The sequence below is a fragment of the Ornithorhynchus anatinus genome, chromosome 1 (assembly GCF_004115215.2).
Source record: "Ornithorhynchus anatinus isolate Pmale09 chromosome 1, mOrnAna1.pri.v4, whole genome shotgun sequence".
Lineage (NCBI taxonomy): Eukaryota > Metazoa > Chordata > Mammalia > Monotremata > Ornithorhynchidae > Ornithorhynchus > Ornithorhynchus anatinus.
The window spans coordinates 69011088-69299445 of record NC_041728.1 but is presented as its reverse complement, the minus strand read 5'-3'; the positions used below and the strand labels follow the sequence as shown (position 1 = coordinate 69299445).

The following is a 288358-nucleotide window of genomic DNA, read 5'->3' as shown; positions in this document are numbered from 1 at the left end:
GCAGCTGTCTTTGGAAGGACTAAGGATTCTTTGAAGTTAATGGATTTTCATTCTCCTCATCAAGCTAAGGAGGACTCAACCTCTCCCCTTGACCTTCCTCAGATTCTCCAGGGGCCAGATCAGATTTCTAAAAATCAGGTGAAGGACCTTGGACTTCTGGATGGATCCCATCCAGTTGGAAGACACCTCGAGGGAATGACTGTAACTCAGGACTTGTCCGACTCTGCTTTTTTCTATCTCTTTTCTTTCCCTGGATTTCAACCTGGTTACCCTCCCAAATGTGAGTGGAGTGGTGTAAATGCAGAAGCACCTTTGGAACATATTTATGAGTGTGTGTATACAAGTGTGTGTGTGTGTGTGTGTCTCCTATCTTAAAAAAACCCGCCTCTGACCCTACAGCTCCCTCCAGTTATCACCCCATCTCCCTCCTTCCATTCTTCTCCAAATTCCTTGAGCCACTTGTCTACAACCACTGTCTCATTCTTCTCCTTCAATTTTCTCCTTGATCCCCTCTAATCTGGTTTCGGTTCCCTTCACTCCACTGAAACCACCCTCTCAAAGGTCACCAGTGATCTCCTTCTTGACAAATCCAATGTCCTCTACTCCATTCTAATCCTCCTCGACCTCTCAGCTGCCTTCAACACTGTGGACCACCCTCTTCTCCTGGGTACGTTATCCAACCTTGGTTTCACTGCCTCTGTCCTCTCCTAGTTCTCCTCTTATCTCTCTGGCCGCTCATTCTCAGTCTCCTTTGTGGGCTCCTCCTCAGTCTCCCACCCCCTAACTGTGGGGGTCCCTCAAAGTTTGGTTCTGGGTCCCCTTCTATTGTCCATCTATACCCACTCTCTTGGAGAGCTCATTTACTCCCATGGCTTCAACCATCACCTCTATGCCCAAATCTACATCTCTAGCCCTGATCTCTCTCCCTCTCTCCAATATTGCATCTCCTCCTACCTTTAAGACATCTCTACTTGGTTGTCCTCTAGTCTCCTCAAACTTAACATGTCCAAAACAGAGTTCCTTATCTTCCCACTCCAATCTTGTCCTCCCTCTGACTTTCCCATCGCTGTAGACGGCACCACCATCCTTCCTGACTCACAAGCCTATAACCTTGGCATTATACTTGACTCCTGCCTATAACCTTGGCATTATCCTTGACTCCTCTATTTCTCATTCAACCCACATACTCAATCCATCACTACATCCTGTCGGTTCCACCTTCACAACATTGCTGCAATCCACCCTTTCCTCTCCATCCAAAATGCTATCACATTAATGCAATTACTCATCCTATCCCGCCTGGATTACTGCATCAACTTCCTTTGCTGACCTCCCAGCCTCCTGTCTCTCCCCACTCCAGTTCATACTTCACTCTGCTGCCTGGGTCATCTTTCTACAGAAACGTTCAGGACATGTCACCCCACTCCTCAAAAAACTCCAGTGGTTTCCCATCCACCTCTGCATCCAACAAAAGCTCCTTACCATTGGCTTTAAAGCCTTCCACCACCTTACCCCCTCCTACCGCACCTCAAATTATCTCCTTCTACAACCCACCCTGCACATTTTGCTCCTCCAGTGCTAATCTTCTCACTGTGCCTCTATCTTGCCTGTCTTGCCACCAACCCCTCACCACGTCCTGCCTCTGGTCTGGAATGCCCTCCCTCCTCAAATTCAACAGACAATTACTCTTCCCCCTTTCAAAGTGTTATTGAAAGCACAACTCCTCCAAGAGGTTTACCAGATTTCTTTCTTCATCTCCCACTCAGTTCTGCATCAAACCCAAGCTTTTTCCTTTGCTCTTTCCCCTCTCCCAGTCCCACAGCACCTAAGTACATAGAGAAGAAGCGTGGCTTAGTGGAAAGAACCTGGATTTAGGAGTCAGAGGTTGTGGGTTCTAATCCCAGCTCTGCCATTCATCAGTTGTGTCATTTTGGGCAAGTCACTTAACTTCTCTGTACTTCAGTTACTTCATCTATAAAATGGGAATTAAGACTGTGAGCCCCATGTGGGATAACCTGCTTACCTTGTATCTACCCCAGCATTCAGAACAGTGCTTGACACATGGTAAATACTTAGCAAAAGAAATTATTATTATTATTATCATTATTACTTCTGTAATTGTATTTATTTTATTGATCTCTCTCCTCCTCCCTAGACTGTAAGCTCATTGTAGGCAGGGAATGTGTCTGTTTATTGTTGCATTATGGTCTCCCAAGTGCTTAGTACAGTGTTCTACACACAGTAAGTGCTCAATAAATACGATTGAATGAATGAATGAATCATCATTAGTATTTCTGGAGCTCCTACTGTGTGGAAATCACAGCGCTGACTCCATCTTGTATGTAAGAACACTAGGTTGAGCTGGACATCTACTGTGTGCAGAGCATTGTAGTAAGGCAGCTACTATATACACAGGATGGAAGTAGGGACCTACTGGGTGCAAAATGCTATACTGAGTGCCTTATTTGGCAGAGCCTTAATAATAATAATAATGTTAAGCATTTATATGTCAAGCACTGCTCTAAGCCCTGGGATAGCTACAAGCTAAGCAGGTTGGAAATTGGCCCTGTTTCACATGGGGCTCACAGTCTTAATCCCCATTCGACAGATGAGGTAACTGAGGCACAGAGAAGTGAAGTGATTTGCCCGAAGTCACACAGTGGGCAGGTGGCAGTGTTGGGATTATAACCCAGATCCTTCTGACTCCTAGGCCCATGCTTTATCCTCTAAGCCATGCTGCTTCTCTTGCCTTGGGCAACTGCTGTGTGCAGAATACTGTTTGCTGGGCACTGTACTAGGCACTGATCCCCACAAAACCATGAAGAGAACTCTCTGATTTTTTTAACAGAGAGTTCTCACCTCCATTGGAAGGGGGAGTGTGAGGACAGAAGTAAAATTGGATTCTGTAACCATATTCAAGGGGAAAAAAAGCTTGAGAGATCTAATTCTTGGGTTAACCAAGATAAGAAGTAAGAACTAGGGTCTGTGGGTGAGAACAAACATTTCAGGGTAGCAAGATTCCATTATCCTTGACTTCTCCCTTGCCCTGGCTGAACAAATTATCCTTTTCTCCCTCCTCTCTCCCTGCTCATCTAAATATCAATCTCTAGCTTCCCACTCATTTTTATTTCAAAGATCAGAAGCAGTGTTCTAGAGAGGGGCAGAGTTACAGGATCGGGCCTGTGGTTATAATTGTGGAATTTGTTAAGCTCGTACTACATGCCATGCCCTGAATTAATTAATGGGGTAGATATAAAATAAATTAGATTGATCACAAGTCCCTTGTCCCACTTGGGGCTCACATTCTAAGGGGAAAGGGAAACAGGTATTTAATCCCCATTTTGCAGATGAAGAAACTGAGGCCCAGAAAAGTCACTTGCCCAAAGTCACACAGTTGACAAGTGGAGGATCCGTGATTAGAACCCATGACCTCTGACTCCCAAGCCTGGGCTCTTTCCGCTAGTCTGTGAGGCATCCTAGTGGTAAAAACTGTATGGGCTGCACTGTTGGGGTGTTGACACTGTCGGGGGATTATAATTCAACACAACAAACCGAGCACTTTGTTAGTGAACGTCTTTAAATTTATGACTCAGAATTGAAGACTTTTTTCAAGTGTTTTGTTCATAAATTGCTGGATTATATGGGACTTTTTCCCCTTTGATTGTTTATAGTTAACATCTTCTAAAACACAGTGGTCAAGTACTTCTTTCTAGTGTTTTTAAAAGCCAGCTGGGAAATACACTGTCCCTTCTAGGGCATCAGAGGCTGGGGAGAGGTGAACTTGTCTCTTATTTTAATGGTCAGATTCTCTCAGGGAGGCCAGAAATATACCTATATCATCATCTGGCAAAATAAAGCAGGCAGGAAATATGTTTATAGTTGTATTATATTCTCTCAAGTGCTCAGTACAGTGCTCTGTACATAGAAAGCACTCGATAAATACAGTTGACTGACTTACTGACTGATAATAGTATATTTTTGACCAAAAGGGCGTTTTCTACTCAAAACACCATGGATTATTTCCCAAAAAGTGAAAAGTGAAATTTTTGTGAAAAGGACATTCACTCTGACAGTGTAGGAACAATTTGGGGAGAATAGTTTCCTCATCTTGGATCAATGAAGATTGGTTAATAAAAGACTGTGGTTGCAATACATATAAAATGAAGTAATAGCAGTAGCGGGCATATTCAGTTGGTCAGTCATTTATTGAGCACTTACTGTGTGCAGAACACTTTACTAAGCACTTGGGAGAGTATAACAATAAACATTCCCTGCCCACAGTGAACTTACAGTCTAGAGGGGGAGACAGATATTAATATAAATAAATAAATTACAGATATGTGCATAAGTGCTGTGGGGCTGGGAGGGGGTGAATAAAGGGAGCGAGTCAGGACGATGCAGAAGGGAGTGGGAGAAGAGGAAAGGAGGGCTTAGTCAGGGTTTAGTCCAAGAGGCCTTCAGTAAAGCTCTAAAGATGAGGAGTGAGAGTAGTTGTCTGTTGGCTATTCATTCATTCATTCAATAGTATTTATCGAGCACTTACTATGTGCAGAGCACTGAACTAAGCGCTTGGAATGGACAATTCAGCAACAGATAGAGACAATCCCTGCCCAGTGACGGACTCACGGTCTAAACATGAGGAGGGAGGGTGTTCCAGGCCAGAGGCAGGATGTGGGCGACAGGTCAGAGGTGAGACAGACAAGATCGAGGTACGGTGAGAAGGTTAGCATTAGAGAAACAGTAGTAGAAGTATTTATTGAGTCCTCAATTGGGGTGCTCCTCTATATTAGGAGTAGCTCGGGAAATACAGAATTACAAAGTGACACCTTCCCAGCCCTCAAGGAGCTTATACTCTAATGGGGAAGAAAAACATAAAAAATATTTACAAAAGTGCCAAAATAATTAAAGCGGCTAAATATACATGAGTGTTAAGAATGGAATCAATAAGTTCATGCTAGAATAGGCTGAAAGGCTGATTAAGGTTTGGGGTACTGGGAATTGGAGAAAGCTTGTTGGAGGAAGTGACATTTTAGGAGGGGTTGGAACATAGGGAGAGCAGCGGTCTGTCTGATTTGGGGAGGGAAGGACTTCCAAGTCGGGGAACAGTGTGAATGAGAGGATTGAGGCAGGATTATCCAGAGTGAGGTGTGCTAGAAAGTTGATTTGGGTGGAGCGAAGACAGCGGGTTGGGGAATTGTGGGTGAAGAGAGCAGCTGGGAAAGGTCGGGCCAGATGGGGGAGCCTGGAAGCCAGTTGTGAGGAGAGACTTAGCAAAGCCTCAGAAAGAGGATCGGTGCAGTAGCAATGTGTAGGTGTGGGGAGGTTGGAGCCTGGGAGAGCAACGAGGAGGCTAATGACATATCTAGCCAAGGCAAGACAAGATCTTGTTCCAGGGTGGGGACAGCTTGGCGGAGAGGAAAGGGCAGATCTGGGAGATGATATAGATGGAAAACCCTTAACTGTATTTCTAGAAATGCTAAGCATCCACTTTCCACTAAAGAGGAAAGAAACACTTTTGTTCTACACATGTTTCAAGTATGATGTTATCTCATATGATTGTAGGAATTTCATGATAGTCTTATTCTTTACCTCACTTTGTTTCTTTTATATTAAAATCACTTCCATCTGGGGAGCCAAAGTGGGGCAGCCTCTAGTAGGAGAGAGGACAGGAGCAGCTTTTTGAGGACAGAGTGAAGCTCCTTCTGAAGGATGCTTAGATAAAGCTGGGCACTGCTGGAAGACAGCAGCAACAGGCAGATAAGGCTGACCCTAGACTCCAAGATGGACGGAACCTTTGGGAAGATGGTTATAGGAAGAGTCAGAAATCCAAAAACAGGACCGGGTGATTCAAAGGCTGAATAGGACTGGACCACAAACAAAAAAGATCTTCGGATGGGCACCGTTTGAAAGGAGTGGCTAGTGTTGGTATCTCTCTTTTCAGTTACACCAGCAAGGAAGGGTGAAATCTGCCAAGGACGGTTCTTTGTTTTCTTCTTGTCTCTTCTTCTTTCTTTGTATGGTATGTGCCAAACACTATGCTAAGTGCTGGGGTGATACACGGTAGTCAGGTTGGACACAGTCCATGTCCCACTTGGGGTTCACCATCTAAATCCCATTTTACAGATGAGTTAGCTGAGGCACAGAGAAGTGACGTGATATGCCCAAGGTCACACAACAGACAAGTGGCAGAGCTGGGATTAAAATCGAAGTCCTTCTGACTTTCAGGCCCATGCTGTATCCATTAGGCTATGCTGCTTCTGATAGCAGAGATCCTGTGACCCTTGTTAAGTTTCTATGTGGAATACTTTCTGTGGCTTTTTCAAGAAGCAGACAGAAGTACAGAGGGCAGGCAAGCTGTGCTTTAATGTGACTGCTGGGGATTGTTTATGAAGGTTCAGATCTTTCAGGGAAAGGTTGGTGATTGACCTAAGATCATGAGGACTGTCTTCATTCAAATACCTGAAAAGTGAGCTGAGATTTCTGATGCCAAGAAATTAATCAACGGGATGAAGAGAGGGCTTACTGTGGTCAGAGCACTGTATGAAACACTTAGAAGAGTAAAAGTGCAGAGCACTGTACTAAGCATTTAGAAGAGTTCGATCCAAATGAGTTGATAGGCATTATCCCTGCCGTCAAGGAGGTTAGAGTGCTCCTCTGACTTTCTGAGTGCAGGGGCCTCTTGTTTTGCCTTGGGTCCATTGTGCCATGGAGTCATCCACTCCCACTGCCATCGGTGCTCCCTGCAGGAGTTAAGTGATGGCTCCCAGTCAGGAGACGGAGTGGAGAAGAGCTTCCTCTGTCTGCCTGCCATCTCATTCCCGGGAGGGGTGAGCTCCGCTGTCTCCAATGATTCCCAGAGAAAAAGCTTAGGGATAGGGCTAATATGCTAGTGTCGACTCATCTCTCTTATTCAACCCTCATATTCAATCTCTGTCAGTCAATCAATCGTATTTATTGAGTACTTACTGTGCGCAGAGCACTCCACTAAGCATTTGGCCACCAAATCCTGTCAGTTCAACTTTTACAGCATCGCTAAAATCTGCCCTTTCCTCTCCATCAAAATGGCTACATTAATCCCAGTACTTATCCCAACCCTCCTTGACTCCTGAATCCACATCTTCGCTGACCTTCCTGGCCCCTGTCTCTCCCCACTCCAGTCCATACTTCACTCTACTGCCCAGATTGTTTTTCTTAAAAAAAATTCAGTCCAGGTTTCCCCACTCCTCAAAAACCTGCAGTGGTTGGCCACCCATCTCTACATTAAACAGAAACTCTTCACCATTGTCTTTAAAGCACTCATTCACCTTGCCCCTCCTATTTTACCTTGCTGACTTCCTATTACAACCCATCCTGCACATTTCACTTCTCTATCACCAACATAGTCAGTGTACTTCCATCTCACTTATCTTGCTGCTCACCTCTAGCCCACATCCTGCCCCTGGCCTGGAACTCACTCCCCCTTCATATCCAACAGACCATCATTCTGCCCATTTTCAAAATCTTATTAGAATCACATCGTCTCCAAGGGGCCTTCCCTGACTAAGCCTTCATTTCCCCTACTCCTTCTCCCTTCTAAATCACCTTGAACTCGCATCTGTACCCTCTATTCACACCACCCTAAGATCCACAGCACTGATATACATATCCATAATTTATATTAACATCTGTCTCCCCCTTTAGACTGCAAATTCACTGTGGGCAGGGAACTTGTCTACTAACTCTGTTATACTGTACTCTCCTAAGTGCTTAATACAGCGGAAGCACTCAATAATACGACTGATTGATATCCCTTGAACATTCGCTCAAATGTCCAGAAGGAACACCAGTAGAGGAAGGGAGTGTTGAGGTTGACATGGGCTGCCACTGATTAGGATCAACTTTCTTCAAAAGGAGAAAGGAACAGTGCTGCTGGTGGTTTGGGTGTTGTTTACCATTGTCAGTGGTTACGAGAAAACAGTTTTGCTTTTAAAAAGCAAACAGATCACATATAAAAAAATCCTGCATTAGACTAGCTCCGAAGGAGAAATTTCAGAGTACTTCAAGAAAGTCATTCTGGTTTTCACAGACCGGAGACAGTGAGATAGCAGAGTTCTTCCTTGACCGGTAGTAGCCTTCTCACCCAGAAATGCCCTGGGTTCTAATCCTGGTTTCTCCATTTGTCTGCTGTTTGTCTTTGAAGACTTTGAAGTGACTTTGAAGCAAGTGCCTTCATTCTCTGGGACTCAGTTACCTCATCTATAAAATGGGGGATTAAGACTGTGAGCTCCACAGGGGACATGGACTGTGCCCTACCTGGCTAGCTTCTATCTCAGCATTTCATACAGTGCCGGGCACATAGTAAGTACTTAACAAGTACCATAAAAAAAATAAATGCCCATGCAGACCTTGTGTTTGTCCCGCTAACTTCTCCCCTTCCAAATCTCTGGCGTCACTTCATCTCCTTTGTTTCATTCCTTCATCAGAGCATGTGCTGGACTCATGGGAGGCCAGATTGACTGAAGACATCCCTCCCAATCTTGTGTTCTTCTGATCTGGCTTTCTTTTGCTTTGACTCTTCATACAGTGGCTCTCGCTAGGCCAACTCACGGCTCTCAGGAAAGAGGACTTGAAAAAGAAAATCTCCAAATTATCAATGGCGCCTTGGAGGAAGAATGGATTCCCGTGCCAGGATGAACTCAGTAATTGATCCCAGTGCCAGGTACACAGTGAAAACAAATAAGAATGAACAAACCACAAAATCAAATGCACATGTCTTGCATTGTGCTTCAGAGGCCACTAAACACCAACTTGGGTATTCTACCCAGAGGAGCCAATTCCAGAATCAGGGACCCTCCGCAGAGAAAAGGCTGCCTGTCGGAGATCCTGGAAAGTTCACTCGACAATGCCACCACTCAATGGAAAAAAAAAGACTAGATCATAAGCTCCTTGTGGGCAGAGAACTTGGCTATCAACTCTTTTATACTATACTGTCCGAAGTGCTTAGTACTATGCTCTGCAAACCATAAGTGCTCAATAAGTACCTTTTTATTGTATTTGTTAAGCATATACTATGTGTCAAACACTGTTCTAAGCACTGATATAGATACAAGGTCTGGCTCCCAGGACCATGTTCTTTCCACTAGGTTAGGCTGCTTCCCACAGTTGATTGAAAAGAGAATTTCAGTTCATTTTAATGTTGGCTTCCATGCCTGGTTTGATGAAAAGAAGGAACTCCATTGCTGATCCTCCTTGATCTTTGCCTCTCTGTGGAGACTGGCTCTATTCCTTAACAAGTATCCCTGGTGGGTAGGTGAGCACTCTGCATACTGGGAGTTAGAAGTAAATTATTGTTGATGAACTGAGGAAATTTGTGGCCAAAACAGGGCCGCATGCTAAAGATTGGGTTGGAAATGAGTCAATCCATCAGTTGTATTTATTGAGGGCTTACTGTGTGTAGAGCAATGTACTAAGCCCTTAACTGGTACATGAGCCACCTCTGCCATGAAACCAACCCATCTCCCTTCCAGCCAAAAGACCTCACCTCCACGGCGAGATCAACTCCGAAGCACCTCAGCTATGGAGCTGGATCCCGCACTCCAAGCTGGCAAGTCCTGAGGAAAATCAAAAAGGAAAAGGAGGCCGGGGAACGGCAGACTCTAGGACCCGAGGGTGGATTTTCTGTCCAAGTACCAGTGATGGGCGGCGGAGATTTTACGCTGGTGTTAACTTGGGGGAGAGGAGTTCTGTGGATTGACTGCCTCAGATAGGAAGGGAGTATGTGGAAGAGTAAGTAGATTAAAGTTCAGAGCTCCAGGCAACTCATGGAGTACATCATTAAGGGAATAAGAGTGATAGGGAGGCTTGGGAACATGGGCCATTGATTCAGCACAATTTCTTTAACGTTCCACCTCCCTGGGAGTGGTAACAATGGACACCCTCTCCCTTTCACCCCAAGAGGGCTTCCTCTCCTTGGGCTTCTGAAGGACTGCAACGAATAGAAGGAGAGGAATGGGGCTATAGGGCATGGTGGGAGAGGGACTGTGTCCAATCTGATTACCTGATATCTCCTCTAGGGTTTAGCCCAGAGTTTGGCACACAGTAGGCACTTCATAAATGCCTTCATTATTATTCGATAATAATTCAATAGAGAAGCAGTGTGGACTGGTGGACAGAGCATGGGCCTGGGAGTTAGAAAGACCTGGGTTCTAATCCCAGCTCCACCATTTGCCTGCTGGGTGACTTTGGGCAAGTCATTTCACTTTTCTATGCCTTAGCTACCTCAACTGTAAAAGGGGGATTAAAACTGTGAGCCCTATGGGGTCATGGACTGTGTCCAAATTGATTACCTTCTATCTATCCCCATGCTTGGTACAGTGTCTGACACATAGTAAGTGCTTAATAAATACCCCCAAAAATCAAAAGCATTTGTAGAGCACCTAATAAATGTTGATCACTCTATTAAGCACTCGGGAGAGTACAGCAATAGCAAGTCACGCATTCCCTAGCTCCAAAGAGCGGGCTATCCAAAGGAGGAGGCAGACAAAAATTGATTTACAGAAAGTGCAAGCTGGAGGAAGAACAAGTATGAACCAAGAAGCAGCACAGACACACCAGGATGAAAGAGCTGAACAAAAACTGAGGGTGTAGATAAACAGCTACATTAAACAGACATAAATGAGACTATCTGTATATACAATTACCTAAGAACACGAGGATCCTGGATGTGCTTTTGCCAACCCAGAAGTAACAGGTGTATGTTACATCATATGTGTTACACAGTTTACCCACAGCAATGATGTCGTGTGAAACCTTTTATAGAAAAATGCAGTCTTCCTGCCCACTCCAGAGGAATTGGATTCCCCCTCCCAATTCCCTCTGAATATGAGTACTGCCCTGAGTGCTGCCTTGAGATGCAGGATTCGATGGTAAAGGCTAAAGTGGCAGGAGGCCACTGGATATAAAGGCATTCAATGCTGCAGCGGTATTGAACAGGGGGTAGACTATCTGAAAACCATACTGTCCAGTAGCATGGCTCAGTGGAAAGAGCCCAGGCTTGGGAGTCAGAGGTCATGGGTTCAAATCCCAACTCAGCCACTTGTCAGCTGTGTGACTTTGGGCAAGTCACTTAACTTCTCTGGGCCTCAATTACCCCATCTGTAAAATGGGGATTAAGATGTGAGCCTCACATGGGACAACCTGATCACCTTGTATCCTCCCCAGCGCTTAGAACAGTGCTTTGCACATAGTAAGCGCTTAACAAATGCCATCATCATCAGCAACAAATGGATTAAATGGTCATCTGACATGACACCAGTCTGGGCAATGCTCCTTCCTACTCTTCCCAGAAGTAATGGTGGCTCTGGGCTCTCTCTTTGGCCTCAGGACTCAGGTAGACAGCTGTGGGGATATTCTGGGTCCTATTTCACTCCTCACCTTGGTTACAGAGCTCTCAGATGTGGGGGTCTCAGTCCTGGGTAAGGTGGGGGGCGGTGCAGGGAACAAGTTTTCCAGGTGCCCCCTCTTCAGGTTGCCTCCAATCAGGGGACTTAGCTTTTTGGGCAATGTGGAAAGAGGTCTCAAGCAGAGCCAAGATAACAATGTCATTTTTGTCCCCTACCAGGGCTTCCTGAATTCCGCCCCCCCCCTCCAGTTCCTGTGAGGTTTCTTTTACAGCCACTGGCCTCCAGGTATGGGTTGTAGAATCCTCTCCCTGAGGAGATCCAGAGAACAAGACAGGGGCCCTGGGGCAGAGGGAGAGAGCTGGCCTCAGAGACTGCCACGTGGCTCTGGAGAACCTGAGAGGCCAGCTTGCAAAAGCTCTAGCCCACCCTCCCACCCTCTGACACCATCCAAACAGCAGCAGAAACACTGAGATGGCCTGCCCTGGGCCAGGCTCTGCTAGTGGATGACTCGTGGTGGTCGTGGTAGAGACAGGGACGACAGTGATCGTGATGGCAGTGACCAGTGGTGGTTGTAGTGGTGGTGTGATGGGAGAACTTGCACCTTTTCTGCTCTCTTTGCCCTTCTCTTTCCCCCTTTTTCCATTTATTCCCTTCTTCCTTGCTTCTCTTTTTTCTCCTCACCCCTTTTTTCCTGTAAGAGCCTGCCCACCTTACATGACTGAGAATCCCCAAAGTGCTAATTAATCCAGTCCTGGGTGGCCTCCACTGGGTGTCACAAGACCCTGATGTTGACTTCAAGATTCTACATTCCCCCCTCATCCCCCTGGCACCACCTCTTCAGCCCAGCCCCCTCCTCACTGTCACTCCAGTTGGGTCCTGCGATGTCACATTTGGAAACAATTTCAGTTTGTACCCTAGGCAGTTCCCTGCCTTTCCACTTTGTTGGTTCTCACTGTGGCTCGGCCTCCTGGCTTTAAGGAAGCTTTGCTCTTTTAATGCCACTGTAAGATGGTGTCTATTATTCAGAAAGAAAATTAATTCAAAATTGAAATGGAAGGGGAGAAATGCATTTCTTCCCACAAAATAAATGTGTTTTGAATCTAGGAAGCTATGTGGTCAAATGTTCCTCAGAAGCACATACTAGTGGTTTTCTAAAAACTTCCTTATGCAACAGGGTAGCAAAAGTTAGGTGGATTGGGAAAAGGGCCTTTTTAAGGTAGTCCCCAATGAAAAGGTACTTGGTGGAATAGAGCAAGCGAATTGCTGTCCTTTGGAGAGTTGAAGAGAGGAAGATGGTGAGCAAAGAAGGTAGAAGAAGCAACATGTCCTAGTAGATAGAGTACGGACCTGGAGTCAGAAGCACCTGGATTCTAATCCCGGCTCTGTCACTTGTCCTCTCTGTGATCTTGGGCAACTCACTTCACTGTTTTTTTGCCTCAGTTACCTCATCTGTAAAATGGGAATTAAGATTGTGAGCCCCATTTGGGACAAGGACTGTGTCCAACCTGATTAACTTGTATCTACCCCAGCACTTAATACAGTGCCTGGTGCATAGTGAGTGCTTAACAGATACCTAAAAAAACTCCAGAACAGTATAAAGGTTCAGTGAAATCCATCAGGGTGGGAGACCAGTTGGTAGCAATCAGTAACCAAAAAGGTATGGCTCTTTCTGAACTGCAGCTACACCAGAAAAATCATGATAGCAAGTGGTGGCATAGAAAACAATGCTTGGTCTTGCCACTAGTGAAGGCAACAGCCCAGCAAAGGATGCTGTCTGTGTGAAGAGGGGAGGGACCTGTTCAGCCAGTACTCATCAGTCCTTTTTTTAAAAAAATGGTATTCGTTAAATGCTTACTTTGTGCCGTGCACTTTACTACACACTGGGGTAGATGTAAGATAATAGGGTTGGACATAGTAACTGTCCCACATGGGGCTCCCAGTCTTAATCCCCATTTTACAGATGAGGTACAGAGAAGTAAAGCAACTTGCTCAAGGTCACACAACAAGTAAGTGGTGGAACGGGGATCAGCACCCAGGTCCTCCTGACTCTTAGGCCCATATTCTTTCCACTAGGCCATACCTCTTCTCTGGGGTGGGCCTTCTAACCCCGCCCGCACTCGCAGATGCTGCAATTTTATTGTTAGGATGCTTTGGTTACAACTGAACTCTTGATGACCTAGATGGCTCCTGGTTCCCTTTACCGCTGGACTTGATGGACTCCATTATTTGTCATTTAGGCCATTTTTATATTTATATTATTTCATCTTTCCTTTGTGTCTCTCGCCAAATCCTTCCCCACCTCATTCTTACATTGTGAGCCATTGGAGGGCCAAGGACCAAATCTAATTCACACCTGGTTTTTTTTTTGTCCTGGTGCTCTGCAAACAATAGGTGCTTAATAAATACTATTATTACTACTACTGTCAGTCAATCGATCAATCATATTTATTGAGTCTTTACTGTATGCTGAGCACTGTATTAAGCACTTGGGAGAGTACAGTATAACAGAATTGGTAGATGTTCTCTGCCCACAAGGAGCTTACAGTCTAAAGGGGGAGACAGACATTAATATGAATAAATAAATGGTGGATATGAACAGAAGTGCTGTGGGGCTGAGGGAGGGACGAATAAAGGGTGAAAATCTAAGTGCAAGGATGACGCAGAAGGGAGTAGAAGGAAAGAGGGCTTAGTAGGGAGTAGAGTCATCTTCGATGAGAAAACAAGAAAACTAGTAGCCATTTCCTGTATGGATAAGCAGTCTCCAAATTTTTTTTTGCCACAAAAAAGCCAAATCTCAGTAGTAGCATGGCCTTCCCCACTCATTGGAGCTACACTGCCAATCACTCATTGCAGCTACACTGATCTACAGTAGCCAATTATCTGGGAAATTCAGGCTTTCATGGGCACATAGATGTTCCTTCCATTCTCTTCCTCCGGCTTGAAATTCTCTCTCTCATCAGTTTGACACGCAATGGCTGTCTCTACATTCAAACCCTCCTAAAATACCACCTCCTCCAACATGCCTTCCCTGACTGACTCCCAACACCCCAAGTCATATTGTTTCACCTGCCACCTCTAGCATTTATGTACTTATTTATTGCTATCCTCAGCACCTGTGTATATAGGTTTATTCAGTTGAACATTCAATTGTTTTTGCTGGTTTCTCTATTTGCAAACATTCCCTCCACCCTCCAGTTAGGTGTAAGCTTCTTATGGGTAGGGAATGGGCTTGTTGGGTACTCTCCCAAGCCTTAGTACAGTGCCTTACACTCAATAGGTGCTCCGTATCTATGAGTACCACTACTGTGAGTACTTCTAGTAGGGAGTCCAGAATAGTGTACTCCACATTTCCTGGGGGATTCATTTCTCCATTCATCCATAGGACACATCTACCTGCCTGAACTGAGGACCCTCTACTTTTTTTTGTGGATGTTATTTGTTAAGTGCTTACTAAGTGCCAGACAGTATTCTAAGCCTGAGGTAGATGGAAGCTAATCAATGTGGACACAGTCCATATCCCACATGGGGCTCCCAGTCTTATTCTTCAGTTTATAGAGGAGGTAGCTGAGGGACAGAGAAGCTAAGTGCTCAGAAAATAGGATGGATTGGATGAATGACTTACACATATGTCAAGTGGCAGAGCAGGGATCAGAACCCAGGGCCTTCTGACTCCCAGGTCCATGGTCTACCCACTAGGCCACCTACTCCTCTCCTTCTTCTCCGGGCTGAGGACAGAGTCAGGGTCCAGTCTGGGACGAGTATAAGTGAGCGTGTCTCAGCTCAAACAACCTCCTGCTGGCATCCAAGCTTCTTTTTTTGCCTCGTGCAGTTTCTGCTTTTGCTATGGAAGAGCATGGGATTGGTAGTCAGGAGTCCTGGGAAAAGAGTAGCTGTTTTTTCAGTTTCTTTTCCTATGGAAAGAGCTACTAGATTCCATCAAAGCTCTTCCATCATGGCACAAAAATTCTCTCACCTCCTGCATCACTGGCACAGGGACTCAACAGGTAGATTTTCCCACCAATCAGGTCCTGCCTGAGGGAACCAATTAGAGGAGGGCAAGATTTTAACTGGCTGCAACTGAAGAACAAATGTTACCTGGAAGCTATCACCTCTTGCAGGAGTCATATATTAACAGGTTACTTCCCTTTCCTGTTCTTGCCGCTTTCCTAGTTGTCTTCTTCAAGACATAATCAGGTTTCCTTACCTGGGCCAGCTTAGACAACAGCAACAACAATCTGGTGGGAACAAGAGAAAAAGTTTCAATTACTAGTTCCAGAAAATGGCCCTTCAGGTGTGCCAATCCAAGGGATTGTGTGTTAAGGTAATCTGATATAAAGGAATAGAATGACTAATTTTTGTTAGTGGTATTGGGGCTTCGTGTGGGGTCATATGAGGTAGAGTGCCATCCCACACATTTTCAAGAAGACTGAAATGATCCAATGGTTTCCCAAGAGTTAACTTGAGGCCTCTGGAGAAACCATCACTTCGATCTTCTCCAGCCACAAACCCATTCTGCTTCTTGTTTTCTATCATTTCAAGTACTAGGTTAAAGACTTCATGGATTTTTCCTTCTTATTCCCTTCTGAGGTCTTTTTTCAACATGGTAGATGTTGAACTTCAAAGTGGCAGGAAAATTTACTTTCCTGAAAATTAATCTATCATCCCACAAGTACCTGCAACCCCACAAACTGGACTGCTTTCTCCTGTGCAAACAGTATTGGGGCCATCTGTGTAGCAAAAGTAAAATGGGTGAATTCTTTCCCCTTGTCCATTAATCTAACTATCAATGGTATTTATACAGCACTTACTGTGTGCAGAGCACTACACTAAGCACTTGGGAGAGAAGCAGCGTGGCTCAGTGGAAAGAGCCCGGGCTTGGGAGTCAGAGGTCATGGGTTCAACTCCCGGCTCTGCCACTTGTCAGATGGGTGACTGTGGACGTCACTTCACTTCTCTGGGCCTCAGTTACCTCATCTGTAAAATGGGGATTAAGACTGTGCACCTCACGTGGGACAACCTGATGACCCTCTATCTACCCCAGCACTTAGAACAGTGCTCTGCACATAGTAAGCGCTTAACAAATACCAACATTATTACAATGCAACAGAATTGGTAGAAATGATCCCTGCCCACAGGGGGTTTACAGTTTAGAAGGGGAGACAATCATTGGACAAGATGATGGATATGTTCAAAACTGCTGTGGGGCTGAGGATGGGGTGAGAAGCAGCATGGAGTAGTGGATAGTTTTGGTTTTTTTAAATGATATTTATTAAGCGCTGACTATGTGCCAGGCACTGTACTAAGCACTGGGATAAATACGAGTTTATCAGGTTGGACATACTTCATGTCCCAAACAGATCTCAGTGTCTTAATAATAGTAATAATAGTAATAATAATAATAATACTGGTACTTGTTAAGTGCTTACTCTGCGCAAAGCACTGTTCTAAGCACTGGGGGGATACAAGGTGATCAGGTTGTCCCACATGGAGCTCACAGTCTTAATCCCCATTTTCCAGATGAGATAACTGAGGCACAGAGAAGTTAAGTCTCTTACCCAAGATCACACAGCAGACAAGTGGTGACGCCAGGATTAGAACCCATGACCTCTGATTCCCAAGCCCGTGGTCTTTCCACTAAGCCATGCGGCATCCCCATTTTACAGATGAGGTAACTGAGGCACAGAGAATTGATGTGACTTGCCTAAGGTCACACTACAGATGAGTGGCAGAGTGGCAGAAGACCTTTTGACTCCCAGTTCCACCCTCTATTGACTAAGCTATGCTATAGATGTATAGATGTTTGGATATACATATATGTACTGTGTCCAACCTGATTAACTTGTATCTACTCCAGTGCTTAAAACAGTGCTTGGGACATAGTAAGCGCTTAGCAAGTACCATAAGTAAATTAAATCACATACAGGTACAGTATGTCTCTCTCTTTCTCTCTTTCTCTCTCTATATATATCATGCACACCTGGGAGTCAGAAAGTTGTGTGTTCTTATCCCGGCTCTGCCACTTGTCTGCTGTGTGACCTTGGGCAAGTCACTTCACTTCTCTGGGCCTCAGTTACCTCATCTATAAAATGGGGATTGAGACTGTGAGCCCCATTTGGGACAAGGACTATGTCTATCCCGATGTGCTTGTATACACCCTGATGTTTAGTACAGTGCCTGGTACATAGTAAGTGCTTAACAAATACAATTATTATTATAAGTGCTTGAAGAGGAATAGATCCAAGTGTTCAGGTGACTGGTTGATTTGAGTTAGAATGGGGTTGGAGCTGAGACCCCTCTTTATTTTCTGATAGATTCTTTGAACAAAAGGCCAGGCACATAAAAGCCTAATAACCTTTTAACTCTAAGCGAACATGCCTTGTTGACATACTGTTTTTCGGCTCTTTCCCATGACAGGTCGCTCCTCTCTGAGACCCTGCCAAGCCACCATGCAAGTTGAGTCAATACATTTTGGATATGAGCTCATCGCAGACGGAAAGAAAGAAATTTAAACAAAAGCTCACTATGGAAATGGACAGTGGGGTCTTCCAGATGAAGTCTCAGCTCATATTTCTTGGAGCTTGGAGAAGCGCCGGTGGGTTTCAGCATTCAGCTGCATTCCCCGTTGGATTGAAATGATGCAGTCAGCATCTTCTTGTAGACTAAACAAAACCAAATTCAGATTCATTTAGAGGAGTCAAAGAGAGAGAGATTATTTACTACTTTTAGGCACTGTAGATTGCATTTTGTGAGAATGTGTGTATATATATGCATATATATATATATTTACATAGAGAGTATGTCTATAGATGTTTGGACATATGTACATGTATGTATAACTAAACATCTATAGACATATTCTATATGTATGTGATTTACTTTAATTATGGTACTGTTTAGACGTTTACTATGTCCCAAGCACTGTTCTAAAAGCTGGAGTAGATACAGGTTAATTAGGTTGGGCACAGTATATATATGTATATCAAGCATGTATATATCTATAGGACGGCTGAGTCGATAGAGGATGGAGCTGGGAATCAGAAGAACCTGGGTTCTAGTCCTGGCTCTGCCACTCATCTGTTATGTGACCTTGGGTGAATCGCATCAATTCTCTATGCCTCAGTTACCTCATCTGTAAAATGGGGATTAAGACTATGAGCTCTGTGTGGAACATGAAGTAGGTCCAATCTGATTCGCTTGTATTTATCCCAGTGCTTAGTACAGTGTCTGGCACATAGTCAGTGCTTAATAAATACCACTAAAACTCCCCCAAAAAATAATTATGTAGGATGTGGTGATAAATAATGTCACAGCCTTAAGGAACTATTTGGAATGGGGCTGAGTTGGTCTGAAAATACCAGACTAAAGCAGGGCTTCCTGCTTGTTCTGCCTGCCCCTACGGGAAGAGGATGAGAAAAAAGGGTGAGGTCATCTCAGCTGAGGCATTCTATTTTTGGCCTTGTGAGGCCTCCAAGCAGTGAAACCCCTGCACCTATTCATCAGGCAAAATAGGTCTATGGAGTGTCAGATTAGGGCACAGAGAGACTGGAGAGGGTAAACTTCCCCGCCCCCTCCCCACTACCAATCCTTCTTTCCCCAAACTGAGGTTTAGTGAAGAAGATCATTCATGGCATATTCAGGCTCACAACTGTCTAGACTGACTCAGCTAAAGGAAGGAGACTAATGAGACAATGTGGTGAAGCGGACTGGGCAGGGAACCAAGAGACCCGGATTCCATTTCCAGCTCTGCACTGGCCTGATGGCTGATCTTGGGCAACTACTTAATCTCTCTGTGCCTCAGTTTCTCATTTATAAATGGGGATAATAATTCTGGCTTCTCCCTTCCTGACAGGTTGCTGTAAAGGTAAAAGGAGAAAATTCATGCTAAAGTGTTTTGGAAAAATAAAATGCTGTACAGGATATTTTCCAAGTGCTTAGTACAATGCGTTACAACCAGTGAATATTCAATAAATGGTACTTTTATTACTACTAACTACTATGACTGCTACTTACTCTTATTCATGCCTAACAGTCTACCAGGCCCAAGGAAGCAAGAGAGCAGTCTCTGAAAGAGAAACACTTTAAAGAAAGAGGTTTATGAAACTTGGAGCCCCCCCCATATATGGGATGCCATGGTGAAGGACATATTTAAGACTTTAAAACCCACTCAGACAGAAAGCATTCATTCAGCAGGGAGGGAAGAAAAGCTGGTATTATGTAGGCATTGAACAGGTTTTTGTCTTCTAAGAAAAAGATCCCAGAGCTGTAAATTTTCAGAACCAAGCTTACCCGTGCAAGTGGGGTATGATGGGAAAGACTCCGCCAGGGCTCCCCGCCAGAGCTGAGAGATGGTGAACAGCTGTTTGGTGGTAGCTGGGGGCAGACCAGCTGTTTCAAAATGCTCCTCCCTCCATTTAAGTTTATTCATTTGCTCTCCTACTGTCAGCTGTAGTCACCTCAGTTTTTTATCTTTTTTTAATAGCAATTATCAAGTGCTCATTGTGCCAGGCACTGCATCAAACACTGGGGTAGATACAATCTAATCATGTTGGACACTGTCCATGTCCCACATGGGGAATCACCATATTAATCCCCATTTTGCAGATGAGGTAACCAAGGCACAGAGAAGTGAAGTGACTTGTCCAAGGTCGCACAGCAGACAAGAGGCAGAGGTAAGATTAGAATCCAGGTCCTTCTGACTCCCAGGCCAGTGCTTCCACTAGGCCGTGCTGCTTCTCGCTTCTCAACAATTATTTCAGTGGTTTCCTAAAGGTAAATGAAGTAGCTAAGATTTATTTTCAGCACTTAGTATAGTGTGTTCTGTGCAGGGTAGGTGTTTAATAAATACAATCACTACTGCTGTGGAAAGTCAGAATGACCCAAGCCCTGGGTCCTGTAGTTTTAACTGAGGAAATAGCACCCTTACCCACAGCTTGTGACTAGGAAAATGGGGCTTTTAAGACTCTAAGAAAGTCCCTTTTGGAATATTTTGAGTTAAATGAGGCTGCTGGAGGTCAACATTGGGTTTCTTCAAACATAAGGACAACCTAATACATCTACATTTTGGATTTGGGAGATGCTGTCCCTGGCAGTGAGAGTTTGCAAATGCAGTTGAAGAGATTGCTATGTGATTCACAGTTCCCCTCATAACAGAAACATGTGAAAATGGTCCCTTTTGGGTTGCTTCATTTGCTTCTTGCAGTTCCAGGAACCAGTCTGAATTCTGCACAATCTTCTTGAAAGCCTCCGTTTTAAGTCACCACATTTCTAATTCCTACAGGTGTGGCTGATCTCTCTATTTCAGTTCATTCTTCTGTAGCGTGTATTTTCACTTTGAGCTTAGGGTAGAACTCTACTGGGGAACGCCCAAGAGCGCAGCTCCGTCTTGATGGACCTTGATGTAAAGTTGGGAAGAAATGGTTAGGCAGCAAGCACACCGAATTGATCGAGGAATGATACTTCAGTGAGTTTTCCTTACTGCTAGTTTTGTCAAGAACGTAACTTCTGCAGTACTGGAGAACTGATTGTAATTCTGTTGCCCAATTATCCCCAGATGTGCCATATATTGAAGATTTTCTTTAATTGTCTTTATTAATTTATTTTTATGAATATTAGCAATAATAATAATAATGTTGGTATTTGTTAAGCGCTTACTATGTGCAGAGCACTGTTCTAAGCGCTGAGGGAGATACAACGTGATCACGTTGTCCCCCATGAGGCTCACAGTCTTCATCCCCATTTTACGGACGAGATAACTGAGGCACAGAGAAGTGAAGTGACTTGCCCACAGTCACACAGCTGACGAGTGGCAGAGCCAGGATTCGAACCCATGACCTCTGACTCCCAAGCCCGGGCTCTTTCCACTGAGCCAGTAAGCTCTTACTATGTGCCAAGCACTGTGCTAAACCCTGGGGCAGGTACAAGAGAGTCCGAGGCAGGTACAGTCCCTGTCCCATATGGGGCTTGCAGTCTGAGGTAGGGAGAGTAAGCATTTTAATTCCCCTTTACAGATGAGAAAACGGAGGTACAGAGAGGTTAAGGGACTAGCCAAAGATGACATAGCAGGTCCATTGACAGAAATGGGATTAGTCCCCCCTTTTTCTTTGGGCTATTATTACTTTACTATTTTCCCTAGTCCTAATCTTTTTTAAGTCTGTCTCCCCCTTTAGACTTCAAGCTCCTTGTGGGCAGCGAACATGCTCACCAACTCGGTTGTTTCGTTCTTTTCTAAGTGCTTAGTCCAGTGTTTTGCACGCAGTAAGTAAATACTGATCGACTGAGTGATTAATGATCAGATTTGGCCTGAAACTGCTATGGGTGCCTGTGGGATGAATCAGGTGAAGTGAAGCAGTCAGGTGAAGTGAAGCAGCTTGGCCTAATGGAAAGAGCACAAGTCTGGGAATCAGAGGACCTGGCTCCTAATCTCGGTTCTGCCACTTGTCTGCTGTGTGGCCTTGTGCAAGTCACTTAACTTCTCTGAGCCTCAGTTACCTCCTTTGTAAAATGGGGTTAAATCTTCTCCCTTCAAGTCAGACTGTGAGCCCTATGCGGGACAGGGACTGTGTCCATCTGATTATCTTGTATCTACATCAGGACTTAGTGCTTGGCACATAGTAACGAATGCCATAAAAATGTGATGGTCACCTCATCTCAAGATCTGCCCTCTTCACTAATATGACTAATATGACTAATCCTGGATCATTTGAAGAGGGGGAAGAAAATTCAATGCTCAACTATTGAATCTATGGACCCTAGGCTGAGATTTTTCCTCCTATAAATGGCATTTGGTCCATAATGTAATTCATTAAAATCAACCCTACATATGGAAGTTACCAAGAGGCCACGCACTGAATTTTATTTCCAATTTAGTTTCAACCCTGCCCCACTAAATAAAATGGATTTCCAACCTAATGATCAGTCTCATGCCATACTGGCCAGTAATGATGAATAAGAAAGGACTCGCTTTCATTCTTATATTTAAGGGTTTGCTTGTAATCAACTAAAATGACTAACTCCCACAATAAACAATCTATGTATATTTCTATAAAGCATTTATTTTATCCTCATTGTTTTAAGTCCCTCCAGCTCAAGAAACATCTCACCAGACCACAGCTGTTCGGGTAGCTTGCCGCTGTCTATTTTCTTTACGGGCCTTGTCTGCCAAAGGTGTGATGTGACAAGAATTGCTTTGATGCTAGTTGATCGGATATGTTCTAGGATCTCATTGTTTGTGATCCTGTTTTATAGCATGATCTAAGTACTGCACATGAATACACTGGTGGAACCACTTTAGACATCACAGGCGGTGTCTGTGGCACCCAAGTGAAGCTGATGAAACTACTTGAGAATTCAGATTTGGTGCCTGTGGTATGAAGAGACCTCACAGCCCTATGGAAGGGTGGACATTTTAATTGCTCAATGCACTTTCTATTTGGCCTGAAACTTGCAGTGCCATTAAAACCGTACTTTGTCTTTCAATCTCCAAAAAGGCCATGAGGGTTTTTTTATTTGATTTTTAACTTACGTATTTATCTTGCCTCTGCGGCAGAATTTATTGTCAGTGTTCGGTGTCTCCAAAAGGGAATTTTGTTTTTTTCTGGTTTTTCTTTGTTTCTCCTTCTTAATGGAGCTTTTGATGACAAAGAGCCACTCCTTTCTGTCTACCTCTCTAAATCGTAATATCATTATGGGCAGGGAACATATCTGCTAATTCTGCTGTATTGTAATCTCCCAAGCGCTTAGTATAGCACTCTGCACATAGTAAGCACTCAAATCAGACAGGGGCCTGGTCCGGTAGGGGACAACTGACACAACGTTGGGTCGGATCTAAAATCCCTCTTGGTTCCTACACAGGATTCTAGGGTCCCCTACTTACCTATGGGATAGCCTGGTAGATTTTTTCAATATAGAAACAATGCAGCCAGGCATCTTGTGATATTTTGATAAAATGCCATAATTGATGCACTAGGATTCTATGGTCATCCTGATTCCCCTGTGTCTACCCCAGCGGTTAGAACAGTGCTTGGCACATAGTAAGCGCTTAACAAATACCAACATTATTATTATGGTCCTTGGCTTGGAATGAAGTCCTCAAACAGTTCTGCCTTGAAGGATGTTTTGCAGAGAGTCCTAGAATTCCAGAGTCTAAAGTGATCTCAAGAGATCATCTGATCTAGCCCCCTGCCACAGGCAGGTGAACACCTAAACCACCCAGGAAAAGTGGGCATCTCTTTACTTAAAGCTTGCCAAGGATCTTCCTTGGTAACCAACTCCAGTATTTGGCTACCTTGACAGGAAATTCTTCCCTTTTTTCAACCAAATTTTTCTTGCTTTAAGTTTATTCATTCAATCATATTTATTGAGCGCTTACTGTGTGTAGAGCACTGTACTAAGCACTTGGAAAGTAAATTAAGCAACAAATAGAGACAACTCCCACTCAACAACAGGCTCTTTAAATCCATTTCATTGTTAAGGCCTTTATAGAAATGGAGACCACCTGTTCCTTCTCCCTTCCTATCTTATAATAATAATAATGTTGGTATTTATTAAGCGCTATGTGCAGAGCACTGTTCTAAGCGCTGGGGGAGATACAGGGTAATCAGGTTATCCCACATGAGGCTCACAGTTAATCCCCATTTTACAGATGAGGTAACTGAGGCACAGAGAAGTTAAGTGACTTGCCCACAGTCACACAGCTGACAAGTGGCAGAGCTGGGAGTCAAACCCATGACCTCTGACTCCGAAGCCCAGGCTCTTTCCACTGAGCCATGCTCCTACTATCACCCAGCAAGCACTCTTCACTCCTCTAACACCAACCTCCTCAATGAACCACAATCTCATCAATCTTGCCAACAACCCCTTGGCCACATCCTACCTCTGGTCTAGAACTTGCAATTTAAAAAGACTTGCTGTAGTCCTGAACTTGGTTTAGTAATGAATTTTACAAGGAGGGTGGTAAACAGTGTGAATTTATAAATCATCCAACCTGCCCAATATTTACTTTGAAAGGCTGTTGTTTGAGGAGGTTAGGTGAACAAGCCGGTGAAACAAATACAACTTTGGGCTAGTAAATTTTGGGAAACACTGGACTGTATTCTCCCAAGCCCTACTCCAGTGCTCAGTGCAAATGGGTGCTGATAATGATGCTGATGATGAGACTATATTTATATCTATATATATATATATATACACATATATATATATTTATGGTATTCAAAAAGTGATTTCTATATGCCAGGCACTACATTAAGTGCTGAGGTAGATATAAGTTAATCAGATTGGACACGGTCCATGTCCCATATGGGGCTCACAGTCTTGATCCCCATTTTACAGATGAGGTAACTGAGGCCCAGAGAAGTGAAATGACTTGTCCAAAGTTACGCAGTAGACAAGTGATGGAGCTAGGAATAGAACCCAGGTCCTTTTGACTTCCAGGCTCACGCTAAATCTACTGGGTCACACTGTTTTTCATTATTTATATTTTATTAAGAGAAATGATCCCGCGTCACAACACCCACTTTTTACAGACCAGGACAGACTGGCTAGAGATAGAGAGGGAGGGCTTTGCCAGCAGAATGCCATTCTGCTGTAACGCGTGGATGAAATCAAGAAAGGAATTTTCCTTGGGGTGTGGGGATGGGACAGCATACCTGCTCCCAGTTAGTCAAAGATAAAAATAATAAAAATTGTGGCATTTGTTAAGCCCTTAGTTTGTGCCAGGCACTGTTCTAAGCACTGAGATAGAAACCAGCAAATCGGGTTGGACACAGTCCCTGTCCAACAAGGAACTCACAGTCTCAATCCCTATTTTCTGGATGAGGTAACTGAGGCCCAGAGAAGTGAAATGACTTACCTAAGGTGGTCCTTGCAGCATGACATAGTGGATAGAGCATGGGATTGGGATTCAGAAGGTCATTGGCTCTAATCCCGGCTCTGCGCCTTCTCTGCTGTGTGACCTTGGGCAAGTTACTGCACTTCTCTGGGCCTCAGTTACCTCATCTGTAATATGGGGATTGAGCCCCACGTGGTACAGGGACTGTATCCATCCTGATTTGTTTGTATCCACCCCAGCACTTAGTACAGCACCTGGCACATAGTAAGCGCTTAACAAATACTATAATTATTAATACTGTTATGCTACTTTCTCCTGAGTTTTTGGGAGGAAAGCAAACCAGGAACAGACTCTTCTCCCACTGGAGACATTTGGCACACAGCCCTCTCTCTCAAATGGTCAGTTAAAGACCACAGTTGGACCATTTATCCACTGTTCCATCCCAGGGGTTCCAGCTAGGATAGAATGCTTGAGGGCTACACCTTTCCTCGCTCTGGTGGTCTCCGGGGAAACTCAGGGTCAGCACCCAAACCCCAGAGCGCACACTGGCCCCTACACAAACCATCATCTGTTTTTGCTGTGGACGAAGCCTCCAGGAAATCATTAACCTTTGACCGATTTTACCAATTTCTCTTGAAAACAGATTCATTACGCCCCAGTGTTTTTCCCTAAGCTGTCCAATGTAAACACAAATCCAATCTGTCCAAGATACTACAGTTCCAACCACCAAGAGGTTCTCTGGCTTCCTGAAGATTACATCCAGTCTATGAGGAGAAAAAAAAAAGCATTTGATGTAAACATGCTACCACTGAGGCCTGCAGTTCTGCTAGGTGATGAAGAGCTGGAGTGATTCCTTGGGCACTACCATGCCTCTTTCTACAGAACAAATTTGTCTCTTCTTCTACACTGTGGGCTGCCTCGACCCAGGAAAAAATAATATTATTAATAATGATGGTATTTGTTAAGCACTTACTATGTGCGAAGCCCTGTTCTAAGCGCTGGGGGGATACAAAGTAATCAGGTTGTCCCACGTGGAGCTCACAGTTTTAATACCCATTTTCCAGATAAGGTAACTGAGGCACAGAGAAGTTAAGTGACTTGCCCGAAGTCACACAGATGGCAAGCAGCGGAGCCGGGATTAGAACCCATGACCTCTGACTCCCAAGCCCGGGCTCTTTTCACTGAGCCATGCTGCTTCTCACATGGCCCCTCACATCTCCTCTGGTGAGAACTGAGGATCAGAGATGAGAGAGGGCAAACGCTGTGACCTCAAGAACACTGCACAATTGTGTGAACAAGCAAGGAGCCTGCCTGGGCTCACGGAAACCTTCCTCCTGCTCCCATGGAGGGAATCTTTCAACACTCTGTTTGTGAAGCTCCTCACCCACGTGCTAGGATCCAGAAAGCCCTGTGCCTGACCCAGTAACTGAGGTTTATCTAAATGGAATGCTTATTTTTAATAATTTGGTCTCACTGTTTAAACAGGATAAGTGGAGAAAGTTCAGCCAAATATTTCTTGCAGAAGAAATGGTACTTTACCACGGAAGGTTATGCTGGAAGAATGAATTTATTCAGGATCGTACGAAACCAGCCAGCACTTTCCCATTAAGTCCAGTCAGGCAGCCGAGGCAAAGGGCCAGTTGTGAGTTCATCCTACTATCTTAATTTCTCTGAATTGCTCATTAGCATTGATCTCTGTCAGAAACGGAAGGCTAGGGGACATCTTGGATACTCTGATTGGTCCTTCTCTCTCACCTCTCCATTTAACTGCGCTCAGTACACAGCTGGTTTGGGCTATGACCTCCCCCACCCCCACCACCCCAATCTTTCTCATCAAAAACGCCACCACGCCAATCACTGAATTGACCCATCTGGTACCCCAGGCTCCAACTCTGAGATCAGAGGGGTTTCCTCTCTCTCTTTCCCATGTTCGTTCCTCAGCCTCTCGTTGACCTCGCACTACAGAAGAATTTCCAAAAGAGTAGTCGTATTTATGAAACCGTCAGCTTAAAAATCATGAAGCTTAGTGATGGTTTATGATATTTCCTCAGAAGATATCAACAATTCGCAGCAACAGCTGGGTTTTATCCACGCAGTCTTTTCACGCCACTGGGGCTGGCACAAAACACCGATAGAATTGACTGTTATTGGGCAGGGATTGTCTCTATCTGTTGCCAAATTGTACATTCCAAGAGCTTAGTACAGTGCTCTAAATATAGTAAGCGCTCAATAAATGTGATTGAATGATTGAATGAATAGAGTAAGGCTGTTAGAGCTGGGGAGACCTGCCGGCTAGAGTCCGGTGAAAACTCCAAATTCTCGTTTGAAACTTGTGGGAATAAATTTGGCTGAAGCAGTGATCAAGCAACTACAATTGTATGTGCTTAATAAGTATCTAGACTGTAAGGTCCTGGTAAGCAGAGACTGTGTCTACGGACTCTGTTGTATTGCACTCTCCCAGGTGCTTAGTATAATCTTCTGGCTTGGTAAATTTTCGATAAATGCCATTTATTGATTGATGTGCCATAACTAACGAATCAAATGGGCTAAGTCTTAGTGTGCCCTGTTCTGTTTTCAACGCAGTGCATGGAGAATTTCTTTGGTTAAGCACAGATCCAGTCTCACAAATTATCCAGGTAATTAAAGCCTGAAAATATCAGTCCATCAATTGTGCTTATTGAGCATTTACTGTATGTAACAGAGTCAGTAGACTCATTCCTTGCCCACAGAAAAAATTCACCTTGGACTGAATTATCCAAATATTTCCATTAGCGACCTTTCATCTGCCAGAAATACCTGGATGATTGAGGTCTGGTGGAATATTTTTCAGGATGTAAAATTCAGGTAATTTTCCACTGAAAGCCCAGCTTATGTGAAGGGAGGGAGCTAAAAGTCTTGATCCAGCTGGAAAAGTCCAGTGGAATAAGGAAGGCTTGGAGAATGAGCTTGTTTTCTGGATGCTGTTGCCCTGTTTCTTCAGAACTACTGAGACTGAGGGATACTCAGTCCCACAGAGATTCTGTGGAAAAAAGGCTCCCAAATTTAAGGGACAGCAGGTAGTGAAAAAGGCAGAGAGGGACTAGCTCTGAAGTCTAAATATAAGCAGTTGGTTATTCCCTTTATTTAGGACGTGGGGTTAGAAGCAGTGTTTCTGTGAAAGGAGAGAATCCTCCAGCTGGAAACGCAATTCAAGTGTAGGTCGATCGGAGAACAGTAAGGATGGACAAAACGCCAGCGTTCAGTGTGGATCCAGCCCTTGATTCCACCACTCCATAAGCCAAACTATAACCAGCTCCACTCTCTGTTGGTGAGCACAACTTCCAGGGAAGTCAGTCATTGGGTTAGAAGGGCAGGAAAACCATCCAGGAGTAGTGGTAGTAATAATACTTATTAAGTTCTTACTATGTGCAGAGCACTGTCCTAAGTGCTAGGAAAGACTACACAGGTGCTTATGAGAAGTGTGGCCTACTGGATAGAGCATGGAACTGGAAGTCAGAAGGACCTGGGATCTAATTCCAGCTCTGCCACTTGTTTGCTGTGTGACCTTGGGCAAGTCATTTCACTTCCCTGTGCCTCACTTACCTCATCTGTAAAATAGGGATTAAGAGTGTGAGCCCCATGTGGGTCAGGGACTACATCCAACCTGATTATCTTGTATCTACCATAGCCTTTAGTACAGTTTTTGTACATAATAAGTGCTTAACGAATAACATTAAAAAAAAGAATAAGACATGGTCCCTGAGTCTCTCAGGGCTCACCATCTAAAAGTGTCCCAAAGGTGGCTGCTTCTCCTTCTTCTCTTCCTCTTCTTCCTCCTACTTCTCCTCCTCCTCCTCCATTCCATATCAAGCACTTTGGAAAAAATACACACAGGTTAATCACATGGGACAGGGACTGTATCCAATCCGGCTAGCTTGTATCTACCCCGGTGCTTAGCACAGTACCTGGTACATAGTAAGCACTTAACAAATACCATTAAAAACCAAAAAAGGAATTAGATATGATTCCTACATCTCCAGGGGCTCACCATCTAAAAGTCTGCCAACTCCTAATTCTTTGTCCGATCCACTTTAGGCAAGTTTTTCAATCTTTGAGCAGGTAAAGGTCAAAGTAAGCTCACTGTGGGCAGGGAATGTGTCTTTTATATTGTTATATTACACTCTCCCAAGTGCCTAGTACAGTGCTGGGCACAAAGTAAGAGCTCAATGAATACGATTGATGAAAGGTGGAAAGAAGAATGAAGGACTTGAGCTCAGGTTGATGTGATCTAGGAAGACGGGAATGCCTCAAGGAGTATGTGTTTCTCCCTGGCATGGGAAGAGGATTTCAGAGTGCCCTATGGAGCCTGGAAAGGAACTGGCTTAAGGGGATAAGGACAGTATATTCTATTAATAGTAATTGTGGTGTTACTTAAACTCTTATTACGTGCCAAGCACTGTACTAAGCACTGAAGTAGATATGAGATAATTAAGTCACAGTTTCTGTCCCATGTGGAGCTCTCAGTCTCAATCACTATTTTCCAGATGAGGTAACTGAGGCTCAGAGAAGTGAAGTAACTCGCTCAGGATCACACAGCAGACAAGTGATGGAGCAGGATTAGAACCCAAGAACTTCTGACTCCCAATCCCTGGCTCTTTCCACTGTATGGGGAGACCAAGGGGAGGGGCGGGGGTAGAAGCTGCTGGCTTGGAGCAAGCCAGATGAGATTGACAGACTGGCAGAATTCAGCTGGAGGTTGTACTTATCTCACCCTCCGGCACCCACTTTCATTCATTCAGTTGTATTTATTGAGTGCTTACTATGTGTAGAGCACTGTACTAAGCGCTTGGGAGAGTATGATATAAAAATTAAACGGACATATTGGCTGCTGTCCACTTACAAATGCAAATTAGATATCTTTTTTACGTGCACTGTAGGGTGTCCAGTACAGCACGGTCCCATGTAGGTACTTACTAAGCACTTTTTGTTGTTGCTGCTGCTCCTGAAAAACATAAAGCTTGCTACTCTTCTCACTCATCTGCTCAGAAAAAAAGGAAGTTTTTCCTCCTATGAACCACCTATGTCCTCAAGTTGCCCTGACCATAAAACTACTATGATAATTCTATTGCTAGGAAGTCAACATTTAACTGTCTTTTGAAAATGGAACAGGGCACAAAAGATATTTATGCTTCTCGAGGGAGGAGGAAGTGGGGAGGAGGAAGAGGGCAGAAGAAGGGAGGAGAAGAGAAGAGAAGGGTAGAGGAAGAGGAGGAGGAGGAAATAAAATACAAAGACAGGGTCTCTCAGATTGGCTGTATGAGCCTCACTAGGGATTACATCAGTTCTTGCATAGGAAGTTGCTATTGATTCTTGCTTCATTTCTCTTCTAGGAGAACATTCAGAGTTGGTCATTTATTTGCTGAGTATTCCCAAGGATTCCCCTCCCAATTACTCAATCAAATGATCAGTGGTATTTACTGAGCCTTTTCATCTGTGGAGCCTGTTACTCAGTGGTTGGGAGAGTACAACAGAGTTGGTAGATATGATCCCTGCCCTTAAGGAGCTTATAGTAGAGGGGAAGAGATACATGTTAAAATACACTGTAGGCAGGGGAAACAACTAGGTATGTCTATCAGTCAGTGGCATATAATAATAATAATAATAATGATGGCATTTGTTAAGCACTTACTCTGTGCCAAGCACTTCTAACCGCTGTAATGATGCTATTTGTTTAGCACTTACTATGTGCCAAGCACTTTTCTAAGTGCTAGGGTAGGTACAAAGTAATCAGGTTGTCCCACATGGGACTCACAGTCTTAATCCCCGTTTTACAGATGAGGCAACTGAAGCACAGAGAAGTGAAGTGACATGACCAAAGTCACAGAGCTGACAAGTGGCAGAGGCAGGATTAAAACCCATGACCTCTGACTCCCAAACTCGTGCTCTTTCCACTAAGCTAGGCTGCTTTACTTTATGGTCTGGAGTGCCAGCTGGGCATGAGACTTCCTGAGAGAGAATGGAAGGAACTGGAAGTGTAGCCTAGGATCTGTGTCTGCCCGTATCCTTCATTAGACTGGAAGCTCCTTGAGGGCAGGACTGTACCTTCTCATTTGGGATTCTTCCACCACACAGCAGGCATCCAGCGGCTGTTCAGGCTAATGAGAAGCATTGTGGCCTAGTGGAATGAGAATGATCCTGGGGGTCAGAGGACCTGGGTTCTAATCCCAGCTCTGCCACTTGCCGTGGGAAAGTCTCTTAACTTTCCTGTGTGTCTCAGTTTCCTCATCTGTAAAATGGGGATTCATTACTCGTTTTCCCTCTTACTAAAATTCTGAGCCCCATGTGGATCCTGGAACTGTGTCTGATATAAGAAACTTGCATCTACTCCAGTGCTTAGAACAGTGCTTAACAAATACCAAACATTTTTTTTTAAATTTAAAATGCTGCTGCTCATGATGATGAGGAGAAGGAGGGTGAAATGGGTCACTTTTTAAGTAAAAACTGTTTTGGGGGCCCCGTCAGCCAATCGTCAGTCAGTTAATCATCAATCAGTCCATTATATTTATTGAGCGCTTACTGTGTGCAGAGCACTGTACTAAGTGCTTGGGAGAGTACAATATAATAATAATGATAATAATAATAATGGTTCTTGTTAAGCACCAACTATGTGCCAAGCACTATTCTAAGCACTGGGGTTGATAGAAGTTAAATAGGTTGGACACAGTCTCACATGAGGCTCACACTCTTAATCCCCATTTTACAGATGGGGAGTATATATTATATTGTACATTGTTGTACCATACAATACTGAATTATATTGTATATTATATACAACAATATTAATATAACAATCATATAAATTGTTTATATAACAATATACAGACACATTCCCTGCCTACAATGAGCTTATAGTCTAGAAAGGGACACAGGCATTAATATAAATAAGTAAATTATAGATATGCACATCACATGTCCGTGCATTGGACACGCTAATCAACCCTCGTTTGGGGTATCTGAACACCCCTGGAATGGCTATGGATCGCAGATCTCTTGGTACCGAGGACTGGGTTAGAAGGGGAGGGAGGGGACTTACTAAAGAATTACTAATAATGCAGGTGAAAACGTGAACAGCAAACACTCTCCTCCCATTCTGTCTTGAAAGCCTGTGTCAGCCTCTGTATTGGGTCTGTTTCTATTGAAAAACTGGAAAGGGGGATAATCCTAATTGGGTGTGAACTTTATTTTCTGTTTTAGACACAGCTGCCAGAGTTGAACAGTCCAAAAGATGAAAATCAAAGTAAGGGGGAGAAGGCTCTGAGGAACCATAAATGCGTGAATTTTACAAATGGAAAGTTTGAGCTGTGATTATTTCATAAACAAATTTTTGGGCTGTTAGTTCTTTTAATACAGCATCCCATTCCTAGCCCTCACAATCTCCTTTCTTAAAAGAAGAAATCAAAATGAAAGTAAGGTGGTTGTTTAACCCTCTAGATAAAAGATTAAGTACAAGGTCATTTGCTGTAATAAATGAAAAAGTGAAATTATACAGTTGTGTTTACACTTTCCTGAAGAACAAAAAATCAGGGTTGTCGTTTGAGGTATCCTCCTCCTCCTCCTCATCATCTCATCAGTGGTATTTATTGAGCACTCACTGTATGCAGAGCACTGTACTAAGTGCTTGGCGTACAATGTAACATTTAACAGACACATTCCCTGCCCACAAAACGCTTACAGACTAGAGGGGGAGACAGATATTAATATAAATAAATAATTTATAATGTATAATTTATAGATATATATAGAAGTGCTGTGGGGCTGAGGGTGGGAAGAATACTCGATGCCCAAAGGTCACAGATACAAGTGCAGAGATGATGCGGAAAGGAGAGGGAGCCAGGGGAAAGAAGGCTTAATAGGGGAAGGCCTCTTGGAGGAGATGTGACCTTAGGTATATAATGTATGCATGTTGCCCAAATCTTGTGTGAGTGTCTGTGTGCGTGTGTATCTTGTGTGAGTGTCTGTGTGGGTGTGTATACATGCCTGTTTTGCAGTCTTGGGGACAGGATTGTGAGAAGCAGTGTGGTCTAGTGGATAGAGCCGGGACCTGGATTTTAATCCTGGCTCCGCCACTTGACTGCTGTGTGCCCTTGGGCAAACCGCTTCACTTCTCTGTGCCTTAGTTACCTCACCTGGAAAATGGGGATTAAGGCTGAGTCCAGTGTGGGACAGGAACTGTGTCCAATCTGATTACCTTGTATCCAACCCCACAATTAGTACAGTGCCTGGCACATTAGTAAGCACTTAACAAATACTCTGATGATGATGATGATTATTATTATTATCATGGTATTATTATTATTCCCCTCCATCACCCCCAGAATGGAAGTGTAAATAATTTTATTATTTCTTATTTCAGAATGATTTGTTATAGAAATGGACAGGTGAAAAGAAAATCAGTTTTTAAGCATTCGTATAATGTGGGGTCCTTAACACGCTGAATAAATGTTGTTGACCCAGAGTGTGAATGCAATCCTCCCAACCCGCCCAACTTCATTTCCACTTACCCGCCCCCATTTCCCAATTCGTTTCTTTCCCGGAGGTGTTAGAATCTTGAGAACTTTCTGTCACGAACTTGATCAGAGATGAAATAACATTTCCGGAGCATGCCCCAGGGCCAAATTCCTTGTTGGAGGCTGTCTTCTTTTGACACTGCTCATCAAGCGTCACACTACATAAAACATACGTAGGGGTGGGGCGAAGGGTGGGGGAGAGGAGGAACTTTAAAAATCCCAGGTCTTGCTGGTCTTGAAGTCGTGGGGCTTAGTGAATTATAAAGCATGCCCACAGAACACTTTGTAAACCTCGAAGCACATACGTCAACCCTTGAGCCCAGAAGTCTGGCTACATATTTCACAGTGGGGGCTTTTCCACAACCTTTTGGGAGACATCATCTTCCCTTCTTGCTTCACCTCTACTGAAAACTGCCACCTTTTCCCTAAATAAAATGGAGTGCCATTCTCCTGAGCTGGCAGTGTGGTGACTTCTTGGCTTTGTCTTCCCTGTACCTCTCTCCCTCATTTCAGTAGCAGCAATAAATCAATCAATGAAATTTATAGAGCATTTACCGTGTGCAGAATACGGCACTAAATGCTTGAGAGTCCAATGTAACAGTTGGTTGGCACGTTCCCTGGCCACATTGAGCTCACTGTCTAGAGGGGCAGCATGAATAAAAGCCCACAGAGGTCCATGGAGGTCACTGGTTGTTAATGGTGTTGCAGGAAATAGGGGAAGGTGAGACAAGGACTGTCTGATCTACTGTATTGTATCTACTGTAATGCTCAGTACAGGGCCTGGCTTATAGAAAGCATTTAACAAATATCACAATTATTATTACCAATAATAATAATAATGGTAATAATAATGTGACATCATCTTCCTGCCGGGGCTGGATTAGGACAGGAGGTTCATGGGACAAGATAAGGAAAAAGTGAGTTATTCAAGAAACAAATTCTCTCTGATTTTCCTGGCTCAGCACCCTTGCAAGGGAACCAGTGTCTAGGCTCAACATAAGCTAGCATTATTTTTTTAATGGTTTTTCTTAAGCGTTTACTCTGTGCCAGTCACTGTTCTAAGTTCTGGGGTAGATCCAAGTTAATCAGGTTGGACACAGCCCATGTCCCACATGGGTCCCAGTCTTAACCCCCATTTTACAGATGAGGTAACTGAGGGCCAGAGAAGTGAAGTGACTTGCCCAAGGTCACACAACAGATATATGGCAGAGCCGGAATTAGAACCCAGCTTCTAGGCCCATGCACTGTCCACTATGTTATGCCGCTTCTTATATTTTCTCTCATTATTCTTGACATTTTGCTGTTGTCAGTTGCACTGTAACTTCATTTTCATGTTCATCTCCCCTTGTGAGATGATGTATCCTCTTCCTTATTTTGAAAGTACCACCTTCAAGTTTAAATGTGTGATCCCTTGCCATGGAACTGTGGGCTATCAGATCATGGAAAATGCAATCCTAGGTCAGACCAATGGCCCTTCCAGTCCAGAATTCTGTGTCTGAGACAATCAATGTAATCTCAGTGTTCTCTGACTATGGATTTCTGTGACACGTTTTCTTTCTGGATGGCATGTTTTAGTCTTGGACCCTCTGGCCCCATTTCCTCATCCGCATATACTTGCAAAGCAACTTCCACCCTGCACTGGAAATGGAGAGACAGAGAGAGATGGTGCAGGGGAAGTGAAGATGAAGAGACAAAGACACAGCCAGGAAGCCCAGAAGTGGAGAAAACCTCAGGCCACAGAGATAAGGGATTAGAAATAATGGAGGAAGAGGAGGAGAGCAATCTAGCTGCCCAGACCCAGATCACCATTGCCCCCCTGAAGGTCCAGTGGAGCCCACACAGTCTTTCTCTGCCTTCTCCTGAAATAGTTGGTGGAAGCAAAGCCAGGTGGTGGGGAAAAAGAGGCCCTCAGCTCCAGCATCAGAAAGGCTTGCCCGGTAAACTTTGGACATCTTCTGGCCCAGAATCCAGTCTCAAAGCCTGCCTTGGTGAGCGATAATGGTGGGAGGAAAAGGGGAGTCACCTCTCCCTTTGAGCTGGGAAATGGAAGGAATCCAGGAGGGGAGCCATGGCATCTGTCTACCACTGCAGCCATACCTCCTGGGAGTTCACCTTGCAGCAGTTTGCTTGGGTTCCACTTTTCCCAAATACTTGCCTTTCTTTGTCCCTCATCTCTGAGTTCCAGTGGATTTCCTTCTGGGAACAGACACATATTCAAGAGCTTTTGGCATAGCGGATAGAGCACGGGCCTCAGAGTCAAACGGTCATGGGATCTAATTTCAGCTCTGCCTCTTGTCTGCTGTGTGGCCTTGGGCAGAGAAGTCGTTTCACTTCTCTGGGCCTCAGTTACCTCATCTGTAAAATGGGGATTAAGATTGTGAGCTCCCTGTGAGCCGCATACAAGACAGGGACTGAGTCCAACCCAATTTGCGTATATCCACCTCCGCACTTAGTACAGTGCCCTGCACATAGTAAACACTTTACAAATACATTTTAACAAATAGAGTTATTATTATTATTATCTGCATCTGCACTGACTCACCTTTTGTCTGGAGTACCATCATACCTGCCAGAGGCTTTGATCCTGTAGACCTCCTGCGGTCTTGCTTGGCCCGTGGATGACCCTGGTGGAGATGAGGCTGCTTTCTCCAAGCACTGTGGACTGAACTAGGAACATGAGGAAAGATGTTCAGAAGTTCATCTTGGAAGCCATAATAGGTCCTGCCCTCCATCCAAGCGCCAGTCTCAGTCAGATCATTTAGGAAAGAACAGATGGGCTGAATCAAGTAAAGGTCGGGGGGGATCTTGGAGCCATGCTTGTGATTGGATTGAATGTAAGATCCGTGAAGGCAGGGATAGCATCCTTTGCCTATTCGGCAGTCTTCCAATCATTTGGTACGGTATTTAGTAAAATCTGGTATGGTATTTAGTACACATATAGGCTCAATCAATACTGTGTTCTAACACTCTAAGTCACCTCAGCCTCTGATTTCTCACTGGAGAGCACTTCCAGTTCCTCCCTGTCCTTTTTTTCTTTGAGGTGAATGGCCAAATCTTCCCCGCACAAATAATTTAAACCCCCAATAATTCTTGGGGCTAATCTCAGAAAAGTCCCACGCGAGCCCTGGCAAGATGATAGAGTTGGGCCTAGCTGAGTCACAGCAAAGGGAACTGGCATGCCCTTTAGGTAGATACAGGGTTGGGCCACCCCTTAGGGTATTTGAACATGCCTTTCTGCGGAGGAATGTCAAATGTATCTCAAACAATCAAACAATCAATCAGTGGCATTTATTGAGCACTTACTATGTGCAGAGCACCATATTAAGTGCTAGGGAGAGTATGATACAATAGAAGTAGCAGATCCGATCCCTGCTCATGAGCTTACAGACCAGAGGAGATAGTCTCCTTGTCCAGTATGAAGGAAGACAGTCTGTGGCCATCCATGATTGGTAGAACCGGGCTGGGCTCAGAAAGTGATGGCTTTATTTCAGGAGGGCCCTGCAGGTTAAATGCCCTCCACCACCCCTCTCTGTAAAGCACAGTGAATTTCAGCCCCACATTCAGTGTAGTTCTGTATGGTATTTGTTAAGCGCTTTCTATGTGCCAGGCACTGTACAGAGAGCTTGGCACTTAGTACTAACACTCTAAGTCACCTCAGCCTCTGAGTTCTCATCGGAGAGCATTTCTAGTTCCTTCCCCGCCCTCTTTCTCTTTGAGGTGAACTGCTAAGTCTTCCCTGCACAAATAATTTAAACCCCCAACAATTCTCGGGGCTAATCCTCTTCATCAACCACCAAACCTCAGATGGGTTCAGGCAGGCCAGCTCTGGGCCACAAACATTTTTCAAGCACAACTTAGTGTGCTTATGACTTCCAGAATTAAATCACAGCAATCTTACAGTTCTCAGACCATCAAGTGCCCTAAGGGATGATTTTCCATAACCAGGATCTCTTTCCAACTCCACAGGAGTTTCCCAATATCCAGGGCTGGTGCTTATCATTTGGATGCTCTGTGTGAGGTGGGGGTGGGCAGGGGGGTGTTTTATTGAGAGGGTCTGCCTGCTGTAGATCCCACTCCTTAAACTGCCCCCTTCCTAAGGACTCCTCCCTCCCCAAAGTTTGGGCTAGGACAGGGAGGCTTATGGAGCAGAAATACCGAAACAGGAAACCGGACTCTTGGTACTCTCCTTTCCACTGTCCCCTCAGCCCGGGACCTGCCAAAGACCTGTGCCACTGGGATGTAAGGGAGAGGGAAAGGGGGGACTCCCTCAGAGTCTCTGGACTTAGGGGTTCTACCAATCATGGATGGCCACAGACTGTCTTCCTTCATACTGGACAAGGAGACTATCTCCTCTGGTCTGTAAGCTCATGAGCAGGGATCGGATCTGCTACTTCTATTGTATCATACTCTCCCTAGCACTTAATATGGTGCTCTGCACATAGTAAGTGCTCAATAAATGCCACTGATTGATTGTTTGATTGTTTGAGATACATTTGACATAAACCACTTGAAGCAGGGTGGCCTGTTGGAAAGACCCCGGGCCAGGGAGTCAGAGGATGTGGGTTCTAATCCTGGCTCTGCCACTTGTCTGCTATGTGACCTTGGGCAAGTGTCTTAACTTCTGAGTGTTTCAGTGACTTCATCTGTAAAATGGGGATAAAGACTATGAGCCGCATATGGCACTTGGACTGTGTCCAATCCGACAAGCTTGTGTCTAACCCAGCACTTGGTACAGTGCCTGGCACAAAGCCAGTGCTTAACAAATGCCATTAAAAACCAAACCAAACTCATTTTATCAGAATCACCTGTTGGTGATGTTGAATTATGTCAGCCTGTTCAAGGTTAGTAAGAGGATTACAGTGAAGTAAAGGACAAACTACATTTCCCATTAGACAAAGGGGTTGACTCATTCATTTGTTCAATAGTATTTATTGAATGCTTACTATTTGCAGAGCACTGTACTAAGCGCTTGGAATGTACAATTCAGCAACAGATAGAGACAATCTCTGCCCACTAACGGGCTCACATTTTGCACCACATTAGGCGACCGTCTTGGGTGGAGCCAAGTCCTGAGTTCTCCGGAGAGTGGGAAGAAATGTCTGGATTTTTTTTTTCTCTTTGAACCCTTTCTTTTAATTGAGGATTCTCTTTCTCTACCTCTGCAGGGTTGTCTTTATACACATAAAACCCAGGTCTCCTAACTAAGCTGATAGCAAGGTAGGCCAGCTAAGTGGCCTCCCTTTTGGAGGCTTCTTGATGTAAATCTTAATTGTGATCCAAATGAAATCCATGTTATTTATCTTGCCTGTTTATGGGGACAGCTCAGTCATGTAAGATCACTGTTGGCAGGGAGTTTATCTACTTTGCCAAGCATTTAATACAGTGCTCTGTACTCAGTAAGCACTTAGTAAATACCATTGATGATGATGATGACCAACCACCGAGACCTATAGAGCTTCATCCATGGGATCCTGGGTGGAATTTCTAGGTCCATACATTCCTTCAATCTTTAAAAAAACAGGATAGCTGGAATTAGTCTTAATAGCTCCCCTCTAGAGCATAACCTCCTTGTGGGCCAGGAAGTGTCTACCAACTCTTTTGTATTGTACTCTCCCAAGCAATTAATGCAGTGCTCTGCTCACAGTAAATGCTCAATAAATATCACTAATTGATTGAGGTGTGGAGAAGCAGGATGGCGTAGTGGATAGAGCCTGGGCCTGGCAGTCAGAAGGTCATGGGTTCTAATCCTGGCTCTGCCATTTGTCTGCTGTGTGATCTTGGGCAGGTCACTTCACTTCTCTAGGCCTCAGTAACCTCATCTATAAAATGGGGATTGAGACTCTGAGCCCTATGTGAGGCAGGGATTGTTTCCAACCTGCTTGTTTGTATGCACCCCGGTGCTTAATACAGTGCTTGGCACATAGGAAGTATTTAACAAATATCATAATTATTATTCCAGTGCTTAGAACAGTGCTTGGCACATATTAAGCTCTTAACAAATACCATCATTATTATATAACAATGTGGTCCTGAATTCCAGGAAGGTGAATGTGAAGTTCTCTTTCAGATCCTAACCCTGACATTTTGCTAAATTAACTACTCTGACTTCTTGAAATCCTAGACTGTTTCACTGGGATGACCCCTGAACCTCCCACTTGCTCCAGAGGCTTGGCAGTCCTCGGTCAGGTCAGTGTGAAGTCTGGCATGACATCTGAGCCGTGGGATTTGGTGGCAAGAACCATGGCAGAGGGAAGCGTGGTGCCAAAATTTTTAAATGACATAAAAGTATCTAGTACCATACCAGAACCAGAAGGGGTCAGTCCAGCTGAAAATCAGACCATTCTGTACAAAACCAGATGTCTGCTCACCCTAATTACTCATGTGGGATGGGGCCTGGAATCAACCAATTAATAATAATGATAATAATAGTATTTATTAAGCACTTTGTTAAGCCAATCAGGTTGGACACAGTCCCTATTCTGTATGGGGCTCATAGTCTCAATCCCCATTTCACAGATGAGGGAACTGAGGCATAAAGAAATAAAGTCCAACGTCATACAGCAGACAAGTAGCAGAGCCGGGATTAGAACCCATGACCTTCTGACTCCCAGGCCCATGCTCTATATTATTGAACACCTACTTGTAAGGAACACTGTACAATGCAGGACATTGATCTCCCAAAAACAGGAGAAAATAATAATAACAACAAAAATAAGAGATTTGGTTCCTTCCCTCAGGGTGCTTACAGTCTAGCTGGGGAGACAGATCCAAATTGCTGAAAAATGGTGGCAAAAAGAGAAACACCCATATATTGGTTGTTAGCGAGGCTTTCCCCTTCTAGACTGTAAGCTTCTGGTGGGCAGGGATCGAATTTACCAACTCTATTGTATTGCACTCTCCCAAGTCCTTAGTATGGTGCTCTGCACACAGTAAGTACTAAATAAATACTTTTGATTGATTGACTATGGCAGCAGAGATACATAATATATTATAAATCAACGTGTATTGAAATACAATAACAGTAGCGTTATTTGTTAAGAGCTGTTCTAAGCACTGGGGTAGATGCAAGGTAATCAGGTTAGACACAGTCCATGTCCCACAGCGGGACTCTCAGTCTTAATCCCCACTTTACATATGAGGTAATTGAGGCTCGGAGAAGTGAAGTGACTTGCCCAAGCTTACACAGCAGACATCTGGCAGAGACAGGATTAGAAATCAGCGCTTAACAAATAACACCATTAACTCATGTCCTCTGACTCCCAGGCCTCTGCTCTTTCCACGGCTCCATGTTGCTTCTCTAGACATCAGGGCTAAGGGAGGATGAAGAAATGTACATCAGTCAGTCAATCATTGTATTTATTGAGCACTAACTAAGTGCAGAGCAAAGTATTAAGTGCTTGGAAGAGTATGATACAACAGAATTAACAGATACATTCCCTGCCCATAACAAGTTTACAGCCTAGAGGGATGCTAAAGCAAGTTAGGCTGACGGCATCTGAGAAGGAATTAATCAGGGAATGAGGACTGCAGGACATGTATTTTCAGGAAGATTTTGAAGGTGGGGAGAACCGTAGTCTGGTGGTTTCGAGGTTGGAGGTTGGGGGAGGGGGCAGTTCCAGGCAGGAGACCCCACCCCTACCCCATAAATCCCCTAAGACCCTGAGTCCCCCTCGGCCCCGTCACTGACTGGGGGCTCTTCTGGATGAGAGCTGCTCTTGCTGCCCTTGCTAGTGGGTAGAGCCTGGGCCTGGGAGTCAGAGGACCTGGTTCTAATCCTGGCTCCACAACTTGTCTGCTGCATGATCTCGGCCAAGTCCCTTAATTTCTCTGTGCCTCATTTTCCTCATCTATAAAATGGGGATTAAGACTGTGAGCCCCACATGGGACAGGGACTGTATCCAACCATATTAACTGGCCTAGTGCTTACTTAGTATAGTGCCTGGCACATTGTTTTGTCTTATGCTGTCGAGTCGTTTCAGACCTAAAGTGAGTGCATGGACACATCTCTCCCAGAATGTCCCGCTCTCCATCTGCAATCATACCAGTAGTATAACCATAGAGTTTTTTTGGTAAAAAATATGGAAGTGGTTGACTATTGCCTCCTTCCGCACAGGAAACTTGAGTCTCCGCCCTTGCTCTCTCCCATGCCACTGCTGCCCAGCATAGGGGAGTTTTAACTTGTAGCAGATTGCCTTCCATTGGCTAGCTACTGGCCAAGATAGGGATGGATTGGGTATGCCTCTGCTTGACTCTCTCTTTCGTAGTTGAGACTGGTAAAGTACTGAAACCTCTCCAGGTGCCATCCTGAGAGGGTAGCCCGGCACATAGTAGGTGCTTAATAAATACCATTAAAAGAAAAGGAAAGTGCCAGGAAACTAACATGACCTAGTAGAAAGATTATAGGGTGGGGATTAGGAGATCTGAACATCTGAAGCCTAATCTCAGCTCTGCCACTGACCTGTTATGTGACCTTGGTCAAGTCACTCAACCTCTTTCTCCCTCAGTTTCCTGAACTGTAAAATAGGGATAAAATATTTACTCTTCCTAGTTCTTAAACTGAGGACAGAGACAGCCCAATTTGATTATTTTGTGTCTTTCCCAGATTTTAACACAGTGTTTGACAAGTAAGTGACCAATAAACGCCCAAATAATAAGAATAAGGGTGTGTGCAAGAGGTCAGAGAGGCAATGGAGATCAAATTGACAAGATTTATGACTGACAATATGTGGGTTGAAGAAGAGAGCTGAGTCAAGGATAACACCAAGGATGAGGGCTTGTGAGACAGGGAGAATGATGGTTTTATCAGTAGTGATGGGAAAGGGGTGTGGAGAAGGGCTCTCAACTAATGAAATGTGATCAATCAATCAATATTGATTTGTTGAGAGTTTACTGTGTGCCGAGTACTGTTCTAAACACTTGGGAGAGTACAATACAACGGAATTGGTAGATACGGTCCCCACCCATTAATGTACAGTCTAGAGGGATCAGCTAATGGCAAGGACTGTGTCTTCCACTCTAATTGTATGTTTTCAAGTCCCCAGTACAGTGTTCTACACTCAGTAGGTGCCCTAGAATTACTTGCTATATTGTACTCTCCCAAGTGCTTAGTACATGCTTTGCACACAGTGTTTAATAAATACCATTGACTGACTGACTGATTGACCAAGGAAGCATCTAGTACAAGGTTCTACACATAGGAGGTTTTCAGAAAAGTAATCTGCACACCATAGGTGTCCAGTATAGTGCCTTGTAGTCAGTAGAGAGCTAGTATTCTACTGTGCACAGAGAAGTACTGTCAGTGATGATGATGATGCTGGTCACTATTACAAAAAACAATCCTGTTTCTATATATATATATTTTTTGCATGTCACCCTTTCAAAGCAAACTTCTCCAAAAAACAACACAACCTGTCATGACATGAAATGAGTCAGTGGTTTCCCATAACACTAATCTTCTCCTATCCCCACTCCCCAACCCTACTCTCAAACTTCATGGTCTGTTACCATGGAGGGTTTTCTCATTTCCCCATCTTGGATGGATATCTGATTTGGTTTCCAGCAGATGCATCCAGCCTGCACTTCACAAAATATTATTCTGAAACCTAAATAATCAGACCCATTCTGTAGTGCAATGCCTTTGTTTGTATTTTAAATTGGATTAGCGCTCAGTAATTAGCCCCTCCTGGATAATTCTGAAGCATTTCCTCTTTTTAGGATTCTGGTTTTAGGTCCTCCTTTTTTTGTGTCAAACAATTCTGCCCCTCAAATAAACCTTTAAACCCATCCCAAAAAATAATCCCAAGATTTAGGGGAAGATTTATGAGCGAAAACATGATTCCCATGGCTAATAAAGTCTACAAATCTAACTGTACAGACCAGAGGAATTAGTTAGATTCTAAGCTCATTGTGGGCAGGGAATATGTCTGTTATTTTGTTATATTGTACTCTCCCATGTGCTTAGTTCAGTGATCTGCCCATGGAAAGCGGTAAATCAGTGCGATGGACTATGTTGCCAGAGTATGTCCTTGTTATGCTGAAACTGGAAACATTTCTGAGCTGTGGGAGACTCGAGACTCAAAAGAAACAGAAAAGCTTTCTAGCACCTTTCATCTGCCATGCTTTAAGTACTTTACAAACAGTGATCTCACTAACCCGCCAAGCTCCCCAGCAAGGTAGGTGGGAAATATTAGCTCCATGTGACCGAGGGTCCAAGACTATTCCATGTCTTGTGTGAAGGCAGCCTACAAAGCAATATTGAAACCTAAAACCAGAACACGATACCCAAGTCTTTTCAGCTGAGGAAAGATTCCCTAGCTGCCTCTTTTACAAATAATTATCAATTATGAAAACAGCGTTGGCTCATATAATTCAAGTTCACTATGAATTGCTGTTTCTTAAGAGAAAACTAAGCTTTTGAGCCTTCTCTGGCTAATTAGAAGGTAACTCTACCCAACTTTCCATTGCTCTCTGACCAGAATGTGCCACAGGAATAAAGACATTGAAAAGAATAAAAGTCTTTATGTTCATTCTTGAATTGTGTTTGCAAACCTCAGTGAAGAAGCATGAAATCAACTTTGCACTCATTACAGAATGGGAAATGTCGTAGACAAAAATCTTGAGCCTCTTTCAGTCTTAAGTAGCGTCTCATAAATCAGGTTTCTCTAGCAGCAATTTCACTTCTGAATGGAGAAGCAGCATGGCCTAGGGAAAAGAACACGGGCCTGGGAGTGAGAAGACCTGGGTTCAAATCCTGGCTCTGCCACTTACCAGCTGTATGACTACTTAATTTCTCTGTGCCTCATTTACTTCATCTGTAAAAGTGGTGGAGCTGGGATGAGAACTCCTGACCTTCTGACTCCCAAGCCTGTGTTCTCTCCACTACACCATGCTGCTTTACATACAATAGGCAGAAAACACCATTCCAGGTCCTTGGAATCATGCCTACAGGTGCTCCCATACAGAACTCCGATGACCCCGCTCGGGAAATAGAAGAGCGGTCTTTCGGTCCATGGATGTGGCTGAGGGCGAGACTGCATCCAAGAATGTGTCTTTTGGAGGAGAATCTCTCGCACACTTACCCTCTTTGTCTATGAAAAGAGCATCTTCTCTGGATTCTTGCCACTCCAGAGAGCAATGCCCAGACCTCCAGAGGTTAAGAGGGGAAAGGTCCGTCCTGCTGGGCCATTGTCCGGCAGTGCAAGGGTAGACAAAGAGATAGACCATGTAATCCAAAGGATTACAGCAGGGTGTTTAGGAGACAGACAGAGCAGGGTGCTCACATGGCATCAAGATTTAGCCCACCACCGGGCAATCATGTAAGCCCATCAAACGGCAGGGACCGTCTCTATCTGTTGCCGACTTGTTCATTCCAAGCGCTTAGTACAGTGCTCTGCACATAGTAAGCGCTCAATAAATATTACTGAATGAAAGGTCTCACACTTTCTCTCTGGCTAGGAGATCTACCCTTCCCACAGATAAGCGTCTACTTACTCTATGGTTGCCCCTCTCAGGGTCACACCTAGAGAGTTTCCAGTACTCTACCAGTCTCAACTATGGAAGGGAGAATCAAGCAGAGGCCTAGCCATTCATTCCTAGCTTGGTCGGGGCTAGCGAGTGGAAGGCAATCTGCTACAAGTCAAAACTCCCCACTGCTGGGCAGCAGCAGCATGGGAGAGAATCTGGGCAGAGGCTCAAGTTTACTGCGCGGAAGGAGGTGACGGTAAACCACTTCTGTATTTTTACGAAGATAACTCCTGGATATACTACCGGAACAATTGCAGATTGGGGTGGGGCGTTCTGGGAGAGAGTTGTCCATGCATCTCTATGAGTTGGAGGCGACTCACAGCATAAGATAGGTCTCTGTGATTCTCTCCCATGTGCTTAATACAGTACTCTGCACACAGTAGTGCTCAATGAAACAGTGCCTGGCACATAGTAAGAGCTTAACAAATGTCATTGTTATAATAATTATTGTTAATAATAAATACCCTTGATCGATTGGTACCGCAGCCATCTTCTAGGCAGTTCCTCCCCTGCCATCTATGTGTCCTATTGACTGTCATGTTTCTCCATGTCTAGGGCTAAATGTACCCCTTCCACTGATGAGTGTCTCCTTACTCTATTGTGCTCTCCCACAGGTAGTGCTCAATAAATACCACTGATTGATTGATACCACAGCCAACTTTTAAAACAGCTCCAGCCCACTGTTGTGTATGTGCCCTATTGCCCTTCGAATAGACGATGGGGCTACAGTGAGGCTCTGGAACAGAGATAGACCACCAACACTGATGCAGTGCTCACTGACTGCATCACACCTCTGACTGAAGGTTGGCAGAAAAATGGTCCAGCTCTGGATCAGGTCAATTAATTCATTCAGTTGAAGTTACTGAGAGTTTACTGTGTGCAGAACACTGTACTAAGTGCCCAGGAGAATGCAGCATAACAATAAACAGACACTTCTGTTCACAACGAGCTTACAGTCTAGAGGAGAAGCCAGCCCACCTCAGGTCATCACTAGCTCGTCGTGGGTAAGGAATGTGTCTGGTTATTGTTGTATGGTATTCTCCCAAGCGCTTAGTACAGTGCTCAGCACACAGTGAATGCTCAATACATACAATTGACTGAGTGGCCTTCAGAAGATCAGGTTGTTACCCAGACAGGCTCAGATTTTCAGGTCTGGACTACACTGGCACTTGGATCTGTGACAATTGGACATTGATATTTGCCTCACGCCCAACCCCACAGCACTTATGCTCATTTTTAAAAATTATATGTTATTTATTTATATTAACATCTGCTTCCCCCTCTAGACAGTAAGCTCATTATGAGCAGAAAATGTCTCTGCTAATTCTGTTGTATTGTACTCTCCCAAGCACTTTGTACAGTTCACTGCTCATAGTAAACAATAAATACCTTTGATTGTTTGATCGATTGACTGGCCTGGGACAACTGGGAGTGGCTCGGGCCCTGGTCCCTGAACCCACCCTGGAGCGAGTCCCTTCTTGGGTCCTCCGAGGCAGCTGGGGACTCCAGGCTGGGCTGAGACCTCAGGACTGCTTCAGCCTGGACCAGGGCTCGAAGTCCCCCACCCTGTCCCAGAGTTAGTCTGAAACTGAACTAGTATCAAACCATTTCCCTCCACCTCCACCATCACCTGCCCGTCTAATAACCTGGCCACTTATTTTATTGGGAAAATTGAAACCATCAGGGGTGCTCTCCCTAAAATCTCCCCTGTTCCTTCCCAGTTTCTCCTTCCTCCTATACCCCTACTTCTACTCTCTCATCTTTCCCAGCAGTATCTCAAGAAATTTCTCTCCTCTCAAAATCCACTCCCTCCACTGGTGCCTCCAACCCCATCTCTTCTTACCTTTTCAAAACACTTGCCCAATCCCTTCTTCCCTCCCTGACTGCCATCTTTAACTATTCACTCTCCAATGGCTTCTTCCCCAGAGTTTTAAAAATTCTCATGTCTCCCCATCCTAAAAGAAAACACCTCCCTTGATCCCACGATTCCCTCCGATTATCATCCCGTCTTCCTCCCAACATTCCTTTTCAAACTCATGGCCTCCACTGCCTCTCCTCCAATTTTCTGCTTGATGCCTTCCAATCTGACTTCCGTCCCCTTTACCAAAACTGCCCTTTCAAAGGACACCAGTGATCTCCTCATGCCAGATACAATGGTCTCTACTTCATCCTTATCCTCCTCGACCTCTAAGCTGCCTTCGATACTGTGGACTATCCCCTTCTCCTGGAAACATTGTTTAACCTTGGCTTCACTGGCACTGTCCTCTCCTGGTTGTTCTCTCTCTCTGGCTACTCATTTTCAGTCTCTGTCACAAGCAGCGGGGAAGCAGCTTGGCTCAGTGGAAAGAGCCCGGGCTTGGGAGTCAGAGGTCATGGGTTTGAATCCCGGATCTGCCACTTGTCAGCTGGGTGACTGTAGGCAAGTCACTTAACTTCTCTGTGCCTCAGTACCTTCATCTGTAAAATGGGGATTAAGACTGTGAGCCTCATGTGGGACAATCTGATTATCCTGTATCTACCCCAGCACTTAGAACAGTGCTCTGCACATAGTAAGCGCTTAACAAATACCAACATTATTATTATTATTATTACAAGCTCCTCCTCTGCCTCCCAAACCCAAGAGGGTGAGTTCCTCAAGGTTCAGTTCTGGGTCCCCTTCTATTCTCCATCTACACCCACTACCTTGGAGAACTCATCCACTCCCATGGATCATCTCTGTGATCCATCCATCTCTATGAACCATTTCTATGCAGATGACTCCCAAATCTACATCTCTAGCCCTGATTTTTCTCCTTCCCTGAAGTTTTGTGTTTCCTCCTGCCTTGAGGACATCACTACTTTAATGGCCCACTGTCCCATCGACACCTCAATCTTAACATGTCCAAAACAGACTCCTCATCTTTCCACCTAAACCCTGTCATCCCCCAGACTATCCCATCACTGCAGACAGCACTACCATCCATCCTGTCTCGCAAGTCCATTATCTTGGCATTACCCTCTACATATGTCTCTCATTCAACCCACACAAACAACCTGTCACCAAATTTTGTCGGTTCTACCTTCAGAACATTGCCAAAATTCACTCTTTCCTCTCCATCCAAGCACATTAGTCCAACCATTCATCCAAGCACAGAGAAGCAGCATGGTGTAGTGGATAGAGCATGGGTTTGGGAGTCAGAAGACTATGGTTTCTAATCCCAGCTCCGCCACTTGTTTGCTGTGTGACCTCAGGCAAGTCGCTTCACTTCTCTGGGCCTCAGTGACAATCTGTAAAATGGGGATTGAGACTTGAGCTCCACGTGGGACAGGAAACTGTGTCCAAACCGATTTGCTTGTATCCACCCCAGTGCTTAATACAGTCCCTGACACAAATAAGCACTTAACAAATATAATTATATTATCCTATCCCACCTTTACTACCGCATCAGCCTCCTTGCTAATCTCCCTGACTCCTGTCTCTCCTCACTCCAGTCCATACTTCACTTTGCAGGTCATTTTTCAAAAAAAAGACATTCAGTCCATGTTTCCCCACTCCTCCAAGAACCTTCAGTGGTTGCCCATCCACCTCCACATCAAACAGAAACTCCTTACCTTACTTTAAAGCACTCAGGCACCTTGCCCCTGCCTATCTAACCTTGCTGATTTCCTTGTACAATCCAGCATGTTCACTTCACTCACCTACAGCCAGATTGTTCACTGTGCCCCGATCTTGTCCATCTCCCCACACCTCTTTCCCACATCCTCCCTCTAGCCTGAACTCCTTCCCCTTCCATGTCAGACAGGCCATAATTCTCCACCTTCAAAGCCTTATTAAAATCACATCTTCAAGAGGCCTTCCTCAACTCGGCCCTCATTTCCCCAACTCCCTCTCCCTTCTATATCACCCCTGAACTTGGATTTGTCCCTTTCTTTCACCCCACCCTCAGCCCCACACCACTTATGGACATATCTTTAATTTATCTTCATGTTCGTCTCCCCCTTTAGATTGTAAGCTCTTTGTGAGCAGGGAAAAGGTCTGCCAACTCTCTTATAAAGTACTCTCCCAAGCGCTCTGCACACACTGTAATCTCCACATTGTAAGCGCTCAATAAATACGATGGATTGAACGGGACTGTGAGGGCAGGAAGAATGGAATGGGGCCACCAGACAGCTGTTCATCTCGGTGAATTTTACTCCTTGTCCGGCTACCAAGCCAAACAATAGCTTCCTTCGGTGATTTCCATCACCCTAAGAACTTGGCAGCGTTGTGCCTTTCATATCCACCTCCCGCGTCCTTAAGGGAGATCACCTCTCTCGACACAACTGGAACTGCGGTATCTCTCTCGCTCACGGTATTCTCCAGTGACGATCCGGTTACCAAAACATGGGATGTTTTCTCAGCCGGGGTCATGGCAGACTCTTCCAGCTCCTTCTTAGAAATGACTCTTCTTCCTAGCATCTCCATGACTTGTTCCAGGGCCAAAGAAATGGGTTGTGAATGGCTTTTGGCAGTTGCTTCCTGTCATCTCGACTTGATGGACTTTTTCCATTTTCGTTCTTCCCTGAGTCTTTATTTCCAGCTTTCTCTTCGCAAATGATCCTTGAGCCTTGGAGCCTGCCTCACTCAGGGAGGAGTGACAGAAATAAAGTGAGTGACATTAACACCCCAATCCTGTAAATCCCCTTCCCATGTTCCCAAAACATTCCTCCTGCGTGCAGTGAGATGACCCCCACGCCTCCCCCGATCTCAGCTATCATCATCCTTTTAGAAAAACCCCCAAATATTACAATAGAGGCTTCGGCGTCAGCCCCTCTGGCTCTGTCCCAGAGGCACCAGAAGTCGAAAAGACCATTACACCAGAGGGCGAGCTTGAATTTTTCAGGTCTCCATTTGGTCACTTTTGATGAGAAATGTTGACAGGACACGGATGCTGAGAGAAGAACACCAGGGGATGGCTGGGAAGACAGGCCAGCCATTTGAATCTCGGCAATCATTTCCTGGAAGATCAGAAGAGGCTTCTTTGGTCTCTAGTCTGGCCCCCCTATGAGTCTGGTGGGGGTTTGGGGGATTTCCTGTGGTGAAAAAAAACTGCCTTTCTGAGAACTCGGGGAACCCCCACTCAAAGGATCAGTGCATCGCCTTTGGCGTTGGAATTGCTGAAGGAAGCCTGGTGTGATTCATTTTCACGTCTCTTTCTCCTGTTATATTGTAAGCTCCTTGTGGGCAGGGATTGTGTCTACCTTTTCTACTGTAGTGTCCTCTCTGAAGCACTTAGTAGAGTGCTCTGGGCAAAGCAAGACTCAAAAAAATTCCCTGACTCACTGAAACACCTTTTCTAAGTTTGGTGCTCTTGAATTTATTCCCTTCTTGTGCCATTTTGTCTTTTTTCCCTTAATCTGATTTTCTTTGTCTTCACTCCCCGAACCAGTGCATTCCCCAATGATTTTATGTCCCTCTCGGAGAACTGGGCTTGGATCACTTGGCCTATTGCATTTGGGTGAAGCCCACGCTGTCGTGAACAAGATGTAGCTTTGGCTCAAACTGGACAAGAGTCCTGGGCACTGGCCCAGGTGGCCAGCTGTCTCTGTGTGTCATCCACCCTAATAATAATAATAATGCTGGCATTTGTTAAGTGCTTACTATGTGCAGAGCACTGTTCTAAGCGCTGGGGTAGATACAGGGTAATCAGGTTGTCCCATGTGAGGCTCATGGTCTTAATCCCCATTTTACAGATGACGTAACTGAGGTACTGAGAAGTTAAGCGACTTGTTCCCTGTCACCCAGCTAAGTGGCAGATCCAGGATTCGAACCCATGACCTCTGACTCCAAGCCCGTGTTCTTTCCACTGAGCCACGCTGCTTCACCCTACTTTCCATGGCTATCAGAAGCTCACCTTAACATGCGGAAGGTGCAGGGAGGTTACATGAGCTGCCCAGAGTTCTAATCCCTCCCCCATCTCTTGCCTGCTGTATGACCTTGGGCAAGTAGCTAATCTTTTTTTTTTAATGGTATTTATTAAGCGCTTTCCATGTGCCAGGAACTGCTCTAAGCTCTGGGATAGATATGAGCTAATCAGGTTGAACACTGTCCATGTCCCATAAGGGGGTCATAATCTTAATCCCCATTTCACCTTTGAGGAAACTGAGGAACAGAGACATGAAGTGACTTGCCCAAGGTCATGCAGGAGACAAGAGGCAGAGCCGAGATTAGAATCCAGTTCCTTCTGACTCCCAGGACTGTGCTCTTTCTACGAGGCCATGCTGCTTCACGTCTATATGTACCCACCCTCCTCATGATGTCAATGTAGAAGAATGTGGTTAACTGATGACTTCCAAGAACCCAGTGTCCTGTACCCTTTCCTACAGTAGATACAACAGCTTAAGACATGAGAATTCCCTTTGCATAGGCACACAGAAGGGAGGGGAAAATAGGATGGGGAGATGAGAGGTTGGTTAGGGAAGATTTCTTGAGAGAGGTGTGATTTTAGTAGGTGGGGAGAGTGGGGATCTGTTGGATATGAAGGGGGAAGGAGATCTAGGTAGGAGGGAGGATTCAAGTAAAGGGCTGATGGGTGAGAGAGACACGATCGAGGTACAGTGATGAAGTTGCCATTATCAGAGAAGAGGGTTCTCACCCTCTACTGGACTGGACTGGACTGGAGTGAGGTTATAGAGGGGTTCCCATGCAATTCTGCTGGTTGGTGGAGGGAGAGGCTGAGGAGGTTGCTGAATTGGCTTCCAGCACCTAGGTTGGAGGGGAAGACAGCTTGAAGTTGGTGAGCAGAGCTCAGGGATAAAGATGATGCTTTGGACAGAGAGAGAAGAGCAGGCACAGTGTACTAAACACAGACGTAGATACTAGAGAATTAGGTTGGACACTGTTCATGTTCCATATAGGGCACACAATCTTAATCCCCATTTAAAGTTGAGGTCACTGAGGCACAGAGAGGTAACTGAAACTCATTTTGCTAACTCTTCTCCCTCTGTGGGAATGGGGCTGCAGCCTTAGACAATACACCCTTAGTCAATCCCAACCCCTGATTTCAGACTGTTATCACATTCCCCAGAGACAGTAATCCATACTGAAGCTAGACTCATCTGAATTCCATCTCTGCTCTCGGGCCATCTTCCTCCCACTCATGACCTCTTGCAGAGAGGAGAAGGCGAATGCTCGATTGATTGATAGACAGTGTAGAGAAGTGGCCAGCTACAGCAGAAGAGAAGGAGGAGGCAGAGGAGGAAAAGGGAATGAAGGGTGAAAAGAATGAGGAAAAGCAGTAGCATATCCTGCCCACAAAGATGGTATTGGAGACATAAATTAACGTATTTGCAATGAGAGTGGTCAAAATACATGAGTACACATAGGTATGCTAAGGAGAAGCTAAACAGGTCACAAATGTTAGAGTTAGCTGGAGGGATGAAATGCCCAGGGGTGCCTGAGAAATTAATCACAGAAAGCTTGTTATGGAAGGTGGGACTTTAGAAGGGCTTTGAATGTAGAGAGAACTGGGATCTGTCTTATGTGAGGAGAGAAAGGGTTCCAATCTGGGGGAACCAGGTGAGAGAGTGGACAGAGCTGGGAGAGTCGAAAATGAGGTATAGCGAGAAGGTCGGCTTGGGACTAACCAAGGTTGTGGGTTGGGGAATGGTGGGTGAAGAGAGGTGGAGATAATGCTGGAAAGCCTTGCAGCCAACTGTGAGGAGAGGAGGAAGTCAGGGAGGAGGAGGAGGAGCCTGGCCAAGAGCCCTCCTCATTTCTTAGCCCCCACGGGATGGAGACATGGCAGCTGATGGTCACTCTCTTCCCCTGCAGCCTCTCTGAACAAAACAGGCAGTTCTATTCCACTGGTAAAATTAGCTGTGACATTTACATGTTTGTGGGTATTTTGTGGGGGACCTTATCTGAATGGCAGCTGTGAAGCACTTTCTTGGCCAAGGTACATTCTCCTCCAGCACCTTTGAGAAATAGTGTTTCGCTCTCCCAAGACCAGCTCTAGCCAAGATCAGCTTTATGCCCTCCTTCCAGAGTCCTGGGAGAAAGCAAAGGCAGAAGTTCAGAGAGCCCAGATGGCACAAAGGAGATCAGGTGTGAACAGTATAAGTAAAAGCATTGCCCTTCTGATCTTTTCCCAGAAGGCAATATGTCTTTTTTATATGGTACTTCTTAAGTGCTTACTATGTGCCGGGCACTATACTAAGCGCTGGGGCAGTTACAGGTTAATTAGGCTGGACACAGTCCCTGTCCCACATAGAGCTCACAATCTTAATCCCTATTTTACAGATGAGGGAACTGAGGTCCAGAGAAATGAAATGATTGCCCGTCACAAAGCAGAAAGTGGTGGAGCCAGGATTAGAACCCAGGTCCTTCTGACTCCTAGGCCCATGCTCTATCCACTAGGCCACTCTGCTTCTCAACACCACTTTCTTCTGAGGCACTCTCTGTGACTTTTTTCCCTTGGGCATTCCCAAGAATGGGGAAATCCCCAATGCTTATCCCTGATCCCAGAGCCACTTTCAGATCTGCCTTGTGATGCCCTGCACTCCAGATTTGTAAGGAACTGGGGCCTGTCCCAGGTTTGGACAGCAATCCAACTATTTGCCTCTCAATAAGCACAACTGCAGCTGAGTCGGCTCTTCTAAGCTCTCTGAACCACTGTCAAGTGGACTGGGGGGAAATGGCCAAGTTTTAGCAACCTGGTTCTGCTGATGTCCCGTAAACCCTCTAGAAGCGGAAATGGCAACGGTATCCCAGAATCATGTGGGGCATGGTGACACTCGCTTGCTCCCTCTTACCTGGGCCAATCCACTGTGCAAATTTCCTAGGTGGAAAAGCCCCAGTTTCCTTTTGGCCTGGTCAGAGGGAGCAAGGCTGAGGTGAGCAAACAGACCACGGATCCATCGATGGTATTTACTGAACCTCTGTCTTCTGCACGCAAAGCATTCGATACCGTGCTCTTGGGGGAGTACAACCAAAGCAGTACACGTATTCCATTCCCTCAAAGATTCTACAACCTAATCCCACAGAGAAAGAAACTTCCAAGTCTGTTGTGAGTTGAGAGACCGGATAAGAAGTGGCTTGTACACCAGCACAGGTGTCTCTCTACTCTACTTTTTCTCTCCGATGGGGTGCAGCCGGTGATGAACCCCCCCAGGCCATTCAGAGATGGAAGTTTCTGGAAGCCTCTAACTCAAGGGAGCCTCTACTTTCCCCAATATCCCTCCCAAGGGAAAGCTGTTAACATTACCTTTCAGGCATTTTACTCTCCCAAGCGCTTAGTACAGTGCTTTGCACACAATAAGCATTCAGTAAATATGACTGAATGAACAAATGAATGAGCTGGCGCATAGTCAATTCCAAGAGAAGAATAGGGGAAAAGGAGGTGGGAGCCATAAAAATTATAAAAAGATAGCGATTCTTAAACTGTGGGCCCCCGAGGGACAGGGACCAAGTTTAATTCCCATCTGTGAACTCTTTCCCATTGCTTAGCACTCAATAAATCCTAATCACTATTACTATTATGAAAACCCCCTGAGATGTGGAATAAAGGGCTTTTCAATAGAGCAAACTTCTTGGGATGTTCAGTTTGTAAGTAGGGCCAACTTCTGATCTGCTGCTGGAACAAAAAGAAGCTAACCCCTTAGCCAACTGAAGTCAAGGAGAGACCTGTGAAGGGGGTCACAGGGGATTCTGCTAAAATCCAATCCCAGCTTGATCACCTGACTGCTGTGAGACCTTGGGCAAGTCACTTAACTTCTCTCTGCCTCACTTACCTCATCTATAAAATGGGGATTAAGACCCTGAGCCCTATGTGAGATATGGACTGCATCCAACCTGAGTAGCTTGTATCTACCCCAACACTCAGTACAGTTTCTGGCACATAGTACGCCCTTAACAAATATCATAAAAAAGAAAAGATAAGAACAGCATATAGGGGGTGGAGAATCTTGGGTCAAAGTAAGGATGAGTGCAAGACTTGGGAAATGCGGTATTTATTCCGGAATTTAGTCGAAGAGTCTGCTGTATCAAGTTACTGTTACTGTTTGAAACCTCTATACCGAGTAAATACATTCAGTTCTGCTCGATGTGAGTTTTCACTAGAACTGTGTTTTGGCTAGAACTGTGTCTGGGATTTAGGGAAAGTTGGTCCCCAACACAAATCTGTCTGGTTACTGCATGCGGTTGTGTTGGAAGACACAGCTGGCACATATGTGTGTGGCATCGGAACTGGTGAATCCTGTGGCCGGGAGTGCAAGTAAAAAAGTTTTCTTACTGAAGCCAGGGATTTAAAACAGCTTCAGCTGTGGCAGTGAGGGGCCGGTGCCCAGGGGTCGATGCCCAGGGACAGTGCCTAGGGGCCACGGGGGCAGCTTGCTGGAGAATGGCTCAGATGAGCTACCACATCCTCCGGGGCCGTGCTGACCTTGCTGCTGGAGGCCAACTGGTTGTCGGGGCCCCGTGCTGCAGCGTAGGGCAGTGGCCAATTTGCGGCCAATCTGCTCCTTTGCAGGCACAATCACTCACAAGACCCCCAAGCCAGCAAGGGGTCTCCCAGCCCTGCCATGGCGTTTTTGGTCCAGAGTCCCCTCCAACAAATCCTGGACACAACAAGCCAGCCCCACTCCTGCACCATAGCACAGGAGGCAAGAATTCAGAGAGGAACATTCGCCCTGGAACTTACTGTTTTACTGATCCCGGTGGTTCCAGACTGTTCTTGGTTATTTCCACTACTGTCTTCACTGTGAAATTTCCTTTCTGCAGAATTTTGCAAGAATGCAATGTTTAGGTTACAGGAGAACCAAGGGCCCTGTATATCAGTTCATACCCTGAAAGAAAATCTGTATTTGGTAGATGGTGAACCCCATGAAAGTTTGGAGAGACATGTCATCTTGTGCAAGTCCCTCCCAACTATAGCTCCAGGTCCTGCCATGGGCAGGGCCAGTGAGATGAACCCCAAATGCTTCTCGCGACTTTTAGCAGGACTTAATTTAAACAGCAGATGATGCGGGCAGCTGTCTACTGGGGCATTCTGAGGAAACAATAGCTGGAAACCTCATAAATGACCAGACAGTGGCTGTTAAAACACTGTTTTGATTAAGATGCTGGTGTTAAACAGGGGAACTGGAACTCAAAGAGTAACCATAATGTCCAGTGGATCCATGTGGGTGATCAGGGACATCCTGAAATGATTTACCAGTCCCAGTGGACTCAACACTGAAAATTCTGGAGGAGAGACCACTGAGGTCTACACAACTGGCCTGAAGGATCTGTCTGTTGGCTCTGGACAACCGTGCATATTGGTCTGTAGAATGCCGGGAAAATGGCTTTCTCCAGAGTCACTGTGGTCAGTCCCCGACTTCATCTGGTAAGGGCAGAACGTCAGACATTTGAGTCATCCTTGAAGTGGGAGAAACATTTCAGGAACTGGTTGCATTCTTTTGAGCCCTTCTGCAGAATTTTTTAGCAGTCGATTTCTCCCTCTCAAGTCAGGGAGAGTTGTTTCTGAGGGGCAAAAGAGAGTGAAACTCCTCTTCTCTATTCCTTGATTCTCTCCTTCATCTTCTTAATCTGCCAAGTTCCTTTACCCGATCAAGATGATGACAGTAGTATAGTGTTTAGTACAGTGCCTGGCACTTAGCGAATGCTTAACGAATTCCATAAATAAAAGGAAAAAAGTGTGGGCAGGGTCCAGAACAGCCTGGGAAAAACAGGTGGGGTCTGCACAGCCTAGAAAGAAGTGGGGGTTTGGCATTTATCGAGTTAAAATGACCCTTGAAAACAGCTATAGAAAGATCCAGAACAGATGATATAGGTTAAACACACCCATTCTGGGGTTTTAAAAAATATTTGTCAAGCACTTATTATGTACCAGGTACTATACTAAGTGGTGTGGTAGATACACTCTAATCAGGTTGGACACAGTCCCCGTCCCACATGGGGCTCACAACTTTAGTCCCCGTTTTACAGATAAGGTAACTATGGCACAGAGAAGTGAAGTGACCTGTCCAAGATTACACAGAAGACAAGTGATGGAGATGGGATTAGAAACTTCAGACTCCTAGGCTTTTGCTCTATCCACTAGGCCACACTGATTGTTTTGGTTCAACTAAATTCACTGGCTGCTTTCTAACTCTCCTGTTTCGGTACTTTCCAAGTGCTTAGTACAGTTCTTTGCACACAGTAAGTGCTCAAGAAATACGATTGAATGAATGAATGAATGGTATAGGGCAGACCCAGACAGGATGCTCTATAGCCAGACAGAAAGTGGTATAGATCCAGTCAGGATGCAATAGGCCAAGCCAGCACACTGGTCTATCCAAGGCCCCACTGGGGAAGCAGAGAGGCTAGTCAGGAAGTTTGGCCCAGCCACACGCAAAGGGCTTAGGAATGGCCTCAGACTGGGCTTTCTGCACCATGGAGTGAGACTGGAAATGTTATTAGAAAGGACTCTCTCATAGTCTTCCTCTAATGCTGTCTGGGCCCAGTGGAATCAAGAAGATTTGGAAGCAAGTCTGAGGACTTAAGCAGTCCCATCACAGCATGAGCCCGGGGGAGCTGGGGAGTTAGGGAAGATGCTAGATTTGGCACGAGGGAGAGGGGAGGGCAGGATGGAGGCCCCCCTGCCAGGAACCAGTTGTTCCAGATATTTAACTCCCTCCTCAAGCCCCCTGCACCCACACCTCCCCCACCTCTTACCCCTAATGATCTGATCACCTACTTTATTGAGAAAATAGAAACCATTAAGCATGACCTCCCTAAAACCTCCCATGCTCCTCCCCAGTCCCTTCTTCCTCCTGCCCCTCCTTCAACTCTCCCAACTTTCCCAGCAGTATCACAACAAGAGATCTCCTGCTTTCTCTCAAAATCTACCCCCTCTACCTGCACATGTGACCCCATCCCTTCACACATCATCAAAACACTTACCCCACCTTTCTTCTTCCCTCCCCGACCACCATCTTCAGCTGTTAGCTCTCTAGTGGCTTCTTCTCCACTGCTTTCAAACATGTCTATGTCTCCCCATCCTAAAAAAACCCTCCCTTGACCCCACACCTCCTTCCAGGTATTGCCTCATCTCACTCCTACCATTCCTCACCCAACTCCTTGAGCAAGTTGTCTACATCCACTGTCTTCAAGTTTCTCTCCTCAATTCTCTCTTTGATCCCCTCCAATCTGGCTTCCATATCCCCTTTACTCCACAGAAACTGCCCTTTCAAAGGTCACAGATTATCTCCTTCTTGCCAAATCCCACAGCCTCTACTCCATCCCAATACTCTTTGACTTCTCAGCTACCTTCAACATTGTCAACCATTCCCTTCTCCTGGAAACGTTATCCAACCTTGGCTTTACTGACACTGTCCTCTCCTGGTTCTCTTCCTATCTCTCTGGATGCTTATTCTCAGTCTCTTTCCCGGGCTCCTCTGCTAGCCATGGGAGTCCCTCAAAGTTTAGTACTGGGGCCCTTTCTAGTCTCCATCTATACCAACTCCCTTGGAGAATCCATTCACTCTCATGGCTTCAACTACCACCTCTTTGCTGATGATTCTCAAAGATCTATTTCCAGCGCTGATCTCTCTCCCTCTCTCTTGCATTTCCTCCTGCCTTCAAAACATCTCTACTTGGATGTCCTGCCATCACTTTAAACTTAAAATATCAAATCCAGAACTTCCAATCTTCCCATCCAAAACCTGTCTTTTCCCTTGACTTTCCCATCACTGTAGACAGCACCACCATCCTTTCTGTTTCTCAAACCCACAACCTTGGCATTATCCTTGACTCCTCTCTTTCATTGTTTGTTTTTTTTAATGGTATTTGTTACATGCTTCCCATGTGCCAGGCACTGTACTAAGCACTGGAGTAGATACAAGATTATCAGGATGGACACAGTTCATGTCCCACATGGGGCTCACAATCTTAATCCCCATTTTGTAGATGAGGTAACTCAGGCAAAGAGAAGTGAAGTAACTTGCCCAAGGTCACACAGCAGACAAGTGGCAGAATGAGGATTAGAACCTAGGTCCTTCTGACTCCCCAAATCCCTCCCAATCTACTCAGCCAAACTGCCACTATGGCTGTTTAGGCACCCAACTGCATCAATCTCCTCACAGATCACCCTCCCTCCAGTCTCCCCTTTCTCCAGTTCACACTTCACTTTGCTACCTCGATCCATATCCTAAAACACAACTCCCCACTCCTCCAAAATCTCCAATGGCTACCTATTCTTCTTCACATCAAGCAGAAACTCTTGATCTTTGGCTTTAAGGCACTTAATCAACTCTCTACCCCTTACTTACTCTCATTTCTCTCCCACTATGACATATATTGCATCCTTTGCTCCTCTCAATGCCAATCTACTCAATGTACCTCAATCTTGTCTTTCACCATCAACTGCTTGCCGGCACCTTCTCACCTTCCTGGAACAAACTCTCCCTTCATATTCGGCAGAACACTGTTGTTCCTATCTTCAAGGTCTTTCTGAAATTACATCTCCTCCAGAAGCCCTTCCCTGAATAGCTCTCATCTCCCCACCTATTTTCCCTTCCTACTGCCACATCAGCACTTCTACATTACATAATCAGTCAACCAATCGGTGGAATTTATTGGGCATTTACTGTGTGCAGAACACTGTATTAAGCACTTGGGAAAATACAACAGAGTTTGTAGACACTTTCTCTCCCTACAAGGATCTTATAGTCTACAGGGAGAGAGAGAGACAATTCATTCTATCACTAAATCCTGTCAGTTCAACCTCCACAACTGAGCTAAAATCAGCCCTTTCCTCTCCATCCAAACTGTTGCCAGGTTAATCCAAGCATTTATCTTATCCTGCTTTGATTACTGTATCAGCCTCCTTGCTGACCTCCCTGCATCCTGTCTCTCCCCACTCCAGTCCATACTTCACTTTGCTGTCCAGATCATTTTTCAACAAAATCACATTCCCTGTTTCCCCACTTCTCAAAACCCTACAGTGGTTGCCCTCCACCTCTGCATCAAACAGTAACTCTTTACCATTGGCTTTAAAGCATTAAATCACCTGGCCCTCTCGTATCTTACCTCACTACTCTTCTTCTACAACCCAGCCCATACACTTCGTTCATCTAATGCTAACCTTCTTACTGTACCTTGATCTCTCCTATCTCACCACTGACCTCTTGCCCATGTCCTGTTTCTGGCTTGGAACGCCCTCTCTTCTCATATTTCGAGAAGGAGGATATGCTGAGAAGCAGCACGGCTTAGTGGAAAGAGCACGGGTTTGGGAGTCAGAGGAGGTAGGTTCTAATCCCGGCTCTTTCACTTGTCTTCTCTGTGACCTTGGGCAAGGCACTTCACTTCTCTGTGCCTCAGTTACCTCATCTGTAAAATAGGGATTAAGACTGTGAGCCCCATGTGGGACAACTTAATTACTTTGTATCTACCCCAGCACTTTGAACAGTATTTGGTACATACTAAGTGTTTAACAAATACCATTAGTATTATCCTAGAGAAAATTACTCTCCCCTACTTCACAGCTTTATTGAAGGCACATCTCCTTCAAGAGGCCTTCCCTGACCTGAAAAAAAATCCCTTTTTTTCTTCCACACCCTCTGCTCTTCTGCATCTCCGTGACTTGCTCCCTTTATCCATGCCTTATCCCAGCCCCACAGCACTTATTTACATATCTGTAATTCATGTATTTATGTTGATGTCAGTCTCCCCTTCTCCACTGTAAGCTGATTGTGGGCAGGGAATGGGCCTGTTATATTGTACTCTTCCAAGTGCTTAATACAGTCCTCTGCACCCAGTAAGTGCTCAATAAACAAGGTTGATTGATTAATTGATGGGGATAGGGCAGGGGCATGGGCAGATGGAATGACTCTGGCTCAAAGCAAACACAGGTGAAAAAAGTCAAATCTCAGCCTTTTCCTCCCTAATGGGGCTCTTCTTGTTGTTTAGGTTGGCCTGTGGTATAATGTAAAGCTCACAGCTCACCCTTTCCAGCCCCTGGCAGGAAGGGCCTGCAAGCATAGTCCATGGTGACTAGTTCTCTTATGAGACTCACGTGGGGTCCTCAGGAGGTGGAATTAAGATGAGGAGTGGGAGGGAAGAGGCGCAAAGATGGGGAAAGAGAAAAATGGGTAAAGGGAGAGTGGCTCACCATCTTTATCTATGCTGCTACAGCTTCCACCATTTTCCCCTCCACCATACTTAACCCCAGGATGGGGCAGAAGAGCTGGGCAGCAGTGAAGAGGGCAGCTGCTAATAAAAATAAAAATAATGATGATAATAATACTAATAATTGTGGTATTTGCTAGGCATTTATTAGGTGCCAAACACTGTACCAAGCACTGGGTCGATATACAATAATCAGGTCCCATGTGGGGCTCACAATCCAAGTCGGAGGGAGAAGTCCCCATTTTGCGGATGAGGGAAATGAGGCCCAAAGAAGTGAAGTGACTTGCCCAAGGTCACACAGAAGACAAATGGCAGAATCAGGATTAGAACCCAGTTCCTCTGACTCCCAGGCCCTTGTTCTTTTCACTAGGCCACACTGCTGAGACCAAAAAGGAAGCTGGGCAGCTTCCTCTTTCTCCTGCTATTCTTCTTCTCTCTCATTCTGATCTTTCTTCTTTTATTCCTCCTCTTTTTCCTTCCTTCTTCCTCCCTGCAGCCATGTCACCATCACTGCTGCCGCCGCTTGAAAGCTTGTGGTATCTCCTCCCACCACCATGACTAAAGGCAGGACAGAACTCTGAAATTTGTGATTGACCCACCCGAAGCAGGACACCTGGTCACAATAAAAAAGTCACAAGTCCCAATTTAGGAGGGTTGGGTCAGGTTTGTGTCTGCAGAACACTTGCAAATGGGGAGAGAAATGAGAAACAGCATGGTCTAAAAGATACAGCACGGGCCTGACAGTCAGAAGGACCTGGGTTCTAGTCCTGGCTCTGCCACTTGCCTGCTATATTACCTTAGGCAAGTCACTTCACTTCTCTGTGCCTCAGTTACCTCATCTGTAAAACGGGGATTAAGATTCTGAGACCCATGTGAGACAGGGATTATGTCCAACATGATTAGCTTCTACCTCAGTGCATACTGAGTGTTTAATAAATACCATAAAAAATGCCAAAGAAGAGAGGGGAACCCTCAGAGTCTCCATGACATGTTAGGGAAAGACTCCAATGGCTTTTTCTCCACTGCTTTCAAACATTCCCATGACACCCCTACCCTAAAAAAACCACCTCCCTTGACCCATGGCTCCCTCCTGTTATCGCCCCATCTCCCTCCTACCATTCCTCTTCAAACTCCTAGAGAGACTTGTCTACTCCCGCTGCCTCACATTCCTCTTTTCTGGCCTGGAATGCCCTTCCCTCTCCTCAACTCTGACAGAAAATTACTCTCCCACCCTTCAAAGCCTTATTCGAAAGGTACATCTCTTCCAAGAAGACTTCCCAGACTAAGCCCTACTTTTCCTCACCTCCCACTCCCTTCTGTATCACCCTTACTTGCTCTCTTTGCTCTTCCCCTTTCCCAGCCCCACAGCATTTATGCACATATCTGTAACTTTATTTATTTGTATTGATGCCTTTCTCTCCCTCTCTAGAGTGTAAGCTCATTGTGGGTAGGGAATGTGACTGTTTATTGTTGTGTTGTATTCTCCCAAGCGCTTAGTACAGTGCTCTGCATGCAGTAAGTGCTCAATAAATATGACTGAATGAATAAATGAATGAATGAACGGTGCATGTGAACAGCATTGATCTTTTCGGGCACAGTGGCTGTGGAGGCATAGTTCTTTGGTCCCGAGCCTCCGGAGAAAGTTCCCAGGAGGCTCTTTGGGGATGCCACGAGGCAGTGGAGATGTATTTTCAGCATAAGCAGGATTATGCTTTCTCTGGAGGTTAGCCCTAGAGCCAGAGCAGGCTGGAGCAAAGTGAATGTGAGCATCATGCTGGATTAGAGCCGTAGGTGGGGTTCCCTGGAAAGTTTCCCCAAAGAATCGGGCAGTGGTGAGGCACCACTGGAATACCAAGGCATTCTGTAGCGTGACCTGCTCACTATCTCACGGTCCAGAACAACAGGGCCCAGGACATGGGTGTGCCCTTGCTGACCCACTGGACCATTCGCTAACCTCCCCAGGAAACTTTCCTCTGGCAAGGAATAATTCTTCCTTTTAAGAAGTGAATCATGACCCTCTCCAGCCCCGTTTGTTCAGGATTAGGTGATTTTCTCTTTATAAGTGAAATGCATTTTAATATCCTTAGGCACTAACAGAATCTCTGTGGAAAAACAAAACGGTGAAAAAAAAAGTCATGATTTCCTCATTAGAACTTAACTTATGAACAATTAGTGACGCAACCCCCTGTGGGAGGGGGAAAAGAGTTCCAGAGCAAGGATGGGTCTTGTAAGATTACCAAAATCCCAGGAGCCAATATTTGCAGACTAACAAATAACTAGCAAACAAAGACTTTCAGTCTTGTCCTAGTTTCCCAAGGAATAATTAAATCAATGCTGTCTGAAAACTCACAAGGCTTTAAGGACATTGAGTGCTGCAGCATTTCACTTAATAACCAGTAGGAAGCCCAGGTCAAATCCACATCTGCTATTTCACCTCCTCTCTACTTTACTGCTCTCCCGCAAGGATGGGAGAGAATCCTGCTTCCAAAGGATAGAATGACAGGACACAATGTCGGGCTTCCACCCTCTTTTCAACTCCCACTCCCGTCTTCCCTCTTGAGACAGATAAAGTCAGTTGGGGAAACTGAGACTGACACATATTGTGATTTTAAAGGGAAACAGTCTAGTCTGTCACCATGATGAAAAAATCATCCATCTGACTGACCATCCAGAAAGTCTGCATCACCCCATACACATCTTTCTTCCAGGGTAAGGCCAGATGATGTCTCCAAAATCAGGATTAAAGCCCACAGAACCCATTGCAGAGGGCAAATACAGAAACGTTGTTCATCACATCCCCACCTCTGGAGTAAAGGAGGTATCTGACGAAGCTTGAGGGTGGCGACTTCAAAATAAACCAAAGGAAACACATCTTCATTCAGCAGAAGGTACGTGTATGGAATTCATTTCCACCAGGAAGTTGTATATACCAAAAAGGACAGTAAATTTTTTAAAAATGTGTGGATAAATTCATGGATGGGTAATCAACCCATAATGGATCACTAGAAGGAAAGATAGGGACGTAGAGGGGAAAGGTGGATACGTAGGATGGTAAAATCTAACCATGAGGATGGGGGTTTAGGATGGCAACTGTCCCATGATTCCTGGACTGGATGGGTGTGGATCTTCTCCAGGAACCACAGCGGACAAAGGCCGATGTCCCACTTGATCTGCCTCCTGATTTGGGGAACAGTTTGGGGAGCACCTTGAAGAAGTTCTGGCAGAGTTCTTGTTCTACCAGCTCCATCTTTCTCTTTTATCTTTTTGTTTTTCAGGAAAGATAACCTCTGTTCCCCTCCTGCCCCGACTAGATTATGGGAAAACCTAGCCCATGGGGTTGGGGAGATAAGAATGTCTAAAAACTAAAGCTACACAAAAAAACTGTTGCAGGCACAGAGTGATGACAGAAGTTTAGAGGCTGTTCCTTTCCCTTGGCATCAGTGAGGTGACCAGAATACCAAGCCTAGGAGAGTAGTCATATGAAGCTCCCCTGGGTCAGCCCAGGATCACATAGCTAATAATATCAATAAGAACTGTGGTATTTATTAAATGTTTACTTTGTGGTAAACACTGTACTGAGCACTGGTGTGAATTCAAGATAGTCAGGTCAGATACAGTCTAAGATACAGGGGCTCAGTCTAAGTAGGAGGGATAACAGAGATTGAATCCCCATTTTACAGAAAAAGAAATGGAGGCCCAGAGAAGCAGTGTGGTTTAGTGGAAAGAGTCCGGGCTTGGGAATCAGAGGATGTGGGTTCTAATCCCCGCTCTGCCACTTGTCTGTTGTGTGACTTTGGGCAAGTCACTTAACTTCTCTGTGCCTCACTTACCTCATCTGTAAAATAGGGATTAAGACTGTGAGCCCCAGATGGGACAACCTGCTATCTTGTATCTACCCCAGTGCTTAGAACAGTGCTTGGCACATAGTAAGCACTTAACGAATACCATTATTATTATCAAGTGACTTGTTGGTGGCCGCACAGCAGGACATTGGAAGAGCCAGGGTTGGAGTCCAGATCCTCAGATTTCCAGGTCTCTGCTCTTTCCACTAAGCCACACTGCTTCAGGTGCATATTTTGGCTGCAGATCCTTCCCAGCGTAGCCACAGGCCCCATACCTCTGTCCATCAACCCTTCACTTGTTGGAACGGCTAAGATGATGACTGGATTTGGAAAACGACAAAGAGAGTGCCCGTGTAGTTTTAGACTTCTGTGGGCTAGGCAGCGTGTTCCCAGAAAGCCTAGTGTTTTCACCCACCCTGTACCATGGCTCCTGGTCATCCCCACCTCTTGTCTGCTCTGCCATCTTGCAAGACCTGGGGGAGCATGGGTAGACCTGTGGAACAGCCATGAAAAGAGACATCACAGGGACCAGGGGCCAGAGAAGGAGACGTGTCACCTGAGAGCAGGCGGGGGACAGTGCTGGTGAAACCCCAGACCAGCCACACCCTCACTCTTCTCTTAGCGCTCTGGCCCCGGTTTTCTTCGAAAATGCTTTCCAAATCAGGGCCTGTTTCCTGGACGCCGACCAGAAGGCCGAGTCATCGGTATTGAACCCAAGGAGTCGCTTGAGGATAAGTACCTACATTCAGCCAGAAAAAAGAAGTCACTGCTGGGTTTTAGGCTACTTTCCCACATGGTCCACTGGTTCCAACATGGTCCAGTGGGTGACTCTGGGCACCCACTCCCACAGCAGCAGCAGCTGCAACCTTTCTGCTCCCCCTCAAGACTCCGCCACCCCCAGAAGAAACCCTCAGAGCTGATCTCCTCATATTCCTGAGGACGGGGAGAACTTGGAAGAAGAGAGTGTGAGGACAAAAGAATTGAGCCTGGGACCTCAAAATCAATCCACATCTGGAATGCCACAAGCAAACTACAGTGCTCGACACACAGTCGGTGCTCAATAAACACGATCGAATGATCTCCGCAAAGAAGGACAATCTATTGATCAATCACTGGTGTTTATTGAGCACTTAGTGTCTGCAGAGCACTGTACTAAGTGCTTGGGTGAGTACGATATAACAGAGTTGGTAGACACATTCTTGCATTCACTCAATCGTATTACTGAACGCTTACTTTGCACAGAGCACCGTGCAACTGTGAACACACTGGGAAGTGGGCTGGGATTATTTTACACGTGCATCACAACGAAGACTTCATCAGATAAGTTCTAGGCAAATTCCCAAATCTGGGGCCAAATTGCAATATCGGTAACAGAATTGTCCTCTATTTTTACTTCAAGAGCCAGAGTTATACGATACCTACCTTTTGTTGTTTTAACAACCAATCAACAAGCAAGATGATCAAGGAGAGGGAGAAGCCTAGACTGCGAGGGTTAGGACTCTTCAGTCTGGAAAGATGAAAGCGAATGTGATTTAAGCTTAAACATCATGAAGGGTTGTAGTGGGGGCAGGGGGAGTTGAATTGTTGTTCACCAAATCTCGTTTCATTCACTCAGTAGTTTGAAGGTAGAAGATTTAAAGCAAATCTAAGGAAATGGCACCCACAGGCAAAGATATGAGTAGGTTCAAGAGAGGTTTGGTGTGATATGGTCGGGAGATCCCTCACTGTTTATCAGGAGAGAAAAGTTGGGAACTTAGGGGGAAAATTTAGGGATACTCGAAGGTCTGAGCAGGGTTACATACCTCAGTGGTTTCCAGGGCAAGATGGATTCTTAGAAGGAAAAGTAAGGGATGGGAGTTGGGTCTATCTAAAACCATGAAGATGAACATTCAAGAGGGCAGCTATCGCTCAGTTCATTCCAAGTGTCCCTCAAAGCCACTCTCTGTGATGAAATCCCCGACTATAAGGATCACTAACTGTTTCAGGGTGAGCTCTTTGTGGACAGGGATTGTCACTTGATTGTCATATTGCACTTTCCCAAGCGCTTAGTACAGTGCTCTGCACACAGTAAGTGCTTAATAAATACGACTGAATGAATGAATGAATTCCCTCCGACCTTCTGGACTTTCTGGTTCACTTCCCTGAGGAAACAAAAATAAAGACTGTGTGAGGAGACAGAGGTGAGGGATGGAAAGGCCAGAGGCCGAACCAAGCCACTCCCTCATGTCACTGAGAGATCTTCAACCAACTCTCTGCCTCCCTTCCCCCACCCATTTGGATTGTTCAGAAAACATCTCCTTTGGCCAAGAATTGCATCGCTGTTGGTCTCCACTTGAAGGGGGAGAAGTTCTAGAAAGTTTGAGCAACATAGTATCTGGCTGCTATTGTTATTTTTTTTTAAGAAAAAAGTTGTTGTATGAGAAAGCCCGCTGGAAAGCAAATGGCTGACCTTTATGCTAGATTTATACAAAACAAGGAAATTAAATGCAAATGCTCCACTTCTACAATGCAAAGTGTGCAATTTTTGAAATTAAAATGTAACAGTGGACCAGCTGGAACACCCATTAATTCTGTTAAGGAAGGGTGGGGCTATATTAAATATTAATATACAATCATCTTTGCTCATTATTGAAGTTGCTTTGCTCTCTTGGTTAAAGCAGAAAAAGGTATGTATTATATAATTGTGGCTCTTGAAATGGCAGACAACTCTACTACCGATAAGGCAGTTTGACACCAGGTTTCGGAATTTACCTAGAACTGGCCTGCTGAAGTCTTCGCTGGGAGGCATACATGAGATATTTCCAGTCCACTTCTCAGTGTGTACACACTTACACAGCAGAAGCACAGGAGAATGAGGCAATAAAATTGGAGGGTACCAGAGCAAACTTCAGTGACCCAGAATAAATTTCAACCCAACCACAGCTTGAAAATGGCTTAATTCTTACTTGCTACATGATTTAAATTAGGCCTATAAAACTGTTGTCAATTCCCACCATTTACTTTGGCACTAAGCCTAGCCATCTCTTTCTATCCCAGCTATGCTTATCTCCTTCTCCTGCTCCCCCACATCTTAAATTGAGCAAAATTTATAGTTTGCAATACGATATATTCCTGCAAAATCCAAACAAAAGAGGACTGGTGAGACGGATTGTTTTAAACTCACGGCTGATTTCCTTTAGGCCTGTGCTGTTTTCTTTATGGACCTGGGCAGACTGGCCTGAGGAGAGAGGCCTTCTTCTTAAGTCAGGTATTATCAATTGGCATCTCAAGGAAAGTCTTAACCCTCAGGTTTCCTGGCCGAATTAAAGCCAAAACCTAGTTAAGTGGTTACTGTTGCCCCGCCCTAATAGTTTGGCCGGTAAACTCAGAGCTCTTCAACTTTATAATCCATCTCCGTAGGAAGTAAAAAAACTGAATTGTTGAGTGGGCTTTATCTTCTGAGTTTCCAAGAAATGCTATAGTTTTGCAGTGAAACCGTTGCTTATTATTTCTAGGGCTCATTTTACCATTTCACTTGTACAGTGCTCTTCTATTTTCACTTCCGTGTTTTCCTTCCCTTATCTTGAAAAAACAGACTGGACATCAAGGTTGGAAAGGTTACAGTAGTTATCACAACATTGTGAGTGCTGCCAGAGACAGAATCTTGGGCTGGATGGACCACCGGGCCTGACCCAGTAATAAAATTGTAGATGACAAATATAGTTCTCAAAATGAGAGTTTGGGTCATTTCATTTATTCTCTATTATTTCCCTAGACTGAAAGTTCGCTGTGGTGAGGGAACGTGTCTACCCGTGGCCTAGTGGATAGAGCCCGGGCCTGGGGATCAGAAGGACCTGGGTTTTCATCCCAGCTCCGCCACTTGTCTGCTGTGTGACTTTGGGCAAGTCACTTCGCTTCTCTGGGTCTCAATTCTCTCATATGTAAAATGGGGATTAAGACCATGAGCACCATGTGGGACAGGGAGTGTATCCAATCCAATTTCTTCTATCCACCCCAGCATTTAGTAAGCATTTAACAAATACCACAATTATTATTACTCTCCCAAGCCTTAGTACAGTGCTCGGCACATAGTAAGCACTCAATAAAATACCACTGATTGATTGACTGATGTTCTACACACCCAAACCCACTTCCCAGGTAAGTGATGAGGAGAAAAATGAATGACTTCCTCCTCTTTGCTTCAAACTGGAACAGTATTTTGAGAAGATGGCAATCTGACATTTCAGGAAGGAGTAGCACTTGAATGACTAAACTCTGGTGGGAAATGCTATTTATGTAAGAGTTATTTGATCGCTTTTAGGAACTAAAAAGAAGCAGCCATTGGTTGAAATGGCGCTCATTCAGTTAACGCTGCCATTAAACTAGTTTCAGATAATTTTTTCCAGTATAGCTGTAATCGTATTTACTGGGTTAGTGATATAGAACTTATGTTAAACAGGCCCGTATCTTCAAATACAGGCAGTATAAATGTCAGAGTATCAGCAAATTTCCATCTGCAACACTTCAAGCACTAACACGGAATCCCAAACCTTATTAAGCTCTAGTATTTTTGCTATTACTTGAGTTTCATATGTACATGGTGTTATCAGTCCAGTATAATTCAAATCAAACTCAAGCTGTCACGGGTGTTTGCCAAGAAATGACATCATTGTGCTTTGCCATCAGGATCCTTGCTGTTCATGGTTGATGAGACAGTGTTTATTTCACAAACTTTCCAGCAATTAGGATTCTTGTTTAAGCATCTCGCGTGAGTGCTGATATCCCAGCGTGCATGCAGGCAGTTAGGCGAAGACCCACGGGGTCAAACTGTTCCGTGGGTCCAAGAGGTTGGCTGGCTTTCGAAAGTATGATTATGATTATTGATTCCATATTGGCCTTGATGGCATAGTGGAGAGAGCGCAGGCCTGGGAATCAGAAGGTCAGGGGTTCTAATCCCGGCTTCACCACTTGTCTGCTGTGTCACCTTGGGTAAGTCACTTCAGTTCTCTGGGCCTCAGATACTTCATCTGTAAAATGGGGATTAAGACTGAGAGCTCCATTTGGGACTAATTATTAATACTATGACCCTGGAGTTAATGGTTGGTAATTTCTGAAGCCCTGGCTAGCCATCTCACAACATGTGTTCCTGGCCCGATTGGAACCGGGCCAAAGAGTGTATACGGCTCATTTCAATCCACCACCAGTACCAGATAAACAACTCAAGGGTAGGGCCTGCGGAGAGTGGGCAGTCTAAGCAAATTATTTTATGAGGAGGTGTACCGTGGCACTGGCTGATGGACTGCTGAAGAGGCAGCACTCTCACTCCAAGCTTCCAACCCTCCTGAACGCAGAGGATGCCCCCAGATATTTCCTGCCTCATCAAAACTAGGCTCGCCAAGAGTCTGAGAATTTCCATCATTCCTTTTTCTTCTCCCTGGGATTCATTTCCCCCTACTAACATTTTTGAGCCACCTTAGCTCTGTTTAACTTGCAATCTAGACTTTTGTACCTATTTACTGCCATACTCTTACCATACTCTTCTTTCTCCTGTGAATAAATTATGTCTGCCCCCCCGATGAAGCCCCTCATTTCCCCGGCTCCCTCTCCCTTCTGCAGCATCTATGCACTTGGCTCTGTGACCTCTGGGGATTTGATATCTGCCCCACCCTCAACCCCACAGAATTTATGTACCTATCTTTAAATTATATATGATAAATTATTTATTTACATTAAAGTCCTTCCCTCTAGACTATAAGCTAATTGTAGGCAGAGAACATGTCCGCCAACTCTGTTGTCTTGTACTCTCCCAAGAGCTTAGAACAGTGCTCTGTACATAGTAAGCATTCAATAAATACCATTGATTGACTGATTGACTGCATCCCCCATTATATTTTAAGACCCTTAGGAGCATAGATTATGATTCCTTTACCCACTGTTCTCTCTCCAAGTGCTTAGTGAAGGACCTTGCAGAAGTAGGTGCTCAATAAATACTATTAATTGATTGATTCATTGAGGGATTTTAACCTTATGGCACAAAACAAACAAAAAAAACAGATTTATGTGAACACACTATAGTAGTAATATTATAAATTGCATTTATGGAATACCCACTGCCTGAAATACACTGCACTACGTGCTGGCAAAATGCTGACATATTTTCTGTCACCTGGAGATTACTAATGGGGTAGAGTAACATACAAGTATTTATAGACAGAGTAATCAAATGAATAATGGAATGCCCAGATTACTAAGAGTATTTGGTATACTGGTATAAGTAAGTACATAAATGTTGGAGATGGCTAATGGGTTTGCACTACTTGGGATGTTGGAATTAATCAGGGAAGGCCTGTAGCAGAAGGTGGACTTTCAGGAGGCCTCTAAATCTGGAGAAGGTTGTGGTCTGACAGATTTGTGTGCAAGTGGGAGTTCCAAACCAGGGAAAAGTCACAAGCAGGGGGAAAGAGGAAAGAGAAATGAGACTGAGGTACAGTTAGTAAGTGGATTTAAGAGGTATGAGGACCGCAGATTGAGGAGTAGTGGTCAAGGACAGCAGATCTGTAAGATGGGGTGAGTTAGTGGAGAGGAGAACTAGGTTATCACCATGTCAGCAAAATAAAAGCCCCGATAGTGTTTTGAGGCAGAGTGTATGGTTCACAGTGTCACAGGCAGCCAAGAGGTCACGGAAAATTAGAGCCCAATAGATTTGGTTATAAGGAAATCGTACCTCAGAGAGTATATGTAGTTTTAGTGAAGTGAACAGGTTGAAAGCCTGATTGTAGAGGAGTCCAGGAGAGAACTGGTAGAGAGGAAGTGAAGGAGATGTGGGTAAACAACCTCTTTCAGGAGTTTGGCTAAAAATGGGAGCAGGGAGACAGGGAGGCGGAGGGGGCAGTGGGATAAAGCAGCATGGTGTAGCAGTTAGAGTATGGGTCTGGGAGTCAGAAGGTCGAGGGTTCTAATTCTGGGTCTACCACTTGTCTGCTATGTGACCTTGAGCAAGTCACTTCATTTCTCTGTGGCTCAGTTACCTCATCTGGAAAGTGGGGATTGAGATTGGGGGCACCATGTGGGACAGGGACTGTGTCTAACCTGAATTGTTTGTATCTACACCAGTGCTTAGTACAGTGCCTGGTACATAGTAGGTGTTTAACAAATACCACAATTATTAAATATTATTTTGAAGAGGAGGCTTTCTAAGTATTGGGGGGTTGGACATGTTTGGAGGCAGAAGGGAAGGAGCCAACAGAAAGTGATAGGTTGAAGATAGCAGTGAGGGACAGGAGAAGGACTGGGACAAGTGCCCACGAGATGGAAGAGATTGTTCAACACAAATTGGTTTTATCAAACACACTGGCACTGACTGACAAACTCATATCATCAATTAGTGTTTTCTTCAAAACGCAAAGAACAACTATAGTTAGATACTTCTTCGCCCTGTGGCTAATAAGGGCACGGAATTCATTACCACCACAAAATATGTAGCTTAAAAGCACCAGTAGGTTTAAGAGGGAATTGATTAAATTCATAGACAGCTGGAATATCTCTCCCTAATCATCTAAATGGATGTCCTAGAAGGCATCCGTCTCATAGTTCTCCTGAGCATCCTGGTGCCATAGTTGGAGATAGAACTCTGACTTGGATTGGCCATAACCTAGTCTAGTGATGGCTTTGCTTTGCTTTGCTTTTATTTGCAGAGATGTGGGAAATTTGGTTTGGGGGAAGCAGGTAATCTGGATCACATTAGCCCGTTACCCAAATGTTTCTCCACAGTTACGTGGGAGAAGCCAGGACAAGCAAATTTCTAGGCAATAACTTTTGGCATTTTTAATCTGATTTCAACAGTGGAGCATACTTACTTTGTTCCTATGAGAAACTGTATGGCATAATAGTAGGGTAGAGAGCTGATTATCTGAGCTAATTACCCTGAGATTAGTTTAGGTCATTGAGAATTTTGCTGGCCAAGTACAGTTGGTATCCTGAACAGTAATGAGTCAAACTGTATTTCATTTTCTGGACATTTTTAGGATTATCTGAATTAACTTTGGTTCTTTGATTTTCCCTAGGGACAGACCAAATTTACTTCTGTTTAGCTACCCAATCCCATTGTTTGGATAATCAGCTTTCCACTTAAACTCAAGCATGTTTTGTGAAGAAGGTGAAACAGTGACAACAAAATGTCACCACTATCATTATCATAGCTTCAGGCTTTTCAGCCTCTACAGACTCTCCTGTTCTCCCAATTTGCTTTCCCATCACACTTCCCCAGCAAATTGCCCTTCAGGAAGCAGAAAAGATGTTTGTTTTCTAGGTTTCTGCCAACACAGGACACTGTGAGGTTGTCAGATGGGAAAGTTCAACCACACAAGGCAGGAGGGCCGGGTCGGCATGATCGTCCACCATTTCTTTCTTTCCACGGAGGGGTGACCGGAGCAATTATCCTAAGAAGACATCATGAAACAGCCTAAAACACCTCACCTTCTGCTTCCACCCACATTTGCAGTAGCCCCAGAAAAACAGCATGCTGATAATAATCATGATGATGATAGGGATATTAGTTAAGTGATTACTATGCCAGGCACTATACTAAATGCTGGAATAGATAGAACATAATCAGGTTGGACACAGTCCCTGTCCCACATAGAGCTCCCATCTTAATTCCCTTTTTGCAGATGAGGAAACTGTAGCACAGAGAACTGAAGTGACTTACCCAAGGCCACACAGCAGACAAGTGGCAGAGCTGGAATTAGAACCCTGGTCCTTCTGAATCCCAGACCAGTGGTCTGTCCACTAGACCATGATATTTCTCTGCTGCTCAGCAGAGAACAGTGCAGGTCATTCATTCATTCAATAGTATTTATTGAGCGCTTACTATGTGCAGAGCACTGTACTAAGTGCTTGGAATGTACAATTCAGCAACAGATAGAGACAATCCTTGCCCAGTGATGGACTCACAGTCTAAACGGGGGAGATAGACAGCAAAGCAAAACAGAACAAAACAAAACAAGACAACATCATCAAGATAAATAGAATTAAGGAGATACACACCTCATTAACAAAATAAATAGGATAATAAATAATATATACAAATGAGCACAGTGCTGAGGGGAGGGGAAGAAGGAAGAGGAAAGGGCAGAAGAGAGGGGAGAGGAAGGGGGAGTAGAAAGAAAAGGGGGGCTCAGTCTGGGAAGGCCTCCTGGAGGAGGTGAGCTCTCAGTAGGGCTTTGAAGAGGGAAGAGAGTTAGTTTGGCAGATGTGAGGAGGGAGGGCATTCCAGGACAGCAGTAGGACATGGGCCAGGGGTCGACGGCAGGATAGGCGTGAACGGGGGACAGTGAGGAGGCGAGCCGCAGAGGAGCGGAGTGTATGGGGTGGGCAGGAGAAAGAGAGAAGGGAGGTGAGGTAGGAGGGGGCAAGGGGATAGAGAGCCTTGAAGCCCAGAGTGAGGAGTTTTGTTTCATGTGAAGGTTGATGGGCAACCACTGGAGGTTTTTGAGGAGGAGAGTGACATGCCCTGAACTATTCTGTAGGAAGATGATCGTGTCAGCGGAATGAAGAATAGACTGGAGTAGGGAGAGACAGGAGGAAGGGAGATCAGAGAGGAGGCTGATGCAGTAATCCAGTAGGGATATGATGAGAGATTTTACCAGCAAGGAAGCAGTTTGGGTGGAGAGGAAAGGGCAGATATTGGTGATATTGTGAAGGTGACAGTGAATGGCCATATTCAGCTATCCCTCTCCTAGCTGCTGGAGTCATCCTGAGAGCCATGAGGCCTTTCCTCATTTCTAGCTCCTCAGTCAATCAATCACTGCTATTTATTGATTGGAGAGGGAGAGGGGGGGAGAGGAGGAGAGATGTACCAGTAAATGCCCCCAGGTTACATCAGGGAGGGACAGGCCAGGCCTCTCTTCCTGCCCCTCGTTGTACCAGCGGTCCTCCTGGCTCCTGTTTCCATTCATTCATTCTTTCATTCATTCACTCAATCGTATTTTTTGAGTGCTTACTGTGTGCAGAGCACGGTGCTAAGCACTTGGGAGAGTACAATACAACAACGAATAGCACATTCCCTGCCCACAACAAGCTTACAGTATAGAGCCAGGGAGACAGACAATAATAAAAATAAATAAATGACATCTATGTATATTAAGTGCTGTGGGGTTGGAAGGGGAAATGAAGAAAGGGAGCAAGTCAGGGTGACACAAAAGGGAAAGGGAGACGAGGAAAGGGGGGCTTAGTCAGGGAAGGCCTTTTGGAGGAGATGGGCCCTAAGTAAAGCTTTGAAGGAAGGGGGAGTAGTGGTCTGTCAGAGGGCAGTGAGAAGGGCCTGAGAAGAGGAGATAGCACAGGCATGGGTCAAGAACAGAGTCTGCATTTTCCCTCAGCATCTCCCCAGCAACAACCCTACCAGACCCTTTCCAACAACAGCCCCCCGGATTCTCTCCAAGTCCCCTCAGACACTCCCCGACAACAGCCCCCTCAGACTCTCCCTCACAGTAGCCCCCTCAGACCGTCCCCAATAACAGCTCAGATCCTCCCCTCACAACAGCCTCTTCAGACCCTCCTCAACAACAACCCACTCAGTCAGCCCTAGAAAGAGGGAATCTGAAACCCTCCAATCTCCTGAGAAACAAAACTGAAACATAAATTAAAGGATCACCGAGTTCTACCTTCTTGCGTGCCTTGTTGACTGCTGCTAAAGACGGATTGTTCTTTAAGCTGTGCTCTTGAGAGGTGAGCTGAGGAAATGACATTTAACCCCAGGAGTGCGTTGACTTGGCTCACCCAGCTTCTAATGCTATACCTTGCACCCACAGGGTCAAACTTCCCCATAAACTTTAGTCTACCCGCCCACTTGTTAAGGCTTTGACACCTTCAAACCTGTTAGTTTATCTAGAACAGAAGCTTGATCGGGGCCAACTTTCAGTACAGGGAACGAGAAGAAAAAGAAGGCCTCTTTACGTATTTGCAGAGCGATCCGTGGAATCCCAACCCCGAAGCCCAGGCAGTCCAAGCCCGAGTCATCGACTTTCCGAGAACGCCAGTGGACCGGTGCGTTGCAGACCGAGCGTGGAGTGTTTGGGATCTGGGAGCTGCCTCCTTGCTCTTTGTCAGCATCTGAGACAGGGGACCATGAAAGGAGGACTGTGCAGCCATAATCTGCGCATTCTGCCTGCTCCGTGCTTGGGGCAGCGGTCGTCGATACTAGGAAACAGAGAGGCCCAAGGGGCCGGCTGGGGGAGCTGTCATTTTCAGAGAGATCACGACCGATATCGATCGTTAGTTCTTCGGAGAGCATAGTTATTCCGGCTGGCACTCTGGGCAAACAGCCCTGCCAGCTTCAAGAGCTGGAAAAACGCCCGGCTTATATTTCAACTTCTCTCGCTATAACTCCTGAAGCAGTGAAGAGAGCCAACAGGAACTCTGACAGGACACAGAACTGCATCTTCAGAATAGGGGCTGGGTTTTGAAGATCTCAACTGGGCAGGAGAGGCTGATGGGAACGGTGAATTCAGCCGAGGAATACGACTTGCCTACTCGTGTTTGGGGATGGGAGCGTCCACGCTTTGTCTCGAGAAAGAGACTCTTGAAAGCTTCGAGCCTGGGGGTGGCGAGGTGTCCTAGGAAAGGGAAGAGCTTTGTGCCTTCAAAGGTTTGTCGCTCCAGTGCAGCCCCTCTGTTAGTCCTTGACTCTGGAACCAGCGGTGAACTGGGCATTATGATCAGATTTTGCCAACCCCATTTTGTAATCCAATTACGGGGAATGGGCTGTGCGTGATTCAGTTCAAAAACAAAGACTGTGGCATAAATGAATCCTGGCACGTAGGCTGGCTTTAGGTGAACCTATAATTAAGTTGGGAAATGAAGCATCAGCAGACATCCATTTCGGCCGGGGAGACGGTTTCACCGTGGAAATGAAAATTTAAAGCAATAGGTATTAAAGAGATAAAACTCCACTGACACGATGCTGAGAATATGAATACACAGATAGGAATTTAGAGACAAAGATTCATTCTTTCATTCATTCATCAATCATATTTAGAGAGCACTTACAGTGTGCAGAACACCGTTTTAAGCAGTTGGAAGAGTACACTGAAACAAGGATTGTGATCCCTGATTGGGTAATGGGAAGGGGGAAATCGAGGAGAGCTTTCTGGAGGAGGTGGATATGAATGGCCATTTTTCTGCTAACATGAGAAAAAAGCAGCTTGCCTGAGCTCTGGGATGACCTAGTTGGAAGATTGTGACAGAAGAAGTACTGCCATTAAAATGGAAGCAGATCCATTTGCTTGTTCAGACCAAACACCCTGCCATGAATGTTTACGCTGCATTTGTCCAAAATTGCATCTGCTGAGCAGTTCTTTAATTTTGATTTCTGCAACATTTTAGGAAGTGAGAGGGCTAAACTTGGGAACCTTCCAGCTGTGAAAAGCCCCAAAGATTTTTGATTTTTTCACTGGATTCCCCAACCCCTCTACTGTCCCATTATTCATTCATTCAATAGTATTTATTGAGCGCTTACTATGTGCAGAGCACTGTACTAAGCGCTTGGAATGAACAAGTCGGCAACAGAGTCAGTCCCTGCCGTTTGACGGGCTTACGGTCTAATTGGGGGACAGTCTCAGACAGGGTTGTGGAAGGCAAAACAATCTATCAATCAATCAATCATTGGTATTAATTGACCCCTTACTGGGTGCAGAGCATTGTGTTAAGTGCTTGGGGGACAGTACAATATAAAGGCAGCGGTACTAGATGAGAATGCAATTTGGGCTGTGTTTTCACGATGCCTTTGTTCCAGGTCGTCCTGTTGACCTTTTACGACCTTCCAAATGGAAGAATTGAACTGTCAGGTTGCTTTTAAAATGCAAAGGTTTGAATTTGATGATAGTGACGTTTTTGGCTTTCCAGCCACCTCCTGATAGGTTCTCCACAAAAAGAACTCATTTGTGACAATGTCAAGATGGAGAAACGTTAAGCATTAAATATGAGGCACAGTGTCATTTAGTGGACACTGCCTGAGAGTCAAAAGGACCTGGGTCCTAATCCTGGCTCTGCCACACATCTGCTGTGAGATTTTGGGCAAGTCACTTTGCTTCTCTGTGTCTCAGTTAGCCCCATTTGTAAAATGAGGATTAAGAGTGTGAGCCCTACTTGGGACAGGGACTATGACCAAGCTAATTACCTTTTATCTTGTTGTTGTTGTTGTCTTATGCTGTCGAGTCGTGTCCGACTCATAGCGACGCCATAGACACATCTTTCCCAGAATGCCCCACTTCCATCTGCAATCATTCTGGTAGCATATCCATAGAGTTTTCTTGGTAAAAAAGTCTAGAGAATAGAAGAGAGACTTTAAAAATAAGTGAAGAAAAGCTTCAAACACTGTGGTTTAGCAATGGGCCCTTGGGAGACACCTGCAGAACACAGATCAGACTGGCGGGAACAATCAGAATTGCTGTTTTTGTCCTTTTTTCTTGGACAAGAGTTGGGGGAAGATTGTTTCACCAGGGAGAGTTTGGGGTAGGGGAGAAAGAAAACAACATCAAACACTGTGGGTAACAAATGTAGCCACACAACAAAGGGCAAGCTTTGCATGAAGTGCTCTGGTCTAGCGGAAAGAGCAGGGGCCTGGGAGTCAGAAGGGCTCTAATCTGGGCTCCACCCCTTGTCTGCTGTGTGACCTTGGCAAGTCACTTCACTTTTCTGTGTCTCAGTTAGCTCATCTGTAAAATAGGGATTGAGACTATGAGCCCTACTTGGGACAGCAACTGTGTTCAACCTGGTTATCTTGTATCTACCCCAGCAATTAATATAGTGCCTGACACATAGTAAACACTTAATTAATACCATTCAAAAAAATATGACGTGAGGTGGGAGGAACGATCACATTGGATATATCAGCCACACCCACACCCACCCATAAAATCTCACCATCGGTAGTATCACTTTGAACTTGAAGGACAGACACACACACCTACTCTTCGAATTCAAAGATGAGGCTAGTAGGGCTGTGAAAGAGTTAATGCAAGGTGCAGAGTTAGTAAACATTTAGCTTCCTTGACTGCCCCATTAACATCTAGTAAAACTTTATCTGTTTCTGGGAAACCCTGTGTTTGACCAACAGGCTCACTTCTCTAATCCTAGGTAGGAAGCATTAAAATGAAATACTCACATAACATTACTCTCCTCCAGTTCTTTCCACTTGCCTGTAGCTCTTGGGGGCCTAATTATTAGAGGTACAGGATTGTGAGTGCTCAACTTCCCTTGGAAGTGCAAAATTAACTTGCAAAATAATGACTAGGGAAATGAGTCTGCTGAAAATCAGAGGAGTTGCCAGACGTTTCATTTACAACATCCATGAGATCGAACCCCAGATATTTGGGTTGGAATTTCAACATCAATTCTCAGGGCACGTAAGGTGTTGCTCCACACGCAAGGCAATGATGAATTTAAGTTAACCACCCCCTTCCCCCCTCAAAAATTGGTGCTTTAAGAATGAAAAAAAATAAAGCTTTCTATGGGAAATTATACTCACTTGCTCTGACACCCTCTCTCACTTTGCCTTCTATTCCTTAATCAGGTCCTTCTCACTCGCTCATCCACACTCTGTTTCACTTTCATTCATTCAGTCATATTTATTGGGTGTTTACTGTGTGCAGAGCACTGTACTAAGCGCTTAAGCCTTCCTCACACTGGCTTCTCTTTCCATTGAAGCTACCAGCGTGAGTAAGCCTTGGAACTCTCCTGTTAGCGAGCCTCTCCAGGACTCTCAATGTCTGGGTGGCCCACTCAATCAATCATATATACTGGACGCCTACCATATGCAGAGCTCTGCCCTAAGCACTTTGGACAGTACAATACAGAGGGAGGCGACACGACATGGGAGTCAAGTAATCCTGATTCCAGTTTCAGCTCTTCTCCTGGCCCGCTGCTGTGTGACCTTAGTCAAGTCACTTAATCTCTTAAGGCCTCAGTTTCCTCATTGGTACCTTCCAGGGATGTTGTGAGGATGAAATGAGATTATCAATGTAAAAACACAGTAGAAAAATGAAAGAGCTATACAAATACAAGATGTTACTTCCAGCCCTTCACTGACCAAGAAGCTCCTTCATTATCCACTTGGCTCTTTTCATTTAGTGGTATTTATTGAGTGCTTACTATGTGCAGAGCACTGTACTAAGCGCTTGGAATGTACAATTAGGCAACAGATAGAGACAACCCCTGCCCAATGACGGGTTTACAGACTAATAGGCTCTTGTCACCCCGGGGCTCGAAGTCCACTTTGGAGCTAAAGCTAAAGCTAACCTTTGACCTCATGACACTGTGCTGTCTTGGGCCCAAGATGGGTTTTGAACTCTGAGATTCAGGAGGGCCAAAATAGCTCCAGAGTGATTTAGGAACAGAGTGGCAGCCATGGACAGCCTCTGGCTTGGAACTTTCTTCGGCTTCACATCCAATGCCACGACTCTCCATCTTTAAAGTTTTATTAAAGTCACCTCTCCTCCAAAGGGTTACTCTGACAAAGCCCTCATTTCCTCTACTCCTTCTCCCTTCCGTGTCGTCCTTGATCTTGGATTTGCATCTTTTACTCACCCTACCCTCAGCCCTATATCGCTTATGTACATATCTATAAATTGTTTATTTTTATTAATGTCTGTCTCACCCCCTCGACTGAAAGCTCACTGTGGGCAGCGCATATGTCTACCAACTCTGTTGTATTGCATTCTCCTGGGCGCTTAGTACAGTATTCTGCACACAGTAGGTGCTCAATAAATACCATTAATTGATTGAGAGACATAATTTATGTTAATGTCTGCTTCCCCCTCTAGACAGTAAGCTCCTTGTGGGTAAAGATCATGTCTACTAACTATATTGTACTCTCCCAAGTGCTTACTACAGTGATTGATTGATTGATTAAGAATGGAGGTCAGTGTGCAAGTTGGATGGGAAGAAAGCGACACTGCTAATGGCTGTATTAAAGACAGAGACATCTATCCATAGTGTCTGACAGGAGTTTCCTAGACAAACAAGGGCCTTGGGCTAAGAGGGACATTTTCCCTCTACAAAAATAGCAGGAAAGAGTCTCTCTAGAAACGTTCACTTCAAAATACCCCTGCCCTTCACACACCTGTCCAGAGGGTTCTCCTGCCTTCTGTATGAGAATTCCAAATCCCCGGTGGGAGCAAATGCCATTCATCGGTTTACTGAATCTAATGCAGCATAGAGTAAAGGATAAAGCAGGGGCCTGGGAGTCAGAAGGGCGTGGGTTCTAATCCCCGTTCCGCCTCTTGTCTGCGTGTGACTTTGGGCAAGTCACTTCACTTCTCTGGCCCTCAGTTACCTCATCTGTAAAATGGGGATTGGGACATGGGTTGGGACAAGGACTGTGTCCAACCTGATTTGCTTGTATCCACCCCAGCACTTAGTACAGTGCCCAACACATAATAAGCACTTAACAAATACCATCATTATTATTAAACTGTAGTTCTGCCTCTTTGGGGATAACTTTGGAACAGGTTAGAGAGGGAGGCCAGTTTCACGGACTGGCTGCAGGAGGGCTTCTTCCACTTAAAACAGCGGGGTAGTCGGGGCACCCGCTAGAGAATGAGGTGGGGGTTGGAGGTTGGGGGTCGGCACCCGCTAGAGAATGAGGTCCTCCTGATGCCTTCTCCCTCTGGGCTCCCCCAGCCACCTGTTAGAACTGAAGCCCCAAGCCAACCCAAAAGCAGCTCTCTGTCACCCCCACCCCTCTCTCGGCCACGCTGGATCCTAGGACCTATCTGTAAGCTCATTGTGTGCAGAGGATGTGTCTGTTTTTTGTAATATTGTGCTCTCCCAAGCCCTTAGTACTGTGCTCTGCATACATTAAGCGCTCAATCAATACGATTGAATGAATGAATGAATTCTGCAGAGGGAATCCAGAGCTCTCCGTCCATCCTGGCATGCTGGAGAAGGAAGCCACAGGCACGGAAGGCTAGGATCATTAATAACCAATCCATGGTATTTATTGAGTGCTTATACTGGAGCACTGACCTAAACACTAGGGAGAGTATAAGTCAACAGAGTTAGTAGAGATGTTTCCTGATCACAATGAGCTTACTGTCTTTAGGGGGATTCAAACATTTAAAATAAATAAATAATTTACAGATATGAACCTAAGTGCCATGGGGCGGAAGGTAGGGTGAATACTAAATGCCCAAAAGGGACAGATCCAAGTGCTGAGGTGATTCGGGAGGGAGAAGGAGTAAGAGAAAAGAGGACTTAATTTGGGAAGTCCTCTTGGAGGAAATGTGACTTTAATAAGGCATTGAAAGTGAGGAGAGCGGTGGTCTGGCGTATTTGGACGGGGTAGGGAGTTCCAGGCCAGAGGGAGGATGTGGAAAAGGGGTCTGTGGTGAGATAGACCAGATTGGAGTAGAGTGAGCAACCTGGCGCTAGAGAATTGAAGAGTGTTGGTTGGGCTGAAGTAGATCAGTGATCACTGTCCTAAGGGGGCCCAGTACAGTCCTCTGGATAAGGACACACAAAATTTAAGGAGGGGAGAAGAGTGCCTCAGGCTGACCTCCCCACAATTTAAAATCAGGGCCGGGGCTACGCTCCGGGTGACTATTATCGCATTACGAGCGCGCGCTCGGCAGAAATGTGGTTTAAATTACTCATTTCTTGCCCGAGTAGAGTAAATCGCCTCAGCTACACGCTAACAAAAAATGAGACAGTCCACATACTTGGAAAGCTCAGGGGGGATTGAATCATGCGCTGTCGCTTTAAAACTCGCCTCCACCCTTCAGCATTACCACCTATCAGTGGCCTGCAGCACATGCACTGAGGCAAGAGGCATCGCGTGCAAACGTTACCATAACCCAAGGCTTAACATAAACTACAGGCTCCCAGGTCATTGGGAAATAACAGGTATATCCGGTTGTTCCTTTTGTACTCGCCTGCACACAAATTAAAAGCTCATGGAAAGCCGCAATAATCAGAGCCGGGGAGGGAGTAAGGGAGAGGGCCGGGGGGAGGAGGGCTTACAGAATCACGCTATTTATCTTTCAGGGAATCCAAGGGCAGAGCTTGTTTGTGTGTGCTTCACACCTCGGCCTGCCGTGGCTGGGGGCAGGCGGAGGGAAGCAAGCAAGCAAGCGGCAGGCCGGGCCTACAGCAGACTCCTGCTGGCCCTCTCCCTTCTCTGTGGCCTACAGCAGACTCCTGCTGCCCCTCTCCCTTCTCCGTCTCTCTTTATCTTGGATCCGCACCTTTTACTCACCCTCAGCCCCCCAGCACTGATGTACCTATCAGTAAATTAGTTATATTAATGCCTGTCTCCCCCTCTAGACCGTAAGCTCCTTGTGGGCAGGACACTTGGCTACCAACTCTGTTGTAGTATATTCTCCCAGGTGCTTAGTACAGTGAGCTGGACACAGGAAACGCTCAATAAGTACTATTAATCGACTGATATCCAGAATTTATTCTGATGTCTGTTTCCGCCTCCAGGCACAAAGCATTGGCTGGGATCAGTTCAGGGAAAGGAAGCCTTAAGTGGGTCACCAAGGGATGGGGGTCTAGGAGGGCAACCGGCTCACAGTTTCTCCAGTCAATCGTCAATCAATCAATGGTAGTTATTGAGCGCTTACTTTGTGCAGAGCACTATACAAAAACTGGGCTTGATGCCCAGGTGCCTGTGTTAGTCGGTCAGTCAGTTGTATTTATTGAACATTTACTTTGTGCAGAGCACTGTAGTAAGTGCTTGGGAGAGAATAATAATAATAATAATTATGGTATTTTTTAAGCACTTACTATGTGCTAAGCACTGTTTTAAGCGCTGGGGTAGATTCAAAATAATCAGGCTGTCCCACGTGGAGCTCACAGTCTTAATCCCCATTTTACAGATGAGGGAAATGAAGCACAGAGAAGTTAAGTGACCTGCCCAAGAACATACAGCAGACAAGCGGCGGACCCGGGATTAGAACCATGTCCTCTGACTCCCAAGCCTGTGCTTTTTCCACTAAGCCAAGCTGTTTCTCATGACAACAGAGTTGGTAGACACGGTCCTCGCCCACAAGGAGCTTACAGCCTGAAGGGAGAGACTGATGTTAATATAAATAAATAAATTACGGATGTGTACATAAGTGCCGTGGGGCCTAGGGAGAGATGAACCATCTAAAAAAACGCCTTCTTGGTGGTCCTCTCCGGCTGGACTCCGGGAAAGCGTGCGGGAGAAACGGCCCATTGTGGCTCATTGCCACTTGCCAGGCATTCATTCTCTACTCCCACCCCCTGCCTTAGACCTCAGCCACCTCTAGGGCATTCTTGATGATGGGGCATCACCTTCTGTAAGGAAAAATCATTACTCACCTATGGTTCTGCTTCCTGGCCCAGAAATCATCACCATCTTTCTCACTGGCTGGTAAATGTCACCAAATATCCTTGGGGCTGGAGTAGTTTTCATCAGTCAATCAGGCGAGTCTCCTCCTGACATGGATTCAGAAGTTTATTCATTCCTTCATTCAATAGCATCTACAGAGCGCTCACTGTGTGCAAAGCATGCCACTAAACGCTTGGGAAAGTACAATTTAACAATAAACAGACATAGTCCCGGCCCACAACGAGCGAGCTTTTGCAATTTTCTGCCTTTGCTTTGGGGGTGATATTCCGGCAACCATCTGGGCTGGCCTTCCCCTTGCCGTGGGGATCTATGAAATCAGGAAGAAATTTATCTTGGTATTTCAAACCTAACACCTGCTTGGAACCTGGGTAACTTGGTCCTGTAGTGAAGTTTCTCAATACTACAACCTTGCCCAGGATTAAGGAATGCAACACATGCTCCAGAATGTCCATTTTCACAATGACTCGTTGCAAGAATGGTCGACTCCCCTATCGTTTGGCACCCGGGAAATCGAGAGAACGTACCAGTGCCGTGCGGAACAGGAATACCGTGAATCTGGATTGTCTTGGATCTACCCCAGAGCTTGGCACATAATGCGAGCTTTATAAATGCCAGAGTTATCATGACTATTATGTGGAACATAGGTGAATCCTTAAAGCTAGATATTCCTGACAAAATCCCGAGAATGGTTTGGGAATCTTGGATGGCTCCGAGTTAGACTTTTCTGCAGCAGGACCCAAACAGACTAAAGCTAACTGATTCATGTGCAACGGGCATGGAGGAGAGGGAGAGGGAAGGGTGCCGGTGGAGAACTAGCAGCAGCAGCAGCAGATTGGCACCAGTCTGAGAAGCAGCACGGCCTAGTGGATAGAGCACTGGCATTGACTGGATTACCCTTTCAGTTCCTTCTCCGGTGCCCTACTGACACACAGAATCACTTAGGATGAGGCCAAGATCCCTGCACCCTTCAAAAAAGGACCTGGATTCTAATCCTGCCTCCGCCACTGGTCTGCCGGGTGGCCTCGGGCAAATCCTTTAACTTCTCTGTGCTTCAGTTACCTCATCTGTAAAATGGGGATTAAGACGGTGAGCCTTTCGTGGGACAGTGACTGCGTCCAACCTGGATTACCCTGTATCTACTCCACTTCTCAGTACAGTGCCTGGCACATAGTAAGCACTGAACAAATACTATTAGAAAGAAAAAAAGGCCCGAAACAAAGCTTGGAAGACCTGGGTTGAGGCCATCCGGCCATTTGCCTCAGGAGGGAATGTGATATTGGATTTCTGGGTGCTGCCTATTTTCAATGGCATCAGTGACAACTCATGACTTGCTAGATCCCTAAATTATTTTAGGTGCTGCTGAGCCCCCTGGTGGCTGGTTGGCCGCCCAAACGTTGCTTCCAGGGATTGTTGGGAGTGTGGGGATCGAGGAGGTGTAAACACCCTACGGTTGGACATCTCAAATTCTTCCACATGGCGGGAAATCCTTACCACCCTTCTGCTCGCGCGAAGGTTCCTTTAGGGTTTCCCCAGCTGAAGTTCTAGGAGACTAGGAAATGTGGGCCTCTAGTAGTAAAAATAATAACGTTATGTGTTAAGCATTACTATGTACTATGTATAAGTGCTGGGATACTATTAAGATAACCAGGTTGGACATAGTCTTCGTCCCACATGGGGCTCCCAGTTTAAGTAGGAGGGACGAAAGGTACTTAATCTCCATTTTACAGAAAGATGAAACAGAAACACAGAGAAGTGGAGCGATTTGCCCAAGGTCACACAGCGGGGAAGTGGCAGAGCTGGGATTAGGACTCCGGTCCTCTGACTCCCAAGCCCGTACTCTTTCCTTTATGCCAAGATGCCCGTTGACTCGATTACCCTTGAAGCTCCTTCTCCAGTGCCCTACTGGAATCATTTAGGATGAGGCCAAGGTCCCTGCACCCTCCAAGTGACAACACGTGGGAAAACACTCAAAAGCATTTTTTACCCACCCTCTAAATTGAAAATTGCAGCACGAGTAGCCTGAACAAGTGCACCTAACAAATGAATGAAACCAAATGTCCTAAATGGATGGGGTTTGCGTAAAGCAGAATGAAATATATTAACTAGAAACAAGTTGGGGATCACGATGATTTTGAAGGAACAAGGGGCGGAGAAACTAGCAACCTTCTAACCAGGCTTACCTTCTAAATGTACCTCGCTGCGATTCTCCTGCCTCCATTCCCTAGCTCACGCTGCCTTCAGCCCGCCGATCCCGAGGACTGGGACATCCTCCCCGACTTTAACAGACTGCCGCTCTCTCCATATTCAAAGCCCTCCTGAAATCTCACCTCCTCCAACAAGCCTTCCCTGGTTAACTCCCAAATTCGTATAAACCCATTAGCCATTTCTAGCACCAGTGAACTTACTTCTACTCCTCCTCAGCATTTATACATCCTTTCAGTTGTTTATTTCGATTGCTCCATGTCTATGACCGTCTTCCCCTTTAGAGTACAAGCTTCTCAAGGGCAGCAAAGGGACTACCTCTTTGCTTTTTACTTCCCAAGGGTTAGCACACTGCATCGCACCTAATAGGCTCTCAGTCTGTGCTGCTGCTGCTGCTTTGGCTGTTACCACCCCCACGTTGACTTTCACAGCCAGAAATGGTTCTCTTCGCCTGGTCTCCTCATCTTCTTAAATCCAGAGGGAGAGAGATGGAAAGATACCATTCGTTCTGGGGAATCCATCCTTCTGTTGAATCAGAATCCCGACTGGCTTCAAGGTACTTCCTCATGGGCCTCACCTTACCTCTCTGCTGCCTTTACATTCTATTCCCCAACACCCTGCCTTCGCTCCTGCCAAGCCAATCTTCGAACTACACCTCGCTCGCGACCCTCCCACCTCCATCCCCTTGCTGTTCCCCGCAGCTTGGACCTCCCTCCCTTCCAACATCAGACAGACCACAGCTCTGGCCACAGAGCTGTGCAACTTTGGGCCAGTCACTTAACTTCTCGGCGCCTCAGTTCCCTCATCTGTAAAATGGGGATGAAGACTGTGAGCCTCATGTGGGACAACCTGATTACCTTGTCTCTACTACCCCAGTGCTCAGAACAGTGCTTGGCACATAGTAAGCGCTTAACAAATACCATCATCATCATCATCATTTTAATTTTTAGATTGTGAGCCTTAGATAGTGAATCCCTTAGGGGCTGGGGACAGTGTCTAATTCTCACTGTGTCTTTTTTCCCAGTCCTTAGCACTGTGCTTTACAGCCAGTAAAGCCCTAAAAAATATCATGGCTCCTATTACTGTTGGGGGGGCTGCAGTTCACCCCAACCTGCAAGGAGAAACCTAAGGGAGGAGCGAAAGGCCCCAGTATTCCAACGGCTCACTCCAATGGAGTTGGCAAATCTCTAACAGGTGCTGGCTGAACAAAGGGATCCAAAGAAAACCACAGAGAAAAGGAATAATTGTTATATGTGCTAATAGCAACTGGGCAAGAGAAGAGAAGAAATACCTCTGGCAGCAGAGAAAGAGGGCAATTGTGAGAACTCACACGAAATAGAGTTAATTAACTGGACAAGAGCGTCTCAGAAGACTTTTGGACAACGCAAGTTCCTTGAACAGAGGCTGTCTTCTTTAATTGTAAATGTTTAGGACTAGCATTCTGAGTTGAAGGCAATGCTACTGAGAGGTATTTTCTTGGCACATGGGTGTGGCCGGCGTGGCCGACAATTCTAGTTCAAAGCTTATCATATCCCGTCTTGACTCCTGCATCAGTCTCCTCGCTGATTGCCCTGCCTTCAGTCTCTCCCCCAATCCATTGTGCCTGGTTCATTTTTCTAAAAATTGTTCTCAGAAACTCCTCACTATCAGATTCAAGGCACTCAACTGGACCTCTCCTCCTTATTTATCCTCATTCTTTCCCACACCTCTGCCTGCACACTTCGCTCCTCTAATGCCAACCTACTCACTATCCCTCACTCTCACCTCGCCTAACATCGACCCCTTCCTTATGCCTTCCCTCTTGACTGGAAGTCCCTCATGCCTCATACCTGACAGATCAGCACCCTCCCCATATTCAAAACCCTACTAAAAAAAAAAAAATCCTATCTCCTCCAGGAAGCCTTCCATGATTATGTTCTCATCTTCCCACACCCCATTTTCCCTCCCTTCCTCACACATGCACTTAGTCCTAACCCCTGAGCACTTAGGTACTCATCCCACCCCCATAGGGCTTATGTATCAATCCTGCTAGTTCCCTCACCTCCTTCTCAAAATCCACCCCCTCCACCTAGGTCTCTGTCTCTGACTCTATCCCTTCGCACCTTATCAAATCACTTGCCCCTCCTTTCTTCCCTTCCAGGCGCCATCTTCAACCGTTCACTCTCCAATGACATAATAATGATAACTGTGGAATTTGTTAAGTGCTTACTTTTTTCCAGGCACTGTATTAAGCCCTGCGGTGGATGCAAGTAAATAGCGTTGGACACAGTTCCTGTCTCATGTGGGGCTCAGAGTCTCAATCCCCATTTTACAGATGAGGTACCTGAGGTGCAGAGAAGTGAAATGACTTGCCCAAGGTCACACAGCAGACACGTGGCAGAGCAGAGATTAGAACTCATAACCTTCTGACTCCCAGCCTGTGCTTTATCCACTAAGCCACACTCGCTGCTTCTCGTGGAGACTTCTTCCCCCCGTCAAACATTCTCACATCTCCCCATCCAATGCTCCCCATCTCCTATGCTCCCCTCCCTTGACTCCTCGGCTCCCTCCAGTTATCGTTCTATCCTCCCTCCTATCATTCCTCTCCAAATTCCTTGAGTGGGTTGACTATACCCATTGCCTCCAATTTCCTCTCCTCCAATTCTCTCCTTGACCCCCCTCCGATCCAACTTCTGCTCCCTTTAGTCCCTGAAAACTGCCCTCTCTAAGTCTCACCCATGACCTCCTTCTTGCCAGATCCAATAGCCTTGCTGATTTCCCACTACAACCATCTTGCACGTTTCTCTCCTCCCATGTCCACGTATTCACTGTACCTCAGTGTTGCCTAACTCCCCCCGGCCCCTTGACCGCATCCTCCCTCTCTCCTGGAACGCCCTACCCATTCGTAGCAGATAGATCACCACTCTCCCCACCTCCAAAGTCCTCCTAAAATCACAACTCTGTTATATAGTTCTCTCCCAAGTGCTTAGGACAGTGCTTAGATACTAAGTGATTGATTGATCTCCTCCAAGAGGTCTTCCCAACTAAACACTCATCTCCCTGACTCACCTTCCCTTTGGCATGATCTATGCACTCGTATCTGTACCCTTTAAGCCCCTGATACTCACCCCGACCCTCAGCCCCATTTATTTGTCTATAACCATAGTTTCTTTTAAAGTCTATCTCCCCCGTGTCTATTAACTCAGGTGTACCATACTCTCCCAAACGTTTTGTAGCGGTCCCTGTGCACAGAAATACCTCAACAAATAACCACTGATAAACTGGAATGAATTTCCACCACCAAAATCACAGGCAGGTCAGGCTCCAAGGAAGCAGCCTGGTCATCCCAGATGGCCCCAAGCAGATACTTTCACCCATCCCTACCTGATTCCAAGAGCGGGACCCTGCTCCGGGGTCCGGGGCCGCTTCCCAGGCGCAGGTCCTCTACTGTGGATTGATGGAAGTCACGCAGGAGTGCCCAGTACGGGCTTTCGGAAAGACCTTTGCAAAGAGGCCTGCCCAAACCCAGTCTCTGCAGCTAGTTTTCCAGCCCTGCCTGCCTGAATTTCTTCTGCAGCAGAGGTGAAAAAAAAAAAAATGAGTGGGGGTTTGGGGGAGGGCAGATGGGACGGGTAAGGGGAGAGGATGTAATTTTATTCATTTATATTGATGTCTATTTATATTGATGTCTCTGTCCCCCCCCCCCCCCCCCAACCTCCTCTAGTCTGTGAGCTCACTGTGGTCAGGGATTGTCCCTCTTTATTGTTGTACTGTACTTTCCCGAGCGCTTAGTACAGTGCTCTGCCCCCAATAAGCGCTCGATAAGTACGACTGAATGAATGAACGAGCTACGGATCTTTGCGTGGTTTAGTGGAAAGAGCACGGGCTTGGGAGTCAGAGGTCGTGGGTTCTAATCCCTCCTCCGCCACTTGTCAGCTGTGTGACTTGGGGCAAGTCACTTCACTTCTCTGGGCCTCAGTTCCCTCATCTGGTAAATGGGGATGAAGATTGTGAGCCTCATGTGGGACAACCTGATTACCTTGTATACCCCAGCGCTCGGCACACGGTAAGCGCTTAACAAATACCAACATTATTATTAATAAATGCCATTATTGCTATTCTTATTTCTCTCCCCCACACACGCAGGCAGAGAAAGGTGAAGGGGGGAGGAGAAAGAGTGCGGGGTGGGGAGGAAGGGGGAGGGGGCGCTGGGGAATGCCGGTGAACAGGTGAGCCCCAGAGGGAGGCTGGAAGGGAGGAGGATGGTCCGGGTCATGCGGGGGGACGCGCACGGAAGGATGAGCGCGTTTCGCACGCTAGGCACTGCAAGGCACACTCCGCACGCAAAGGCAAGCCTCTCGACCCCCGGGAAGTTTCGTGACGGCGCCTCTCCGAGCGGTTCCACCCCCGCTCCCTTCCCCCGCTCTTCCTCTGAAGCTGCAGGAGGGATCTCCCCCCCCCCCCCCCCCCAGGGAAGGAGGGAGGAATGGGACAGACAGCTGCAGGAGGATTGCTAAATCATAATCATAATCATAATGGTATTTGTTAAGCGTTTACTATGTCAGCTGGGTGACTTGGGGCAAGTCACTTCACTTCTCCGTGCCTCAGTTACCTCATCTGTAAAATGGGGATTAACTGCGAGCCTCCCGTGGGGCAACCTGATTACTCTGTATCTCCCCAGCGCTTAGAACAGTGCTCTGCACATAGTAAGCGCTTAACAAATACCAACATTATTATTATTATTATGTACCAAGCACCGTTCTGAGCGCTGGGGAAGATAAAGGTTATAACGATGGTATTTGTCAAGCGCTTACTAATACAAGGTTATAATGACGGTATTTGTTAAGCGCTTACTATGTGCCAAGCATTGGTTATCGGGGCTGTCCCACTTGGGGCTCCCAGGCTTCATCCCCATTTTACAGATGAGGGGACTGAGACCCAGAGAAGTGAAGTGACTTGCCCCAAGTCACGCAGCTGACTGCACACAGTCGGCGCTCAATAAATACGACTGAACGGATAATAATAAAAATAATGTTGGTATTTGTTAAGCGTTTACAATATGCAGAGCACTGTTCTAAGCGCTGGGGTAGATACAGGTCATCAGGTTGTCCCACGTGAGGCTCACAGTCTTCATCCCCATTTTACAGATGAGGTAACTGAGGCACAGAGAAGTTAAGCGACATGCCCACCGTCACACAGCTGACAAGTGGCAGAGCTAGGTTTCGAACCCATGACCTCTAACTCCCAAGACCGGGCTCTTTCCACTGCGCCACGCTGCTGGAAGATGGGGATTAGAACCCACGATCTCTGACTCCCAAGCCAGTTATCTTTCCACTAAGTCCACCCTCGGGTCGGAGCTGCTGCTGGAGAATGGGGAGAGGGATTTTTTGGGGGGGGGGGGCGGGGGGCTGGAGAGTCCAGCAATGCGGGTGTCCGCACCATACGGTTCGCATCAGATTTGCTGGAAAAAAAAAAGAATGGTATTTATTAATCGCTTACTATGTGCCAAGCACCGTTCTAAGCGCCGAAGTAGATACAAAGTGGACAGAGTCTGGACTTGGGAGTCAGAAGGTCATGGGTTCTAATTCCGACTCCGCCACTTGTCTGCTGTGTGATCTGGGGCAAGTGACTTCGCTTCTCTGTGCCTCAGTTCCCTCACCTGTAAAATGGGGATTAAGACTGTGAGCCCCATATGGGGCAACCTGATGACCTTACATCCACCCCAGCGCTTAGAACAGTGCTTGGCACATAGTAAGCGCTTAACAAATATCATCATCATCATCATCATCCCACGTGGGGCTCACAGCCTTCACCCTCATTTTACGGATGAGGTCACTGAGGCCCAGAGAAGTGAAGTGTCTTGCCCAAAGTCGCACAGTGGACGCGTGGCGAGGGCGGGATTGGAACTCAGGACCTGCTGACTCCCACTAAGCCCCGCTGCTCCTCTGACAGCACCTTCTCGGGGAAGATGCTGGGCTTTTCGGGGGCTCGTTGGGAAACAACCCCTCAGGCCGCAAACACTGGGCATTGGGGGCACCTCGGACTGGAATGGCGCACATGGCCAGGTTGAGGGGGTCTGCCTTTTTGGGGGGGCGGGGGGCAGAAAACCTGTCCAGGAGGGACGATGGACACCCGAAGGGACTTCTCCCGAGGTCCAGCTGAGGAGGTCCTCGACCCCCAGGGCTGCTCGCAGCAGATTGGGGTTCATTTGGGCTGGTGGGGGGCAAGAGGGCACGGACACCCGGACGCTTGTTCAGTCTGAGTCCAGCCGACGTCATTCATTCATTCGTATTTATTGAGCGCTTCCTATGTGCGGAGCACTGTACTAAGCGCTTGAATAATGATGGCATTTGTTAAGCGATTACTCTGTCCCGAGCACTGTGCTAAGTGCTGGGGGAGGTACAAGACAATCGGGTGGTCCCACGTGGGGCTCACAGTCTTCATCCCCATTTTACAGATGAGGGAACTGAGGCCCAGAGACGTGTAGGGACTTGCCCAAAGTCACACAGCTGACAAGTGGAGCAGGGATTAGAACCCACGACCTCTGACTGCCAAGCCCGGGCTCTTTCCACTGAGCCACGCTGCTTCCCCGGGCGGGGGAGGGGCGGCGGGATCCACGGAGCTGGAGGCGGTGTGCCTGGGGTAATAAGGATAATAATAATAATAACGATATTTCATTCAATAGTATTTATTGAGCGCTTACTATGTGCGGAGCTCTGTACTAAGCGCTCTTGGAATGTACAATTCGGCAACAGATAGAGACAATCCCTGCCCAATGCCTGCCTCACAGTGTGTTAAACGCTTACTATGTGCCAAGCACTGTTCTAAGCGCTGGGGAGGGGGGGCGCGAAATGGGGGAGGAGGAGATAGGTTATCGGGATGTCCCAGTTGGGTCTCACAGTCTTCATCCCCATTTTCCAGAAAAGATCACTGAGGCCCAGAGAAGCGAAGGGACTTGCCCAGAGTCACATGGCTGACAAGTGACGGAGCGGGGATTAGAACCCACGACCTCTGACGCCCAAGCCCGGGCTCTTGCCACTGAGTCACGCCGGTTCTCACAGTAAGCTCTGCCCCTTGTCTGCTTGGGCAAGTCACTTCACTTCTCGGGGCCTCAGTGACCTCATCTGTAAAATGGGGATGAAGACCGTGAGCCCCATGTGGGACAGGGACTGTGTCCATCCCAGTTACCTTCTATCTACCTCAGCGCTTCGTACAGTGCCTTGCACATAGTAAGCGCTTAACAAATACCATAATTGCTACTATTACTAAGCCACGTTGCTTTTCCCCACGGGGATCCCACTCCCCCCATTCTCCATTCCCCGACCTTGTCCTTCTGCCCCTTATCCGACAATCCCGGCTGGGGAGAAGTAGCCTGGCCTAGTAGCTAGAACCCGGGAGTCACAAGGTCATGGGTTCTAATGCCGACTCGGCCACTTAAAAATGATAATAATAATAATAATGGTATTTGTTAAGCGCTTACTATGTGCCAAGCACTGTTCTAAGCGCGGGTGGGAGGGGGGGAAGGGGGATACGAGGTGATCAGGTTGTCCCACGTGGGTCTCACAATCTTCACCCTCATTTTTCAGATGAGGGAACTGAGGCACAGAGAGGTTAAGTGATTTGCCCAGAGTCACACAGCAGACAAGTGGCAGAGGCGGGATTAGAAGCCATGGCCTCTGACTCCCCAGCCCGGGCTCTTTCCACCGAGCCACGCTGCTCCCTAATGATGTAGGTATTTGTTAAGCGCGTACTATGTGCCACTGAGCCACGCTGCGTGTCCTTGGCCAAGTCCTTGGGAAGCAGCGTGGCTCAGTGGAAAGAGCCTGGGTTTCGGAGTCAGAGGTCATGAGTTCGACGCCCGGCTCTGCCACTCGTCAGCTGGGTGACTGTGGGCGAGTCACTTCACTTCTCTGTGCCTCAGTGACCTCATCTGTAAAATGGGGATTAACTGTGAGCCTCACGTGGGACCACCCGATTACCCTATATCTCCCCCAGCGCTTAGAACAGTGCTCGGCACATAGTAAGCGCTTAACAAATGCCAACATTATTATTATTATTAAGTCACTTCACTTCTTCGGGCCTCAGGTCTCTCATCTGGCAAAAAAATGGGGGAAGCAGCGTGTCTCAGTGGAAAGAGCCCGGTTTTGGGAGTAGGAGGTTGTGGGTTCTAATCCCGCCTCCGCCTCTTGTCAGCCGTGTGAGCTGGGGCAAGTCACTTCACTTAAGAGAAGCAGCATGGCTCAGTGGAAAGGGCACTGGCTTTGGAGTCAGAGGTCATGAGTTCGAATCCCAGCTCTGCCACTTGTCAGCTGTGTGACTGTGGGCAAGTCACTTCACTTCTCTGTGCCTCAGTTCCCTCATCTGCAAAATGGGGATTAAGACTGTGAGCCCCAGGTGGGACCACCTGATTCCCCTGTGTCTACCCCACCGCTTAGAAGAGTGGTCGGCACATAGTAAGCGCTTAACAAATACCAACATTATTATTATTATTATTATTATTATTCTCTGGGCCTCAGAGACCTCACCTGGAAAATGGGGATGAAGACTGTGAGCCCCACGGGGGACCACCTGGTGACCTTGCCTCCATCCCAGCCCTTAGAACAGTGCTTGGTACATCGTAAGCGCTTAACAAATACCATCGTCAACGTTATTATTAAGAACGTGAGCCCAGTGTGGGACGGGGACCGTGTCCGATCGATTTGTAACTACCCTAGCGCTTAGAAGAGCGCTTGGCACCATCATTAACAAACACCATCATTATTAGGATTCTGGGCCGCTCTTTGGCCCGAGCCGGGTCTGCCCCTTCCAGACTCGGTGCCGGGGCTACTGCTGGGCAGCTCCCTCCGTCCCCCCGTCCCTCCCTCCCTCCCTCCCTCCGTCCGTCCCTCCCCCGGCCCCTCCCCCGTTGTGCCCAGCTCCCTTATATCGCGGGCTGCGGCCCCGGGAGCCCCGAGGCGGCTTGCCCCGGGAGGATGGTCCTTGCGCCCCTGCCCCCCGAGGGACCCGGTGGGGACGCCAGAAGCCGGCCCGGGACCTGACCCGCCCCGGGACCCCGGAGCCAGGTCCACCCGGCCCCCACCCCGCACAGCCCCCGCCGTCGCCAGGTCAGTGCCCCCGCCCGAGGAGGGGGCCCAGCGCGGGGCCAACCTCTCCTCTCCGCGCCCGGAGATGGTGCCCAGGGACCCCGTGCAACCAGTGCGCCCGGGATGCCCTCGCTGCGCCCCGGGGAGTCGAGGGGGCGAGGGGAGGCAGGGGGCGGCGGGGAGGGCACCTTCCCCTGGCCACCGGGTCCCTCTCCACCCGTTCCCCTCCCGGCCCCTCCTCATTCATTCAATAGTATTTATAGAGCGCTCATTATGTGCAGAGCACTGTACCAAGCGCCCTGGAGGTCGGGGGGCGGAGAAAGGGGGCAGCTGGGGACGAACCTCCCCTCTCCGCGCCCGGAGATGATGCCCAAGGACCCCCGTGCAACTAGTGCGCCCGGGACCCAAGCGCCCCTCGCTGCGCCCCGGGGAGCCGAGGGGGCGAGGGGAGGCAGGGGGCGGCGGGGAGGGCACCTTCCCCCGGCCACCAGATCCCTCCCCACCCGTTCCCCTCCCGTCCCCTCCTCCGGCCCGCCGGCGCCAACCTAAGCGCCCTGGGGGTCGGGGGGCGGAGAAGGGGAGAGTAGAGAGCTAACGTCCCCTCTCCGCGCCCGGAGATGGTGCCCAGGACCCCGTGCAACCAGTGCGCCCGGAACGCCCGTGCGCTCCTCGCTGAGCCCCGGGGAGCAAAGGGGGCGAGGGGAGGCGGGGGCGGCGGGGAGGGCACCTTCCCCTGGCCATCGGGTCCCCCTCCACCCATCCCCTCCGGTCCCCTCCTCCGCCCTGCCGGCTCCAACCTAAGCGCCCCGGGGGCCGGAGGAGTGGGGAGTGGAGAGCTAACCTCCCCTCTCCGCGCCCGGAGATGGTGCGCCGAGGACCCCGGGCAACCGGTGCGCCCGGGAGCCGTGCGCCCCTCGCTGCGCCCCGGGGAGCCGAGGGGGCGAGGGGAGGCAGGGGCCGGCGGGGAGGGCACCTTTTCCTGGTGACCCCGCTCCCTCCGCACCCCTCGTCCCCTCCTCCGGACCGTCGGGGTCCGGGGGTGGGGAGGGGGCAAGTGGCGGGGGGCGGGGGAAGGCGGGGTCCCCCCGCGCCCGGCGATGGCTTGCCGAGGACCCCCCGGGCGCGGAGAGGGGCCGGGGGTGCGGGTGGGTGAGGCCGTCCGTCCTCCTGTCCCCGCAGGATGACCGCGTCCGTGGAGGGTGAGGCGGGGCGGCCGGACCCGACGGCGGCGGCGGCGGCGGCGCAGCTGGTGAGCCCGGCGCAGCTGGTGACCCTGGCGCTGCTGCTGACCCTGCTGGCGGCCTGGGTCCGGCGCGGATCGGGGCGCGTTCGCCGGGACGGGCTCCGGACCCCTCCGGGCCCCTTCCCGTGGCCCCTGGTGGGCAACCTGGTGCAGCTGGGCAGCGCCCCGCACCTGGCCCTGGGCGCGCTGGCCGGGCGCTACGGCTCGGTGTTCCGGCTGCGCCTGGGGGCCCGGCCGGCGGTGGTGCTCAGCGGGCAGCGCGCCATCCGCCAGGCCCTGCTGCGCCAGGCCGGGGACTTCTCCGGCCGGCCGGCCTTCCCGTCGTTCGGCGAGGTGTCCGGCGGCCGCAGCCTGGCCTTCGGGCCCTACTCGGCCGGCTGGAGGGCGCGGCGCAAGCTGGCCCAGGGCGCGGTGCGGGCCTTGTCCGGCCGGGCGGGCCTGGAGCGGCCGGTGCTGGGCGAGGCGCGGGAGCTGGTGCGCCGGCTGGCCCGGGGCTGCGCGGGGGGCGCCTCGCTGGACCCGGCCCCTCCGGCCGGCCTGGCCGTGGCCAACGTCATGCGCGCCCTCTGCTTCGGCGGACCGGCCGACGGCTCCCCCGACGGCTCCCTCGACGGCTCCCCCGACGGCTCCCTCGACGGCTCCCCCGACGGCTCCCTCGAAGGCTCCCCCGACGGCTCCCTCGACGGTCCCCCCGACGACTCCCCCGACGACTCCTCCGACGGCTCCTCCCCCGACGGTCCCCCCGACGTCCCCTGCGAGGACTTCGGCCGCACGGTGGGCGCCGGGGGGCTGGTGGACGCGCTGCCCTGGCTGCGCCGCTTCCCCAACCCCGCACGCTCGGCCTTCCGAGACTTCCAGCGCTTCAACCGACGCTTCTACGGCTTCGTCCTCCGCCGGTGCCGGCGCCGCCGCCGCCGGCCCGCCCCGCCGCCCGGCCGCCCGCCCCGGCACATGCTCGACGCCCTCCTCGGCGCCGCCCGCGCCCAACGGCCCCCGCTGCCCTTCGACCAAGTGCCCCCCACCCTCACCGACATCTTCGGCGCCAGCCAGGACACCCTCTCCACAGCCCTCCACTGGCTGCTCCTCCTCTTCGTCAGGTAAAGTACTCCCCGTCCGTCCGTCCATCTGTCTGTTCTTCGGCCCATCCTTCCTTCCATCCATCCGTCCATCTATCCATCCATCCATCCATCCATCCGTCTGTCCGTCTGTCCGTCCGTCCATCTATCCATCCTTCCATCCATCTATCCATCAATCGACCACATTGGATTCACTGAGAGCCTAGTAAGAACAAGCATAAGAAGAATCCATCCCTCAACCCACATATCTTCAAGCCATCCAACAGAGAGGGATTCACTGACAACCTTAATACATGATAATAATAATAATTGTGGTATTGGTTAAGCGCTTACTATGTGCTGAGCACTGTTCTAAGTGCTGGCACTGGCTGCTGCTCCTCTTCCTCCGGTAATTCTCTCCCCCTCCACCCGCCTTCAAGCCTTCTGTCCATCCATCCATCCATCCATCCATCCATCCATCCATCCATCCATCTATCTGAAGGGGATTCACTGAGAGCTTAGTAAGAATAAGAATAATCCATCCCTCAACCCATCTTCAAGATGTCCATTGGAGAGGGATTCACTGAGCGCCTAGTAGTAATAATTATGGTATTTATTAAGTGCTTACTATGTGCCAAGCACTGTTCTGGCAAGTGCTGGCACTGGCTGCTCCTCCTCTTCATCAGATAATTGCTCCCCCTCCACGTGTCCTCAGGCCATCTAGCAGAGGGGGATTCACTGAGAGCCTAAAGCGCTTAGAACAGTGCTCTGCACACAGTAAGTGCTCAATAAAAACAATTGAATGAATGAAGCGGAGCATCTGTCCGGCCGGTGCCACGTCCACACTCCCCCCCCAGCTTCCCGCCAAAAAGCTGGTTCGGGGAGGTGACCCTGGAGCTCACTCGCTCATTTGGTGTGTTTCTGGTCGACGTGGTGGTGGTGGTAGTAATGGGGGGATCTTGAGGACCCTCAAGGAACCCCTGGACAATGGCTTAAGACCAGTTCCATGGTGGGGCTGGGCTGCCCCCTGTCCCTTTCCCTTCCTTTCCTCATCCGCGGCCTGATCCGGGAATTCCCTTTCCTTCATTCCATCGTATTTATTGGCACTTACTGCGTGCAGAGGACTGAACTAAGCGCTTTGGAGAGGACGATGCAACAATAAACAGATTCAATCCCTGCCCACAACAAGCTTGCCCCGCTGACACTTCTCGGGTTGTCGGCAGGGCATGAGGGGTGATGAAAGGGTTCTGCAAAGCCATTGGGGAACCCGCTTTAGAGGCGCCCTTCCTCCCCGTTCAGGACAGCTCCCACCTTCCGACCCCCATGAATAGCCGACCCCCACAGGGGCGGAACAAGGCTCTGGACGTTCGCTTGGCCCATGGCCAGGCAGCAGGGCCCCTCTGGGAAACCCTCAGCCTTCCTCCCCGACCCAATGCGAGGGTTTCAGCCCTTGGTTCTGAAGGAATGGGGAGTGGATGCTGCAGAGCGAGGTTCCAGGAGAACCCCCAGGGAATGTCACTGCTTTATCGTTGTATTACACTTTCCCAAAAGCTTAGTACAGTGCTGTGCACACAGTATGCTCTCAAAGAAATACGACCGAATAAACGAATGGAGACCCAGGCCGAGCAGGGAGCCTTGGGAGCCCCATCTCAATGAACCAAGGGCCGAAAACACAACACCCAGTGCACGAGCGATGGAGTAGCAGGGAACTGGGGAGATAAAAAAGTGGGGAGAAGAGGGAGAAGGCGAAGCAGAGCAGAACAAGACAGCTGCAGTGATCCCTTCCAGCCCAGTAATTTCAACCTGGGAGAGCTCCAGTAGAGTATCGACTGCATTCATTCATTCATTTGATCGTATTTATCACTTTAGGATTCCTTGAAGCGAGATAAAGACCCTGGTCAGCCTTTCACCTGCCCTCTATTTATGACGACTGTAATATGTCCCTTTATTGGGTTTGGGTGACTTGGGTTAAAAGTATCTGAAGCCTGTATTCCAGATCTGTAGAACAGGCATGGTGTTAATGGTTTCCCTTTGAAGGGGAAGGGTCAGATTCAGAAGCGTGGGTATATTGCCTCCGATTTGAAACGTCCCTGAAAATCTCAGGAGCTCACATTGTGTTCTTTATTGGCTATAGTATTTATTAAATGCTTACAGTGTGCTAAGTGCTGTGAGACACAACGTGGCCTAGCCGAAAGAGAACGGGCCTGGGAGTCGGAGGGCCTGGATTCTAATTCCAGCTCCACCGCTTGTCTGCTGTGGGACCTTGGACAAGTCACTGGAGTGAATCAGGTTGGTCAGTCCATGTCCCAGACGGGACTCACAGGCTTAATCCCCATTTTACAGATGAAGTAACTGAGGCACAGAAAAGTGAAGCGATTTGTCCGAGGTCACTCAGCAGACAAGCGGCAGAGCTGGGATTAGAAAGAACCCAGGTCCCCATGTCTCCCAGGCCTCTGCTGTTGCCACTAGGCCACACTTCGTCTCTCTACTACTGAATACTTACCTAATGACTTTACCTTTGGGCTGTTTTCCAAGGCTGGCTTCCTTTAGACACCAAGTCCAAAGGGATTTCCTCCAAACCGTCAGCTGTACAGAATATAAGTGGAACGTTTTAACCTTCCGAAACAAATATTTTTCCTTCGACTACTGCGTCACTCCTCCCACACCTCCCTGCGTCTACTTTTTCCTCTCTCCAGTCCACATCGCACCCTGCCGTTTGTATCATTTTTTCTAAAACACCGTTCTTTTGCACCTCTCACCTCCCCACCGCAACCCCTGCCAAAGACCTTCAGTGGGTGTTTGTTCCTCTTCAGAGTTCTTGACCAACAGCTTCGAGGCATTCAACCAACTCTCTCTCCCCTCTATTTTTTCTCACTCTTGTCCCACTGTGCCCCAGCTTGCACGCTTTGTTCCGCAGGAGCCAACCTCCTCACAGGGCCTCGTTCTTGGCTCTCACTGCCGACCCCTTGCTCACACCCTCCCAACTGCCCGGAACTTCCTCCCCTTTCACACCTGGTGGACCGCTCAGTCACAGCTCTCTCCACCTTCAAAGGCCAGCAGACATCCCATCTCTTTCTGAAGGCCTTCCCTTAGTGGATAAAGCCCGGACTTGGGAGTCGGGAGGTCATGGGTTCTCATCCCAGCTCTGCCACGTATCTGCTGTGTGACCTTGGGCAAGTCACTTCACTTCTCTGGGCCTCTCTTACCTCGTATGTAAAGTAGGGATTAAGACTGTGAGCCCTATGTGGGACAGGGACTCTGTTCAACCTGATTAACTCGCATCTACCCCGGTGCTGAGAACGGTGCTTGGCACATAGTAAGCCCTTAACCAGTACTCTTATTTATTATTGTTGTCATTATACTCCATCTCCCCACCCTACATCTGCTCCAACTCCTGCTTCAGCATTTCCTCAATACCTCAGCAATTGGGCACCCCACACTCTGTTCACACTTAGAGACGTGTCTTTATACTCATTTCCTCCTACCTGTAATTTCTTTCAGTGTCTCTCTTCCCCAGCTAGACTGTAAGCTCCCTGATGGGAGGAATCATTTCTACTGGCACCCTTACATCTTCACAAGCACTTAGTACGTCGCTCTGCACACAGAGAAGCAGTGTGGTCTAATGGATAGAGCAAGGGCCTGAGAGTCAGAAGGACCCAGGTTCTAATCCCCGCTCTGCCACTCGTCTGGCTGCACCCACCTTGGGCAAATCACTTAACTTCTCTGAGCCTCAGCTCACTCATCTGTAAAACGGGGATTAAGACTGTGAGCCCCACATGGTCATGGACCGTGTCCAAGCTGATAAACTTTGATTTATTTTTATGGTGCTTAATTGCTTACTAGGTGCCAAGCACTCTACTAAATCCTGGGGTAGATAGAAGCTAATCAGGTTGTATCTATCCCAGCACCTAGTAAAGTGCCTCAAACATAGTAAGTGCTGAACAAATAGTATTTAAAAAACAAACAAAAAGCAAAACGGTAAGCACTTAGTAAATACTCCTGATTGGGGGAAAAAAACCTGTATATATCTTCAATTCCCAGTGGAATGTTTTGTGCCATTTAGGGAAATCAAAGAGAAAGAAGACATTGCCAAGGGACTCAAAGTTTGGTTTTTGGGTTTTTTTTTTTTTTTTTATAGTTTTTAGGTCAAAGTGAAGGGAAACTTAAGAGGTGCTTTTCTACCTGAGGATTGGTCTAGGTGTCATCCTCTATAGTTCAAATCCACTACCATGCCATAGTCTCTGTATCTGCCCCTGAAGAAATGCTTAAGTTAAGCCAGCTGTTGATGTGGGATACATCCCCAAGGGTTAAGAGGAATTCCTTCCCCCACAAGGGCATGATTGACAGCGGCAGGATGAGACTATAATACATGGATGATAGGAGTCTCTAGAGCCACCAGGAATCACCTTATCCCATTATTCTCTTTGGCGCTTTGTGAAACAGGTTCCCCAAAGTGCAAGCTGAAGTGCAAGAAGAACTGGACAGAGTCGTGGGCAGGGAGCGCCTGCCGTGTATGGCCGATCAGCCAACGTTGCCCTACCTTATGGCCTTCCTATACGAGGCCATGCGCTTCAGCAGTTTCGTGCCTCTCACCATCCCTCACGCCACCACATCCGACACCTCGATCCTGGGGTTCCACATTCCCAAGGACACGGTGGTGCTCATCAACCAGTGGTCGGTGAATCACGACCCGGTGACATGGCGTAACCCGGAGGATTTCTGTCCAGCCAGGTTTCTGGACAAGAATGGGTTCGTGGACAAGGATCTGGCCAGCAGCGTGATGATCTTCTCGCTGGGCAAACGGCGGTGCATCGGAGAAGAGCTCTCCAAGCTACAGCTGTTTCTCTTCACTGCCATCCTCGCCCACCAGTGCAATTTCATCGCCGATCCGGACGAGATCGCCAAAGTGAAGTTCAGCTACGGGTTGACTATCAAACCCAAGCCATTTAAAATCAATGTTACCCTTAGAGAGTCGATGGAGCTTCTGGATAAGGCTGTCCAAAGACTGCAAGAGGAAGAAGACAGCCAGTGAAAGGTGTGCAGCCTTGTAGTAGGGAGGAAAAAGACCCTTCTTCTGCTTGTCTCCCTCTGCCATGGACGGGGTCCGCGGGCTGCGCGTGGGAGAGAGTGACCCCAAGAGGACTACTCATGAGCCCGAGAAGTGAGGGGAAGCCTCTCTTGGAACCAGACGAACGACTGACAAGAAGACCCGAGGGCTGTGGAGTAAATGGTCGAGGAGAGCCGGGAAATGCGGCGCTGACACCGAAAGGCTTAAGCTTTAGAAGGCAAAATGTGATTTAGGGAAAGGAAGCGCAAGGAAGACCGCCGGGCTCCATCGGAGGGCTCTCCCAACACAATCCTTTGAAATCCATAAGGGTCCCTTCAAGAAAACTGGGTTCTAGTCCTCGTTGCCCGGTGTCGCTTCCTCAGCTCTCGATTTGGGTTTGGAGAGATTTTTCAGATTGGGGTCAAGGCGTTTGTTTCGAGAGGGGAATGGGAGGTTGGTCTCTCCCCTACTGTGTTAGTAGGGTGGGTTCTAATGCTTTACGGTGATCATTGAGTGGCAGCTCGTTACCATTTCAGGCTCATGTCTTCTTGCCTTGTACTTTCGAAAGTATTTGTGAATATGTGTTAAGGAAACAAAGATCTGATTACAAGCACAATGATATTTCAGAGCAGATGTGAATATAAGGCACTGATTTCATTACTTCTCAAGTGTGAATTAAAATGGTCACATCACCGAATTGTACTCAACGCGCACAAATAAGCACTTCTACATTTATTCATAAGCTGCAAAGAAGTATTGATAAAAGAGATGGTATAGGAACTGATTAAGGGTGGCGTATCTTTTCTCACCTAAAAATCCATTCTGAGCTCCCAAAATGTTTTCTTTAATCATCGCGGGGGGGAAAAACCACAATAACATCTGGATTTGTAATCTAACCAACTGTCCTTACACCTGCATTTCAAACCTTACCCGGCAAACATGCTTGTCTCCATTCAAAGTTAGTGGAAATTCTGAGCTGGATGGTGAATGAATGAGAAAATTAGATGTTTTCCAAGTTTCTGCTCCTCTCCACCTCTCCAACTGCTTTGGAAATACCAGATAATGACACCGTAAACATACCACACCTGACCGTTTAATTATCAATGAATGGTTCCAAACGACAAGACAGATGTAATAGAATTGTCTCCTTCAAAGTGAAGTTGACAAATGTATCAGAAAGATACATGTTTCGGCTCAACCTCTTTTAAATTCAGCAGATAATAAAATCAGAGAGTTTTGTTCTAGTAAAAGGAAAGTTAAGATGTCCCATCCCCTTAGCCTCCTTGAATTTTAATTTTTTGAACTTCAAGGACCTGGAATTTAGAAAAAGAATGTCAGACAAGCCACGTTTTAACGCTAATGGAGACTAGCTTCTTTGTCGATAGTATTTCACCTGGAGGTAGGCTTAACTCAGAAATGTTCAAAAAGTGCAGAGGCATTTTCCTTGTCAATTTTGAAGGTTAAGCAGCATCAAGAAAAGTCATGGAACAATTCCCGTCAGTTTTCCTCTAGTACAGGGGCTGCCCCATCTCGCAGAACGTTGCACTAAGGAAAACCCGGCCTGTCTCTGGTCAACGCCGGCCCAGTGCTCACGGTCCTTCCTCCTGTCACCGCGTCCTGCTGGATCCAGACAGAAGAACCAAATGGAAAGAGCCGTTCCTTTCCTACCACAGTGTTCTGCCCCAAACACCCTTCCAACAAGGAATGGCTATGTTAACTTTTATGTGAAAGGTGTTTGCCCCCTTTTGCTTTACTGCACAATCTACAAAGAAAACACCATGGTAAAGACCAATGGTTTGGGTCTCGTTTTCCTTGTTTTGTGGCTCTACTGGGCTCTACTGCCGATGGAGTGTTGTCATCTTGTAACATGAGGCATGATCTCCACTTAAGATGATTCCTCAAGCTTATTTGATCATCAACCAAATTTCAAAGGTATTTATTGAGTACTTACTATGTGCAAAGCACTCTACTAAGAGCTCGAATGAGGTGCCTTCTTAAAAACCAATCTTTGAATTTAATGGAAGGGGATTGCTTTTTTAAAAAAATCTAATAGGAGTCATCTCAGGTATGTTTTGTGGGTTAGGTAAAAATATTTCATATCCCAGAACTTAGCCTTTATCTGTGAAATGCAATTACAAACCTATTCTTTTCTTTGGGTCTACATTAGATCACAGGATTGCAAAACATCTCTTCTGTGCCTTTAAAACTGTGATGTATTTAGGTGACAAAAAAATGCATGTTGGACGAGTGACCGCAATTCGGGGTTAGCATTTCATTTAAGCTTTTGTTATTTTTGTACTTTTTTCAGTAAGCTTTATACGTGTATATAAATAGCTGTTACCATGCCTTTTGTTGAAAGTGATGTGCAAAGGTTTTTAAACAGAATGAGTCCTTGTGGGCACGGTATACTCCCATTAGTAGTTCCCTTTTCAAATATACATTTTAACTAAATCTTCAGATTGCTACCTGTAATCACCAGGATGGAGCATTGTATTCCCAAAAAGAGCAATAAAAATCATTCTTAAAATGATGCCATTTCTTGGTTTCTGGTTAAGTAGAGCTGCCCTATTCCCTCAAGAATAAATGTAGTGTTTTTCAACAAATATTCTGGGAGTTCCACCTTTCCCTGTTCTTCATCTCTCTAGAGACAAGGGATTTTACAGTCTATCCTGATGCTCAGTATTATTTATTGACTCCACCCCTGCTGTGGGTAAAACTCTGTCCTGAGCACTTGGGAGGATACCTTAGAGTAAACAGGCAGGATCCCTAAGGAGTTTACAATTTAGCTGCGGAGGTAGCCGTAAAATAATTTACAGAGAGAAGGGAAGGGGTATGTATATATGAGTTGGTGCTCAAGTCAAGGTACGTAAGGTACGTTCACGGTCACCAAAGGAGTTTGTGAACACAGTCGTGGTTGGGTACAGAAATACTGATCACAGGTGTGGGAATAGAAACTGAGATTAGAAGAAGCAGAACCTGAAGAAACTGAGAAGCGGCGTGGCTTAGTGGAAAGAGTCCGGGTTTGGGAGTCAGAAGTCGTGGGTTCTAATCTCAGGTCTGTCACTTTGCTGTGTGACTTTGGGTAAATCACAACTTTTCTGTGACTCAGTTACCTCATTTGTAAATTGGGGATTAAGACTGTGAGCCCCACGTGGGACAACCTAATTTCCTTGTATCTACCTCAGCGCTTAGAACAGTGCTTGTACATAGTAAGCACTTAATAAGTACCATAATTATTATTAGGGATTAATTATGACAATCCCAACTACTGCCATATCCAATTTCCTTCTGAACTTTAATCTTTTGGACTATAGGAATTTCGATTCACAGTATGGAATCATGCAAAATAGAAATCAGAAACACAGTTTCTGAAGGTTCATTCGTGGGGGCAGCAAGATCTTAACCCTTGAATTTTTTCCACAGAAAAACCACAGATAATACTTTTTTTTCAAGTGAAGCACAGGACTTGCAGCTCACTAATCCTTTCCCCTTGAGTTTAATTTTTCTGGACATACACACAAGTTACGAAGGAGGGGAGTGTCTAATAAAAGCAGGGCAGGGAATTTTGCAACTGGGTTTAAAAGCAGAAAATCCCTTCACCACTAATCCGTTCACCCCACTGGGTCGGAAACCCTCCAGATGCACAAGAACCTGCCTGATGAGGATCTTCAGGCTCCCGCATCCTCAGAGCCACCGGGAAAGTTCCAAAATAGCTGTGGGCTCTGACACCTCACATTTCTGTGAATGCAGGAAGAAGAATAAAGAAATGATAATAATAATAATTATGGTATTTGTTAACCGCTTACTATGTGCCAAGCACTGTTCTAAGCACTGGAGATTGGATTTCAGAGGTGAATGTCATTGTGACCTGGCAAATTGTCACTTCTGCCGCACCAAAGAGAGGCCAGAGGGAAATTCACTAGGGAAGATGCTCACAATTCCATATCGATTATAGCATTTATCAAGGATTTTGGATTTGTAAAACACTATAAAGTGCTAGCTGGTTGTGGTCAGGGAATGTGTCTGCTAACTCTGTTGCCTTGTGCTCTCCCAAGGACTTAGTAGAATGCTCTGCACACAATAAGTGCTCAATAAATACTATTGATGATGATGATGATGGATGATTTTTAAATTATTTATTTAATGGTACTTTTTAATGGCAAAGTAGATAGAGCACAGGCCTGGAGCCAGGAGATCAAGAGTTCTAATTACAGCTCCACCACTACTTGTCTGCTGTATGACCTTGGGCAAGTCATTTCGCTTCTCTGTGTCTCAGTTATCTATAAAATGGGGATTGAGACTGTATCCAACCCGATTTGTTTGTATCCACCCCAGTGCTTAGTACAGTGCCTGGCACATATAAGTGCTTAGTAAATACCATAATTAAGTAATTGTTATGTGCCAGGCACTCTTCTAAGTACTAGGTTAGATACAAGGTAATCAGGTTGGATACAGTTCATATACCACATGGGGCTCACAGTCTTAAACCCCATTTTACAAATGAAGTAACTGAGGCCCAGAGAAGTGAGGGGACTTGCCCAAGGTCACACAGCCAAAAAGTGGTGGAGCTGAGATTAGAACCCCGGTCCTTCTGACTCCCAGGCCCAGACCCTATCCATAAAGCCATGCTGCTGACGGTGGGGGTATTTGGACCTTGATTATCCTCCCTGGCCGTCACATAGAAGACAGAAAGAATAAAAAGGAAGCGATGATAGTTAATAACTCTGGGCCCCGGGACTTTCTTGATTGGAATTTTCCGTGCTCTTCAGCAGCCACAACTTTACGCAAGCTCCAGATGTCGATCGGGAGCTGCTGCCCACCCATGTACCTGCTGGACCAGGGACAAAGGGCCTGCCCCGAGTGGACCGGTAAGTCTCTCTAAACCGGGTGCTCCCAGACTGTAGGAGATTGGAACCAGATGAGGCCTTTTGTTCTGGCGACTGCCTGTATTAAGGTCCTTTTCAGAAAGAGCCTATTTTTCCAGGAAAAGCCACTTTTCAGGACATGCTGGGGGGCAGCTATAGATATTGAAAGTCACTCATTTCTATGCAAAGAGACTTATGGCTTTTTTGATTATTTCATAAATTTCCATGGGACAAGTGGGAGTTTGATAAATGCCATTGACTGATTGATTGATTGGGTCCGGGGGCAGGGCAAAAACCAGTGGGCTACTCTGTGGTTTTCTTTGCAGGCAAAATAGTGGCTATCGAGCTTGCATTTATAACAGAGACCCAAAATCCCCCAAGGAGCTGTGGGTGGGTAAGGAAGTGTATTCACAATATGGCCTCCATCTCCCTGCCTGCTTTAGAAAAGCCCATCACCGGGAGATCCCCAGCGCTTCTTAATCTCAGGCTCTTCATCGTCCCTCTTGCCTTCAGCTACCACCTCCTTGTGGGCGACTCCCAAATCTACCTTGCTGGTTCCGAACTCGCTCCAGCTGCAATCTTGACCTTCCCCTTCTCACCAGGTCATTGACACCACCAGCACCTCAAGCGTATCAAGGCCAAAGCTGAACGTGTCACCTTTCCTCCTAAACTCACTCCCTTAACCTTCCCATCTCTGCCAGTATCCTCCCTGTCCAAGAAGGCCATGATTCCTTGGGGTAAATCAGTCAATCAATTATCTTTACTGAGTGCCTACTGATATTGTCATTAGCAGAGAACAGCAGAAACAGACCACACACTGCCTGCTCACAAATAATTTACAATCTAGGGAGGTAGACACAGAAATGATTTGTAGATAGTGGGAACCTTTGGACGAACAAAGATAAAATTAGTAGAGGATCATTTATGTCAGGATGAAATACCTAAATACATCAGAGCAATAATAATAATAATTATGGGGCTTGTTAAGTGCTTACTATGTGCCAAGCACCATTCTAAGCACTGGGGTGGATACAAGGTAATTAGGTTGGGCACAGTCCCTATCTCACCTGGGGCTCGCAGTCTTAATCCCCATTTTACAGATGAGGTAATCGAGGCTCAAGGTCACACAGCCGACAAGTCGGGAAGCGTGATGACCTTCTGACTCCCAGGCCCGTCCACTATGCCAGGCTGTTTCTCACAGAGTAAATATATTAATTTATGTATACAGACATGTCCCAGTTTACAATCAGAGCATATAAAAGAATTTCAGATTTTTTTTTAGAGGTTTTGGAACAGAGCCCAATTTATATGTACGTCTGTGGGAATACGTACCAACACAACCACGGGAGTGCTGGGAATTTGGAAACCTTCACCATATGGCTAAAATCCACCTTTTCATCCTCATCCATACCACTACCACCTTAATCCAAGCACTTATTCTATCCTGCCTTGATTACTGTATCAGCCCCCTTGCCGACTTCCCTGCCTCCTGTCTCTTCCCCCTCCTGTCCACACTTCATTCTGCTGTCCAGATCATTTTTCTACAGAAGCGTTCAGGCAATGTTTCCCACTTTTCAAGAACCTCCAGTGGCCGGCCATCCACTTCCACGTCCAACAGAAATTCCTTACCGTTGCCTTTAAAGCGCTCAATCGCCTTGTGTCCCCTCCTACCTCACCTCACTGATCTCCTATTACAATCCAGTCCACATATTTTGCTCCTCTTATGCCAACCTACTCACTGTACCTCGATCCCGTCTATCTCGCCACCGACCTCTCGCTCTCATCCTGCCTCTGGCCTGCAACGCCCTCCCTCTTTACATCCAACAGACAATTACCCTCTCCACCTTTGAAGCCTTATTGAAAGCACATCTCCTTCAAAAGGTCCTCCCCAAAACCTCTTTTTCTCTTTTCCCACTCCCTTCTGTGACGCCTTGATCTGTTCTCTTTATTCGTCCCCTCTCTCGGCCCCATAGCACTTAGGCATATACCATAATTTATTTATTTATATTAATGTCTGCCTCCCCCTCTAGTCTGTGAGCTCATTGTGGGCAGGGAATATGTCTACCTAGCCTATCTTGTACTCTCCCAAGCGCTTAGTACAGTGCTTTGCACACAAAGTGCTTATTAAATACAATTTATTGTTAACAGTTGATTGACCTGGGTTCTAATCTCTTCTTTACCACTTGCCTGCTGTGTTACCTTGGGCAAATCACTTATCTTCTCTGTGCCTTAGTTTCCTTATCTATAAAATGGGAATTTAAAATCTTACTACCTCCCTGTTAAACTGTGAGCCCCATGTAATGATTATGACATTTGTTAAGAACTTACTATGTGCCAGGCCCCATACAAAGTGCCAGAGTGGATATAAACAAATTGGGTTGGACACAGTCCCTGTCCCAGGTAGGGCTCATAGTGTCCATCCCCATTTTACAGGTGAGGTAATTGAAACTCAATCAAGTGAAGTGACTTGCCCAAGGTCACACAGCAGACAAGTGGTGGAGCTGGGATTAGAAACCATGACCTTCTGACTCCCAGGTCCGTGCTCTAGCCCCTACACCACGTTGCTTCTCACTACACCACGTTGCTTCAACAAATGTCACTCCTATTTCTAGTAGAAGGCGAAAAAGCAGGGTGGGAGAAGTGGGTGAAGAGATCAGGTAAATACCCAGTACGTGTTCATAAATACCACTGGCAGATTGATCAATCAATCACTCACTTGCTCCCTCCTACCTTACCTCTCTGCTCTCCTAATAATAATAATAATAATTCTGGTATTTGTGAAGCATTTACTAGGTGCCAGGCACTGTACTAAGTACTGGGGTGGATACAAGCAAATCGGGTTGGACACAGTCCTTGTCCCATATGCGGCTCACAGTCTCAATCCCCATTTTCCAGATGAGGTAACTGAGGCCCAGAGAAATGAAGTGATTTGACCCAGGTCACAGAGCACACAAATGGTGGAGCCAGAATTAGAACCCAGGACCTTCTGATTTCCAGGCCCTTGCTCTATCCACTACACCGTGCTGCTTCTCAATAATGGAAGTAGAGCATCAGTTTAAGTCACTGTCTCCTCAACCCAGCTGTCCTGTTTGATGGATCCAGTGGTACCTTTGACCGAGGGGCCGCTCCACTGTTTCCCTGCTCACTGCTGCCGTGTCCAGTGCTCCCTATTGATTGTCTGGCTGGGGAGAGAGTGAGAGGCAGAGTACCACAAAGCTGGGGCTTGGACTGGGGCACGATGAGAACCAACCTCAACTCCCTAGCCCAGCCAAAGGACTTGGTCTCATCCCTTTGCTCATTTCCACAGCCTCATTTGCCCTCTCCACTCCCTCCCCGGGGCCAACCCTTCATTTTGACAAACGAGTCTCTAATAGGCACCAGACAGCTTACTTGCATTTCCAATGATATGACTGTCCTGATCTGACTGATAAAGCCAAAGTTGTGGAGTGAAATTCAGTTGTGCAGCCTACCGCAGTGCCTCCGAGTGTCCTTTTAGTGGAGATGAGTACATTAAACACGACGAAATGAAGCTTCAATTCAGTGATGATCGCTTTGCTGAAACGACTGAGGGTGGGTTCACCCAGGGACATTAGTCTCTCTCACAGGCCGCTTAAAGAAACGTCAGCTCCGCTACCATGATACCACACTAACAGGCTTCCAGGTGGTTGGCTTCTCTCTGGGCTTGGAGGCAATAGGAAAGCAGAACCAGAGTATCTCACCCTCCTTCCCTTTATGACACTCCAAGTGGAGACTGGAGACTGGTCCTAGCTTGGGAACGGATTCCCGAGTCAGGATCCGTGGGACAGACCTCTCCAGGGTTAAAGCAAAACCTCGGAAAACATGGCTGGGCAGAAGCGGGACAGGTGCTCTCGGCCCCTGGCTGCTGGGTGGTTTTCAGACTTGCTCGGACACCATTCGATTGCCCGTCATGGCCGGCCTGTCCACTGGAAGTCAGGCCCTTCCTCCCTGTGGCTCCGATCATCCCATCCGATCCAACCCCAGTCCATTGGCATTGACTCAGTGCCTTTCCCAGAGGCCTTGGCCTGTTTGCCTCCACCAGTGATACCTTGAATTTATACAAAGTATAATTTTAATTTTCCAGAACACTTTAATATTACTGAACTCACTTTTGTCCTCACAACATCCCTGTGAGATATGGAGAGGCAAGTATTAGCATCCTCATTTTACAGATGAGGAAACCGAGACCAGCGAGGCAGCTGAGATCACAGAACTAGCTGGAGCCAGAACCTGGTCTCTTTCCACTTGGCTTCTTTCCATTAGACCACATCACCTCCCTATTTAATTCCTAGTTTGTTCCGCAATAAAAATCTCAATTGCTTAAATACTGATATTCGGAAGTGCCCAGAAGGCTCTTTGGATTAATCTGCTTGGGCTCCATGAGGGTGTAGGTCCCTGGCAGAGCCAAAATCACCAGAGGGACTCGAGCCTGGGAAGCTGTCAGGGGAGTGAGCGCCTTCCGTGCCAACATGCTCTCCTTGTGGCTTCCCTGTCCCTCCCAGCCCGGCAAACAAGCCCGCCTCTCCTCCGGTTTGTTCATTCATGTTCATCTGGGTCCTGGCTCCACCTTCACCGGGCCTTCGGGGCCTTGGCTCCTGACCTTCTGGGAGAGCGGGGCTGTTGGGAATGCGACATCTCCAAGGATTTGAGAAGGTTGGACTGGTTTTGGATAATAATAATAATAATAACCGTGGTATTTGTTAAATGCTTACAGTGTGCCAGGCACTGTACTAAGCACTGGGGTGGATACAAGGAAATCATGTTGGACACAGTTCCTATCCCACAAGGGGCTCAAGTCCCGATCCCACAAGTCTCAATCCCCGTTTTACAGATGAGGTAAATGAGGCCCAGAGAAGAGAAGTAACTTTCCCCAGGTCACACAGCAGAGAAGTGGCAGAACTAGGATTAGAACCTATGACCTTCTGACTTCCAGGCCTGTGCTCTAACCACTACATCATGTGACTGTTTTCTGAGCCTCCTGGGCATAGGAAGAAATGTTCTTGGGTTCTTGGTCTTTTCATCCTGTTCTGTCTTTCCAGATGAAATCCCTCTTCAGGGGTCCATCGCCTGCACCCCAGCCCCCTTTGAGACTGAGAGCCCCCTGAGGGCCAGGGTTTGAGACCTCTTTATTACCCTTTATTTATGGTGTTCTTTCCCAGCGCTCAGGATGGGGCTTCACCTGCAGTAGGTGCTCAAGAAATGCCACGGAATGAACGAGGCTCTAGTGGCACGGTCCCATGCCCAAACTTGCTTTCCCCTCCACGTGTCTTGGGGTTCCTGGCAGAGTGAACTCGAGCAGTTGCTCTAATGGGCCCGAACAGAGGAGCCCTCCAGGAAAGCTTTCTAGGGAATCTTCCAAGTGGCAGAAAAACATAAAGGAAGTTTTATCACCGTGTTCTCCCTGGGAGAGGCTCTTGTTCAACGTCCTCTCTTTCTCTCTCTCTGTCTTCCTCTCTTCCTTCTTACCAACTCCCCCTCTCCCCTAGCCTTGTGGAGAGGCCACTGTCTTCCCATGCATATGGGAAATCAAAGCGTCCCAGAAACTCAACTGCAGATTGGCTCCAACTGACCAAACGGTAAGCAGTGAAAGACAAAGGAAACCCCTCTCTTTTGCCCAAGAACAGAGGGTTGCTGGGTCCGATTCAAACGGAATTGCGATGGGAGGCTGGATTTGGCTTTTTCCCAGAGATGAGGGCTTGCAGAAGAGATAGGGAGGCTGAGGTAATGCCAGCATGGGCTAGCGTTGTATCTCCCAGCCTGTCCTAGATGAAGATGCCAGTTCCTGCTTTCCTAGTTGCCCCTGGTGACTCATTGCAGATTTTTGGTACCCTTTTGTTTCAATGTCAAATGGTCTAATATTTCAACAGAATTCATGTGTCACGGTCTGACACTGTCTTTTCATTCATTCAGTCATGCTTATTGAGCACTTACTGTGTGCAGAGCACTGGACTAAGGGCTTGGAAAATACAATTCAGCAACAAAGAGAGACAATCCCTGCCCACAATGGGCTTTTCCATTATAGATCTTGCCACACGCCTAATTATTCGCTCTACTTGTTTCCCGCATGACCTAGTGGAAAGAACATGGGCCTGGGAAACGGGGGACCCAGATTCTAACCCTGACTCCCACCATTTGCTTGCTGTGTGACCTTGGGCAAATCCCTTAACTTCTCTGTGCTTCAGTTTCCTCATCGGTAAAATGGGATAAAATACCAGTCCTCCCTCTCCCTTAGGCTGTGAGCCCCATGAAGGACAGGGACTGTATCAGACCAGATTGTGTTGTGTCCTCCCCAGAGTTTAACACAATGCTCAGTGCATAGTAAGTGTTTCACAAATATAGCTATCATTACAGATATTATTCCACATTTCTGGATTAAACCTCCTCTTACTCCTCTCCCTCCCATCCAGTGCTCCTGAGGAGGGGACTCTTTAGGGATTCTTCTGGAAGCTCATGTCAGAGCAGGAACTTGGTGCTGAAGAAGAGCGGGAGCCAAGCTGAAGCCTCTTCAGAGGATGAAGCGTCACCTGCCTTCCTTTCTGGGAATAAGCAAGGAGATATTCTCCATTTAGACCATACAGCAACCCTGGGCCCTCCCTTCTTAATCACCATCCATGGTATTTATTGAGTGCTTACTGTGTGCAGAGCCCTCTTCTAAGGGCTTGGGAGAATCCAATGCAACAGAGTTGGCCGACATATTCCCTTTCTTCTTCTAGACAGGAGGGCTCACGTCATGCCCGTGAAATTGAGGCAGGTGTACCAACGCCAGACTCCCACAGGACAAAACAAAATGTTCCTCTTACTGAAAACATCTTTCACCCCTGTCAATCAGCAGCAAACCTACCTGTTGGGACACTTAGTCTCCAGGTAATTTGAACACAGAGGCAGCAAATTAGTTTTTGTAACCATTTCAGGTTGCAGCACGTCTGAGCGGCACGAACAATGGGGAAATCTGAATTGACATCCGAGTCAGAGAACAATGATGTTCAAACTCATTCCTTTGCACTTCTCCATGCCTTCTGAGGAACCCAAAGCAGTGGGCATATGTCTGCCCCATCCCCTCTCCAGTTTGTGCCTCTGTCACCTCCCAGAAGCCCTGCACTCTCGGGACAGAACTATGACAAACACAGTGTTGAACTTCAGTTTTCGACTCCTATTATCGGTGGCCCTGGGATAGATGACTTGGTTATCATAAGGTCCTGAAAATCCCCGAGCTTCCAATGTGATTTGGCTGTATGAGACTGGAATAAGATTTCCTGGAGGTCTTCCCCACGGGATGAAAGCCTGGGTAGCACGCAGCAGTGAGAGTTGTCCCTGGCCACACTTCCCTCTTCTTCCCATTTCATCTAAACCCTTGCCCGAGGCAAGGGGCACTCCAAGAACATGAAAGGAAGCATTTGCTAGTGCCTGATAATTAGGGAAACCATAAAAATGAAAGTCAAAACTGGGGGCTCCCCACCCCGGTGACTGCCCTGTATAGTAATAATGATAACTGTGGTATTTGTTAAGTGCATACTATATACCGAGCACTGTACTAAGCGCTGGAGTACGAGCAAATCGGGTTGGACACAGTACCTGTCCCTCATGGGGCTCACAGTCTTAATCTCCATTTTACGTATAAGGTAACTGAGGCACAGAGAAATGAAGTGGCTTGCCCAAGCTCACACAGCAGACAAGTGGCAGAGCCAGGATTGGAACCCAGGTCCTTCTGACTCCCTGAACCCGGTGGCCCTTTAGCAATTATAAAAGATAACAAATACTTGTGGCATGTGTTAAGCCCTCTCCATGTGCCCAGCTCTGTGGTAGTTAGACTGTGAGTGGTCACAGGGCCTGTCCCACCGGGGGCCGCAGTCTAAGAGGGAAGGAGGGAGAGTGGGTATCGAATCCCCATTTTACAAATGAGGAAATTGAAGCAGAGAGAAGTTCAGTGATGTTGACACATAAGCACAGCAGTCAACTGGTAGAGTGGGGATTAGAAGTCAGGCGTTCTAACTCCCAGTCCTGTGTATTTTCCACTAGGTCATTCTGAGATGGAGGAGGAAGGAATGGGTAGTTTATACCTGCAACGGTTTCTGGGATTTGTAGTCCCAGGTATCAAGGAGGAAGACAGCATTACTCAGAATGGCCTGGGAGCGCAATCTCAGGCTAAATCTTCATATCTCTGTATCTTTATTTATATAGACTCTGCCTCTTATCAGCTGTGTGTCCTTAGGCAAGTCATTGGACTTCTCTGTACTTCAGTTACCTCCTCTGTAAAATGGGGTTTAAGTCTGTGAGCCCCATACGGGACAATCTGATTACCTTGTATCCACCCCAGTGCTTAGAACAGTACTTGGCATACAGTAAAAGCTCTTAACAATTACCATTATTATTATTATATCCTCTAAGACTATAAGCTCATCGAGGGCAGGGACTGTATCTGTTTATTGTTATATTGTACTCTCCCAAGTGCTTCATATAGAGGTCTGCGCACTGTAAGCATTCAATAAATATGATTGAATGAATGAATATATCTCCCTCAGAACATTTGAAATCTGGTCTAAGCCACACTGGAAAAGTCTGAAGCCTCCAAAACATCACATTTTTCTTTAAGTACCTTAACTTATGCTGTAAGTCTTCAATGGCCCTACCTGAATCATGCCAGTGGGGACCTACCTGGAGGTTGTGGCGGAAGTATCCTTGGAAGTCTTAAGTCTGCAGCGGCCAACCTGGCAGTGGCTGGGGACTGATGACTTCCTCTCATCCACCACCATGGCCTTCCCGGGATGTCACTGGTGCCAGCTGTACCTCGATTTCATCTGTCTCGACGACAACCTCTCGCCCACAGCCTGCCTCTGCCCTGGAACTCCCCACCTCTTCACGTCCAACAGACGATCACTCTCCCCCGTTCAAAGCCTTATCAAAGGCACATCTTCTCCAAGAGGCCTTCCCCAACTAAGCCCTCATTTCATCTTCTCCCACTCATTCATTCATTCATTCATTCAATAGTATTTATTGAGCACTTACTATGTGCAGAGCACTGTACTAAGCGCTTGGAATGTACAGATAGAGACAATCCCTGCCCATCGATGGGCTTACAGTCTAACTGGGGGAGACAGATGGACGAAAACAAGGGGATGTACACCTCATTAACAAAATCAATAGGGTAATAAAAATGTATAGAAAAATATACACTCCCTTCTGTGTTGTCCTCACACTTGGATTTCCACCCTCTATTCACCCTTCCCTCAGCCCTACCACATTTATATATGTATCCTAATCCATAATTAACGTCTCCCCGCTTTAGACCGTAAGCTCCTTGTGGGCAGGGGACACGCCTACCCACTCTGTTATGTTGTATTCTCCCAAGTGCTTAGTACAGTGCTTTTCAAAAAGTAAGCACTTGATAAATATGATCGGTTGATTGATTGGCTGCTAAGGAGGCAGGATTCTTCAGCTCAGCGGCCACCTCCACTCCCAGCTCCCATCCCCCAGCAAAAGCGGAATGGCCCCAGTCCTGTTGGCTAGGATTCTGGTAGTGGAGACAGTGGCCAAACCTTAATGACCATCTTCAACCTAAAGTGGCACTTCAGGTTCACCTTCATTTACAAGTGTGAAAACCGGGGCTATCGACAGCAAGAGGGAAGAGTGGGGCTCTGTGGTGTGCTCACGGTCCTCCCCGTCCCCTGCCATTTCTGTCAGTAGTCAGCCCCACCTGAAGCAGTGTGGCCTAGTGGAAAGAGCATGGGTCTGGGAGTCAGAGGACCTGGGTTCTAATCCAGCTTCCACCACTGTGAGAACTTGGGTAAATCACTTAACTTCTCTGGGCCTCACCTTATCTGTAAAGTGGGGATTAAGACTGTGACTGTGTCCAACCTGCCTAACTTGTATCTACCCCAGTATTTAGGATAGTGCTTGGCACACAGTAAGTGCTTAACAAATACCAAAGAAAAAACAACAACAAAAAACTTGGTTTTCAGTTTAGCTCTCATCCACTGGGACGGTGCCTTTGACGCAGAAAGTAATCAAACCAGGCACGTTCCAGGACAGCCCCAGTGCAACAGCACCCCAGTTTCTATCCCAACTGTAACTCTACCTCCCGTATCTGCCGGTTCTATCGGACTTGACTAAAGAGTTGCACATGGGCTGGAGGCGGAAGCATTGAGCTTTTCTGTGGTTTCGGATTCTAGAAAAGACTGATCCTCTGTTTTGTTCTGTTTAGGGTTGTACTGTGTTTCCTAATCCTGCCCCTTCAAGGGCACCACAGCCCTGGAAGGCAAAGGAAACCCACAGCCGGAGAATCCAGGAGAGAAAGAAAATGTCCGTAAGCCCTTCTGCTTTGTGGGCAGGAATGTGTCTGTCCCATGCGCTTAGTACAGTGCTCCATGGACAGAATGAACGTTTTCAGGATTGCACTTCCTGGCCCATCTCAGAGATGGGCCATCTTGCACGGATCTTGTCTGCCAGATTGCAAGGTCCTTGTGCCCAAAGACTATTTCTTTCACATGGATTACACTCTCCCAGTCTCCCAGAAATCTTATCTGTTCACAGTAGGTGCTCAATACAGTGCTTTGCCCAACAGCAGGCACCCAGTACAGTGTTCTGCAAGCAATAGGTGATCAGTAAAGTGCCCTTCATGCAACCGAAGCCCAGTGCAGTATTCTGCATACAGTAGAAGTCCAGAATGGTGCTCTGCACAATGTATATAGCTGTCTTTCATTTTTAAAGATGAAGCTATGGACAGTAAGATCCCTTCCTTAGGTGCTTAGGGTGACTGCAAGATCCCTTCCTTAGGTGCTTAGCGTGACTGAAAAGATCAGTGTGTGACCAACACTTCGTGCGCCCTTCCCACATCTTCCCTCAGCTTTTATGATATTTCTTAAATGCTTACTCTGTGCCAGGCATTGTTCTAAGTGCTGGGTTAGATATGAGCTAATCAGTTTGGACACAGTCCACGTCCCACATGGGTATCACAGTCTTAATCCCCATTTTATGGCTGAGATAACTGAGGCACAGAGAAGCTAAGTGATTTGCCCCAGGTCACAATTGGTGGAGCCACAATTAGAACCCAGGTCCTTCTGACTCCCAGGTTCATGCTGTTTCCACGCTGCTTTCCTCTGGCCTGGAATTGCCTCACGTTCCATATCTCACAGACCACCCCTTTCCCCATCCTCAAAATGCTGCTAAAGTCATATTTTCTCCATAGGCCTTTCCTGACTAACCCGCCTTTCCCCATCCTACTCGTCCTCCCTTTAGCATCACCAATACATTCTATCCCCAGCCCCACAGCACTTTTATAGACCCCCATCTAGACTGTAAGCTCGTTATGGGCAGGGAATGTGTCCGCTGATTCCGCTGTATTGTATTCTCCCAAGTGTTTAGTACAGTGCTCTGCACATAGTAAGGACTCAGTAAATACCTTGATTAACTGATCTCCTGATACTCTGCTGTGTTCCCTATTTGTAATTTATTTTAATGTCTGTCTCCCCCACTAGACTGTAAGCTCCTTGAGGGTTGGAATCATATCTACTAACTCTATTGTATTGTAGTCTCCCAAGGGCTTACTACAGTGCTCTGCAGAGTAAGCATGCAAGAATTACCACTGATCGATTGCCCCTTTGTCTGAACTAAGAATAGATTTATACTGCATTAAAGAATTTGTTCCATACTGAGCTATTCCCTAGCCTTCTTTTTGGTTTTCCAATCTTCGCGAAGCTTTTGTTCAAAAAGAGCAGGCCTTTTCACAATTGCTGCATGCCAGGCTGATCTGTCGACTGCAGTAAACTCCCCAAAGCCCCATCACTCTAATAATAATAATTGTGGTATTTGTTAATCATTTATTTTGTGCCAGACTCTCTACTAAGCGCTGGGGTGGATACAAGCAAATGGGGTTGGACACAGTCCCTGTGCCACTTGGGGCTCACAGTCTTAACCCCCATTTTATATATGAGGGAATTGAGGCCCAGAGAAGTCAAGTGACTTGCCCAAGGTCACACAGCAGACAAGTGGCAGAGCTGGAATTAGAACCCGGGTTATTCTGACTCCCAGGCCCGGGCTCTATTTGGTAGGCTTCTCTATTGCACTGTTTAAGACTGTGCTTTGCTCTATCTTTATATCATTTGTTCTGCCCTTCTGCTTTGTGTGTACCCGTTTTAGTTCATAATTAGGTATTGTGCATTTATCCTTTCTTCTCATGTTTTTCCCAGTAGAATTTTGTGAGCATTACTCCATTGCCAATAATCCTGTCCTGCCACTCGGGTTGAATAAGGTTTGCAGACGACATCCATGAAACTTCTCTAGACGTTGGACTTGTCTTCTGAAGTAGGTTCAGAGTTTGATTAATGCAGACTAAAGCTGCTTAAATATCCTGCATTTATCCTTTCTTCTCCTGTGTTCTTCCCAGCAGTGCAGTGAGCATTTCAGGGGAGGCAGCGTGGCCTAATGACTAGGTTGTTAATGAGGTGTACATCTCCTTGATTCTATTTATCTTGATGATGTTCTCGTCTTGTTTTTGTTGTGTTCTGTTTTGCTTTGCTGTCTCCTCCGTTTAGATTGTGAGCCCGTCATTGGGCAGGGATTGTCTCTATCTGTTGCCGAATTGTACATTCCAAGTGTTTAGTGCAATGCTCTGCACATAGTAAGTGCTCAATAAATACTAATGAATGAATGAATGAATGAATACAGCACAGCCCTGGGATTCAGTAGGACCTGGGTTCTGAAGTAGAAATAACTTAAGGGGACAATGTAGTCCAAACACTTATCAATTCATCTGTCTTCTCATTTGTTTCCTGGCCTCCACTCTCTCCATTCTATACCACTTATCGATTCCCACTGACTGGAGAGAGGGGCCAGCATGGGCCCGGGAGTCAGAAGGACCTGGGTTCTAGTCCCGGCTCCGCCACTTGTCTGCCGTGTGCCCTTGGGCAAGTTACTTCCCTTCTCTGTGCTCAGTTCTCTCAACTGTAAAATGGGGATTAATACCATGAGCCCACGTGGGACATGGACTATGTCCAACCTCATCTTCTTGTATCTGTTGTAGTGTTTAGTACAGAACCTGGCACATAGCAAGCACTTAACAAATGCTATAAAATAGGACGTGTCATAGAATAATAATAATTATGGTACTTGTTAAAAACTTAGTATGGGTCAAGAACCCTGAGGTAGATGTAATCTAACAGGACACTGGTCTAGGAATTTATCAATTCCAGCTTGATGACTGCAACTGTCTTCTCATTCGTTTCCTGGCCTCCACTCTCCAGCGTGGCTCAGTGGAAAGAGCCTGGGCTTTGGAGTCAGAGCTCATGAGTTCGAATCCCAGCTCTGCCACCTGTCAGCTGTGTGACTGTGGGCAAGTCACTTAACTTCTCTGTGCCTCAGTTACCTCATCTGTAAAATGAGGATGAAGACTGTGAGCCCCACGTGGGACAACCTGATTCCCCTGTGTCTACCCCAGCGCTTAGAACAGTGCTCTGCACATAGTGAGCACTTAACAAATACCAACATTATTATTATTACTACACTACCTGCATCATTTTTATTAATAATAATAATTGTTGCATTTGTTCAACTCTTACTATGTGCCCAATACTCTACTAAGCTATACCCACTATATTGGGATAGGTACAAGTTAGAGCAGAGGCAGTCTTTGTCCCAAATAGGGCTCACATTCTAGAAAAGAGCAACAGGTTTTGAACCCCCAATTTACAGATGAGGAAACTGAGGCCTCAGAGAAGTTAAATTACTTGCCCAAGATCACATATTGGGCAAGTGACAGGGCCCAGTTAGAACCCAGTTTCTCTAACTTCCAGGTGGGTATTCCTTCCACTAGACCATGCTGCTTTTCTAAAACTTGGTTCTTTACACATCTTCCTATTCCTCAAACACTTCTGATGGGAATCCAGTCTGCTCTGCCTCAAGCAGAAACTTCTAGCTTCAAGGCACTCCATAAGGTTTAACTCTCTTACTTATCCACTCTCTTCTAACTATGCTCCAGCTTACACTCTTCATTCTTCTCATGCTAACTCACTCACTCTGCCTCATTCTCATCTCTTCTGGAGACCTCTCCCAGAATAAGTACAAACCCAATCTGACATTTCCTCCCAGTCAAACACCCCAAAATGGTCAATAAGCAGCATGGCTCAGTGGAAAGAACATGGGCTTGGGAGTCAGAGGTCATGGGTTCGAATCCCGGCTCCGCCGCTTGTCAGCTTGTGACTGTGGGCAAGTCACTTAACTTCTCTGTGCCTCAGTTACCTCATCTGTAAAATGGGGATTAAGACTGTGAGCCTCACGTGGGACAACCTGATTACCCTGTATCTCCCCCAGCGCTTAGAACAGTGCTCTGCACATAGTAAGCCCTTAACAAATACCAACATTATTATTATTACATAAATACTACTTAATGCCACATTTCCAGGATTCTCTGGGGGGGATAGGGGTGAGGGTGGGGGGGTAGTGGGGGTTACCATTGAAACTGGTGCAAAAGATGCTTTACATCCAAAAAATTTACTTCATTCTCTGATATTAGTATCTTACTTGAAGGAGTTCATGTTAAATAAAATGTATTTCAATAATACACTGCTTCTTCACAGACCCATGAAAAACAAAATTAAGACAAGGCTAAATGGGGGTTTTCTGGCTCATTACATTTAAGCCAAATATTTTCAATAAGTGAATACCTTGAAAAAACACATGTAATGGTAAGATAATTAGCTCACAGAAAAAGGACATAGACTCTACAAAGTAAACACTGCTGATCAACTCCAGTCTTTAGGTCGGATTTGTTGATGGAATCGTTAAACATTGTGCCGGATTAGCTTTACCCCACTGCCAGCAGTGAAGAGGCATTTTGAAAAAACAGGGTTCTCACCCCCAGGGTGGATCACCCAGCCCCCTCTCCCCCCCCATCCTCGCCAGGGAAAACACGATACCCCGAATCAAACTGAGGCACCGAGCAGAATGCCGGTAAACCGTTTGTTTTGAAGTCTCAGCCGTAGTTACAAAGGGTCTGCAGGGTGCTCGGAAGGAATCGTGCTTGGTTTACTTATTCTTCAAAGAGTGGACCACGTTTTCTAAGTCAAGCTGGGCCTGTTTATCCTAAGAAAGAAATACAGATAGACGGTGAGTTCTCCTGGGAGTGTTGGAGCCCACATTGTTTTAACGCCCGTTGTGAGCGGAGCTATTTCTTGGAGAGAATGAACCATGAACATGAGGATTTCCCTTTCTGCTACCTTAAGAGGTGAGTAGTGCCCGTTGTTAGGTAGGGATTGTCTCAATCTGTTGCTGAACTGTACTTTCCAAGCATTAGCGCTCAATAAATATGATTGAATATGAATGATCACTTCCCCAGCCCCAGTGTAAAGATCCATAATTTATTTACTTATATTAATGTCTGTCTCCCCCTCTAGATTGTAAGCTCCTTGTGGGCAGGGAACATGCCTGCCAACTCTGGGTACTGTACTCTCCCGGGCTCTGCACAAATAAGTGCTTAATAAATACCACTGGTTGATATCTAGAAATTATATATTATAAATTATTTATACTAATGCCTGTCTCCCCCTCTACACTGTAAGTTCACTGTGGACAGGGAATATGTCTGCCAACTCTGTTGTACTGCACTCTCCAAGGCTCCTTGCACAGTCAGTGCTTAATAAATACCATTGACTGATATCTGATATCTAGAAATTACATATTATAAACTATTTATACTAATGCCTGTCTCCCCCTCTACACTGTAAGTTCACTGTGGGCAGGGAACATGTCTGCCAACTCTGTTGTACTGCACTCCCCAAGGCTCCTTGCACAGTAAGTGCTTAATAAATACCATTGACTGATATCTAGAAATTATATATTATAAATTATTTATATTAATGCCTGATATGACTGATAGCTGATATGAATGATTAATGACTATCTAGAAATTATATATTATAAATTATACTAATGCCTGTCTCCCCCTCTACACTGTAACCTCACTATTTGTAATTTATTTTAATATCTGTCTCCCCTTCTAGACTAGGGTGGGCAGGGAATGTGCCTACCAACTCAGTTGTATTGTCCTCTCCCAGGTGCACAATACACCTGGGATGTTCAATGTGTGAAGAGCTCTCAACAAATACCACTGATTGGATTGTTTCTTCTCCATTCATTCATTCAACTGTATTTATTGAGCGCTTACTGTGTGCAGGGCACTATACGAAGCTCTTGGGAGAGTACCATATAACAATAAACAGACACATTCCCTGCCCACAGGGAGATTAAAATCTAGAAGGGGAGACAAACATTAATATAAATTACAGATATGGATGTAAGTAATGTGGGATTCTCCAAAGTCCTGGGGGTATGTGAGGGGCTGCTGAGCACCCCGTCAAATCTTCTCACTCCATGTTACCAGCTGAGCACAGGGAGCCTTGAAACTCGTCCATGGGCAAGAGGACCATTCGGTAATAATAATAATACTTATGGTATTTGTTAAGCACTTACTAAGTACTAGGCACTGTATAACGCACTGGGGTAAATACGAGCAAATCGGGTTGGAAACAGACCCTGTTCCACGTGGGGCACACAGTCTCAATCCCCATTTTCCAGACGAAGTAACTGAGGTGCAGAGAAGTCAAATGACTTGACCAAGGCCACACAGCAGACACGTGGAAGAGCCAGGATTAGAACCCATGACCTCTGACTCCCAGGACCATGCTCTATCCACTAACAGCTATTTGGCTTGTCATTCGGTGGCTTTTCGTTGAGCTCTGTCACCTTATTGGACATTCTCTGAACCTTTTTATCATTACCAAGAACATACAAGGCACACAACCCACTCCTGTCTGAATCAAACAGAAACTTCTGACTACTGACTGTAATCACAGCCCTTAGGACAGTGCTTGACACATAGTTCGCTCTTAACAAATACCATTATTATTATCTCCTCTTCCATATTTATCTACTCATTCTTCCCACTACTCCTTAGCCGGTTTTCTTCATCCCTCCCAGGCAAGCCTTCTCACTGGGCCTTGATTTTGAATCTCCCGTCTAGACTGTAAGCTCTTTGTGGGCAAAGATCATGTCTACCAACTCTGTTGTATTTTCCTAAGCACTTAGTTCAGTGTTCTACACACAGTAAGCACTCAATAAATACGACCGCTTGATCGATTCTGTCTCCGATCCCATGCTCGCCCTTCTCCTTCCGCTTTCAAATCCACCAGATCCCGGCTCTCTCCATCTTCAGAGTCCTCTGGAAATCCTTCCTCCTCCTCTTTCTCCAACAGGCTTTTGCCATTTAATATTACTTCTGCTCAGGTCATGGCCTCCTATCACATCAGGACTTTCACCCGCTTCCCCCCATGCCATGCTCACAACCACTGGCAGCACTTCTGTTCAGATGCGTCGACACAGAAGCAGCATGGCATAGTGGATAGAGCATGGGTCCGGGAGTCAGAAGATCATGTGTACTATTCCCAGCTCCGCCACCTGTCTGCTGTGTGACCTTGGAAAGTCACTTTACTTCTCTGTACCTCAGTAACCCTATCCGTAAAATGGGGATCAAGACTGTGAGCTCCACATGGGACAGGTCCAACCCGGTTTGCTTGTACCCACCCCAGCACTTAGTGCAGTGGCTGGCACATAATAAGCGCTTAACAAATCTTGTCTTTTGTCGCCAAGTTACTTCCAACTCGTAGTGACACCAAAGACACATCTGTCCCAGAACGCCCTGCTCTCCACCTGCAGTAGTTCTGGTAGTGGATCCATAGAGTTTTCTGGGTAAAAATACGGTAACGGCTGACCATTGCCTCCTTCAAGGCAGTCTCCATCCTCGACTCTCTCCCATACCGCTGCTGCCCAACACGGGTGAGTTTTGACTTGTAGCAGATTGACTTCCACTAGCTACCCACTACCCGAGCTAGGAATGGAATGGGTAGGCCTCTGTTCCAGTCTCCCTCCTGTAGCCGAGACTGGTAGAGTTCTGGAAACTCTCCAGGTGCAATCCTGAGAAGGGCCTTAACGAATACCATTGTTATTATCATTATTTCAGCAATCACAAATCCACTTTTCTATTTTATTCTTCCTCCTTTCTGTGAATGACTCTATGTCTCTCTCCCCATTTAAACTAGAGAGAAGTAGCGTGGCTCAGTGGAAAGATCAAGGGCTCAGGAGTCAGAGGCCATGGGTTCTAATCCCAGCTCTGCCACCTGTCAGCTGTGTGACTTTGGTGCCTCACCGACCTCATCTGTAAAATGGGGATTAAGACTGTGAGCCTCATGTGGGACAACCTGATTACCCTGTATCTATCCCAGTGCTTAGAACAGTGCTCGGCACATAGTAAGTGCTTAACAAATACCAATATTATTATTATGAGATCCTTGAGGGCAGGGATTGTGTCTTCTACCGCTACAGTTCTTTCCTGTATATGTAGTTCACTGCTCTGCACATAGCAAGGGTTTGATGAATACAATTCTACACTGTAAGCTCGTTGTGGGCAGGGAATGTATCTCTTTATTGCTATATTGCACTCGCCCAAGGGCTCAGTTCAGTGTTTTGCACACAGTAGCACTCAAGTATGATTGAATGAATGAATCAATACAATTGACTGATCTTCCAACCCTGCATTGACTGTATCCAGACAAACATGTGTCGACGTTCTTCCCTAATTCCGTGATAGCGTTTTAGCCAAAATGTGTGGTGTAAACACATTCTGTGACAGAACTGACAGTACTCTGGATTTGGCATGACTTGGGAAAAAAAAGTGCTAATTATCTTTCTGTTCATTTGTTCACGTTACCCCACAAGATCCCTGTGTAGGGAAGAGGGGGATTGTCATTAGTCCTATTTTTCAGAGGGGGAAACTGAGGTAGGAGGTGGTTAAAGCCCCGAGGTGAGGGACCTCAGAGGTCTAGAGATGCTGGCTGAGGGGTGGACTGCTGATAGGCTGCTAAAACTTCACCCCTAATACCACGGGAAGCAGCGTGACATAGTGGACAGAGCATGGGCCTGGGAGTCAGAAGGTTGTGGGTTCTTATCCCAGCTCCTCCACTTGTCTACTGTGTGACTTTGGGCAAGTCACTTCACTTCTCTGGGCCTCAGTTACCTCACTTTAAGTCTCACGTGGGACACGGTCTGTGTCCAACCCGATTTGATTGTATCCAACCCAATGCTTAGTACAGTGCCTGGCACACAGTAAGTGCTTAACAAATACCAGAATTATTATTATTCTTAAGAACAGGACGGTAAGCTAGGCCACAGTAGAAGAGTCAAGGCCTGGGGCTGAGAGGGCAAGAGACTGTCATAACCAGAGGTGGAGACAAAGCAGGAAGTCTCTCTGGCTAGGGTGACGCAGGGCACAGAATGCAGATACAAATGGCCATGGGGCGAGGGTGGAAATAGGCCACAGATGGCGAGGGGCAGGATGTGGACAGCTGCCTGGGCTCTGAAACGAAACCCTACATTATATAACTCTTCCTGGCTTCTTTGAGGTGACAAAGAGTCAGCTTCCACTCCCAAAGCCCCTTCTCCACCAAGACGATCCTAGCTAGAACATTTCTGTTAGTAAGCGCCCCAAATTGCCCAGGTGCCCATAGGAACCAGACGGGAGTGTGACAACATTCCACCCCCAGATTGTTTACACACTTTAATTTGGACTGGAAGTTGGGTCGGTGTCACCTAGAGCTGGCCCTCCTTTCTCCTGAGGCTGCTGTGCTTGCCCTTTCCGCCCTGAGATCAGCCCTCTTTCCGCTGGAGCAGTTCATTCATTCATTCAATAGTATTTATTGAGCGCTTACTATGTGCAGAGCACTGTACTAAGCACTTGGAATGAACAAGTCGGCAACAGATAGAGACAGTCCCTGCCGTTTGACGGGCTTACGGTCTAATCGGGGGAGACGGACAGACAAGAATAATGGCAATAAATAGAGTCGAGGGGAAGAACATCTCGTAAAACAATGGTAACTAAATAGAATCGAGGCGATGTACATTTCATTAACAAAATAAATAGGGTAACGAAAATATATACAGTTGAGTGGATGAGTACAGTGCTGAGGGGATGGGAAGGGAGAGGGGGAGCAGCAGAGGGAGATGGGGGGAAAAGAGGGTTAAGCTGCGGAGAGGTGAAGGGGGGGCGGTAGAGGGAGTAGAGAGAGAAGAGGAGCTCAGTCTGGGAAGGCCTCTTGGAGGAGGTGAGTTTTAAGTAGGGTTTTGAAGAGGAGAAGAGAATCAGTTTGGCGGAGGTGAGGAGGGAGGCGTTCCAGGACTGCGGGAGGACGTGGCCCGGGGGTCGACGGCGGGATAGGCGAGACCGAGGGACGGTGAGGAGGTGGGCGGCGGAGGAGCGGAGCGTGCGGGGTGGGCGGTAGAAAGAGAGAAGGGAGGAGAGGTAGGAAGGGGCAAGGTGATGTAGAACCTTGAAGCCTAGAGTGAGGAGTTTTTGTTTGGAGCGGAGGTCGATAGGCAACCACTGGAGTTGTTTAAGAAGGAGAGTGACATGCCCAGATCGTTTCTGCGGGAAGATGAGCCGGGCAGCGGAGTGAAGAATAAACTGGAGCGGCGGGAGAGAGGAGGAAGGGAGATCAGAGAGAAGGCTGACACAGTAGTCTAGACGGGATATAACGAGAGCCCGTAGCAGTAAGGTAGCCGTCTGGGTGGAGAGGAAGGAGCGGATCTTGGCGATATTGTAAAGGTGAAACCGGCAGGTCTTGGTAATGGATAGGATGTGTGGGGTGAACGAGAGAGACGAGTCAAGGATGACACCGAGATCACGGGCCTGAGAGAAGGGACGGTGATAGGGAAGTCTGGGAGAGGACCGGGTTTGGGAGGGAAGATGAGGAGCTCAGTCTTGCTCATGTTGAGTTTTAGGTGGCGGGCCGACATCCAGGTGGAGACGTCCCGGAGGCGGGAGGAGATGCGAGCCTGAAGGAAGGGGGAGAGGACAGGGGCGGAGATGTAGATCTGCGTGCCATCTGCGTAGAGATGGTAGTCAAAGCCGTGAGAGCGAATGAGTTCACCGAGGGAGTGAGTGTAAATGGAGAACAGAAGAGGGCCGAGAACTGACCCTTGAGAAATTCGAAGGATGGGAGGGGGAGGAGGCGCCAGCGAAGGAGACCGAGAATGACCGGCCAGAGAGGTAAGAGGAGAACCGGGAGAGGACGGAGTCCGTGAAGCCAAGGTGAGATAAGGTATGGAGGAGGAGGGGATGGTCGACAGTGTCAAAGGCAGCAGAGAGGTCGAGGAGGATTAGAATGGAGTAGGAGCCATTGGATTTGGCAAGAAGGAGGTCATGGGTGACCTTAGAGAGAGCAGTCTCGGTAGAGTGGAGGGGACGGAAGCCAGATTGGAGGGGGTCCAGGAGAGAATGGGAGTTAAGGAATTCTAAGCAGTTGACCCTGGAGGTCAGGGAAGATGGAAGGAGATGAGAGAGAGCCTTCTGGGAAGGCTGCTGGCACGGGTCCCACAGCTCCCAGCGGGGGTCTTCATCCAAACTATACCCTCCTTGTGCCCGCCAGAGCAGTCAATATTGCCCGTGGCCTCCAGCAATGCAGCTCTCCATTGGCCCATCTGCAAGCTGGTGGTCGGTGGGGAGGGGGGCACTGTCTTTAGGTGGTCCTGCCACCTTCTGACCAAAAGTCATCAGGGGAATATGCGCTCGCCACCCTCCCTCCACACTCAGCTGGACACCAGTCAGCTGGTTCTTGTTCACACGGACTCTAAGTCCTTACATACCCTTTAAGCCCTTGACATCCTTGGACATTCTCTGAACCATTTAATCATTACCGAGAACATGCAAGGTATACCATAAAATGGTTACCCACTCTGCATCGAGCAGAAATTTCTGACCACTGGAGGTGATCTCCCCCTCCATTCTTATCTCCTCCCTTACATACGCTTTAAGCCCTTGATATCCACCCCCTCCTCAGCCCCTTATGTACATATTCCTAATTTATTTATTTTAATGTCCATCTCCCCGTCTGGATTGCAAGGTCGTTGTGGGCAGGAAACATGTCTACCAACTCTGTTGTACTGTACTCTCCTAAGCGCTTAATACGGTGCTCAGCACACAGAAAGCACTTGATAAATACCACTGATGGAATGAGTGATTATTTCTAGGCCTGAGATCAGGAAGCCATCTGCCGTCCCTTCTCTTCTGCACATAGTAAGCGCTTAACAAATACCAACATTACTCATAGGGGTCAGAGTACATGTTTTCTACTTACTACCTGCCACTTCTGCTGGGGAAAGAGACTTCTCTGGGAAACCCACCCTCTCTCCACCACCAGAACATCTTATCCATTTGTTTTGCTGGTCCAGGGGAGTGAACTAGCTACACTGAATGCTGAAGGGTACCGCTTGCATATTTTTAAATTAAATTATGGTTGCTTAAATTTTTGAATTTCATTTCAGTTATTTTTTCAAATGTCAAATGAGCAAGGAGTATCATTTCTGATATGAAACATCAGAGAAAGTGACAAACTGTATTGCAGTGTAATAGTGGGACAACATTTTGTTTTTATCTCCAGTTCCAAGGTCAGCAGTACGCTGCACTCTTCCCCTAAGGACTTGAGCATTTTGAAAGGCAGGTAAGGACTGTACTAAGCTTTGGGGTAGATACAAGCTAATCAGGTTGGACCACAGTCCATGTCCCATATGAGACTCACGGTCTTAATCTCCATTTTACAGATGAGGTAACCGAGGCACAGAGAATTGGTATTTGTTAAGCGCTTACTATGTGCCGAGCACTGTTCTAAGCGCTGGGGTAGACACAGGGGAATCAGGTTGTCCCACGTGGGGCTCACAGTCTTAATCCCCATTTTACAGATGAGGGAACTGAGGCACCGAGAAGTTAAGTGACTTGCCCAAAGTCACACAGCTGGCAAGTGGCAGAGCTGGGGTTCGAACCCATGACCTCTGACTCCAAAGCCCGTGCTCTTTCCAGTGAGCCACGCTGCTTCTCTAACAGAGAACAGAGAAGTTAAATGACTTACCCAAGGACACACAGCAGACAAGTGGCGGAGCCAGGATTAGAACCCAGGTTCTAAAGTTGCCAAAATTTCTTCCAAAACAGGAAGAGGGATTGTCTCTGTTGCCGAATTGTACATTCCAAGTGCTTAGTACAGTGCTCTGCATAGATAAATACTATTGAATGAATGAATATCTTGGTTTTCATGATGGATTTTTTTTTTAAAATCAACTCCCTCTCTCCAACGGGAAGTTCCGAGATTCCTGTCAGATACAGTACACGCTTGGCAGGATTGCCACTGAGAACGCACTGGCCCAGCCTCCTCGGCATTATATACCCAAAGTGGAGCGTGCCTACCCCAGTCTAACAAGCAGACTAAAAGGGAATTCTGATGGAGACTGATGGACTATCCCATCAGGAATGACGGCTCAGCATCAGTCCTGAGACTTTAGGACCGAAAACTTGTACAGAGGAGTTGATTCTAGTGCTGCTGGCTTCTCCCTGTCAGTCACGTTCCCACTGAGGCAGAAGTGAGGAGGTGAGCAGGAGTGCAGCTTTCACCAACAACAGGCGGGGCCGGGACCTATGAATTCCCCAAACTGTGGCTTATTTTAATATCTGCCTTCCCCCTTAGGCTGTAAGCTCCTTGAGGGTAGGGATCGTGCCCATCAATCAATCACATTTTTATTGAGCGTTTACTACGTGCAGAGCATTGAACTAGGCTTGGGAGAGTACAATACAACAGGATAATAATGTTGGTATTTGTTAAGCACTTACTACGTGCAGAGCACTGTTCTAAGCGCTGGGGAAGATACAAGGTAATCAGGTCGTCCCACGTGAGGCTCACAGTTAATCCCCATTTTGCAGATGAGGCAACTGAGGCACAGAGAAGTTAAGTGACTTGCCCACAGTCACCCAGCTGACAAGTGGCAGAGCCGGGAGTAGAACCCATGACCTCTGACTCCGAAGCCCAGGCTCTTTCCACTGAGCCACGCTGCTTCCCCTGCTCATAATGAGCTTATAGTCTTCCAACTCTATTGTATTGTGCACTCCTTAGCACACTCAGTACAGTGCTCTGCACAAAGTAAGCGCTTGATAAATACCATCGATTGATTGATTGAATGGGGGGAGGAGGAGGAAAGAAAGAACACATCTCGTCTCCTCGTCTGGCCTGGAAAAGGCAAACTGTGGATGTAAATCTTGCTCCAAAAGCTTTGGGGTGAATCTAAGGATTTGTCCCCCTCTCTGCCAATATCTCAAAGGCTCTCTCCCCTTCCCCCCACTTCTAAGTAGGGTCGGGGAGATAGTTAATAGTTTCCCTAGAATTCCCTTATGCCTCCTCCTTTTCCATTACTTGCCATTTTTCATGTGACTGGAGTCTGTCATAAAACAGAGAATTCTAGATTACCACATTTTCGGGTTTCTCCTGAAATAGGCCATCATTTCTCAACATGTTCATCTGTCACCAGTCACGGTATTTGAAAGGACTGGGAGAGAACGGGTTGACAATTTCTGAAGCTTCTTGTTAGCCCTGAAAAATAATAATCCTGTTCTCACTCCCTCCTCCCGTCCTAATCCTTGTGGACTTCAACCTCGACGCTAACGATCTCACAGACTCTGTAAGCCACCCACTTCCTCTCCTTCCTCTCCTTGGCTGACTTCTTAGCGGCCCCTCACCTCAGCCACTCACAGGCATGGCTCCGCCATTGATATAATAATAATAATGTTGGTATTTGTTAAGCGCTTACTATGTGCAGAGCACTGTTCTAAGCGCTGGGGTAGATACAGGGTAATCAGGTTGTCCCACGTGAGGCTCACAGTTAATCCCCATTTTACAGATGAGGTAACTGAGGCACAGAGAAGTTAAGTGACTTGCCCACAGTCACACAGCTGACAAGTGGCAGAGCCGGGGGTCGAACCCATGACCTCTGACTCCGAAGCCCAGGCTCTTTCCACTGAGCAACGCTGCTTCCCCGCTATAATCACCTCACACCTCGCCAACTCTGCCCTCCCACTTTCTGACCACCTTTTAACCCATCACTTGACCCACACCCTCTGCCCTTCACTCTGTATCACAACCTCCATTCTCTTGACCCACCCCACCTGTCTAAGGCCCTCTGGACTCCTTGCCTGAACTTTCTCCCACCCCTCCCACTCCTAAATGCAATGATACACACCTTCAACTCCCATACCCGCCTTCCCTTCATCAGTCTCACGTCTCCAACCCACAGCCCCGGATCGCGGCCACAGTCCGTTTCCTCCTCTCCTGCACTGGAGTGCCTAAATGCAGTTGGCGGAAATCATGGCTCTGGGCTGACTTCTATCACTACAAGTTCACCCTCTCGTGCTTGATCTCAGCTTTGTTTTCTGTGAATCAATCAATGGCAATAATAGTAATTATGGTATTTGTTAAGCGTTTACTATGTCCTAAGCACTGTTCTAAGCACTGGGGAAGATATGAGGTAATCAGGTTGGAATAAGCACTCAAGAAAATACCATATAATAGTACAGTACAATGCATTAGAGTTGGTAGACACACTCCCTGCCCTTCTGTTCTTCCCTCAGTGACTCACATACCCACCGCATGCCCCACTGGCTCTTCCAAACCTTCAACTCCCACCTGAAATGACAATGACTCTCTCCGCCTTCATAGAATTATTGAAGGCACATCTCCTCTAAAGGCCTTCCCTGATTAAGACCTCCTTTCCTCTTCTCCCACTCCCTTCTCTGTCACCCTGACTCACTCTCTTTATTCACTCTCATTATTCATCCTTAAAGAAGCAATGTGGCTTAATGGAAAGAGCACAGGCTTGGGAGTCAGAGGTCGTGGGTTCTAATCCCGGCTCCGCCTCTTGTCAGCTGTATGACTTTGGGCAAGTCACTTACTTCTCTGTGCCTCAGGTACCTCATCTGTGAAATGGGGATTAAGCCTGTGAGCGCCATGTGGGACAACTTGATTACCTTGTATCTATCCCAGCACTACAATAGTGCTTGGCACATAGTAAGTGCTTAACAAATACCATTATTATCATTATTGCTATTATTATCTCCTGTCACGGCCCCATATCTGTCTTTTATTTATTTATATTAATGCCTGTCTCCCCTTCTAGACTCTAAGCTCATTGTGGGCAGGGACTGCGTCTTTTTACTATTCCACTGTCCTCTCCCAAGAGCTCAGTACATTGCTCTGCACACAGTACGTACTCAATAAATATGATTGAATGAATGAATTTCACCAACGACTGTGTTGATCAAATCAAAGCCACCAGGCAGGAACACCCCTAGATCTCCTGATTATCCTCCAGACACTCTACTCCTGCTTCCTTATCTTCTCCTGCTTTCCCAGCTGCCTCCAGCTTTTAGCTCCTTGAATCCATTCCCTCTCCCTGTACCTCTGATCTTTTCCCTGCTCAGCTCCTAAAATCCTTTGCTCCTATTCTCCTTCCCTCCATCACTGCCACCTTCAACTTCTCACTCTCCAATGGCTCCTTTCCCTCTGCCTTGAAACACATGCAGGTCGCCCCCAATTAAAAAAAAAGAAGCTCTCTTTCAATCCCTTCAGCTATCCCCTCCATTCTTTTTTTTTTAATGGTATTTGTTAAGTGCTTAATACGTGTCAAGTACTAAGCATTGGGGTTGATAAAAGCTAATTAGGTTGGATACAGTCCAGGTCACACATGAGGTTCAGTCTTAATTCCCATTCTACAAATGAGGTAACTGAGGCAAAGAGAAGTGAAGTGACTTACTTGCCCGAGATCACACAGTAAGGTACGTGGTGGAGCTGGAATTAGAAGCCAGGTCTTCTGACTCCCAGGCCCAGCCTCTTCTCACTAGGCCACACTGCTTCTCCTGTCCCCACTCCTACAAAGAACTGCATTTGCCCGCGGCCTTATTTCTTCTCCACCAACTCCTTTCTTGACTTTTTGACCTCTTTACTCCAATGAGACTGCTCTCTCCCAGGTCACAGTGACCTCCTGATAGCCAAGATCAAAGGCATGAACTCTATCCTGATCCTCCTCAACCTTTCTGTTGTCTTTGACATCTTGGATCACCCAGTAAAGTTGAAGGCTAATTGTGTATTAGTTTCCATTTCTGACCCCACTAAGGCTTCTCTGAAATTGCAAGGATATTCTCCAAGGATAAGAAAATCATGGGGAAGTCTACTCGGCACGGTTAATTCAAATCGCATGACTAATTGGAGAATTTCGGTCAAAAGTCAACTCTGGCACCTTAATCATTTCCTTCTTTGACGACCCCGAGTTAGTCCCTCCCCTCTACTTTGGTAAGCGCTTACTGTGTGCCAGGCACTGTATTCATTCATTTATTCATTCATTCAATCGTATATATCAAGCACTTTCTGTGTACAGAGCACTGTATTAAGCAGTTGGGAGAGTACAATATAGCAATAAAAAGTGACAAACCCTGCCAAAACGAGCTAACAGACATCAATACAAATAAACAGACATCAATATAAATAAATAAGATTACAGATATATACATAAGTGCTATGGGGTGGGGAGAGGGGAAGAGCAAAGGGAGCAAGTCAGGGCAATGCAGAAGGGAGTGAAAGATGAGGAAAAGTGGAATTTAGTCAGGGAAGGCTTCTTGGAGGAGATGTGCCTTCAGTAAGACTTTGAAGCGGGGGAGAGTAATTGTCTCGCGGATTTGAGGAGGGAGGCATTCCAGGCCAGAGGTAGGACGTGGACCACTATACTAAGCGCTGGGGTAGATACAAGCTAATCAGGTTGAACATAGTCCATGGCCCACCCGAGGCTCAGAGTTGTAATTCCCATTTTATAGATGAGGTAGCTGAAGCACAGAGAAGTGAAATGACTTGCCCAGGGTCAAAAAGCAGACAAGTGGCAGAGCCGACACTAGATCCCAGGTCTTTCTGACTCCCAGGCCCGTGCTTTACTGCTTTTCAAGACAAGCTGAGGACAAGTGGCAGAGCTAGGATTAGAAACCAGGTCCTTCTGACTTCCAGACCCATGTTCTCTCCAATGTACCATGCTACTTCTGGTAATAAAGGCACCCAGTCCAGGTGAAGGTTTTTAAAGCAACATCACGAGAAATGCTTCTGTTGTGATTTTCTTGAACTGGTTGGGCCCTTGTGATCTGTTTACTATATAGTGTCATTAATGACTATATTAATGTATTATATTTATGTGTTAGTTAATATATTAAGACACCGATGACTTGGCATAAATGGCTGTCCCTCTCCTCTGTGGTGAAAACCTGAGACATGATGGTTTACGTAAGGGGGACACATTTTCCCAATCTCCCTCTCTCTCTCTCACACACACACAAAAAAAAAAAACAACCCAGAAGATTCCTCAATCCCTCAGTGTCCACTACCCAGTATTTCCTTGGGGTGGAGGTGGGGTCGAAACAATGGTAGAAACAAATTTTCCAGGGGATTTCCCACAAGATATAATGGGGTTTTTCAAGGGAAACTGTGAAATTCTGCTCAGAGCACAAGGGCGTCCACCACAGTACTTCAGAGCCATCTCTATTTAAGATCATGCTAATTTTTAAAAATCATTTTAAATTGAAGGTATCCTGCCAAGGTAAATGTAATTGGGTTAAGTACGCAAAACGGTATGATTACTTATAATAATAATAATCGTGGTATTTGTGAAGTGCTTACTGTGTACCAGGCACTATACTAAGCGCTGGAGTAGATAAAAGGTAATTGGGTCGGACATAGGCCCCGCCTCATACAGAGCTCACAGTTTTCATCCCTATTTTACAGGTAACTGCAAATACAGAGAAGTGAAGTGATTTGCCCAAGGTCACACAGCAGACAAGTGGCAGAGCCAGGATTGTTGGCGCCAACTGGGAATTGATGAGGAACCCTCACACGCTGCAGAGAAGCAGTGTGGCTCGGTGGAAAGAGCACGGGCTTGGGAGTCAGAGGTCATGGGTTCGAATGCCGGCTCTGCCGCTTGTCAGCTTGTGACTGTGGGCAAGTCACTTCACTTCTCTGTGCCTCAGTTCCCTCATCTGTAAAATGGGGATGAAGACTGTGAGCCTCACGAGGGACAACCTGATTACCCTGTGTCTACCCCAGCACTTAGAACAGTGCTCTGCACATAGTAAACACTTAACAAATACCAACATTAACCCTGCCAGGATGTAGTGGAGGGGATCCACTATTAGCTGGCCTCACCATAGCGACCGAGATGATTTTTCCCCTAATAAGAGACTCATCTGATTGGCCTCACCAAGCGTTTGTAAGACATAAGCTCGCACTAAGTCTGTGCAGTTGACTGTGGGCAGAGGAGGAAGTGACTAACTTCTCTCCATCCTGTGGGCGGTGCTCATGCCAAGCGGGTGATAAAATGGGAGCCCCAGGGTAAGGCGGTGGGTTTTCTGTAGAAAGGTCTTTCAACTGCGGTTTCCTCTATGGGGGTCTTTGGATTTTTCTACAGAGGTTTTTTTTTACAGGGTTGTTCCGCCAGGGACAAGCGTTTCCTATAACATACAAATATTTACTTATATTAATGTCTGTCTTTCCCTCTAGACTGTAAGCTTGTCGTGGGCAGGGAATGTGTCTATTTATTGCTACATCGTTCTCTCCCAATTGCTTAGTACAGTGCTCTGCACACAATAAGCGCTCAATAAATATGACTGAATGAATGAAAGAAGGGGTCCAGGTAATAAACTCAGCTCTCTTCACCAAATGGGTGTCATTGACTGTCTCCCCCGATTAGACTGTAAGCCCATCAATGGGCAGGGATTGTCTCTATCTGTTGCTGAATTGTACATTCCAAGCGCTTAGTACAGTGCTCTGCACATAGTAAGCACTCAGTAAATACTACTGAATGAATGAATGACTGTCAGGTAACCTGGATCTGCTTCAAGCCAGTGCCCAAATACCTCTGCGGTCATTTGTGGATGGGAAATGGGGGAGGAGTCCCTTGGGGTTCTGGATAACAACAGTGACTCCTTTCTCCTGAAAGATGGGTAGCTTTTTCCTCTAGGAATAGCTTTGTAAAATAATCCCATTCCTTCTTTAAATGCATAGGGAAATGACACTTTAGGAGAAGAATAAAATGATGCAAAAGGGAATGGATGCTGTTTCACACCACCCTAGACTGCTGAGGAGAGGAAGCTTCCAGGCAAAGCACTCGTGAGCCAACCCTCAACGCGGACTGTGCAACTGATGATTCAGACGGAAGTGGAAAGCACTGGTCTGGGGTTCCGACCTTCTGCTCCTCCAGGATTGTCAAGGAGGCTGCAGAAGGAGCGGGTCATTCCCAGAACCAACTCCACTTTGTGTCTATACACTCCAGTGCTTAGTACAGTTCCTGACACATAGTAAATGCCTAAAAATACCACAATTATTATTATTATTATTTCCCCCCACCCCATCTCTGGTCTGCTCTTCCTGCAGCCTCCCCCGACCTAGCCTCCTGACCACCCTCCTAGCCTCTAATAATAATAATGATAATTATGGTATTTGTTAAGCACTAAGTAGGTACCAGGCACTTTACTAAGTGCTGTGGTGTATACAAGCAGAGTGGGCTGGACACTGTACTACATGGGGCTCACAGTCTCAATCCCCATTTTACAGATGAGGGAATTGAGGCACAGAAAAGAGAAGTCAATTGCCCAAGGTCACACAGCAGACGATTGGAGAAGTGGGATTAGAACACTTGACTTTCTGATTCTAGGCCCGTGCTCTATCCACTACATCGTGCTGCTTCCCAATGGACTCCCGCCTTTCAGGGAAATCTGAGATGACCAAGAACCCTATGCTTGATAAATGATGCTACTGCTCCTGCTGCTGCTGCTGATGATGAGGAGGAGGATGGCTGCCCACCTAGAGAGCTCCTCCAGGTCCACCAGCCTCTATCGGAGGCAGCCTCAGAGAGATACCCTTAACATCAAGCCTGTCTCTAGACTGTAAGTCCATTGTGGGCAGGGATCGTCTCTCTTCATTGCTGTACTGTACTTTCCAAGAGCTTAGTACAGTGCTCTGCACACAGTAAATGCTCAATAAATATGATCGAATGAACTGAATGAATGAATGAGTCATCATCATCGCCATCATCGCAATGTTCAGTGGGTTGAGGAAACTCTAGGTGGGATGCTTTAGTGTAAAGCAGAGGTGAGCAGGCACGACCTACCACTAGAGCAAGAAATTGGAGGACATGGAGGATGGGTAAGAGTTAGTGGACTTGGGTTCAGGGGAGAACAAGGCGCCCTACGGGGTTCTGCACTCACCTCGACGTTCACATTCGGAAGCATCAAAGCACAGTCACAGTATTTCAGAGCATCGCTTTTCTGCCCGAGATCTCTGTAGCACTGCAAGTTGGAAATACGGAGACCATTTTAAAATCTAACTTACCAGCAACATACCATTTCCAAACAAGCACTTTCAAAACGAGTTTTACGGTTTACCTTAGCCATAAAGACATAATTCATCTTGGAAAAACCTGGCTTTATTTCTTCGGCCTGGTTAAAAAAGGGAAAAAAAAGTGGGGAGGGGAGGGGGGAAGGAGCAAAAGAACATGGTGAGATTTGAATGCAAACAATGCAAATTTCCTTAGGTTTGTCGGTTCCATCTTTATAGGCCCAAACCTTTGCTCTCTGTTTAGACTGACTAGCAGTAAAATCTTGATCTACCTAGTAGATGAGGGCAGAGTTGCTATCTGCAGAGAAGCTGTGAGCCTCAAAGTGATTTTAAGCAGAGGCTTGCGGTCACGGCATGCAAATCCTACAGTGTCTGACCAGTCAATGACTTAAAAATGTGGCCCTAATACTGCACAACAAAGTATTTTGCTTGAAACACTTTTGTGGGTAGTTGCCGATGTAAGAGGAATTTTAAGAGAACCAGCTCCGTTCCCGGAATGGAAGTGATGTGCCGTCATTGTGGATGTACAGTGAAAAGACAAAAAAAAATCCCAGCATTTGAGATTTTATCTCCTTGGGTATCATGGACCACAGCACGTCGCTCCCTCATCTGAAGCACTTAAGTCCTAGAAACGATTCCGACCCTGCTCTGCAAAGTGGCCACACAGGTGACCCCAGCCCACCCCACAGATAATCGCCACCTAGAACAAGACCACAGAGTGCCATCCCATCTCTCTTCTCATTGAAGAACGTTGAAGACCGAGCACCCCGAGCACTGACGGACTATGCCACAGCATGGCCTAGTGGCAACAGCCCGGGCTTGGGAGTCAGAGGATGTGGGTTCTAATCCCACCTCTGCCACTTGTCTGCTGTGTGACCTTGGCAGGTCACAACTTCTCTGTGGCTCAGTTACCTCATCTGTAAAATTGGGATTGCGACTGTGAGCCTCACGTGGGACAACCTGATCATCTATCCCAGTGCTTAGAACAGCGCTTGGCACAAAGTAAGTGCCTAACAAATACCATGATTATTATTATTATTATGCCAAAGACTCCCTCCTTCCCCTGAGTCCTCCCGCTAATTAAGAGTCTATCGCTAGCAGGTGTGGAATTAAGAGTCTGTGACTAGATGGAGGTGGAATCCAGATAAAATGAATAGGAAGGACCAACTGTCGCAGAGTTTAAATTCTTCTCTCTCAGTGAACGGAACTCAGTTCCAATTAGGGACTCTTGGGACAGCCCACCAGTGGACGCGGCATCAGCTCGATTCTCACCTAAAGCCAGTGCTCCCTGTTTTGTTTTGATTTTTAATGGAATTTGTTAAACACTTACTATGAGCCAGGCACTGTACAAAGCGATCCAAACTAATCTGGTTGGACACAGTCCAAGTCCCACGTGAGACTCAGTCTTAATCCCCATTTTACAGATGAGGTAACTGAGGTCTAGAGAAGTGAAGTGGCTTGCCCGAGGTCACACAGCAGATGAGTGGCAGAGGCGGGATTAGAATTCTGATCCTTCTGACTTGCAGGTCTGTGCTCTACCCATTTGTCCATGCTGCTTCTCCAAGTTTGTATTTCTCTACTGTCTTTCAGGCCTGGGTTAATACTCCCAAACTTCTTCGGCCATTCCTCAACTTCCTCTTCTCTTCTGGAGGGGCCTGATACGTTCTTCAACAGAACTTCTATCTGCTGACCCCTTTGGATTTAAGTAGAAACTACTGGACTCGGATGACAATGTGGTGATCGAGTGGCAGTGGAGTTCACTACAGCACGAGAGGCAGTGTGGCTTAGTGGAAAGAGCCCGGGTTTGGGAGACAGAGGAAGTGGGTTCTAATCCCGGCTCCACCACTTGTCTGCTCTGTGACTTTGGGCAAGTCACTCACTACTCTGTGCCTCAGTTACCTCAGCTGTAAAATGGGGATTAAGGCTATGAGCCCCACGTGGGACAACCTGATTACCTTGTACCTATCCCAGCGCTTAGAACAGAGCTTCACACGTAGTAAATGCGAATACCAATATTGCTATTATTAATAATAATTAGGATACAGCCACTTAGGGAATGCCATCCTGTGCCCTAGAGCTGAGTCACTGGCCTGGGGCAGTTGGTTTTCAGGTTCTTTAATTTTGGGGCCAACTGGGGGTCAAAAAGAAACCTATTTTTTCCCAGGCATTTGATAATATTAATAATACTTCTAATAATAAAAATAATATTTGTTAAGCACACATTATATGCCAAGCACTATATTAAGCACTGGGGTAGATTCAAGATAATCACATCGAGAAAAGTCCCTGTCGCACATGGGGCTCACGGTCTATGTAAGAGGGAGAATGGACGATGAGGAAACTGACGCCCAGATAAATAAAGTGACTTGCCCTAGGTCACACAGCAAGCAAGTGGCAGAGTTAGGATTAGAACCCAGATCCTCTTATTCCCAGGCCCATACCCTTTCCACTAGGCCACACCCCTCCCTTCTTGATTGGCAAGCTTCTTTTTTTTTTAGAGAAGTAGACTGACTCAGTGGAAAGAGCCCGGGCTTGGGAGTCAGAGGTCATGGGTTCTAATCCTGGCTCTGCTGCTTGTCAGCTATGTGACTTTGGGCAAGTCACTTAATTTCTCTGTGCCTCAGTTACCTCATCTGTAAAATGGGGATTAAGACCGTAAGCCCCACTTGGGACAACCTGATCACCTTGTATTCTTCCCAGTGCTTAGAACTGTGCTTCGCACATAGTAAGTGCTTAACAAATATTATTATTATTATTATTATTATTATTCTTTTTCTGAGCTACCATGCCTGCTGAGAAGAAACATTTGCCAATGCCAGCTTTGCCAGCCAGGATGTGAAGGCAGAAACTTCTTACTCACTTCTATGTTTACCTAATAGGATTAATCCTCGCCCTAGCAGATGGACCCTGGTGTGCCTCCCAACAGGGAATAAACTGTAAACTGGTACTGGATCCCCAACCCTGCGACTGCCGATGTGAAAAGGTCTGAATCACAAGCACCAACTCCAAGGTGGGGTCGGCCCCCACAGTGTGGTGATCTGGACTCCCAGCCTGGCTCCTTGAGGGATACCTAACTGTGGGGGTCCCTCAAGGTTCAGTTCTGGGTCCCCTTCTGTTCTCCATCTACAAACACTCTCCCGGAGAATTCATTCGCTCTCGTGGCTTCAACTACCATCTCTTTGTGAATGATTCCCAAAGCCATATTTCCAGCTCTAATCTTTTTCTTTCTCTGCAATCTTGTATTTCCTCCTGACTTGAGGACATCTCCACTTGGATGTCCCACTGACACCTTAACATTTCCAAAACAGAACTCTTCATCTTCTCACCCAAACCCTGTCTTCCCCAGACTTTCCCATCACTAGAGATGGCACCACCATCCTTCCTGTCTCAAAAGCCCATAACTTTGGCATTATCCTTGACTGCTCTCTCTCATTCAACCCACATATTCAATCCATCGTTAAATCCTGTCGGTTCCACCTTCACAACATTGCTAAAATCCACCCTTTCCTCTCCATCCAAACTAATAATAATAATAATGTTGGTATTTGTTAAGCGCTTACTCTGTGCCGAGCACTGTTCTAAGCGCTGAGGTAGACACAAGGGAATCAGGTTGTCCCACGTGGGGCTCACAGTCTTAATCCCCATTTTACAGATGAGGTAACTGAGGCACAGAGAAGTTAACTGACTTGCCCACAGTCACACAGCTGACAAGGGGCGGAGCTGGGATTCGTCAAACTGTGACCAATGTAATCCAATCACTTATCTTATCCTGCCTTGATTACTGTATCAGTCTCCTTGCTGACACTCCTGCCTCCTGTCTCTCCCCACTCCAGTCTACACTTCACTCTGCTGCCCGGATCATTTTTCTACAAAAAAGTTCAGGCCAACTCCACACCCATCTACCTCTGCATCAAAAAGAAACTCCTCACCATTGTGGCTTTAAAGCAGTCCACGACCTTGGCCACTGCCTTACTTTGCTACCCTTCTACTACAGCCCAGCCCGCACACTTCGCTCTTTTAATGCTCACTTTCTCACTGTACCTTGATCTCACCTATCTCGCTGCTGACTTTTTGCCCACATCCTCCCTTTGGCCTGGAATACCTTCCCTCTTCATATCCAACAGACAATAACTCTCCCTTGCCTTATAAGCCTTACTGAAGGCTCTAAGAGGCTTTCCCTAAGCCCTCCTTTCCTCTTCTCCCACTCCTTTCTGCAGTGCCCTGACTTGCTCCCTTTCTTCATCACTGATCCAGCCCCAGAGCACTTATGTGCATATCTGTAATTTATTTATTTATATTAATGTCTGTCTCCCCTTCTAACTGCAAGCTCACTGTGGTCAGGGAATGTGTCTGTTTATTGTTATATTTACTCTCCCAAGCATTTAGTACAGTGCTCTGCACACAGTAAGCAATTAATAAATAAAATTGACTGACAGACTGACATCCCCGGTCTTAGAGAAGGGCCCAGGAGTTCCCACCAGCACTGGCAAAGTCCCCTAAATGGTGGCTTGTTGAGCTGACAGCTCTTTCTCTTTTTTCTTGTTTGTTTATGATACTTAATAGTAGTAATAATAATCGTGGCATTTGTTAAGCGCTTACGTTGTGCCAGGCTCTGTACTAAGCGCTGGGGTTGATACGAGCAAATCAGGTTGGACACAGTCTCTGTCCCATGTGGAGCTCACAGTCTCAATCCCCATTTTATAGATGAGGTAACTGAGGCCCAGAGAAGTGAAGTGACTTTCACAAAGTCACCCAGCAAACAACTGGTAGCACGGTTTAGTGGATAGAGCATAGGCCTGGGAGTCAGAAGGTCATGGGTCCTAATCCCGGCTCTGCCACTTGTATGCTGTGTGACCTTGGGCAAGTCACTTCACTTCTCTGGGCCTCCGTTACCTCATCTGTAAAATGGGGATTGAGACTGTGAGCCCCACATGGGACAGAGACTGTGTCCAACCTGATTTGCTCGTATCAACCCCAGCGCTTAGTACAGAGCCTGGCACATAGTTAAGCGCTTAACAAATACCATCATCATCATTATTATTCTCTAGGCCTCAGTTCCCTCATCTGTAAAATGGGGATTAAGAGTGTGAGCCCCATGAGGAACAGAGCCTGTGTCCCACCTGATTCACTTAGAACAGTGCTTGGCACATAGTAAGCGCTTAACGAGTACCATAATTATTATTATTATTATACCATGCTGCTTCTCATGCTGCTTGTTTGTTAAGTGCTTATTACATGGCGGGCACTGTACTAAGCGCTGGGATAGATACAAGATAATTAGGTTACACACAATCCTTGTCCCACACAGACCTTACAATCTTAAACCTGTCCCCTCCTAATCCCCTTCAAAGACACTGCCTCCTTTACACCCCTGCACTCCAAATGAGAAGCTGGCACCCGTGGTCTGAATCCCGACAGCACTGCTGATTCATTATTTCCATAAATAAAAATAATAATAATTATTATGGGATTTGTTCAGTGCTTACTATGTGCCAGGCACTGTACTAAGCCCTGGGGCGGGGCGGGGGGGGGACACACAAGCAAATCGGATTGGACCCAGTCCCTGTCCCACGTGGGGCTCACTATCTTAATTCCCATTTTACAGATGAGGTAACTGAGGCCCAGAGAATGAAGGCACTTGCTCAAGGTCACATAGCAGACCAGTGGCAGAGCCAAGATTAGAATCCATGACCTTCTGACTCCCAGACCCAGGCACATGGAAGGATGCGCTTGAGCGCTAGAATGCTTGTGCATATAAACAGGCTCAATAAATACTGCTGATCGACTGGGTCAAATCCTGGTACTTGGACACTTCGGAAGTAAACAGATAGTTTGAATGTACCTTCAGGAAGTTAATCAGAGCTTCCTCTATAGTTGAAGTCGGTGGGGACTCAAAGATAGTAGCTGCCATTTTCTTTTCAATCCAAGACAATTTAGCGACCTACAAAAACAGTAATCATTAGGGCTGCTTATCTCTGGGTAGAGCTGGATTCTCATATCCTACTGAATAACAAAATTATTTGCTTTACAGGGAAAAAACCCAAAGCTTTTTTGGCATATGTTCCTAAAGAAAATTCAGGCTTAAATCCAGCCTAAAAACTAATAGTTGGAATGATGGTGAAAGGGAACACCGGAAATGGGCTTGAAGAGAGGAGATGGCCGAGATATGGTAAGCTCACTGGCCCAACTGCATCACGGTCCTGACTGTGAAGACAGTCCTGCTCTGGGGGATTCATCGGTTCCTTTAAAGCTGGAGCCCAATTGCAGGTTTTGAATTTTGAAATATATATAAAAAAAAGCTTCTGCTCCATTTGCCCAAGGGCGTATCTATTTCCTTACCAGATTCTGTGACATTGAGTCTGATTCACAGTCAGTGGTGACAGTGTCTGACATGAACAACAGCTGGATTCTAGGTAAGAGCTGATGATAAAGGAAAAGAACTTACACTATAGCAATATCTCCCTTTTAGGTAATGTACAAACGGTTCCTCTGGTATAAGTTCAGCGGCTTTCATCAGATGTTTCTGAAAGGAATCAGACGAAAGGGAAACATTTCCTATACCTTCTCTCGGGGTTGAGGGTGGGAGGGGTAACAGAAAACCCAGTTCCAGACCCGCAGAGTGCGTTTCAGTGGATAACTCAACTCTGACCGAAGTTCCACATTAGTAGACATGCAGCTCAGCCCCTCAAAATGACCACTTGTTTGCTTCACCCCCAAATGACCACTCATGTGAGAAAACTCTGTCCTTGTTTCCCAGCTGGATTCTCTTCTTGAGACCGAGTTGATTCCTAGTTTGCAGAGAGAAGGTCCACCTTCGAGCTGTGGGCCTGAAATTCACCTCTCCCCGAACTCCTGCCTCACTGTGGGCAGGGAATGTGTCTGTTTATTGTTATAGTGTACTCTCCCAAGTGCTTAGTACAGCACTTTGCACACAGTAAGGGCTCAACAAATATGGACTGAATGAATGAAGATGCATTTCCTTTCCTGACTTTCAAACTCACCTGGAAGAGAAAGGCGTAATGGACTTTGTTCTGGAGTCCTTCCAGTTCGGAAATGTGGCCACACAGAACAGCATACCTGGAAACGGCATCCCAATGAAAAGAGTGAGAGAACTCTCCTCCGCTACCGATATATTGCACATTTAAAAACTCTCATTGTTAGCTTACAAATAATGTCAGTCAGTCGATCAATCGTATTTATTGAGCACTTGCTGTGTGCAGAGTATTGTACTCTTGGGAGTACACTTGGGAGGGTACAAAATAACAGACATATTCCCTGCCCACAATAAGCTTACAGTCTAGAGGATAATGGGTGTCAAAATATGACTGGCAAGTCAAATGTGACAGAAAAAAAACTTAAATACTTTCCTTAAATGATTACACATTGGTACCGGTATATGTTAAAAACCCCCAACAATTCACCAAAGTACTAAATCCCTGATATTGGTCATGTATGTCTCACAGGGGAAAAAAATGAAAAAAATTACCATAGAGCATTTGAATGGATCTAGGCAGTCGGGTTTTCACATGGAAATTTGTACTCCCCAGTGAATCGTTTCCTCCAAAAATGAGGTTCAAACTAACATATCCTGACCCAGTGAAGGAAGACTTCCTGCAAAAACAGCACGGCCTCGTCGAAAGGACACCGGCTTGGGAATCAGAGGACCTGGTTCCTAATCCCAGCTCTGTCACTTGTCTGCTGTGTGACCTTGGGCAAGTTACTTCACTATCTCTGTGCCTTAGTTACCTCATCTGTAAAATGGGGAATAAGACTGTGAGCTCTATGTGGGAGAAGGACAGTGTCCAGCCTGATTATCTCATATCTGCTCCAGTGCTTGGTACAGTGCCTGGCACATAGTAAGCGCTAACAAATACCTTTAATAAAAAAAAAGCAGGTATTTGTCATGATGCCAGAATTGCACTGCAATTGCTTGACTTCGAAATGGGGATAGAGGGAAATGGGTGCCCAGGGGCACTGTGGGTAGTAAGAGAAGTTATGGTATTTATTGAGTGTTCTCGGGGTGCAATGAACATTACAAAGCATTTGGGAAGTGGTGACAGAAAGAAGAAATATTCCCTGCCCCAAAAAAGCTTACACTCTAATGGGGAAGACCAATATGATTTTAGAGTCATCATCTTGGTCTAGTGGAAAGAGCATGGGCCTGGGAGACAGGAGACCTGGGTTCTAATCCTGTTTCTCCAACTTGCTGAGTGTTCTAAGGCAATTCACTTAACTTCTCTGGGCCTCAATGTCCTCATCTGCAAAACCGGAATGAAATACCTCTCCTCCTTCCCTGTGTAAGTCGGGGACTCTGCCTGACCTGCTTACTTTGCCCAGCATTTAGTAAAGTGCTTGGCCATGGCAAGCACTTAAGAAACACAATTATTATTATTATTATTATTATTAAATAATTGAAAGTACAAATGAATAAACACAATAACACAAGTGCTGAAGAGTGGAACAAATAAGCACAGAAGTACTAGATTGGCGAGATGAGATTCCACAATACTCATTTTAAAGCCCTTTCCCTTTCTTAGTCAAGGAACTGTGCTAGAGCACCTCTACATTCAATCAGCTGCATTTACTGAGCGCTTACTGGGTGCAGAACACTGTACTAAGTGCTCGGGAGAGTACAATATAACAATATAACAGACACCTCTGCCCACAAAGATCTTACATGGCCCTGAATCATTCAATCATTCTTATTTATTGAGCACTTACTGTGTGCAGAGCACTGTACTAAGCACTTGGTATACACATTCTCTGCCCCCTACTGAACTGTGTGGAAACACACCATTCTGGTGAGATTTGATTGTTATAAAAAGCGATGATCACCTTTCTTAGGGCTTTGCCTGGCTATGTTAACTGCAATCAACTATGTTAATTGGAAGGGGGTAAAAACTCTATGGATACACAACCAGAAGAATTGCAGAAGGAGGTGGGGTGTTTCGGAAGAGATGTGTCCATGGCATCGCTATGGCTCAGAGATGACTCGACAGCATAAGACAAGAAACACCGAGCAACTAAGGTGGGCTTTGGCTGGTTACATTCAGCTAGTTTAATCTGACTGAAAAATTCGGGTTTATTATCCAGACTGGGGCATCTATAAACCTAAAGGATGGCATTTATTGAGCATTTACTGTGGGAAGAACACTGTGCTTAGGACTTGGGAGCATAAAATACAACAGAGTTGGGAGTTGAGAACCCTGTCCCCAAGGAGCTTACAGTCTAGTAGGGGGGAAAGACAACTAAATGAATTACAGGTAGGAGAAATGGCATAGTATGAAGATGTGTACACAACTACTGTGGAGCCAGGGGTGGTGTGACTATCAAGTGCTTAGGGGGTACATTCTCTTTCAGGATCGTACCTGGAGAGTTTCCAGTAGTCTACCAGTCTCAATTATGGGAGGGAGAATCAAGCAGAGGCCTACTCATTCCATTCCTAGCTCGGGCAGTGGCTAGCGAGTGGAAGGCAATCTGCCACAAGCCCAAACTCACCTACGCTGGGCAGCAGCAGCATGGGAGAGAGCCGAGGGTGGAGACTCTAGTTTACTGCGTGGAAGGAGGCAACGGTAAACCACTTCTGTATTTTTATCGAGAAAACTCTATGGATCCACTACCGGCATGACTGCGGATGGAGGTGGGGCCTTCTGGGAGAGATGTGTCCATGGAGTCGCTATTGGGTCGGATACGACTCGATAGCCTAAGACAAGAAGAGGGGTACATATCCGAGTGCACAGGTGATGGATGAGGGAAAGCTTATAGGGGAAATGAGGGCTGAGTGAGGGAAGGCTTCTTGGAGACGTGATTTTAATAAGGCTTTGAAGATGGGCAGAATGGTGAGCTGTCGTATACGAAGGGAAAGAGAGTTTCACGCCAAAGAGAGGACAAAGGCAAGGGGTCAGTGACGAGATCGAGATGCTGTGTGGTCTTGGGCAAGTCACTTCACTGGGCCTCAGTTATCTCATCTGTAAAATGGGGATTGAGACTGTGAGCCCCAGATGGGACAGGGAGGGGCTGTGTGTACACTCCAGGGCTTAGTATAGTGCCTGGCATATGGTAAATACTTAACAAATACCACAATTATTATTATTATTATTATTATTACTACTGTGAGTGGGATGACAATTAGTCACTGTAGTGAGAGGACAGTAACTAGACCGTAAGCCTGTCAATGGGCAGGACTGTCTCTATCTGTTGCTGATTTGTACATTCCAAGTGCTTAGTACAGTGCTCTGCACATAGTAAGCGCTCAATAAATACTACTGAAATACTAATGAATGAATAAAACAAAACAGTTCTGCATTTTCTTTAAGAAAAAAACCTGAATGTGAAAAGCTCATACAATTAATACTTTCAAGTGAAAAATACAGGCCATCATTAACCTATCTGGTGTTCTAGAAAAAGTCAGCCTTCGATACCCTTAAAATTTCAGGAGATGGTGGTTCCAGATATAATTTATTATCATCCCTACTGATTCAAGTAATGTGTGCGCAATGTTAATTGAAACATAATAATGATAGGTATCTTATTGAGGTTAATTATCAAGACTAAGTTCCTTGTGGGTAGGGAACATATCTACCAACTCTTGTATAATTATACTTTGCCAAACGTTTAGTACGGTGCTCTGCACAAAGTAAGCTCTCAGTAAATACAAGTCATTGCCTGAGCTAAGTAGACTCTCCAATACTAGTGACTGATAAATGTGACCCCTAGTAGGGACCTGAACTGTCCATTTGAAAGGAGTCCTCTTGTGACTACCTGGGCTACAGTGCTTAGGGGAGACACTGGAATAGGTACAGCCTCAATTAAGGTAAATGCCTTAAAAAGTTTCTTCAACCAGTTGCGACTGCCCAATTTTGTGGAGAACAGTAACTGCTTAAAAGACACGTAATAAAAACCTAGCCAGCCACCTTGGTTCCCTAGTCCATTACATAAGATGCAAAATTAGTTACTTAGGGAGACAGTTAAAACAGATCCAACTGGTGGGTTTTTTCATCTCCTTTCATCTTTTGGATTTCAATGATCAATTTAGTGGACCTTGGATACATATGTGCTTACCCATGATTTTTCCAGAACTTTGTGCGTGACCAAACACTAAACACAATTCCCACAGGACAACTGTCACCCAATTACTTCATTCCCAGAACAGTCTGTATCCTGAGAGTCCCCAATAAAATCCCTGGTCTGGGTGGAAATGAAAAGATGTACTGGGCAAGCCTCAGTAAGGTGCATCCATTTCACAAACACGATTATACGGCGTGAACTATTTTAAGTTGATCTTTTTCTGTCATCATCAATTAATTACTCTTCCATTTTTGCCATCCATGCTGAAAGAGCCAAGAATGCTTGCAAAATTTTCAACTTTCATGATGACAGAATCGAATTTAGGATGTAGAAATCTGAAGACTGCATGGCTGTTATTATTCATATGTAAACTCTGGAAAAAATATGTCCACTGATGTTTTTAGTATGGTATCAAATAACCAAACATAATTCCTGATGATGTGGAAGGCAGAACAGAACTTTAAAATTTGAAACCACACTGAAATCGTGTACATTGAATTAGCGCCAGCGGTTAATGAAAAGAACCACTTTATTATGAAGAGAGATCCATCACAATAAAACTTCAACCTCCATGTGAAAAAATTTTTAAATGTTTATATGCAAAAAAATACATTTTCTAGCAATGCTAAGTACTTACAAATAGAAAGGATGATTATTTTTTCATTCCATTTGTGTGCATTTCTTAATGTCACTTTAATAGATAAACAAGTATTTTTACCCCTGACAATTGATAGCTCTTGGGGGCCTCAGTATCATATATATTTTAATGATGCAAACTGTTCACTGCATTTGGAATATGGAGAAACATGAAATTAAAATGAAAAGGTTGCCTTGACTACCACATCCGCCTCTCTGATGACCTCTCTGCCTGTTTCCTCTCTCCACTCCAATCCATTCTTCCCTCTGCTGCCTGGATAATTTTTCTAAAAAAAATCAGTGCATGTTTCCCCACTCCTCAAGAACCTCCAGGGGTTGCCCATCCACCTCCGCATTAAACAGAAACTCCTTACTATAGGCTTTAAACCACTCAATCACCTTGCCTCACAGATTTCCTACCATAATCCAGCCCGCTGACTTTGCCCCTGTCTTGCTGCTGACCCCTCGCCCATGTCCTCCCTCTGGCCTGGAACTCCTCTCCCTCTATATCCAGCAGACCACCATTCTCCCCACCTTCAAAGCCCCACTAAAATCGTATCTCCTCATTTTACAGATGAGGGAACTGAGGCACAGTGAAGTTCAGTGACTTGCTCAAGGACACACAGCAGACAAGCGGAGGAGACGGGATTAGAACCCATGACCTTCTGACTCCCAGGATCGTGCTCCATCCACTAGGTCACACTGCTTCTCATTCCCTCTACTCCCTCCTCCTCCTGTGTTGCCTAATCACTCGGATCTGTCCCCTTCCATCCATTCAATTACATTTACTGAGCACTTACTGTGAGCAGAGCACTGTACTAAGCACTTGGGAGAGTACAATACAACAATAACAGACACATTCCCTGCCCAAAAAGATCTTACAATCTGATTGTGGGGGAGGAGGTGAGGGGGGAAAGGACAGACCCAACCTCAACCCCACAACACAGGCACATATCTGCAATCTTTTTTTTAAAATGTCTGTCTCCCCCTTTTTACTGTAAGCTCCTTGTGAGCAGGGAACACGTCTACCAACTTCGTTGTATTGTACTCGCCCAAGAACAGTACAGTGTACTGCACACAGTAAATGCTCAATAAATACCACTGATTGATTGATTGCTTGCTTGAACCTCAATCTCATCTATCTCCCTGCTAACCCCTTGCCCATTTCCTCCCTCCAGCCTGGAACTCCCTCCCCCAAGACCACCGCTGACCCCACCTTCAAAGCCTTATTAAAAATACCTCTCTTCCAAGACGCCTTCGGTGACTAAGCTCTCATTTCCCCCATTCCCTCTCCCTTCTGCGTCGCCCATGCCCTCAAATCTGTACCCCTTAAGCATCTGATATTCACCCATCCTCAGGCCCACATTACCGCATACGTATCCATAATTTATGGATTATCTATAATTTATGTGGCCTGTTGCCCCACCTAGACCATAAGGTCCTCGAAGATAAGAAATGTTTGTACTATTATATTGTACTCTCCCAAGAGTTCAGTGCTCTGCACGCAGTAAGTGGTCGATACATAACACTGAGCTGACCGACCGATCCTGTAGCGAAAAATATAGTGCAGGGTTTTTAAAAAAAATTTAGCAGAATGCCATAATGTTCACCCTTGCGAGACTGGCTGGGAAAATCTTTTGCCGTTCTAAAATTGTTGTGATTATACTCTCACAAGACAGTATTTTTGTCTTGTACTCTCCCAAGGGGTTGGTACAGTGCTCAGCAGGCAGAATGCGCTCAATAAATAGGACTGGATGTAGAAATGAATGATTATCTGTCCTTTGGATGCCCACTTTAGAAAGGAAGTTAATGCACATCAGGATAGCACCACTCAGGTGTGTTCACCATCTAGCAGCCCAAATATGAATCACGTCACTTTTCCAGCAGAGTCTGGCAAGAGTTCTGAAATTTTTCATTCTTCTTCTAAAACATTCCTCTTGAACAGTTCCCCAGGGCACTAGCAAACTCTTTGCTGGTGATGTTTCTGGGCTCCTGATGCCATCCTTTTCCTGCCACAGATACCGTCCTGCTCACGCGTGACCTAGAGAAAGCCTCTGGGCCACGTCCAAGCAATCCATCCTAAGGATTCATTTCTGTTCTCTTTCCATTTCCCTTTTAGTCATATTCGCTCAACTGTGTGAGCTGGTAGCTTATTTGCACCTGAAACCAAATGGAAACATTCCCATACCAAGAATTTTTCATTTCTCCACTGTTCTAAGCACAAGTAGAACAATTTTAAGGTTAATAACGCACATATGGAGCAAGATGAATATTCCCAATATTTCTGGTTGATCCATCACCAGTTCTATTTTGGTATTTTTAATGCTTTTTAAAATGACAGAAATTGATTTTGGTGGTAGTCCTGCTGTATGATAGAAATCGGTATTTCTTGTGGATAGGGAATGTTGCTTCCGGCTTTCTTGTATTGTAGTCTACCAAAAGCTTAGTTCAGTGCTCTGCATGCAGTAAGTGTTTGATACTTAAAGCTGAGCTGACTGATCGATCCTGTAGTGAAAAATACAGTATATATTTTTTGCTATAGCCCTGCTGTACCATATGGCCTATCTCTTGCCATAGAAGTGACTGCACTTTCTAATCCCGGCTCCACCACTTGTCTGCTGGGTGACCCTGGACATATCACTTAAATTCTCTGCGCCTCAGTTACCTCATCCGATAAAATGGGGATTAAAAGTGTGAGCCCAATCTGGGACAAGGACTGTATCCAACTTGATTAGCTTGCATCTACCTCAGCGCTTAGAACAGTGCTTGGCATATAGCAAGTACTTCACAAGTACCATATTATTATTCTTATTATTTCCTCACACATATGCTTGTTGTAAAGTATTTAAACCATGAAAACTTCTAAACTTTTCATAGAAAATGCCAGAGTTTACTCAAATGAAGTATGAAGAATTAATGAATCAAGAGAATTAAGTTCCATCTCCTAGCTTAGACATAGAATTAGAATCAAAGAAATTAAATTCTATCATTGTTTGGCAAGCTGGTTTAGAGTACAAAACTGGTTTGGAGGTGAATGGTGAACACCCCTATGTCCCTCATAAAGACAGCTTCATCTTCACCTTCTTATTCTAATTACCACCTCAGGCAGCATGGAACCCACAGCGGGCGGAATTTCCTCAGCATTCTGACACGTTAGCATGGCGCAGTAGATCGAGCATGGGCTTGGGGGTAACAAGGTCCTGGATTCTGCTGTGTGGCCTTGGGCAAGTCATTTCACTTCTCTGGGCCTCAGTTACCTCATCTGGAAAATGGAGACTGAGACTGTGAGCCACGTGGGAGAGAGACTGTGTCCAAACCGATTTACTTGTATCTACTCCAGTGCTTAGTACAGTGGCACATAGTAAGCGCTTAACAAATGCCTCAGTGATTATTATTATGCTCCTGGACCAGGCGAGAAGTCCTGCTGCCAGCCTGATGGGCAACACCTGAATTAGGGGTGGGAATAATAATAATGAGGACTACAAGGACAGGGAATCAATTAATCGATGGTATTTATTGAGCCCTTCCTATGTGCAGAGTACTGGACTGAGTGCTTAGGAGAGCACAGTTCAACAGAGTTGGTAGAAACACTCCCTGCCTAAGGTGAGTTTCCAGTCTAAAGATGAGCTTACAGTCTAGCGACGCAGCCTGGGAGTCGAGGTGGTCAATCTCGGACCTAGGAGCACCCAGAGTGATGAGGAGAAGACTGGGAGTGGGAAGTAGAGCTGAAAGGAATGGGTCCCTCTTCCACCAATGTTTCTGCCCAGAAAGGGGGCAGCATAGCATGAGTCAAGGACCTACTTGGACACAAAATAACAAGAATTACAATTATGGTATCTGTTAAAGAGCTTACTATATGCCAGCACTGTGGTAAACTCTGGAGTAGATACCAGATCATCATATCGGAACTGATCCCTGTCCACATGAGGCTTACGCACTTGGTCCTCATTTTACAGATGAGGAAACTGAGGCCCCGAGAAGTGAAGTGACGTGCCCAAAGTTTCCCAGCAGACTAGCCGTGAAACCGGGATTGGAACTCAGGCCCTCAGATTCCCAGAACCATGCTCTTCATTCATTCAAATCATTCGATCTTTTTTATTGAGTGCTTACTGTGTGCAGAGCACTGTTCTACACTACAACAATAAACACACACGTTCCTTGCCCACAATCAGCTTACAGTCTAGATGGGGGGAGACGCACATTTAATATATAAAAAAATTACAGATATGTACATAAGTGCTGTGGGGTTGGGAGGGGGGAAGAACAGAGGGAGCAAGTCAGGGTGACACAGAAGGGAGAGGAAGAAGAGGAAGGGGGGGCTTAGTCAGGGAAAGCCTCCTGGAGGAGATGGGCCTTCAATAAGGCTTTGAAGTGGAACGAGAGTAACTGTATGTAGGATTTGAGGAAGGAGGCCAAAGGCAGGATGTGGGCCAGGGGCTGGCAGTGAGATAGGCAAGAGTGAGGTACAGTGAGAAGGTTAGCATTAAAGGAGTGAAGCATGTAGGCTGGGTTGTAGCAGGAGAATTGTGAGGTGAGGAAGAAAGGGGTAAGGTAGTGGAGTGCTTTAAAGTCAATGGTGAGGAGTTTTTGTTTGATGTGGAGATGGATGGGAAACCACTGGAGTTTTCTGAGGAGTGGGGGGACATGTCCTGAACATGTTTGTAGAAAAATGACCCGGGCAGCAGAGTGAAGTATGGACCGGAGTGGGGAGAGACAGGAGGCTGAGAGGTCAGCAAAGATGCTGATGCAGTGATCTGGGTGGGATAGGATGAGTGACTGGATTAACGTGGTAGCAATTTGGATGGAGAGTTTGGAAAGTTTGGTAGCAGTTTGGATGGATCTTTCTACTAGGCACTAAACCTCCAGGCTGGTGGTGTCCTATTGGCCTTTTTCATATCCCTGGGTAAATAAGTGGAAAGCAAGACATTAAGGGACAAATAATACAGTGGTGCTGGATCCCCTTGCTTTCTAAGGACAGATCTCCAATAGTAGCCATCCTGAGAAGAATATGACCTTAAGAGGCCGGGGGGGGGGGGGGGGGAACCAATCAAATATATTTATTGAGTGTTTACTGTGTGGAGAACACAGTACAAGGAGCTTGAGAGAGTACAGTATAACAGAGTTGGTAGACACATTCTCTGCTCACCACAAGCTTACAGTCTAGAAAAGGACTCTGAATCCTCTGATTCTAGAGGAAAAATTCATTTCTACTGTTCATTCACTTACTCGCCATTAAATGAAGCCGAGCTAAACCAAGAAGTAGAAATTGGAATCAAGAGTGCCCATGTCACCTTTAGAAGACTGAAAGAATAAGGCGACGAGACAGCAAGGTGTCTATCAAATTAACAGTCGGCGATGCTGAGAGAGTGTTCAACTTTCTAAAAGGTTGCAAGGCCTGGATGCATCATCCAAGGCACTTCAGCTTCTCCAAAAGTTTCATCAGCATCACCTGTCTCCCATCCTCCCCATAGGGTGGTAAGGCAGAGTTATCAGTAATGCGATCCTAGCACCCAGCTCACCAACAATGAGGCAACTTGCTCACTTTGAAACAGCTTCACCCTGTTGGACAAGAAATTCCATCTTTCTGGTGAAGTGAAATTTAACATACAAAAGCAGAGGGTCAGAGAAGCAGCACGGCCTAGTGGAAGAAGCACGAGCCAGGGAGTCAGAGGACCCGGGCTCTAATCCCAGCTCTGCCACTCATCTGCTGTGTGACCTCAGGCAAGTCACTTCACTTCTCTGAGCCTCTATGACCTTAATCTGTAAAATGTAAAATAAGACTGTGAGCTTCATGCATGATATGAACTGTGTCCAAGCTGATTAGCTTGTATCGACCCCAGGTACATAGTGAGCACTTCAGAAATACCATTAAAAAAAAGCATCTTAAGGATCTAAAGATCAGCCCGGTGGCCAGCCATCAAGGGAGGGGCTGCATTCCTTGAACAAAAGCTTTGGAAGGGCAGGAAGAGAAGAGACAGAGTGAAAAATAAGCAAAAGGTACTGCCGGTATCAAACACAGCCATGGGACAAAAGACAGGTTCGGCATGAACTGAGTGTGGAATGAACAGTCAGCTACACGTGGATCTTTTTGGTTCCACAGACTCACAGTGGCATGCAGTGAACGGTGAAGTAAATTGTTTAACACGAATAAAGGTCTGTACCAAGCCTCACGCCAAACAACTTTAGCCTCCACCAGGAGAAAAACCACAAGAGGAGCAGAAAAACAGAATGTCACCCAACAGCCTCTGCCGTCCCCAGTGGAACTGAGTTACAGATGATGGCTGCTGTTGTTTGTCCTACTTTGTTCTGATAAAAATAATAATATGAATAACAATAATAATCACCATACTGGTGAAGCTCCTACTATATGCCAAACACTGAATAAACACTGGAGAAGATACTAAATTACCAAGTCAGACACGGTCCCTGTCCCACATGTGGCTCTCAGTTTAAGTTGTAAGTTTTATACTCTCTCAAGGGCTTAGTATAGTGCTCTGCACACAGTAAGCACTAATTCATTCATTCAATAGTATTTCTTGAATGCTTACTATGTGCAGAACACTGTACTAAGTGCTTGGAATGTACAATTCGGAAACAGATTGAGACAATCCCTGCTCAATAACAGGCTCACAGTCTAAACGGGGGAGACAGACAGCAAAGCAAAGCAAAACAGAACAAAGCGAAACAAGACAACACAATCAAGATAAATAGAATCAAGGAGATATACACCTCATTAACAAATAGGGTAATAAATAATATATACAAATGAGCACAGAGCTGAGGAGAGGGAGGGGGGAAAGGGGAGGGGCAGAGGGTGGAGGGGGAGCAGAGGGAAAAGGGGGGAGCTCCGCTTGAGAAAGCCTCTTGGAAGAGGTAAGCTCTCAGTAGGGCTTTGAAGAGGGGAAGAGAATTAGTTTGGCGGAGGTGAGGAGGGAGGACATTCCAGGACAGCGGAAGGACGTGGGCCAGAGGTCGATGGCGGGACAGGCGTGAAGGGAGACGGTGAGGAGGTGAGCGGCAGAGGAGCGGAGCATATGGGGTGGGCAGTGGAAAGAGAGAAGGGAGGTGAGGTAGGAGGGGGCAAGGGGATGGAGAGCTTTGAAGCCAATAGTGAGGAGTTTTTGTTTCGTGCGGAGGTTGATAGGCAACCACTGGAGGTTTTTAAGGAGGGGAGTGACATGCCCAGAGTGCTTCTGTAGGAAGATGATCCGGGCAGCGGAATGAAGAATAGACTGGAGTGGGGAGAGACAGGAGGAAGGGAGATCAGAGAGAAGGCTGACATAACAATCCAGTTGGGATATTATGAGAGCCTGTACCAGTAGGATAGCCATTTGGATGGAGAGGAAAGGGCGGATCTTGGCGATATTGTAAAGATGAGACCGGCAGGTGTTGGTGACGGATTGGATGGGTGGGGTGAATGATGATCACTTAATAGATATGATTGAATAATAATAGTAATCATGGTATTCGTTAAGCGCTTACTATGCACCAGGCACTGTTTTAAGCACTAGGGTAGATACAACATAATCAGGTTGCCCCATGTGGGGCTCACAGTCCTAATAACCATTTAACAGATGAGGTCACTGAGGCACAGAGAAGTTAAATGACTTGCCCAAGGTCACAGAGCAGACAAGTGGTGGTAAACAGGTATTCATTTATTTATTTATAATGGAATTTGTTGAGCCCTTACTATGTGCCAGGCTGTACTATATGCTGGGGTAAATACAAGTGAATCAGGTTGGACACAATCCCCATTTCACAGATGAGGAAACTGGGGCCCAGAGAAGCAAAGCAATTTGTCCAAGGCCTTGCAGCAGGGAATTGGTGGAGCCGGGGTGAGAAGCTCCCTCTTTTGCCCCATCTGCTAACATTCCAAGCAGCTTGGCAACAGGCACAAGGCTCCAGCTGCAGCGACTCCTAGATGCTCTCTTCACTGAACGCGACTTGGGTTCAGAGGTGTGTGGTTTTGGAAGCATGAATAGAAAAAGGGAGGTAGCATTGGAAACACCAGAAAGGCACGCTGCTCTAGCTAAGCATGACATTAGATGAGCTGCCATATTTATGCCACCTCAGCCCAAGGGTTTCATTTTGTAATGTGTCGTCACATTCAAATGGCGTGCACTGCCTGATTTACACACCCTGTCCACCTGTAAGGACAGGTTCTCGCTACTGACTATGGAGGGCAGATATCTATGAATATTGCAAAATAGCTGCTAGGCCAGTGGCTGATATTTTCAGTTTCCTGGACAGCGTTATTCATGAAGGGTGTAATTTTGTCTCATGAATATTTTATTGAAAATCAAATCTCATTTTTTTCCACAAATGATAAAATTATGAATTTCCTCCTAATTGACCTCAAAGTTCAGCCTCCTATGGGTTATGGTAGTAGGTTTGGTTATTAATGTCTTCATTCTGACTATTTTCCATAATCCATTTGAAAGATTAATGAGGACACCGATAGGGGAAAGAATTTCACCAAAATTTGGACTCTATTTTTTAAGCTGTCGGTATGAACCAGAGCCTTATCTAAATCCAAAATGGTTCTTTGTGGCAAATTTCCTTTCCTTTCAATATCTGTTCTCCCTCCCATTTAGACTGTGAGCCCACTTAGGACAGCTATTTGTTTCACAAATAAACAGTGTGACTGCTTGTCTTTATCTAGAACAGGATGCTACAGTGGTGCACACCAAGAACTCAGGATGTTTACAAGAGCCACACTGCCATGAACTTGCGGTCTGAAGTCATCACACTCGAATGCCACAGTCCGACTCAGTAAGCATTTCCGAAAGAGCTAGTCCTGTCAGCATCGTAGATTTTTGCAAGTGACAAGTTTTTCTGTCTCTAAAATTTTGCGAATCTTAGCAGGAGCAAGGAGAAGGTGAAAGCTCAACACTTTTATTTCTGTTACTATATTCTGTGCTCTCCAAAGATGCTATATTTCTTGCAGTGTAAGCTTTTTTTGGGCAGAGAATGTGTCTGCCAACTCTGTTGTATTGTACTTTCCCAAGTGTTTAGTACAGTCCTCTGCTCATAGTAAGCACTCAATAGAGACGTAGCGTGGTTTAGCGGAAAGAGCCCGGGCTTGGAAGTCAGAGGACGTGGGTTCTAATCACGGCTCCGCCACTTGTCTGCTCTATGACCTTGGGCAAGCTACTTAACTTCTCTGTGCCTCAGTCACCTCATCGGTAAAATGGGGATTAATAATAATGTTGGTATTTGTTAAGCGCTTACTATGTGCAGAGCACTGTTCTAAGCGCTGGCGGAGATACAGGGTCATCAGGTTGTCCCACGTGAGGCTCACAGTCTTCATCTCCATTTTACAGATGAGGTAACTGAGGCACAAAGAAGTTAAGTGAGCTACCCACAGTCACACAACTGACAAGTGGCAGAGTCAGGATTCAAACCCATGACCTCTGACTCCCAAGCCTGTGCTTTTTCCACTGAACCATGCTGGATTAAGACTGTGAGCCCCATGTGGGACAACTGGATTACCTTGTATCTACCTCAGCACTTATAACAGTGCTTGGCACATAATAAGCATTTAAAAAATATCATCACTATTATTATAATATATAAAAGCACCCCCACAAGTTATGATAATATGTGTCTGACACAAGTAGCATTGACAATTCTTTGAAAAAATTCCTGTGATGAAGAGACTAAAAATAACAATTACGACAATTTTTAAGTGGTATTAAAAGCAGTGGGCAGAAAGAGAGTGGGGGCGGTGAAAACTAGAAGGGAGAGGAACAAGACAGAAGGGAGAAAGAAGGGAAGAGGAAGAAGGAAGGGAAGAGAGAAAGCAAGCGGGAAGAGTGGCTAAAAATAGGAGAAAGAGAAAAGAAAGACAACTTTGACTGTACTGAGATTTTGAGTCCTTCAGTTACTCAGATATAGTCATTACATCTGCAAACCAGAAATTGTAGATCCAAAGAATTCTCAGCAACAAAGAAGGGTGGAAAAGAAGGCTAAAAACAATCATTCCTTCAATTCAGCAGGACACCATTATTTCTCTGAAATCAGTATTAGGTTTCATGGGTGCTGAGTTTTCTTGGCTTGGTAATAACAGAGCGGTATTAATGTGGTGAACAGAGAACTAAATTATTTACACAAGCTTCTAAGCTAAACTTTCAGAGACGTCCAGGGCTATAATCCCTTCCTGATAGTTGCATTATATATTATTTCTAAACAGAGTACACTACAAACCAGAGTAAGACACAGGAAGCTTTGATGACAGGTTATAAAACAACATACTTTCTTCTGCTCAAGGCAGAAACAGCCCGAAGGATTAGGTTTTTTTGGACCTGAACTGACAAATCATATTTTTTTCCCCCGACGCTGTTATTTTCCCAGGGCTTGTATAAACAAGACGACGTCACATCTGAGCAAAAATTTTGCCAGTGAACGTAAATGTTTGTTAAACATTTAAAATGTACCAAGCACTGTTCTAAGCGCTGGGGAAGACACAAGATAATTAGGTCCCACATGGGGCTCACAATCTTACTAGGAGGGAGCACAACATAAAATGATCTACCTATTTGCCGGGAATCTTATCTTGTTCGACCGCTGCTTGAACTACAATTTTCCTACCGCCAGCTATCTCACAGGGGACAGAGAACATACTTTCTTGCAGACCGTAAGCTCGTTGTGCGCAGGGAATGTGTCCGTTTATTGTTACATTGTACTTTCCCAAGATCTTAATATGGTACTTTACACACAGTAAGCGAGTTATGTCGTAGGGGCAAGAGATCGGACTTTCTTGTAGCCGTAAGCTCACTGTGGGCAGGGCATGTGTCCGTTTATTAATAATAAAGTTGGTATTTGTTAAGCGCTTACTATGTGCGAAGCACTGTTCTAAGCGCTGGGGTAGATACAGGGTAATCGGGTTGTCCCACGTGAGGCTCACAGTTAATCCCCATTTTACAGATGAGGTCACTGAGGCACGGAGAAGTTAAGTGACTTGCCCACAGTCACACAGCTGCCAAGTGGCAGAGCTGGGATTCGAACCCATGACCTATGACTTCCAAGCCTGGGCTCTTTCCACTGAGCCACGCTGCTTCTCTAAGTTTATTGTTATACTGTATTCTTCCAAGAGCTTAGTACAGTACTGTATACCCAGAAGCGCTCAATAAATTCAACTGACTGAACGACCGAGCTACATCTCCAGCTATATAAAGGGGACAACCGACTTTCTTGTAGACTGTAAGCTCACTGTGGGCAAGGAATGTGGGCATTTATGGTTATACTGTACTCTCCCAAGCTCTGCACCCAGGAAGTGGTCAATAAATACCACTGACTGACTGACAACTGGCTATCTCCAGTTACGTTGTAGGGGGCCGGGGAAGACTCTTGCTTGTAGAAAATGCTTTTATCCTCCTTGAATCTGAGTGGGGCCAACAGTCTATTTGGCATCCACCTAAGCTTCTCGAAGGCACACCGACTCTACTACGTAGGGCCCCGCGTCCAGGACACGCTCAATAGATACTATTGATCAACTGATCGATTACAGGCTTCGACTCAGCGAGCGAACTGCAGGGGTACGAAGAACCCCGTCCACACAGTAGCAGCTCACGGCCTTGCTTACAAGTGAGGAGATTCTGCTGTTTTCGGAGGGACACGTGGGCTTCTGTAACCCAGCTGGATCTGCAGTTCAATAGGAAGCTTGTTGTACTTTCTAATCCTCGTATGGACATGAACACACTGATACTGACAGGTATACCATCAGATGTGCAATGAACCCCATGGGATGGGTGTCAAAGGAGTGGAAACCATTCCGAATCTGTCTCCTACCGAATACACAGCTAAAAAGCCATAAGGCGAATTGTACTTTCCAAGCGCTTAGTACAGTGCGCTGTACATAGAAAGCGCTCAATAAGTACGGTTGAATGAATAAGGAACTACTAGGGAAACTGCCCTTATTAGGAAATTGCCTAAATTGCCAACAGGGGAGCCGTACAGTCTCGTGGAAAAAGCACAGCCCTATGAGTCAGTAGATCTGGGTTCTAATCCTGGCTCTGCCACCTGTCTGCTGTGCGACCTTAGGCAAGTCACTTCTCTTCTCTGTGCCTCAGTTTCCTCAACTGTACAATAGGGATTCAATATTTAGACCATGAACCTCATGTGGGACAGGGGCTGTGTCTCACTGGACTACTTGAATCCACCCCAGCACTTAGTGCTGATACATAGTTAGCACTTAAATATCATTTTTTTTTAAAGGAATTTAAAAAACCCAACTCAATATACATCGATCAATGGTATTTACTGGGCACATTCCATATGCAGAGCACTGTACTAAGTGCTTGAGAATACAATACTATAGAATTAGCAGACGTGTTCCCTGCCCATAATAAGCTTACTGTATAGAGGGGGAGACAAATACATCCTTGGAATTTCATTCATTCATTCATGCCAACATTCTCTCCAGAAATAATTTTCCAGAGATGCGTATATAACTCAATCAATCACTGGTAGCGATCGAGTGCTTGCTGAGTGCAGAGCACTGTCTAAACTCCTGCCTGTAGCAACCGAGTATGAAGAAAACTTTCTCTATTCTCTAGACTTACCACAGTTGACAGTATCCATTAGTGGGAGCCATTTGGAAAGCTTTTTCAGCCACATTCTTTCCTGGGAAAGGAAACACAGTTGAACCATAAAATGCCTTCTTTAGATAAACTGAACAAAAACAGCCAGCCAGCATTAAGGCAATGGAAAAGGGATTCTGAGCTTCCTGACTCTAACCTTCAGAAGAAAATCAATTGATCCAAAGAATAAAAAAACAAAAACTGAGGACTTAAATATTTTCTGGGACGTGATAACTCTACAGTTGTAGTGCTGCAATTCGACATTGAGATTTGAGGTTCAGTTTTGAGTTAAGGTTCCTTGTGGGCAGGAATGACATCCACCAACTCTGCTGCACTGTATCTTCCCAAGTGCTTAGTACAGTGTTCTGAACACAGTAATCGCTCAATAAATACCACTGATTGATTTAATGTCTGATCTGAGCAGTCCCCCTGAAGCTCCTGAGAATAAGTGTGCAAAGGACATTTGTTTCCTTCTGCATTCTCCTCTCAAACTAGGCTTAAGCTAGTGGCCTCTGTAGCTCACAGCCCAATTTCCAATGCGGTTCTCTTCAAAAGGGCTCTTCCACCATCCTAACCATCTTCCTTCTGCTCCCATCTTCCAAAACCAGAGACAGTCATTTCTGCTATAACACCGGCTGTCACGACATGATTTGGGTAGAATCCGATGGCTTAAACAGGGAATAGTCTTCTCACAACACGAGGCTCCTCTGGCTGTAACAGAAGCTTGTGCAGTAGAAAGAAACAGAGGAAGAAATGGCTACGTCCATGTGGACCATTTCAGTCATGGTGCGCAGCTACAATGCTTCTCAGCCTTAGTCTTCACAAAGTACTTTGTGTTTTTGCAACTTTATGACATTTATACAATAAAGTAACAAAGCATCTTGTGATGATGATGATGACGATGATGGTATTTGTTAAGCGCTTACTATGTGTGAAGCACTGTTCTAAGCTCTGGGGGAGGGATACAAGGTAATCAGGTTGTCCTGCCTGGGGCTCACGGCCTTAATCCCCATTTTACAGGTGAGGTAACTGAGGCACAGAGAAGTTGTGACTTGCCCAAAGTCATACAGCTGACAAGTGGTGGATCCAGGATTAGAACCCACGATCCCTGACTCCCAAGCTCATGCTCTTTCCACTAAGCCCCGCTGCTAGCTGTATGACCCTGGGCAAGTCACTTAAATTCTCTGTGCCTCAGTTTCCTCATCAGCACATTGGGGATGAGATGCCTGTTCTGTAAGCCTCAGATCATCCTGATTCTACCCTAGCCCTCAGTACAATGATTAGCACATAGTAAGTGCTTAACAGAAATCAAAATGATCATTATTCTATTTACTAAAGCTACCAGACAGGTTGATAGAGATGATTTTTTCCAACAAAGGCAGAATAGAGAGCTGGATTTTTGCATTAGCATAAGCTGTTCCTTTCTCTGAGAAAAAGCCCATAAGCAGAATGTCATTAACCTAATATCATTAAATCAACCTCAGATCACTGACTTGTGGTTTAACACTTGTTCTTCACTCGCACGATTAAAATCTAAAGTGATCTGGTTCCTGCTGTCCTGCGTACCACCCATCATTTTATTGTGATTCCCTTGAAAGGCATCATCTTATATCGTGTCTCTTCATGTATAAGTTACAAGGGCTCTCTGACTTTCCCCGTCTCATTTCCTGCAACTATACTTGCCTAAATAAGCTTGGCCACCTTGCTCTTTCAAATTGGTTTTCCCCAAGCTTTAAATTTCAGAAGGAGCAGAGGGCCACTTGAACAAAGATTGGTTCTTCTGCTGCTGGATGCCGCCACGATTGTCGATTGTGCCGGGACCTCCTCTCCCTTGGAGCTGCACCTTGGATCGCCGGTCCCCTTATTCCCAGCTGATTCTTCCTCTTCTGGATGCCGCCATGTGGGCTCGGGACCTCCTCTCCTCTGGAGCCACGTCTTGGATCACCGGTCCCCTTATTCCCGGTTGGTTCTTCTGCCGCCGGACGCCGACACAATTGCGCCGGGATCTCCTCTCCCTCGGAGCCATGCCTCGGACCACCAGTCCCCTTATTCCCGGCTGAATCTTCTTCCTTCGATGCCGCCACATGGGCCTGGGACCTCCTCTCCCTTGGAGCTGTGCCCCGAACCACTGGTCCCCCTTATTCTCAGCTGAATCTTCCTCCTCTAGACACAGACACGGATGCGCCGGGGTCTCTCTTCCTGAGAAGCCCGCACTACCAGACTTCAGTGACCTGCCTCTGGGCTCATGGTCGTCTCCCCAACCCCGACTTCTGCACCCCTGCCCAAGGATTCTGACACCGAGAACCCCCTTCCCCCCAACGCCACCGCAGGCCCCACAGCCACCAGAACCACAAGTAGCTCCCAGACCTTCCCCATCTTTCTCTGACCTTCCTACTTCCAATCCCCCTGGTCTAGCACCCCCTCAAAGCCCAGCCAGGTAGCAAACCTGGACCGTGAGTCTCTGTACTCCCCAGCACCTTCCCCAGAGTCGTGGGACATTGTGCTCCCCTCCTCCGCCCCTGGAGTCATGGGATATTGTGCCCCCCGTTCCCCGCCCCTCGGGCCATGGGACATTGTGTCTCCCCCGTTTAGACCGTGAGCCCGTCAGTGGGCAGGGAATGTCTCTATCTGTTTCCCCTTGACTCTATTTATTGCCATTGTTCTCGTCTGTCCGTCTCCCCCGATTAGACTGTAAGCTCGTCAAACGGCAGGGACTGTCTCTATCTGTTGCCGACTTGTTCATTCCAAGCGCTTAGTACAGTGCTCTGCACATAGTAAGCGCTCAATAAATACTATAAATAAATAATAATAATAATAATAATCTGTTGCTGAATTGTACATTCCAAGCACTTAGTACAGTGCTCTGCACATAGTAAATGCTCAATAAATACTATTGAATGAATGAACGAATGAATTGAAATTTATCTGGACTTTAAAAGTGGGGGCTGTCTCAGGGCTTGATTAGGGTCAATTCAAAATATCATTCCCACTAAGAAATATGGCCAGAGTTGAAGGTCAGAAACATCGAGTGCTAGGTTGCTGACAATCAGTAATTACGTAGGTATCATTTCGGGGGTGGTTTTGGCGCACCTACCGATATTTGCCCACCTCTTCTTTTCTTCAGTATTTGAAGAGTTCTGAACTGCATCTCCGTAAGCTTGAGCCAATCGCCAGATGAACTCAACCTCTTCTCCAAACTACAACAGAGGAATCCCAGGAACATTTGTTCAAGGGTGGGAAGGTTAGAGACCAGCCTTGTTAAATCGCCTTTCTCTGCCTTCCCCCTCTAACCTGGAGTCTCCCTCTGGACTGCAAATTCCTTGTGGGCAAGGAACGTGTCTACCAATTCTGTTATACTGTACCCTCCCAAGGGCTTGATACATGGAAAGCGCTCAATAAATTCTATAGATTGATTTCCTCTCCTCTGTGAGGCATTCAATTCATTTGTTCGTTCATTCAGTCGTATTTCATTCATTCCATCATATTTATCGAGTGCTTACCATGTGCAGAGCACCATACTAAGTGCTTGGAAGAGTATGATATGATATGAACAGACACATTCCTTGCCTATGATGAGCTTACAGTCTAGAGAAGGAGGTAGACATTAAGATAAATAAGTTACAGATTTAAAAATTAGAAATAAGTAGTTCTGACTTCCGGGCCCGTACTCTATCCAGTGGGCCATGCTGATTCCGTTCCAATTTGGCATGGGAGGCCCAAAATGATTGGGATCAGGCAGGGATTAGTTTTTGGCCAGATGCACAGTCTCTAGTTGACTGACAGCTCGGAAGGCTGATGGCTCTATGTTGCCCTCCTTTTCCCAGTCCCTGGAGATTGCCCCTGGGTCCCCGGGACGGCAGTGCTGGCCAAGGAATGAGAAGCAGCATGCTCCAGTGGATAGAGAGCAGGCCTGGGAGTCAGAGGACCTGCGTCCTAATCCCGGCTCCACCGCTTGTCTATGTGACCGTGGGCAAGTCATTTCACTTCTCTGTACCTCAGTGTCCTCATCTGCACCTCAGGGATTCAATACCTGTTCTCCCTCCTACTTAGACCATGAGCCCTACGTGGGACCTGATTCTCTCATATCTACCCCAGTGCTTAGTATAGGGCTTGGCACATAGTATGCGCTTCAGAAATACCAGTGTTTTTTTTAATGGCATCTAAGCACTTACTATGTGTCAAACTGACTGTTCTAAGCGCTGAGGTAGATACAGGTGAGTTTGGACACAGTCCCTGTCCCACATGGGGCTCACAATCTAAGTAATAATAACAATTAACTATGGTATTTTTTAAGCGCTTACTATGTGCAAAGCGCCATTCTAAGAGCTGGGGAGGATACAAGGTTATCAGGTTGTCCCACGTGGGGCTCGCAGTCTTAATCCCCATTTTACAGATGGGGTAACTGAGGCACAGAGAAGTTAAGTGACTCACCCAAAGTCACACAGCTGACAAGTGGTGGAGCTGGGATTAGAACCCATGACCTAACCCAGGCTCTTTCCACTAAGTCACGAGGGAGAACAGAAGAATTAAGGCATGGAGAAGTGACTTTCCCAAGGTCACACAGCAAGCATTTGGCAGAGCCAGGATTAGAGCTCAGGTCTCCTTATTCTCAGGCCCATGCTCTTTCCACTGGGTCAGGCTGCTTCTCGGCAGTTAGTGTTATTAAACCTACCTTTAGCCAGGGCCTGGAAATTGGCTCTATTTACCCAGTGATTAAGTAAAGGAATGTGAGCCCCAGGCAGGACAGAGACTATTTCTGAACTAATTAACTTGTACCTAACCCAGCGCTTAGAGCAGTGATTGAAACACAGTGAGCGCTTAACAAATACCATAAAAAAAGGGAACATAGCAATTCTTAGATTGTGCGATTTCCAATCTAAGTCTCCCACCCACATATTTCCATGACTTCCCACATGGAGAGTCTCTCCCAGTGCTTAGTATGGTTTTTAATGCTTTTACATTTTTCTGGAATTTTCTAGCAGGGGTTACCTTATCATCATCATTATCATCAATTCCAAGGCAGAAAATAATAATAACAATATAGTACTTGGTAAGCAGTCACTATGTGCCAAGCACTGTTCTAAGCACTGAGTAGATACAGGTTAATCAAATTGAACACAATCCTTGTCCCATGGGGTTTACACTCCTAATCCCCATTTTACAGATGAAGTAACTGAGGCCCAGAGAACTGAAGTGACTTGCTCAAGGTCACACAGCAGACAAATGGCAGAACTGGACCGAGAACCCCAGGTCCCTCTGACTCTCAGGCCCATATTCTAGCCATTAAGTCACTTCGTATTATTTGGTCTTAGAGTGACTAGGGTCTCCAGCTGAATTATTAAACCAAACCAAAACAGAGAATGACATTTTGCCACACTTCTCTTACCTTCTCTTCATTCTCGAGTAACAGCTTTAAAATATCCTTTCTATCAATTTCTCGTTTTCTGTGCAGGGTGTCTACTTCATTGAGAAAGGCATCAAATTCTTTGATTTGAATTTTGTTCATAGGAACTTTTTCTTCTTCAGATTCCGTGTCACGGGCTGTGAGATAGCTAAAATGGAAGAAACGAGAGTCAACTCCTCTGAAGGTTATCGTACAGACCATAAATGTCTTCAATCTCTTACAATAATTCCCCGATTCTAAAAATATCTAAGAATGCCACATCCAACCATATAAGTAAATCTGGCTTAAATATTTCAAATTCTAAATTCACTGATTAATAATTGTGATGTTTGTTAAGTGCTTACTATGTGCCAAACACTGTACTAAGGGCTGGAACAGATAAAATACAAACAGATTTGACTCAGTTCTTGCTCCATATGGGGTTCACATTGATTACTTTTACAAAACTCAATGATTTAATGATATGGTCAAATATGAGATTACATAAAACTAGTAATTGAATTCTGAGAATGAATGGATTATTCACCGGCAAACCCTCTTAAGAGAAGAATATATGAGAATAATAACTACATTTTTGTAAAGAATTTAATTCAAGGATTTGAGGAAAATGGTGAATTTTTCAGTGAATGGACAGTAATTTACAACCTCTAAGAGGATATCGATTCTCTTATTTAAGGACCTCGGCTATAATTGTGAATTCTTTAAGCATTCCCCTCTCCTGTCCCTTCTTCAACTATCCCATGGCTCCCAGCAGTATCTCTAGAGGAAATCTCCCACCTTCTCTCAAAATCCACCCCCTCCATCTGGGCATCTGACCCAATTCCTTTGCACCTGGTCAAAACACTTGCCCCCTCTCTTCTTCTCTCCCTAACTACCATCTTTAACTGTTCATTCGCCAGTCAGTTTCTTCTCCAGTTTTTGAATATGCCCATATCTCCCGTTTCCTAAAAAAACCCCTCCCTTGACCCACGGCTCCCTCCAGTTATCGCTCCATCTCCCTCCTACCATTCTTCTCCAAACTCCTTGACTGAGTTGTCTATACCGCTGTCTCAAGTTCCTCCCCTCCACAATTCTCTTCCTGACTCCCTCCAATCTGGAGTCGTTCCCTTCACTCCACAGAAACTGCCCGCTCGAAGGTCATCAATGAGCTCCTTCTAGCAAAATAGAATTATAAATGTGTACATATATACACAAGTGCTGTGGGGTGGGGGGGGGGTAGAACAAAGGGGGCGAATCAGGGCAATGAGGAGGGAAGGGGAGCTGAGGAAAAGGGGGGGTTAGTCTGGGAAGGCCTTCTGGAGGAGGTGAGTCTTCAGTAGGGCTTTGAAGGGGGGAAGCATGATTGTTTAGTGGATTTGAGGAGGAAGGACATTCCAGGCCACAGGCAGGATGTGGGCCAGGGGTCGAAAACGGAACAGGCTAGAACGAGGCACAGTGAAAAGGTTAGCGGCAGAGAAGGGGACTGTGTGGGCTGGGCTGTAGAAGGAGAGAAGGGAGGTGAGGTAGGAGGGGGCAAGGGGATGGAGAACTTTCAAGCCAATAGTGAGGAGTTTCTGCTTGATAAGGAGGTTGCTAGGCAAACACTGGATCATCCCACCCAAACCCTGTCCTCCCACTCACTTTCCCGTCACTGTTGATAGCACCACCATCCTTCCTTTCTCACAAGCCCATAACCTTAGCGTTATCCTTGACTTCCCTCTCTCATTCAACCCACATATTCGAGGCATCACTAAATCCTGTCAGTTCTACCTTCACAAAATCACTAAAAACCGCCCCTTCCTCTCCATCCAAATGGCTACCTCATTAATGCAAGCACTTATCCTATCCCACCTTGATTGCTGTATCACCCTCCTTGCCGACCTCCCTGCCTTCTGTCTCTCCCTCCTCCAGTCCATACTCCACTCTCCTACTACAACGCAACTGTGTGCTAAGCACTGTACTAGGCGCTGGGGTTGATACAAGATAATCAGATTCTTAGACCACGGGCCTGGAAGTCAGAAGGACCTGAGTTCTAATCCCAGCTCCACCATTTGTCCGGTGTTAGCCTTGGACAAGTCACTTCACTTCTCAGTGCCTCCGTTATGTCATCTGTAAAATGGGGATTAAGACTGCGAGTCCCAGGTGGGACAGGGACTCTGTCCAACCTGATTAACTTGTATCTATCCCAGTGCTTAGAACAGTGCTGGAACATAGGCAGCGCTTTAAGCGAATATCCCCCCCAAAAATTCACCTCCCAAATTTGGTGTTTCTAAACCTGTAGTTACTTTCTCTTTACCATTACTTCATAGATCTGTCTTCCACTTCAACTCCATAGCTATCATCCATCATCCTAGTTCAAGCCCTCACTGCCTCCCTGACAGATTACTGGTTTCCCCACACACAGTCTCTTCCCTCTTCAGTCTATACTACAGACACATACCCTACACACATATCTCGCCTCCTATCTTTTGTTGCCAATCCTCTCCCAGCCTTCTTATTTTTAGATTGGGAGTCTACCCCATGGAGCGGGGAGTGTGCCTCATTCCCACCGATCTAGCCTATCCCAGCGCACTGGACAGTGCTTTACACACAGTAAGTGCTTAATAAATACTACAATTACCGTTATTCATTCATTCATTCATATTTATTGAGCACTTACTGTGTGCAGAGCACTGTATTAAGCTGTTGGGAAGTACAATTCAGCAACAAATAGAGAGAATTCCTGCCCACAACGGGCTCACAGTCTAGAATGGGGAAGGCAGACATCAAAACAAGCAAATAGGCATCAGTAGCATCATTATAAATAAATAGAATTATAGGTATAGACACATCATTAATAAATATAAATAGAATTATAATTATAAATACATATATATATACACATACAAGTGCTGTGGGGCGGGGAGAGGGGTAGAGCAAAAATAGTGAGTAGGGGAGATGGGGAGGGAGAGTAGAGGAAAAGGGGGGCTGAGCTGGGAGGAGGTGAGCTCTCAGTAGGGCTTTGAAGGGGGAAAGTGTGCTAGTTTGGCGGATGTGAGGAGGGAGGACATTCCAGGCCAGAGGTAGGACATGGGCCAGAGGTCAACGGCGGGACAGGCAAGATCGAGGCATGGTGAGAAGGTTAGCACCAGAGGAGCGGAGTGTGCGGGCTGGGATGGAGAAGGAGAGAAGGGAGGTGAGATAAGAAGGGGCAAGGTGATGGAGAGTATTATTACTATTATACCACTATGTATATCTTTCCAAAACACTAACTGGCAGACATCTTCAAAACCCTTTTAAAAAACCTCCAAAGGCTTTTTCCTTCTTCTCATTCCAACCCCAAACTCCTATTGTTTTAATGAGATGTTCGTCCCCTTGATTCTATTTATTGCCATTGTTCTTGTCTGTCCATCTCCCCCGATTAGACTGTAAGCCCATCAAAGTGCAGGGACTGTCTCTGTTACCGATTTGTACATTCCAAGCGCTTAGTACAGTGCTCTGCACATAGTAAGTGCTCAATAAATACTATTGAATGAATGAATAACTATTGGCTTCAAGGTTCGAGAAGCAGTGTAGTCTAGTGGAATGAACAAGGGGCTGGGAGTCAGAAAGACCTGGGTTCTAATCCCAGCTCTGCCACTTGTCCGCTCTATGACCTTGAACAAGTTGCTTCACTTCCAATCGATCAATCGATCATACCTATTGAGTGCTCAATGTGTGCACTGTACCTAGTGCTTGGAGGAGTACAATATAACAGACACATTCCCCGTCCACAATGAGCTTGCAGTCTAAAGGGGCAGACAGGTGTTAATATAAATAAATTATGAATACATACATAAGTGCTGTGGGGCTCATGGGGTTGCGGGGAGCGGGTGAATAAAGGGAGCAAGCCAGGATGATGCAGAAGGGAGTGGCAGAAAAGAAAATGAGGGCTTAGGGAAGGCCTCTTGTTTATCATTGGTGCGCAGTCTCTTATTCTTTCACAAATATTGACTATTGGGCCATTTGCCAATTATATCATTATATTTTTGGCAGTAGTAATAATAATATAATAATAATATAAAATATTATTATAGTAATATAATAATAATGAGAAGCAGCGTGGCTCAGTGGAAAGAGCCTGGGCTTCGGAGTCAGAGGTCATGAGTTCGACTCCCCGGCTCTGCCACTTGTCAGCTGTGTGACTGTGGGCGAGTCACGTAACATCTCTGTGCCTCAGTTACCTCAATTGTAAAATGGGGATTAACTGTGAGCCTCACGTGGGACAACCTGATTACCCTGTACCTAGCCTAGTGCTTAGAATAGTGCTCTGCACATAGTAAGCGCTTAACAGATACCAACGTTATTATTATTATTATTATTAATAATAATGGTATTTGTTAAGCACTTATTATATGCCAAGGACTATTCTAAGCACTGGGATGGACGCAAGGTAATCAGGTTGGACAGACTCCCTGCCCCACATGAGGCTCACCCTCCTAATCCCTATTGTAACTGAGGTCCAGAGAAGTGAAATGACTTGCCCTAGGTCACACAGCATACAAGTGGCAGATCCGGGATTAGAACCCATGACCTCTGCCTCCCAAGCCTGTACTCTTGCCACTAGGTCATGCTGCTTCAAGTAGCATAGCTGAGTGGAGGGAGCATGGGCCTGGGAGTCAGAAGGTCGTGGGTTCTAATCGGGGCTCTGCCACTTATCTGCTGTGTGACCTTGGGTAAGTCACTGCACTGGGCCTCAGTTCCCTTATCTGTGACTGAGACTGTGAGTCCAACCTAATTTGCTTGTCTCCACCCCACGCTTAGTACAGTGCCGGGGAAATAGTAAGTGCTTAACAAATAACATCATTATTACCACTGGCAATGTTGCTATCTCTCCCATTAGAGTGTTAGAGGTAGATTAGAGGTTCTCCTCTAGAACCACATTTTTTTTTAACTTTTAAGTGTGCATTTCCCCAAGGACCTAATACATCATTCTACAGAACAGTCAATTAGTGCTGCTTTAGCTGCTGCTGGCCAGATACTCTCCCCAACCTGGAAACCACGGGGACCTTAACTCATCCTGAAGACCCTCCAGTATCTGGTCTGCAGACCCATCAGGCAAAGTGGAGCTACATGGGTTCCATACGACCCCAGACACAAACATCCAACACCGTCCTGCGGGATGCTCACTACAATCAACGTGGGGGACTCAGAGATCCCCATCCCCCTACCAAGAGAACATCGGCTACAAGACAGCGGGACGAGGCTACTGAAGCAGAAGGAGCCCTAGGGAGTGTGCATCATCGCTCGACACTTTATATCGATAATGCTAGAATGGAAATTATAGTACCTGCTTTCCCTCTAATTTCATATCCAACTTCAGAGTTCTCTATAAACTTCCCAGAGAGCTGGGATTCTACCTCTGAAATGCCAGGAGATGTGAGCTAATCCTCTAGATTGTGAGTTCGTTGCGGACAGGGAACGTATCTACCTACTCTGTTATACTGTAGAGCTTGGATCAGTGCTAAAAGACTCAGTAAATTTGATCAACAGATTGATTGACAGTGGTGCTTCTCTGTCTTTCTTTTTTTCCGGGAAGGGAAAGAAGTATGTGAATATAGCGGATCTCCTCCATTAATGGACATAAAAGAAAGCACGTGATATTACACTATGATCATTAATAGAAACATTAGACTTGATAAAGCTTGCTTAATAGGTTTAAGCTATTAGATTGCTTCAGGCAAAGAGCACTGTAGGCAACCAAGAACAAATTACACATTGTAAGGAGAGCAGTAAGGTTTCTTTTTTTTTGGTATGTCATCTTCTTTCTTGTCAAACTGAACTCTGATACTCATCTAAAATAATATACGGTAAAGTTTTAACAACTTGGAAATGATTAGAGCTAACATGGCAGAGACTAAATGCTTATTGTAAAAGGGATTACAAGTTACTGCATGATATTGTCAATGGGAGAGTAACCATTTCTGGGCAGGACATCAAACTTCTCAAAGGTGTTTCATTTATTCACAGGGAATCGAAGTTTCATGGATTCCATTCTTGCCAAATGCAAGAAATATTCCCCCTGGAATGCCATGTAGCTTTAAGTGAACACTAGTCACTAAAGTCTGTTAGAGATTTTCATAACAAGTACCATAAAGCGGCATTTCAGATTCAATCATAGAATTTGGATTCTGGGTCCTGCCTTCTCTTTTCCCTGCTTTCCACAATCCAGGAAATGCTTACTACATCTCCACAGAAGTGGAAGAGTGAGGTGGGAGAGTGTAACCGAGCCAATGTTATGGTGGTGAGCAGATCACAGTGCACCTCCCGCTTCGCTTTCCCCTCCGATCTCACCCCATTCAGCTTGGGCCCGCTGTCCGAAGATGCCAGTCTGGCAGTGGAGGGCTGATTCCCCTCTCCTGCTAGGCTTCTTGGACGCACCATCGCTTGCAGACACCCAGTCTGGGACCCTCAAACCCCTGTGGTCCCCCAGTACTGCTCTGAGGGGCAGGACCCCCCTAAGGATTCACCCTGGCTTGCAGGTCCCCTTTAACAGGGTGGTTCCCAGGATGACTCCCTTAAACAGGGAAGTCCCAGAACCAAATGCTTAGTACCATGCTTTGCACACAGTAAGCGCTCAATAAATACAATTGAATGAATGAACCATGGCCTCTTGGGGTTGGAGGAGTGATGGGAAGATGTGATCTCCCCTTTTATTATTCATTCTTCATTTCTTTTCATTATTTCATTCATTATTTCATTTCATTTCATTCATTATTCATTCTTTAGGAGAAGCAGCATCAGCGTAGTGGGTAGAGCATGAGCCTGAGAGTCAGAAAGTCATGGGTTCTAATCTCGACTCCACTACTTGTCTGCTGTGTGACCTTGGGCAAGTCACTTCACTTCTCTCTGCTTTCTTTACCTCATCTGTAAAATGGGGCATGAGACCGTGAGCCCCAAACGGGACAGGGACCGTGTCCAACCCGATTTGCTTGTATCCACCCCAGGGCATAGTACAGTGCCTGGCACATAGTAAGTGCTTAACGAGTACGATAATTATCATTACTATTATTATTCATTTAATCGTATTTATTGAGCGCTGTGTGCGAAACACTGTACTAATCGCTTGGGAGAGTACAACAACACAGTAAACAGGTACATTCCCTGCCTACAACAAGCTTACAGCGTATAGAGTGTACCCCTGTTCCCTATACAGTCTGTATCCCACCATCATATAAATGTGCTTCCATCCAAGAACAGCTTCCATGGGCCTCAATCCTCAAAACTTACTTAGCCCCGTTCTCTCCAACAATAGGGCTCTTTTATTTCCATCTTAATGTATAAACACCTGGATCTATTCAAAAGAAATATAACCACAATGCCATTAGCCCTCCACTTCATATGTTTTCAAATGTTTAGGACCATTAAGTGAACTATCACCAGTCTCAATAGTACAGATCTGAAAATAGGTTCAAGGTATATGCCAAAGGTCTAACGACAGCAGAGAGAACTCGGTGGAAACCAGGGAAGTGAGGCAAATGAAAACCAGGAATTGGGTTGAAAAAAACCCATGTATATAGTCTGTCTCTCATTTCTGGACATTTTTGTTTAGTTTTCTTGGAAATCTACTTCAGTTAGCAATTCTTCAATGTGTGTGTTTTTATGGTATTTGTTAAGTGCTTACCACAAGCCAGGCACTATAAAAAGCAATGGGGTAGAGAGAAGATAATAATACTAATGTTGGTATTTGTTAAGCACTTACTATGTGCAGAGCACTGTTCTAAGCGCTGGGGGGAGATACAGGGTAATCAGGTTGTCCCACGTAAGGCTCACAGTTAATCCCCATTATACAGATGAGGTAAATGAGGCACAGAGAAGTTAAGTGACTTGCCCACAGTCACACAGCTGACAAGGGGCAGAGCCAGGAGTCGAACCCAAGACCTTTGACTCTGCAGCCCAGGCTCTTTCCACTGAGCCACGCTGCTTCCCCTAATATCTTCCCCTAAAATAATCAGGTTGGACTCAATCCCTGTCCCACATGGGGCTTAGAGTCTCAATCCCCATTTTACAGATGAGGTAATTGAGGTACAGAGAAGAAGTGACTTGCCCAAGGTCATACAACAGACAAGTGGCCCATTAGGTCATGCTGCTTTTCTCACCCCAACATGTATTCTCTTACCCCCCAGTGCTATGGGAAACAATCAGAAGAAATGCCAGGAGAGGAAAAGACAAGGATAGTAACAGGCTGAGGAAATCTTAGGAGCCAAACAGCCCTCCTGAGAGCCTTGTTATTTTGAAACAGGATTCTGAAGGCAGCTTACGGGTCATTAGGAAAGCCAGACTTTCATGTAGAGGGCATAAAGAATGATGGCAGTCAAAACTCACAGAGAGAAATACTTGTCACGTAAACAGCAAGTTATTCAGTCTGAAAATATCCAGAAGTTCAAGAGAGGCTTGGCCAAACTTGAGGGTGAGAGATTGATAATGGGTTAAGTTCAAGATAGGCTTTGTTAAACTGGAGGGTAAACTTGCAGAAGTTAAGCAGTCTCAAAATACTCGTATGCTCAAGAGTGGCTTGGCTAAACTTGAGGGTGAAAGATCAATAATGGGCTACTAGATGAAAAGTTATGGAAGTTCGATGACTCAAGGAGGGCTTAGAATGTAGAGAAGCAGAGTGGCTTAGTGGAAAGAGCCCGGGCTTGGGAGTCGGAGGTCGTGAGTTCTAATCTCGGCTCCTCTACTTGTCAACTGTGTGACTTTGGGCAAGTCACTTCACTTCTCTGTACCTCTGCTGCCTCATCTGCAAACTGGGTATTAAGACTGTGAGCCCCACGTGGGACAACCTATCTTATATCTACCCCAGCGCTTAGAACAGTGCTTGGCACATTATTATTATAATAAATCCTTGAAGGATTACAATTTAGATGGTGAGCCCCATGTGGAACAGGGACTGTGTCTAACCCAATATGCTTGTATCCACCGCAGCACTTAGTACAGTGACTGGCACAAAGTAAGCTCTTAACAAATATGGTCTTATTATTATTATTAGGGGAAAAAGGTGAGAGTGTTAGAAGAGAAACGCCAGGAAGGCAAACATCGGCTGTCTCCCCAAGCATCCTTTGGTGCCACCTTTGTCCTGGGTAGACCACTGCCCTAGCAAGTTTTTTTTTAATAGTATTAAGCCCTTACTATGTGCCAGGCACTGTACTAAGCACTGGGGTAGATACAAGGTAATCAGGTTGGACACAGTCCATGTCCCATAGGGACCTCACAGTCTTAATCCCCAACGGAGAAGCAGCACGGCATGATGGATAGAGTGCTGGCCTGGGAGTAAGAAAGTCACGGGTTCTAATTCTGACTCCACCTCTTGTCTGCTATTTATTCAATTGTATTTTCTGAGCATTTACTATGTGCAGAGCACTGTACTAAGCCCTTGGGAGAGTACAATACAATAATAAACAGACACATTCCCTGCCCACAAAGAACTTACAGTCTAAAGGGGGGAGACAGACCTTGGGCAAGTCATTACCTTCTCTGTGCCTCAGTTATCTCATCTGTAAAATGGGGATTGAGACTGTGAGCTCCATATGTGACAGGGACTGTGTCCAACACCATTGCTTGCATCCATCCCAGCTCTTATACAGTGCCTGGCACTTAGTAAGGGCTTAGAACAGTGTCTGACATGTAGTAAGTGCTTAACAAATACCATGGAACATATAAAGTGCTTAACAAATACCATTATTATTATCATTTTAAAGATGAAGTAACTAAGGCACAGAGAAGTGAAGTGACTTGTTAAAAGTCACACAGCAGACAAGTGGCAGAGTCAGGATTAGAACCCAGGTCCTTCTGACTCCCAGGCCCATTAGCACTAGGTCATGCTACTTATTGAGAACAGTGCTTTGAACACAGTAAGCACTCGATAAATACGATCGGATGAATGAAAGCGGGGCATTTATTTTGTTCTTATGTTCTTAGAGCCTTGGTTTGCAGCGAAACCATTTTACTCTATACTTGTCAGATAAAAGGTTGATTTCAATAAGCATATTTCAAAATGGTCCTGCACAGAGGAATGCAAAAATAGAAAGGTGAAAGAGTGAAGTCCCTGCAAGTCTAAGTCACGCAAGCCAATTTACTAGAAAACTCAAAAAAAGGTTTGCCTTTATTGAGCCTGTTTTATTGCCCTGGTACTCCACGAGACACCTTAGCGATAGAGAGAAATCATGTTCCTAACCCCAATCATGTGACAGTTTAATGGGTCAGGATGGAATAGATCACAAAGCGGGCTAAAAAACAACGTGGAAACATGCATCCCCTTCACTACTCTGTGTTGCTTGCTTGCACTCTAAGTCTATTCTGAACGTTCTGTCCTTGGGAATTGGAGGGAACACAGAACAATCACCCACTCTGTATTTCCTCCATCACACACACAACACTCTTACTGCATTTCTCCACCGAAAACCCTTCAGAGGACTTTTCTTAAATTTGGCCCCAGCTCTAAAGAGTGTTCTTGAAGTGGGCTTGGGAGTGTCCCCTCTACACTCTGCTGGATGAGTTCTGCTCTGGGTTTGAACCCTCCCACGGAACTGAAACTGTCTTTGTAAAAGTACTTTACATTTTGCCTGTTCAAACTGACTTTCTCACTTGCTCGGGAGACTGGGCTGGTGTCAAGCTGGGTAAAGATGCACTAAAGTGCCGTGTTTGGGTGTGGGGGAGGAGAGAGGGCATAGTGAAAATGAATAGCCTAAGGTGGAGTCAGTGGCTAAATTCTGCCATCTGAACCCAGGCCTGAAAGGAGGGCAATGGGAAGCTTGCCTCCCTCCCTGTGAGGAAGATGCCTTGCCAATGCCGACCTAAAGCTTGCCAAGTCTTCCAGAAGCCTCGAGCTCCTAGACACAGAACTAGAGAAGCAGTGTGGCCTAGTAGATCGAGCATGGGCTTGGGATCCAGAAGGATCTTTAAAGCACTTAATCACCTTGCCCCTCCTACCTCACCACTTTCCTACTACAACCCAGCCCTCACACTTTGTTCCTCTAATGCTCACCTTCTCACTGTACCTCAATCTCGTCTATCGCGCCACTGACCTCTCGCCCACATCCTACCTCTGGCGTGGAACACCCTCCCTTCTCATATCATACAGATAATACCTCTCCCTCACTACAAAGCCTTATTAAAGGCACATCTCCTCCAAAAAGCCTTCCTTGACTAAGCCCTCCTCTCCTCTTCTCCCACTCCTTTCTGCACCGCTCTTATTTGCTCCTTCATTCATCCTCCCTCCCATCCCCAGAGCACATATTTATATATCTGTAATTTCTTTATTTATATTAATGCCTGTTTCCCCCTCTAGAGTCTGAGTTTACTATGGGCAGGAACGTGTCTGTTGTTATATTATACTCTCCCAAGCACTTAGAACAGTGCTTTGAACACAGTAAGTGCTCAATAAATACTACTGAACGAATGAATGCATGAAGGATCTGAGTTCTAATCCCATATCCACCTCGTGTCTGACCTCGGGTAAGTCACTTCACTTCTCTGTGCCTCAATTCCCTCATCTACAAAATAGGGATTAAGACTGTGAGCCCCATATGGGACAGGGACTGTGCCCAACCCGATTTGCCTGTATCCAGTGCTTACAACAGTGTTTGGCACTTAGTAAGCATTTAACAAATACTGAAATTATTATTATTAAGTAGTTTTCACTGTTACCAAATGTCCCAGGGATGAACCTGAGGACACTCTTCTGGTTTGACCCTCAGACGGGGAAAGACGGTCATACTCTGAGCCAGTGAAACACAGAGGGGAAACAGTTTTGGTTAGAGAAGTGAATGTTCGAAAGGAAATACAGAAATAAAAGGGGTAATGATGCTCAAGCCAAAAGACTAGAGGAAGAAAACAGTCGCAACCATAGTAAAAGGGCAGAAGTGTTCTGCTACTTCTTGACCCACTGATTCTGAGGTACGAAAAGCCCCATGACTGTCAAAAGAAAGGAAACTTAGATCCCTTGAAGCAGAAGAAAATTCCGAGTGACTGAAGGAAGTACAAAGTTCTGTCAATCTTCAACCCGGTGAAGCTCTTTTGGCTAATCTCAGCGACGCACTCCAAGAACTCTACCGTGCCATCATCTCGTTTGAAGAAATGTAGTCTGTGAACCCCAAATGGGAACAATGAACAAACAGTCTGTTTTGGGTCCCGCCAACTTTAATTTCGTGGACCAAGTTTGAAAGAGTGTCCACAAAGGTGCCCACTGGTGGCTCTCAAAAATATTGGATAATGATAATAATAATAATAATGATAGCATTTGTTAAGCCCTTACTATGTGCCAAGCACTGTTCTAAGCACTGGATGGTGCGACGCATACTGCTCCTCCCCATCGCCCCGACTCCCTCCTTCTGCTCTACTCCCCCGGCCCCACAGCACTTGTGTATATATGTACATAACTATTATTCTATTTATTTTATTTATGATGTGTATATATCTATAATTCTATTTATTTATATAGATGCTATTAATGCCTATCTACTACTAGCTTTGTTTTGTTGTCTGTCTCCCCACTTCTAGACTTTGAGCCCATTGTTGGGTAGGGATTGTCTCTATCTGTTGCCAAATCATACTTTCCAAGTGCTTAGTACAGTGTTCTGCACACAGTAAGCGCTCAATAGATACGATTGAATGACTGAAGTGATATTGCCCACTGTGCCAGGGACACAGTGTAGCCCGATGATGTCACAGGGCCATTTTGTGGCAGCCGCTCCAACCTCTCCTGAACCTGGAGAGCTTTTCTGGGGGAAGCCATCAACGCCCATTCCCCACCCGCTGACCTCTCCGCCACTCTCCAGATCCACCGCCTTCCCCTCCCAGCTCCGTGTGAACTTGGACTTCACATCTGAGCATTGGACCTAGGTGGGAAACTGAATGCCAAAGGTAGAGATACTTTACACAAAGTCATTCTGGGTTGAATCCAGGGTGGGCGAAAAATGAGACCAGCTGAAGCTCTCACTGGCTGGCATAAAACCAGATGCATTCATTCACTGAATTGCATTTATCGAGCACTTACTGTGTGCAAAGCACTGTACCAAGCAATTGGGAGAGTACAGATCAACAACAGATGGGCACATTCCCTACCCAAAACGAGCTCACAACTCTCCTTAATGTCCTGCAGGGAAACCACTTAACCAGACTCCTCAACTGCTTTCTCTGCCTCTGGGCTGATTCATTCATTCATTCAATCGTATTTACTGAGCGCTTACCGTGTGCAAAGCACTGTACTAAACCCTTGACTGCTGATGTGGCCTGGAAGCCAGAAAGCTTTCTGAATCTCTGGGAGAAACCACCCACCATTACAAGGTGCAGTCTGGTCCTTGTGGAAACCAACTCACAAAATAATTTATACCCTACATGGTCTCAAGGGTGCGAAGCTTCGAATCAGGATGTGTCCTATTAATAATCATATTTGTAAAGCATTTACTCTTTACCCAGCTCTGCTCTAAGCACTAGGTAGATACAAGATAATCAAGCAGGACGCAATCCCTTCTCCACAAGTGGTCCACAGTCTAGAGGACAGAGAGAAGGTTTTACAGAGGAGAACACAGGCACAGAGAAGTGAAATGATTTGTCCAAGGTCACACAGCAGGCAAGTGGTGGAGCCAGGATTATGACCAAGGTCCTCTTACTCTCAGGCCTGTGCTCTTGCCTCTAGGCCAAACTGCTTCCCTAGCTGGCCCTGGCTTACTATAGCCAATTATAATGGCAGAAGGACAACTTAAGACAAATGAGCACATTATGTTTAATTCATGATTCTAAACCCCTTATATTTATTTTCTTTACATGGATAGCAGTGCCTAAATCTGTACCCAATCTAGTCTTTGAGGAGGAGCAGTCCAGCGAAAATTTTAAGAATCACTAGATGACAACCACATCTTAATTACGCCTGCAAGCGATAACCCAATGGGAATAGCTTTTTTAAAAAAAATGCCAGAATGGCTATTAGCTGTATGTCCAGCAAGGCGGTAGAGCAAATGTGGCACGATCGGAAATGGCTCTTTCTCCCTGGCACCCACTGCCAGCTGGGAAGCACTTAAGGGTAAGCCCTGGAGGCTGGGGAAACCAGCAAATGAACAAGGGCCCCACTTCAGAGCCTAGCTTTGGAGGGTTAAAATTAAAATTACCATTTTGAAGCCAAACTGGCTCCAAACAGGAGACAGGCCAGCTGAAAACTGGACTGACTGGTAAAATGCCGGGCAAATGGTCACCTTAGAAAGACCACCCTAGGAAGACACCCAGGCCAATCCAAAGCACTGGGTCTCAGTTCCAAAAGAGTCAAGCAATGGGACTTGGGCAGGGAATGTGTCTGTTATACTGTTATGTTGTACTCTCCCAAGTGCTTAGTGCAATGCTCTGCACACATTAAGTGCTCAGTAAATATGACTGATTGACTACCCCAGCCTCGGACCTTTAAAGAAAAAGACAAGCATGTTCTGCAGGCAACCATTTCCTTCACTTCCAAATTTAGGCAGGCCTACAGCACACCATGTTCTAGGCTTTGCAAGGCAGGCTTAAACTACGTACGCTGCTGAGGAAGGTGGCTGAGCCACTGACCACTTCAATCCGTCTTATTTATTGAGCATGCTTACTCTGTGTAGAGGACTGTACTAAGCGCTGGAGAGAGAACAACATAACAGTCGGTAAGCACGTTCCCTGCCCACACTGAGTTCACAGTCTCTAGGGGGAGACAGAGACATTAATGTAAATAAATATGGATGTAATACAGATATACCTCCCAAATTACATCAGCGAAATGAAACCGAAGGGTCCCGGTTCGTAGGAAAAGAGGGCACAGAAAGCCCAGGAGGGACACACCCAGAGCACTCTGGCAATAAAGTACTAATAATTGCTGTATTTAAGTGCTTACCATATGCCAACCACTGTACTAACCACTGGGATAGATACAAAATAATCACATCCCACATGGGGATCACAGTCTAAGTAGGAGGGACAACAGGTTTTGAATCCTCATTTTGCAGATGAGAAGAGCTGTCCGTCCTGACTCCTTCGGCTGTCGACAGTTTTGGAGCCCGCCGACGTGAGACTGGCTGGAACTAATTGGTTTCAAGAAGGGAAGTTCACTGGGGAATTCACCTCTGGGGATATGCCTCATTTTGGGGCCCCAGCCAGTACTCAGCAAAATGAGGAGGACTGAAGTGGTCCAGTTCTGGAAATAATAATACTAATAATGATAACGGTATTTGTTAAGTGCTTACTAAGTGCCAGGCACTGTTCTAGGTGCTGGGGCAGATAGAAGATAAGTGGGTTGGGCACTGTCCCTGTCCCACATAGGGCTCGTGGTCTTAATCGGGGCAAAGGAACAGTAACGTGGGAAGTGGCTTGGCTTAGTGGAAAGAGCACGGGCCAGGGAGTTGGAGCTCCGCCACTTATCTGCTGTGCGACCTTGGGCAAATCGCTTCAATTTTCTGTACCTCGGGTACCTCATCTCTAGAAAGGGGATTAAGACTGTGAGCCCTATGTGGGACATGAACTGTGTGCAACCTGATTCGATCATTTATTGCGCACTTACTGTGAGCAAAGCATTGTACTACATGCTTGGGAGAGTAAACTATAACAAGACACATTCCCTCATAAACAGTGAGCTCACAGTTTAGAGGGGGAGACAGACATTAATATAAATAAATTATAGCTATATACACATGTGCTGTGGGGATGAGAGGGAGGATGAATGAAGAAGCAAATAAGAGCAGCGCAGAAGGGAGTGGGAGAAGAGGATAGGAGAGTTTATTCAGGGAAGGCTTCTTGGAAGAGCCTTCTTGATCATCTTTTATGCACATCAGAGCTTATTGAGCCAAATGGTAAGGACAAATATTTTTTTTAAAAAACCAAGAAAACAAAAAAAAAACCCACAGCTTTATATCGCTTCTATTTCCTTCACACCTCAGAACCACATGCCCAAGTACAGCCTGTATGACTTACCACACCCTCACCCTTGTGGACCCCCCCCTCATAAGGGTCTCAGCTGTTTCTCCATCTAGGAATGGGGAGAAGAGTGGATGGGGGAAGGTTAAAGGGAGGTGCCTCTGATCTACCTCTGATTACTCGTTCCCTGCTCTACCTCAGTAGTAATAATAGCATTCATTTCAGAGGATGTGGGTTCTAATCTTGGCTCCGGCACTTGTCCGCTGTGTGATCTTGGACAAGCCACTTAACTTCTCTGGGTCTCAGTTACCTCATCTGTAAAATGGGGATTAAGGTTATGAGCCCCACATGGGACAACGTGATTACTTTGAACCTACCCCAGTGCTTAGAACAGTGCTGGGCACATAGGGAGAGCTCAACAAGTACCATAATTATTATTACTATTACAGTGTGCAAAGTTCTGTACTCAGTATTGGGTTAAAACACCTAGTTGAGAATTAGACTTGGTGTCTGGCCCACAAGGGGATGACAAGATAAAGAATAAAGCAGTGGTGGATTGCGGAGGGATCCATAAGGAAAGTTGTAATGATAAAAGCAGACACCCAACATGAAAGATAAGGAAAAGAAGACAGAGCAAAGAGGCTGCATTGATCAAAGCAGTCAAAGACTTTTCAGATCTCCATTCCATTCCGTAGCCACAGGATATGATGTGATAATTTTGGCAAAATGCTTGGCACCTCATCGCCAGAGTTCTCCTTTGTTCATAACCTACATTTCCTTAGGGTTTAACTGTGCCACTTTCTTTGCAAATAGCTATATTCATTCTTTCAACAGTATTTATTGAGCGCTTACTAGGTGCAGAGCACTGTACTAAGCGCTTGGAATGTACAAATCGGTAACAGATAGAGACAGTCCCTGCCCTTTGAAGGGCTTACAGTCTAATCAATACAGTCTAACTATATTTTCTAGTTGGTGTTGATTAGTTCTGCATGGATCAGTGCCAAAAAGAAACTTTACTAACACATGAGTGAGGTTGGAACTTGAACTGACAGATGGAAGGTGTTTCCCCGAGACCTCAAAAACACTGCTTGAACGGGCTATAAAAATAGCCCAAGATGAAATATGGAGCTGGGGACGGGGGGGCCATTCCCCATTGTGGAGGAGTTCTAAGTCCACTCATTCACCCCACTTAGCCAGGGCAGGAAACAGGTCAAACAATACTTCTTGGCAGCAAGGTGGCCGGACACTCCTTCTCTGAACTATGCCAGTCTAGTCCCACGCTCCTATTCCGATTGTGCCTTTCAGGAAAACAAGGTTGCTACAATCTATGGGCTCAGCAGAGGGCCTTGTGCTTGGAAGAGAAGCCGGGGTATGGAGCCCGGCTAAGCACGGAGTCACTCAGAGCAGATCTAGTTCCTTGTGTGTGTTTATTGTTGTATTGCACTCTCCCAAGCATTCAGTACAGGGCTCTGCACACAGTAAGCGCTCGATAAATACGACTGAATGAATGAACCTGGGCCTAGGTGATCTGTCGTGCCTTCACCTCCTGCATCTTCAAGGCAGCCAACCCGACAACTCACACCCTGACCAGGAAGCTCAGCAGCGCTTGAGGGCAGCGTGAGAACGAAAACACGGGCACAAGTCACGGCTACAGAGTGCTGGGAGTGCTCAAGGCACTGTCTCCCCCTCAAGACTGTAAGCTCGCTGTGGGCAGGGACTGTGCCAGTTATATTGTACTCTCCCAAACACTTAGTTCAGTACCCTGCACACAGCAAGTGCTCAATGAATACAACTGACTGACTCACATGAGCAGCAGGGGAGAAGGCTGCAGCTCTGCTTCTTCACCTCCCTACCTTAATTCTGACAACCTTGGGGGATCATCAGCAATCTCATTCTTCTCAAGAAGCCTGCTTTATCTCCCAACGGCACTCATTATAGACCCAACCCACCAACTCGCCCTTCATCGATACTAAATCGCTAACATCAGGCCGCACCGAAACCATAAGCTATTGCTCTAATTGAATAATTATGGAGCGAAAGGGAGAGCCGGCGATCAAGTGTATTATCCCGCCACAACAGAGCCTTTCGCTAAAGATTACCAGATGATGAACAGAGTCGGCTAGCCAAATGACCCGAGAGAAGTACAGCGCTGATTCAAGTCGGGCAGAGGGGCTTGAGGGGGCAGTCCAAGTGAAAATTACTAGGGATTTGGAATCGCTCCGAGGCACACGGCTATAGTTAACCTTTTTAGTCTCTGCTCTGGTACACTCCGTTCTGCCACGCCGTGTGTTTTCGCTATGCGTTTTGGCTAGAATGCCGAAAAGGAGTGAGGGAACGTTTGCTTGACAACGCAAGCTTAGAAACGCTGTGCCCCGGTGTCTGAAGGACTGGTTTGAGCATGGGGGTGGGTGCGTGCGGAGGTGGACCCACACCCCGAGTACTACAGTGCACCTTTTTCTTAATACGAGATCTTGCAAGAATGGAGAAATGGATGTGCTGGACGCCTGCTCCTCCTCTGACTGGTCAGCTGTCTACCTTGCTTGTATCTTCCCCAGCACTCAGTACAATGCCTGGCACATAAGAGCTTAACAAATACCATTATCATTATTATTATTATTACCTGCCAGGGCTTACGAGCGGGCCACTGAAGAGGGGAGCGGAGAGACGAAAGTCTCCAAACCATTTGATGAGCTCAAGGTATATTGGGATGGGAGGGTGAGAGAGGGGTCAGATCTAAAAATGGGGAAATGACCGAGACATCATCACCCTCCTTTCACACAATACAGTGCCATTTGAAAATTTGCAGGTAAGCTGCATTAATTGTTACAATGTTTTAGTCTTTAACATTTTCTATGTTCCTGAATTTTTCCATTCGGTTCTGCTTAACTATGCCCTCAATTGAACGCCCCCTACAAACACACACTCTTTTTTTTTAAAGAGCAGAATAAAGGGTTTGTTGCATTGGGAGATCTAGAATGGGTGGAGGATGTTGAGGGCTGACAAATATAGTAGGACTAGAGATGTAGCAATTCCAGGAATTTAATCTTCAAAAGCAAAACCTCCCCGATGAAGATGAAAAGAGGCCCTCCCAGAAAATGGGAGGCCACTGAAGGATTTTGGAGGAATGATCTAATCAATCCTTTGGGAGGCTGCTGCAGGACCACAACAGTGCCCATGCATGACTGGACAGGGAGACCAAGTCCCAGCACAGAAGAGCCCCGTGACTCATTGCCAGTTTGGGCTACCTGGGCTCGCCTAGAGGTTGGATCGTGCCAGAACTCCAGGGACTTTTGTGGGGGTGGAGATAATACATTAGGAAAAGTCTGGCGGGGCTCCGAGGTGGTTCCGAGTTCCTTCCCTAGACTACCCCAAGCCCAACAGGAAAGTCCCTGACTTAGAAGCTGCCTTCAGAACAACACAGACACCTCCAGCAGTAGCCTAGTGGATAGAGCATGGGCCTGGGAGTCAGAAGGATCTGGGTTCTAAACCCCGCTCCATCACATGTCTGATGTGAGACCTTGGGTAAGTCACTTCATTTATCTCTGCCTCAGTTACCTTATCTGTAAAATGAGGATTTAAGACTGTGAGCCCCATGAGGGCCATGAACTGTGTCCAACCTGATTGGCTTGTATCTACCCCAGTGATTAGTAGAGTGCCTGGAACACATTAAGTGCTTAACAAATACTATAAAACTCCCCAAACCCTCTCCCTGCTCCCACAAGGTGTCTCTCCAAACAGTCCCAAGCCAAGCAGCAGCCAATGGTGAAAATTAAGGTCCGGAAGACGAGACAATACAGTGGGCATTGTTCTCCAAGAGAGAACAAACCATGAATGTGGTAGAGGTTCTGTCTAAACACACAGGAATACCTGAGACCAAGAGACTACCTCTAGGAGACGGCCTCTGATCGGCTCCTCTAATACCGACTCACTTTACCTCCATCTTGTCTCTCTCCCCACTGACCCCTTGCCCACATCCTCCCGCCTTTCAGTTAAAAGACCCTCCCCCATTCAAAGCCTTAATAAAAAATCACATCTCCAAGAGACCTTTCCCAACTAAGCCCCCTATTCCCTCTCACTTCTGCATCACCTGCGCACTTGGACCCATTTCATAGTCACCTTGCCCTCAGCCCCACAGCACTTGCGTTCACATCCATAGTTCATTTTCACGTCTGACTCCCGCTCTGGACTGTAAGCTCTTTATGGACAGGGAATATGTCTACCGATTTTGTTATACTGTATACTAATAGTAATTATTATTATGGCATTTGTTAAGCACTTACCATGTGTCAAGCTGGGGTCTAAGCACTGGGGTAGATACAAGTTAATGAGATCAAAGAGTCCCTCTCCCACAAGGGGGTTCACAATCTAAATAGGAGGGCGAACAGTTAGTCTATCGTATTTATTGAGCACTTACTGAGCGCAGAGCACGGTACTAAGCGCTTGGAGTGAACAATATAATAAGATATTCCCTACCCACCACAAGCTTACAGTCTAGAGGGTACTAAAGAGGTCCTGAATCCCCATTTTGCAGATGAGGAAACGAGACACAGTGAAGTCACCCAGTAGGCTAACAGCTGAGCCGGGATTCAAAATCAGGTCGTTTGACTCCCAGGACGGTGCCTTGTCCACTCTTCCCAAGGACTTAGTACATACAGTGCTCTGCACACAGTAAGGACTCAAGAAATCCCACTGATCGAATTTCTAGACAGACCCTGGAAGAGGGATTCCAAAGGCTCTCCTGGAGGAGCTTCCTGTCACCAAAGTGGTTTGCTCATCTAATCTTAGCAGCTGCTGGTGGGCTGGCAAATGGCCTTAGTTATTTTATGGCAGGGCAGTGCCGAAATGATCGGAGCGTTTAGAAACTGCCAATCCCTAAACTAAGGACCTGAACGGAGGGAAGCTACTTTTAAGATTTTAATTGTGAGCAATTCTTTTGGAAGCAGCATGAAGGAATGAGTTTAAACTGCGAGATGACGAGTGGGGAGGGGTCTCATTGAGAGCCCATCACCAACTCTGGCTTGGAGAGCACACTGATCTCTAGGGGCTGCTGTCTGAAAGCTGCGGGAAGGAGCACGGCGGAGTGGATAGAGCACGGACCCGGGAGTCCGAAGGTCGTGGGTTCTAATGCCGGCTCCGCCACTTGTCTGCTATGTGCCCTTGAGCAAGTCACTTCCCATCTATAAAATGTGGGTTGAGAGTGTGGGCCCGGCGTGGGGCGGGGACTGTGTCCAACTCGATCTGCTTATGTCGACCCCAGGGCTTAGTACAGTGCCTGGCACACAGTAAGCACTTAAATACCATCGTCATCAACATCAAAGCTTCCTGGTGGAAAAGAACTGGCTAAATACAATCAAGTCACCCAGGACACGCAGACTGAGATGAGCTGCCCCTCTTCGAGAGCGAGTGAAGCTGGTGGTGACCTGCTGAGGGACGAGTCAGAAGTTCGGGAGACTTCAAAGATGCCTTGGGGTTCAGGGTTGGAGAGAGAGGCAGAGGTAGCTCCATCCTGAAGAGGACCCTCAGTCACTTTGCTTTCATCTGGAAGGGGCTCGGAGGTAATGGCATCTTTGAGAGGCTCCGAGGTCGGTCCATCTTGAGGGGCTTGGTTCACATTAGCTTGCTGGGGAATGAGGCCGTCTTGGGAATCCAGGCCACTCGCACTTGTAGACTGACGGCTGACCGCGCTTGAAGAGAGGTGGCTAATTGCGCTGAGGGAATGGGCGCTAAGTAGGTTTAGGAAAAGGTGGCTCACTGTGTATGGAGAATGGAAACTACTGGCATTTGGAGAGAGGGGGACGATTACGTTTTGAGTAGCGTGCCGCATGCCAGTTTCGGAGAAGTGAATCAATTCACTTCTCACCTCGATTTGAGATTGACTGCCGATGGAACTCTGAGAGGAGTCAGAAAAAACTTCATCTTGACAAAGGCCACAGGAAATTCCATCTTGAGAGGAGTCTTGGATGGGGGTCTTGTCTGGGAAGCAGCAGCTAGAGTGAGAGAAATGCCTACCTGAGGAAAAACGTCCGGAGAGGGGGAACCTCGCCAACCCCCTGAATGGGGAGTATCGACATCGGCCAAAACGTGGGGAGAAGGAGAAGTCGAAGTTAGCACCAACACGGCAGGCCAGACCCCTGGTTAAATAGACAGGATTCCCCAAGGCCGGGAGACTACTTCTCAAACTTCTCCTGTGCCAGCTGGTTAAACTGGGCCGGGCACAGCTATGTTGCAGGTGTGTTGGTGCCAGCTAGGCTAATGCCACATACAAATAAGGGGCTAAGACTCTAGCACAGAGAACCCACTCGACTCCTTAGTTTTCTTTCCAAAGGAAAAGTTCATTAGCTTTGGAGTCCATCACTCATTGGCTGGCATCAACTGGTGTACAGCCAAACTTGGGGGCGGGGGGTAAAGGTTGGGAAAAAGGAGGAGGGGGCTAGCAATGCCAGGATTTAGAGTCCCCTTTAGAGAGACTCTTTGGTAGCCAGTGGGGTTGCGCTGCTGAGCGGGAAGGAAGTGAGAAGCTGGTGCTTGCCAAACGCTACCAGGGGATAGCAGGTAGATCCCGGCTCCGCCATTTGTCTGCTGGGTGGCCTTGGGCAAGTGACTTCACTTCTCTGTGCCTCAGTTACCTCATCTGGAAAATGGGGTTTGAGACTGTGAGCCCCACAAGGGACAGGGACTGTGTTCAACCCAATTTGCTTGCATCCACCTCAGCGACGAGTACGGTGCCTTAACGCAATTCTTATTATTATTAACATTCTGAGGGCCCGGGTTACCGAAGAGCCGATAAGGGCAGTAGTGCTGTGGGCTGCAGGGGCTCAGTCTCGGTTGAAGTTAGGAACAAATTCTTAAGGCACTAAATTGCTGCTCTAGGGCTTTAGCCCACAGTGGTTTACTGTGCATTTGGTATTCACCCCACAGCACTTACGTACCTATGTATAATGTATTTATATTAATGCCTTTCTCCCCCTCTAGAGTCTAAGCTTGTTGTGGGCAGGGAATGTGTCTATCAACTCTGTTGCGTTAGTACAGTGGTCTGCACACGGTAAGCACTCAATAAATACCACTGATTGACTGGGCATCTGAATGGGGGACAATTCAATAGGGAATGTTTCCAAAATCCCTGACCGTCAGGAGGGTGATTAAACAAAAAACAGACACCCGCCCACCGCCTCCACCCCCAAAAATGGACCTACCTTGGGCAGTGCCCCATAGGCAAAGTTCTTAAAATGTCCCAGAGTACATCTCACCCTTCCTCTCTCACCATCCTTGCTGAACTGCCTGAAATACTGTGTGGATGGGGTGTCGGAATGAAAAAGAAGCCGTCAGTGAACATGGCAACAAGGAGGGAATAGAATGTGATGACCGAAGGGTGTGTAGAACTCGGTGACATCAGAATGAAACGGATTTCAATTTTCTAATTGCCTGGGACCCAAAGTCGTGAATCTGGTGGGTGACTCATTTTCACTCTGAGTACAATTTTGGGACTATTTCCTCTCCAAAATTGTACTTTCATCAATTCTCCTCATCTTTCGTATTGTGCACATTTCCTGCACAGTTATTTTCTTCAGTTATCTATCTTTTAAGACGTATGTATCTTTTGCATCTTGATCAGTGAAATACATTGGGGATGAGAAACAACTTGGCCTACTGCATAGAGCACGGGCCTGGGTTCTAATCCTGGCTCTGCCACTTAATAATAATAACCATGGTATCTGTTAAGCGCTCACCGTGTGCCAAGCACTTTTCTAAGCACTGGGGTAGATACAAGGTAATCAGGTTGGACACGGTCCCTACCCCATATGAGGTTCACAGTCAATCCCCTTTTCACTGATGAGGTAACTGAGGCCCAGAGACGTGAAGTGACTTGCCCAGGGTCATACAGCAGACAAGTGGCGGATCCAGGATTAGAACCCACATCCTCTGACTCCCAAGCCCATGCTCTTGCCACTAGGCCTTGCTGCTTCTCACCTGTCTGCTGCGTGATTTTGGACAAGCTACTTAACTTCTCTGGGCCTCAATTCCTCATCTGTAAAATGGGATTAAGAATGCAGAATGTGAGCCCCATATGGGACAGGGACTGTGTCCAACTTGATTAACTTGTATCTACCCTGGCGCTTAGAACATATCACAGTTATTATTATAAAGAGCAACAATAAAAATACCTGCAATCTGTGTGGGATTTGTACATTAGTTGTCTCACTTTGGGCTGACAAAAATCCCATCCCAGTGAGATAAGGAGAGGTAGGTATTTGTCACTCATTTTAGGGGTGAGGAAACAGCCACAGGGAAGTTACGTGGATCACTCAAACACAGCAGGCCAGAGGTGAAATGCTGGGACTAGTATCCAAGTCCCTTCTACTTCCACTTGACCACCCTGCAAATTCTGTTCTTTCCACACTTCTCTTCCACAGAAGCCTGACAATTTGTCACGGCTTCTTCTGGAATTTTCTTCCCCCCATATACTTGAGGCCTCAAAAGAAAGGGCTAGTGCCTCTGCAATAATTCTATATTTGAATTCATGGAAATGCACATCCATTTTTTTCAGCTACTCTCTAGTTCTCTCCCTCATCCCACTGGGCTTCCCACCCTTCCACTGCAAACCTTGGTCCTAGTTGAACTGTTCACACTTGGTAACTGTTTTCATTCATTCAGGAGTATTTATTGATTTTGGGAGAAGCAGCGTAGCTTAGTGGAAAGAGTATGGGCTTGGGAGTCAGAGGACATGGGTTCTAATACTAGCTCCGCCACTTGTCGGCTGTGGGACCTCGGGCAAGCCACTTCACTTCTCTTTTGCCTGTTAACTCATCTGTAACATGGGGATTAAGATTGCGAGCCCCATGTGGGATAACCTGATTAACTTGTATTTCCCCCAGCGCCTAGAATAGTGCTTGGCACATAAGCGCTTAAATACCATTATTATTATTATACCATCATACCAATAATGATGAATGTAAAGCATTCAACGATTCTATCTTTACCTTGCCTTGATGGGCAAGAAGGGGGAGTGACATTCTTCCTCTCTAGCTCAATGTGGGTAAATATTTTTTTAAATGTCTTTGATCAATCAATAAATAGTATTTGTTGAGCTCCTACAGCTTACAGAGCACCTAAGTGCTTGATAGAGTACAACAGAATTAGTTGACGTGATTCCTAACCTCAAAGAGTTTACCATCTAGCAAGGGAGATGGACATTAATCCGATTTACAGAGAGGAGGAAAGAGGAAAAGGGAATACGTACAGGAGATCGTGCTAAAGAGAGGGTTCAAGCTATGGCTGTAAGACCTCTGGAGCTTGAGAGTACTTAATAATCCTGAAAAGGCAGTTTGGGAATATAAATGTGGGGATTAGAAATCAACTGGGGAAGGCCTCCTGGAGGAAGTGTGATTTCAGATGAGGTTTGAAGACAGGGAGAGCAGTGGTCCATTGGATAAAAGGGGTAGGGAGCGCCAAGAAGGGGTAAGGAGTGAGCAAGAGGTTGAAAGCAGGAGAGATGAGATGAGGCACAGTGAGTAGGTTAGCTTTAAGTCTAATGCTAGTCACACTTCCATTGCAGCTCTTCCGATTTCGATTCTACCCATTTTTGTTGCTTTTAAAAGGTCCGCCTCAGTGGTCTGGCTGGATTTTCACTTTTTGTAGCTTTGCTTTTATCATTCAGGTCTCTGTAGAATCCTAGATTTAACCAAGGTGTCTTACCTTCTGAACGATTTGTTGGAAGTAGAGTGGGATTTCTTAGACAACTTGAACTCTTAGGTTTTTTTCTCCACTAGGTCCTTTCTAATATATTCAGCCTTTTAAATGGGATTTTTTTTTTCCAAGTCCTCTCTTTTTAAAAAATCTTTTTCACTTCTATTTTCTCCTCTTCAGCTCTTGGATAAAAGCATTTTGTATTGTTGCCACCAAGGTTTCCATCTGCTTCACTGGGCGGGACGATTGAGGAGAATAGAGGAGAGCGGGCTATCAAACTGCTGCTGAATGGTGAATCTTAAGCAGATCCCAAATGAACCCCATCATACATTTGAACACATTCTCCTAAAATAAAACATTTTAACTTGCGGAGATGAATCAATGAAAGTGACACACATACTTACATTTTTCCTCTCCTTGGCTATGGCCCTGGCCCCTCGTTGTTACCAACAAAAAATATAAATTGAGCCAGTGTTATGTGGATGATATCTCACTCTTGCCAGTTTCATTTTGCAAGACTGAACTAGGCTGTGAGACAAGTCTTCAAATTCTTCAGAGTCTCATTGGAGCCAGGAAAGAGTCTCAGTTCGGTTTAATGAGTAATCGTGACAGCGATAATCAGTTCAAAACCTGTACAGCCTCTAACGGAAAGAGCCTGAGCCAAGGAGTCAGAGGGCCTGGATTCTAATTCTGCTCTGCCAAGTTGCCTGCTGTTTGACTTCAGGCAAGTCACTTCAGTGTGCCTCAGTTTCCTCATCTGCAAAACAGGGATTCAATACCTGTTCTCCCTCCTACTTAGACTGTGAGCACCAAAATGACGATGACTGTGGTATTTGTTAAGTGCTTACTATGTGTCTGACACTCTACTAAGCCCTGGGGTGGATAAAAGCAAATCAGATTGGACACAGTCCCTGTCCCACGTGGGGCTCACAGTCTCAACCCCCATTTTGCACTGAGGCTCAGAGAACACTTTTCCAAGGTCACAGAGCAGACAAGGGGTAGAGTCTAGATTAGAACCCCTGACCTTCTGACACCAAGGCTCGTGCTCTATCAACTCTGCCATGTGGGACAGGGACTATGTCTGACCTGAATTAATTTGTATCTACCCCAAGGCTTAGACCGGTCCTTGACAAATAGCAAGGGCTTAGCAAATACCCTAAACAGCATTAGAATTACTATTAAAATGGAACCCCCACAGTTTGCAGAGACTTACCCTCCTTCGCTTTCTGCCTCTTCTGAACTATGGCTTGGAATTGGCTCGGATCTTCTCTTTCTGGATCCCCTGTGTTGAGGACTCGCTCTGGACACTCCTGCCTTTCCCCTCAGCTCACCACGGACAAGTTCCTCCAGCTTTGGGATGGCTTCTTTGAGGAACCTCACCTCCTCCTTGAGTTCTTCCATGCTTGCCACTAGGCAATTCAGCTTCTCCAGAATTTGAAGCTGCCTTCCCTGTAACGCCACGACTGTACCTCGCTCGCCGTGGAGTTCATCTCGCAGCTCTGCCGAATGAAACGCATCACTCAGAGCCCAAAATTTGGGCACGTGAATCACTGCCCCAGACTTGCGGATCTTGTGGTACCACACTAGGGCCAAGCTTATTCCGGCAGTTCCGATCATGATGCCAAAAATCAGTCCTTTATTTGTGGATTGAGACATGGCTGCCTTATCTGAAAACACAAACAAAAACAGAAATGAGCCTTGCTTTTTTTTTCTTTAGAGTACGAATCTATAGTTCCCTTGAATCAGACATGTCCAACTCACGGACGACTCGTGTGTGCTGTTACACATTCATCGATGAACCACATTTTTTCAAAGGCTGGAAATTACTAAGTGCCTTGTTCAATAGTTTACAATTTGTTCATTATTCATAAATAGAGCAAAGGAAAGTGACATTAGTGGGTAGAACTATTTTCATTAATTTCTTTCCATGTCCCACGGGGGGCTCCTAAGAGGGGGCAGGGACAGTGATCCAAGATTAGTGGAAAGAGGCAGGGAGGGACCCACAAAAAGGTGACTGCATGTAGGGTAACCCCCCAGAATCCGGGGGGCTCCCACTAAGAGCCACCTCTTCAGCCGGGAGCAAGCAGTTGGTTGCAATCTGGGGTGGTGGTGGCCTGGTCTTTGTTGGGTTACTGTCCCCCTAACCCAGCTTCCCTTGCCCCTGGGCTAGCTGTTTCCCTGTGACCCAAGGCTAAGAAAAGACCCTGTGTTACTCAAACCAATTTAAACCCTAACTTCAAAATTAGAAAGTGAGGCACGAAATAATATTTTCTAAAGTTTAGTGGACTTCATGCAAACTACAAAGGCTGGAAAATGTTTTCTACCGAAATCTAGTATTTGTCACCGTAATAGGTCAAGTTGTTCAATAATTACATTTCTGCCCATTTCTCCCACAGGTGTATCAATTTGGGACCTATTTTCATAAATAGAGGTGAAACCTTGCAGGAATCATAATATTAAACATCGACCTTTTGAGCAGGGCTGCCTCCCTAGGCAAAAGGCAAAGGTCACGGATATTTGGGAAGCAGTGTGGCCTAGCGGATAGAGCACGGGCCTGGGAGTCAAAGACCTGTGTTATAATCCCCACTCTGCCACTTGTCTGCTGTGTGACCTTGAGCAAGTCACTTCACTTCTCTGTGCCTCAGTTACCTCATCTCTAAAATGGGGATTAAGATTGTAAACCCCATGTGGGACAGGGACTGTGTCCAGCCTGATTAACTTGTGTCTATCCCAGAACTAGAACAGGGCTTGACACATAGTAAGTCCTTAACAAATAAAGTAAAAGACAAACCAACTGATAAACCAAGAGGTGAGAAAGAGAAGAGAGGCCCCTTGAGAGAAGAACACCACAGGTAATTCCTCTTTGGCCTTTAAATCAAAGCAGCGTGAGAAGCAGTGTGGCTCAGTGGAAAGAGCACGGGCTTAGCAGTCAGAGGTCATGGGTTCTAATCCCAGCTCTGCCACTTGTCAGCTGTGTTACTGTGGGCAAGTCACTTCACTTCTCTGTGCCTCATTTACCTCATCTGGAAAATGGGGATTAAGACTGTGAGCCCCGAGTGGGACCTGGTTACCCTGTAACTACCCCAGCGTTTAGAACAGTGCTCGGCACATAGTAAGCACTTAACAAATACCAACATTATTATTATTATTATTATTAAGTTGGAGCTGCTCTTGAAGTTTTGCTATTCAAGCTTCACTGCATTCTGTGAAGTATGTTAGATACTAATCGCCTTTTCCTATATATTTCCTAAAAGCTCAATTTTCCTCTTCAGGGGCAGGGAGGACAGAGACTCAGTAAACCCACGCTAGGATAAGGGGAAGTTTCACTCTGAAATACTGCACTGACTCAGAGAGGGAACTGCTCTGCAGCCTCGTAAGGGTTTAGGGATCTTAGAAACTTCTGACTTGAGCAAAGAAAAAGGGGATTTGGAGGAAGGGAAGGGGTGTATGTAGAAGGGAGGGGAGTGTGCCGATAGGGAGGGTGGATAAGGAGGGAGTCCAAGCCTCCAACCCCACAAACAGTAGTGATAACTGTGGTATTCGTTAAGCACTTAGTATGTGTCAAACACTGTAGTAAGCACTGGGGTCGAGAGACGATAATCAACTAACATCTCTATGCAGATGATACTCAAATCTATATCTCCTCCCCCCATCTCTCTCCCTCTCTCCAGGCTTGTATCTCCTGCCTTCAAGGCATCTCTATTTGGCTGTCCTCCCAATCACCTCAAACTTATCATGTCCAAAACAGAGCTTCTTATCTTCCCTCCCAAACCCTGTCCTCTCCCAAACTTTCCCGTCACTGTAGACGGCACAACCATCCTTTCTATAATAATAATGTTGGTATTTGTTAAGCGCTTACTATGTGCCGAGCACTGTTCTAAGCGCTGGGGTAGACATAGGAGAATCAGGTTGTCCCACGTGGGGCTCACAGTCTTAATCCCCATTTTACAGATGAGGGAACTGAGGCACAGAGAAGTTAAGTGACTTGCCCACAGTCACACAGCCGACAAGTGGCAGAGCTGGGATTCGAACCGATGAGCCCTGACTCCAAAGCCCATGCTCTTTCCACTGAGCCACGCTGCTTCTCTATCTCAGAAGCCCGTAACTTTGGCGTTATCCTCGACTCCTCTCTCTCATTCAACCCACATATTCAATCTGTCACCAAATCCTGGCGGTCCCACCTTCTCAACATTGTTAAAATCTGCCCTTTCCTCTCCTTCCAAACTGCTATCACATTAATACATTCGCTCATCCTATCCCACCTGGTTTACTGCATCAGCCTCCTTGCTGACCTCCCAACCTCCTGTCTCTCCCTAGTCCAGTCCATACTTCACTCTACTGCCCGGATCATCTTTTTACAAAAACGATCAGGACATGTCACTCAAAAATCTTCAGGGGTTAATAATAATAATAATAATAATGTTGGTATTTGTTAAGCGCTTACTATGTGCCGAGCACTGTTCTAAGCGCTGGGGTAGACATAAGGGAATCAGGTTGTCCCACGTGGGGCTCACAGTCTTAATCCCCATTTTACAGATGAGGGAACTGAGGCAAAGAGAAGTTAAGTGACTTGCCCACAGTCACACAGCCGACAAGTGGCAGAGCTGGGATTCGAACTCATGAGCCCTGACTCCAAAGCCCGTGCTCTTTCCACTGAGCCATCCACCTCCATATCAAACAAAAACTCCTCTCATTGGCTTTAAAGGACTTCATCCCCTTGCCCCCTCCTACCTCACCTCCCTTCTCTCCTTCTACAGCTCAGCCCACACACTTCGTTCCTCTGATGCTAACCTTCTCACTGTGCCTCCATCTCCTGTCTTGCCACCGACCCCTGGACCACATCCTGCCTCTGGCCTGGAACGCCCTCCCTCCTCAAGTCCAAAAGACAATCGCTCTCCCCACCTTCAAAACCTTATTGAAGGCCCACCTCCTCCAAGAGGCCTTCCCAGACTAAGCCCCACTTTTTCTCATCTCCCACTCAGCTTCTGCGTCACCCTGACTTGCTCTCTTTGCTCTTCCCCAGCCCCACAGCACTTAGGTGCATATTTGTAATTTTATTTATTTGTACTGAGGTCTGTCTCCTCCCCTCTAGACTATGAGCTCCTTGTGGGGAGGGAAGGTGACTTTATTGTTGTGTTGCACTTTCCCAAGGGCTTAGTACAGTCCCCTGCACACAGTAAGCATTTAATAAACATGACTGAATAAATGAATGAATGAAAGTCAAGTACCATCCTGTCTCCCCCTCTGGTCTGTAAACTTGTTGTGGGCAGGCAATATGTCTTTATTGTTATACTGTACCCTCCCAAGTGCTTAGTACAGTGCTCTGCACACAGTAAGCACTCCATCAATGCCACTGAATTACCTATATCAGGCTCACACTTTAAAGATGGGTAGTCAGGATTTAATCCCCATTTTACAGGGGAGGAAACTGAGGCCCAGAGAAGTAGAGTGACTTCCCCAAACTCCCACAGTTGATGAGTGGGACTTCTAGACTGTAAACTCCGTGTGGGCTGAGATGGTCTCTCTTCATCGATGATAATGATGGTATTTGTCAAGCGCTTCTTATGTGTCAATCAAGCAGCGTGGCTCAGTGGAAAGAACCCGGGCTGGGGAGTCAGAGATCATGGGTTCTAATCCCGGCTCCGCCGCTTGCCAGCTTTGTGACTTTGGGCATGTCACTTAACTTCTCTGTGCCTCAGTTACCTCATCTCTAAAATGGGGATTAAAACTGTGAGCCCCATGTGGGACAACCTGATCACCTTGTATCCCCCCAGTGCTTAGAACAGTGCTTTGCACATAGTAAGCGCTTAACAAACATCACCATCATTATTATTATTATTGTTCTAAGCACTGGGGTAGATACAAGGTAATCAGGTTGTTCCCCGTGGGGCTCCCAGTCTTCATCCCCATTTTACAGATGAGGGAACTGAGGCCCAGAGAAGCTAAGTAAGCAGTGTGGCTTAGCGGAAAGAGCCCGGGCTTGGGAGTCAGAGGTTGTGGGATTAGAACCCACGACCTCTGAATTGTACTTTCCAAGTGCTTAGCAGAGTGGTTCGGTGGAAAGAGCCCAGGCTTGGGAGTCAGAGGTCATGGGTTCTCATCCCTACTCCGCCACCTGTCAGCTGGGTGACTTTGGACAAGTCACTTCACTTCTCTGTGCCTCAGTTCCCTCATCTGTAAAACGGGGGTGAAGACTGGGAGCCCCACGGGGGACCACCTGATTACCCTGTATCTCCCCCAGCGCTTAGAAGAGTGCTCGGCACAGAGTAAGCGCTTAACAAATCCCGGCCCTGCCACTTGTCAGCTGTGTGACTTTGGGCAAGTCCTTTTACTTCTCTGTGCCTCAGTTCCCTCATCTGAAAAATGGGGATTAAGACTGTGAGCCCCACGTGGGACAACCTGATCACCTTTCTCACCTTGTATCCCCCCAGCTCTTAGAACAGTGCTTCACACATAGTAAGTGCTTAACTAATACCATCATTATCATCAAATATCAACATTATTATTATTGGGCAGGGATTGTCTCTATCTGTTGCCAAATTGCACATTCCAAGTGGTTAGTACAGTGCTCTGCACATAGTAAGTGCTCAATAAATACTATTGAATGAATATTAAGCACTCAAAGAGTACGAATGAATGAATGAATGAGGGTGAGGGGGTGGCGGGGAGAAGAGGTTGTATATCGCCTTGTTTCTATTTATCTTGATGATGATGTCTTGTTTTTGTTTTGGTCTGTTTTGCTCTGCCGTCTGTCTCCCCCGATTAGACTGTGAGCCCATCATTGGGCAGGGATTGTCTCTATCTGTTGCCGAATTGTACATACCAAGCGCTTAGTAAAGTGCTCTGCACACAGTAAGCGCTCAATAAATACGATGCACCTAATTTTGTTTCAGTTTGGGCCCCGCAGCCTTTGCCTTGCAGGTTAAGAAGCAGCGTGGCTCAGTGGAAAGAGCCCGGGCTTGGGAGTCAGAGGTCATGGGTTCTAATCCCGGTTCCGCCGCTCGTCAGCTGTGTGACTTTGGGCAAGTCACTTAACATCTCTGTGCCTCAGTGAACTCATCTGTAAAATGGGGATGAAGACTGTGAGCCTATGGGACAACCTGATGACCTTGTATTCACTCCAGCGTTTAGAACAATGCTTTGCACACAGTAAGAACTTAATAATAATAATAATAATAATAATGATAATAATAATAATAATAATGGCATTTGTTAAAAGTGCTTGACAAATACCATCATCATCATCATTAACGAAGAGAGACAATCCCGGCCCCCACCAGGTTTACAGTCTAGATGTCCCACTCATCAACTGTGTGCCTTTGGGGGAAGTCACATCGACCTCTCTGGGCTCAGTTTCCTCCCCTGTAAAATAGGGATGCAAACGCTGACACCCATCTTTAAAGCATTTGTCAAGCACCCCCAGCCCATGCTCATTCCACTGAGCCGTGCTGCATAAGAAACATCATCATCATAATCATGATGATTCCAAGCGCTTAGTCCAGGGCTCGGCACACAGTCAACGCTCAATAAATACAATCGAATGAATAATAATAATTTTGGTATTTGTTAAGCGCTTACTGTGTCCCAAGCACTGGGGAATACAAGGTGGTCAGGTTGTCTCACGTGGGGCTCACAGTCTTCATCCCCAACAGTGTGGCTTAATGGAAAGAGCACAGGCTTGGGAGACAGAGGTCGTGGGTTCTAATCCTAAATCCGCCACTTGTCAGCTGAGTGACTGTGGGCAAGTCACTTCACTTCTCTGGGCCTCAGTTCCCTCATCTGTAAAAATGGGGATGAAGACTGTGAGCCCCACGTGGAACCACCTGATCACCCTGTATCTCCCCCAGCGCTTAGAACTAGTGCTCTGCACATAGTAAGTGCTTAACAAATACCAACATCATTATTATTATTATTGCAGATGAGGGAACCGAGGCCCAGAGAAGTGAAGCGACTGGCCCGATCGCTCTGCATCTCCCCCAGCGCTTAGAACTAGTGCTGTGCACATAGTAAGTGCTTAACAAATACCAACATTATTATCATTATTATTATTACAGATGAGGGAAGTGAGGTGAAGTGACTGGCCCAATTATCCAGAACTACCAGAATTACCAGAACTAGTGCTCTTCACATAGTAGGTGCTTAACAAATACCAACATAGTGCTCTGCACATAGTAAGTGCTTAAATACCATTATTATTATTATTATTATTATTACAGATGAGGGAACCGAGGCCCAGAGAAGTGAAGCGACTAGCCCAATGACCCAGAACTACCAGAATCACCAGGACTAGTGCTCTGCACATAGTAGGTACTTAACAAATACCAACATTATTATTATTACAGATGAGGGAACCAAGGCCCAGAGAAGTGAAACGACTGGCCCAATGACCCAGAACTACCAGAATTACCAGAACTAGAGCTCTGCACATAGTAGGTGCTTAACAAAACCCAACACAGTGCTCTGCACGTAATAAGCGCTTAACAACCAACATTATCATCATTATTATTACAGATGAGGGAACCGAGGCCCAGAGAAGCGAAGGGACTGGCCCGATCACCCTGTATCTCCCCCAGTGCTTAGAACTAGTGTTCTGCACATAGTAGGTGCTTAACAAATACCAACATTATTATTACAGATGAGGGAACCGAGGCCCAGAGAAGCGAAGGGACTGGCCCGATCACCCTGTATCTCCCCCAGCGCTTAGAACTAGTGCTCTGCACATAGTAGGTGCTTAACAAATACCAACATTATTATTATTATTACTACAGATGAGGGAACCGAAGCCCAGAGAAGCAAAGGGACTGGCCCGATCACCCTGTATCTCCCCCAGCGCTTAGAACCAGTGCTCTGCACATAGTAGGTGCTTAACAAATACCAACATAGTGCTCTGCACATAGTAAGTGCTTAACAAATACCAACATCATTATTATTATTATTACAGATGAGGGAAGGGACGCCCAGAGAATAATGTGGGTATTTGTTAAGTGCTTACTATGTGCAGAGCACTGTTCTATAATAATAATAATTGTGGTATTTGTTAAGCGCTTACTATGTGCAAAGCACTGTTCTAAGCGCTGGGGGAGATACAGGGTCATCGGGTTGTCCCATGTGAGGCTCACAGTCTTCATCCCTATTTTCCAGATGAGGTCACTGAGGCCCAGAGAAGTGAAGTGACTCCCCCACAGTCACACAGCTGACAAGTGGCAGAGCCGGGAGTCGAACCCATGACCTGTAACTCCCAAGCCCAGGCTCTTTTCACTGAGCCACGCTGCTTCTCCAGAGAAGCGAAAGGGCATTCAAATAATTTATAGATATGCATAAGCGCGGCTCAGTGGAAAGAGCACGGGCTTTGGAGTCCGAGGTCATGAGCTCGAATCCCAGCTCTGCCGCTTGTCAGCTGTGTGGCTGTGGGCGCGTCACTTCACTTCTCTGGGCCTCAGTTCCCTCATCTGGAAAATGGGGATGAAGACTGTGGGACGTGGGACAACCTGATTCCCCCTGTGTCTCCCCCAGCGCTTAGAACAGCGCTCTGCACATAGTAAGCGCTTAACAAATACCAACATTATTATTATTAAGTCAATCAGCTGACACGGGGGGGAGGCGGGATTCGAACCTACGACCTCGGATACTCCAGCCGGGGCTCTTGCCCCTGAGCCACGCTGTGGGGGGGGGGGGGGGGGGCAGCCGTTGGGATTCCGGAAGTGACGTAGGAGCCCGCTCCAGCTCTGGCCTCAGGGTGGCCCTTCTCCCCCCCCGCCTCGGGCCGTCGCTCAATGGCGGCGGGCCCGGGCCGGTCCTGCCTTTCCCCGCCGGCCCCGGGCACTCACCGCCGGCCCCAGAGGGCCGCCGCGTAGGACGGCCTCCTCCCCGCAACCCGCGGCGGCCTCCCCTCCGGCCTGCGGCCCGAGCCGGGGGGCGGCAAGGCGCGGCGGGGCCGAGAGGGGAGCGCGGGGCCTGGGGCCTCCCCTCCCGCCGCCATTGCTCGCCCTTCTTTCCCCTCCCCTTCCGCCCGTCCTTCCTCTCCCCCGGGAGCTCCGCCAAGCCTCAGCCGCGGCATCGGGACAAAACCCTCCACTGATTTCCACTCGGCCTGACGTCTTTATCGAGCGCCCACTGGGGCTTGGGCGCTGTCCGAAGCGCTTGGCATGGACAGCTGGGCCACACAGAGACCAGTCCTGCCCCACGACGGGCTCGCGATCTACAAGGGCGAGACAGACAACTAAATAAAACAAATACGCATCAATAGCATCATTCATTCATTCATTCTATCGTATTTTTCGAGCGCTTATTGGGTGCAGAGCACTATCCTAAGCGCTTGGCATGGGCAATTTAGGGCACAGAGAGACCAGCCCTGCCCCACGACGGGCTCGCGGTTTACAAGGGGCAGACAGACAACTAAATAAAACAAATAGTCGGGCATCAATAGCGTCTTTCATTCATTCCATCGTATTTTTCGAGCGCTTATTGGGTGCAGAGCAATGTCCTAAGCGCTTGGCATGGGCAATTAGGGCACAGAGAGACCAGCCCTGCCCCACGACGGGCTCGCGGTCTACAAGGGGGAGACAGACAACTAAATAAAACAAATAGGCATCAATAGCATCATTCATTCATTCATTCTATCGTATTTTTCGAGCGCTTATTGGGTGTAGAGCACTATCCTAAGCGCTTGGCATGGGCAATTTAGGGCACAGAGAGACCAGTCCTGCCCCACAATGGGCTCGCGGTCTAAAAGGGGGAAACAGACAACTAAATAAAAAAAGTGGTCAGGCATCAATAGCATCTTTCATTCATTCCATCGTATTTACCGAGCGCATACTGGGTGCAGAGCACTATCCTAAGCGCTTGGCATGGGCAATTTAGGGCACAGAGAGACCAGCCCTGCCCCACGACGGGCTCGCGGTCTACAAGGGCGAGACAGACAACTAAATAAAACAAATACGCATCAATAGCATCATTCATTCATTCATTCTATCGTATTTTTCGAGCGCTTATTGGGTGTAGAGCACTATCCTAAGCGCTTGGCATGGACAATTAAGGCACAGAGAGACCAGCCCTGCCCCACGACGGGCTCACGGTCTACAAGGGGGAGACAGACAACTAAATAAAACAAGTAGTCGGGCATCAATAGCGTCTTTCATTCATTCCATCGTATTTTTCGAGCGCTTATTGGGTGCAGAGCAATGTCCTAAGCGCTTGGCATGGGCAATTTAGGGCACAGAGAGACCAGCCCTGCCCCACGACGGGCTCACGGTCTACAAGGGGGAGACAGACAACTAAATAAAACAAGTAGTCAGGCATCAATAGCATCTTTTTAACCACTCAATCTCCAAGGGCTCCTTCCCCTCTGCCTTCAAACATGCCCACGTCTCCCCCATCCTAAAAAAACCCGCTCTTGACCCCACTTCCCCCTCCAGTTATCGTCCTATCTCCCTACTACCCTTCCTTTCCAAAATCCTAGAACGGGTCGTCTACAATCGATGCCTAGAATTCCTTAACTCCCATTCTCTCCTAGACCCCCTCCAATCTGGCTTCCGTCCCCTCCACTCTACCGAGACTGCTCTCTCTAAGGTCACCCGTGACCTCCTTCTTGCCAAATCCAATGGCTCCTACTCCATTCTGATCCTCCTTGACCTCTCTGCTGCCTTTGACACTGTCGACCATCCCCTCCTCCTCCGTACCTTATCTCACCTTGGCTTCACGGACTCCGTCCTCTCCCAGTTCTCCTCTTACCTCTCTGGCCGATCATTCTCGGTCTCCTTCGCTGGAGCCTCCTCCCCCTCCCATCCTTTAACTGTTGGAGTTCCTCAAGGGTCAGTTCTTGGCCCTCTTCTGTTCTCCATTTACACTCACTCCCTCGGTGAACTCATCCGCTCTCACGGCTTTGACTACCATCTCTACGCAGATGACACGCAGATCTACATCTCCGCCCCTGTCCTCTCCCCCTCCCTTCAGGCTCGCATCTCCTCCTGCCTCCGGGACGTCTCCACCTGGATGTCGGCCCGCCACCTAAAACTCAACATGAGCAAGACTGAGCTCCTCATCTTCCCTCCCAAACCCGGTCCGCTCCCAGACTTCTCTATCACCGTGGATGGCACGACCATCCTTCCCGTCCCGCAGGCCCGCGATCTCGGTGTCATCCTTGACTCGTCCCTCTCGTTCACCCCACACATCCTATCCGTTACCAAGACCTGCCGGTTTCTCCTCTACAATATCGCCAAGATCCGCCCTTTCCTCTCCACCCAAACGGCTACCTTACTGTTACGGGCTCTCGTTATATCCCGGCTAGACTACTGTGTCAGCCTTCTCTCTGACCTCCCTTCCTCCTCTCTCGCCCCGCTCCGGTCTATTCTTCACTCCGCTGCCCGGCTCATCTTCCTGCAGAAACGATCTGGGCCTGTCACTCCCCTTCTTAAACAACTCCAGTGGTTGCCTATCGACCTCCGCTCCAAACAAAAACTCCTCACTCTAGGCTTCAAGGCTCTCCATCACCTTGCCCCTTCCTACCTCTCCTCCCTTCTCTCTTTCTACCGCCCACCCCGCACACTCCGCTCCTCTGCCGCCCACCTCCTCGCCGTCCCTCGGTCTCGCCTATCCCGCCGTCGACCCCTGGGTCACGTCCTCCCGCGGTCCTGGAACGCCCTCCCTCCTCACCTCCGCCAAACTGATTCTCTTTCCCTCTTCAAAACCTTACTTAAAAATCACCTCCTCCAAGAGGCCTTCCCAGACTGAGCTCCTCTTCCCCCTCTAGTCCCTCTGCCATCCCCCCTTTACCTCTCCGCAGCTAAAGCCTCATTTTCCCCTTTTCCCTCTGCTCCTCCACCTCTCCCTTCCCATCCCCACAGCACTGTACTCGTCCGCTCAACTGTATATATTTTCGTTACCCTATTTATTTTGTTAATGAATTGTACATCACCTCGATTCTATTTAGTTGCCATTGTTTTTACGAGATGTTCTTCCCCTTGACGCTGTTTAGTGCCATTGTTCTTGTCTGTCCGTCTCCCCCGATTAGACCGTAAGCCCGTCAAATGGCAGGGACTGTCTCTATCTGTTGCCGACTTGTTCATCCCAAGCGCTTAGTACAGTGCTCTGCACATAGTAAGCGCTCAATAAATACTATTGAATGAATGAATCTTTCATTCATTCTATCGTATTTTTCGAGCACTTATTTGGGGTAGAGCACTGTCCTAAGCGCTTGGCATGGACAATTAAGGCACAGAGAGACCAGCCCTGCCCCACGACGGGCTCACGGTCTACAAGGGGGAGACAGACAACTAAATAAAACAAGTAGTCAGGCATCAATAGCATCTTTCATTCATTCCATTGTATTTTTCGAGCACTTATTGGGTGTAGAGTACTGTCCTAAGCACTTGGCATGGACAATTAGGGCACAGAGAGACCAGCCCTGCCCCACAATGGGCTCGCGGTCTACAAGGGGGAGACAGACGACTAAACAAAACGAAACAAGTAGACAGGCATCAATAGCATCATTCATTCATTCATTCATTCATTCAATTGTATTTATCGAGCGTTTACCTGGTGCAGAGCACTGTCCTAAGCGCTTGGGATGGACAGTTGGGTCACAGAAAGAGGCTCACAGTCTAAAAGGGGGAGACAGACAACAAAATAACAGACAGGAATCGATACCATCTTTCGTTCATTCAATCGTATTTACCGAGCACTTACTGGGTGCAGAGCACAGTCCTAAGCGCTTGGGATGGACTGTTAGGGCACAGAGAGAGACCATCCCTGCCCCACGACGGGCTCACAGTCTACAGGGGGGAGACGGACAACTAAACAAAATGAAACAAGTAGACAGGCATCAACACCATCATTCATTCATTCAATCGTATTTATCGAGCGTTTACTGGGTGCAGAGCACTGTCCTAAGCGCTTGGGAGGTACAATTGGGCCACAGAGAGAGACCAGCACTGCCCCACAGTGGGCTCATAGTCTAGGAGGGGGAGACAGACAACTAAACAAAACAAGTAGTCACATCGATACTGCCTTTCATTCATTCAACCGTATTTATCGAGCGCTTACTGGGTGCAGAGCACTGTACTAAGCGCTTGGGAGGTACAACTGGGCCACAGAGAGAGACCACCCCTACCCCACAGCGGGCTCACAGTCTAAATGGGGGAGACAGACAACAAAACAAAAGAAGTAGTCAGGATTCAATAGCATAATACTAATGTTGGTATTTGTTAAGTGCTTACTATGTACCAAGCACTGTTCTAAGCGCTGGGGTATATAGAAGGTAATCAGGTTGTCCCACGTAGGGCTCACAGTCTTCATCCCCATTTTCCTGATGAGGGAACTGAGACCCAGAGAAATGAACTGGCTTGCCCAAGGTTTCCCAGCTGACAAGCAACGGAACTTGCATTAGAACCCATGACCTCTGACTCCCAAGCCCGGGCTCTTTCCATTGAGCCATGCTGCTTCTCTGCTTCACTAGAGGATGGTCTAATGGTTAGAGCTCGGGCCTGGGAGCCAGACATCATGGCTTCTAATCTCCTACCGAAAGCTCACCTCCTCCAGGAGGCCTTCCCAGACTAAGCCCCCCTTTTCCTCCTTCCCTCCCCATCGCCCCAACTCCCTCCCTCTGCCTTCCCACCCCTTCCCACCCCACAGCATTTGTGTATCTGTCAGCTGTGTGACCTAGGGCAAGTCACTTCACTCCTCTATGCCTCAGTTCCCTCATCTGTAAAATGGGGATGAAGACTGTGAGCCCTACGTGGGACAATCTGATTACCTCCTATCTACCCCAGCGCTTAGAACAGTGCTTCGCACATAGTAAGCGGTTAAACAAATACCAACATTATTATTATTATCTATGTACATCGTGGCTTAGTGGAAAGATCCCGGGCTTGGGAGTCAGAGGATGTGGGTTCTAATTCCAGCTCTGCCACTTGTCTGCTGTGTGACTTTGGGCAAGCCACTTAACTTCTCTGGGCTTCAGTTACCTCATCTGTAAAGTGGGGATTAAGACTGTGAGGCCCACATGGGACAACCTGAATACCTTGACTCCACCCCAGTGCTTAAGAACAGTGCTTGGACATAGTAAGCGCTTAACAAATATAATAATAATAATAATGTACATATTATTCTATTTATTTTATTAATAATGTGTATATATTTATAATTCTATTTATATTGATGATATTGATGCTCATCTACTTGCTTTATTATCTCCCCTTCTAGACTGTGAGCCCATTGTTGGGTAGGAATTGTCTCTATTTGTTGCCGAATTGTATTTTCCAAGCACTTAATACAATGCTCTGCACACACTAAATGCTCAATAAATACGATTGAATGAATGATGAATAATCCCAGCTCTGCCACTTCTTTTCTATGTGACATTGGGTAACGTGGCCTAGTGGTTAGAGCCCAGACCTGGCAGTCAGAAGCCCACGGCTTCTAATCCTCGCTCCGCCACTCGTCTCCTGTGTGACCTTGGGCAAGTCACTTCTCTGTGCCTCAGTGAACTCATCTGTAAATTGGGGATTAAGAGTGTAAACCCATGTGGGACCACAACTGGGTCCAACCTGATTAGCTTGTAACTCCCCCGGCACTTAGAAGAGCGCCTGGCACATAGTAAGTGCTTAACAAATATCATCATTATTACTCTTCTCCCCACTCGGCCACTTGGCAACTGTGTCCTCTTGGCCAGGTCAAGTGACTTCTCTGCACTGCGGCTTCCTCATCCTTAAAATAGGGATTAAATCCTACTCCCTCCCACGTAGCCTCTGAGCCCGATGTAGACAGGGACTGTCTCCGATCGTATCTACCCCAGTGCTTAGTACGGTGCTTGGCACATAAGCTCCTCAGTTCCTTTATAATTATTAATCAATCGTATTATATTGATTGATTGTTTATTGGGTGCAGAGCACTGTACTAAGTGCGTGGGGGACTACAATAATCATATTTGAGTGCTTACTGTGTCCAGAGCACTATACTCAGTGCTTAGAGAGTACAATATAACAATGTAATAGACACACTCCCTCCCCACATATACTGTAAACTCATTGTGGGCAGGGAATGTGTCCGTTACATTGTTCTCCCCAAAATGCTTAGTAAAGTGCTCTGCACACAGTAAAGGCTCAATAAGTACGATTAACTATAGAGGGGACTGGTCCAAGGTCACAAAGCAAGCAATCAGCAGAGCCGGGATTAGAACCCAGGTCCTCTGACTCCAAGGCCTCTACTCTACCCACTAGGCCGTGCTGTTTATTGCTGCCAACTCCCTTCGCTGAAGGATGAATGCGAGTTTACCCCCAGGATCTCCCTGCTAAATCTCAGCTGAAAGAGTCCCACTTCCTGCCACTTTAGGAGCCTCTGGACCTGGTCAGCCTCCACTGGGTCTTAAATTTCTCTTCTACCTCAGGTCCAGGGATGGATCGTCGTCATCATCAATATTATCATCTATTGGCAGGACACCTCGTGGAGTCAGTGCTGCACACCTGGGCAGATGGGGGTTTTTTTTGTTTGCTTTTTTTTTTTCTAGTGATGGGGACACCCTGGCCTTCTAAACCCCCTCATGCCCCTTTCTTCCATCTGTTCCTCTCTGTGCTCACTCCTTGCACACAGACCTCTCCCCCCAGAGGTCCCCTCCCGATTTGTTCCCACCCCCGCGCCCCCAGGATCAAAAACAAAACATCCCTCTGCTGACTATAGCTGTTCAAGCAGGGGCTGCAGCCCCAGGAGAGCCTGAGTGATATTCAATTTAGCCTTTACTCACTGGAGAAGACGACAGCTAAATGAAAATACAGAACTGAATTCTGTTTTTTAATGGTATTTGTTCAAATGCTTACAATGTGTCAGGCACTGTACTAATCACTGGGGTAGACACAAGATAATTAGGTTGGGTTCAGCCCCTGTCTCACATTAGGCTCAAAGTCTGAATCCCCATTTTACAGATGAGGTCACCGAGGCCCAGAGAAGTGAGCTCCTCATCTTCCCTCCCAAGCCCTGTCCTCTCCCAGACTTCTCTATCACCGTGGACGGTACGACCATCCTTCCCGTCTCTCAGGCCCGCAACCTCGGTGTCATCTTTGACTCGTCTCTCTCGTTCACCCCACACATCCGATCCATCACCAAAACCTGCCGGTCTCACCTTTACAATATCGCCAAGATCCACCCTTTCCTCTCCGCCCAAACGGCTACCTTACTGCTACGGGCTCTTGTAATATCCCGGTTAGATTACTGTGTCAGCCTTCTCTCTGATCTCCCTTCCTCCTCTCTCGCCCCGCTCCAGTCTATTCTTCACACCGCTGCCCGGATCATCTTCCTGCAGAAATGCTCTGGGCCTGTCACTCCCCTTCTTAAAAACCTCCAGTGGTTGCCCATAGATCTCCGCACGAAACAAAAACTTCTCACTCTAGGCTTCGAGGCTCTCTGTCACCTTGCCACCTTCCTACCTCTCCTCCCTTCTCTCTTTCCCCTGCCCACCCCGCACGCTCCGCTCCTCCGCCACCCACCTCCTCACCTTCCCTCGGTCTCGCCTATCCCGCCGTCGACCCCTGGGCCACGTCCTCCCGCCGTCCCGGAACGCCCTCCCTCCTCACCTCCGCCAAACTCATTCTCTTCCCTTCTTCAAAACCTACTTAGAGCTCTCCTCCTCCAAGAGGCCTTCCCAGACTGAGCTCCTCTTTTCCCTCTACCCCCTTCTTCACCTCTCCACAGCTAAACCCTCTTCTCCCCTTTCCCTCTGCTCCTCCCCTTCTCCCGTCCCATCCCCTCAGCACTGTACTCATTCGCTCAACTGTATATATCTTCATTACCCTATTTATTTTGTTAATGAGATGTACATCACCTCGATTCTATTTATTTGCTATTGTTTTAATGAGATGTTCTTCCACTCGATTCTATTTATTGCCATTGTTCTTGTCTGTCCGTCTCCCCCCATTAGTCTGTAAGCCCGTCAAAGGGCAGGGACTGTCTCTATCTGTTGCTGACTTGTACATTCCAAGCGCTTAGTACAGTGTTCTGCACATAGTAAGCACTCAATAAATACTACTGAATGAATGAAGTGGCTTGCCTAAGGTCACAGAGCAGACAAGTGGCAGAGCAGGGATTTGGTCCTTCCGACTCCCAGGTCCATGCTCTATCCACTTGGTTGGCTCTGAGGAAAGGAAGTGAAGTTCACGGAGACCAGCCTTACTTTCTGAAATCCCTGTTGGAGGGACCTGGGATGCCACAATTCAGGGGTGACGGCACCGAGATATTGGAACGTATTTCATAAAATATCAAATTGATGCCAAGTGTATCGCTAGAGTGAGACCTGCAGTCCAGGGGGGAAATTCACATCTTTTCCTGGAGACATTGAGTGGTTACTTTTGACTACGGTCAACTCTAAGACTCTCTTGAGAGGAATTTTAGGTTTACCTAAAGTCAATCAATGCTTTTTAATAAGACAACTGGCAGCATGGCCTAGTGGATAGAGCAGGAGCCTGGGAGTCAGAAGGACCAGGGTTCTAATCCTGGCTCTGCCACTTGTTTGCTGTTTGTCCTTGGGCAAGTCACTTCTCTAGGCCTCAGTTACCTCAGTTGTAAAATGGGGATTAAGACTGTAGCCCCATGTGAGACATGGACTGTGTTCACTCTGATTAGCTTGCATCTTCTCCTGTGTTTAGAACGGTGTCTGGCCCATAGTAAGTGTGAACAAATGCCATTTAAAAAAAAAGACCTACTGAATGCTCAGCAAAATTACCAAATGGGAGAGGCAGTGTGGGCAGGGAACATGTCTACCAACTCTGTTGGTACTCTTCCAAGCATTTAGTACAGTGCTCTGTACACAGTAAGTGTTTAATAAATGCCATTGATGATGATGAGTAGCAAGACAGACCTCCAGCTCCCAGTGACTTTACAATGCAAAAGGAGAGGTGGACAAAAATTGTTTATAGATAGTGAAAGCAAATGTCTTAATTATAAGTAAAGTGACCAGTTGGACTATCCTCCGATAAGACCGTTATCCCTTGCACCACAGGCTGGCTTTCAGGATCACCTCAGTGACCATCGGAAGCAGCTGAAAGAGATAAATTTTGTAAACAGGCACTCCGCAATGTTCACATCTCATTTTCACCTTTCCCGGCCCCCAGTTTGTGGCTGCTGGGAAACAGTAGAGCAGGAGCCAGTAGCAACAGTCATTCAAATGCTTTTAAGTGTGCTTCTTTGTGACTGTCTCATTCAGTCAGTCATACTTATTGAGCACTTCCTGGGTGCAGACACTGTATTAAGCACTTGGGAGAGTACAATAAACAGACACATTCCCTGTCCACAGCGAGCTACCTTTCAAGAATCTACCTTTCTCTTGTTTCCCTTTCTCCATCCCCATTCCTTTTGGATGTGCTAAAGTTGTACATCCCATTCCACTCTCCCAAACCCTATTCCCTGCCCCACTAAAGAAGATTTAGTCTGTCCTTCTACTGTATGGTCCCAAGCTGTGTACTCTGCTCACAGTGAGCATTCAGTAAGAACTCCCACTATGGACAGTCACTTTTAGATTACTAAATGTAAAACTGTCCTGTTTCCTCAGTCAGCAAACTTAGTCATTATTCTCTATTAGTGAGTCAGTCTGTGCTCCTCCAAATGAAAATTCGGGCACTTTAATAAATGATGAACAAATTACCACAAATTAACAGTAATGTAAAGCCAAATATTCCAAATATTTCAAACACACGTGTTTATTCATTCAATAGTATTTATTGAGCACTTACCATGTGCAGAGCACCATACTAAGCGCTTGGAATGTACAAATCGGCAACAGATAGAGACAGTCCCTGCCCACTGACGGGCTTATTATTCTGCTGCCAACATTGATTTTTGCCATTTTGCTGGCTTTCAACTCAAATTTTCTAGGCTCCTTAACCTTCTCAGCGGGTCCCGGCTGCGACGGCTCATTTCCTAGAATTCCCAAAATAGAGATTTAAGCTCCTATGCCTGAACAGGTTGTCTCTCAAAATACGGCTTGCTGAAGAAATGCAGCAGGCCTTCACAGATACTACAGTAAACCCCTTCTTCAAGAAGAAAGATGAAAGAGGGTTTTTTTGTGGGAAATTCCTGTGTAACTCACTAATGATGGCCACCAGTAGTAATAGTGATAATAGTAATAGCATTTGTGGAATGCACACTAGATGCAATACATTGTACTAAGCATGTGGGAAGGACAAAAGAAGTGATATGCTTCCTACTCACAAGGCGTTTCCACGCCGATGACAAGATCCTAATTAGAACCCCATGGGACAGGCTGCTGAAGAATATTGTTCATGGTAGCAATATGGAAAAAGCACCATATGAGTCAAAATCATTTGACTGTTTCTTTTGTTGAGGTGTACATCCCCTTGATTCTATTTATCCTGATGTCTTATTTTTGTTTTCTTCTGTTTTGCTTTGCTGTCTCCCCCGTTTAGACTGCGAGCCCATCATTGGGCAGGGATTGCCTCTATCTGTTGCCGAATTATACATTCCCAGTGCTTAGTACAGTGCTCTGCATGTAGCAAGTGCTCAATAAATACTATTGAATGAATGAAAAACAAAATGTTAACCAAAATGTTTTACACCAAACACGATCTTTGTAGTCAGGTGGATACAGAAGGAGTGCAGAGAGTCACACCAATCCTTCTACCCTATTCCTAGACCTGAGAAAAGCACTGGGCACCATCAGCTGACCTCCTCCCCCTTTTTTGTGGTATTTGTTAATAATAATAATAATGTTGGTATTTGTTAAGTGCTTACTATGTGCAGAGCACTGTTCTAAGCGCTGGGGTAGATACAGGGTCATCAGGTTGTCCCACGTGAGGCTCACAGTCTTAATCCCCATTTTACAGATGAGGTAACTGATGCACAGAGAAGTTTCCAAGTGGGATGTAGAAAAGGAAAACATGGCTTCTTCTTAGGGACACAGAAACCTTCCAATAAGCACAGTTTGACTAATGACTGTAAAGTAAAATAGACAAAAATCATGGTGTTCAGACCTGAAATCCTCAAAAGAATTTAAAAAGAATCCTTTTGTAAATCACCCAGCGTTAGGCACCGTACAAGGTTCACTAGGCATAACTCCTGCCCTGTGGAGCTTAATATCTACATCTGACAAGCCCTTACTACGTGCCAGGCACTGTTCTAAAAGCTGGGGTAGATACAAGCTAAGCAGGTTGGATACAGTCCATGTCCTACAGAGGGCTCGCAGGCTTAATCCCCATTTTACGGATGAGGGAACTGAGGTATAGAGAAGTGGAAGCGACTTGTCCAAGGTCACACAGCAGACACGTGGCAGAGCGGGGATTAGAACCCAGATCCTTCTGACACCCAGGCTCCTGCTCTATCCACTAGGCCATGCTGCTTCCCCCCTTCTCTCTTCCTCCCCTTCTCCCCTCCTCTCTTGGCAGTCCCCCCATCCCTGCTCCTCTTTATTGTCTCCTACCACGGTCTTGTTGCCAACGTGACCTAGTGGAAAGAGCATGGGCCTGGGAGTCAGAGGACCTGAGTCCTGACCCACCAATTGTCTGCAGGGTGATGTTGTCCAAGTTGCTTACCTTCTCTCTGTCTCAGTATTCTCATCTGTAAAATGGGGATTCGATACTTGTTTGCTTTTCTTCTTAGATTGTGAGCTCCTGATGAGCCCTAAGAATTTGTCTGACTTGATTATCTATCTTCTCCAGTGCAATGCTTAGTAAATGCTTTAGAATTACCACCAATATTTGTCTTTCCCCATTCCAGTCCAAACTTCACTTTGCTGCACCCATCATTTTTCTACAAAAAAGTTAAGGAAATGTCACCCCACTCCTCAAAACAACTCCAGTGGTTGCCCATCCACTTCCACATCAAACAAAAACTCCTCATCATTAAAGCACTCCACCACCTTGTCCCCTCCTACCTAACCTCATTTCTCTCCTTCTACAACCCAGCCTGCGCACTTCACTCCTCTAGCACTAACCTTCTCACTCTGCTTCGATCTCGCCTGTCTTGCCTAGTCCATGTCCTGCCTCTGGCCCGGAACCCCCTCCTTCCTCAAATCCCACGGACAATTACTCTCCCCCAATTCAAAGCCTCTTTGAAGGGACATCTTCTCCAAGAGGCCTTCCCAGACCAAAAGTCCCATTTTTCATCTCCCAGTCCCTTCTGCGTCACCCTGACTTGCTCCCTTTACTCTCCACCCCCCCCCCCCCGCCATCCCATAGCACTTATATACATATTTGTAATTTTATTTATTTGTATTGATGTCTGTCTTCCCCCCCCCCCCAGACTGTAAGCTGTTGTGGACAGGTAATGTGACCATTTATTGTTGTATTTTACTCTCCCAAGTACTTAGTACAATGCTCTGCACCCAGCAAGGGCTCAATAAATATGATTGAATGAATATTGTTATTATTACTATTATTAGCCATGGCTCCCATGTATCCCACACTACCCGTGTCCCCAAATCAATCAATGGTATTTATTGAGCACTTAGTATATGCAGAGCACCGTACTCAGCACTTGGGAGAGTACAATACAACAGAGCTGGCAGACATTCCCTGCCCACGATGAGCTTACAGTCTGGAGGACTGAGTGCCTCCTATATGAGAGGCAACCAATATGTTATTAAAATGAAACAATGCATATTCAAAATGGAAAGTCCATTGGTAGTAACTTCAAATGTTTTGAGTAAAGGACTGCTTGTACTTGACTTGCTCTGTTTGGTTAAGGAGCACAGTCTTTAGCATCATTTCCAGGACTGCCTCAAAGGCTTTGGATAATACTGGTACCTTGTTGTGCTGGAAATTTTTCCCACTGCACTGGAAATGTATTCTGACTCCATCTATCAGTCATTTGTATTTTTTGAGCACTAAGCGTGAGCAAGGCACTACTAAGCACTTGGGAGAGTACAATACAACAGAGTTGGTAGAAACGTTCTCTGCCCACAGCGAGCTTATGGGAGACAGACATCAATATAAATAAATTATAGATATATACATAAGTGCTGGGGGTTGGGGAAGGAGGAATAAAAGGTGCAAATTCAAAAGCAAAGGCATCATCAAAGGTAGTGGGAGAAGAAGAAATGAGGGCTTAGTCTGGGACCATTGGGAAACAGGTATACAAAAATTTTGATCAAAAGTTGAAGTTGATTTAATAGTAGATGATGGAAAATTGTGCGTTTTCATGATTACTATTCAAACATTTTAGAAATAGCAATACCGAATAGCACTACAGTTTCAAAAAGAGTATTTCAATTTAAGTTCACTTTGGCAAGGCTAAGTTATTTCAGTTGAGACCCACAGTTTAATAGCCCCAAATTTAATCAATTTGTATTAGAATCTGACTTTCTACAAAACAGCTCCAGACCCAGTGAGTTAGCAGAAAATGGAGTCAGAAAGTCAGAATAATTAAATAACTATTTGCAAAAGCAAAGGATTCAGGAGGGCATTCCATTTGATATATTTAAATTACTGGACCACACATTTGGCAATGGGATGATCATTACAGAGGTATAATTTTGGCCTGAGAGTCAGAAATGAACTTTCAATATTTTGATGATGAAACTAGAATTAATAGGGATAAAATGAAAAGAAAACCAAGAGAAAAATATGTTTTGCACGCTCTCATGGTTTACTGCAATGTCGTGCATCTCACTACCGACCCCTTGCCCACATCCTCCCTCTGGCTTCAAACTCTCTCCGTCCTGACATCTGACAGACGCCACACTTCACCTTCAGAATTCTCCTAAAATTCCAACTCCTTCAAGTGGCCTTCTCTGACTAGGCCCTCCTTTCTCCTATTTTCTCCCTTTCTCCTCCTTTCTCCCCCATTCTGAATCATCTGTGCAGTTGGATCTGTTTCTCTTCAGCTTTTAATCCCATCCTCAGTCCCACAGCACTTTATACAAAGCCTTTTACGCTCCCAACTCTCCTCTCTGTAAACTTACTTAGATTATTTTACTGTCTGTATCTCCCTCAAGACTTTAAGCTTCTTGTGAACAGGGACTGTGTCTACCCACTCTCCGGTATCCTACTCTATTGAGCACCCAGTACAGAGCTCAACACACAGTAAGCACAGTAAAATATCACTGATTGGTTATCTAAACAAAAGAAGATAGAGGGAGTGATGTGCAAAGTGGCATTAAGGCGGTAGGAGGCCAGGAAGGAAAAGAGATCTCTAGAAAGCAAAACAGTTTTGAGGCACAGGTCATTCAGAAAATGATTTGGGAGGCAGGGGTATCTACAGAGAAGTGTCACCTTCCACTTGGCCATCTTTATCACAAATGAACAAATTACATTATTTTTATTATTACTATTTTTATTACTAAATTACTTCTCAGTAATTTTGACAGGCAAGTATCACTGACTGTTTCTCAGAGATTTTCATCTAGTAACATAAGCTGCCTCCCTCCATCCCCAGCCCAGAATTCCCTACTCATTGATAGGTTTGGGCCAGGGATTATGTTAGTAGCAAACGGAAACAATCAAGGTTCCCAAACCCCAATCTATCTTTGTAACATTATTCAACCGATCAATCATATTTACTGAGCGCTTACTGTGTGCAGAGCACTGTACTAAGCGCTTGGGAGAGTACATATAACAGAGCTGATGGACACATTCCCTGCCCACAGTGAGCTTGAAGTCTAGACGGGGAGCACTGGAGCACGTAGACTTTTAGAGAGAATCTCTGGCAAGTTCAGTATTTGAGGTAGGGGATAAGCATTGACAACTGATTAGAGATGGAAAATTAGAAGTTAGTCAAATCTGGGGAGCAAGCAACAAAGCTAAGTCTAAAGCCCAGATCTCAAAATAACTTCAAAATAAGTCTTCAACCACTGTATGATTCCTCTTGCATATTTATAAAAAGTCTTTGCTGATAAGCCTTTTAAGAAAAACTTAAAAAATGATTTTTTGGATACTTCTTCCATCAACATTCATTTTCAAAATGGTTTCTCCAGATCTTTTTTTTTTAAACTGCAGAGCTTAAATTTTCACCATCTCTAATACACTCCACCTTAAGGGAGCTCCATGTGGGACAGGTACCGTGTCCAACCTGGTTTGCTCGTATTTACCCCAGTGCTTAATATAGTACCTAGCGCTCAGTAAGTGCTTAACTATATACCACCATTCTTATCATTATTATCATGCTGCCTTTGTATAATTATAAGTTGAAGAGACAATAACTCTAAATTTGAAATAGCATTAAGGCATAATAATTACCAGTTGATCTGTGTTTTAAGTTTAAAGTAGTAGAACGTTTCAAACAGACAGTGCTGTACAATACATCAATAACAAATATTGTTATTATTATGTGATAATAATGGAAGTTGTTAAGCTCTTACTATGTGCAAAGCACTGTTCTAAGCCCTGGGAGGAATACAAGTTTATCGGGTTGTCCCACGTAGGGCTCACAGTCTCAATCCCCATATTACAGATGAGGGAACTGAGGCACAGAGAAGTTAAGTGACTTGCCCAAAGTCACACGGCTGATAAGTGGCAGAGTCAGGATTAGAACCCATGACCTCTGATTCCCAAACCTGTGCTCTTTCCACTGAACCACACTGCTTCTCCAAGCCACACTAGTGAAAATTCTTGTCCCAAATGTGTTAATTACACTATCAGACAGAAGGCTCCCCAGGAGATTCCATTGTTGGTGAGATCACTGTAATCTAATGACAAAAAAAGACTCAATTTTTTTTTTTTTTTAAAAATATTTTTATCTTGAAATTGAAGCTGGGTCCAAGTCACACAGTTACTTACATTGCAGGTTTCCAAACCTTCAGTAAATTCGATTAAACGAATAACAATCCACTCTGAATTTTCTGCAGATCATTTTGGTCATCCCAGTGGAGTTTTGAATAATCCCAGTTTTCTGGGATTCTAGATAACATTCCCTGTCACAAACCAGCTGCTTTCTCACTTGCTATCTCTAATACTGGGATCACTTTATTCCTCTCCACAGAACCAGAAGGCTAAAAATATTGCATAGCATCCTTCACTATAACTGTTTATAAATCACTGATAAGGAATGCTTTTTAAAAATTCTGTTTCCCTTCAATCTTCTTCACTCCCAAAGTCTCTTGTCTTGCCACTTGGGGTTTGGGTTACCGTGGAAACTTTCAGAAACCAAATCTCCAAGGTTGGCAAGGGAAATCTGAATTTTCACTATTAGTGTCTTGTTTTAAATTAGGGGTAGGTGCTTGTTTCTTAAGTGTAGTCCTGTTTCTTTATGCTGTGATTCCTAGCGAGTAAGAATTAGTTATCATCACAGTTAATATTTTATTCAGTGGAAAAATGACTTTGAATAAATCAGTGTTATTGGGTCAAAGTACAGTGCAAACCATCTTCACTTTAAAGATAAGGTGCACTTTTGTTTTTTTTAAATGGTGTCTGCTAAGTGCTTGCTTTGGACCAGGCACTGTATTAAACACAGAGAGTAATAATAATAATAATAATTATGGTATTTGTTAAGCGCTTACTATGTGCCAAGCGCTAATTGTTCAGCATTACAAATTAAGTGTTTTTAAAATGGGGTTTATTTGTTCACCTGGGAGTCAGAAGGACCTGGGTTCTAATACCAGCTTCATCACCTGTCTGCTCTGTGACCCCGAGCAAATCTTTTAATTTCTCTGTGCCTCAGTTCCCTCATCTCTAAAGTGGGGATTAAGACTGTGAGCCTCATGTGGGACAGGGTCTGTGTTCAACCCAATTTGCTTGTACCCACCCCAGCCCTAGATATCAAATAATCAGATTGGAGTCCCTGTACCACAAAGGGTTCAAGTCTTAATCCCCATTTTACAGATGATGTAACTGAGGCACAGAGAAATGAAGTGATCTGTCCAAGATCACACAGCAGACAAGTGGTAGATCTGGGATTAGAACTCAGGTCTTCCAACTCTATGGCCCATGCTTTTTCCATTAAGGCACACTGCTTCTCAGTACATAATGTTGTTTCAGGCCTCAAAACAGGACGTGTGTAGAGTGTTGAGTCTGAATGGAAATGAAAAGTGTAGCTGTAGAATCTGGGCTCCCAATGTAACCAACACCCCCTCCCCCATTTTTTCACAAATACATTAAGAAGCCAAAGTCCACAGAGCTGTTTTGGAAAAACAACACTTCTACTTGGATAAAGTGGAACTTCAACAGGAAACAAATAATCTTTACTAAATGCAATGGAGACTTTCCAGAAATCAGTTTCTGATAGCCTTTCCCAAAGCCAAGACTGTTAGTGAGGTTGATGCTGATGAGTAGAAAATGGGTACAATAATAGTGACCTTTTTCCAAACTTAAAGGTATAGTAGGAGGCGAAATGACCACACTTTGACCTCTAAGAAATGTATGCGCCTTAGAAGCTCCCAGGAGCATTACTCGTACTGTGGAAAACCTGAGAAATAATGATGAGGATTTTGGGTTCCCTCTTATTTCTCCCTTTTTTTTTCCTTCATTCTCTCCTTTGCTCATTTGTTCCTCTTTCACCATTCATACTTCTTTCCTCACACATTTGATCTCTCTCCCCTTTTATCCTCTAAACTACTAGTCCCCTCTTCGGTCCTCTTCTGCCTTCCCAGCTAACCCTTTTCTTCTTTGGTCTTGTCTCTTTATTCTGTCTACCTTCTCCAGCCACTTCACTCCCCATCCTTTCCTTCACTCCCAGGACCTGCTGTTTCTCACTCATTTCTCTGGTATCGGCTGTGACCTTGGGAGGGGTATTAGAGAAAGGGCCATTCCTCCTGCCCCCTGACTTTGCTGGGTTTCCTGGCAAGAAAGATGGCAGATGCAATAGAGGTAGTGACCCCAGATGAAGATGGCTTGCCCCCGACAACACCCCACTAGGCTATAGCCATCAGCACTGAACTCCCTCTCTGCTTCTCACTGCTACTAAAGCTTATCTTCAACTGAGGAATCATCAGAAATAGATCAGCATGGCCTAGTGGACAGAGCGTGGGCCTGGAAGTCAGAAGGACCGGGGTTCTAATCCCAGCTCTGCCATTTGTCTGCTGCTTGACCTTGGGCAAGTAGGTTAACTTCTCTGTGCCTCGGTCCCCTCATCTTTAAAAAGGGGATTAAGACTGTGAGCTCTATGTGAGACAGGGATTGTGCCCAACCCAATTACCCTGTATCTACTCTAGTACTTAGTATAGTTCCTGGCACAAAGTAAGCACTTAAATGCCACAATTATCATTATCATCATAGTATAGAATAAAATCATTTCTATATATAGATTTAGGCATCTCCCGCTCTTTGTGTGTGTAATAAGATAGAGAGATAGAGATCTGTATTTTGAAGCTGACACTTGAAGGATGAAATCCTATCTATTTGTATAATTGGCTGAAACTACTGATACGTGACTAATCCATTCCACATAGTGGTATGTAACACACAGTTTTGATTTTTATTCTATAGTAATAATTTCCTTTTGCATATAACAGAAGCTTCTTGAAAGCTCTGAAATGTGTAACCTAGAAATTCATTTTGATGGCTAACTATAAACCCGACAGAGCATCGGCACATTTCCTTAGAGTTCGACGGAATGGTAATGTAGGAATAACAGAATTAATGATGTTATAAAGTGATTGAAAATAAATTAAGATTAGAATATTAATTTCAAAGCAATTTAGATAGCTAGTGTTCCACCCGTTTCCTGAAATTCCAACTTAATCATGAAGATTAAAAAGCATATTTCCTTTCAAAAGGTAATTTTGAGCCAAAAAAGAAATTGTCCTCTTTTTTAGTGATTAAAAAATTTGGCTAGAAACATCCACTACCAAGAATACATTACCCTTGTTGAATACTTACCAGAAGCTGTTCTTTGGCGCTTCTGGTTAAGAATAAGAATCTGTAAGTTTTCGGGCGTTGATCGTTTAAAGTTCCAAGTGACTTTTCCCTTCTTCCTTTAGTAGCCTAACCCCACACACTTGAGTGGTTTTGTTTGTTTCAATCCTTGTTGATTTTGACAGTTCAACACGCAGCCCTGCAAATGCTCCGAGAGAACTCCTGCAACTTTGATAACCCCGAGTTTCAGAAAAGAAGACAGAAGGCATTCTGTCTCCCTCCCCCTGCATTCTTTGTTTTATCGTAATAAAATGCCCAGGGACATCTTTGACAAACACTGGAATTCTTTAGGTCTGGGTCCTTGATTCTGCTTCTTTGCCTTGCTAGATTAAAAGTAAAGCCGCCTCTCCTTGAGATGTACAGAATAACTACAGTTTAGGCTCACCTTGAGAAGTCAAAAGAGTTCAGGAGTGCCGGTTGTGAATGACGTGAGTTATAAGGTCCTTATGTGTCAAGTGCCAAGTGGGTCACGAAAGGCACTGTTATGCTGTTTTTTACTGGAATGAAGTTGTCCTGCTGTGGGTAACCTCTGCAGTTCCAAAATTTCTTTTCACTGGGATAAAAGTTTACAAGCCCAGTGGCTGCTTCCTCATTGCTTTCAAACATGGCCCCCTACCCTTGACCCCACCTCACCCTTGATTCCCATGTCATCTTCCTCCTACCACTTTACACCTGCTGCTTCCTTCCACTTCCTCCTCTCCAATCAATCCTATTTACTGAATGGTTACTAGGTGCAGAGCATTGTACCAAGCACTTGGGAGACTATAATATAACAGAAATGATAGGCATATTTCCTCCCTACAAGGAGCTTCCAGTCTAGAGTCTCCAATTCTCTCCTTGACCTCTGGCAGTCGGGCTTCCTTCCCTTTCAGGCCACAGAGCTGCCTACGCTCTCAAAGGTCACCAGTCACCTCCATCTTGACGAAACCAACAGCCTCTACTCCATCCTAATCCTCCATGACCTCTCAGCTGCCTTTGACACAGTGGACCACCCCCTTCTCCTGGAAACACTATCTAACCTTGGCTTCACTGACACTGTCTGCCCCTGGTTCTCTTCCTATCTCTCTGGGTGCTACTTCTCAATCTCCTTCACGGGCTTCTCCTCTGCCTCCCACCCTGTAAATGTGGGGGTCCCTTAGGGCTTAGACCTGGGTCCCCTTCTATTCTCCATCTACACCCACTCCCTTGGAGACCTCTTTCACTCCTGTGGCTTCAACTACCACCTCCCCACAGATGGCAGTGTCAGAAACTCTCCTAAGTATTTAAGGGAGTACAGCAGTAGTGAAACATCTTTTCGGCCCTCAAAGAATTTACAAATTAGTTCCTATAATAACAGAAGGGATAGAAGAATTAAATCATCCAATCTGTAGTATTTATTGAGTTCTTCCCGTGTGCAGAGCAATGTATTAGATGCTTAGAAGAGCACAGTAAAATGGAAGATAGCTTCTGCTCTTGTGTGGTTGTGTCAAAGATGACACAGAGGTTGTGTGCCCCCAGCTTTGGATGGGCACAAAAGTAGCTGTGCCTCCTCTAGTAGGACTGGAGAGAGCTGCCCGCCTCCTTTTAAGTGTGTTTCTTTATGAGAGAGAGTATGTGGTGCCCTCTCAAAACACACCGAGTCTTTCCTACAAGGCACAGCTTGCCGGAACATAATTTCAGGGCATCTTGACATCCTAAATTCTATTCAAAGTCCTTTAAGATTGAGAACTCACTAAAGCCCTCAAGAGACAAATTGTACATGCATTTGATGGATATTATTTAATTCATTATTATTTTATCTACACACAGTTTAAACCCTTGGCAGGAAAATGTTATAAAAATAGAGAAAAATGCTTGCTGGTCTCCCCAGACATATATTATTCAGAGTCAACCTTGTTTTCCTAATCTTTAACATCCCTGAATGTCAAGGCGCTATTGAGAATAAACACATTTTCCATATCTTCCAAACATCCCTCAGCTTCAAGGCTGTCATTTAGTTTTCAACACTCCCTCTGCCCTTGTTTATCTTCTACTGACCTTGATTAAACTAAGTCTGAGGCTTTTAGGAAACTGCCAAAGTAAAGCTTTCTTCATAGGCAAAGGAGGTTGCTTGACCAAGTGCCAGGAAATATGCTCACATTTTCCCAAATACTGTACCATAAATGACTTTACTTGTGTAAAAATCCCCACATTCTCAGGAGTTCTTGAAAACAGTGTACTCTGTTTTACGGAAAACATTTAGAGTGAAAAAGAAAATTCCTCTCAGAAAAAGTCAGGAGGTAAGAGCTCCCCTCTCGCACTTCTGGGATCGATTAAGCAATTTTATTTATTGAGTGCGGACTCTGTGCAGAACACTGCATTAAGCGCTTGGGAGAGGACAGTACAACAGAGTTGGTAGACACGTTCCCTGCCCACAAAGAGCTCACTATTTTACTATAGTTCTAGAGAGAGAAGAAAGAGAAAGCAGTGAGCAGGGGCCAGACAGATCTGAGCTATAGCTGGATTTGGGGCGAGGCTGTAGCTAAGGTGACCAGATGACTCCCCACATTAGGTGGGATAGTTACCTTTTGAGGGGGCTGTCCTGTCACCTAATGGCTCTGAGGCGGGACCCAGGAAAGATCCTACTTTAGAGGTGGCTGAAATTGAATTTTGCAGCAGAAGCCGTCGCTGCTGTCTGAGTCGGAGAGATGGTCTTTTTTCATTTTAATGGCATTTGTTAAGTGCTTACTATGTGCCAGGCACTATCTATGCCCCGGAGTAGATAGAAGCTAATCAGGTTGTACACAGTCCATGTCCCACATGGGGCTGACACTCTTAATCCCCATTTTACAGATGAGGGAACTGAGGCAAGGAGAAGTGAAGTGACTTACCCAAGGTCACACAGCAAAGTGGCAAGGCTGGGACTAGAACCCCTGTCCTTCTGACTCCCAGGCCTGTGCTCTTTCCACTAAGCCACACTGCTTCTTTTCTACTTGAGAGATTGCCGCTATGGGTGCCAAACTGACCTATCCCGCTCAAGGATGGGAGATTCCGGCATAGTCAGAAACACATCATCCAAGGGTCAGGAAACTTAGTCCCTGACCCAGAGTGGCTATTTCACTATATGACATAATAATAATAGTAATGATAAATACTACTACTAATACCATAACCATGATAATTGTTATTATTTTGCTCAGAACATAATGACAATTAAGGAAGTCTACCTGGAAAAAATGCAGCATCAGAATCAATCAACAGTATTTTTTGAGTGCTTGCTATGTGCAGAGCACTGTACTAAGCTCTTGGGAGAGTATGATACAACAATATTAATCCCTTTATGGTATTTGTTAAGTGTTTACTATGTGTCAAACACTCTTGTAAGCACTGGGTAAATAGAGTTAGGTCGGACATATTTTTGTCCCACATGGGAGTCTCAGTCTAATTAGGAGGGAGGACAGGTATTTAATCCCATTTTACAGTTGAGGAAACAGAGGCATAAAGAAGTGACTTACTCAAGGTCACATAGCAAGCAATTAGGAAAGCTGGAAATAGAACCCAGGTCCTCTGACTCCCAGGCCCATGCTCTTTCCATTGTGCTTCGCTGCTTCTCATATCTGTTCTTCTCCACCTAGATTGTGAGCCCCCTTTAGGACAGGAACTGGTTGTGTTCACCTCGGCATTTACCACACTGCTCAGCAGATAGCACATTCTCCCCCTCTAGACTATAAGGGTCATGTAGATAAGTGTCACGTCTACCAACTTGGTTGTATTGTACTTGTTCAATACCATCGACTGACTGCAAGTTTTCAATAAATATCTTCATAGGTGAGCTGGCTGTCTTTCCTGATCTGGCCAGGCCCCCAATACAAGCTTCCATTGCCTCAGGGCTGGGTTCCTACCACAGCCTCATTTATGAAAAAGAGATAAATTGCCATCCATCTGAGGTGGATAAGGTAGCATTCTGCTCCCCCTTCTAGACTGTGAGCCCGTTGTTGGGTAGGGATTGCCTCTATCTGCTGCCGAATTGTACTTTCCAAGTGCCTAGTACAGTGCTCTGCACACAGTAAGCACTCAGTAAATACAATTGAATGAATACAATATAACAATAAAACCTTCCCTGCCCACCATGAGCTTACAGTCTAGAAGGGGAGACAGAAACTAATATAAACAAATTGCAGATATGTACATCAGTGCTGTGGGACTGGCGGGGAGAGATGAATGAAGGGTGCTAATCAAGGTGACACAAAACCAAGTGGGAGAAGAGGAAAAGAGGGCTTTTACTTCTTCCCATCCTTTGAAATCAGAGACACCCAAGATCCCAAGGTTTGTATCTTTTTTAAAAAAATGGTATTTTGTTAAACACTATTTGCCAGACACCATGATAAGAGATGGGGTTAATCAGGTTGGAAACAGGGTCCCACATAGGGCTCACAGTCTTAATTGCCATTTTACAGATGAGGGAACTGAGGCCCAGAGAAGTGAAGTGACTTGATCATGATCACACAGCAGATAAGGGTGGAGCAGGGATTAAAACTCAGGTCCTGCTGTCTCCTCGGTCCATGGTCTATCCACTAAACCACACTGCCACTATCTTTTTCTAGGTGGATCACTTCTGGCAGGAAGCATCCTCGGCCCTTCCTGGTCTCATAAAAGTCAGGCTTGGGCTGAGCACTCATTTTAGGGTGAGGATGACTAGAGAGAGTCTAAATGCACCTGTGTCAACTCCACGGAAACGACAGAGGGTGAAGAGGATCCCCATGTGATCCTGAGAATCAGTCCTGAAACCCTGCGAACAGCAACAGAATCCCATACCTTTGATGCCAGGAGGCACATAGGGTGAATATTGCTCAGACCCCAAAGGTAAGAGAGAGAAAGTATGAAGCAGCATGGCTTTGTGGATATAACATGGGCCTGGGAGTCAGAAGTACTTGGGTTCTAATCCCCACTCTGCCACAAGTCTGTTGTGTGACCTTGGGCAAGTCACTTAACTTCTTTGTGCCTCAGTTACCTCATCTGTAAAATGGGGATTAAGACTGTGAGCCCCATGTGGGACAGGGACTGTGTCCAACCTCCTTAACTTGTATCTAACTCAGTGCTTGGCACATAGTAAGTCTTTAATAAGTACCATGATTATTATTAAGCTTGTTGTGGGCAGGGAATGTTTCTGTTCATTCATTCAGTTGTACTTATTGAGCACTTACTGTGTGCAGAGCACTGTACTAAGTGATGGGGAAGTACAATTCAGCAACAAATTGAGACAATCTCTGGCCACAATGGACCCATAGTCTAGAAGGGGGGAGAGAGACTTTAAAACAAGTAAATAGACATCACTAGCATCATTTTGAATAAACAGAATTATAGATGTCCACACATCCTTGATAAAAATAAAATTACAATTATTTATATATATACATAAATATACACACACACACACTTACACACAAGTGCTGTGGGGCAGGGAGGGGAGTAGAGCAAGGGGAGCGAGTCAGGGTGATGGGGAGGGGGAGCAGAAGAAAAAGAAGGGTTTAGTCTGGGAAGGCCTCCTGGAAGGCCTACTTTCAGTATGGCTTTGAAGGGGAGAAGTGTGCTAGTTGGGTGGATTTGAGGAGGGAGTGCATTCCAGACCAGACAAATTTATTGTATTGTTGGTTTATTGTATTCTTCCGAGTGCTTAGGTTAGTGTTCTATGCATAGTAAGCACTCAATAAATATGATTGAGTGAATAAATGAATGTCAGGACAAGAACATGAATAGTTATTTTTCGGGTGACACAGCGGGGGGAGCTGAGGAAAAAGGGGGCCTTAGTCTGGGAAGGCCTCTTGGAGCAACTAAGCCTTCAAGTAGGGCTTTGCAGGGGGGAAGTGTGATTGTTTGGTGGATTTGAGGAGGGAGGGTATTCCAGGCCAGAGGAAGGATGTGGGCCTGGGTCGATGGTAGGATAGGTGAGAATGAGGCCCAGTGAGAAGGTGAGCACCGGGGAGCAGAGTATGCGGTCTGGATGTAAAAGGAGAGAAGGGAGGTGAGGTAGGAGGGGTCAAGGTGACGGAGAGCTTTGAAGCCAACAATGAGGAGTTTTTGCTTGCTATGGAGGTTGATAGTGATAAAGCTGCCTTAAGGTGCATCCGTCTCCGCTCCCGGCCCCACAGCATTTTTGTGTATATCTGTAATTTATTTATTGTCTGTCTCCCCTTCTAGAGTGTAAGCTCATTTTGGGCAGAGACTGTGTCTGTATTGTACTCTTCCAAGCACTTACTATGGTGCTCTGGACATAGTAGGCATTCAATAAATATGATTGAGTGAACACTGGAGAGTTTTGAGGAGGGGGGGTGACATGCCTTCAACATATTTCAATAGAAGGACAATCTGGGCAGCAGAGGCAAGTGGGGAGAGACGGGAGGTTGGGAAATCAGAAAGGAGGCTGATGCAGTAATCCAGTCGGGATAGGATGAACGATTATACTAACGTGGTAGCAGTTTGGATGGAGAGGAAAGGGCAGATCTTGGCGACGTTGTGAAGGTGAGACCGGCAGGTTTTGGTGATGGACTGGATATGTGGGGTGAATGAGAGAGCGGAGTAAGGATGACACCAAGGTTGCGGGCTTGTGAGAATGGGAAGGATGGTTATGCCACCCACAGTGACGGGAAAGTCAGGGAGGGGACAGGGTTTGGGAGGGAAGATAAGGAGCTCAGTCTTGGGCATGTTGAGTTTTGAGGTGGTAATTGCAGGAGTGGGAAAGAAACAAGTAAGGTTTAAAGCAGTATGGTGTAGTGGATAGAGCACAGATCTTGGAGTCAGAAGGTCATGGGTTCTAATTCCAGCTCCACCACTTGCCTGCTGAGGCCTTGGGCAAGTCACTTCATTTCTCTTTGCCTCATCTGTAAAGTGGGGATGAAAACTATGAGCCCTATGCAGGAGAGGGACTCTGTCTAACCCGATTTGCCTGTATGCACCCCAGTGCTTAATACAGTGCCTGGTACAGAGTAAGTACTAAAATACCATTATTATTATTATTATTATGTGGAGTCTGGTGAGAGCAGTGTTAAACCCAGGACTGCTTCACACTCTACTCCATGGCATCCTTCTTCCCCAGAAGTTTCCCTTTCCACACATAAGCCAGAGGAAGAACATGCAAGTCAAAAAAGAAAACAAACACAAAGAAAGTAAACAAAATGACTGCACCTGGTAGGTACTTAATATATCTCCCGACTCTGCCACTTGTCAGCTGTGTGACCGTAGGAAAGTCACTTAACTTCTCTCTGCCTCAGTACCTCATCTGTAAAATGGGGATGAAGACTGTGAGCCTCGCGTGGGACAACTGATTACCCTGTATCAACCCCAGAGCTTAGAACGGTGCTCTGCACATTGTAAGCGCTTAACAAATACCAACATTATTATATCATTAATTGACTGATTACCCCCGGCACCTGCCCTTCCTCCTCACTGTCAGCTTCCTTCCTCCACTGGTCTTGGAGAAAGGGGATTTTGGCCTCGTAACTGAACAGATCTCTTCAGTCACACAGATAAAAATCTCACCTTCAGGAAGGCAGATGGGAACAGAAGGGGAGTTTTCTCACTCTCTTTCCCCCTTCCTATAATCTTCTGCCACACAAAAATCTGAGTCACCGCAGCACTCGCAAAATTAACCTGAAGGTGACCAACTGGACACCTATTTATAGCAAATCTACTGTCAGCTAGCAGCCAACTGTAGATAGAGAAGCAGCGTGGCTCAGTGGAAAGAGCATAGGCTTGGGAGTCAGAGGTCATGTGTTCGTATCCCGGCTCTGCCGCTTGTCAGCTGTGTGACTGTGGGCAGATTACCTAACTTCTCTGTGTCTCAGTTACCTCATCTGTACAATGGGGATTAAGATTGTGAGCCTCACGTAGGACAACCTGATGACCCTGTATCTACCCCAGGGCTTAGAACAGTGCTCTGCACATAGTAAGCGCTTAAATACCAACATTATTATTATTATTTATACATTTACGGATCCACATCCACTCCATTTTCTGTGAAATATAATCCTTAAAGAAATAGCACCATCTAGTGGATCAGCCCTCTGGTAAATATAGTTTACAGGCCCATACCACCAGGTTGCATTCCTTGAAAATGTGATCGGATGACGGTGAACGATTCCTTTCAGTCCCCTCTATAAGCAGGCGCAGCGTGGCTCAGTGGAAAGAGCCCGGGCTTGGGAGTCAGAGGTCATGGGTTCGAATCCCGGCTCTGCCACTTATCAGCTGGGTGACTGTGGTCAAGTCACTTCACTTCTCTGGGCCTCAGTGATCTCATCTGTAAAATGGGGATTAACTGTGAGCCTCAGGTGGGACAACCTGATTACCCTATATCTACCCCAGCGCTTAGAACAGTGCTCTGCACATAGTAAGTGCTTACCATTAAGTAATACCAACACTATTATTATAATTACGTTGAGAATAACTCACTCCCTCTCCTCCCCAAGCTTCATTCCCTCTACACGCCCAACCACCCCGAGGCGGATTTCCTGTCCTTTTTCATTCATTCATTCATTCATTCATTCATTCATTCATTCATTCATTCATTCATTCAATAGTATTTATTGAGCACTTACTATGTGCAGAGCACTGTACTAAGCGCTTGGAATGAACAAATCGGCCACAGATAGAGGCAGTCCCTGCCGTTTGACGGGCTTACGGTCTAATCGGGAGAGACGGACGGACGAGAACAATGGCAATAAATAGAGTCGAGGGGAAGAACATCTCGTAAAAACCGATGGCAACTAAATAGAGTCAAGGCGATGTACATTTCATTAACGAAATAAATAGGGTAATGAAAATATGTACAGTTGAGCAGACGAGTACAGTGCTGAGGGGATGGGAAGGGAGAGGGGGAGGAGCGGAGGGAGATGGGGGGAAAAGAGGGTTAAGCTGCGGAGAGGTGAAGGGGGGGTGGTAGAGGGAGTAGAGGGAGAAGAGGAACTCAGTCTGGGAAGGCCTCTTGGAGGAGGTGAGTTTTAAGTAGGGTTTTGAAGAGGGGAAGAGAATGAGTTTGGCGGAGGTGAGGAGGGAGGGCGTTCCGGGACAGCGGGAGGACGTGGCCCGGGGGTCGACGGCGGGATGGGCAAGACCGAGGGACGGTGAGGAGGTGGGCGGCGGAGGAGCGGAGCGTGCGGGGTGGGCGGTGAAAAGAGAGTAGAGAGGAGAGGTAGGAAGGGGCAAGGTGAGGAGAGGTAGGAAAGGGCAAGGGTAGGAGAGGTAGGAAGGAGAGGTAGGTAGGAAAGGTAGGAGGGGTAGGAGAGGTAGGAAGGGGCAAGGCTGTCCTTCCATTCCTGTGCCCTAAACTTGCTCTGCCCGTTGTCTCCTCAGTGGTCTTTTGGGATCTGGTATGTTTCCTAACACTAGCCACAGTGATTGATCAAGCAGTAGTGTTTATCGAGGGCTTTCTGTGTAGAGTACTTCCTTGAGCACCTGGGAGAGCACAATAGAGGCCTAACTAATCGTGACCTTGAAATGCTTCCAGTCTAGGAGGGTAAGCAAATAGTGAAGATACTTTACAGATGGGAAGAAGAAAAGTGGATATTTAGATAACTATGTGTAACCAGAAGGTCTAAGGAAGGATGTGAGTATATAAGTGCATTGGTTCAGAGTATTAGAGGGATAAAATTGGAAGAGATGCAAGATCAGGGAAGGCCTCGTTCATTCATTCAATAGTATTTTTGAGCACTTACTGTGTCCCCCGTTTAGACTGTGAGCCCGTCATTGGGCAGGGATTGTCTCCATCTGTTGCCGAATTGTACATTCCAAGCTCTTAGTACAGTGCTCTACATATAGTAAACGCTCAAATACTATTGAATGAATGCAGAGCACTGTACTAAGCCCTTGGGAGAGTATAATACAATCATAAACACATTCCCTGTTAACAATAAGCCTACAGTCTAGGGGTGGTGGCGACAAACATTAATAGAAATAAATTACAGATAAATACAAAAATACATCCGGCTTTCCCGGCTTCACCCTGGCAGCTAGCGTGGAGGCCTGAGGGAACTCTGGAGGCCAGGGGAGCAGAACAAGTCAGTCTCTACGATGCTTACTTCCCCTGTGGATTCCCCTCTTCTTTCCCGGTGTTGGGGGAACGCCCCTCTCCCCCAAGACTCCAGAAACCTGCCCTCCCAGCCACCGTCTCAGACCCCCATTCCTCCCCATTGATTCTCGCCTCCTGGACCTAGCCCACTCTCTCCTTATTCCCTTTTCTCAGCCCCTTCTTGCTTCCATTGATTCCCACAGTTCAATCTCCCATTCTTTCCTCACCACAGCCACCATCTGTTCTTTCCACAGGACTCACCTACCCCCAACCTCCGCCCCACCATTAGCCGCCATACTTCGTGTGTACGTGTCTGTCTCCATTCCTGTTCCATGCCTGCCTAATCCTGTCAGTATTCCTGTGTGTCTAATACATATCCCACCCAGGCCAGGCTCAGAGTCTTTGCTAGAATGCATTCACTTAGGTATGATCTCACAAGGACTTAGTATAGTGGTCTGTCTGCACCCAGTAAGCACTCAATGAATACAATTGAATGAATAAATAAGGGATTTCCTGGGAGAAGGTGGCTCCTGGCTTAAAGTGTGTTTATCTGGTGTAGGAGTGCTGTATCCTCCTTCAGCCAGATCATTTGATGGTATCTGTGAAGCACTTGCTATGTTTGAGCACCGGGGTAGATTCAAGACAATCAGACCATGGGCATCCTAGGTGCCCTGTCTACCTCCTGCTGCGGCCTGGCTCGTGACCCGGCCCCGTGGGTACTTTGCTTCTTCACATCCTTCAGCGGGTTGACCCCCGGAGACAGGGTGAAAAAACACGGATGAGGCTCTTCTGCACTCTTCAAAGGAGGAGGCAAAGTCCATTCGTTCATTCATTCAAGCGTATTTGAGCGCTTACCGTTTGCAGAGGACTGTACTAAAGTGCTTGGGAGGGTATAATAAATGGACATTTCTTGCCCCCAACGTCCAACTCTGTGGCTTAACCCTTCAGTCTCCAACAGACTCAGTTGTCTCGTAGCTGAAGAGGGAGGGGTAGGAGATTGAAAAAAAAAGTTGTCTGCAAACACTTCCCCCCCTTTCCCACCCCACCCAATCAATTGTATTTATTGAGCGCTTTCTGTGTGCAAGGCATTGTGCTAAATATTCAGAGTGTACAACAATATAACAGACACACTCCCTGCCCATGAGCTTACAGTTTAGAGGAGGAGAGAGACATTAATTTAAATAAATTACAAATGTGTACATAGGTGCTGTGTGACTGGGAGGGGGAATAAATAAAGGGAGCAAGTCAGGGTAACGCATAAGAGAGAGAGGAAGAAGAGGAAAAGAAGGCTTAGTTGGGGAAGGCTATACTTCTACTAAGCATTGGGGTGGACACAAGCAAATCAAGTTGGATACAGTCCCCGTCCCATGTGGGGCTCACAGTCTCGATCCCCATTTTCCGGATAAAGTCACTGAGGCACAGAGAAGTAAATTGACTTGCCCAAGATCACACAGCAGACAAGTGGCAGAGCCGGGACTAGAACCCAAGAGAAGCAGTGTGGCTCAATGGAAAGAGCCCGAGCTTGGGAGTCAGAGGTCACGGGTTCGAATCCCAGCTCTGCCACTTGTCAGCTGTGTGACTGTGGGCAAGTCACTTCACTTCTCTGTGCCTCAGTTCCCTCATCTGTAAAATGGGGACTGTGAGCCTCACGTGGGACAACCTGATTATCCTGTATCTACCCCAGCGCTTAGAACAGTGCTCTGCACATAGTAAGCACTTAACAAATACCAAGATTATTATTATTATTCTGACTCCCAGGCCTGCGCTCTATCCCCTACATCATCCTGCCCTCCTCTCCCCACTCTGGCTCTTTCCAAATGCTTCAGCTCTGAGACTGCTGTTTTTCCTGGAGTTTAGGTAGGAAGTGTCAAAATAAAAGAGTGATAGCATTCTCCTCTGTTTTCTGTAGAGAAACAAGGGGTTCAGATACAGACACAGGTGCAGGGTAACTTCTGACTGGAATGACATTTGAGACAGACGATGCAGTGTCTAGTAAAGGGTCACCTTTCAGTACTCCCTCCCCAATGAGTCCATTTCCCCCAGAGTCCCTAGAATTACTCATGAAAGAGGAATAAGATGGGTAAACCCCTAGCCAGCTTTATTCGCAACACTAAACTCCTCTCCACCCCCTACTCCAACTCCTACATCAGCAGCCACTGTGAGGCACAGATGGATTCCATCTCTGGAGGGGCTAAGGATGTGCAGGGTGACCCTGTGGACAGGACCGTGGGTTCGGGGAGGATTGACCCATTATGGAATTGAGGGCCCTGGGTCTTCTTAGTCCCACAGTCAAGTCAGAGAGAACCAGTTCCCTCCTCTGAGTCTCAGCCTCAGTGCTGAGAGTGACAGGCTCCTTTGCTCACCTCCTCCTCAGATAACACTTAATCATCCACACATACCTCCGTCACCTTCCCTTAGATACAGAAGCTCAGCTCCTGGTTTCACCTCTCCATGGGCATCAGCTGCTCTGTGTCCTCACTGAAGGGGGGAAAGTCCTCATGGCCAGGAAGTGTGGTAAAAAGCTTCTGGGAGGGGAAGTGAGCTGGTCCATCACACACCATCATCAGGACCCCTTGGCCATCCACCTCCGGGGGCTGAGCTGGGTTTAGGATGCTCCTGAAAGCTCCAACCTGCTCACCGTGCCTCACTTTCACCACATGCTCCCGCCTGGAATTCCAAACCCCCACCCCCCATTGGGGACATACCAGTAGTTTCCCAAAACTTAAAAAGCCCTACTGAAATTGTCTTTGCCAAGAAGCCTATCCTGACTAAAGCTCTAATCACCCCACCAACACCTCCACAAACACTTGATTTTCCTTTCCAGCTCACCCATGCACTGAGTCTCACCCCCATATTCACTCCACTGCAGTTAGGTGCAAAGCCTTATACTCAAATGCTTCCCTTGTACTGTATCATTTATGTCCTCCTCCATTAAACCAATGCTGGACTTATAACATTGAAAGGGGACTATGTTAGAATGCAGAAGACAAGCATATCTGAAGGTAGAAAGGAAGGAGATGACATAATGAGAACAGAGAAGTGGGACAAAAGTGTTGAAATGGTGAGTTGGTGTTTCAAGGAGCTTGTCTATTAATTCTGTTGCATTGCACTCTCCCAAGTACTTAGAGCAGTGCTCTGCACATAGTAAGCACTCAAATACCAGTGATTGATTACAGGAGGGAAGTATCTCTTAGAACTTCCACAGCCCCAGAGAGAGAGGCTGGAAAGGAAAGAGACAGAGTGGTCAGGAAGGCTTCTGAAATGGAACATTAGGTCCTTCACCCCAATTCCCCGTTACCCATAAGGGCATTACTGAGGTCAGGATAGGTGAGGGAGGATGCCTCCACAGAACAGCCCTGCAGGGAGGCCCTTGGGGAAATTACCTGGCCCAGAAGGGTTCCTAGCTAGTAAACCAGAAAGCAGATTCAAGGTTCCTCAACACTCAACACTTCCTTCCAAACCCTCTCTCCCTAATTCTAAACTCCCCAGAGCAGGGTACTTGCACTGAGGCAAACACTCATCTTTGATGCCTGGAGGCTTATATAGGACAGGGAGGGAGTGGGTTCTGAAGTCACTAATCCCCCTGAATGGAAGCAGCTGGAGTAGAGATCAGGTGCTCCCGGAGGAAGGCCCACTGGCATTATTGGAGGAGGGGCTGGCTGAGGGAAAGTTAGGATAGGATAGAATCTCTAGAATGAAAGGGTTTTTCCAGAGAAACACAAATTCTAAACAGCTCTGCAGAGGATCTTTTCTCTGGCCTGACCCACACCTCCCACCATCTTGTCTAAGTTCCCTTCTCACAGTGCCCATGCTAGGGCCTCTGATACGGAACCCAAGAAACAGCCAGGGTAGCCTGGCCCTTCGAAGCAGGAAGACCACCACTCTCCCCACTTTCAGAGGACTTTCAGAGCCCTCCTAAAATCATATCTCCTCCAAGAGGTCCTTCCCATCTCCTCATTTCTTCTATTTGCTCTCCCTTCTATGCAGCCTATGCACTTGAATGGTACCCCTCTAAGCACTCGTTAGGCACAAGCAGCCATTTCTCCTCTCGGTAATTTATTTCAGTAAATGCTCAATAAATATAATCGATTGATGATATTGATTGATTGGTTGATTGTCTCTCTGACTGTAGGCTCAGGTCTCGGAAATATGGAACTACAGGGCTGAACTGAAAGCTCAGTCCAACTTGCCGACACCGGAGCCCAGCCTGGCACAGATGCTGCCTAGTGAAGTGGCAGAGAGAGGTCATGAGCACCATCCCGGCCTGAACAGGGAAGACAGGGGACAAAGGAGGAGATCCCGATGCCGCCGCTGAAGTAGGAGCTGGGGAGTGCAGAGGAGAAGGAGTTTTTGGCCAAGGGGCTGGATGGCTGAAGCCTGGACTGCCAAGGGCGCCCAACAGAGAACCAAGGGAACTCAAGTGGAGAGGGCCAAGGCTCCGGGTGGATCTGTAACTTGGAAATTCAGGTCCCTGGAGCTGAGCTCTGGGAGAGGGATGAAACTGAAGGAGAGGTGTGCTTCGTAACTGCCTTGGGACAAGATCCAAGAGCAGGTGGGCAAACCTAACCTCACCAGCCGGGGTCGACTCGGCCAACGCTGAATTCTGCATGTTACTGTGGCTTAACCCGCACACAGCACAGTGCTGATTTCATTTTTATTTCGTGCATGTGTGTTGTGTTTTCATGTTTAAACCTTCCTGATGTATTTGTCTCCAGTCCTTGCTCCCCACTTACGCTTTCAGATTGAGAGCCCTCTAAGTCTAATTCCCACATGTGTCTTCTCTCCCAGCACTTAGGACAGTGTTCTGCACCCAGTAAACCCTTACTACTATTACTATTACTGCTATTATGGCACAGCTCAAAGCCCACCTCCTCCAGGAAGCCTGCATCAACTGACTCCATCGATTTTCCTCCCACCCCAGCTGTACTTGTGGCCTCGTGCCGCAAGGCCCGCTCTGGGAGTCAGGAGTCCCGGTTTACCGGTGACTGTGCGTGGCATGGACGAGGGTGTGGTCGGCCTGAGGGAGTCCTGCACCAGCTGCCACAAGAGACTCTGTGACCGAGGCTGTGGGTGACCCCAGTTCCACTGTGCTAAACGCTCTGCCCTACCCCTACTCCCTGGTGCCCACCCCTCTCGTTTAGTCAGATAGCCACAGGTTCGCAAGCCCGGGCCTGTTCAGATGGATATCAGAAGGGCTGACTTTGTCCCACGCACGTTTTGAGGTTGGGGAGGGCAATACCAAGAAAACTCTATGGATCCACTACCAGAACTATTGCAGATGGAGGTGGGGCCTTCTGGGAGAAAGGTGTCCATTGAGTCGCGATGGATCGGAGACGACTCGGCATAAAACAAGACAAGGGCACTTAATCAAGGAAAACAGTGAAACTGCCTCTTGAAAATCATTAGCCACACCAAGACCACTTGAGCAAGAATAAAAATAACACATTCAAGTGTACTGTGGGACTGAGTACCTCTGTTCTTTAGCACTGCTTATGAGGAAATGGCACCCAGAATGTCAGACATACTGAGAAGCTGTCAAACTCTCCCTGGGGTTGGATAGTGACATTGGAGTTACTGTGATTCATCTTCTCTGGCAAAGAATTCTGCCCAAGCTGATTTTGTGTTGTCAGGATTTCAGCAGTGAATCCTTTATTTTTTTTTAAATGGCATTCGTTAAGCACTTCGTATGTCTCAGGAACTGTACTAAGCGCTGGGGTAGATACAAGCTAATCAGGTTGACTAGAGTCCCTATCCCATGTGTGACTCACATTCTAAATCCCTATTTTACAGATGATGTAACTGAGGCAGAGAGCAGTTAAGAGACTTGCCCAAGGCCATACAGCAGAAAAGTGGCAGAGCAGGGATTAGGACCCAGGTCCTTATGACTCCAAGGGCCGGGCTCTAACCATTAGGTCATGTTGCTTCAATCCTAAAATGTTTTTGGCAAACAACTAGTCCAGGAGTGCTTGCTTATTTTAGAGTGGTAACCCTGAATCTGATCACAGGAAAGTAGTAGTTTATTAAATCAATCAGTCAATCAGTGACTGTTTATTGTGTGTAGAGCACTGTATTAAGCACTTGGGAAAGTACAATACCACAGAGTTGGCAGGCAAAATCCCTGCCCACAAGGAGCTTACAATTTCTTCCTCTGCCTTTAGGCAAAATTCTCCTTAACGGAGTCCCCGAGTTTATTTTAACATTTTGAACACACCTGGGACCAGCATCATTGCTTATTTGGATTATCTCCCTGCAACACCCTAAGCCCAGAACTCGAGGCAACAGCTATGAAACCCCAGGATGGTGCTCTGCCCTTGGAAGACACTCTGCACGGTGCTACTTTACCCACAAAAGGGACTCAATAAGTAGGATTGAATGAATGAATAGAGAAGCAGCATGGTTTAGTGGCAAGAGCATGGACTTGGGAGTCAGAGGACTTGGGTTCTAATCCCAGCTCCTCCACTTGTCTGCCGTGTGACCTTGGGCAAGTCACTTAACTTCTCTTTGCCTCAGTTACCTCACCTGTAAAAATGGGGAATAAGACTGTTAGCCCAGGTGGGATAGGGACTGTGTCTAACCTGATTACCTTGTATGTACCCCAGTGCTTAGAACAGTGCTTGGCAGATAGTAAGCACTTAACAAATATTATAATTATTATTATTATAATGAATGAATCATATATATCGAATGCTCACTGTGGTTAGCACTGTACTAAGCTCCATGCTAAGCACTTGGGGGAGTACAGTATTACAAAGTTGGTAGTTGTGTTCCCTACCCATAAGGAGCTTACGGTCTAGAGGGGAATAAATAATGCTAGTAATAATAATAGTAATTGTAATATTTAGTTAAGTGCTTACTATGTGCCAGGCACTGTATTGAGTGCAGGGGTGGATGCAGGCAACTCAGGTGGATACAGTCCCTGTCACATGTGGAGCTCACAGTCTCAATCCCCATTTTACAGCTGAGGTAACTGAGGACCAGAGAAGCAAAGTGACTTGGCCAAGGTCACACAGCAGACAAGTGACAGAGTCAGCAGTAGAACCCAGGACCTGCTGACTCCCAGGCCCCTGCTCTATCCACTATGCTATGCTATTTCCCTGAATGAATGGATGGATGGATGAATAAATGAATGAGTGAACAAATGAATCAATGAATCAATGAAGGAATGGATGAATGAAGCAATGAATCAATAAAGGAATGAATGAATAAATGAAGAATGAATGCATTCAACATAGTAGATCAGAGACTTTAGTTTCTCACGTTAGGAGATGTGTCATAGGCCAGTTTCCTTTCATCTGAGACCCTGGGGTTCAGGTCAGGACCCCTTCAGCTTGGGGCTCTCCCAGGGCATCTGCATCCATCAGCATCACTTCATTTATTCATTCAATAGTATTTATTGAGTGCTTACTATGTGCAGAGCACCGTAGTAAGCGCTTGGAATATACAATTTGGCAATAGATAGAGACAATCCCTGCCCAGTGACAGGCTCACAGTCTAAATGGGGGAGACAGACAGCAAAGCAAAACAGAATAAAACAAAAACAAGACAACATCATCAAGATAAGTAGAATCAAGGAGAAATACACCTCATTAACAAAATAAATAGGGTAATAAATAAAATATACAAATGAGCACAGTGCTGAGGGAAGGGGAAGGGGGAAGAGCAGAGGGTGAGGGGGAGGAGAGGGGAGAGGGAGCAGAGGGAAAGGAGGGGTTCAGTCTGGGAAGGCCTCCTGGAGGAGGTGAGTTCTCAGTACGGCTTTGAAGAGGGGAAGAGAGTTAATTTGGCGGAGGTGAGGAGGGAGGGCATTTCCAGGACAGCTGTAGGATGTGGGCCAGGGGTCAACGGCAGGACAGATGAGAAAGAGGGACCTTGAGGAGGTGAGCATCAGAGGAGCAGAGTGTGCAGGGTGGGCAATAGAAAGAGAGAAGGGAGGTGAGGTAGGAGGGGGCAAGGGGATGGAGAGCTTTGAAGACGAGTGAGGAGTTTTTGCTTCATGCGAAGGTTGATAGGCAGCCACTGGAGGTTTTTGAGGAGGGAAGTGACATGCCCAGGGCGTTTCTGCAGGAAGATGATCCAGGCAGAGGAATGAAGAATAGACTGTAGTGGGGAGAGACGTGGGAAGGGAGATCAGAGAGGAGGCTGACACAGTAATCCAATTGGGATATTATGAGAGCTTGTACCAGCACGGTAGCAGTTTGCATGGGGAGGAAAGAGTGCATCTTGGCGATACTGTGAAGGTGAGACCGGGAGGTGTTGGTGACAGATTGGATGTGTGGGTGAGTGAGAGAGCTGAGTCAAGGGTGACACCAAGGTTGAGGGCCTGTGAGACGGAAAGGATGGCCATGCCGTCCACAGTGACAGGGAAATCAGGGAGAGGACAGGGTTTGGGAAGGGAGATAAGGAGCTCAGTTTTAGACTCGGGAAAACACCTTGACACTACGTTAACCTCCAGCATTAAGGACAGGAGATTGTTTTGGGGAGCTTCTCTCCCAAACAGTCACCTAGTAGAGGAGATGGAGCAAACTAAGTCCCAGGTGCAGAATCGTAGCTCCTCTGCTAGGAACACTTGAGCATAGGTGCATATGGCAGCGATTAGATGACGTGTATATCTGATAATGCTGGGACAAAGAAACTGTAATTCAATTTTTTTTTTCTTCCATTTGTTCACTGCCTGTGTAGAAAGTTGACTTCTTTATGCTTCTTTAAGTATTACAATAGACTGTTAGCGTGTCTCAGCAAGGGTTGAACTGGAAAATTTAAAGGTGAAATGAAAGGATCTGGATTGTGAATGGCAAAATACTTGGGGAGGGAGGATTCTATCCTTAGTATTCCTTTTTTTTAAATTCTACCTGGAATCTTGGTCTTAGGGCAAACAAGAAGGGAAAAGCACTGGCGTCCTGAGTCCTCAGAGGGTTGAGAGATAATTCTGAAGGATGAGGGCTGTGGGAGAGGTGGGAGTTGGGAACAGACAGGGTAAGAAATAGCAAGAAGTGTGAATCAATCAGTCAGAGATATTTATTGAGTTAATCAGGTTGGACATGGTCCCTGTCCCACATGGGGTTCAGAGTCTTAACTCCCATTTTGCAGATGAGGTAACTGAAGCACAGAGAAAATGAGTGACTTGCCCAAGGTCACAGCAGACAAGTGGCGAGGCAGGGATTAGAACCCAGGTCCTTCTGAATCCCAGGCCCAAACTCTCTCCACTAGGCCATGCTGCTTCTCCACAGTAATGAGAAACACAGGGAGGGGAGAGGGTTTGGTGGGAAGCTGAGCTCTGCTTTGGACATGTTAACTTTGAGGCGTTGGAGGGAGGGACATCCAAGCAGAGATGTCTTGAAGGCAGGAGGAAATGAGAGACTGCAGAGGAGAGGTAGATTCATCTGTATAAAGATGGTAATTGAACTCAGTGGAAGGAATGTTCTTCAAGGGAGTGGGTGGAGGTAAAGAATAGAAGGGGATCCAGAACTGGGCCTTGAGGGACCCTCACTGGCCGAGGGTGGGAGACAGAGGAGCAGTTGGTGAAAGGGATTGAGGAGGTATGGTTAGAAGGCTAAGAGGAGGACCAGGAGAGGAAGCCAAGGTTAGATAGTATCTCCAGGAGAGAGGGTTAGTTGACATTGTTGAAGGCAGTTGAGAAGTCACGGAGGATTAAACTGCAGTTAAGGCTGTTGAATTTGACAAGATGGAGGTCACCAAACCAAGATGGAGGTCATTGGTGACCTTAGAGAGGGCAGTTTCCGTGGAGCGAAGGTGGTGGAATTCGGGTCATCTTTGTCTCTGCCTAATGCAAACATCTCCTCTCAGGGTGACACCTGGAAAGTTTCCAGTAGTCTACCAGTCTCGGCTATGGGAGGTAGAATCAAGCAGAGGCCTATCCGTTCCATTCCTAGCTTGGACAGTGGCTCTAAACTAGCTCTCTTCTCCCCTTCAAAGCCCTAATGAGAGCTCATCTCCTCCAGGAGGCCTTCCCAGGCTGAGCCCTCCCTTTCCCTCTGCTCCTCCTTCCCTTCCCATCGCCCCTACTCCCTCCCTCTGCTCTATCCCCTTCCCCGCCCCACAGCACTGGTGTATATTTGTACATATTTATTATTCTATTTACTTTATTAGTGATGTGCGTATATCTATAATTCTGTTTATCTATTTTGATGCTATTGATGTCTATCTACTTGTTTTGTTCTGTTGTCTGTCTCCCCCTTCTAGACTGTGAGCCCATTGTCGGGTAGGGATTGTCTCTATCTTTTACCGAATTGTACTTTCCAAGCATTTAGTGCAGTGCTCTGCACACAGTAAGCGCTCAATAAATACGATTGACTGACTGACTGACTGACTGAATGAATGAATGAATCCCTTGAGGAAGGGTGATGGAGTCTCCCATCAGGAACTGAGGATGAACATCAGCCTGAGACTTCAGGATTGAGAGCATACATGAAAGAATTGAAGCAGTGTGACCTAGTGAACAGAGCACGGGCCTGAGAGTCAGAAGGATCTGCATTCTAGTCCTGGCTCTGCCTTTTGTCTTCTGTGTGACTTTGAGCAAGTCACTTCACTTCTCCGTGCCTCAGTTACCTCATCTATAAAATGGGGGTTAAGACAGGTCTTATATCTGCCCCACTGCTTAGTAGAGTACCTTAACAACAAATACCATAAAAAAAGAAAAATGAATGTGGTGCTAGTGCTTTGTTCTCTCCCATTCACCTGCTCATGTCCTACAGGACACAATTCCCTTGGATCCTCAAGAGGGCAGGAAAGCTGCACATCTCCTCTAACGCCAACCTTCTCACTGTACCTCGATCTCGACAGTCTCGCAGCCAACCTCTTGCCCATGTCCTGACTCTGGCCTGGAACACCCTCACTCCTCATCTCCACCAGACAATGACTCTCCCCCTCTTCAAAGCCTTATTGAAGGCATGTCTCCTCCAAGAGGCCTTCCCAGATCAAGTCCTCCTTCCCTCTTCTCCTCCTCTTTCTGCGTTACCTTGACTTGCTCGCTTTCTTCTTCCTCACTCCCCGCCCCACAGCACTTATGTACATATCTGTAATTTATTGATTTTGATTAATGTCTGTCTCCCCCTCTAGACTGTAAACTCGTTGTGGGCAGGGAGTGTGTCTGTTATATTATGTCTGTTATATTGTTGTATTGCTTAGCTCTCGATAAATATGATTGACTGACTGAGGCCATATATTTTGCATTTACAGCCGAAGTAAGCACAGCACAGTGCTGATACTGGGTCAGGGCACCATGACCAGCAAGGCAGTTGCCTTGGTAGCCACTGCAGCCCTTGCGGCCCATGTAGGCCAGCTACCTTTCAGGATTTCTGCTTGGTCTGCCCACCCTGTGGCAGCTTTTGGAGGGGGTTCTTTGGTCAGAAACCTCACCTGTGATCACAGAGGCCCAGCGGGTAGAACTGAGACTAGAACCGGGATCTCCTGATTCCCAGAGCGTCGCCATTTCCCTTGTACCAGTGGCTGGACTGGGGCCGGACTTGGGCTGGACTGGAGTCTACGTGGGTGTGACATTAGGCAGGCATGGTGAAAATTTCAGCCAGGAAAGTTTGCTTGGTTGGAAACAAGTAGAATTTAAAGTTAGAGAAAGCAAAATAATGTGTGTTGGTTTTATAGTCAGGTTCTACTTATGCTACTTTTGCTTGCATATTTATAGATTCCCTAATTACACGGGTGTGGTGTCAATGCACACACGCACACACACATATCTCTCTCTGTATATAGATATACATACGCATATTTAAATATATAGAGGTGTGTGTATGTGTGATCAAAAACAAATACACAGCTTTTCTTCGTGCCTCCTAAACTGCTTGCAGAGGAACAAAAGCTGGATTTGGGGAACGACATTTAAATGCGTAGTATTTACAGATGTGGAGGAAATGTGTTTTCAGGTAAGTGAGCAGTGGCCTGACTGTGGGCTCAGCTGTAGGTCTCTGTTCCAGATACACACCCACGAAGCCTTCTCCTTAAACAGTGATTTCCCCGTATGGTGTGGTTTGGATGTAAATGTGTAGATCGCTTTTATTTTTACTATTGTTGGTCCTGAAACTGTGCTTGGAACAGTGTTTGAAACATAAAGAGCGCTGAACAAATGCCATTATAATAATGATGGTGATGATGATGATGGTAATAATATGCCTGACTCTACCTCTCAATCTCTGACTTTCTCTGCCCCTCTCTGTCTCTTTCCTTGTCTTCCCCTTTTTCTTAGTTTTCAATCAGGAAAAGTTCTCTGCCCCAGATGGTTTCCCCTGGACTATTTGTGCTGTGTTTCCAGTAGGTGGTGCTGGTTATTGTTGAAAGGGATCAGTCCCTGTCTTCTCTCCCCATTTAACTTCTGTCCTAGTAGTTCAAGGTTCACGGATTCTGCTTGCGAATTTGACCTTTGCCATGGATACCCATTGGAAGCCAAGAATTTAAAGTCATCTTGCCGTGGTGAGAGGAAACCACACCCCAATTCATCAACTGGGGGCTAGGGTGTGTGTCTGGGGTGGAGGGGTGAAGGTTGAGGGCTTGTCCTAATGACAACAGATGATAGCAGGAAAACCAGTGAAATCACTTTTACACCTTCGTCAGTCTTCTTTCATTGCCTCGCAAGGTATCAGGAGCAGACATCTTCCACTCCATTCGCAACTGGAGAAAATAAGAGTTTAAGCTAGGTGGAAACACTTGACACTCTTTTCTTTTATAAAAATAACTTCTGAGGCTTTAGTGCTATTTGTTCTCGTCATAACTAAGATGTGAAATTTCTGACGCAAACGCAAGGAAAATGCTTATAATGGATCCAGTTTTCACCCTTAGCTCCCGCCACTCCTATCACTGAAGGTGATGGATTGAAGCAGCAGACAAGAAGTTCTCTAAGCTATAGGGGTCAGAACAGCAGAGGAATGGAATGCAGACAGGAAATTGCAAACATGGGAAGAGAAAGAAGATTAGAATCACTCGGTTCCTATATAAATTCATCAACTTCTAGCCAATCACAATTCTAGAGCATCACTGGGGCGATCGGTCCTTGAGCGCATGTGGCTTAGATGAACAGAGAAACCGCTCAAAAACAGGCACGAGAGACATAATGGGAACGAGTTATTGTTTTAACAACCTTTAAACGTAATCAAATCAGGAAATATTGCCGAGCTAATGTATGTAGGGAGCAGGGAGAGGAAATTACACAAAGGAGCTCCTGTAAAGCAGTGGCTTTATTTGAAATGGGTTGAATTAGCACCCCCCATCCCCACCCCCAAGGAGACACATTTAACAGGCTGGGGCCAGAAGGGGAGATGGGAAAGAAGGATGAACAGCGACGGAGTTCATGTGCGGTTGGGAACTGTGCCCACAAGAATGGCAACCACCATATCTTCTTGAACCTTTGACCACAAGCCACCATTTCGAAAGTCAAAACGGCAACAGATTATTGTTAGACCACAACCTGGAGTGTTGGAAACAATTTAAGTCAGATCACCAAGGTATTATCGAAGCAATCGCTCACCACGGATGTAAGAACCGTGCTGCCTGTTGCTGTAATAATAATAAGAATAATGATGGCATTTGTTAAGCGATTACTATGTGTCAAGCATTGTTCTTAGTGACAAGCTAATCAAGTTGGACACAGTCCCAGTCCCATATGGGACTCAGTCTTAATCCCCATTTTCCAGGTGAGGTAACTGAAGCACAGAGAAGTGAAGTGACTTGCCTAAGGTTGCACAGGAGACAAGTGGCAGAGCTGGGATTAGAACCCAAGTCCTTCTTACTCCCAGGCCTGTACTCTATCCACTAGGCCATGCTGCTTCTCAGTGTAGTGTGGTTCCCTTCCCCTCTAGATTATAAACTCATTATGGGGGGCAGGGAACATGTCTGCTAATTCTGTTTTATTGGACTCTCCAAAGAGCTTAGTACAGTGATCTACACATAGTAAGTGCTCAATAAATACAATTGATGGATTGATTCCAAGAACAGGGCAATGACCTTGGGCTGTAGGCCCCACTTCGGCATGGATCCATGTAGACGGCCCCATCACCAGTGGGGCCCAGCTGCCTGGTTCAGCCTCCTATTTCTCACTGAGCACTGTGGGAGCCAAACCATCCACATAGAATTTGGACTGTGGGAATGCTTTTGTGGTGGTTTGCAGTCAAGGCCTATTTGTCAAGAGTAGGGAGGTACCTAAAGACTCCTTCTTCCAAGTACCATTGACCCAAGCATTCTTAAAAGTTATTTTTATTTATGGGGTCTATCTAGTTTTCATTGAGTTTGCAGGATATGTTGTTGCAGGTGCCTATCCTCCTACACTTCAAGTGTGAGCCTCTCGTGGACCGTGGGCCAATTTGATCTTACTACAGAGGTCAGTGGGTAGTGAGAGTGGAAGTCTGGGCCTTAACACCTCCACCATGGGCCCTGGAGATACAGTATTTGGAGCTCCGCCTCCTACTTAGACCATGAGCCCCATGCGGGACAGAGACTGTAATTCACTTGTATCTACCCTAGAGAGGAGGAGGAGGATGAGGGACAGGAGGAGGAGGAGGGGCAGAAGGAGGAGGAGGGGCAGAAGGAAGAGGAGGGGCAGAAGGAGGAGGAGGGGCAGAAGGAGGAGGAGGAGAAGAAGAAGAGTGCTAACACTGCTAAGACCCTGTCTGGGTCTGCAGGGAGCAGGGCTTTGCCTTAGGAAGGGAGCCCTATCCATGAGCTTTTCTCCCTCCCTCTTCGCTCAGGTGATGCGGAGACTTCTGGGGTTGAGGTGGTCAAGAGGCACTGAGTTTCTGCCACTCTTTGCTCCTTGCTGGAGAGGGTGGGGCAGGAGGTGGGGGGCTACATGCCCCAAAGAGCTATTGGTGGTCAAAGCAGTAATCTTCAAGCTCCCTCCCCACTCAAGGGCCCCAAGGCTGTGCTGGACAGAGGCTCACATTAAAGCAGAAGAGAGTGCAGAGGGGTAGGAGGAGGAAATTCTTCTTTTCAGGGGTGTGATGAAAGAGGATTCAAAGTGGAATACCCCTCATCTGGAGATGCACACCTGTCCTGGGAGGGTCTGCAGTTTACCTGCCTAGAGACAGGGGGCTGGATCACAGATTCTCTTAAGTTTCCTCCCAGCAACACAAAAGAGAAAAAACTGGGGTGAGGGTTAGAGAGACAGAGAGAGAGACAGAGAGAGAGAAAGAGAGAGAGCAGTAGGCAGAAACATAGGGGAGGGAGGGAATTAGAGAGAAAAGGTGAGAGAGAAAGCAGGATGAGAGAAAGAGGAAGGTGAGGAGAGAGAGGGAGGCAGAGAAGAGGAACCAAGCTGGAGAGAGAGGCTGACCATGTTCCTCAGGGACCTCCAAGCTGGTAGAAGTTCCCTTCCGGCTATCAGGGTCAGGTGTCGGGCGGAGACAAGCCCAGAGGTCACTTCAGTATATTGTCACTTCAGTACATTCAAGCTGGGGCTGCGATCCCCGGGTCCTTGCCTCGGCAGTCGGGCGGCGACCCCAGCTAACACTGCTTGCAGGTGGGATGGAGGTGCCCAGGAAGCCTTGGAATTAACTAACAGACCTAGGGTGAGGCCCGGTGTGAGCCTGGGGGTTCAGCTGAGACTATGGGGGGCAGTTAATGCATTCTCGGGGTAGCAGTGGTTCTGTTAAAGAAAAGCTGGAGGTTTTGGGGGCTCACTGACCTATTTCATTGTCAGCGTATAAATTGGGGTAGGGAGTCCTGGGGTAGCGACCCCAACCCTGCAGAGGGAAGATGGGGGAGGTTCCCCCAAAGCTGGGTGATAGCATTCCCCGCTGGACCTCAGTGGAGTGTTTGGACCAGGTTCCTGAGGGGCATCGAGAGATAGGGTCTGGGCCCTAGGGTCCAGGAGTCTTTGGAGAGACACACCAGCCACGGCTGAGCTTTAAGGACTCCCTGAAGCGAAGCACGGACTCTGCTGCCCTGGTTAAGGTTGGGGGAGAGTTTGGGGAGAAGCCGTCTGATGGGGGAAGCGTGTGCCTCTGGAACTCAGCCTCAGCATCAGCTCATGAGGCCTTCAGCGCCTCAGTGCCCCAGTTTAATCCTAGATCACTTTTTTAAATTTTATTTTATGGTGTTTGTTAAGTATTTACTATGCGCCGGGCACTGTACTAAGCGCTGGGAAAGGTACAAGCTAATCAGAGTGGACACAGTCCATGTCCCACAGGGGCCTCACAGTCTCAATCCCTGTTTTACAGATGAGGGAACTGACACACAGAGAAGTGAAGTGACTTGCCCAAGGTCACAGAACATACAAGTGGAGGAGCCGGAACTAGAACCCAGGTCCTTCTGACTCCAAGGCTCAGGATCTATCCACAAGGCCACAGTGCTTCTCATCTTGCTTGCCTACCAGTATCAGAGCATCTTACTGGGTTAGATGCAGTGTGAGGGCCCGGCCTTTCATTGTTACGGTAAGGTAAGATGCGCTCCCTTCCTCAGGAGAGAAATTTCTGCCACCCAGACCTAGAATTGCAATGGAAAATTACCAAAATGTTCAGTGCAATGAAGGCAGATTTAAATCCGCTGGCAAGTGGAGATGCTGCCTTCTGCTTGACAAGCCACGTGGCGGAAACCCTGCAAGTTGTGCTTGGATCTCCGGCCCTAGGGATTTACAGACAGTTAACCTGATTAAGATCACTCAGACCAGCGCTCCCCATGGCACTGGATCTCTACTAGGGAGATTTGGAAGCTCTTTGAGGGTCAGGACCCCGTCTTAAGGTCCATGGATTCTCCCGAGCCTTCAGTCTAATATTCTGTGGATTTTGATCTCTGAACAAACAGTTGTCATTGGGCACCTACTGCAAGCTTGGATGGGTTCTCACTCATTGTCAGTATCATCTTGAAAAACTAAAGGACATATATTATATCCTCTTCTTGATCCTTATTGTGTTCAAGGCATTCTACTGGGTCCCTTCTTTGAGCACAGCCCTGTCTGTGTGCTTACTGTGAAAGGAGCACTTTACATCCACCCACTGTGTGTAAAGTACTATACTGGGTACTTGGTGCATGACCCCTGCCTTTGAGAGACTTAGCAGCTCACTCACTCATGCTTGTCCCATATTTCAGTGACAGCAACTCTACCTCTCCCCTAAAGTCAAGGTGGGCAAAACCTCTCGTCTCAAAACTGCAATCCAGGGGCAAGGGGCCAATGCAAACCATCTAGGCCTCCCAATGTCAGAGCGTAACTCAAGGAGATCCTCCAGGACCCTGCCCCTATAGAGGACTGCCCCTAACAATTGACCATATTTCTCTCCTCGCTTCTAGACTCCATTAAGCTTTCCTTTCCTCCTTTTAGGACCATCTGTTTCAGTTTGACTGTGCCACTTCACCTGCCCGAAGCCAGCCATGGGAGCTGAGCCAAAAACTACAGTTAGCTCCCCCCGCCATCAGTAAGTTGTCATGAATGTGAGTCTTGGAAGCTCACACTTACAAATGCTCTAATTAAACCAGCAGTTCAGTTACTCTCTGAATCCCAACAGCATCTCAAACCCACCCATTGGGAGGAATCGCTGTCAGCTTCTCTGTTTGTTTTTTGAGAAAACAAGATATTAAAACCCCAAATAAACACTCAGTTCCAAGTGTTTCGGGGGGAGGGGGGTTGGGAGGAAATGCTTCTTGTCTCCCTTTTGACATTTGAACAAAAGAAAGCTGCATCTCCCAACCCTCTTCCACCTCCCTCTCTCACAAGGAAAAAATTGGGAGCAAATACTTTATGGTATTAGAATGGACCTATTTCCAGATTAGAGGGAGGATAGGACTGTGGTGATGTGGTCTGTAATGCCGAGAAGCAGTGTAGGCTAATGGAATGAGTAAATGCCTGGGAATCAGAGAATCCGGGCTCTAATCCCGCCCTTGCCAATTGCCTGCTGTGTGACTTTGGCAAGTCAATTCATTTCTCTGTGCCACAGTTTCCTCAACTGTAAATTGGGATTCAATGCCTGTTCTCTGTCTCACTTAGACTGTAAGGTTCATGTGGGACAGGGACTGTGTCTGACCTGATTAATTTTTATCTACCCCAGAGCATAGAACAGTACTTGACACACAGTAAGCACTTAACTAATACTACACACGCATACACACACCACACCCAACCCACACAAATAAATCTGTTTCCAAGATCAATTGCCCGGAGTGGGCAGGGATTGTCTCTCTTTATTGCTGAATTGTACTTTCCAAGCTCTTACTACAGTGTTCTGCACAAGGTAAGTGCTCAATAAATACGATCGAATGAATGAATGAGAACATTAGATTCTAAAGAAGATGAATTTTCACGGTGGCACAGCTCTGGGGATGCACCGACTTCATCACTGAGGGTCTGACCCCAGTCCCTCTAGACTGTAAGCCCCCCTCTAGGCTGTAAGCTTCTTGTGGGTAGGGAATGTATCTGTTATACTGTTGTGTTGTACTCTCCCAAGCACTTAATACAGTGCTCTGCTCACAGTAAGCGTTCAATAAATACATTCGATTGATTGAGTTCTCGGCCTGTTATCATTTAATGAGGACAAATCATGTTTTGGCTGCTAAATTATTAATATTAATTTTATGGCACTTTTAAGCGCTTACTGTATGTCAAGACCTGTTCTAAGTGCTGGAGTAGTTAAAAGTTAATCAGGATGGACACAGTCCCTGTCCCACATGGGGCTCACCGTCTTATGAGGGAGAATGGGGATTTAACCTCCATTTTACAGTTTTGAGGAAACTGAGGCACAGAGAAGTTAAGTGATTACCCAAGGTCACGGAGCCGGTTATTGGCAGGGCCAGAATTAGAACCCAGGTCCTCTGACTCCCAGGCCTGTGCTCTTTCCACTAGTTCACTCTACTACTCATGGTGGCTCTGGCAAGGGGAAAACTAAGCAACTGGGAAAAAGAGTCAAGTAAGACTTCAAACAGATTTCCTGGAAAGCGGAGCCTGGATCTTTTTTTGTTTTTTTCTCTAACTCCAAGGTGATGTTCTGTTGGGACCTTGATATATTCAATCATATTTATTGAGCGCTTACTGTGTGCAGAGCACAGGACTAAACGCTTATACTTCTGATGCTGAAAGTACTGATGCTAACTGAGAGGATCAGTCAATCATATATATTGAGCACCTACTGCCATATTCCCTGCCCACAACTAGCTTACAGTTTAGAGGGGGAGACAGACATTAATATAAATAATAAATTACAGATCTATACATAAGGGCTGTGGGGCCGGGTGAGGATGAATAAAGGGGGCAAGTCAGGGCAATGCAGAAGGGAAGGGGAGAAGAGGTAAGAAGGGCTTAGTCAGAGAATACATATTGGAGATGTGCCTTCAATAAGGTTTTGAAGCAGGAAAGAATCACTGTCTGTCAGATTTGAGGAGGAAGGGCATCCCAGGCCGGAGGCAGGACATGGGCGAGAGGTCAGCGGTGAGATAGACGAGATCGAGGTACAGTGAGAAGGTTAACATTAGAAGAGCAAAGTGTGCAGGCCGAGATGAAAAACGAGAGTAGCGAGAGAAGTGATAGCGTGGAAGTCCCGGGTCTCCCTCTCATGGGGAATTAGCAAAGAAACACACTGCCCTATCTGGGATGCTATCCCAGCATCCAATCAGAGTAGCCAAACTCCCAGCAAGATCTTTCTGAGGACTTCAGTCATCCCGTCCCTGCTTTCCTCCAGCAAGCGGAAACATGCTGACCCTCTCTAGCAGGATGGTTTTCCTGCTGTCACTGCTCCTTGAACTTCCGATGCTGGGATCCCCGGAAGACAAACCTCCAAACCATTTCACCACAACTGGAGAAACGATTACCGTGCTTCGGACCTCACCGTGCTGTCTTCCTCTGAGTCGCTCAAGTTGCCTGCTGAGCAGGGAAGGAAGGGCAGGAACTTCAGGAGCTGCACTAAGTAGCTGTTTCTTTCCACCCTTTGAACCCTGCTTCCACTTAGCGTCTTGGCTGCCCAGCCTCCAAGACAAGGGCCTGGAAGACAGATTCCCTGGAAATCTGTCTGTGAGAGAGGCCATTTGTCAGAATGAGCTCCTTCCCGTGACACCCCAGGTGGTCCCCGTTGTATAAAGTAGCTGCATTTGAAGACAGCTGTCAAGAACAAGGCCTTTCTCAAGCAGGTTTCAGTGAACTCCTGCCAAAGAGATAGTTTGGAGATGAAAAAGGGGCCTGAAAGTTGGAACCGCAGAAAAGCTTCGGGTTTACCAGCTCTCCGTGGCTCTGGGCCAGAGCTTTTTGGTTAAACACCGGAGCTTTCAGGGTTGGGGGAGGGAGAGGGGGTGTTGGTTTTGCTTTAGGGGGCCTCGCCTCGTCAGAAAAACCACAGGTCCCTGGTTTGCAGACAGGCAGGTGATGGAGGAAGAGGCTAACAAGTGCGACAGCCGGAACTCATCAAATGGAAGACTCAGAACAATGCCTTGCATGTAGCCAGTATTTCTGATTACCATTATTATTAACATCATTATTATTATTTCTGACATTTGCTAAATGCTTACTCCTTGCCAAGCAGTATACTAAGCACCGGGCAAAAGCACAAGGGTATCGGATTAGATGCAGAGGGACCTATCGCCAGACACACAAAGAAAGCATCAGTGGGATAAATACAACAGAAGCAATAAATCAAGATTAACAAAAAGAGCAACAACAGCTGCGCTCCATCCCTGCTTTTCAAAAGGAAGTTTCCGGGCCCTTTACCATTTCTGTCGGGGCTGAGGACTTTACCCCCGACGATGGAGGGCAGGCGACACCGCCTGGGCAGACCTGGGGACCCCAGTGGTAGAGGAGGCCTGGGTAGAATGGCTGCCTTTCCATCTGTTGCCCATCCATTGCTGAGGGAATAATAATAATAATAATAATGATAATTTGCAATTAAGGTACTTGTTAAATGCTTACTTTGTGCCAAGCCCTGTTCTAAACAAGTTAATTAGGTTGGACACAGTCCCTGTCCCACCTGGGGCTCACACTCTTAATTCTCATTTTACAGATGAGGTAACTAAGGCCCAGAGAAGTGAAGTGATTTGCCCAAGATCACACAGCAGGCAGGTGGCAGAGTTGGGATTAGAACCCAGAACCTTCTGACTTTCAGACCGGTGCTCTGTCCACTAAGCCATGCTGCCTGCAATAATGATGGTATTTGCTAAGTGCTTACTATGTGTCGAGCACTGTTCTAAGCACTGGGGTAGATACAGAGGGAAGGGGTCTCTCTCCGGCAATAGCGGGAAGATGTTACCGTACGCGAGGTCCTCAATGTGTGTGTGTGTATGTGCTCATGCAGATGTGTCTGAAAAGGCGTTTGCATGATTGAAACTTCCTTTCATTCGATCAATCAGTCGATGGTATTTATTGAGCACTTACTGCAATCAGAGCCTAGTACTAAGCTCTTGGGAGAGTACAAGACAATAGAGTTGGTAAAAACTTGTTCACTGCCCACACAAACTGGGGTTTTAGGTCCAGAGAGCAATATTTGACCAATAGTGACCCCAAAAGTACTTGTTTGAGGTCAACTCAGGGGGGTGTCTTGTTAGCAAGGTTCAGAGGTCTTAAACACCTCAAACAACAAATGGTATTTGTTGCATTGGGCTAAACGCTGAGGCAGATACAAGATAATCAGATTAGACACCTTCTAGACTATTAGCTCCTTGTGAGCAGGGAATATATCTACCAACTCTTTTATATTGCACTCTCCCAACTGCTTAGTACAGTGCTCTGCACACACTAAGCACTCAATAATTGATTTAACATGGTGTGCCTGGAAGAATTGCCACCTTGCAGCACTTGTCCCTATTTTCCACTCTGCCTCTTGGACTCTGGAATTTCCAGCAGTCTCTGAACAAGTAGAGGAACCTCTTAATTGATTTCCGCACTGCATGTAAACTTCTGGGTGGCAGGGATAACTACTGCCCCTTCTAACTTCTAACTACTGTACTATCCCAGATGCTTTGCACAGTGATTTGCCCAAAAAGCCTAAGGAAGCAGCATGGCCTAATGGATAGAGCATAGGCCCGGGAGCCAAAGGGACTGGGTTCTAATCCCAGTTCTGCCCCTCTTTTTTTAGCATTTACTGAGCACCCACTTGGTGCAATGCACTGTACCAAGTGCTTGAGAAGTTTAGTATATCAAAGTGCCACATTCCTGGCTTGCTACTGCTATATTATGCACCGTGCACCAGGCCAAAAATCTGTAAGAGGTAGTGCGAGAAAGGGTGTGAGGTCTATATAATAACAGGTCAAATGCAGTGGAGCAGTGTCACCTGATTTATCCAGAAATCTCATTTTCAAAAAGAAAGATGTACTTTCACTGATACGTCTAGTCAGCGGTTGAAACTTGGCCCCGTGTGTTTCACCCTGAGGGTGTGCTGGTTGTCAAAAGAAAGGCATCAGCTGTATTTCCCTCGAACCTCTCCTGCTGCCTATGAAGTAAACAGTTTGCCATGCTCATACTGGTATGAACATCACCGAGCGGCTGTTTCCAAACCTGTTCTCCCAGAATCTCTGCTCTCACACTCACTTTAGCCATCTCTAAATACGGATAAAGGGCTAGGGCCTGGTGGTGATTGCTCACCTTGATAAAGTGTTTATGAGGAGCAACCCCTGGCTACCAGTTTTTCATTCTGGCAAATTCAGGGGTGACCCACCCCAGATCTGGAAGATCTGCCCCAGTCCTCAAGAGTGGCTGAATATGTCACAGTTTAGAGGGAGAGACTACAGATTAATAGATATGAGTGAATAAGTAACAGTAATGAAGTAATGAAGTAATAAGTAATGAAGATTGTGAGGGTGGGGGTGGCTGACCGAATAGTAAGACCCAGAAGAGGGTGATGGTTGTGGGGGGCAAGGGTTAAATCAGGGATTGCCTCCGGAGGAGGTGGCATTTTAAGAGGAGTGTTGCTGAGTGCTGGTTAGCTGCCTCATGATCTAAAACAGGTCCCCCTCTAGACCGTAACTTGTTGTGGGCAGAGAACTTGTATACCAACCCTATTACATAGTACTCTCCCAAGCATTTAGTACAGTGCTCTGCACGCAGTAAGTGTTCATAAGTGCCACTGATTGAGTGAATGAAGTGGTTGGCTCCTTCGATATATTTGTCTGCTAAAGGAGGAAGATACGGCCTCTCCTAGGGAGTGTAGAAGATAGTAAAATCTGTCCATTTGTCTCAAAAAGCCAGTGAGAATGGGACTCTGAAGAAGACTCAAGGAAGACAGTTAGGTCCTGTGCAGCCCCCCGGGCAAGGGGGGGCCCAGAGACTCTGAAGGCGATTCCCACTTTTCAGTAAGCCCCCCACCCAGCTCTCAAGTTCAGGTGGCAGTGGGGCTTCAGCCTCTCACCGGACAGAGGGGGGAAAGGACCAGACCCAGAACCCCCAGCCCTCAGCACCGCTTAGGGAAGAACCAGTTAAAAGGGCATCACGAGAGTTAACCGAGGTGGCTGGTGTCTAGCCGCGGTGGTTGGTTTCTCTGGCAGTCTCTCAGAGTTCACAGCAGGACACTCCCTCCCCCGCTGTCCCCCTCCTCCCCTCCTCCCCACCCCGCCTCAGTGTGGGCACAGTGCAGACTTCCAAATTAGGAAGCAAGCCCAGTCGACTACGCACTGGAGAGTGCCGAGGAAGAGCCAGACTCCGATCAGAGCTGGGCCCCACTACCTGCTCAAAGAGGCAAGGAGAGGACCTTTCGGTGACCCTTCCTCCAGGTGTGCCGGTCTGCTTGAGAGATGCCCTAGATGATGAACAGGACCCGCCTGAGGAAAGAGTCCTTGGTCTTCGGGCCCTAGTTTCCAGGCTGCCAGAGACCCAGACTTCTCCCCCTCACCCCGACCCCGTGGCCAGAAGCCTGTCTGGAGTCAGTTTCCCCGTGGGCTTTCGGCTGACTGCAGCTGTTGAGTAGGGAGCTGCGTAGCTCACGGGGGGTCACGGCAGCAGAGTGAGTTACTGAGGAGTAGTTGGAGGCCTCAGGGTCACTAGCCTAAGTGACAAAAGAGAGGCAGCATGGCCTAGTGGAAAGAGAGAATGGAACCAGAGGTCTGTCAGTCAGTCAATCGTATTTATTGAGCGCTCCCTGTTAGCAGAGCAGTGTAATAAGTGCTTGGGAGAGTACAATATAACAATAAACAGATACATTCCCTGGCCACAAAGAGCTTTCAGTCTGGACACTCCTAGAATCACCACTGGTCTACTGTGTGACCTTGGGCAAGTCACTCAACCTCTTGGAGGCCTCAGTTTCCTCATCTGTAAAATGGGCATAAGGTAGACTGTGAGCCTCATGTGGGAGAGGGTCCATATCCTTTTGTATACTTTTATCTCTCTTTTCTGGTGCTTAATGCATAGTAAGTCTTTAATAATGCCATGACTATTATCGGTACCTTGGCCAGGGAAGTAAAACTAAAATGACAGCTCCTTACTACTACTAATAATAATGTTGGTATTTGTTAAGCGCTTACTATGTGCAGAGCACTGTTCTAAGCGCTGGGGGAGATACAGGGTAATCAGGTTGTCCCATGTGAGGCTCACAGTTTAATCCCCATTTTACAGATGAGGGAACTGAGGCACAGAGAAGTGAAGTGACTTGCCCACAGTCACACTGCTGACGAGTGGCAGAGCCGGGAGTCGAACTCGTGACCTCTGACTCCAAAGCCCAGGCTCTTTTCCACTGAGCCACACTCCTTGGGACTTGTAGTCCAGATCAGCTGCCCAGCATCCCTCAACCATCTCTTGGGCCCAGGCCTCCCTGCTGCCAGCAGCGTGGCTAGCAGATAGAGCATGGGGCTGGGAGTCAGAAGGACCTGAGGGCTAATCCCAGCTCTGCCACTTGTCTGCTGCGTGACCCTGGGCAAGTGACTTTATTTTTCTATGCCTCATTTCCCTCATCTGTAAAATGGGGATTAAGACTGTGAGCCCCCTGTGGGACAGGGACTGTGTCCAACCAAATATGCTTATATCCACCCCAGTGCTTAGTACAGTGCCTGGCACTCAAATACCACTATTATTATTATTGTTCTGGATATTGATATTATTGTTCTGGACTCCCCTCCTCCGCTTCTCAGAAGGTTTGTGCTCAGTATTCATTCATTCAATCGTATTTATTGAGCGCTTACTGTGTGCAAAGCTCTGTACTAAGGAGTGCCACAGCTCTCATTCCAGCCACATCTCCCTGCTTCTACCACTCCCTCCTCTAGAGGAGAGGGGGCAGGGATCCCACAGTGACTGAAACTGACAGGTGACCAGAACAGGCCCATTGAGGCCCCTTGGGACGAGGCTCTCATTCGACTCCTCATCCCCTTACTTTTGTGCTTCCCCTTAATTAATAATAATAATGATGAGGATGGTATTTGTTAATTGCTTACTATGTGCCAAGCTCTGTTCTAAGCGCTGGGGGAGATACAAGGTACAGCAGATACAGGTTGATCCACATGGAGCTCATATAGTCTTAATCCCCATATTACAGATGAGGTAACTGAGGCACAGAGAAGTTCAGAGACCCCCCAAAATCACACAGCTGACAAGTAGCAGAGCCAGGATTAGAACCCATGACCTCTGACTCCCAAGCCTGTGCTCTTTCCACTAAGCCATGTTGCTTCTCTAATTCATCACCCCCCCGCCCTTCCCCCCGCAGTCCCTCAGCACTTACGTTCGTATCTGTCATTTATTTGTTCATATTAATGCCTGTCTTCCCCTTCAGACTGTAAGCTCTAGACTGTTCATTGTTATATTGTACTCTCGTAAGCCCTTCGTACAATGCTTTGCACATAGTAAGCACTTAATAAATACAGTTGAATGAATAAGGCCTTTGTGGGCAGGGAATGTGTCTATTTATTGTTGTATTGTGCTTAGTACAGTGCTCTGCACAGGGTAAGCGCTCAGTAAATACAACTGACCGACTGACTGATTTAAATAAGGCCGAGCGTTGGACTTCTGGAGAGTCTTTTCCCTGCAGGGAGACAGGACTGACCCAAGAAATGCACTGGTTCCAAGATACCAGTGAAACAGGCCTTTGCGGGGCCAGGAAGCGGGGGGATAAGGGCCCTTGGTCGGAAGGGATGGGGTTGGGAAGGAGGGAGAGGAAATCCTGTGGAAAGCCGTGCTATCAACTAACCCAACGGGGCTGGGGGAGGAGGGGAACTTCTGCCTGATGGGGCCTGGCTCCTGGCCAGACCTCAGTGGCCTGTGCTCCGGCCTCTGGGCACTGCTGAGTCAGCCATTGTGGCACTTGGGACGTTTGGAAACAAAGGGAAGAAAACTCAAGGCTTAGGGACAGCTACCCTGGTATGTATTTTCCCGCTACTTCAATCACTGGAGGAAACTGTGGGGCACGTCCCTCCTTCACATGCCCATTCTGCCCCACCTTCATTCATTCATTAATTCAATCATATTTATTATGTGCTTACTGGTGCAGATCACTTTACTTAGCACTTGGGAAAGTGCAATATGACAATAAAGAGCCACGATCCCTGCCCACAGTGAGCTCACAGTCTAGAGAGGGAGAGACAGACATCAATACAAATCAAGAGACATCAAAACAAAGAAATACAATTACAGATATGTACGTAAATGCTGTGGTGCTGGGAGAAGGGGGGAGAGCACAGGGAGCAAGTCAGGGTGACGCCGAAGGGAGTGGGAGATGAGGAAAAGTGGGGCTTAATCTGGGAAAGCCTCTTCGAGGAGATGTGCCTTCAACAAGGCTTTGAAGAGGGGAGAGTAATTGGCAGATTTGAGGAGGGAGGACATTCCAGGCCAGAGAAAGGACATGGACCCGGGGTTGGGGGTGAGACGGGAATTTGAGGCACACCGGAGGAGCAAAGTGTGTGGGCTGGGTTGTAGAAAGAGGGAAGTGAGGTAAGGGAGGAGGGGACAAGGTGATGGAGTGCTTTAAAGCTAATGGTGAGGAGTTTTCATTTGATATGGAGGTGGATTGGCAACCACTGGAGATTTTTGAGGAAGGGGGCGACATGTCCTGAATGTTTCTGTAGAAAGATGATCCAGGCCAGCTGAGTGAAGTACAGTGCTCTGCACATCGTAAGCTCTCAGTAAATACTATTGAATAAAGTATGTATTGGAATGGGGAGAGGCAAGAGGTTGGGGGGTTAGCAAGGAGGCTGATGCAGGAATCTAGACAGGGTAGGAGTGATTGTATCAATGTTCTAGCAGTTTGGATGGAGAGGAAAGGGCAAATTTTAGCAATGTTGTGAAGGTGAGATTCCCAGGATCTGGTGACGAATTGAATAGTAGGGTAGAATGAGAGAGGGGAGTCCAGGATAACACCCTTTTACGGGCTTGTGAGATGGGAAGGATGTTATAGTGGATAGCGCATGGGACTGGAGGTCAGAAGGTCCTGGGTTTTAATCTCTACTCTGCCACTTGTCTGTTGTGTGACCTCTGGCAGTCACTTTACTTCTCTGTGTCTCATTCCCTTCATCTATAAAATGGGGATTGAGACTGTGAACCCCACGTGGTACAGGAAATGTGTTCAGCCCAATTTGCTTGCATCCAGCCCAGCTTAGTACAGTGCCTGGGGGTAAGTGCTTAACAAATAGGCTTTTACCTAAAGAGGCCCAGCAGCCTTCATCTCTGTATGAGGCCCCTTTTGGGATGGGAGTGAGGCTGTCCCGGAGGGAGGTCAGAGTTCATGAATTCCATTGGCAATGACAGGAGAGAAAACTCCTCTGGTCTCCAGTCAGGCAGCCCACAGCCAGATAGCCCCTCGGGCTAGCAGAGTTTCCTCTCCTGCTGCAAACCCAAGCCGGCCACTTTGCCTGTCAGAAGAAATCTGTTGCTCCGCGAAGCTTCCCAGAAAGGAAGTGAGGGCCGAGCAGTGAGAATTGGAAGTCATTGCCCTTCATCGCCATTGCCACTGTTCACCCCTGGTCTGGAAGGGGCTTGGGGGGCAGGCCGAGCCCCTTCTCTTTTAGAGCATGTCGCCAGACCCTGGCACGGCCTGTGCTCAGCCTTCCAATTCCAATAATAAGCCACCTCCTGTGCCAAGCAGAGCTGGAAGGGGTTCTGGATGTCAACAGCAGAGCAACCCTCCACCCCTCTAGTCTTGTCTTGGGCCGTCGAGTCGTTTCTGACCCATAGCGCCACCACGAACACATCTGTTCCGAACACCCCGCTCTTGATCTGCAATCATTCTGGTAGTGTAGCCATAGAGTTTTCTTGGTAAAAAATATGGAAGTGGTTTACTATTGCCTCCTTCCGGGCAGTAAACCTGAGTCTCCACTCTTGACTCTCTCCCATGCCGCTGCGGCCCAGCATGGGTGAGTTTTGACTTGTAGCAGATGACTTCCACTCGCTAGCCACTACCCAAGCTAGGAATGGAATGGGTAGACCTCTGCTTGACTCTGCCTCCCATAGCCAAGACTGGAGAGTACTGGTGGAAAGCCTGAGAAGGGCTCTACCCCTCAGTTGGGACAAACCCGATTAACGAGCAGGGCCCCAAAGTGGTGTGGTTCCACTACCAGGGGCAGGGAGGAGAACCCGGCCCAGCCCAGGTGCTGGCTCTCACCAGAGACATCTTGGCTCCAGGAGCTCTGTTGCTCCCCAAGCCCGGCATGACCTGGCTTGGCCTAGCCCAGCTCAACTTAAACCTGAGATGTAGGCGGAAGATCAGGAGAACTGAAGCACAGAGAAGTTAATTTGACTTACCCAAGGTCACACAGCAAGCAATTTGAGTTGAGTCGATCTGGGTTGAGTTGAGTCAACCCTGAGAAGCAGCATGGCCTAGCAGAAAGGGCAGGAGTGAAGCTTGAACTAGAATGAGACAGGAGGCCGGGAGGTCAGCAAAGAGGCTAAATTAGTGATGGAGAGCCATGAACATGGGCTAACCTGACATGCAGCAATCTGAAATGGCATGACTGTTTGGGGCAGAGGCTCTGGAGAAGACTGAAACACCAAGAGAAAAAAATGAAAACTTCACCAGGCACCATGGGTGACAGATACAACCATTTCAGCAGGTTGCAATTTTTACAAGTACACTCTGCAGAAAGAGATCATCAATCATGCACTGGTCTTACCTACCACATCCTCACACTCTTTTATATATAGTGTAGTCTTCCAAGCACTTCAGATAGTGCTCTGCACACAGCAAGTGCTCAATGAATATGTTGATTGACCCATGGATAAAATCTCACCATCAGTTAGAGGCATCCTCCAACTCGAAGAATGGCTGAATAGTAAAGTCAACTCAGTTGTAGGACCAGACATTCAAGAGCAGGATAGTGATCCTTGATCTCTTCTCTGTACTGACCAGATCCTTATTCAGGTATCATGTCCAGATTAAGCTAAGGCACTTTCACAACACAAAGAGAATTCCGAGAAGAGTGAAGAGAATGATTCAAGGGATTGGCTGCCGGGTACCAGGAGAAAAGGTTCAGATACCTGGAACTGCTTGGCTTGAAGAAAAGGAAGTTAAAGGCAGACTTAAAACTGACTTCAGGTGTATGTAGGGGGCGGTTATGAGAAGGGTGGTGTTTATCAGCTGGTCTCCCAGCCCTACACCCCAGTCTCAAAGAGAAAGTGACTTCAGTGAAGCAGCGGAGAGTGTGGTTGGACAGAAGGAAGGGCAAGTTGGTTGTCAGGACACCGAAATGCAATTTTTGGGGCCTCCACAACCGAAGAGACCAGGATCAGCATCCAACCTATCCTGGTTGGAAGATTATTTATCTGTGTTTTGGCAGAAACCAGGACATTATGAGTTCTATGAGGGCTCCTCTAATTGTCTTTGGGAGTGGGGGTGGTTGAGTCTATTTGCCCTCATCTGCCACCAGCACCCTCTCTATTATGGAGAGCCTCTTGCTGCTTCTCATTCATCCTGTTGTGGGCTGAAGGGGGGTCTCGTCTGCTCTCATTCCTCCCCATAACAGAGAGTGGAGCAAGTGAGTTCCGTCTCCATTTTTGCACAGGTCTGCACGCTTCTTCGGTTGTCTGGTGTTGTGATTGCCTTCCTGACTGTGTGAGTATTCAGGTCCGGAAACCACATTTTGTAAGCGCAAGTGTGAGCCCTGGGTAATAATAGGTAGTGAACTTGGAGCTGCTGATGTGGCGTCTTCTGAACCTAAAGTCTTTCAGGAGTTCCCGTTTTTGCCCAGGTTTGGGAAAGAAGGACTAAGTTAAAATCAGGATACCCTGAGCTGGGAGTTCCACTTCACTCCTCAAAAACCTCCAATGTCCTCAACTTTCTCGGAGACAAACAGAGCCTCCTGGCTGCTGGCTTCAGGATCCCCTACCACTTCTCTACTCCTTGCTCATCAGGATCTTCACTTGCCATGCCCAAAGCTCATGTTCCTTGACCCTCCCAAACCCACTTTCTTTCCAGGACTTGCTCCCAACCTTCCCACTTCTGACTCCGTGCTCGTGCTTTGCAGACAGCAAGTGCTCAATAAATACAATTGATTGAATAAATGCTCTTTGCCCTTCCTGGAACTCTTTCCTTCTGCAAATCCGTCAATCCCTTCAAAGCCACTTCCTCCAGGAGGGCCTCCCATACTAATCCCCATCTCCCCTTGGACACGTTGTCACCATATCAGTCATTCCTGGAACTGCTTATTTATCGCACTTTTTAAGCTAATTTTAAATTTATGTTTATTCTTATTAGTTGTTTCTTTGCTCTTCCTCCTGCTTCCTCTATACATACACTATCTGTGTCTGCTTGATTTTTTTGGGGTGGTATTTGTTAAGCACTTACTATGTGCTAGGCACTGTACTAAGTGCCGAGGTAGATACAAGATAATCAAGTTGGACACAGTCCATGTGCCACATGGGGTTCACAGTCTTTATCTCCATTTTACAAATGAGGTAACCGAGGCACATTTAAGAGATTTGCCCAAGGTCACACAGCAAAGACAGGTCCTCTGACTCTCAGGCCTGTGCTCTTTCAATTAGGCCATGCTACTTCATCCCTGCAAACTCCTCGGGTATAGGGACCACATCTTCAATTTCCATTGTACTCTTCCAAACATCTAATACAGTACTTCTGCATATAGCAGGTGCCCAGTAAATGCTGATGAGGTTGATGATGATTCATCAGAACTTTACGCTAATGGGTTTGAAAATAACAAGTAACTAACCAAACAAAAGATACAAATGAAAGCAGCATCTTGCCCAGGTATCATACTCTCACAAGTGCTTAATACAGTGCTCAGCACATAGCAAGCACTCAATACCATTTACTGATTGAGATTGATATGTCCATTAATTTAATGAAAAAGAGAAACAGCATGGCATAGAGGATAGAGCAGGGACCTGGGAGTCAGAAAGTTAGGGATTCTAATCCTGGCTCCATCTCTTGTCTGCTGTGTGACCCGAGCAAGTCACTTCATTTCTCAGAGTTTCAGTTACTCCATCTATAAAATAGAAATTGAGACTGTGAGCCCCACACGGGACAGGGTCTGTGTCCAACCCGATTTGCTTGTGTCCACCCCAGCACTTAGTACAGTGCCTAGCACATAGTAAGCGCTTAAAAAACCCCCATCATTTTATTGTTTTAAATGAAGAACCAGTACTTTGCTCCTATACAAAGAGGTTCAGAAACTCTCCTGACCCTGCTCTCTGCTTCTCATCCAGGGAAGTTCACATCCTACCCTCTGTCAGTAAGCCAGGCTCCTGGGCTGTGGGTCAAAGGGAGGTGGGATTTCATGGGACAAACCCAAATTCAGAGGTGCCAAGATTTCTGAATGACTATAGAATGCCTATATCCTTGGGGAAGGCCTCCTCTAGACCCTCATTTCCTCTTCTCCCACTCCCCCTATGTCAACCTTGCACTTAGATTTGCACCTTTTATTCACCCCCTCCTCAGTTCCCCAGCATTTCGGTACCTACCCAAATGTATTTATATTAATGTCTGTCTCGCCCTCTAGACTGTAAGCACCTTGTAGGCAGGGAACGTGTCTACCAACTCTGTTATATTATACCCTCCCAAGTCCTTAGTACAGTGTTCTGTACACAGTAAGTTCCCAATAAACAACTGATTGACTGATTGAGGGGATGTGTCTACTAATTCATTCATTCAATAGTATTTATTGAGCGCTTACTATGTGCAGAACACTGTACTAAGCGCTTGGAATGTACAAATGGGTAACAGATTTACAGGTCTACTAATTCTGTTATAATGTACTCTCCCAAGCACTTGGGACAGTGCTCCTCCACTGATATAATTGGGGAAGGCCTTCTGGAGGAAATATGATTACAGAGGACTTTAAAGATGAGGAGAGCTGTTATCCATTGGACATGAAGGTGGGAGTGGAGTGGTGTGAAGAGGAAGGAAGAAGCCAGTGATGGAAGAGACCTGAACGAGGTACAGAGAGAAGGTTAGCTTAAAGAGCGTGAGCTGGGATGGATGTAGTAAGCAAAGAGTGGATAAGTAAGAAGATAAGAGTTGATTGAGTACTGTAAGACCAACAGTCGGGAGTTTCTGCTTCTTGTAGAGCAAAATGTGCAACCAACGGAGGCTATTTGAAGACACGTGTGCAGAATGATGTTTTGGAAAAATGATCCAGGCAGCTGAATGCAGGGGAAGAGACTGGATGCAGGGGAGACCAGAAAGGAGGCTGATGCAGCAGTCATGATGAGATATGAGCCAGGGCTTTCTGACTCCCAGGGCTGTGTTCTATCTACTAGGCAAGCTGCTTCTCAATGGCACAAGCTCATGAGAGGAGGAAGCCCATGATGGAGGGGAGGCAGGGCTGCTGGTGTCAGACTGAGAGTGGGATGGAGGGGGTGAGAGAGCTGTGTTCAGCACAGAGGGCCAAACTGAGAGTGAGGATTTGTGTATCGATAGGGGGAAGTTTGATAATAATCATAGTAATAATAACTGTGGTATTTGTTAAGCACTTATATGCCAGACACTGTACTAAATTTTAGGATGGATACAAAAATTGGGTTGGACACAGTCCCTGTCCCACATTGGGCTCAGAGACTTAATCCCCGTTTTACAGATGAGGTAACTGAAGCCCAGAGAAGTTAAGTGACTTGCCCAAAGCCACATGGCAGACAAATGGCAGAGCCGGGATTAGAACCCAGGTCCTTTTGACTCCCTGGCCCATGTCCTATCCACCAGGCCATGGGACAGAGAGTCCAAATGAGGTATGATGGTCTCGGAGGAAGTTACAAGAGGGGAGGTCTCTGTGGGGGAATGGGGGTGGAGGCTAATAATAATAATGTTGGTATTTGTTAAGCGCTTACAATGTGCAGAGCACTGTTCTAAGCACTGGGGTAGATACAGGGTAATCACGTTGACCCACGTAAGGCTCACAGTCTTAATCCCCATTTTACAGATGAGGTAACTGAGCCACAGAGAAGTGAAGTGACTTGCCCAAAGTCACACAACTGACAAGTGGCAGAGCCGGGATTAGAACCCATGCCCTCTGACTCCCAAGCCCATGCTCTTTCCACTGAGCTATGCTGCTTCTCCTAAAGTTTTGTGAGTAGCGGGCGCGTGGGAGAGGAGTCAGGTTATTCCTCCTTCCTCTGAAGTCCTTTCACAACCTTTCTTCATCTGCTTTACTTTGTCTTCCCTTTCCGTTTTACTGTGTCTTTACCTTCTTCTCCTGGGTCCACCCGTATAATTCCTCTGACCTTGATTTTTCCCCTGTGTCAAGTCCTGTTTTATCTCATTTCTTCGTTGTATTTCTCTCTGTCTTTTTCCGTCCTTGTGCTCCTCCCTTCCTCATTTTTCACTGCCTCTGAACCCTTCCTCTCAGACCTCTTTCTGGTTCCGGCCTTCTTAACCCTCTACCCCTCCCCGCGACATCTCTCTGCCCTTAATGAGCAGAAAGGGAGAGAAGGGATGGTGTCCTGGAGTCTCCAGGATGCAGGGAGGGAACAGGAAAACCAAGGCCTACGTCATCCCTCTCTCCCTCAGAAACAAATATTCACTGTCTTGTCCCTTTGCCCTTTGCCTTACCTGGCTGCCATGTCCCCATGTTAGAGCAAGGTGTAGGACCTCAGCAGTGTGAAGCGGGCAATTTGGCCTCCCCCTCCCAGTTCTCAGGCCAAAAAAAGCTCAGGTTATACCCCATCTTCCCTTCTCTTCCAATGTTGTTACATAGCTGACAAGCAGCTATTTTCTTGTTAACAGTGTCATTATGTAGTTGAGAAGCAGCATAGCCTACTAGATAGAGCACGGGCCTGGGACTCTAATCTGGGCTCTGCCACTTGTCTGCTGTGTGACTTTGGGAAAGTCACAACTCCTCTGTTCCTAAGTTACCTCATCTGTAAAATGGGGATTAAAACTGTGAACTCCATGTGGGACAGGGACTGTGTCCAACCTGATTAGTTTATAACTACTCCAGCACTTAGTACAGTGCCTGGCACATAGTAAGTGCTTAACAAATAGAAAAAAAACCCCAACAACATGGCTTTGGAGGAGTCACCCTAGCCACTGGAGGGTGTTCTGTCCTTTGGTGGCTACAGGACCTAGGCAAAAACAGTCTACTAATGCATGGTTATTTCTGCCTTTGTTCCAGTCAGGAAATGGGCTGCTGCAGTAACACATTTTTCTGACTTTATCTCACAGGGAGCCGAAAATTGCCTTTTGGGGATCACCCCACCCTGCAATTATCGCAGAAGTTCCAGGTACCGGAGCTCAGCACTTCTGTGGTTGGAGTTATGGCTTCAGCAATATTTTTTTAAAAAAAACAAAACTCCAAGCCTGGACCTTTTTTCTCCCTCCAAAGCAAACAAATAGAGAAAAAGAAAAATAGGATGGAGGGAAGACTCTTTATGGAGCAGGGAAAATTTCTTGAAATGTGTCACCATCTTGGATGGGGGATGTCCAGCCTTAATGTTCCGATCGAGCCCTGGCAAAAAGGAGTGACCAGGAAGAGGCCCACAACTGGCTTTGTTTGTAATAGTTGTGGCATTTGTTAAGCACTTACTATATGCCAGACACTGGATTAAGCATTGGGGTAAATATAACATAATCAGGTCAGACCCAATAACTGTCCCACATGGAACTCACAGTCTAAAACAGGGAGAATAGATACATAATCCCCATTTTAATGATGAGGCAACTGAGGCCCAGAGAAGGTAAGTGACTTCTCCAAAGTCACACAGCAGCTAAGTGGCAGGGAGGGATTAGAACTCAGATCTTCTGACTCACAGGCCCACACTCTTTCCACTAGACCACTCTCCTTCACAGTGTTGGAAGCATGTGGCGAGTCTTGGCTGGCGCTTGTTCTGGTAGAAAATAAAAATTCCCATATCACGGGTCCTCAGAAATAAAGGATTTTTTTCAGCTTCCTATGAAAACACGAACTTTTGTGGAAAACAAAAGGAGACTTGTACATCTGGTCACCCAGCAGCCCTCCCTGACTAGACCTGGACTTCCTCTGATGTTCGGCCCCTCTGAGAGAGATGGTCCGACACCGTCGAGCCACGATGGCCACCCGGCAGCCTTACCTGACTCGATCTGGGCTTCCTTTGATATTTAGCCCCTCTGAGAGAGATGACCTGGCATCGTCGAGCCATGCTGCCCTCCCAGAAGTCCTCCCCAGCTAAATCTGGACTTCCGTTGATGTTCAGACCCTCTGAAGGAGATGGCCCCACTCAGTGGAGTCACTCTGGCCACCCAACAACCCTCCCTGACTAGATCTGGACTTCCTTATATGTTCGGCTTCTCTGAGAGAGATGACCCAGAACCATCGAACCACTCTGGCCACCCAGCAGCCCTCCCTGAATAGATTTGGACTTCCTTAGATGTTCAGCCTCTCTGAGAGAGAGGTCCGGCACTATTGAGCCACGCTGGTCATCCAGAAGCCCTCCCAGAATAGATTTGGACTTCCTTAGATGTTCAGCCCCTCTGAGAGAAATGGCCCGGCACCATTGAGCCATGCAGCTCCCGCGGCAGCCCTCCCCGCGTAGCCCTGGACTTACTTGGATGTTCACCCTCTCTGAGAGGGATGACCCGCCACCGTCAAGTCAAGCTGGCCAGCTGGCAGCCCTCCCTGGCTAGATTTGGACTTCCTTCAATGTTCAGCTTCTCTGAGAAAGATTAGCCCGGCATCATTGAGCCATTCTAGCCACCTAGCAGCCTTCCCTGACTAGATTTGGATTTCCTTTAGTGTTCAGCCCCTCTGAGAGAGATGACCCAGCACTATCGAGCCAGCCAGTGGGAGGGTGGTTGGGCCTTCCGGAAGGGGCTCGATGGACGCAGCTTAGGGTATTGAAAGGAGACTGGGCATGGGATGGTCTAGTTCCAGCTCTGATATCAGCCTACTGTGGGACTTTGGGTAAGGCACTTTACAAAGCAAGAAACTGAAGCAGTGAGAAGTCAAGTGTGAACAAAAATACCTGCCTTTCCCTACCCTGCAGATAATTTGTGAGGACAAACTTGGGAAGAGTAATGTGAAGTCATTTGGGGAATAATAATAATAATCAAAAAAAAATTAAGGCTTAAAATATATTTTAAATTTTGAGTTAGAGTTCTTTTGGCTACAACCCTCCAAGATGAAATTGCATCCTCAGAAACATCATCTTCAAGCATGAAGAGCAGTGATCTCTCTCTCTCTTTCTCTCTTTCTCTTTCTCTCCCTCTTTCTTTCTCTCTGTCTCAAGCCAGGAATTTGCAGGGAGCTTCTATATCCAATGCATTGTTATTACATTTTACCCCACCTAAGTAAGTCCTGTGAAATAGATCTGGATTCTTATCCTGCTTCTGTCACTAGTCTGCTGTGTGACCTTAGGCAAGTTACTTCATTTCTTTGTGCCTCAGTTACCTCATCTGAAAATGGGAATTAAGACTGTGAGCCCCATTTGGGACATAGATTGAGTACAACCTGATTATCATATGTCTTCCCCAGGCCTTGGGACAGTGCCTGGCACATAATAAGTGCTTAAGAAATACCATAAAAAAAAAGAACCATAAGGCACCTGGGTGCAGCTTTACCTAGGTGCAGCTTTAGCCAGAATTTTATCTCTGTCTTATGTCTTCAACATATAAAAACGGAAGTTTGTGAAAAAGCATTTTCCAGTCAAATTTTCAGGTTTTTTTCCAGGTCATCATGATCATCATAAAAGACTGAGCACTGTGTTTGTGCAGAACACTGTACTAAGCTCTTGGGAGAGTACAATATAATAGTTGGCAGACATGTTCCCTGCTCACAAGAAGCTTACAGTCCATAATATATACAATATAATTAATATGAATAAGTAATATTATATTATATATATACATTCATAAGTGCTGTGGGGTTGAGGGTTGGGTGAATATAGAATACTCAAATGCCACAGACTTAAGTTCATAGATGATGCATAGGGAAGAGGGAGCTAGGAAATAGAGGTCTTCAAATGGTATCTCTTTCAAAACTCTCCCTGGGTCTCTGAAACAAAGTCCAATAAGATGAGGAAATTTAAACACAGAAAAGTTAATAATATTAATAATAATAATAATTTTGGTATTTGTTAAGCACTTACTATGTACAGAGCACTGTTCTAAGCGCTGGGGTATACAGGGTAATAAGGTTGTCCCACATGAGGCTCACAATCTTAATCCCCATTTTGCAGATGAGGTAACTGAGGCCCAGAGAAGTTGTGACTTGCCCAGAGAAGTTAAGTGACTTGCCCACAGTCACACAGCTGACAAGTGGCCTAGCAGGGATTCAAACCCATGACCTCTGACTCCCAAGCCCATGCTTTTTCCACTGAGCCACGCTGCTTCTCAAGTAGCAACTCAGTTAAGCGACTTACCCAAGAACACGCAGCAGGCAAATGGCAGAGCCAGAGTTAGAACCCAGCTCTCCTGAGCTCCAGTTCTCTGCTCTTTCCACTAGGCCCTGCTGCTTCTTACAACAGCTGAGTTGAGCTTCATTTCAAAATAAATTTTCCCCATAACGGCTAGAGTTCTGTGTGTAGGTCGCCAGGCCTAAGTGGATTATTAATGGAAGCAGCCCTGGTTCAGTGGACGGAAGGAAGAAAATGAGAATCCGACAACTGGACAATGCTTTCCTTGCCCCATCCTCACACCTGCTCCTCTCTCTGTCACTGTCCTCCTGTCCCCAAAGCAGTCAATGTCCTTGTCCTTTCCCTATTCTTTTTCTCCTCACAGATTCTCTCCTCTCCTCTCCTCACAGATAACAGACCTCCCACAATGTGCACATGAGCTGCTAGAGAAGGTGGGTAGGAGCTGATAGCCATGAATGATAACACCATCATCAAGATAGGTATGAGTGAGTCCCTACTATATGCACAGGCCTATCCCGGACACCTCCTCTGTATGGAAAGCACTATAGTGAGTACCTACTGTGTGCAGAGCACTGTATTGGGTACTACTGTGGGTAGAGCATTTCTAGTTCCGGAGCCCAGGAGTTTTGTTTGTGGAGAGCCTTGTCTGATGGGAAAATCACATTATAGCAACCATTGCTTTCTTTTTTTTAATGGTATTTGTTATGCTCTTACGGCATGCCAGTCACTCTACTAAGCTAAGTAAAGTGCCTAGCACATAGTAAGTGCTTAACAAATACAATTATTATTATTATTAAGCTAATCAGGTTGGACACAGCACATCACACCCCACCTAGCCTCCCTACCCATTTTACCCACTCTTGATGACCAAATAGATGCTCTGATCTCCACCTTCTCTATTCAACTCAACTCATTTGCTCCCCTATCCCTTCGTCGCTCTCGCACCACTAACCCACAGCCCTGGATCACCTCCACCATCTGCCTCCTTCGCTCTTATGCTTGAGCTGCTGAACACTGCTGGCGGAAATCTAAACACCATGCCAAGCTTGTCCACTTTAAGTCTGTCTCTTCTTGCCTTAACTCTGCTCTCTCCTCTGTCCGGCAAAACTATTTCTCTTCCCTTATCGACACCCATGCCCATCACCCTTGTCAGCTGTTCTGGACATTTTACTCCCTCCTCAGGCCCCCTGTTTCTCCCCCTCCCCCATCCCCCGCCCCCACCAATCTGGCCACCTACTTCATTAGGAAAATTAACACCATCAGGTCTGAGCTCCCCAAAGTCATCCTCCTCCCCATCCTCCATCCTCCTCCTCTTGATCCCCTCTTCTACCTTCCCATCCTTCCCAGCAGTATCCTAAGAGGAGATATCTTCCTTCCTTTCAAGTGCCACCCCCTCCACATGTGCTTTGGTGTCATCCTTGACTCAGGTCCATCATTCACCCCACACAACCAATCTGTCAACAACGCCTGCTGGTCTCAGTTTCACAATATCTCCAAGATCCGCCCTTTCCTCTCCATCCAAACTGTTATTGTGCTGGTACAAGTTCTCATAATATCCCGACTGGATTACTGTCAGCCTCCCCTCTGATCTCCCTTCCTCTTTTCTCTCCCCACTCCAGTCTATTCTTCACTCCGCTGCCCGGATCATCTTCCTACAGAAAGACTCCTCTGGGCACGTCACTCCCCTTCTCAAAAGCCACCTGTGGTTGACTATCAACCTTCATATGAAACAAAAACTCCTCACTCTTGGCTTCAAAGCTCTCCATCACCTTGCCCCCCCCACCTCACCTCCCTTCTCTCTTTCTACTGCCCACCCTGAACACTCTGCTCCTCTGCCGCTCACCACCTCACGGTCCCCGTTCGCGCCTGTCCTGCCATCGACTCCTGACCTACATCCCACAGTTCTCCTGGAATGCCCTCCCTCCTCACACCTGCCAAACTAACTCTCTTCCCCTCTTCAAAGCCCTACTGAGAGCCCACCGCCTCCAGGAGGCCTTCCCAGACTGAGCCTCCCCCCTTTCCCTCTGCTCCTCCTCCCCTCCCCTTCCCCCCTCCCACCCTCTGCTCTTCCCCCTTCCCCTCCCCTCAGCTCTGTGCTCATTTGTATGTGTTATTTATTACCCTATTTATTTTGTTAATGAGGTGTCTATCTCCTTGATTCTATTTATCTTGATGATGTTATCTTGTTTTGTTTTGTTCTGTTTTTCTTTGCTGTCTGTCTCCCCCGTTTAGCCTGTGAGCCCGTTTTTGAGCAGGGATTGTCTCTATCTGTTGCCGAATTGTACATTCCAAGCACTCAGTAGAGTGCTCTGCACATAGTAAGCGCTCAATAAATATTACTGAATGAATGCTTCGGACCCCATTTCCTCCCACCTTATAAAAACTCTCGCCCCTTCCATCTTCCCCTCCTTAACTTCCATTTTCAACCCCTCAATCTCCAACAGCTTCTTCCCCTCTGCCTTCAAACATTCCCATGTCTCTCCCATCCTAAAAAAACACTCCCTTGACCCCCAAACCCCTCCAGATATTGCCCCATCTCCCGCCTACCCTTCCTTTCCAAACTCCTGGCGTGAGTCATCTATACTTGTTGCTTTGAATTCCTTAATTCCTCAACTCCAACTCCCTCCTGGACCCCCTCCAATCTGGCTTCCCTCCCCTCCACTCCACTGAAACCGCCCTCTCAAAGGTCACCAGTGACCTCCGTCTTGCCAAATCCAACGGCTTCTACTCCATCCTAATCCTCCTAGACCGCTCAGCTGCTTTTGACACTGTGGACCATCCCCTTCTCCTCAACACATTATCCCACCCTGGCTTCACTGACTCCTTCCTCTCCTGGTTCTCCTCTCATCTATTTGGCCATTCATTCTCAGTCTCCTTCGTGGGCTACTCCTCCTCCTCCTCCCATCCCCTAACTGTAGGGGTTTCTCAAGGGTCAGTTCTTGGTCTCCTTCTGTTCTCCACCTCTCACTCACTCACTCTCTTGGTGAACTCATTCACTCCCACGGTTTCAACTATCATCTCTATGTGGATGATACCCAAATCTTCATTTCCTCCCCTGTTCTCTTTCCCTCCCTCCAGGCTCATCTCCTCCTGCCTTTAGGGCATCTCCACCTGGATGACCTCCTGCCACCTAAACTCAACATGTCCAAGACTGAGCTCCTTATCTTCCCTGCCAAACCTTGTCCTCTCCCTTACTTTCCCATCACTGTGGATGGCACTACCATCCTTCCCATCTCACAAGCCCATAACTTTGGTGTCATCCTTGAATCCGCTCTCTCATTCACCCCGCACACCAATCCATCACCAAAACCTGCCATTCTCACCTTCACAACATCAGCAAGATCCGCCTTTTCCTCTCCATCCAAACCACTACCGCTTTAGTACAATCACTCATCCTATCCTGACTGGATTACTGCATCAGCATCCTTTTGATCTCCCAACCTCCTCTCTCTCCCCGCTTCAGTCTATACTTCACTTGGCAGCCCAGATTATCTTTTTACAAAAATGTTCTGGGCATGTCACCTCCTCCTCAAAAATCTCCAGTGGTTGCCTATCAATCTCCCTATCAAGCAAAAACTCCTCACTGGTGGCTTCAAAGCTCTCCATCACCTTGCCCCTTCTTACTTCACCTCCCTTCTCTCCTTCTACATCCCAGCCCTCACATTCCGCTCCTTTGGTGCTAACCTTCTCACTGTGCCTCGCTCTTGCCTTTCCCACTGTCAACCCCTGGCCCATATCCTATCTTTGGCCTGGAATTCCCTCCCTCCTCAAATCCGCCAATCACACTTCCCCTCTTCAAAGCCCCACTGAAGGCTCACCTCCCCCAGAAGGCCTTCCCAGACTAAGTCCTTTTCCTCAGCTTCCCCTTCCCTCCAACATCACCCTGACTCGCTCCTTTTGCTCTACGCCCCCACCCCACAGCACGTGTGTATATATGTACATATCTATAATTCTATTAATAGTAATTCCTGTCTTACTGGTTCTGATGTGTCTATATGACTCTACTTCTATTTATTTATAATACTGCTATTGATGCCTCTTTACTTGTTTTTGATGTCTGTCTCCCCCCTTCTAGACTGTGGGTCCATTGCGAGCCGGGATTATCTCTCTTTGTTGCTGAATTGTACTTTCCAAGTGCTTAGTACAATGCTCTTCACATAGTAAGCACTCAATAAATATAATTGAATGAAGAAATGAATGAAAACACAGAAACTGGGGCTCATAGTCTTAATTCCCTTTTTACAGATGAGGTAATGGGCACAGATAACAAGATAATCATAATTATAGCATTTGTGAAGCACTTACTTTGTGCCAGGCATTGTACTAAGCGCTGGGGTGGATACAAGCAAATCAAGTTGGACACAGTCTATGTTCCACACGGGGCTCACAGTCTTAATCCCCATTTTATAGATGAGGTAACTGAGACCTAGAGAAGTGAAGTGACTTCTCCAAGATCATACAGTAGACCAGGGTGACCTGCAAAGATGCTTATCTCCAGGCAGATGTCTGACCAAGCAATCCAGGATAGATGGTATCTAGCCTTCCCTTCTAGATCCCCAGCAGGCAATTCGTAACCTCCTTTGGGAATCCATTTACACATTAATTCATTCAGTCAGTCATATTTATTATGCACTTACTGTGTGCAGAGACCTCTACTAAGCACTTGGGAGAGTGGAATATAGAAATATTAGAGAAGCAGCATAGCCTAGTGGATAGAGCATGGAAATGGGAGTCAGAAGGACCTGGGTTCTAATCCCTGCTCTGCCACTTGACTGCTGTGTGACCTTGGGCAACTCACCTCATTTCTCTGTGCCTCTGTTACCTCCTCTGTAAAATGGGAATGAAAACCTCCTCTACCTACTCCTCATATAGCCTCCAAAGTGTTAACTAACTCCTACCCCTGCCTCCATCCTACAATTCTCCCCAGGGCATCCCTGTACCTAATTATTCGCTCAGCCATGCCAAGATTTTAGGGGAAGAGGTCTCAGAAAGAATCACCACCACCACCCTGTGGCCCCATGGTTTTGAGGGCCCCTGGCAACACAGGCTGTGTGGGAGAGGAAGGACTGGAGTAGGGTGGTTGGGTGGTTAAGGACGTGTGCCTAGCCCAATCAGGGCGGAGGGACATGAGACTGGCCTGGAGGGAAGCAGCATAGAAGAAAGGAGTGATGGGGGGATAAATTTGGGGTTATGGACAGTGGGAGTGAGCAGGGTGATGATCTAAATGTCATGGAAGGTGGGGAAGACTGGGACTTGTTGTGGGGCAGGGAATGTGTTTTCCAAATCTGTTGCATAGTACTCTCCCAAGTGCTTAGTACAGCGCTCTGCACACAGTAAGTGCTCAATAAATACCACTGGTCAATTGATTGAAAGGGAGGCAGGACGGAGGTGGGCATGTGTGTGGGGAGTGAGGTAATAGGAATCGCCAACCAGGGCATGAATGACAGGATGGAGAGAAATGGGAAAAAGCGCTCTGTGTGCATCATCATGCACCTGAGAAGCAGCGTGGCTCAGTGGAAAGAGCACAGGTTTGGGAGTCAGAGATCATGGGTTCGAATCCCGGATCTGCCGCTTGTCAGCTGTGTGACTGTGGGCGAGTCACTTAACTTCTCTGTGCCTCAGTTACCTCATCTGTAAAATGGGGATTAAGACTGTGAGCCTCACATGGTACAACCTGATTACCCTGTATCTCCCCCAGCACTTAGAAGAGTGCTCTGCACATAGTAAGCACTTAACAAATACCAACATTATTATTATGCACCTAGAAGAGGGGCAGACTTGCCCTCACACTACTCTCACCCTAAAATGGATAGATCAGTGGAACAAAAGGGCAGAGAAGTAGAGTGGTTTTGTAGAAAGAGGACTGAGAGTCAGGAGACCTGGGTTCTGATCTCAGCTCTGCCACTTGTCTGCTATGTGACCTTGGCCAAGTCACTTAACTTCTCTGTGCCTCAGTTACCTCATCTGTAAAATGGGCATTAAGACTGTGAGCCCTATGTGGGACATAGATTTTGTCCAGTCTGATTAGCTTCTATCTACCCCAGCACTTTGTACAGTGCCTGGCACATAGTAAACACTTAAATATCATTAAAAAAATCTGCAGGCAATGAGGATTTATTTCTTTGGCTTCTTAATAGGAAGGTAGGAGGGAGCATAAGGAGAAAGGAATGAAGTTAAGGAGGGAATTCTGAGACTTCAAGAATTACTGTTTTTTGTGGGGCAGGAAGATGGATGCTGGTCTATGTGGATCCAGAGAATTCCTCTTTGGCCTAGCCCTACCTTAAATTCAATTTTCTCTAAATTTGCGGAACTGAGTGTACGATCCATTTGGGAACTTAGGATGCAACTGAACTCTAAGGAGAATTTATGTAATTGAAACAAATCACCCGGACAAGCCAGATGAGAACAATTTAACCATCTACCTCTTGGAATAGGCTCATTGTTTTTTTGGCTTTATGACCCAGCAAAGATACTATGCGTATTAAGCGTATTAAAAAAAGACAGGGCTGTTCCTAAGAAAAATGTAGTAGAGAATGTGGTCTTTGGTAATGGGAAGAGGTGCTGTAAAAATGATGAATTCCGGGAAGCTGACTTTTTAATACATTCACTAAATATAAAGCTATCACTGCAGTAAATAATGCTGTCTCAGGAAATGAAATGAAACAAGAAAACACCCTACTTGTGAACAAGAATTCCAGTGGAATTTTCTCCATATTGTCATCATTCTGCAAGCTTTTGTCCCTCTTTGGGATTGTTTAGTACAGTGCTCTGCACACAGTAAGTGCTTAATAAATGCTATTATCACCATGTGTTATAGCAGAAAAGACTGTAATTGACCCACCATTTCTGCTATTTCCAAGGCTGTAGACACCAAAAGTTAACATTTTAAGCCATTTTTAGAGATTGGACAGTGCTCCAGAAAGCTTACAGTAGTAGGAATACTTACTGAACACCCTCTGACTGCCAAGCACTGTACTAAGTGCTTGGTTAGTACAAAATAATAAAAAAAAGGTACAGACCTGGCCTACAAGGAACATACACTCTGACAGGGTAGATAGACATAAAGTTGTTTACAGATAGGATGATCTAAAGAAGACCTCGAGAAGTGATAGAAATAAAGATGTTTATACTAATTATGGTATTTGTTAAGCATTTCCTATGTGCCAGGCACTGTACTGAGTGTTGGGATGGATCCAAGCAAATCGAGTTGGACATAATCCCCATCCTACGTGGGGCTCACAATCTCAATCCCTTATTTGACAGATGAGGTAACCGAGGCACAGAGAATTGAAGTGACTTAACCAAAGTCACAGAGCAGACAAGGGGCAGAGTCAGGTTTAGAACGCATGACTTTCTGTCTCCTAGGCCCATGTTCTATCCATTAGGCCACAGAATGATCTAAAAAAGACCTTGAAAGTTCAGCTGAGTAAACATACATCAAAGCTGCTAAGAATAAGACTTGATATTGCCTTCCAATCCCCAGAGCGGCAGCATTTTCAAGCTGGGGGAGATCTGCAGGAAATGTTGGTGGCCATGGTAATAATAATAACAATGATGATGGCATTTGTTAAGTGCTTACTATGTGCCAAACACTGTTTTAAGCGCTGGTGAAGATACAAGGTCATCAGGTTGTCCTACATGGGGCTTACAGTCTTCATCCACATTTTGTAGATGAGGTAACAGAGGCCCAGAGAAATTAAGTGATTTGCCCAAAGTCACACAGCTGATAAGTGGCGGATCTGGGATTAGAACCCACGACCTCTGACTCCCCAGCCCAGACTCTTTCTACTAAGCCACACAGTGACTGGGGAGATCATTTTCCACGTGAAGAATTCCACCCAAGACTGCCTCAGGAACTTTGACCTTTTCTCCACCAAGAAAGCCACCATTACTCTTGAAAGCATTTTGTTTTCATCTTTAGCAACCTGAAGAGTTGCCACAGCCTTGCCAATTTCTCCCAAGCAAATTTCTACTATCTCAGGTTAAATAGTTTAGATCTTTTCCATTTTTATGACTTTTTATAGCCTTCTGGGGAAGAGGGTTTACTGCCAAATGATAGTCCACATTTCTGTTTCTTCACGTCGGGTAATGATAGTCAGAAGAACCTCCAAGATTGAAATGCATAATATCCAAGCAGGGGTTTAATATTCAGCCCACCTGTATATACATCCCAGTGTTTAGACAAGATGAGCTATGAGGACTTTAAATCAGTCACCTGAAAGAACGCCCTCAAATTTGTGAAAGTTTTAGGAGAGTTATAAATGGCTCGGGGACAGTAGATGAAAAATGTCCGTTGAAGCAATGAAGTTCAATGTCAACATTCCTGCATACCTAGCCATTGGCCTCATTAATGCTCTCAATAGCGCAGGAGCATTTTGGCTTTGCTCTGATGAGCATTACAGGGGAATGGAGCCAAGAAATCAGAGCCCCACCCTTTCTTCCTTCCTCCTTCTCTCCCTCTTTCCCTGGAAGGCATGTGGAACAGTCTTCCTGGCATCCAGAGGAAGTACCAATCTTTTCCCAAAATGTGGGCTCGGTCAGTGATTTCCGATTGAAGAAGGAAATGAGTCCCAGATTCAGAATGAAATCCCTCGGTCTCCGGCTAGACAAATGGATCTTTGTAAACTGATCCCGTCAGCCTAGCTCCTGGGTTGAGGCTTTCCCCAACCAGTGGCCGCTGGAAGTATGAAATAATAACAATAACTGTGGTTTCTGTGCTTGCTATATGCCAAACACTGCACTGAGCACTGGGATAGTTATAAAATAACCTGTTTAGACTCAGTTCGTGTCCCAAAAGGGGTTTGTAGTCTAAGGAGAAGAGAACAGGAATTGAATCCCTATTTTCATTCATTCATTCATTCATTCATTCATTCATTCATTCATTCATTCATTCATTCGTGCTTATTGAGCACTTACTGTGTGCAGAGCATCGTACTAAGCACTTGGAAAGTACAATTCGGCAAGAGATAGAGACAATCCCTGCCCAACGACGGGCTCACAGTCTAAACGGGGGAGACAGACAACAAAACAAAACAAGTAGACCCAAGGCATAGAGAAGTAAAGTGATTTGCCTAGGATTGCCCAATAGGCAAGTAGTCCCCTTCCTCAGCTGGCAGAGCATGACAGAGCATGGAGAGTCTCCCAGAAGTCATTGTTCATCTAATAATAAGAATAATAGTTGTTATTATTCTTATTATTATGGTACTTGTTAGCACCTACTATGTACCAAGCACTCTTCTAAGCAAAACCACTCCAGGCATGGAAAATGTAGACATTTGGGATCCAAGGCAGGATCTGTCCTCCACCCTTTCCCCCACCCAAAGCCCCACACCAGCGTGCAGCCTCATCTCAGTTTCTCGATGCTTAGTACAGCGCCTTAGTGCTTAGTGTAGTGCCTGACACATAGTCAATGCTTAACGAATACCATAATTATTATTAATGGGCAGTTTGTCTGAGCCATCTTATTATAGCGTCCGCTCACCCTGATGTGCAAGTGGCTAGGAACATGCCAGCTTGGTACACTTGAACATGTCCGGAAAGAGGCTTCTTGCCCCATGCAACAACCTGGCTGAAATCTTACCATCAACATCTGAATCTCAGAGGAGATTCTGGTCACTCCAAAGAGATTTGAGAAAGCAAATTCTTCCTAGGAAGGCGCTCCTTCCTTTGGCTTTGCCGCGTTTCCTATTATGCTGATTTAGTAGATATTGGGGAAGACTTTCCTACTGCCTCTAAATCTTTTTGTTGTTGTTAGTGGTATTTGTTAAGTGCTTATTATGCATCAAACACCATACTAAGTTCTAGGATAGATACAAGCTAATCAGGTTGGACACAGTCCATGAAGCTCACAGCCTTAATCCCCGTTTTCCAGATGAGGAAAGTGAGGCCCAGAGAAGTGAAGTGATTTGCCCAAGGTCACAGAGCCGACAAATGGTGGAGCGGGATTAGAACCCGGGTCCTCTGACTTCCCGGCCCAAGCTCTATCCTCTAAGCCACGCTGCATCTCTGTTCCAGTAGAGCATTTCCATGACTACAGTGTGAAAGCTAGGTTTTTTTTTCCGCAGGAATCCCGGGAAGCACAGAAAAGTCCATATCCTCCTAGAGATCTCCCGAGACCCACGATTCCCTCCCTCAGCCTTGCTGTTTGAAAGTCATATTTTTTCCACCTCTTTATGCTGGCGTATTTGATCTGTAGCCCGAAAGTTCATCCTGCATGCTCTATCAGCCATATGGGGAGAGCATATTCAGTGGGTGAGTGACTCCCAGAACATTTTGTCTTCTGTTCTTCCTATTAAGAGTGCGATTTAAGTGATGGATGTTCAGAACATGACCCAAGGAATTTCATCCTCCTCTGGAAACTGTGTAGGAGAATATCTTAATGGACAAAGAGTAATATCTTCTGGATGCTGGCCAAAGGCTTGGGCTTGCTTAAAATAACTCTTCACTTTAACCGTCTTCTGTTGTTTACAGTAAACACGTCTCGAGGAGAGTTGGATCGTTTTCTAACCCAAATGGTAGTAACATAAAAGGAGTTTCTCGCTGTTTTGATAGCAAATAGCTCAACAGTGGCTAGTCAATTCAGTAGTGAATTACTTGTTGACCAGCTACTTCGAAGGATACACCGCAATGTGGGTATGTACACAGATATCTACACTTGGCCAAATCAATGGGCAAGACATTTACCCCCAGAAAGAGAGGCAAACCCCTCCTACAAGCCCTCTGGGGGAACCCAGAGATCATAGAGGTGTCCCCAGACTTCACCAAATTTAATCATACTGCACGTCCACCAAGATGAATGTTACACAGTCAAGGAAAAGTGAATTTTAACTGAAGCAGTAGCATTCTAAGGAAAATCAAGGCCAGTCCCTGCTCTCCCTTGTAATATCCTGCCGGTCTCAAAGTGACTCATTCTCAATGTTGGTATCTGTTAAGCGCTCACTATGTGCAGAGCACTGTTCTAAGCGCTGGGGGAGATACAGGGTCATCAGGTTGTCCCACATGAGGCTCACAGTTAATCCCCATTTTCCAGATGAGGTTACAGGCACAGAGAAGTGAAGTGACGCCCACAGGCACACAGCTGACAAGTGGCAGAGCTGGGATTCGAACCCATGACGTCTGACTCCCAAGCCCGTGCTCTTGCCACTGAGCCACGCTTCTTCTCAACCCCAACCAGGGTTGGGAAGAGGTCTAAGATACCATGTCACTTAGCACTGAAGAACGGGAAGAAGAGGCCGTGGTGATCTGCAAGTTGTCCTCTCAGTTTTTCTATGAGCCAGCCAAGGATTATTTTCATTCTCGTTGTCCCCTAGAACCTTCAGATCTATTTTCTCATGGTCTCACTAGAAAAGCTGAACAACCGTGGGGCAAATGGGAGGAGCAACTTGGCATAATGGATAGAGCCCTGGCCTGGAAGTTAGAGGACCTGGGATCTAATAGAGAAGTAGCGTGGCTCAGTGGAAAGAGCCCGGGCTTAGGAGTCAGAGGTCATGGGTTCGAATCCCGGCTCTGCCACTTCTCAGCTGGGTGACTGTGGGCAAGTCACTTCACTTCTCTGGGCCTCAGTTCCCTCATCTGTAAAATGGGGATTAACTGTGAACCTCATGAGGGACAACCTGGTTGCCCTGTATCTCCCCCAGCGCTTAGAACAGTGCTCTGCACATAGTAAGCGCTTAACAAATACCAACATTATTATCTAATCCTGACTCCACCACTTGTCTGCTGGGTGACCTTGGGCAAGTCATTTCACTTCTCTGTCTGTAAAATGGGGATTAAGACTGTGAGCCCGATGTGGGACAGGGATTGTGTCCAACCTGATTAGCTTGTATCTACCCCAGTGGTTAGTACAGTGCCTGGCACATAAGAAATGCTTAACAAATACCATAGAAAAACTGGGCTGTTCATAGTACGAGTCTCCCCTGATCCACTGACGTCGGAGTTTACACCAAATGCTGAAAATGCGTGCAGATGACTCAGGTGGCTATTTTGATTCTGCCTGTCCATTCATTCATTCAATAGTATTTATTGAGTGCTTACTATGTGCAGAGCACTGTACTAAGCGCTTGGAATGTACAAATTGGCAACAGATAGAGACAGTCCCTGTCCACTGATGGGCTTACAGGGCCCTCTCCTGAAACATCACCTTCACAAGTAAACCTGGGCCTTCTATGACACATATGGTCAGCATTGACTTCACATTCTGAAGAGAGGAACTCAGAGAAAGAGAATCTCCAGCCCGGGGAAAAATTGTCAGTACCAAGAGGACTTGGGTGGGTTGCTTAAATCATTTCACAAAAGAGTCCACAGAGAAACCCTGCCATCTCACATCTTAACAGGGCAGACGGATGTCCATTCAGAGCTCACTACCTAGGTGGCCGCTTTAACAGGGTGGAAAAGGAGAATCACAACTTTCTCATCTGGGCCAAAAGAACCACGTGTAGCTTCTTGTTCTGCAAGTCTCAGAATAATAAGAATTGTGCTATTTCTAAGCGCTTCCTGTGCACTGAGGTACTATATAAAGCACTGGGGTAGATACAAGATGTTCAGGTCAAATATTCCCCCTGATCATCCACTCCAAGATTGATTTCCATGAGTTAGGCACCTCCAGCTCCACGCACACTCTTTGGAACAACTCTCCTTGAGGCAACTTGCCTATCAACTCTGTTGTATTGTACTCTCCCAAGTGCTTAGTACAATGCTCGGTAAATAATAAGCATTCAATCAATAAGATTGATTGATTAATCGATTGATTGAAACTCTGTTCCACTGCAGTTCACTGCAGACACCTAAGATCCAGCAGAGTGTGTTGTCTGGCATGTGTCTCCTCTGAAGGCAGTGTCTTCAGAGGCCGTAGACTAGGCCGGGTGTTAGGGAAGCCCGCCCGTTGAGCAGAATAATGCAGACCATCCCTCAGCCAGCACAGCAGGTTATGTGTCCACCTCCAAGACTCTCGGTGGGGAGACTGCTTCCAGGAGAAGCAGCATAGCCTAGTGGATCAGAGCATGGCCCTGGAGTTAGAAGGACCCGAGTTCTAATTCCAGCTCCTTCATTTGTCTGTTGTGTGACCGTGGGCAAGTTTCTTCACATCTTTAGGCCTCAGTTACCTCATCTGTAAAATGAGTATTAAGACAGAGAGCCCCATGTAGGATACGGACAGTGCCTGGCACATAGTAAGCACTAAACAGATACTATTCAAAGAGCCTTGATCGGGGTTAATGAGAGCTCTCAGAAGAGAATGGTCTGCTTGGGACTCAGTTTGCTGTGTTATGGGATTTTTTTCCTCCTACTGGAATCTTATGCCCATCCGCCTCCCCATCAAACAGAAAGTCCTTACCAGAGGATTTACCAGCGGAGTCAGAGGATGAGGGTTCTAATCCCAGGTCCGCCACTTGTCTGCTCTGTGACCTTGGGCAAGTCATTTAACATCTCTGTGCCTCAGTTACCTCATCTGTAAAATGGGGATGAAGACTGGGAGCCCCACAAGGCTCTCCATCACCTTGCCCCTTCCTACCTCTCCTCCCTTCTCTCTTTCTACCGCCCACCCCGCACGCTCCGCTCCTCTGCCGCCCACCTCCTCACCGTCCCTCGGTCTCGCCTATCCCGCTGTCGACCCCTGGGTCACGTCCTCCCGCGGTCCTGGAACGCCCTCCCTCCTCACCTCCGCCAAACTGATTCTCTTTCCCTCTTCAAAACCCTACTTAAAAATCACCTCCTCCAAGAGGCGTTCCCAGACTGAGCTCCTCTTCCCCCTCTACTCCCTCTGCCATCCCCCCTTTACCTCTCCGCAGCTAAAGCCTCATTTTCCCCTTTTCCCTCTGCTCCTCCACCTCTCCCTTCCCATCCCCACAGCACTGTACTCGTCCGCTCAACTGTATATATTTTCGTTACCCTATTTATTTTGTTAATGAATTGTACATCGCCTCGATTCTATTTAGTTGCCATTGTTTTTACGAGATGTTCTTCCCCTCGACGCTGTTTATTGCCATCGTTCTTGTCTGTCCGTCTCCCCCGATTAGACCGTAAGCCCGTCAAACGGCAGGGACCGTCTCTATCTGTTGCCGACTTGTTCATCCCAAGCGCTTAGTACAGTGCTCTGCACATAGTAAGCGCTCAATAAATACTATTGAATGAATGAACATGGGACAACCTGATGACTCTGTATCTCCCCTAGTGCTTAGTACAATGTCTGGCGCATAATAAGTGTTTAACAAATACCACTAAAAAAAACAAAAAAAACCATAATCATACACTTTGGCTCTGTATCCCTTCAGGAAGCAGCGTGGCTCAGTGGAAAGAGCACGGGCTTTGGAGTCAGGGCTCATGAGTTCGAATCCCAGCTCTGCCACTTGTCCGCTGTGTGACTGTGGGCAAGTCACTTAACTTCTCCGTGCCTCAGTTCCCTCATCTGTAAAATGGGGATTAAGACTGTGAGCCCCACGTGGGACAACCTGATTCCCCTATGTCTACCCCAGCGCTTAGAACAGTGCTCGGCACATAGTAAGCGCTTAACAAATACCAACATTATTATTATTATTACTTTGTTACTCACACTAGTTTCTCAATACTTACATAAATCTTCTTATAGTCTATTTCCCCTAGGCCTAATCTATTTTATTGTCTGTCTCCCCCTCTAAACTGCCAGCTCCTTGTGGTCAGGGATCACGTCTACCAATTCACCTGTATTGTACTTTCCCAAGTGCTTTGTACTGTGCTCTGCACATAATACACACTCAATAAATACAGTTGACTTTGCATGGTTACAGTGTCCAATGTGTTTGAGAAACAGCATGGCCTAATGGAAAATGGGGGTCAGAGATCTTGAGTTCTAATCCCTGCTCTGCCACGTGTCAGCTGTGTGACCTGGAGCAAGTCATTTAACCTCTTTGCCTCAGTTACCTCATCTGAAAAATGGGGATTAAGACTGGGAGCCCCATGAGAGACTAGATTGTGTCCAACCTAATTACCTAGTATCTTCCCCAGGCTTAGAACAGTGTGTGGCACTTAGTAAGTGCTTAACAAAACCATAATTTATTATCTTTCCCAAATACCAAACTACAGGATGTGTTACATACAAAGAGTGAGGACTAGAAAAACATTCCCTCCACCAACATCGAGATAGTGCTTGTCGCATCACACGTCTGGGAGGACATTGGAGGGGAATATTTGTCAGTAGGACATCTAAAAGGAACTCGATAATGAACTGAAATGTGTTTACCATAAACGCAAGAGAAAAAACAGCTCAAAGACACAATAAAGCAAACCATCAAGCCTTATGGCGGAGCGATAGTTTAAAGGCGGCAATCAATCAATCAATCAGTGGTATTTACTGAGTGCTTACTTTGTGCAGAGCACTGTATTAAGCACTTGGGAGTGTACGGTATAACAGAGTTGGTAAACACGTTCCCTGACCATAACGAGCTTACAGTTTAGTGGATGTCACATCAGCCTGGTGAATAGCAGTTAAAATGGGGTGGTTACTTAGAGCAGAGACTTTCAAGGAAATGGGATCACAAACAGAGAAAACAAATTTAGTAATAGCATATTTCATCCCCGGAGTTCAAGAAGCTGAAAAAAGGTGGCACCACGTAGCAGAAAGAGCCAAGGCCTGAGTCAGAAAACCTAAATTCTAATCTTGGCTCTGACACTTACCTGCTGTGTGACCTTGGACAAGTCACTTAGCTTCTCCATATCTCATTTCCCTCATCTGTTAAATGGGGATTCAATACCTTTTCTCCTTCTTTGTTAGTCCGTGAGCCCCATGTGGAACAAAGATGGGGTGCGACTTGATTATCTTGTATCTACCCCAGCATTTAGTCCGATGTCTGGATCATATTAAGTACTTAACAGTTACCACAATTTTTAAGATCATTGATAAATGGATAGGAAAATTACCATCAGCACCCTGGAATAGCAAGGTCAATTCACTGAAACGTAACCACACCCAGGAGAGAGAATGTTGAACTTAAACAGAGCAGAACAATATTAGTTCACCTCGATATACTCTAGAAATGGGAGACTCCTTTATCAAGCTGAGCCGACAAGCTGAGATGGATGTTTTTGTTAACTCAGTTCTTTAAGGATAAAACTACATTAGGAAACGGTCCCGACAACTGAGGCCAAACCATCCTCTTTGACCCTAAGTCCATATATTTGAGGTGAAAGTAAATTTTTTCAACTGAAATATCCATGTAATTGATAAACAGATAATTCTGGCTTCAGTTACAGAGATAACTTGCTAACGTAGATGGCTGAAACCACAATCACCCAGGTAATTCAGGGAGGGGCGTTTTAAATATCTGAATTACCAAGGTAATTGCATCAACTTTGCACTTCCTTTGAGCCGAACAGTCTTGTCCTAAGGGTCTAGACATACCTGTCAGGGAGACAAGAAGCAGGATGCTAGTAACCTCTGCCACAGATCTTCCACAAGGGCTGGAATACCTCAGTTGGACTCAGACATTTGTCTGGTGACTTATGGATAACTCGCATTTACTACGAGGGAGAGAAGAGAAGCAGATGCCCAAATCCACCTCCACCCCACCTCTGGCCCTTCCATCTAATGGACCCATGATCATCCAGTTCCTGGAAGCTACCCCAGAACGCTCCAACCAGTAGCTTCACTTAATGGGAATTGGTTTATCTTGGAAGACAGAGGTGGTCTAACTTTCACTTCCATCCTAAAGACCGAGGTAGTTCAGGGAAGTAATCACCATTCAGGAAATGGGGAGGTTCTCCAATCTGGTTGCAGCCTCAAAGAGTGATCACTTAAAACTCATCTGACACACTAAACACTTAGCTATAAGGATGTCCTGGTGTCTAATTAAATATAATTGTCAACGGTCAATCAATAAATAGTGTTTATTGAGTGCTTAATGATAATTATTATTATTATGGTACTAGTTAAGCACTCACTATGTGCCAAACACAGTTCTAAGAGTTAGGGTAGCTGTAAGTTAATCGGGTTGGACACAGTCCCTGTCCCACATGGGGCTCACAGTCTTAATCCCCATTTTGCAGATGAGGTAACTGAGACCCAGAGAAGTGAAGGGACTTGCCCAAGATCACCCAGCAGATATTTCACAGAGACAGGATAAGAACCCAAGTCCCCTAACTTCCAGGCCCGTGCTCTATCTTCTAAGCCACACTGCTTCTCTTACTATGCTTTCTTTACTATATGCAGAGCACTGTACTAAGAGTTTGGGAGAGCACAATACAACAGAATTTGCAAGTAGGTCCTCAATAAATATTACTGATAATGACTTTTAAAATAGGAAAACATTCCTTACTGTTCCTTTTTGCCACTTTGCCTTTCACTGAAAGGATAATAATCCTTTCATTTGCATTTGCATCACCATATGGGC

At 46.4% G+C, this 288358-nt stretch overlaps 2 protein-coding genes and 2 non-coding genes across 4 annotated transcripts; 2 read left to right on the top strand and 2 right to left on the bottom strand.

Annotated features, from left to right (window-relative positions):
* The first annotated feature begins 97041 nt into the window (after nt 1–97041).
* On the top strand, nt 97042–103990 carry CYP1B1 (cytochrome P450 1B1). The gene is made up of 3 exons (XM_029062252.1): nt 97042–97684; nt 97826–98201; nt 102603–103990. The coding sequence occupies exons 1-3, from the start codon at nt 97042–97044 to the stop codon at nt 103189–103191; spliced, it is 1608 nt and encodes a 535-aa protein (XP_028918085.1). The 3' UTR covers nt 103192–103990.
* An 18561-nt stretch (nt 103991–122551) lies between these two features.
* On the bottom strand, nt 122552–204529 carry RMDN2 (regulator of microtubule dynamics 2). The gene is made up of 11 exons (XM_029064192.2): nt 204424–204529; nt 195810–196263; nt 169034–169199; nt 166742–166844; nt 163630–163690; nt 146365–146440; nt 145809–145886; nt 145206–145304; nt 139411–139464; nt 139234–139314; nt 122552–123161 (listed from the first exon to the last, which is right to left on the bottom strand). The coding sequence occupies exons 2-11, from the start codon at nt 196250–196252 to the stop codon at nt 123105–123107; spliced, it is 1218 nt and encodes a 405-aa protein (XP_028920025.1). The 5' UTR covers nt 196253–196263; nt 204424–204529; the 3' UTR covers nt 122552–123104.
* On the bottom strand, nt 125920–126057 carry LOC114816414. The gene has a single exon (XR_003764188.1). It is a non-coding gene; the product is annotated as a small nucleolar RNA SNORA7 (small nucleolar RNA).
* On the top strand, nt 148714–148851 carry LOC114815568. The gene has a single exon (XR_003763361.1). It is a non-coding gene; the product is annotated as a small nucleolar RNA SNORA7 (small nucleolar RNA).
* Nucleotides 204530–288358: the final 83829 nt, after the last annotated feature.

Excerpts from the sequence above, each read along its gene's own strand:
- CYP1B1 (XM_029062252.1), top strand. The coding sequence starts at position 97,042 with ATGACCGCGTCCGTGGAGGGTGAGGCGGGGCGGCCGGACCCGACGGCG. Across the intron at positions 97,685-97,825 it reads CGCCCTCTGCTTCGGCGGAC|GCTCCTCCCCCGACGGTCCC; the intron begins CGGCCGACGGCT and ends ACTCCTCCGACG. Across the intron at positions 98,202-102,602 it reads CTGCTCCTCCTCTTCGTCAG|GTTCCCCAAAGTGCAAGCTG; the intron begins GTAAAGTACTCC and ends TTTGTGAAACAG.
- RMDN2 (XM_029064192.2), bottom strand. The coding sequence starts at position 196,252 with ATGTCTCAATCCACAAATAAAGGACTGATTTTTGGCATCATGATCGGA. Across the intron at positions 146,441-163,629 it reads AATGGATACTGTCAACTGTG|GTATGCTGTTCTGTGTGGCC; the intron begins GTAAGTCTAGAG and ends TGCCGTTTCCAG. Across the intron at positions 139,465-145,205 it reads CTCTGATTAACTTCCTGAAG|GCCGAAGAAATAAAGCCAGG; the intron begins GTACATTCAAAC and ends TTTTTTAACCAG.